Raw genomic sequence first — 267,914 nt, 5'->3', positions numbered from 1 at the left:
AGAGCATGCATTTGGTTTAAGAACTTCTTTCCTGGAATTCAGCAAAGTGAAAACTAAAAGGCAGGCACTAATGTGAATTGATTAACAGAGAATCAACTGTTGAGATGCAATTCCCCAGGGGTGTGTAAGCAGGGCAGATAAAATGCCCTAGGCATGACCCCTATTTTGGCTTAACCAGAAGGGGTTTTGTGGCCACCCCCACTTACTACACCTATTAGTCTTCCTTCAAAAGTCAAACAACATAGGCTGGCTCTATAAACATCTACAGAGTAAACCAGTGTAATTCAGTGTCATGAGCACTTGTAGCACTATACAGAATAATTACGTTTTTTGTTTGCTTCTTCTACAGTCACTTTTTATTTTGTTCTCCCAAGATCAAAATTAAGGACAAAGCTAAGTTGCCCAAAATAGCTGCAGGTGCTTAATAGTATCTACAAAGTTTGGAGGTGTTTTTTTAAGGGGTGTTTCTATAATGCATTTGGTAAGTTTCCAGCTAGCATTTTAAACACAGGAGCTTCTAGCATACAGCTTTAGATACAACCTACATATGAGCATAACTATCAAAAATTGTTCATATTCAATTTTCTGTAACCCCAAAATACAAAATATATTCTTTTTAGGTTGCACCTGAGTGCATTTTGTCAATGTTTAAAATCTTAAATGTTTTTTCCTGTGCAAACTTCTTGTGCCATTATGTTTCTCAAGGACTTAATGAATAACCTCAGTTTAAGACTGCATTATTACTAATATAGTAGTGAAAAATTGCAAACCTTTATCCTGATTTTGAGGTGATCTGGAGTCTGAAGAACAGCAGAACTTTTGTCTTGGTAGTCTTTATTAACATTTTCTTCTGTAACATCAAAACATTTTCCAAATCCAAATAGATGTTGATGTTCTTTAACTTTTTTTTTGTTTGTTGATTTTAATTAAAGTCTTTTACATGTGGGGACTTTTCAGGGTCTTTATATTATTTTAGTTTCTATTTTAGTTTTATAAAGAATGGGAGCCTAAGTGCTGTCTGGAGAATACAAACACTTTCACAGTGTAAGTCTAAGGTCATACATGCAAGTCTTTCATTTTTGGTTTTGAGTCAAGTTTGCATGGCTTTTATGTTTGAGGAAAGAAAAAAAATCATATACTTTATTTGATTTTGTCTGGACATCTGGGGGCACATCCTCAGCTGCTGTAAATCACAACATAACCTATGTTAGGTAGTGCCCCTGTAATAATTTATCTCTGTAGCTAAGCGGTCTGTCACTGCTGTGCAATTTAGGCATCCTGGAGCTAGCTTTAAACAAGCTATCTTGAGAAATGGTGGCAGTGGAGCTACAGTAAAACGGAGCTCAGTGTGGGTTAATTGTGAAAATATTTGCCCAACTTCTTGAGCAGGTTTTACAACCCCTGCTAATCTCCTGTGTGCAGCTGTATTTTGACAGTTTGGGTGCTGGCTGCAGACCAGTTTCAGGTGAGCTCTGCTGTGGGTGCAGCTCTGCCTGCTCAGCACAGGCTGGGGTTACTGTTTGGGTGCTGCCTGTCTGCTGCACCCCGAGTCCCCACCCCTCTTGTCATGCTGGGTCCAGGAACTGATTTTGTTGAAAAATTACCTATCAAAAAACTAATTGCTTTTTGGGCAGAGCAGGTCCTCATTCCAGCTCCACAATGAGCATAGTTTGTGCTGGGGTGCTGCACCAAGACAGGAGGCAGGGTATTTCATATTCCTCCTCTTGGTTAGCCTGTTATTTAAAAGAAAAATATTTGACCAGGTCTCTCTTAGAAAATCACACACAATTTAGAAGGTGCTGTGCTTTGGTCCTGGAGTAAAAAGCCATGATTTATATGTAGCATGCTGGTTCTTCCCTGAGGGTAAAGTGAGTTAATAGAACCCACACTTCTCCTAAAACCATGTGAGTAACAGCTCCTGCTAGCCAGCAGCAGCTCTAAAGCTCAGAGTTTCTGAACTATCTATTCAGTGCTAAATGTGTTGCTCTTTAACAACACACAGTTGTATCTATTCTTTAATCAAAAGCACATTTAAGAATTACCCTGATGTAAATTGGTATTGAAGAATGCTGCTTGATAAATCAATACTTGATTGAAAGGTAAGAGTATTTCCAGATAAGGTCAAAACAGGTAGAAGTAAATTTTGCTAGTGGTTATATGACTAAGAAAAAAATGCTAATGACTCATTGGAAATGATTAAAAATAACTTGCTCAGATTTATTTATTTTGTCCTTGTGAAACAAAGACATACTACTTGCATGTTGCTTTCAGTGGTTGAGCTGGGAAAGATTTTCTTTTGTTATGGTTCATAGAAGCATCTATTCAAGGGTCAATATAGTCTGAAGTCTTGTATGCTTAAGGTTTTGAATTACTTCTATTTTTATTTTATTTTATTTTATTTTATTTTATTTTATTTTATTTTATTTTATTTTATTTCCTTGCATGAGTCTTTTCTTGGACCTTGCAAGATGAGAGGCTGACAAAAATGTTTTCCTTCTTTCTACCCCATTTCAATCTATTGTAGGTTTCTTTATTTTATTCTGTTCAAAGATTTAGAATAACCTTTGGAGAGGTACCAAGAAAAATACTTAATAATATGTAAAATACTTAATCTTTGACTTTCAAGTTGTACTTTTCTAAGTGCTATAGGAAGGTTTAAAAAATGTTTCCACAAATATGCATCTAGCCATCTTTGAGAACAGAACACTGCTGTGTTATGTTAATTCTACACATCTGCAAAGGTTTGCAGATAAAATAATACGCCTGTTTTTTAAAAACTAATATGCATAAAATTATAACTCTGGATCTGACTTCTGTTTCTTTTTTTTTAATCGTTGGAATTGATTTTATGAAGTATAAATTAGGAAAATTTGCTATCTCACAGGGAGCTGCACTGCTTAGTCTCCCTGATAATCCAACATTACTTTTGACATAGTCTTAAACACAGATTAAATAGCCCATGTATAAGTAACCTATTGCTGAATTTCTTTACCTGAAAATTATTACATATTATCTTTCCTAGAACAGTCCAACAGGATTGTATGCAAGGCTACTGGATCTTTTACAAGCCTATGCAGGACATTTGCATAAACCAAACTTTAATATACTGGCTTTTGGCAAAGATTTAGAAATTTTAAAATGCAGACACAAATCTTGTGTTTGAGATATACTGCTGGTATGCTCCAAACTCAAATTAGTGAATTTATTTATGGCTTAAAAGATACTATGTTACATGTAGCTGTCCTCTATTATAACAAAAAAAGAGTGGGGTGGGTATGGATAGGATTTAATTGAGATAGTTTTGTTTGCCAGGTGGTTTGTATTGTAAATTCTCTGTCAAGTTATACATCCAGCATGCAATGCAAAACATATACAGATTAGCAGCAAAAATTCAAAAAGTTTATTAGTTGCAACCATTAGGGTGATAGATTAGGAGAAAGGAAATGTAACTGGCAGCAAGTTTAGAGAAGACTCATTACTAAACTGGCTTGCTTCACTTGTTTAATAATGTCTTACAAAAAATGTTATATGAGAAGTTCAATGAATAATGCAGCCTTCATTAAGTTATGTAAATGAATGTAGCTTCGTGGGTGGGTTAGAAATAAAATATTTAACAAATCTGTTTACATCCAAAGAGTAAAAGCAGCGGAAACAGCTTTTAAAGAATCTGAGATTTAAATATTTAAAAGGTGACAGACAGGAGAACTCTCGTAGTAGGACATAATAGTGCAGTTTTAATAGGTGTTTACAGCTTGCCTCTTATTGCAACATAGGCAGAGCAAGATATTAAGTATTCTCAGTTAATTTAAGTGTTATTTGTCCCTTTATCAGCAGTCCCAACATTGCAGTTTCACTTGTACTCTGTTAGTGCCCGGAGACATGCAGAACTTGTGTGATTTGCAAGGCTGGAAGATCATTTTAGCAAAAGTGACTTATGATGTACTTGTTTGCCAGGTCATTTTGTTCACAAATACACAATCATTCATATGTTGCTAGATTTCAATGCTTTTCTTTTCCCCAGTTTATGACCATTTAGGAAAGCCTTAAAATCCATGGGTTAAGACTACGCTGCTGTGCAGGATAACTGTTACAACATGAGAAAATTATAAACCCAGGACTAAACCAGTCATAGACAGCAAATTCTCCTACCACACCCACAAATGCCAACCTTCCTTATGCTTCTCCCAAAGCTAATCCTTGGATTTAGGCCTCACAGCTTACGCAGAAGGTCAAAGATTGTTGGAGGCTGTTTTTGAGCAAAGGGGGGAATAAATTCCAGAGCTGAGGGCCCCTCACAGGATCTCTCTAGAGATAAAAGTCACCAAAATGCAGTCAGTACCATTCTTGGGAGGCAGGCCCATAACTTTCTGAGAGGTGGGAAGCTGGACAGATTGGTGTCAATACGGGGATGTGGGTCCTGAGCAGTGCTCTAGGTACAGTTTAAGGAGGAGATGCACATAGGCATACATCCACCAAGACTTGTCATCTTTGTTAATACTGCTTTAAATGAAATAGCTTCCTCCAGGAATTGCTATTCTGAGGGGAAAGGCAACAACTTAGGTTTGGGATTTTTTTTCTGCTTGAGCTCTATGGAGTCAATATCAATTTGGTGTATCTGTATCTCAGAAATATACTGCTTTTGTAAAATATCAGGAGAACAATATGTTTTCAAGATTGAATCTGAATTTTCTGTGAAATTATAGTATTCACCGGTTTCCTTGGCTTGCTGACTTAATTGACTTAAAGAAGCAAGAGGCTGTGCTATGCTTTACCTAATAGCCTTTATTTTATATCTGAGCCCTTCTGAATGAACTAACTGCTTTTATCCTGTGGGAAAGCAAGGAGAGGACTGCACATTGCCCTGCTAGCAAGAGTAGTGCCTGCCTATGTGAGGAGAGTTGGGTTTTTTCTCCCCTCTTACTTAAAATCTACATCATGCACCTACTCATCAAACACTGCTGCTCTCCAAAGCTTCCCCTGGAACCAGGAGCCACAGAGTAACCAGAAACTGCTCCCTGACCTGGCAATAGCCTCCTCTTTTGTGAATTGTCCTCAACTTCCAAGAATGGAGGGAGATAGGGTGGGAACAAAGGGGAACCAGCAATGAGACTCAAGCCCCACTGCTCCACATCACACTCCTGCCCTGGCTGCCTGACATGCAGGTGATTTTCACCCTGGTGTCATCCTCCTTGTCCCACTGTCTCTGGCTCTTGGTGTCATTATATTAAAGATATATTATTGATGTTGATGATGCTGCCTACAGCACTGCAGCAAGCTAGCACATGCATTATAAATCTAGCAGTTAAAGAAAAATTAATTTTGCTTGAAGTGATGGCATGTGGTGATCTTTTTGCTCATTCTTTGATATGAAATGGCTTAGTTTTGTGACATTTCTGAGGAAGCTTTTCCTCTAACTGGGAAAAGAGCATGTTGGTCTCTTAAATTCACAGATTGTCAGCCAGTATTTCTAGGAAAAAAGGTCCCAAATTTCAACTACAAAGACATGCACAGCAGAGTACATTTTACAGAGACCAGTTACTTGCCGGTAAAGCAGAACCATCCAATTTCTATGGAATTGTCTTATTGTTCTCCTCTTTTGCATACTGCTAGTAATTTTTTTAATCAACAATTTGCAGATGTACTTATTATCAAAGTATTCAGGAGGAGAGAAAGGAGACAGGCTGAGCACGCTGATGTGGAAAACCAAGAATCCTTAAGGAGACAAAGGTACTTGTTTATTTTGGTGGCTGCTTGGTGATTGTCCTTTTCACCTTTTATTAACCTGCAAATGGATTAGCCCTCATAAACTAAAGAGAAGAGACCAGTGCACAGCCCAGTGCCCCAGAGATAAGGTCACAAAGAGGGGACGTGTCCCGAGTACAACCTCGGAGAAGAAATAGAAGTCTGAAGGCATTTACACGAGGCTGCCATCGCGCTTTACTGGCCCTGCTGTGATTTACCGTATCACTTCAACTGCTGACACCTTTATGTCCCTCCCTCCTATCCCAGCAGGCCACAGAGACACAGGCCATGATAGATGCTGGTGAACTTTTCCTCTGATCACCTTCTGAAGAACTTTCCCATAATCTATTGTTTTCTATCACAGTGGAAAACAAAACAAGGGGGTTTTTTTTGACTTTCAGTTACCAGCTATTTTGCCCTAACTTTAAAGCAATGTACTGAATTTATTACATCAGTGTGAAAGAAGTTTTAAACTCTTGTCTCTTTATCCTACTCCCTGAACTTAACATGGTCCAGAGTAAATCAACGTAATTGCTGCTAGACCTACATTGTTGCAGGAATGTTTTATATTCCATGTTGTCAGTTATTTAGAACAGTTAATTGAAATTGCAACCATAAAGAGAGGAAAGCTACAGTTAAGAAATTAACTTTTTTTTTTTTTTTGTGCCCGTGGCTAGTTGTATGAATTATATAAAGAGCCAACACTAACTTTAATGTAAGTGTCTGGAATATCTAAAAAGAAAAATACATTTGTGGATTCAAGGCAAGTATTTCCTTTAGTCAACTGATAAAAATATAAGAACCCATTCTGGATTGAGAGAAGCACTTAACCCATCATTCTTCTTTGTAACTCCAAAATATTTATCAAAATTTTGTATTTGCTTCTAAATAAATAAATGCCATGGGCTACACCTGGTTTTGTCTCATCAAAATTCAGCACCAGTTTTGCAGCATGAGGAGGAAAAGAAAGTCACAGCAATATAAACAAAGGGTATATTGAAGAGAGTGCACTTGGAAGAGGGGAAAACTGTGCCACAAACTCTCCTGAGTGTGCCCTCAGCTGACTTCCTTGCTCCTGCAGCCTGCAGAAAGGCTCAGAAGTGCACACAGAAGCATCAGTAACAGGGAGTGTGTAACAGGGAGTTAAGGAGTGGGAAGGAGGAATCCAAGGAAGGCTACATCAGTGCTGGTCAACAGTGTCCTGATTGCAGTGTCCTGATTGCAGTGCTGATCAGCTTCATCCTTGCAGCAGAGAATTGTGCTTGAGGAGGTCTAGCACAAAATGCTCCAAAATATGTTTCCCCAATCTTGTGCAAGGCTCTCTGTTCTCTCTGGCTTGTGAGTGTTGGAGACTCAGATTTGGGTTTTTAAAATTATTTTTATAATGGCTACTTATAATTAACATTGCTATAGAGGAAGATTTACCTAATGTCTTTTACCAAATTAAGTACTTGTCTTGTTATTTTTTTTCATATTCTGAACTTCATGCTCTCTGAGCCCAGCTTCTGGCCTCTGCTCTATTAGCATGGCTGGCTGTGGTTTTGGAACAGTTGTTCTCACCACAGGTGGCAAAAATACAATTGAGATATTATAAACCAATCTTGTATTCCTGAAATGAAACTGATTGCTTTATCTGGTAGTGTGAAGCCTGCAGTCAGGTTAGACATACAAATATTTACTCTCTGTATGTGGGCAAATGTATATAGTTATACATCTAGCTATATAGAGTCAGGTAGAAGTGTGAAAAATTATTTTAGGCAAAGAAACACAGATGCACTGTGGATTTGAAGCTTAACCTGTCACCTTTAAAGCACAGTATGTGTCCCACGTGGCTTCTGCTCCTTGTTTGCTTGCTTTTCCTGAAGGTTGGAGGAAGGACAAGAATTTTAGCAGCAGCCTCTTGATCAGACAGTGCAGAAAAGGGGCAGGAGTGCAGTCAGGCCAGCAGCTGGTGACAAGGGCAGCAGAGGTGCCTTTGTGCCTGCCCAGCCCGTTCAGATGGGGGGACACAGGTGTGCTAAGGAAACAGCGAGTGGGGAGCAGGGACCCCCAGCCCTTTGCTGCGGGTTCTGCCCAGCACTTGTGCCCTGGCTGCTCCTGCAGGCTGAGCTGGCACAGCCACCAGGGTCACCTCCCTGCCAGCCTCCTCCCTCCCATCTTCCTTTGACCTCCTGCGTCTCTGACCCCTTGTGTCTGCACTGTGGCTTCCCTTCCCTCCTGTGAGACACTGCTCAGGGGATAAATGCAGCCCAGTCCCCTCCTGCTCCCTGCACCTCTCTCCCCTGTGCCAGGTCTCCCTTTCTGCTCATGTCCCTTAGCTCACGGTGGCCCTGAATCCCTGTAGTCTCCCCCATTCCCCTCTGAATTGCCTTCCTCAGTCCCCTACCCTAGTGAAGGCAGACTCTTCAGTCTTTATTTGTCTGGGAAATGGCTCATTTAACTGGGACAGGGAGGCTGGGCAGGGATGAGAAAGGGCCATTGTTATGCTGAAAGCAGTTAATGGGTGCCACCAGACACTTGTTCGACCTACAGACCGTAGCAGAAGTCCCTAAAGCAGTACTGGGACTGCCCAGGCCACCAGGGTTTCCCACTTCTCCTTTCTCTGCTTTCACATTTTCATCTGGTTGATGTTGGTCTGGCACCATTCCTTGGCATTTTCTAATGAATTTGATGGGGTAGCCAAAATACACCACACTACAGAGGGATAAACACCCTGGAGTTGGGAAAAGGCTTTATGATATGCCTGCTATCAAAGACCTGAGGCTTTGGAGAGCTGGCAGCCCTGTCCTGGATGGAAAGGACCTGTATGGATTATATAAAGCAGTGCATGGAGCTGCAGGCAGGGCTCCCTCTGCCTCTGCTTGGAGCCATCTGGGCATGTGCTGGCTTTGTGGAGAGGGTGGGATTTTGTGTCCCAGGCCCTTATTTCTCCTGAGCATTTAAACACATCATTAGGAAAAAAAAAAAAATCCAGGAGAAAATATTTGTTTTTACAGGCAGATGCTCAGCCTGTAGCAAATGTGTAGGTCAGCTGCATGGTCTGAGTGTCCTTATTTGATTAAGGAAGTCTTCCTTTGTGTTTCTGCAGAAATTAGGCTTAACTCATGCTTGAACTGGAGCTTTTATGGTTATTAGGCAAAACCACTGGCAGTTTAAAAGCCTAAATAACTCAGGCTTTTACAACAAAAATCACTCATTCTCATACTACTACTTTTCATGGGGCTGCCTGTTAGAGTCAATGTGAATTTTGGCTCAGTTTTTCAGTTCTGCTGTGTGGAGACTTGACAGTTACTCACATTTTCACCTTTTCCCATTTTTTTCTCTTTCTGCCTCACCCTCTCTCTGGATCACAAGTGCTGACTTTAATGCTTACTTTAGAGTAGTAAGTCTCTCAGAGTTTTCCTGCGACCAAAAAAATGGAAAGACGAGTAAGATTTTTCTGGTCAGAAATTGACTGTTACTGATTCATTGAAACAAATCCAAGTGGCTGTTGGAATGTGGGTAAATATGCTGTAATGGATCACTAGTGACCTCTGAGGGGAAGATAATGTGTCAGAGATTGCCTACAGATACATCTTGTAGACTGGTATGGAAGATGGCTGTTTCCATATTCCCCAATAGGTACAGGGAAGGCACTTGAAATAAATCTTATAAGAAACAGGGTGGCTGGCATATGGTGTTATTCCCCTTCCAGTCACATCCAGCTCAACTCAGCAGTGGCTGGCGCAGTTATCGTTGTCCTTTAATGGTCCATGAAAATGAACTTTTGATCCCAGTCCTGTTTTAAGTAAACAGATGACCCCATCAAGCAACACCATCCCATTTGGGAGCTCAGCAGAGGCTAAAGCTAGCAGTAAAAGATCTGCCCATTTACAGACACTGCTAGTGAGCTGTGAACTTTTATCCAGGGGGTGATGGTGGTGAAAGGACACAGGAGGAAGTAGGAGGAGTGACATTTGGGCCTTACCAATTTATGGTCAGGTTTTTTTAACTCTAGCTCTTTCTGTCAGAAGAAATGTTGGCAATGAAGGATATTATCCATGAGAAAACTCGTGAGGAAGAAAAGGTTAGTAACCCCTCCTGCTTCTCCTAGAGGTTGCCTGTGCAGTGGCAGGAGAGAGTTCACATCTGGTTCAAGTGTCCCCTGGCTGCAGTGGCAGTCCAACACCCTGCTGCTTTTAGCAGGAGTGATGCTGAAGGATGGAGGCAGCACACGTGAAACCCCAGCTCTGCAGAGCTCAGCTGGGTGGGAAAGTGAGTAAGTGCCTGTAGCAGAAATTGTGTGCACACTGAACTCTTTTCTGTTTCAGTGCTAGGAACCAAACTCTATTGCAACATGGTCTGCCTGAAGGCTGACACAGGCCACTTCAGATTTGATCTTTAAAGTGTTTTTTCAGGAACAAGAAAATTCACTGTCTAGAAACTTTTTTTTTCCCTCCAGATTATTGCAGTCTTCTTTGTTAAGCCAATTTTATTAGTTTAAACTTAAGGACTGCCTTATACCATAAAGCTGGATAACTTTTTATTTTGTTTGTTTGGGGGAAGGGAAGGGAGCTGTGCGGCCTTTCACCTTCCAGCTTTACAAGCAAAGCCAAACTTCTGGGCAATCACTGCAAAATGCTTTTTCCCTCCCCCTCTTCCAGTGATGGCTGCAAACAAAGGTCTTTAGGGCTGGCTACTCCAGACTTCAGGACTTTTAAAGGTCTTTACTTGACTGGAGATCAAAGGTTTCTCCTTAAAGAGTTTATCACTCAGACAACTCTGCAGTTAGCATTTCAAACTAGGTTTACAAGTCAAATAATTTAGCAATTTCTTCTAACCATGTGGCCTTATGCAGAGGCTGCTGGATGCCAATTATAGCACCATTATGACATGGAGTGCAGCACTATCTATTGACAAATGTGTGTACCCTTTTCACCATTCTTTACTGCAGAAGAAAGAGGTTTCCACATATTCTGAGTAGGTCCCAGACTGCTCAGCTGGGGTTTGAGTTCCCTTCCTGGGATTGTGGATTCCTTCTTTGTCACCTTGAGTATGGCTCCTCACCTCTCTGTGCCCTGGCAGAAAATGCTTTACTCCTTAGAAAGTGTAAGACCAATGAAGATAAGTAACTGGATGGTGGGCATTATTATCATTGGTGTAAAATTCAGTCATATGACTAAAACGAGGTCCTAAACATTGTTCAAATGTCCCTGACCATTAACCCATTTCTTTTCAATGTTTCTATCAGACTGTCCTGACACTAGGAAGAAAAGATTGGTGTGTGCAGGCCAAGCCAAAGACCAAAACACTGTTGTTAGCAAACCTGCACCAACAGCACATTAGCTGCTTGAGTCCAGAGCTCTGTTAATTTTCTGTGCTAGGTTATCATCTGTTGTGTTGTTGTAGGTTTCCTTGCTGTGCTAATCACTTTAAGCACCTTCCAGAAGTGCATTGAACAATGACACTAGCACCCATCTTGGATTCATATAGCTTTTCCTCTCACCAGGCAAAAAATGGAGCCATTGAATTGTTTTGGGGATGGCAAAACTTACGGTCAAACTTATGTTTCTGTTAGTCCTTTACACATGTCATCACAAAAAAAAAATACCATGTTTACACGTTGTACTTTAATTTGGATGTAAAATTATGGTAGCAATATCAGCTCCCCTTAAATTGTCAGAAGAGTAAAACATGGGATTCATTGAAGGGAAGGTGCCTAGGCTTACACAAACAATCAGCCTGTTGTAAGCTGAGCTGTGCATGAAGTGTTACATATCCCATAGATTCCTTCTTTATGCACCTGGAGGGAGGTTTTGCTCTGCCTGCTAACTATGGAGGCACAGGGTCTGACTGTGGCTGGCAATTCCAGAACAGAAGCATTTTATGGTAGCAGAAAGAGAAAAAGTCAATGGGTTGGGTTTTTCAGACAAAAGGCAGAATGGTTTCTCAGAGCTCTTGTGCAACCAGTAGCACACTCAGTATTTAGGCAATATTATTACTAGTAATTTAGCTAATTGCTTTCAATTCAAAGTGCATGGAAAGATAAGGAAAAATGTCAGCATGCTAGGAGTAATTTGTGGCATATATTTTTCCAGAGGGACATTCTGTCTTGTACCTGCCAATCATGATGTAGGCTGATATGTTCAGAATTATGGGTGATTGAGCACTCAATAGAAAAATTGCATGTTTTTATTAAAGAAATAGTGTGTTCTACCTGAATTAGTATATGAAAGGCTGATTAAGGATAGCTTTTAATTTAGGATATATTAGAGGTACATTAAGTACAAATACTCCCTCTAGTTTTGCATAACAGTGGTATCCACTCAACATTCTGATAACTTAACAATGTTAAATTCTTAGGAAGCATTTTGATCATCAGACCCTTTCCCTCAAAGAGAGGTTAGTTATTTTCTACATTATAGGAATTGCATAGCTTCTATTCCCCAGACTGACAGTTTCTACAAGAAGCCAATGCCCTTCATACAAACACTGCAGAGGAACACAGAGGGTCTTGCATCCTTCTCCTGACCAGATTTTGCATGCTAGCCTGTCCTTTAGCAGTGTCTACACCATGCAGAAGGCCTTTGCAGACCAAATTTGAAATAATAATGATAGTGATATGATATCAAGATAGCACTGTCTAACACAGGCACTATGCAGTGTTATGTACAAAGCAAGGTATAACTCAGAAGACAACATCATTTGAGTTGATAAGCAAAATTCCACTTGAATTTGAAAAACCAGGCTGTTTCTAGCCAAAATACCTTCCAGACTTCTCTAGCAACCCATTTAGGCAGGAGTCCTATAAACAGACTCTCTTATTTATTTTATTACTATTTAAAATGTCATAACATCTAGGAATCTGTAGCATGAACTAGGAGTCTGAAAGAGCATTTTCTGACACATTTGTTCTCAATAAGCTACAAATCTTGAGGGCCCTAGGTGCATTAATTTTTTACTAGATATGCTCAGGATGTCACTCAGAAGAGGGGAAATAGCAGTTATGTTTCCCTTTCATCTAATTGCCTACTAATGCAAGTTGCCATCCAAGCCATAGGAACTATGAGTCATACCTTGGCTGGGTGACACATTTCACCCTCTTGCTGGGAAGGTATTCCTAACCACAGAGCCTCCAGCAGCATGTGGAGTGTTCAGCTCCAGGGCAGAAGTCTGACCTTGCCTGGAATTGTGCCGAGACCATGATTATAAATATTCACTGCTCTGGTCAGAAAGCAGGATGCTGTCGCAGGAGCTGTAGTGCTTCTCTGAAAGTGAGGGGCTTGGCTGTACCTTTAATGAGGTTGTACATCTTTTGAAGAAAGCTTGATTAGGCTGAGGATGAGTTTGGTGTCAGTTTGGTTACCATGTTGGTGAGATGGCTAATTGAGCATGGAGCTGGTGTGTTCAACTCTGCTTTTCAAAGTGCCACCTGCAACCTTAGCTCTGTATAACCCAAGATTTCTAATGACAAGTATGCTTGACTTTTGAGAGAAGAATACTTTGAAAGATGAAAGTTAAGCTCCCAGGAGCCCTAATTCCTCAGATTTTACCCTCCTGTGATGCAGTTCAATTGTTTCTTGGGATGACAATACAGGCCAGTACACTGGGGAGTCTATTTGCCTATTGCAGTCCTGGGAATAGAGGTTAGAACTGACATGAGTGAGGCAAGAAACAGCAACACTGACTTACTGCAGAAATGCTCAGATTTCCTAATGGACTATCAGCTTTTCTGTGCCTGAATGTGAACATTGTCCACTTTATTATCTCTGTCTGGAAGGAGGAATTGAATAAAAGATAGTCATAGACCTGAACCTTTCTGAGTGATTTATCAAGTAGTAGGAGAATTCTCAATATGAGGGTTAAATCTGGAAAACAGCTGTGTTATGAACTGAATCAATGCAAAATACAAATTCCTTGTTCTCTCATGTCCTATTTGGTTTGTTCATTTTATTTCAATGTAGTAAATGGGGATCCAGTTTTGCATTCCTTACTCAAATGCACAATTAATGTAAAAGAATGCCCTTGTCTGAAAACAAGTTGTGAAAAGTCTGAGTTAAAACAGCAGGACCAAGCAGTAAGTCATACACTGCAGAATAATAACTTCTTAACATAATATCATCATGTGCCACAAAAACTAGAAACTAAAATATTCACACTGACCATAAAAATATCTTTCTACACTTCACCACATCCTAAGGTATGTTTTCTTTTGGAAGTAATGTATAATATATTCCTACCATTACTATTGCTTGGTGAAGTGGTTCTTGCAAAGTTTACTATCTGCTGATGCAAGGTGGGGGGAAGAAGTGAAGGGAGAAAGAGCTTGTTATTAAATTTTAATTATGAGAGAAACTATATTAATATGTCAATATCTTGCAGGAATTATTTTACAGATAGCTTTGCTTTGGCAACAATGAGGTAATTTTTATATCAAAGCCAGTAATTTTTATAAAAAGCAATATATGTTATCATGGCACTGCTCTATAAAATATTTTCTTTGACACTGCTGTTGCAGGTAATTGCTATCTTGTCACAAAACCCATTCTCAAAATGTATCAAACTTGCCTGTCAAAACAGGTATGGTACTTGCTTCTACTATTCTTAAAAGAAAACTCTCCTTCAGTGTCCCTTTTCTAATAGTTAAAACCTTCTTAGAAATCCAGAAAAAATTACTCCGAGCTAGATTATAACTGTCTATTCTTGCACTAATTTGGTTTTAAAGTTAATAAAAGTTTTTCCATTTTGAGTATAGAGAACCATTCTTGCAGACTTCACTCTATTGCACCACACAAACCTTTTCATTCTCTTCTCCAGGGTACCGTCAGCACAGCAAGTTTTCTCTTTAGCCATTCAATTGTGAACAAAGATGAATTTAAAATATGGGCTAATGTGAACAGTATTCCAGATGAGGCTAGAACAACACCTTCTCCAGTGTTATGAATGTTTGCCTATTTCCACTGGAAGTGCCTCACCTCATATATTCCAGGATCACTTTTGGCTTTTCACAGCCATGTCATGTTGGCAACTCAGTCTTTCCATGATCAGGTAATACCTCCTGACCTTTTTATTTTTCCTTCAGTGGTTTCCAGCTGATGAAAATTATTGGTCTCATCTTAGTCTAATTTTAATTCTTGCTATTAGTTGCTGAACATTCCCTTTATACATTACTTTTCCTGCCACTAGCACACTCTTGAGTGCCATTCTCTTTTGGACACTACCACCCTCTTGACATTTTGCTGTCTTATGAAATGAGATGGTCACAAAAGTGATCAATGTGAAATTACAGTAGTAATTTCTCACCTAGCCACCTCTGACCAAATAGTACTCCTTTTAGAACTCTCCCCCCAGCAAAGTCCTCATCCATCTCACAGCTCTCTATTCCTACCTTCTCTACCTTAAATAGCAATACCTACAAAACAGCACCAAGTGCTCTATTGCAGGCTTTTTGTGTGCCCAGAAATTCTGTTATTTGTTCAAAACAAACCACCATGAAATGTCTCATCCAGTCTGATATATTTACCATGAATTCTTTCTCACTGGTAGAACTGAGCTTCGTATGTTTTTTCTGTACAACATCCTATGAAACAATCCTTAGCTTGTCAGACAAAATTTAAGATGTATGCATTTCAAATATTGAGATGGTATTGTTAACAGCTGCAGCTTTGTGATACATGACTGCAATATTCAATAGCTAATTCCTCCCATAACGGGATAGAATGCAGAAGAAGCAGGATGATGCTTTTTAAACACTTGTCTGACTTGCTTTTCTAGTCTGTTTGTTTCTCCACTGAGAATCAAAATGATCAAATTCTTTCAATGTGGGTGAAAAACATTTTTGTGACTACAGTTGTGCAAAAAATCAACTTTACTTATTGATTGATTAAATCTTTAGAATACAGACCTGTTCTAGTAGGAAAACAAGATTCAAGAAATATTAATATTCTCCTAATTACACAGAGATCATGTATATAGTAACATATACTAATCTATAAATGAATGCCTTCAATTCTGTACTGTTTTATGACTTTACATTCTTTTGAGATCTAGATCTTTGTGAAGCACAATGGAATGGACAAAGAAAAAGAGGGATTTTCTCTTTTTCTAGTATGGAAAACTTCAAGCAGATATAGTTTCATATATAAAGCTATATTTAAGAAATAGAAATTAAATGTAGAGAGGCTCCAAAAAGTTTTCATGCTTGGAATCTCTTGTAAAATACCTTCTGTAATTTGTATATTAGCCATTCGTTCAATAGTGGAAAAGATTTATAATTCTCAGTAAGTTCCTAATTCTTGTTAGTTTCTATATATATTTTTAATCAATTACTTACTCATTAATATTTATTTGGAAAAGGGAATAAATAGGTGGTTTGGACTCATATTTGGTCAGATGACAATTACACGTAACAAGGCAACAAAATCTTTTCTTTGCAGAATGGAAAGAACCCATGATAAATAGGCTTTTTCTCCTCCTCAAAAAACAGTCCAACCAACAAAATTAAAATCAATCCACAAAAAAGCCCAAATAAACAAAAATTCCCAACTACTGAAATCCAGCTAAAAATTATAAGAAGGGAAACATTTTTGCAGATGACTTCAGACTCAGACACCTGGTTTGTAGCACAGCACCACCTGTGCAGTGTCAAACAAGAGAGGAAGGAAGTACAGTGCAGAAGGTAAAAAGTACAGGGCGAGGCAATGTGATGTATCCCTTAGGTCAAACAAGAGGCTGCTTGTGAATGACCCTTCTGAGGCAGGGTATGACTGCCCAAGACTGGAGCTCTCTACAAAGGGATGCATAAATAGCAGTTGTTCACAGCAAGGGTTATACTATATGGCTATTAGAGTGAATAGAAGCAACTCACTTCTTGCCAATGACAGGAAATAAGGTCAAGCAAAGATAACAGGTCTTTGAATTAGAGGTTTTCAAAATATTAGTCTTGTGCCTTTAGTATGGAGTGAATGAGTGGTTCCCTTTAAAACCTCCTGCTCCTGAAACTCAGGGACATTTGAAACTGAGCCCATGAAACAGCAATTGTGAGGGTTTATATCTGCCTGCCCCAGCTTCACTTACTCCAGGAGGCAGTATATTTAATAACATAATCAATCTGAATGCTAATAATTTAAAAGGCAGCTGAGGCTTTTTGGGATGTTTTGTTCAATTTGCAAAAAGGAGAAAAAACTATGTAGTATGTCAATGCTGTAATAGCACTGTTAAACATCTGACTTGCTTGAGATAATAAATGTTTGTATAACAGCATCTTGTTTACAATCAATCTTTAATACTTGCATGTGCTGCAGGAATAGTTATCTTTTTCCTTAATTGGAAAAAGATAACTTAATTCCATAATTCCTTAATGGATTGACTCCATAATCAATTTCCAGAATGACCAAGCCTCAGCTTTCTTCTTGGGCATTTTTTTAAAGGAAATTCGATCTTTTCCTGTTACATGTTGCTGAATGTGACTCAAAAATCATCATCCAAAACCAGTCATTTGCACATTTTACAATGCAAGCATTTAATATCAAAATTTGTTAGGGAAATAATTTTCCACTGATTTTTAGAAGCTCAGTCTGAACTACTGTCCTGTTACCTCTTAAAATCTTACAAAGTATTTTTTCCTGTGTTTTAAAAGCATGAATCAACTGGATCTGTAAAAGATATATGAAATTAAATCACAGACAAAAACTTAAGGTAATTTAAACTCTTACATACACATATCATGTTCAGCAGTCACACAATTGGAGAACCTATATAAACTTGTTCCATAGTGGGGGGAGTTCAGTAGAGTGGACTCAAAATTAGTGGAACTGCCAGCAATTGTGAGGATATGGGCAAAACATGAAAAACAATGAATATACTTTTGTTTTGGTAGCACCTCTAGTAAAACAGTGCTTCATAATAATTTTGTATTTATATTTTGAAGTCAAAATCAGAAATTAAAAAATAATTGAACACCAAATTACTTCTTGCAGATGTACAGCTGTAACAGTGTTAGTCTCAGCTGTGTACGTTTCCTATGTTTAGCAGGTATGTAATTTGATTTTGCACATATGTTGTTCTTTCAATAAAATACAAATCACTGTTAAGTAATTTCTGAATAGATAGTAAATTCATGTAGCATAAACGGATAGACTCCATATTTTGTTCTAGGTTTGTGTACACATTTGTGTTTCAAGTCAAATGTATAAAGGACACTGGATGAGGTAATTATTTTTAAAATAATATAAAGTCTTGTCATTCTAACAAGAAAGGGTAAAAACTCTTGATGGTTACTAATGTATTAGTTGGGTTAAAAAAAAGGTTAAACATCCTTTCTTATTATCCCTTAATCATAGGCAAGTTCCCTGATGCAGGGGTTTCATACCTTTCATACCATAGGGATGCCAAAATGACCCATCTAAGTAGATCAGCTGCAAGGCAAGGGAAGAAAAGGATTTCACACATTTGTGTTCCTTTTGTAATGCTGCAACTCCTCTTTTAATATGTCATAAAGCATATTTCCCCTTGGGGTTTTGCATTTAAGTGAAAATTTTTTCTCCTTTTATATTGTATGCTTTGTTCACTAATAAAATGCCAGTGATGTTAATTAGATAGATGAAGATTATTAAATATGCAAAGAATTTGTTTCTGGTAAAAATGTGCTGTTTAGGCAGAAGAAATATGAAACATTAGAATATATTTATTAAAAATATGATTATAGATATATTCCATTCCTACATGACATTCTTCAGTTTTCAGAGTGATCTACAACCAATAATGAGATCTGTAGTAAGGAAAAAATGCTAGAATTTTTTCTATTTCAGCTACATTTTAAAGATTTCTGGCTTTAAACTATAATAAGACAAGGTTATGTAGTTAAAAATGTTTTCTTCATTACCATGTATCTCTTTAAATGGTGAGAAACAAGGGAAGGTTGTAGCCCTCATCAGTTATCACATCAAAAATCTAATAATGTTTACTCTCTCCTTTCCCCCCCCCCATTTTAATTTCACTTATTTTGAATAAAGGCTCTATTGTGTTTTCCTTTAAACAGGCTGCAGAATAGGATTAGCTTGACAATACATTCTAGTTCTTTGTGATTATTTATATTTATATTTATATTTATATTTATATTTATATTTATATTTATATTTATATATGCAACATTATCTTCCTCACATTGCTTTTTCCGCCAGTCTTCATTAATTTTAATGATTGTGTATTTCTACCATAAATTCTGAGCTCCCTGAGAGGTGCCAAGCTCTGAGTGGTATTTGGTTTTCTTTCTTCCTTGGGTCTTTAACTGTTATTTAAAAACATAAAAGACATGGTGCCACATGTCCTCTTGAGTTATTCCTTTACTTTCCTTTTTACCCACAGTTCAATGACTCTGCTCAGTCTTTTATGCATCTATTATTCCAGAAAGGGTGGCATTTTCCCAGGGTTAGACAAATTTTTTGGTACCTGTTTAAAGTTAAATATTTTATATGCTCTTGAGAGGTTTTCATCCCCTCCACACTTGCCATCTGTACCTGAAGATGTATTAGTTCAGTGAGCAGGGTGTGTTTCTGGGTGATGACTACACAGACCTCAATCATCCTTTTGCAATTTTTACTCAAAAACTAGGAACTTTCCTGAGCAGCCCCATAGAACCACTATGAATGTAATACCTGAGTACTGCAGTCCCAATGCATTTTCTTTATGTTTTTATTAATGAGGAAAGGAATTATCATTCTTTTTGTTTCATATATTGCTCAGCATGCTTCTGTTTATGACTGCCTGCATACTTCAACACAGATTTTTCACCTTCTCAACTCATGTCCCAGCTGCTGCAGTTTTAGCATGGTTACTCTGCTTCATGTGTGCTTTCTAACTCAACTTTTCAAAGGAAAACTCCTAAGAATATAGGATCCTACATGGTCTGAAATTCCTGGGTTTTTGGATGAAAAATATTTATCCATCACTTTACAAATTTGTTTACAAACTTGACTCCTTCTTTGCCATATTTTCAATCTATACAGGTGCATGCTTTTTTCTTCTCTGGTTTTATATGGATGGACTTTCTCTGTCTATTGTAGCAGCATCCAAAACATTAATATTGTATCTGAAGTGCCTGCTGAGCATTTCCGACACTTACCCTGGGAGGGGTGCACATGTTAGTAATGATATCTCCAGCTGCTGCTAAATAAATCATAATGCCATCTTAAAAACATTGACAAAATAGAACCAGATTCCATATTGAAAGCTGGCCAATCTTTCATATGAATGTCTTTCACAGAAATTCCTGGGCACCTGTTATAAGACTTACTCTTCACTTTTAATTAAAAGATATCCATAAGTATTTTTATTGAATACCTAAGCACACATGGTCATCTCTTTTTATCTTTTGCTTCTTTTCCATAGAGACAAAAATCATCTGCCAAGTATTTTACTCTGTGCAAAGTTTGTGGTTTGGGGGTCACGCTGAAATGGGTAACCAGCAATATGAAAAAATGGATGTAAAACTATGAAACTTTGTTTGTATATCCAATACATAAAATGCAGGCACTTCTCTTTTATTTGTCTTGTGCTGCTCTCTAGCAATGAAAACATAATAATAGAACCATTTCCTGCTGGAGTGTGTTAGAGAATAAGTATTACCCATGTTTTAATAATAAGGAATGAAAACATGATTGGGATAGGATTTTGAAATATCTTAATGGTACTTCCATATTTTTTACATATATGTACCCAAATGAAATAAAATTCATCAACACAGAAAGTTGCTTCATTATTTTCCTGGTTTTCTATTACATGGTGAATGGATAGGCTTCTGCCTTTCTGTGTAGGTCTTTCTTGTAATGTTCTCTGCATTTTTTATCTTTTATTCTGTTTTCCCTGAGGCAAAATGCTATTCCAAAATTTACCACTGGCCTGGAGCATTCAAATTTACTGAAAACTCTTAATAGAAAGTCACCATGTTCCTTTAGTGTTTTTCATTTGTGGGGGCTAAGAAATCCTTTTTAATGGTGTCTTTCAGAAATATGACTTTGAGATAATTTTCCTCTGTGTATCTGTAAGCTCTGCAGAACAGTCTGCTCTCAAGACAGGTTTTCAGGTAGTCTTTAATGTCTTTTAATCCTGCTATGCATCTTTTGAAACAGTTTATTCCTATTGTTTTAGCCTAATGCCATAACAGAAGAGTAATGGTAGCTGTCTTAAGAGGAAATAAATGAGACTCTCAGGTGCAGATTGTGGAGAGAATATGTAGGCCAAGGAATGTACTTAAACCACTGGCTGTTCTGCACAGTGGGGGAAGTACAGTGTATGTTCAGAGGAAACCCATGCTGTTCATATTAACCCACCATTTTTAGTGCACAAGGTTCCTGTCATGCTGAAATTCTGTGTCAGAAAAGAGCTATTAAGAGCAAACTTAACAATAGAAACCGGTGGAAATTTACTTGTGTATCTTCTGATAGAAGTCACCAGTGACTAGTACATGTGTTAGTTTGAAATAATTTCAAAACAATGTGTGTGCACAAGCAAGAACTACCAGCAAGAATCTTATACTGGGGTGGTGTACCACATATCTGTTAAATTAAGCTTTTTAACATTGCCAAATCAGGAGGCCTCACATGCCTTTTGTGTAACTTGATGTATATCTTGCCTAACACCTTTAAGAAACTGTTAAAGCACTGTTTATGCAAAGAGAATCCCTGACACTGTGTGCCAAGTTCAATGTCAGCATAGTTTACAGACTACTCCCATGCCCACAGGGCTAGAAATTCTGCCCAAGGCCATAGTAAGGCTGTAGTCTAGGCTGGAGCAATTTAATATGAGGCAGGATGTGGTATTGCTACTGAACACTAGAAAGTAATAAAGCATTTTAGATTAAAGGTAGAACTTGTATGTTTTTATTTTCTAGTTTAAATGCATGCAAAGGAATGACAAGAAGTCAGGGGGGTTTTGTTTGTGTCTCAAGTTTGTTCCCTTAATCTTGTTCTTGAATCTATTTTACTTTCTTAATATTGCATAGGCAACCATCTATATGTTAGAAATATATTCTGTTCATCATTCTCTTTTCTTGCAGTAAAACACTCGATAGCCAGCAATTTAATTAAAATTTAACTCATTTAAAATACATGGACAGTGTAAGATAAAATGAATCTAGAACTAAAATTTAATGGATAAACTACTGAGATTATTAAAACTGTTCCATATAATAAATATAAAAAGGTAAGTAAAAAGAGTCTGGGATATTGTCATACACAAAGTACGCAAAACATCTCATCTGCTTTCTGGCATTAACCCAGCTGAGACCTAGCTACCATGTAAAAAACAGATTAAACTAACATCCATCAAGGTGAAAGATAATTATTGCTTGTGTCAGACAACACCTGTTTTTGCAGCATTCCTCAACTGAGTTAAACTAGAGACATGCTGAAGTTTTCCACTGAATTTTACATTTGACAGTTGCCTGAAGCAATTGTGTCTGTGAAACACCTTCACCTCTTCCTTTGTTTACTTTTTATATAGACTAAAATGGTAAAATACTGAACAGAAAATTTCAAAAATTAGGTAGAAAATTCAGCAGCAAAATATGTAGAGTTTTTGATAGATGTTTACTGAAAAGTGTTGTAATAGTCAGTCTTTCGTGAGGTTTACATATAGATCTGTTGAAAACATTCATTTGGTCATGAATTCTGCTTACATTACTCAGGTGAGTAATCCCACTTACTTCAGGGGAAGTTTGCAAAAGTTCAAGTAGCAGTTCCTAGATAATGCTGTAATGTACTCCTGCAATCTTTAAGCAACACTGAGTAAGTTGTAAGGCAAGATGTTCATGCTATTGCATAAAATAACCTATATTTCAGGCACTGATTTCACAACAAAGTCCTGCTCCAGTTGTGCCAAGACAGCTCAGAATCCATGGATCAAAGTGAATTCTGCTACATGAAAAGCAAGGATACATATAAACAGTACAGCTTTCACAGGTCAGTTCACAGAAGGATTTGGATTTTCTTTCTGGGTTTTGTTGTAGGGTTTTTTGTTTTGTCTGGTTTTTTTTACCTTTTTGAGACATATAGGATAAAGTTTGATTTTGTGACTGTCTTTTGAAATAAACCTTTTAAAATAGAACTTATTCTTCCACTATATAGGAAAAAAACATTGAAAACTCTGTCATCAACTATTCTGCAAAGTACAATCTAACTTGATCAGGTTAATTACTAAATACTAGGAGGTTCAACCCAGGATTCACTTAGGTGAGATAGGGTGATATTTGATGGAAAGGCCAAGTGGATGATTATGCTCAACAGTAGCTCCTAAACTAACTTGATTGGCATATGACTATGAATTGATGCAAGTAATGGAGCACCAACCATCCCATTAAAACCAAATCTGCCAGCATAGGGCAAAATATGATAAACTGTGTTCAAAAGGTAAAGAAACCCCCTCTGCAAAAAAATGTGATTCCCAAGAGAAAAACACAGAGATCCACAGAAGAGAATGAGCTGAGGTCACAGATGTGAAGTTTATTGGGGCAATAGATCCAGAGGCAGCACAGCATGGCTCATTGCAAAAGGAGGCAGCAGTTAACAGTGCTTGCTACTAGCTGCTTTTAATGACAACTTCTAAAGATTGCACACAGACTTGAAAACAAACGTGATCAGATGGAGAAATGTGAAAGAGATAAAATGTATAAGCCAAAGGTCCTAAAAGAAAAGCTACTGCTACAAGTATGTTAAGGGAGGGAGTTGTATCAGTACAGATAAAAGATGCAAGATCATCTTGTGGGACATCTTTGCTGAATGATCAGGCAGACAAACTATTTGTGCTACCTCATCTATTCTTAAGAGTTTTATCTGAGAGCATATCAGAGCAGTATGGTCACAGCAAGGGCAGGACTGACACCACAAATAGAGGGTTTGAAGAGACTCCAGTGGTACCTTTTCCATTGAAAACCCATTTGCAGGGCAGACTCTGATCAGCAGAATATGTCCTTAAGAGAGTAACCATACTCCTGAGAGAATTAAGAAAGAGGAAAACAACAAAATCAGTAGAGGTGACCACAAATTGGCTAAAATTAATAGTCATTTTACCAGAAACTTTGTGACCCATAAAGATCCCTAGTTTTTGTTAAGATTGTTATGCAAGCGCAGTATTAGTACTGATAGAGGAAGGACAGTTAGTGACAAAAAAATCATGAACATTAAGTAAAAAGGATGATCTGCAAAAATTATAGTCTTACAGTAGATATCAGGATGACCAATAAAATATTTCATAATACTTTACCAACATCACCCCATTAATTTTCTAAAAACTTCAGAAGAACAATGGATGGACAGAGGTCCAAATGTAACTTGACAGTACAGTAACCAGAGGCAGGAGTTAAGAGTATGCAAACAGTAGGATTGTGTCTGTGGAAAGTGTTTTAGAGGTGATGCCTCAATAGAGGATGAGGTCAGTGGAGAAAGCTGTCAATTATTTGAGCTGGAAATCTAGATTGCTGCAAACTGCATTAACAATACAGCTGGTACTGATTACATAAAAGCACCACAGGAAATACCAGAAAGAGTAGATAAAAAAAATATCCTTTGGTTTAAACGTATGAAAAATGCATCTTTGTAGTAATGGTGGTAACTGTGGGTAGCTTTAGTGCATTTCTTTACATCTTTCTTAAAGTATTGATTTTGTGCTTTAGAATAATTGACTTAGAGCATGATTCAGGTACACAAACATAACTCAATAAAAGGTGTAGTTAGTGAATAAAGAAATGCAATGAGATCAGTGGGAGGAACCAAATTATTAGCTTCCACATAATATTTTTCAGAGTTTTATATTCCAGAAAAGTCTGAGCACACATTCTTTCAAATCCTAGCCATAAAAGCATCATTATGGTTATAAAACATAATATTATTTGGCCTGGAGTTTATAGCCTTTCAGTGCCTCTTTCAGGTCTATATTTCTATCTGTGTTAACATTTTAATTTCTACTACTGCCTGAAATAGTTCAAAACGGGTAGAGAAGAAACAAATGCCCAGGGCAACATACCATCTGAAGAAAAAGTCATTTGGATTAGCTGCCAAAGAGATGATCACAGCTGGAGGCTGTGGTCCAAGGATCTTCTCTACAGACCATGTACACAGCTGAGTTCCATGTAATCAACCCTCACCCATTTGTCTGCACAACACCACATGCTCAAATTAGTACCACTCTTAATCATGGTGCTAAATTTAATTTACAGATTCCCTGATCTGTGACCTCCAGATGCCTACACATCTAAAACCTTTGAAACTCTCACCCCCTCATATCAATTTCTAGTACATCTTTTTGTCTGGTGTTCATGAATTCAGTTCTTTCCCGCTAATTTCTGCTCAGAAAGATTGCTAAAATATTGGTTTTTATACTGTTATTTCATTCATCTGTCTCATCTCCACAATCTAAGCCAGCAGAAGTGACTTGTCCTTTGGATTTTCATAGTTTATGTAATCTTATCATTCAGCATCTAAAGGTTGACTCCTATTTTTAACCTGTTAATGATGCCAGTGTCTATTTTCCACTTGTTACATGTTCAAAAGAGCACTGGAGTGCTTTCATCCATATATTTGGCTGAAGCTCCATTGACAACTTCTAAAGAAATGCTACCTATTTATCTTCATTGCCCTTAGATACAATGCCTACAAAAAAATTGCCAACAACAGACTGCTGAGGTCCTAAGGTGCCTGTTCTTCAAGCTGATGAGTATTGTTCTGGTGTTCTTTTGTAAAGCTCAGTTATAATTTGTGCTCTTTTATTGAATGGTATAGCTCTTTGGGGCAGGGACTCAGGAACTTTTTCTGCTTTGCATTTATGCTGCATAACACTAGGGCTTGCAGTGATGCCAGCAGGACAACTAATAACACTTGTATAAAACCTGTACACACAACAGCCCAAAAATGGAATTACCAACTTCTGTCTTGAATTGCCTTGCACATCCAAGCTTTCTTCAGCATCAAGCAGGAAGATTCTGTTTGATTAATGTCATGTCTAAACACAGAATTTTAAAAAGCCTGTGGCATTTGCTGCATAGTTCCAAACACTGTATTCTGCACACATTGGCTACTTTGCTTCTGCTTACTCCAGACTTAATGAAACTGGTCCCAGCCTTTCAGTGGCACTGTTTGCTTCTAACTTTCTCCCTCCAAATCTCTTAAAAATGCATGAATCAACACAGCAGTCCAACAAACCATTTTAGGAGCTGATTTGATTGATGCTTCTGTAATAGGTTGCCAGTACAAGTCCTACAACAAATTAGAAAGAAATGGGAGAGCAGGGGCACACACAGGGTCCACAGAGCAAGGGTCAACTTCCTAAGTCTCATAGAGGTTTCAGTGTTTCGGTGGGGGAATGAGTTTGATATACTGTTCTGAACTTCCCAGAAGAAAGACGTGGGGATCTGAGGGATTAAACACATATTGGTCATCCACACCTGTCATTGTGAAGGCAACAGCAGCCTCAGGGGTGCTGGCAACAAAATCTTTCCTATCCCTTATCATTCCAGAGCTAACTTTCTCTCTGGGTCAAAAAATGCATGCTAACAGCTACTCCTCCAGTTCAGAGAGGGGTAGGGAGCAGCAAAATCACTCCCACGTATTTGAGATGAAAAGAAATTCTCCTTGCATGCCAAAAGCTTGACTGGAAAGCCATGCCCAGCAAGGCTCACTTAGTAGAACCAGCTTGAAAACCATGGAGTATATCTGTGTTGGCACAGTTCAGTGTGTGCAGACTGCACCTGGGGCCCAGGCTTGGTAGGGTTTGTGCTTCTTCACAGGGAATGCTCAGAGTGTTCAAGTCAGTCAGAGCAATGGAGAAAATCAACTTTATCCCTTGGAAAATTCAGAGGTTTAATCATAGAGAATTTGGGGTGCCAATTTAGATACTTCATGGACAATATATAGAATTAATCAAGTGATGATTCAGGTGATTATTCTTCTGATCTCTGTGTGTACAAAATGCTATTGCTTTAGATCACATCCCTGTACAGAATTTCAGCTCAGTGCTGCCCTTCAACAGTGCTTGACTGTCAGCTACTTCGCATATTTTAGGAGCACAGGTGGGTTCTGGAAAAGAAAATAAGTAAATAATAATGAAGAGGACCCTCAGCCATCACCCTGGTTATGAGGCAGCGTCAGTTTCAAGGCGCAGGTGGAACAATCCTTTCTTTGCAGGTGAGGCTGCCCAAGCCTGGGGGGCGCAGAGGCGGCCGGTGCCCGCAGCCCGGCCCGGTGCCGCTCTCAGCCGGTGCCCGCAGCCCGGCCCGGTGCCCGCAGCCAGACCCGGTGCCGCTCTCAGCCGGTGCCCGCAGCCCGGCCCGGTGCCCGCAGCCAGACCCGGTGCCGCTCTCAGCCGGTGCCCGCGGCCAGACTCGGCCCGGTGCCGCTGTCAGCCGGTGCCCGCAGCCCGGCCCGGTGCCGCTCTCAGCCGGTGCCCGCAGCCCGGCCCGGTGCCCGCAGCCCGGCCCGGTGCCGCTGTCAGCCGGTGCCCGCGGCCAGACCCGGCCCGGTGCCGCTCTCAGCCGGTGCCCGCAGCCCGGCCCGGTGCCCGCAGCCCGGCCCGGTGCCGCTCTCAGCCGGTGCCCGCGGCCAGACCCGGCCCGGTGCCGCTCTCAGCCGGTGCCGCTCTCAGCCTGTGCCCGCGGGCCGGCCCCGCTAAGCCTGGCGAGTTCGGTGCCTTTGCGTGCGCCCTGACTCGCAGGTACCTCAGGGCATCCCTGCGTTTGGCTGCTTGGGACGAAGCGGGTCCGCAGTCGGCTCTGGGAGTCGGCTGAGGCGCTTCCTCAGGGTTATCTGCATTACACGGTGTGCGCTGCTAATTGCCCGGCCAGGAGCGGGATTCGGGAGAGTGACGCTTGCGGGATTTGCGGGGGAAGGAAAGGCCCCGGCGGGGCCACAGGCTGGAGCCGGGGTCGGGAAAGGGAACGGGAGCGCCCGGCTGGGGCTGCGCTTTCCCCGCCGGGCCGGTGGGACCGCCCCGCCTGACACCAGCCTGGCTCCCCTTCTCTCACCCCATTTCTTTTTCTTTTTTCTTTTATTTATTTATTTTTTTTAATGCAGCGAGATATATATTTCCTCATTCCTGCTGAATGCTCAGCTCTTGCGTGAATAGGAAAAAAAAAAAAAAAAAAAAAAAAAGGAGCAGATATCTTGGACGCAAAACTTGCCAGCAAAGGAAGTGGAAGGGCTAGAAATAGAGCTGTATAAGTAGGCTTTGGAGTTAAATGGTAAATTTGGAAGACCTAGTTAGAAAAGAAAGTTAGTAATGCAAACTGTCATGAAAATGCTTTAGAATTTTCTAAATCTTGGCTCTGTCTTCCTGATATAGTTCAGCTGATTAAAAACATACAACTGCATTAGTGAGTTGCATCAGAGCACTGATATTAACTGTAAGGCTGTTAGTGATTGCTACAGCTGCTCTTTGTAAGTAATCTCTGGGTTGCTTTTCCTCATTCTTTTGGATGGAAGTAATGAGTAACTCCAGCCTTGCAGGCTGCTGAAATACAGGGCTTTGTGTGGTATGATTATTTTCACAGGGAATTTACACAGTTGTGGAAGTTTATCACTCTTCTTTGGATATTGTAAGGCTTGTTTGAACCCTAGCTAGTAAAGCATTTCTAATGTGTTCAGAAATATTTGTCATTCGTATGCACCAATGAGTTATGAAACAGCTTGTGAACTTGAAGTACAGAACATCTTGTAGTCTTAGTAATTTTAAAAGCCTCGAAATATTTTCCAGGTTTTGTTGGTTGATAGGTCTAAAACTGATAAAGCATGAACTGAGACTGCTGTAGAATTTCTAATAACATTAAGAAGGCATGGTAGTAGTCATGTGCATGCAGGCCAAGATTTAGGAGGAGCATCAGCATAGGAATCTTGAATGCACTGTGTTTTCTCAGTTTTTCAAAGGCTTTTGCTGCTATATATCAGGAATGAAGGTAACAAGCTTTTTCTTTTTGGAAAGAAGTATCTCTACTTCTCTATAATAAAAAGAATACAGCCTAAACATCAAAAATGAAATAGCAGTGCAAGGAGCCAAGTGAACTCATGTGTGCAGGGTTTGTTTTGGTTTTTTGTTTTTTTTTTTCTTTTACTAACTTTATCTGTGAAGTCCCAGCCCTGTGAAATAAGATAGGAAGCTTCATTCTTGTCACAAATGCAGCTACAACTTGTCCTGGGGAAGCCTTCCTAATGGGGTCAGGTAAAGTTCAATGAACTACCAAACCAGCACTATTTCAGAAATGCTAAGGTGCTCTTTCCACTGATCGCTCCACTCTCTCTGCCTGTTATTAAACTGGTAGTTTTTACAACATCAATAAAGAACTTTCCTACCCAATTGCCCCAGACAAAGGCCTGAAAGCTAGGTTTAAACTATGAAAACTTTGTGTTAGGTTCATTTAGATTGTTTTGCTGTGTCAAATACTCACTTGAGTTCAAAAGTTCAGATGAACCATGAACTTTGTCATTTCACAGCAGGCAGTTCTACAAATATAATCCAAAAGTGAAAAAACATTGTATATTTAAGGTGCGTTTGTTGTTCTGTGTGGAATATACTTGGAGTTCCGCATTTGCAAAGTTCTGCTCGACTTAAAAAAACCTTTTAACTATTTAAAAGACAAAAAACCCCTAAACACAATTAAGCCAAATAATTCCTTGATCCCTGACCTTTTAGGCTTTCAAACCAACACATATTCAGTGACTAATCATTACTGCACAAACTAAACCCAGCTAATCTTCTTAATAAGTTGTGAAGTCTTGTATGTCTCATGGTTTCAGTGATGGCTTTTCTCCCTGTCTGGAACATTGCAGAATATCAAAACAAATGGGTCATGGCTTTATGTATTTGTTTAAAGTTTGAATCTATGTCATCTCATGATATAGTCTTGAGTTGAGAAGGTTTTACAAGCCTGTGTGAAGTATAAGACTGGTAGGAATGAAAAATCAGTCAATGCAATTTTCACCTACTTGCTCGAATATAAAACTATGTAGACAAAACCAATTTGTGCAAAACTATTTTTTAAATGTGGAAACTTACCAGAAACTGAAGAGCCTGTAATAAATTCAGCTTCTTTTCCATGAAAAGGAATTCCTTATGCATACTCTCTTATTCCTCCTAGTAGGTCTGGAGTCTCTATCAGGAAGAAGCAGCTTTTTTTTTTTTTTTTTTCTCCAGACTTCATTTTGGAATTAAAAGCAACTTTAGGCTGTTGTCCCTGTCTGTTCATAAGTTGTAATTCAAGGCTCAGAACAGAAGACCTCCAAACCCAACAGGATGTTATCTGAGATATATTTTTCAGTATTACATGTTTTTTTCTTATTTTTGCTTTACAATAATTTTGAATTTTTGCACTTTTCTTGATGCTGTATAAGGCCTGAGACATATGGGGGTTTATCAATTGATTATAACACTCTAGGAACTTCTCATTTAAGGAAAGCAAAATAATTACAGATTCTTGGTAAAATTTGGTCTCTGGATGAAGCCCATTCTTTTGGCAGAAGAAGTAGTTTAATTGTTTGAAATAATTAAATGTGTCTTTGTGTTACTCAGCAAAGAACAGATATGGACATAGAGAAGAAAATAGCAATCATGTTCTTTGTGAACAGCAAAGAGAGAGTGAGGAAATGTCACATTTATGGACATCAGCAGCAGTTTACCAGCTGTGCTGCTTAGCCCTTGCTTGTAGTTGAGATTGTGACTGAGCTTGTGATGCAAGCTGTGATTACTACCTGGATCACTACCCTATCTCCTTCCACTTTCTGAAGGTGTATGTCTGCTGAATGAAAGAAATACACACTGAGAGTGCATTGCCTGTCTTGTCTGATAGTTGCAAATGTTGGTTATCTTGGGCACTTCTGCTGCAGCATCTAGACCAAGTGGACCAATTCCAGGGATTGACAGACATCTAATTCCTGGGCTACCTCTGCAGGCATGAGCTCTCTTCCTGCTGGCAGGCTGTCATGGAAAAAGCCAGGGAAACAAAAGTAGAATTTCCAGAATACATGCATTTCTGTGGCAATAGCTTCCTACCAGTGCTAGCAGGAAGCTTTATATAATGCATTGGTGATTTTCAGCATGAGCCACAAACCTACTTGGAAGTTTTGATTATAACCTAATTTTTATATACGCATGTAAATCTTTCCTCAGTCCCCTTATGCTGGGTAAAAACCACAGAGCAGTACAACAAGCTTCCAAGATTTTAGATCAAGGTGAGGAAGACTGCCTTCTGAGAGCTCTCCTGCCCAATCATCCAGCATTTCTGGAGGTGGGTTGGTAGTAGGGGAGGCACTTCATCATGTCTGGGCTGCCTTCCATAGCATGGTCAGCAAGTGACCTCAGAAAATATGATACAGACTGGCTGCAAAAACGGCTTTAAGCCAACTGAACATTCATTTCTGTGAGAGCTCTCTATAGAGGAAGTAGAGCATATGGACACCGTTCCTAAACTGCTTTGAAAATTGAAAGCTGAGGAGAATTTCAGGGATGGTGGTGGTTGTTGGTTGGTTTATTTTTGCAAGGTGCAGTTTAGACCAGAGTCCTGTGTAAGTTTCTGATTGAAGGGAGAGTCAAGTAAAGATGAGGTGGCCCTTCAATGATTGCAGTTGTTGGGGCTGGTATAGCAGTTGAATAGCTAGGAAGGATAGGCTACGTTTCTTCTATTTTGAACATGGCCAGTGACTGTATCCACAGTTTTCTTTTTCCATTTGGGAACATGAGCTTTACTGAAAAAATACTCTGCTGAAACCAGGCTGCAACATGGATAATGTTAATGCAACACCATACTTTTAGTTGTATTGTCTCTTCTATTCAAATTTCATGAGATAATAGGACAATATTTATTTACCTCTAGGTATCTCTTGCAAAAATAGATGTTCAGGATCTAATTCATTGTGGTGAGTTCTAATAGGTGAAAGCTCAATAGGACTCCTGTTTTTATCATCCCTTCTCCTAAATGTAGTAATTTCTATGCAGTGCATTTAATATATTTTAGAGTCAGACTGAGGAAGTCAAAATCCTAAAAAAAAACCAAACCGTGCAACTCACTTTTTCTGTTAGATGCTTCTTTTTCTAGGTCATCTCAGTCCTGGGTGGCTATGAATAGCAAAAAACTGATAGGCACTGAGATTAATTACTAAAGCTATGTGGAAAAGGTCAGGCTCCTCTAGTACCATTCATAAATTAGACTGCATTAATCTCATATTGTTTTGACTGAAGTAGAATAATAGTGGTGATAAATGCAATACATTTTTCTATTCAGACTGCTCTTAATGGGAGTGATCAAATTATTTAGTGGCTGGAAATAAGTCCAGGATGGGAGAAAGATGGGCATAAGAATTGTATTGTTCATTAAATCTTGAATTAGTGGGTTTTCTAATTAATTATAATTTGTTGTTTGTTTTAGCAACTATGATATTTACTAAGATTTGCTATTAATTATAATTGTCTCAGTAACTTTATTTAGGTTACTCATATTCAGCACAGAAAGCACATTGCCTGCTTTGAGAATGCTGAAATTCTGGGGTTTGTTGATTTAAGCACCTAAAATGGTGTCATTTTTTCTCAAGCTTCTTGAGACTTCAAATGTTGACTTGAAAACCTGAAACAAAAAGCTGATTTCAGATACTAACCTCTTACTGGTCCTTTTGCACATATTTGGGAAAGAGAATTTTCAGTGGTATTTTATCCTTTTGGCTCTGCTTGCAAGTTAAGTAATATTGAAAAACCATTAAGGTGATTTCAGAAACGTTCTGTTTAGACTTGACATTAAAACATTTAAAATATTTTTGGATGACAATGGTGGAAAATTTGCACACCTTTTCCCAGAGCGGTTGGACAATTACTAATTCAGTGGTTCCTGGTCTTATCTATACAATGCTGTAGAAGCTTTGAACTTCTTTTTCAAATAGTGTGCTTTAAGAGTAAATATTAGTGTTACCTTTTTACTTCATAAACGCATTGTTACTTTGGTTAATTGTTATATTTGCTGGTCTTCTGGGGGCTGACATGGAGTTTGAAGTGAAGTCACTTAAAGTGAGGGCTGAACAACAAATAGCTGAGACTGGCACTGACAACACAGAGACCAGGCTAGAGCACTAGTGTCTTTACTGTGTTAACAAAAAACACATCAAAGGTACAGGAATCTGATCCTCTGACTGCTCAGAGGTCTGAAAATAATTTGGTAGCAAGGTACCTTCCCAGAAGGGAAGTGGGAAGTGGTAAACTGCAGTCCCAACTCTAAGTCAGTGTGGTCAAGTCTTACACTAGTTTGGGCAAAGAGACAGTGGCTGCAGGAATTCCAGTTTCGCCATTGGTCTGCAGAAGCGGTGAGATTTTTCTTCTCTGGCTTGCCCAAGTGTTTGTGTCTCTAATTGCCTTAACAGAAAGGATGAAATACCCAGCAGCATACTTGTGAATGGCAAAGAAGTAGATTATGAGAAAAACAGGGAATAAATGAGAATGTTAGTTGTAAGAATTCCAACAAGAATTCTGTCTTGGTTTTTGTCTGCACTGGGATTCTTAAATACTTTTACACCCTGCTAAAGATACTGTCAAGAGAAATCTTTGTTTTGAACTTATTTTCCCTTTTCCTGTCAAAGCAGAGTCACTGACAGCAGGCTAGCCATACATTAACATATGTTTCATATCCTCCTCCTCATCAGATCAGGTACCTGGGCAAGTTGTGGTTAGCAGGTCGAATTCTTTGCATTGTTTGCTGACTGCAGGACTATAGGTTGTGTAAGCCTTCAGGACTGCCTCCTCTCAGACTGTTGCTCAGATGCTACCCTCTGTTCCCCTATTCTTCAAATTGCTTTTACTATAACTGCTAAAAGCATTTTTTTTAGCTTAGATATTCTCCTGGCTAGATAGAAGTGAGAAACTGTCAGTACCAGCTTCACAGACCATAAAAGACTGTGCTATTGATAGTTTTCACCACAGTATTTTGGAAAATGTACTATTGTAGGAAACTTTCAGGGTGCCCTTCTGTACCCTGTGGACCTGCCTGAGGCCACACAGTACAGTGACCTCCTTGCTGGTTTTGGGATGCCAGAACTGTCGCTGGCTTGTCCTGTGCCTAGGGATGTTATCCCACTCCAGTAAAAATTCAAGAGGATTCATTACTTCATTGCAGTGCTGAAATGCTGCTGAAACAGTCAGGGCATCCACTGCAGCAGTTTCTGATAAGGCCAGTTCTTTAAATTCAAGTTCTGCATGTGTTTGGTGTTGGCTTTGAGCAAGCTTTACCAATTTCCACAGGAGCTGTGGAAGAAGTGGACTTTCTTTTGGCATGTTTCCAGCTTGAGCTAGAAAGCGCTGTTCATGCACTTCCATCATTGGTTTTGGCTTTGTAAAGTCAGTCCAAAGAAATAAATTTCTTTCTTCAAGCAGTTCACTGTGAAATTTCCCTTGGTTCACAATTCTCTACTGTCACTGACTAAATTTTCAGCCTGCATCAGGGACATCTGAACATTCTGTAGGGTTTTTTTTCCTCTGAAAAGAGAAATCAAAAGAAAAATCTCATCTGAAAGTTTGTGGACATGCTGGAGATCAGGATCTATTCCAAGGTCAAATACTGCTGTACTTGTTTCTTTTACAGTTTGAATTCCACGTGCTTCTATAAGATATTAATCTATGAGGTGTAATTCCTTAAAATTATTCTTCTTTACTGGCATTTTCTTTTATTCCATCTCACATGAGCCCCATATAATTACCAATGGGGAATGACACAGCTATTCCAGCTGTTCTGTTAGCATAGGAAATAAGCTTTTTCGGTGACTCTGTATTTTAATGGAATGACTGTCACAAAAATGCACAGAAAGCACAGCTCAGGCAGAGTAGGAATGTCATCTACCTCCACTTTGGGAGCTCAGCACAGACTTGGAGTGCTTGGAGCAGGCTAGCTTGAATGCAAGTGGGAGGGAAACTCTAGGAAACAGGGATGGCTGCTTAGAGAAGTGCAGGAGAAAAGGAGGAAAAGGTAAAATCAAGACTAGAGAAATTTTCTGGCCTGAGAAGATGGATGCATCATATCTGTCAGTGGCACTTTAAAATAGTCCACCTTTTAGATGTTCTTGCATCTGTGATCTCTGCTCTGAAAAATCTCCACTTGCATTCTTTCATCTTACAGCTGGTATATTGAATAAGTGACCTTTCCTGACTCAGACACATTGTTGTCTTTGACCTCCTCAAATCATGGCTTCACCTTTGGTGCTGCCAGATGCCTGACTGCTTTCCATCTCCCCTCTCTCTGCACCTCAAGCAGTGTCCTTCATTCCTGGCAGAGTCTTTCCTGCTGGTCTGTTGCAGAGCTGCTTTTCTCACCACTTGCCCCTCAGATTATTATAATTGACAGGCATTTACGTTTTATTCCACTTTAGGAAAGCAGCTTCCATATGGAAAACACATTTTATTTGATGTTGGATTTATCCAGGAGCTGATCTTAGTCATAATAACTATTTAACATTCAGGGTTGCTGCTTTTCTTTCTGTATTATCCAGCTGGACTGTTTGAGGCATAAGAGGTCAAGTGACTTGTCCCAGACTATGAGTCAGTGCTGTGAATTTGGATAAGTACCCAGTATCCTAAAGGCTCCCAGTCTTCTCCTCTGACCATCACTAGACCATGCAGCATCTGTGAAAGGATTGGCTCTATGGAAAAGTACAAATTAAGAACAATGAGTTTGAATCTTTAGTTCCCAGAATGTAGTTATTGAGCCTTGTTCATATTACAATGAAAACATGTTTTTTTTAGTGAATAAACCATGTAACAGCTTTTTTGGGTTTTGGCTTTGTCTCTTTCTCTGCCCAGCTAAGTAGTGGCAAAATGTTTTTTATCAGCAGCTAATACAGGAAGCAAAATGTGAAAGGGAAGAAATCTAGAAATATTTGGCCTAGCAGTGGCCATGATGTAACAGATATTTTGGACAGACTGGCTCTTTTTGTAGCTGTTGAGTGCCTCCTCCATTTAATTAGAGTATACTGCTGTTTATAACTTGAGGTTAAGTCCTCCTCTATTTATGATATATATTGAGTTTTCTCAAGGAGACCTACTGGAATGCTTAGCTAATATCCTAATTAAGACATTTTGTTTTCATAGCAGCTCTGCAGTGTGAAGAGGATACGCCCTCATCTTATGAAGTATGACAAAAGTGCAGGGAAGTTGCTTCAAGAGTTTCTGCTAAGTTTGTGACTTCAGTCTGAGGTATTTAGGCCTGATTCATCGGGAAAAAGAAAAGTTATTGCTTCTGATTTAAAAGATTTTGGCTGCTATTGGCTGTTTATATTCAGTAAAAACTAAATACAAAAATTACTTGTTTGTGAACAAGATCTATGTGTTTCCACAAGTGCCATTTCACAGAAACTTTTGTCACGGGTTTTGGACCAGCAAGCCCCTATAGCTTGTTGTATAACTCAGTGAAGATGACATAAAATCTTCTACAGACAAGAAATCTTTGCTGAGGTCTGATCAAACCTGTTTGTTTTCTTTCCCTATCCACTGCTCCTCATGCTGGTCTCCAGGTTGACTTCATGCAAGTGTGACATACTGGTCTCCCAAGCCAAACCTTAAACCTTTGTTCTTAAGCATTCTAGTGTTGGGTGGGCATTAAGATCTGAATGTATTGGTGGGGCAAAGGTATTCTTGTTGCAGAGAGCAGTGGTACAGTTGCACTGCAGCTTTCCAGAGTCAACTCCCACATTTGAGGAACATAAATGCTCAGATTAAAGAGAGTAGTGAAATGATGGAAAGTTGAAAAGATACTTTTATAGTGTAAAATGATTCTATGATTCTGTGCCTCTAGTCAGCTAAACAAGTTCTGGAGATCATTGGTCGCTATGTCAAATTTTTTTGACAATCAGAATTTGTAACACAGTACTGATATTCATTTCTCTTTAGATTATCTCTCCTAGGTAAACATCACTGCAGCAGATCTGAGACCCTTCCTCCATACATGCAAATTAGCCAGTTAAGTTTTAATTTAACTTTGAATTTAAAATTTGAATAGTTTTGTAAGTCTTTATACAGGGGAGTAATATAAATGGCACTCTCATTGCTGCTTCCTAAAAATACTGAGTAAAGAAGTTTAGGCCCAGTGTAATTTAAGGTGACATTGAAAAAAATGGGCACAGATGAAAGGGCATCCACATTCCATAAGATTCCAAGGGAAATATTTCAAGGTTAGCAATTCTTATAAGTTGTCTGCTCTTTGAAATTTGATCCTTATGGAAATTCATATTCTCATGAAAATTTCAACCAACTCCTAACAGGCAAGAACTGAAGAAAATCTGTCTGGTTTTGATTTTAACTGGAGTCAAAGCTGTTCTTTCAGTACTGGACAACTTTGAGGAGACTGACTCTCATAGCTGAAGCTAATTTTTTTCAGAAATGTTAGATTAATCAGGACATTACAGTCAAGATTCTGATTATAATGCCTCTCCAACCTACTTCATGTAATCATGTGCACACAACTTTTAAACTCATTTTGTCTGTAAGTTTACACTGATATATGCAGAGTGAAAAAGTGTCACATACTGCAGAAGGGAGGGAGTGCTGGTTCCACTTGATTTTGTTTTGTTTAGGCTTGAATTTGAACTCTGGATGTAGAATTTTCCAAAGAATATCTGTCTTGGGTACTTTTGAGGCATAGACACTTGTGAAATGGAGAACATCTGGTTCAACACTGTTAATCTCAATTTGAAGAATGCCCTTTAATTATTACTCAGACTTTATGGTGAAAAGAAAATATTTTGTTTTTCAACATTGTCTGTTGTTTTTCTGCCTTTGAAACTTTTCTAGGATAGTGGAGTGTAAATATAAATATGATGAATGTGTTATGCAAATGAGGGTTTTTTTTGTCTCTGTGACTGAAAAATGTTTTGCTTTAGTGCAAGCTTGTCTAAAAGGATAGGTTGCTCTAAATAGCAAATTGCAGTTCTGCTTGCTTTATTGTGGGGCTATAGTATGCAAACTTGCAGTGTAAACTGTTGCATGCAAATGAGAGAAAATGAGGGCTAGGGAGGCTTGCCTGGTTTTTCACCTGCTGCAGTGAACTTCTGACTTCACAGAATTTGTGTAAAGCCTAGAAAAGCATTAAAGTTTTACAGCTACCGGTCTTTCATCAAATCATTGGTAGCCACTAAAATGTGACTGAAATACTGGTTGCTCCCTTGGGTTTCATATATGCAATACAAGAATATAATTTGACTTTCACTCTTTCTGATTTTGCTTTTGCTCCCATTTAATAAAAATTACCAAACACTTTGTAAGATCTACATTGCAATGTACTTTGCCAGTCTCCCATAAGTGTATCAAATAGGAAGAATTAAAATGTTTACCTTTTTCTTTTTTTTTCTTTTGATCAGCCCTTTATATTACCAATGACACTTAACAATGACATTTTTTCTTTCTTCCACAGTATTCTGCTAACTTGGCAAATGATAATTTTGTTCATGACACATATTACGATAAAGTACATTTTAGTAACTTTCCCTATTAAATGATGCTTTTACCTTTTGAATTTCCAATATCCAATCTTCTCGTTCCAAAAACTTTGCTCTTGAGGTTAGTTGCCAAACATAGGAAGAGGTAGTTTGCATCAAAGGGTCTGCCCTGTTATTGAAAAAGGTTAATAATGTGAAAACACTTACTTCTTTATTACCAAGTTTAATTTTTATTGCAGTTATCACTGAGCTTTATTTTTTTAATTGGTAACGAAAATACTGTGAATTAATTAAGTGAAAGTACAGCTTTCACAAATTTTACTACTTTAAATAATTGGAAAGTTAAATTCAGCAAGTTCTATTGGTGTTTTGTTTGGGGGAGGGGGAAGGTACCTATATGTGTAAGATCTCCTCTAAAGTGAGGGGGGAAATCTGTTTAATCTTTATTGATTTTTTTTTTTAAAAATCAGTTATGACATGGTGCACCGAGAATGGCTATTTCCCTCTCCCCCCACCCTCCATGAATTCTTCAACAAGTAGCAAATTATTTAAGATAAATGCCTACTGCTGTAGACAGCTGCCAGAATAGAAGTGAAAATAAACTGGTGAAAGGAAACTGCCCAGTTCATGGAAAGGGCAGCAACGATATAGTGCAGCAAGTCCATGACACTTCTGGATACACATGCTGAAAGACTTACCCTGGCTGGCCTGCTACAAATCTCCCAGTAATTCATTAAGGGGAAACGCTCCTTGCAACATTTCACTCCTATTTTAACACCCTTTGTCTTTACCTTACATACTCAGTGGGTTCATTCCTATGTCAAGTGAGCCTCAGTGAAACCAGTTTTTCATTCCTGATAGAGCATACTGTTTTGCTCGAGTAGAAAGATTAGATGGATGTTTTTACTGTAAGTATTTTAGCAGTCTGTGGTATTTTTTCAAGGTTTGGGGTCAGAAGAAGGATATGATCATTGTGATGCAGAAAACAATGTAAAATGTAGTAACCTGACTAGTGACTGGAACAGGCAATGTTGTCGTATTTTCCCACAACTTTGAAGAAACAGTTATCCTCTAAATATAATGCAGTCAGACATGTATTAAGATGGAAGTACAAAGCCATGTCCTGGTTGTTCTAATCTGCTTCAAATCTTTGAAATTACAGAATTAATTTATTTTCATTATCGCAGGAACAATTTGCTACAATTGTCTAGGGAGGAATCCCATTAACTTCACTCTGATTCTTTTTTCTGAATGCTGACCATGGGATTTGACCTGCTTAAACAAAGCAGCTTGACATTTATTTCAGCTAGTATTTAGTTACATCAAGTGTCTTTATTCATCCTTATGTAACTTTACAACTCTAAAGACAGTTGTAGCGGAATCCTGGTTTAGTAATTTTGTATTTATAAAACAGATCAGAGTGATGGGACAATGCTCAAAATTTACACAATACTGACTCAAATATGTTGGCAGAAAACTGAGTCTGGATGATCTGAGTGTATCTACAGAAGCTAAACTGTCATCTTTTGCTCATAGTTTATGGTTTCATGGTATTAGACAGATTGGGAGGGCAAAGGATGGCAATACGAGTGCCTCTGGTATAGTGTTGGCATTTTGTTGCTGTTAGTTTGGAGGCATGGGGGGGGATGAAGGTTGTTTATTTGTTTTTGAGGATTTTATTTGTTTGTTTTAAGTTTAATAGCTGCATAACAGCATACCAGCAGGTGCTGTGATACTTTGAGCACAGTTTGTGAATGGATCCATCAAGAGAAAGTTTCAGAGTGATTCTCTCAAGTGTACAATTCAAGAAGCAATCTGTTTTATATTAGTGTGTCTCTGGCTAGAGATTACAGGGTTTTTAAAGTCTTCTTGTTATTTCCCAGTTTATAAAATAGCTCATCATCTATGGTATTCTGTGTAGCCTTTGGATTTCATTCATAAACCTTTACAGTTTGATGGGATTTCCATGGCTGAGACACATTCCATTGAGCATATGCAAACATCCATACGTGTGCATGTTGCAGTCTTATCTGTATAAAGGAAACTCCTCTTTAGTGGAGGCATAGAAATAAAACATCATCTGACAGAAAAAATGTTTGTACTGGACCAAGAGTGGTCTGCATGTTCACGTTGGTCCAGTAAGAAAACTAAAAAATAACAAACTAAAACTGCTGTTATATTTGGAAATGTTGTTTTCTGATTGTTTGTTTGCTTGTTTTTAATGAGCTTTCTATAGATCTAGCCAATGTCACTGAAAGCTAGACTGTTGTAACTCCTGTTAACTCTTCTATGGATTTAAACTCAGAAACTCACTCAGCTGCTGTTACCTTGGTTTTACACAAACAGTAGTTGTAACTAGGATGGAAACTTCCAATGTTAGAAAGCAAACCCTGTGCGCAGTAGTTACTTTTTCACTGACTACAATAAATTTGAGACTTCAGCACCTCTTTTAAGTTTAATTGATTAAAACATTCTCATTCTTTCATGTGGGTGTATGTTTGCTATCCATTTCTTGCAAATCCAGAGGAATCCATGTTTGGCATGATGTGGAAGTTGACACTCTTATTATGCGCACAGCTTATTAAAGTTTCATTTTCACCCTTTTATCTTAGCACTGCTATCTTTCCTCTGGGATTGTATTCTGTGTCTAAATATTGTTTAAAGTGCTATGATTAGTTAAAAAGTCTCTCCCTGCTGTGACACATAAGTGCATCTCCTGCTTGAAACCCTGTCATGTGCTCTGTGCTTTGAGAGCAGGATACAGTGAAGCTTTCTGAATTCCAACATCAGAACTCACAGAATAGTGTCCCTTTGCACCATTTTTGAACCTGAAATTTCATGTGTGTTTTATCTGGTTACTTATAATAGCATTCTGTCAAGTTGCTTTGTATGACTAACTCACCAATAGCATTCCAAGTTTTGATCAGCTTTCTATTTCTTTGGGTTTACTTGCTTTGTCCCCTTGTGTGACTCCTTATCCTGAGGGTAAATTGCAGCCTCAAAATAACAGGTATCTACCTCAGTGCTACCTTAGGACAAGCAGACCTTCAGAGCAATGCTAAACCCAAGTACTATTATTATGAAAAGCAAATGGTAATGAAAGTAGAAGAACTAAAGACAGGAGTAAACTTAATAGCTAAAAGAGGAAAAGCAGAATGAGTGATGAGTCTTTATACTGTTTTAAATGTGAATGCAATGGTTTTAGTTAATGACTTGCCATTACAAACATCTCAGTGAAACAATGTACCGGGTAAAGCCATAGATTCCCTGACTTTTATAACAACTACAGTTAAGTAGTTGTTAACTATGGAACTACTTGCAAAGGTGGCTTGCCAGTTGAGCTGTAGTAGCAGTAATTATTACAAGTTCACGAGCATTTAACCCAGCACAAAAATGCACGATGATTCAAATGGAAATAAAAACAAGTCACTAAATTTTGGTTCACAAGGATATTTATTTGCCTGCTTATAGTATGCTGTTTATAACTGAGAAATAAACAGTTGTTTTAGTAATTAAAATGTTCGATGTAGTTAACAGATCTCATATAAAATGTGTTTTCTCTGTTTCTCCTTTTCAGAATATTAGAAATTGACATATATGAGAATGGAACATTTTAGAGAGCATGGTCTTGCTGCCTAAAAGCAATGATCAGGTAAGTACCTGAATACAAGTAAGCTTAAAAAGGAAGCAGCATCACATAAAATGCGATTTTTTTTTTTTTTTTTTTTTTTTTTCTAGAATTCAAGTTTGGGCCCTGATACACCCCCTAATTTATCTTGAATTTATTTCTTGATGGGAACACAGAGGTAAAATGGTCTGTATTACTCCTGGGAGATGTGGCAGGGTAGTTTGTTAACCAAGTTCTGAGAGAGACTTTGAAAGACTTAAGAAGAATATGTGCCTAAATCTTATCAAGTCTCTCAAAGAGTCTGGCACCTAATATGCCTTTATCAGAGCTGAATTTTTCCCTTATTTTGTTTGCCAACCTTACAAATGTGGGTTATTGTTTCACACTACAAAGTAGGTCCATCTCAATAATAAAATTAGCCACTGCTTTCTTCCCTCTTGTTTTGTCTATACTTGTTTATTAATTACTTCTTTACAGTTTGACCCTATGTTTAGCTTTCAAGGCTGACAAAGTAAAATATCTCTACTTTAACTACTAGAAGAGACTAATAATTAATAGGTTAAAAACTACATAAATCAATCCTAGTATGGCTTGTAGTTTAAGGAGGGGAAATCTGTGTAATATATATTGCTTTAAGTTCAAGCCAAGAATCCCAAGCTCACTTTTAAATAACAGGGCATATACAGTCCTGTGGGGTGGAGCATCTAACTTATCAAGAAATTTTAGTTTGGCATAATGAAAAAAAAATTGTAATGCATAGTTATGAACTGTTGAAAGAGAATAATGAGCAGCATTGCTTTGCTGGTCATGCTTCTGCTTCAGGAAGTCATCCCTACTTTAGGAAGTGTCAAAAATAGAAAAATGTGAGGCTAGGAAGAAGAATAATGGGAACAAATTTAATTGGGCATGAAAACGAGTGCTGTGAATTAAAAACATCAAGATGCTGTATGACTTTTTCCCTGTCAAAAATGAAGGAATAAGTAAGATTTCAAATATATAACTTGTATAAATCCAGTGTGCCAGTGGCCACACATGTGTACTCAAAGAATTGGCAAGAATTGTTGCTCAGAGAGGAGATGTGGAAAATTTGCTTTCATCATGCTACTTATTCCTTGTGGCATGTAGTGCCATTGAGTGTAAGGTAGGAAGTGTGTCCTGCTGTTCTGCTGTGACATTTTAAAAATGGCCAGCCCAACAAGGAATCTGAGGTTAGTGTACCCTGACCAATCAGTTACTATTTCATCGGTTAAAGAGGTGAATTACAGCAAATGTTAGGGAGGAAGGAGGACATGTGGAGAGCAGCAAGTTTCAGAAATGTAAGTTTCTGAATTCCAAAGCCTTGGAGATACATAGACATGAATAAAAATAGTTGCAGAACAGTGCATGCTGAAGTGAAATAGCTGAGTGTTTTCTGAATTAGGTCACATAAAATCCTGAATTAGCTCATCTCTACCTCAGCCACTTCAGAAAGAAGCCAAGAGCCTGTTTGAGTTAGCAGAGAAGTAACCATGAGAGAGGACTAAAGTGTGATAGTCATGTACCCTTCCGTATATTTGAAGTTCCCATTGCTTTGCTCCTGGGATTCTCTCTCCATCAGCTGGTTCTGCTGTAAGCAGCTGGGTATTTACCAAATGGTAAAGAAGCAATTTACCTCTAAATTCAGGTCACAGGACCATTTGGAATTGAGTATAGGTTTTACAATTCCTTGTGACACTCGTCCTTCAGGTGAGTTGAAAGTTGGCACAGCTTTGTCTCCCAGGTAAATAAAACTTTGAGTCTTTGATTTGGATTCCTCTTGCTATCATCATGCTAAAATGCATTACAAAGAAGCCAATCCCATCACTGCTAACTTCTAATAAAACTTCAGTAATTTGTGATATCATATGCTACTCTTAATGGCTACTTAGTAAACAGAGAAGAGACATAAATTGAAGTGCATTGCAAAGCAATTGGATGCATTTAAATGAATGCCCCTAAGTGGGCAAGCCTGGTGTGAGTGTGTGCTGGCACTGGCAAATTAAATCTTGTTTAATAGGTCAGGTGAAAATTAAGGCATTTGTTATATCATTAAAATAAACCTGGAAAAAAGGATTTGTATGACTGAGTGATGAAATGTGTCAGGTAAAGCAAAAGCACCAGATTTTCTTCACCTTTTTGTTGCTGCAGGTAGGGAACCAATCCCCTGAACAACATTGTACAGATGTGGAATAACTTGCAAAAGTCCAAGCTGAATGGAATCACAGTGGCTGGAGCACAGAGGGTCAAATTTTTGTAGAGGTTAGAAAGAAGAACAAGTGAAGTTCTCTTCAGGACTGCTGTGAGTTGGGACAATGGCTTACTCCTGTGTCTGCCTGCCAGTATGTTTTCTTGGAGAAGTGAGCAATAGACAACAAATGAAAAATTCATTGTTATTCTTCTGCTGTTTAGTTTTTTAATTTGTAGAAATTCTACAAATGAGTAGAAAATTCTACTCATCCAGAAGGACCTTTACAAATTAGATGAGGAAAAAACCACCAACCCCTTTATTTCTGATGAGATCTTGGTTAATTGTAAGAAATTTAATGTCCCACTGATTTTAATTATGTCTTAGTTTTGGGTTGCTTTCCCCTTTTGGTTTCTTGTAAATTCCAGATATTTTTGGTCTGGTTTCCAGAGAGCATATCTGATTTACTTTGTCCCTTTTAACCTGAGTTACAAAGTTTTAGAAGATCAATAATAGTTTTCCTTGCTATGAAAAATGAAGTTCTCAATGAAAAAGGCTTTTATATGGTGATTGATAGGTCTACTGTATTTCTGGTTTTAAAATTCACTTTGTTCATTTTTTTTTTGTAAAGCAGAATAGTGTGAATATTACATTCTATTCAGACAAGTCCACTATAGGCACTCAGATGTCAAAATGTTTCAAAAACATATAAAAAATAAAGAAATGAATAGAAGCTTCCTTGTTCCTTAAATTATTACTGTGTTACCCTGAACTGTAAGTGAACCCTTTTTGCTTATAAAAGAAGCAGCTGTTCATGCGATTGAAACCATGGTTCATTACAAGCTGACCTCAAATTCAGGAGTAAAGCTTCCTCTATTTTACTACAACTATTCAGACATGGACTAGAGATAAACAATAATCAAAATCAGGATGAAACTTGACTGGGAAACCCTCTATACTCTTTGGCAGAATTATAGCAGCTTTTGGATCACCAAGAGTGATATAATGTTAAATGACCCTAAAACATTCCCTTCTCAAATGCAGCAGGTCTGCGCTGCCAACTCTGTAGCAAACAAAGGCTGATTGTAATGACTCCTTAAGCATAAGAGTATAGAAACGTTAATTATCACATTTTTTCACATTAAGCATTTACAGAGAGTCAAGATGAAAATGGACCTGTTTATGCTGATTTCCCACTTCTTTTTGGGTAAGCCATGTGATTAAAACAGATTTTTATTGTGTGTGTCTTATTTGAGTTTCATATCTTTCCTAAATGGTTGTACTTTTTAGCTGATTTTGGAGTTAGGACTGGATATAAAAGTAACAAACATAGCCAATGTGCCACTATTCCATTTTGAAGATGTATGTCTAGAATAGTGTCATACCATTAAAAACTGTAAACTAAATTAATGCTCATTACTAGCCAACTCTTTTATAAATGAAGTAGGGCAGTGACATAGTGCCTTGGATGTATGTTTCTCTCTTTTGGTCTATTGTGTTTGTTATTCCTCTTCTGTAGCTCCCTTGTTTGTTGTTGTCCAATTTTGAGACACAGCCCTGCTTTCTAGTATTATTCATGACCCAGAAACAAGACTCAGTGATAAGATCCTTTACCATTTACTGAGGGGCTGTACAGAGTCCCTAAGATTTCATGATCAAATACAAATAGGAGATTATGAATGTGTGTGTGTTTGCTATGATACATTTAATTACAGAGATTTGGGGCAAAAAACTTTTGAGTCAGAGTGGAATATAATATGAACCAAGTAGTAGCAATATTAATGACACTTGTTCAGTAAACCAAAAGTCTTCCTTGTATTACAAGTATGTTCTGACAGTTCTTTTTTTCTTTCTGACCTAAATTTCATGTGGGGTTATTAAAAGCTTAGTAATGGCAATGTGTCTTTGGGCTCTTAAAATTCATTATGGGAGTGTCTAAAGTATTCCTGGGGGAAAATGAAAGAAAAAAACTGTTCTCCTATGGTTAGAAATCTGCTGGCTGAAGATGTGTCATATTGCTCTGGGATGAACTGATACTATCTTCTGCTGATAGTTTTCTTTATACCTTATTCATTCATTGAAGCCCTCATGAGGGTTGACATCAAATTTGCATAAAATCTGTTGATTTCCTTTACCCACAGAGGTAAAGGTTTGAGGTGTTTTTACTGAAGATGAGGTTTGTTTAAATTGTCTAGTCCTTGAATGTTAGGAAAGCAAAGAATACTTCTGTCACAGTGTATTTTGAGGGAAGATAATTCAAAAGCTAAAACTTCACATTTCTGAGAAATATCTTCTTAAATTTGTTGTATTTTTTTTGCTCATGACATGTGCATTGCATCCAGTGTCTTCTTCCTTACTCCACAGAATTTCATGTCATCTTTATTCAGGTCTTGTCACTGCCCTTCCCGTAAAGAAGCCCACAGGAGGCCACCCAACTTGTCATCTAATTCTTAATTCCACTGCTTGGGTTTGATCTCATCACTCTGTTAGATTACTCATTCCTGCTTGCCAGGAGAGCAGGGAGCCTTATGTGATAGAGGTCAGAATCCCACTAAACTAGACTACCTCTTTTTTTTTTTTTTTTTTTTTTTTAAACTCTTTTTTGCTGACCAGCATTGGGCAGCTGCTCAGCTGTGACTCTACTGTATGACATGGAGTCATGCTTTACACAGACCATGCCTGTCTTTTGTTCTTCTGTCTATCTGGACTCTTGGGGATGAATCTCTTTCAAATGTTTCATGTGTCATGTTTTCAGTTGGTCTTTACTCAGCCTGTTTTCATTTAGCTGCTGGCCTCTCACTCCTGACAGTTGTGCCCTCTTTTCTTGCTTGTGTTATAGGTCTTCACTCTTAACAGGCCTTTGTTCTTCTGTGCTTTTGAACTTCTGACAGAGTTTCTGGTTTTGTTTCCTGTCTGGCCAGAGTGTTACTAATTACTCATTTCATATTTTCCATGAGAGTGATAATATTTTAGATTTAATCTTTTTTTAACTGTTAGTAAATGGCACTGGGTCCCTAGCTACATAATACAGGATCCTGCATTATCATATCTGATACTTGGATCCAACTATGTTCTTTTCAAATTGATGGTCTGTAAGTACATTCACACTGCAAGTGTGCAGTGCTGTTGTTCCTGAGACTGACCAGTTTTTTGCCTTCAAAAAGTAGTGAAAGTAGTGTTTTTTTCATACTCTGCTATTCCTCCCATTCCTGTGCAGGAGGAGTATATGTATCACAATTCCACTTCCTCTCAGGCTACCTGCAGGATCAAACATTCTGCTGAATAAGTCTTATGTAGAGAAATCATGATGGTTTTGGTCCTACTATTATTTGCTGCTGTTTTATATCTTCAGTAAATGTAAATTCCTGCTGGGGAAAAAAGGCCCAAACACAAAACCTGGAGAAAATTCTTTTAATAGCTTTGGTTGTCAATCTTCTCTTGTGTCAGTCATCTGTTCAAGTCTTCTCAGTTCATTTTTGGTGAAGGTAAGTTCAAGTGCTCTGACTGTGGGGTAGTTCATTTCTGTCCCAGAACAGCACTTTCTGCTTCTTAGGTGCACCGACTTCTGTGGTTCTCAGCAGCATCACATCACAATCCTCTGCCCTGTTAGAGAGGACACCACTTGGTACTGAGCATATCCAGCAATCATCAACCTAAAAGCACCTATGGATACTCCAACTTCAGCCCTGTGGCTCCTTGATCATCTCCACAGAAGTGTGTCCATTGCATCCACTACAACTGCCTAATGCCCTCCATGTGTCTGTAATCTTCTCAGCTTCTGGGCAGGGAGCTCCTACTGAAGAAAAGTGCAAAGGCAGGTGAAGACTGATTTCTGTCTTCCACTTAAGGAGAAAGCTGAGCTCACCCGTAACCTTTTGGATATTTCTTCATAGTCCATTAACTGTTAGGGCAATGCTTCCACTTAACAAAGCTTTTATGGTTCAAGACAACATCTTGTGGTTTATTATATCCTCTTGTCACCTCACTATGAAATGAGTCAGCAGAATGTATCAGCTTTCCACTGGGAAGACTGGTTTCTTGTTCAGCTAGAAGTCTCTAAGAAATCTTAATTGTTAACATAAAGACCTGAATTTTTTAATTGCCTTTGATAAGTGATCATTTCTTTTGAACTGGTGTGATTAGAAGATTGTTGGACCTTTGGATGTTCCTTGAGCACCAGCTCATTGGTCATCAGTGCTTTCCAAATCTCTAGTACACTGAAACCAAGGATGCCATGGTGGTGTTTCAGAGAGTTCCAACTAATTTCTCTCTTGGAATGTTCTAAAAAGAGCAGGTCTTAGATCTGTCAATTGTCTTGTAATTTCCATTTATGTTTTTGCTTCTCTAAGAGCAGTTAAAATTTATCGAATTTTGGAGGTTCTATTTAACAACATCAAAATACACCAGACAGAAATTGCTGGATATTGAATAGGACAATGCATTTCAATTGGAAGAGATTTATAAATTCATTTGAAATCACTTCATCTGTTTTTAAAATGGAGCCATGCCATTTCCAACAAAGGGCATGAAGGGTATGCACTCAGTGGTGCTGTAAGAAGAGTAGAAGAATGAGTAGAGATGTGCAGTGGAATAGATACATTTACCCCACCAAATGCCCTGAAACATTTAATGGCCTTAGTGATCAGTAATATTGCTGTGCCTGTTGTAGCTGAGTGTGGGGTTCCATTGCTTCCAGCATCCTGGATTGCCCCATGTGTTCTCTTGCCTATCCATGCTGACAGTGAACTATTTAGGTGACTGTGATGGTACAACCTGCAGACAGTCTATTACCTTCTGTCTCACTCTTCAGTGTCTCAGATTAATTTCATAGATAAAAGAACCTTTGTCCTTTAAACCTTCTTTCAGTCCTTTGAGTTAAAGATGAAGTGTCAGATGTAGCTTTTAATTTCCTGCCTATTTTCTTTTAGGCTAGGTCTTTTGGCATTATTTAATCCAGGTCATTTGGTGTTATTTAATCAGTATGATATTTTTAATGCAGCTGTTTACATTTTACTCTTGTCTGGCATGTTTAGAAACACACTGCCTGCAATATAGAAAGAAAATTGCAAAAAACTGAAAAGTACAAGGAAAAAAATATTTTTTTAATTTAAAAAACCAAAACCCTAAACCTGGTTATCTTAACATAGCCTAGAATGGACTTTGTCAAAAGAGGACAAAGATAGTCTGTATTTGGAACATGCTATTTAGATATGGCTCATGCAGATGAGAAATAGCTTAAGATGTGAGGGACAGTATTAATTTAAGGAACTTCTTCATATTTTCAGATTTTAAAAAACATAAATGCAAGAAATTCCCCACAGCCATTTGTTAATAGCAAAAAAGAAAAAAATATCTGTACCAAACTAAACTTTATTTGGATAAAGCCTATAAAGAATTTAAATAGCTGCTTTCAAAGCTAGCAGTGAAGTATGCTGCTTGATGTCATTCATTGCCTCTTTTTAGGGAACTTAGATGTCCCTGTGGTCATATTGGATTGACTCAGGAAAACATAGAGGGGTCTAAACATCTCAGAGGGAGGTCTTCTGTTTCCTGATGAAGAGGCTGCTCATGCAGTAGTGCAGGTTATGTTTTTTTCAAGGAGAGTCAGAACAAAACCATCCTCCATGACCAAAACCAAACTCTAAAACACCTTAAGTGTATTGGCCTCTCAGTGCCTTCTTTGTTCTGGTACTGCACCATCTGCTACATGCTATTGGGATTCTCATGAAGTGTTTATTTCTGTAGTGTCTGAAAGTTTGGGCTACAGGATAGGTGTTAAAAGCACATAAGGAGGTAGAACTGTGCCTAAAGATCTTAAAGTCAAACAAGTGGGAGGGAGAATCTTTTGCCCTTTTTTAGAAAACTGTTTTGTTCTGCTCATTCTGCTGTTTTCTGTTGCTACTCTTATTTTCTAGTTACTTCTCATTATTACTTGGGATTTAACTGCTCACACATGCTTTGTTGTTTCTTGTGTAACTCCTTCTTAAGCTATCATGCAAGTTTTATGAGTTTTTCCATTTTTTTTGAGCATTCTTCTGTTTTTTTTTTTTTTTTGCATTTGTATACCTACATTTATTTCAGTTGCAAAACAAAATTAGTCTGTATTCTGCTTCAAACTGCTTGTCACAGAAGAAGAACCAATTCCCAGCACACAGGCTCCTGCTGAAAATGCTGATTAGACTGCTGGTGATCTTGCTATGCCAGGGCCACTGGGTATCTCCACTGTGACCACGAAAGAACAGCCTAAAGCAAGAATGAAAGCCATGCTGTCCTTTTCCATTTCTTCTGGTCTGCTCTGTACTTGCTTGTCCCAGGGTATTGCAGCCTGGAACTTCTTTCACTTGGCTGCAAGAACAGTAACAGTGTGACCTGCACAGACTGTGCAGTGGAAGGAGGGGAAATTACATGAAAAAGGGCTTAGAATTCCTAAGTCCTTAAAAAAAATCCATTTCCTAAAATTTTGAATCAAAGAAGAGATTTATCAGGCATTCTGCTTTACTAGCAGTAAGAGAAGTTTGGTATGAGTCAAGACTTCTGGCCCAAAACTCAGAACAGCAGGTTTTCAACTCCATAAAGGTGCAAGTTTTGCCTTGCTGTTGATCCTTGACAGAAATCAAGTGTAAGCACCCCTCACTTTGAGACATCAAGTGATGATGTTGGCAATATTCCAGGGAAAGATAGCATAGCTGAGCAAGTCAGCTGTCTAAAAATGGCTGGGTTAGAAAGAAAGAAAGAGTGAGAATAGGGAATGTCTTCTCAAATTAAAAAGAAGTGTTATTTAATAGTTCTTCTGACTTCCCCCTAAAAGTGGCCTCAAGAGTTTGTACATTGGTTCCCAAGGTTATTCTCCTTCCACCAGAGGTGGTTTGTTTTAAAAAAAGGTGACTTAAAAAAAAAAAAAAGACAGAAAGAAAAATAAAGTGCTTTAGTTAAAACTTAAAAAAAAAAAAAAAAAAAAAAAGCCAAAAGATTTATTCAGCATATCATCAAAGTTTTATTCAATCTGAAACCCACCCCTTCCAAAGGTGATATTGGAGAAAATAGCAACAATTAGTTCACAAATTGGTTATTTAGAGAGATTTGAAATTCAGCTTAATTTAGTGCTGATTTTGAAGTAATTGTGTTAACCTAGGTGAAAGAACACAAATTTATCTGTGTATGAACCAAAAATTCTTGCAGAAATTGTCACTTGCTGAAACTTTGCCCTCTATGACTTCAATGCAGTTTATGACTGTCTTTTCCCACTCCACATAGAAATGTTATTTATGTGGAAGGACAGTGTTTCCTAGGATTGCAATGGTGGTTTTAATTCTATTTTTTCTTCCCTAATACAACTACAGATTTCTGGTGACTTGGCACTACCTATTAGCTTGGGTGGTTTTGTTTTAAAATTTATTTTCACAGTATTTCAGTAACTCCAGGTTTCTTTAGTGCATTTCTGGAGTTAAGAATACAAATTAATTAAATCTTGCTCCAATGAAGGGCCTCTAAAGAAATTGTATTCAGCTGTAGTTCTCTCTGCTTTGTTAAGATTAATGAATTTCAGTGCTCAAAAGGCCAAATCTATGTTCCTCACAAACAGGAAGCCCACAGGTGGGTGCCTTTGTCAGACAGGATAACAGAGTCTGGTGAAAGAGCTTTGATGTGTGCAGTGACCAGGTCAGATGTAGTATGAGATAGTAAAGCTTGATTGGATAAGTGAGAACTGTAGTGTGTGTATATATATGTTGTTTTCCAGACACTCTGAAGCATCTCTGGTTCATACAAAGGCCCCCTATATAAACTGTTCTTCCCCCCTCTCCCCCAGTTGTGTTAGGTTTTGGGGAGGTGGGGGTGAAGTTGAACACATGAAAAAAGTTTGGGATGTTTTTTATTTCTCTGAGTTTTGGCATTTCTCTTTTTTAATTTTGAAGGGATTTTTAAAAAGGTCTAGCCTCTGAAGCATTTTGTTTCTCCTGGCAGATTCTAAAAACCATCAGCCATTGAAAAAATTAAAAATCTAACTAAAACTGAAGAGTTCTCCCATAAGATGATAAGAATCTGGAAATTGGTTTTTTTATAACTTATGGTAACAGAAGTGTTGAACAATTAATACTCTTGCAAATACAATCCAGGATTTGAAAATTAAACAAAATACTAAAAAACCCAAACAAAACATGAGAGTACCACTTTTACACACTTGGTTCAGTCTTTAATATCTGCTCAAACCTGTACCTTAGAAGGGATTTGAAAACACTATTACTTTCTGGATTTGTTTCTCTTGCTGTATTTGTCTCTTTTTTATGCTGCCTCATGTTGGCTAGTACAGAAGTACTTGAATTTGATGAGTTTAAAGGTACCTTGCAAGCCACTCCATTCAGCTTTTCAACCTCTGTGTGCAGAAAAATTAGAAAAGTCATGTCAAAGCATTAAAATCTTGAATGCTTATGTCAGGTGGCTCTGGATTCCATGACTACTTCCATCTCATTTAACCCTAATACCAAGCTCACTCAACAGGACAGAAAAAATAGTCCATGGGATGAGCCATCAGGTTATAAATAGTGAAAGTGTGTTACCTCTCCCTGCCTTTCCCATTGCTGTCTGAACACTCCTCATTGTACTCCCAGTTTATGTTTAGTAGAGATTCCCACTGCTGTTGCACTAAGGGCATCTGCCTTGTTTAACATTAGCCAGTGTTAATAGCATTGGAGTTGGTGGATCTGCATAGTTCAGCATCATTTAGTACAAAGACAAAGCTCTGGTCCCTAAAGCAAGATGAGTTGTGATGCTCATGAGGGACTGCTTACTTTCTCAGTGGTTTGTTTATTTGGGTCTGGCAAGATTTGACTAGAGCACGAGAGTCTTTCTTCTTAAAATGCACTTTTCAGGCAATGGCTGTGCAATTGTTACATTGAGATCACAGAGAAAGCTTATTTTAGCAGATTAAACCTTGGACCAGAATTTAATAAATTTGGCCACTCGGGATCATGACCAGTTTGATAATGGTGAGCAAAAAATTTTATCACTGCTTGATGCTTCCCTAATTTAACCTGTTCACATGCACTGAAGGTGGATTTTTTTACACATCAGAGCCAGGAGTAAGAGTGTTTCACTAGAATGCTGGATGGCTTAGTCTGATGTGACATTTATCTTCACTCATCAGAAGTGCAATCAGTGGGGAGTTGCCCAGATCTTTGTTCATGAAGATAAATGTCAAATATTATCTATCTAGATTGTCACATGGTGTCTATCACCATGGTATCTGAATGCCTTCCAAAGCAGTGATGTACAAAAATTAGACCTAAACCAGTCAGCAAATGATCATCATAAAGATGTCCCTGACAATTTTCTGGCAGTGCCTGTTTGCGTCGAATCTTTCCTGTTTCTTTTCATTCTGTAGCAGACAGTGAGACATAAGCTTGTTTAATTATGAAGGGGAGGGGGGAGAGGGAGGGGGAATCACAAAAGATAGATTGGACAGTGTGATGGAATACTGAATTGATGATAAATTCTTTCTTTTACCTTCCTTCGAGTTTTCCTTTCTGCCCAGGAGGCTAAAGACATGTTCTCTCTTCAAAAGTCTTGGAATAAGCAGTGCCAACAAGGCCAGGTGTAATTTAAAAATATTTATGCATTGTCAGTTCTGGAATTAATCTTTCTTAATTGAATTGACATGAACTCATGTCTGCAGGTAATGTAAACTGTCAAACACTCTGCCAGTGACAGCATGTTGTTCAGGGTGGTGAAGTTAATGAGAGATCTAAATTATGATGGAATATCTCAGTGTTGGCTTTGGAGCCTGATGTTTATAAATGCATTAGTAACATCACATTAGCTACAGGCTACAGACTCTAGAGTTCAGAAGGGCTAATTACTTGTTTGCAGTTTCTGAAAGAACTGGGGATGAGTTATTTGTACCTCAGAAACATTTTAGTACTATGTTTGCTGCAGTGAAATTTCTTTCCCTTGAAATACATGTAATGGAATTTTAAAGCATAATATATTTCATTTGACAAACAGTGCTCTTAGTGTCTGGAAATACTGTTTTAAAATACACATATCAAACTATTTACTGATGCTGTCTAGGAGGGTCTTACCCATTTCCACTGACAGTGAGATCAAGCCTGCAGTTATCTGTTAGCAAAGCACTTATCACAGTCTAATGATGATGCTTTCCTTTCAAAATGGAATGACTGTTAGCTTTCTAAAATCCAGAGAGGGCAGGGTGCATCCTGTGTAACAGAAATCATAGATAATGTTTTGTAGAAGGAACAAAATTAGCAGATGAGCCTTTGCTTGCCATAGGCAACTGTTGAGAATTTCCCAGGGTGCTTAGTGAGGCATCACGAGCTGTGCCTGACATGCTTGGGGTGAGGCTGCAGACTAATTTTACTGAAGAGAGGTAGGAGGTGATGAATCCAGTCTGAATGTTCCATCTTCAGAGATGAGTACTTGCTTCTGTGCCATAAGTACTTGAGAGCATAAAACTGCTTTTGGCACTAATTAGAGTTCAGACCCTTTTTAGTGCGTGCAGGCTGGGCTCAAACAAGGATGCTGATTACATTTTAAACAGCAAGCTTTTATCTTGGGGTAGCTGGGTGGTTAGAGAACACCTGACTGATAATAATGGGTCCAGTGGTCCATTCTTCCAGACCAAAGGAACTGGGCTTGCAGATCGAGCCCTGGGGAAAGAAAGCTAAAATACTTGAATATCAGTTTGGTATTGGGACAGTTTCTCTGTGAGTTTGAGCTCAGGATGAAACCAAAAGGATCCTGAGAGTACCTTCAAGCCTTTCACAGGTAGAATTCTGAATTGATAAAAGTCCCTTTCCAAACTCAACAGATGCATAACTAGGAGAGCTAATGAACATGGTTTAACTCTTCTGTTGCAATTTTTCAAGACATAAGATAATCCACTGTAAAAGAAAGTCTCCTAAAATTTCTCTGGCTTTGGGTTGTGTTGGACAAAATTATTTTCTGAAAAATCTGTAAAGTTGACAATTCAGGTGTTTATAATTTTTGAGAGATATTACACAGGAATGTGGATTTAGCATATTCTGTCCTTTATTATGAAGGTGACCATTCCAGTTTTCATGTCAGAGGATAGAGAAGCAAAGGAAGAGTTTCTGTAGGTTTGTGAACTGGAGCACACAGAGTTTGAAGTAACCTTGCTTGTTAAAAACATCAGGTAGCACAGTAAAGGTAATATCTACTAATAACTTTGAGATATGTTTAACAAATTCCTTACCTGATGTAGCACTGCTTTCTGTAGATGGTTTTCACAATGAATGCATAGGATTGTTTGACACATTTGGAGGAAATGCTGATTAAATTTAGCCACACAGCTCTTTGTTCCCACCAGGTATATACCATGCTATCACTGTTATTCTCTGCCTGGCAGCTGAGGCTGCTGAGACAAGCCTGGGCACGAGGGACCTGGTCAGGTCATTCTTCCACTGATGTTTTAACAGTGGTGTGTGGGACCTGGAAACTCCTCTTACCCAGACTGTGCCTGCCCTTATCTCCTTAGGAATAATGATGTCCTCCTTAGACCTTTTCTGGCCTAGCTTTATGTGTAGTTAGAAATTCCATTCTGTGAAATAAACGGGGGAAAAGATGATGAAATTAAGAACGCTTTTTACAAATACTGATTTAATTTTATTTTCTCTGGTAGCATAATGGCACTGTTGTTTATGAATGCTCTTCTTACAAATGTTTGTTAGCCAAATTCTTCGTTTCCCTCAAGTCCTCTCTAAACCACACATCCTTCCTTCAGCTGCTTAGTGATTCTGTCCTATGCCAAATAATTGATTTTAATGGGGTAATTCTGAGTTATGAGGTAAGACAAATGAGTTTAGAATTGAGTTTTGTTTGAAATGAACCATTTTGCTTTAAAATCAATTAAAAATTGTTGTCTTTGTCAGATATATCTTGCAGAGACATGTACTTACCTAAAGGAACTAAGAAACGCAAGAGAGGTAAAATTAAAAAACTTGTTATGCATAAAAAGAAAACAGAAGTTTATTGATCTTGACATTTCAGTTGAGGTGTTGTTCCTTATACAGATACAGGGTCTGTTACAGCCTGGCCTGTATCTCTGAGAGTTTGTCACAGCTCCAGCATTGCCCTGGGCTTGTTTAGATGCCACTGCTGTTACTCCAGGCAATTCTGGTAGCTTTCTCCAGCTTTTCACTGGGACTGCTGTTCATGGCAAAACCAAGAGGGTGTGTTTTCACAGATGGGCAATGGATTTTTTTTCTTTACCCCTATTTTGCTTTCACAGCAAATTTTCACAGGGTTAAAAAAAAAAATGTTGCATTCAGATTAAAAAAAAATATATAAAAATTTGGTATTTCCAGTTTGCAAACTGGAAACTCAGCTTTTGAGCCAGTAGTGGCATGCTGCAGTGGGTATTTATAATAGAGGGAAGTTTCACGGAGCAGGTGGCCACACGCTGAGCAATTGCTGTGGGAATGTGTTTCAGTGGTGCATCAGCATCTGTACTGCCTGACCTTTGCAAAGGTAAGACTGAATTGGAGGCTGGCTGAATGGAAGGCATTTCCCCATGCTCCAAAAGGGACGAGGAGCAGATCAGCCACTAACCTGGTGCTGGCCCGGCTTTTGCTGTGCAAGAGAGATTTGGGGGTTTGATCCATTTTCTCCCCTCCTTATTGCCCTGAGTGCAGTAGTTTGTTTTCAGGGTCTTTTGCTAGTTGGGAGCAACAGAACTAAGGTTCTCTTTCATTGCTTCAGGGGATTTCCATTCCCTTTTCCTTTAATTTTCTCCTCCCTGTTAATTGCATAAGAGAAGCTAAGAATGCTAACTGAACAGATAATTCTGGGTTCATGTAGATGAGCAAGAAGAATTCAGATTTGCATGAAAATAGCTATCCTAAGGTTAGACCTTTGCATTTGGAAATAAGCTCTTTTCAGGTCTATTTTCCCTCTATTGTTATGTGTTTTATTTAATGTGAATGGTGGATGTTTGGGGAGGGACAGACGTTTGTTTGACTATTCAGATGCATTGGCAGGGCTTAAGTTGGCACAGCATGGATCAGAGCAAGATGAGTGGAGACATCTTATTTCTATTTAAAAACACACCCACATGTACTTGTGCAATGAAGTAAAAGTAAATTCTTTCTCAGAACTGATTGCTTTTAGTGCTTTTACCTGTCTACTTTGTGTGTGTGTGTTTAAGCTCACAGCACAGTGGGATCATCCAGTTTTGTTTCAGGATATTTCAAGGCAAGAAATAACAAAAATTTAGAATAAATCCTCTGTAACAAAGTCCCTGTATGGCAACACCAAAAGATAATCTTGCCAGGTGTTCCAGTTCCTGTCTTTCTTGCATAAATAATTGTCTCAGGGGTTTGTTTTTTTTCTTTTTTAAACTTTCTTTTATATTCTAATAGTAGCAGTTATTCATATATAGTGCATGCAGGTTTTGGCATGAGGGCAAGTGGATTATGTGGAAGAATGTGTAGATTTGGGACTAGACTGCTAGACATGGGCAGGATTAGTTTTAAAAGTTGAATTGACTGCCTCCAACTCCAAAACAGGAACTCTTCAGCTTTGAAAGCAGCCACTGAAATGGATCTCCTCTGCTGGGCCAGGGAGCCTCAGGGCACCTGGGTAGGAGCTCATGGCTGGTCCCAGAGGTTGCCCTTGGAGGCTGCTGTGTGACTGCACAGGAGGTGTTCTGGCTGGAGTGAAGGTGCTAATTAACTGTGCTAGCAGTTCTCAGCCTGGGAGTTATCTCAGTTAAAACAAAGGCTCCGTGTTTCTGGGAGTAAAAGCAGAGCAGAATCATATAAAAAGCACTTCTGCAAGGTTTCTCCCCTTGAAAACATGGAAAAGAGTATTAAGAGATCTGTAGTTTGCTGTGGAAGCCTAGTGCTCTTCTCTAAGATATCTAATGTTTTGCTGCTAACTGGAGTCTTCATTGTTTTAGCACATATTAATGTGTCTTTTACATTTAGAGTAAGTCTTGGCCTTCTTATGCATTCTTTTTCTCAACTGATAAGTTGTTTTCTTTGCAATGTCCATTATAATTTTTGGTACATATGTGAGCTGGTGGCTAAGTCGTTTTTTGTTACCTTAATTTTATATTTTATTTAGTTTTATTTTCTTTATGATATTTGTCCTCCTGTGAGTGAATAAACTCTTCTGAGGGTCTCTCTTGTGCTGCTGATGTATTCTTGTCTCCCTGGGTTTGCCTGGAGTACTGAAATGGAATCTTGTGGCAAAGGAACTTGCTGACGACTCAGTTTGAGAATATTTTTGATGACTACCAGCTTAAGATATTCTTCTCAAGGCCATAACCCATGATTTCTTTCAATACACCATAGTACTATGGCTTCAAGCAAATAAGAGGATTGTCTCACACAAAACAAAAACTCAGAAAGGGTGTAGGAAGGTTGGTAATGTTTCTTTTTGTTTTGATTTTGTTAGTCAAAGCATGGTAGTGAATGGGAATAAATACCTGAAGTTAGTCATGGCACCAGTGCCAATGCATTGTGAAGCCATGGCCCAACTGGAATGGTGACTCTGAGGCTGGTGCATGATCAGTTCTTTGTGGTATTTGATCTGATAATCAGGATTGTAAGCAGTACACAGTTAAGACTAGAAAATTTAGGAATTCAACAGGGAAGGGCATCTTTCATAGCTGTGAGTGCATAATCCTCTTCTCAGAATCACAGTGCTATTTTAGAGTGGAATACTGTTCTGGGGATTCCAGAGAGGATGGGTTGCATCCTCTCTGAAGTATCAGAGCTAGTTTATTTGTAATGTCCTAATATGTAAATGCAGGGAGTCATTGCAGGCTTTCTCTGTCCTTATTAAACTAAATAATATGCTCTGGCAGTATGTCCCAACAGTCACCTAAAATCTGCACTAAAATGCCTCCTTTAATCTTTTGTAAATGTTTCAGTTTGAAGGTTTTGAGAGGGGAGGAGTCTTCATGTGTGCATGTGCATGTTTTTAATACAGTCCCTGAAGAAATGCATCTGATTTGTGTTCTCTACCTCTCTGTAGCCTACTTTAGATACTTATTATTTTCTTATTGCTCTGCCACTTTCCAGACTACTGCTGATGTCTCAAGCTTTTCTTGTACAGGAAGCCTTATCCTACTTGCCTGCTCTTGATTATTTTCATTATCCACATTTGAATCTTTATTAATTTATAATGTGCCTTTTTGTGAGACCTGTAGCAAAATACAGAGTTTGAATATAAGAGGATTATGATTGATGGAACACTGTTAACATATCCTGGGTTTATTAATTATTTCCTGTTTGATGACGCAACTAACTCCATTAGTTTTCCTAACTGCTGTTTTATAGAGAGCAGTGACACGACCCAACAGACACACAGCTGTGTGAAGAGGCACTACTGGGAGTTCAGGTGCTTAGGTGCAAATCTGTAACTGTTCCATTACTGCCTAACAGCACTTCAGGTTTATATAAACTCTCCAGTCTCTCCTGCTTCTGCATCTTTTCCTTTCTGGAAGTAGCTGTATGTTTTTACGACTAACCAGCTTGGCACTGGACTTCCATCACAACCAAAAACTTCAGTATCTCCAAAGGCCTGGGCTGACAAGTTCACTCACAACTCTCTGTGGTACTGACCACAGTTCCTCCTAGAAGGTGGTGCCAAGTGTGCCTTCTTTTGTTTTACCATATTTGTTTAACAGTAACTAAGAATTACACAGGAGACTGGAAGTGAAGGTTCAGTTCACTTCTCTACCTCTGAAAGGTTTAAACCTAAATCTGGTGCCTGGCTGAGTGTGCTGGGCTGTTCCTGATGTGCTGTGCTGTGGTAGCACCACTGCTGCAGAAAGGAGTGGAGAGGAGGTGGTTTGGTCTGCAGACCCCAAGTGGATGCTGGTATCCAGCATGTGTGAGACATGCTGGAGGCTCATTGTCACTCACTGACCACTTCTGCCAACTCTGCTAAATGCAATGAGCACCACTCCCTTCTGTACTGGCACTCAGAATCCCTGTGAAGTGGCTGGTAGTCCCACTGCTCGTTCCAGGTGTTTGTGTACCTCCTGCTGTGTTCTCAATGCCCCGGTGCTTTTTACTTCAAGTCCTGACCCCTTGTAGGTCTAGGAAAGGGACATAACTGTCTTGGAGTCTTTTATCAGCACCTACAATGCATTCAGAATTTTCAGGATCCAGGAAAGTGTTTTTTCTCCTACAGTGTTCTTCATCTTGCACTTGTCAGTGAGTGCAATCTCTTAGCCACAGGTAAGGTTACAAGGGAAATAAATTTTTCCAAGGGTAACTGTGGTTAGAGCATGGTCAGACTCAACGGATAAAATGCATATTTCTTTTTTTTTTTTCCTTTGGAATATGAGTTTTTAAAGAAGTTGATAGTTTTCCATTAAAGATTTGTCTTTCTAATTCAGGTCCCCATCTGTATACATGACATGGTAGCTCTGAGCAATGGCAAGTACTGTGTAAAAGGCTGTGTAGTATTTACTAGCTGAGCTAGCATTGACACAAGATGCAGCTCTGAATGCCATTTCACACTTTAGTACTACTTTCGAGCTGCTAAACAGATACTTAAGCGTGGAGGGGCAGGGAGGGGATACAATAGCATAGAGGTCAGTAAGGACTAGGCTTGGAGTCACTTTGTATGTAACAGGTAGGTCCCAAATGTGCTTACAGCTGTGTTTTTCAAATACCCTCAGAAGCCATGGACTTGATGGGACTGTTTTTCCTTGACTATTAAATGTATCTTGTTTATCTCCATATGGGAGATGTATTTAGGGTAGGTATAAAGCAGAAGTACTGGAAAGCCTTTGTGAACACACATGAGACTTGGGATGTCATCTTGTGGTTGTTCAAAGAAATGCAAGAACAGCTTGTAAGTGTGGCTGAGTTTACTGCCTTTTTACGCTAAACCTGGTGCAAGTTTCTCCAAATTTTTTATCTTGAATTACACAATGGCTCTTTCTTTGTAAAGTACATGACAATAACTGTTAAATTCCTTTCAGCCCAAGACAGTGGTCAGGATTTGGGGTGACTGCAGCAAGCACTGATAGGAAGTCATATGCTGCTTGGATACCTGAGTGCATCAAAGAGTGCAGCCACTGGTGTTTGAACCTATGTGATGGCAGAGGCAGGAGGCTCTGACATACTGCTGCTAGTCACCCATTTTTTGTTATAAGCACTTTCAGTTTAGCTTTTTTTCCTGGCTGTTCCAGCTGCAAAAACAAACTCACAGGAGAAGGAATTCCCAGGCTTACGTAATTTCATGTAATAAGGAGTAGTATCAGGCACATCTACGTTCTGCCTTCTTTTCTGTGGCCTCACAGGCCATTTACCTCAGCTGCTGGTAACTGGAATGGTTCAGAGGTGGACTGGCCAAAGTGAACATCCCAGTCATGGGTGCATAGAGAGAAGCACCAGGTTGCTCCTGACATAGGGCTAAATCTTTGGTAACTGTTCCAGCTAGACAAAAACCTGTTGCATGTTGGAGTTATGCACAGCAGCTGCACCAGGGATTACAGATTTGACTAGCACTGTATGTAAATATAAATGATCACCTTTTCTTTCCTGTGAAGATGTGCTGTCTTTTGTTTGTTACTGGGGCAGGCTGGCAGACAGAATGGCTTCTCAGACTTTTCAGTTATGTTTTTAACAGCACTGCCTAATGGAAGTGAAACGATCAAGCCTATGCATGCTTGAACAAAAAGGCATCTGGAAGAGGGTGAACTCCACTCAGAAGGGCAATACCTGCCACTCTTCAAATGCTCTGTGAACAGGCTTGCTTGGATCTCTGCTCCATGCTCTTTGAAGTTAAATGCTTTCTAATTACAACCCTTAGAAGCAACACACTTTCTTGTCTTGCATGAAAATAAGTTTGCTGTGATTTTTACTGTTTGTCAGATTTATGGCATTGATTGAGACAGATTTTAATAGTGGATGATCAAACAGTAGCTCATGCAAATTACTGGTTATTTCTGGAGTGCTATTTCATCATTAGTGGAGGGACCATCCATCTGGAGAGTGATTAGTTCCAGCTCTGAGCTCTCATTCAAGGATCAAGATGCTTGAGAGTTTCTTGACAACAAAAAACTAAGGGTGGTGTTATGTTTTTGACGGGGTGACTGCTGCTTGTTCCACTCTAGCCACTGGGACTTCACATGATGGAAGCTATTTAATGTTACACCTTTACCTTAACTCCTCCAACAAAATGAGGTTACTTTTGGCCAACAAGTACAAGCTTATTAATTTACAGTACTGTGTTATAAGAAAGTGTTAAGTATGTCATTAAATACAATGACAGACGTTTTTAAAGACTAATTTTTGTAGTTATTTTTGACATCTTTTTAAAGCTAACTGAAGTCATTATTCAGTTAAAAATGTGACAATCACACCAAATGCTGATTTCAGGTTCTGCTGCAGATTTCCTTTATTTCAAGGACCAGAGCATATTCAGAGGTGCTTCTGCATCAGCTTTCCATAAAGATGAGATAGAACCACAGACTATAACCTGATTTTTAGTGCAGATTATATTTTACTGTGCTTTGGGAGAGCAGATTGAGGCAAAATGAGATATTTCCCATGTGCAGATCAGATTTCAAACAAGGGTTGATTCTAGGTCATGTATCCTCCTGTGTTGTGATTCATGATCATCTCTAAATACGAGTACAGTGAAACTAGTCAACAGATCTTTTGATTAATTTCCTATTTAATGAATAAATTAATGAGAACTTTGTGCAGAAGTATTTCCTTATTCTTCACTGTGCAGATAACAGTAAAATACCTTAAATTCCAGGTTTGTGACATTACATCCTCTGATAGACATTACACAAGTCCTAATATATTGGAGTTTTGTAATAGTTGAAGAAAACTGGAAACTTACATTTTACTTGTGAATAAGTTTATTTAAAGTTTTATAATTATACTTAAAAAAACAATATATAATCCATTTCTATGTTTATGAACTTGTCAGGATACATGTATAGTGTTGTCAAGTCTGCAGCATCGCAAATAAGAATTTTAAGCAGCATGATAATGAATAAGAACTTTGGAACTAGAAACAATGTACAACCCTTTGGTTGCACTGTGATGTTTCATTGGTAGACATAATTATAAGTAGTGATTGCTTAATTTAATTTAAAATGCAAAGTTTCAAAGTGTGCCCAATGAAATAGATTCTCAAAAGGAACTATCCATTAAAAACCAGAGATAACAATAGCAGGCAGCTCCTCTGAGTGATTCTTATGAAAAATCCACTTTAAAAGCAAAGTCAGAACTTTGCCATATATAGATACCACTGAGGGAAAAAAAAAAAAAAAAGGTGGTTGTGGGTTATTCCTTGTTTTGAAAAAACATCTTCCATGACCTCTTGAACCTTGGCTAACCTTATTGAAAGTCTTAATTATCTATTTTACCATTCTAAATACAAGCAGATACAAAGGATGATTTTGGTCCACAGCCTGGGGCGAAATTTCAGCAGTATTTTAAAAAGGTGAGATAAAAAAAATCTTCCTTAAACTGGTTTCACGATCTTCATTGACAAATAATTCTGTTGGAGAGGAGGAAGGAAACAAAAGGTAAAATGATGTACACAAAATCCTTCAGTGTAGTTTTAAAAAAGACATTTAAATGGATCAGAATGTACTTAGGGTGCCGTAATTTCAGTTAAAATACAGTGAAAACTGGTATTTTTTTCAGACTAATCTAGAGTCTAGGCCAACTACTAGCTATTTTAATTGTATAGGTTATTAACTCTTCTAAAGCAATTCCTTGTTCTGTCTTTAATTAATAAGTTAGTTTTAACCTAAATTTTAATTGTTTCTCCATAAAAACCAGTTAAATTTTTTTACAGCTATAAGGATATATTCCTGCTAAAACAGAGGTGATGGACTCTGTGTGAGTCAGGAGTGTATCCTGTCCATGATGCCACTCTAAGCTCATCCCACAGACACATTCAGAAGTTCTTACCGGCAGGGAATAGAGGAGCACTGCTGCAAACAGGAGCAGAATCAGCAAGATGATAAGGCCTATGAAGAGCCATTTATACCTGCGCCACACAATAAATTTCATCGTCTTGCAGGGATTTGTAAACCAAAGGAAGGAAGTGTCTGGCCGGCTGCATTTTAGAAGAAGTAAGTGTTATTTATACTCTAAAACCAGGGAATACTTCAGCATGAGATTATAACACTTAAAACATACTGGTCTGGAGGTTGAAGAAGACAGACAGTTTTGAAATGCAAGGTAGCAGCTGCAGTAAACATGTGCTATTAGTACTGAAACCATTTTATCCTAATGCTTGCAGGAGCAAACACGATTGGTTTTTATAAATGGAGTTTTGCAAAGGATAACTGATGGCTAATATATTACTGCATGCATCAGAGTAGCTAGATATTGGGTATTTCTAAAGCTAGTGGGATAAAAATGTCTTACTTTGGTAGATCTAGTTTGGGATTCATGTTGGGTTCATCCCTTCCTTTACCAGCTGGCCTTTCCTCAGCTTCTTTTTCATTGACAACTTCCAATGTCATTTCAACTTTACCCTTCAGAAAAAAGTGGCATGAGACAAGCATTTTATTGAAATTGCACTAATAGGACTTGTTTGGTACTTATACAGAATAGCTGGGAACAGCTCATGGTGTACATCTGTGTTTCTGATTTCCTCCTCAAAATACACTGATTTCTGTACTATGACAGTGTCACACACAACAGAGTATGAGGAAAAGACATAGAAAAAACCAAATCACTGGACATAAAATTGTTCTGCTAATTCATCTGTAGTTCTAAGCTATAATTTTTTTTTCCAATTTAGCAAAACAAAAACAGTTCTTCTCTTCTTTCAAGAGCAACCTAAAGACTGCATATTTTCCAAAAGACTATGCATCTAATTTTTCATATGGCTGTGGCTTGTAAATGTTTCTGAATATTTTTTCCTCATTTATTGAATTCTAGTAATAAGGTTTTAAGGCAGAAACTTTAGAAAGAAGAAGACAACACCTTTGAAAGGCCTAATATTCTCTAAATGATAAATATACATTTATATTTCTGTAGAACAAGTTAGAATGCTTTGGGTCTTCTGACTGCATACATAATCACAAAGCTAGTCTGTATTCTCAGTACAGCGATTTTGTTTGCTGTGTACAAAAATCCTTTGGATTTAAACATTTTCCTTTGATCTTTAATACATTTGGGATGTCTCTGATGTTATTCTGAGCATTGAAGTTATGAACTAAGAATTACACAATCCTTTAAGTTGATCACCAAGTCCACCTTGTCATCTACACCATGGCACTAAGTGCCATGTCCAGTCCTTTCCTGAACATATCCAAGGATGGCGACTCCACCGCCTCCCTGTGCAGCCATTCCAATGATTAACACCCCTTTCTGTGAAGAAATTTTTCTTGATGTCCAAGCCAAATCTCCCCTGGCACAGCTTGAGGCTATGCATTCACTCACACGACTTCATCAGCTGCTTTGGCAAGATAGCATGACTCAACCTGGCACCACAGTCTTTCAAGTTAAACAAAATTAGCAGCAAACTACATAAATTAAGTATTAAACTCGCATTTTAAAACAAAAAATTGTTGCTGGACCAAATTCCTGAACTTGTGCATGGAATATCCTATTTCCCCTATGTCTGTTCACTGAAAGCTAACAGCTAAGTGGGAGACTCTTTAAAGTCTTCGTAAAGTAAGGTGAGCATTTCTTTTAAAAGAATTCATAAGCTTACCGCTAAAATACGGGAGCCGTCCTTTTCAACATAGCATGGCCACCATCCCTTCATGGATTTCTGTTCAAAGAGAGAGGCAGTCCTGGGAGCCTTCTGAGAACTGTCTGCCTTGTATTCTGGAATCATGTCTATATTGCACTTCTCAGGAACTTTTGCTGGAATGATTGTTTTATGTAAATCAAGTTCCACAAAGCCTAGGAGGCAGATACAAAAGTAAACACTGCATATCACAACCAACCATACAGCACAGCAACTCAACATCAATCCCTGCTATCTCTAAACATATACATACAGAAAATACAGGAAAGGCAATCAACACATACATTATATTTTTGTTTGTCTAACGATGTGAGGCAGGGAAGTGGGACATATTGTGTTTAAATCCCTTGTGCTGGTACTGATAAATTTGATTTCACAAGCTTGACTCCCCTTTCTTTAATGCAAGAGTGTTTGGTTTTATTAATAGAAGGGTTTTTTCCCCCACACATCTAAATGAAAGATACCCAAATACAGCAATGCAATAAGTAATTTCTGGCAGTTAAAAGCATAATTTAGCAAACTTTAATAATGGTTATAAATCAACTACTTGTTTTCAGATTTTGAGGCCTATATAGTTTGTATGTAAGCTAAAGACTTTGGAGCAGAGAATCCTGTACAGAGCAGTATCTCTAGAAAGGTAGATATTAATAACAGTGAAGTAGATTGCTTAAACCTAAATTACATTCTATTGTCAATACTCTTATTTAGAACCGAAGTGCCCTTGTTTAAGTAATTTTACTTAAAGAACGAAGCAAGATAAATTTTCATGCACACTATCATTTCATGTGCCTTCTGAGAAGGTTTACCTGAATGAAAAATATCTTGGTTTACCTGCCAATAGGCCTTTACTAAGTGACTACTTATTCATTCAGTAAGTCTGTACTGTGAAGGAAAGCTGGAGTATATTTCTATGCTCAGTGTCTCACTGTAAATGGAATCCTTTTGTGAAAATTTAAAATTTTTACCTTGATATCCTGCTTTGAGATGATAGTAACTATTTTCATTCAAAATCTTACCCAGATAGTCATCCAAAGAGAACTTGTCATTATCCCATATTTGAATGATCAGTTTAGGTGGGATTCTGAATTCTGTCTTGTCAAGACTCCAAAAGTGTTCCTAAAATTTTAAAAAATAAATACAAAGCACCTTTAAAAATTGCTTACTGAAATTCAAAGCTGGAGGGTCTGCTAGTACTTGTCAATTTTGGGGTTGGTGGAAGCATTAAAAGATCTAATCTTGCCCTGCTAAAAGCAGACTGCTGTTGTTGCCAGAGTGTTGTTCCTGGCCCAAAGGCAAAAATGAATTCACAACAACAGTGTGAGAAAGTATATGGAACTGAGCCAAATTGTCTCTTTCAATATGTAGGTACAAATTACCAGGCTAACAAGAATCTGTATTCTAAGCATTGAAATCTTCAGAAATACTTACCTTTTTGGAAACTAAACAGAGTTGCTCTGCTGGGAGATAGTCAAAAGGAAAAACAAATCTCCAGTTAAAGTTCCCTTCGCCGTCTAATGATCGGTAGTGAACATCAGTTTTCTGCTTATTTTCTTCATTACCAGGCATCCATCTGAAAATATGGAGAGATGTGTCTGGTGTTTGCAGTGGGACTACACTGGTGCCTGTTTGTACTGGAACTGTGTCATTAAGGGGTTGCAGACAAGCTGTAAAAATTGCTCACAGAGGGCTGGAGAATTTTTCATGCCCCTTTGCAGTTTGGTTCCAATTTGGCAGTGTAAATAGGAACATCTGAACTGAATTTCTGATCTAAGACCAGTGCTGTATCAGCAGTGAGTTCTTTTTTAGTGAGAAATTAGATCTGCCTGGTAGTGTATTTCTCTGGCTTCTATTGCTTTTTTAATATTAAGACTAGGGAATGTAAAAGTTAAGAATCCCTTAAGCTGTGCAGCATCAAAGCTAACTCTCTACCTTTTCAGTTGCTGTCCATCTCAAGAGATGAAATTCTGGGATCTTTCACCACACATTAACTGGTTGTGCTTTATCTCATAACTCTTCTGTACTTCTCTGAGGGTAGCATTTGATATGACTGAACCAAATAATATTTGAAACCCATGGTCAAGTTATTCCCAGGACATTCTGAATGTTATTCATTTTCAGTGTTACATGAAAGAATGCTCTTACCCTTTCACATAAATGTCACTCATTTCTTCTCCTGTGATGCTCTTTTCATCCAGAAGGACATCTTTGGTGTTCCAGATGATCACACGCAAGACATACCTAAGAGAGATGTTTGGGGCAATGCATTTGGATTGCTTTGTCAAGGCTGCCAGAGGGTGTGTGGTATCTGGGGATACTCACTTCTTGGCTTTTCGGGGAGTGATGTTGAATGGAGGGCCTGGTGGTCCTAAGCTTTTGGGGAAAACATCCACCCACATCTGCAGCTTTCCCTGTAGCAGTGAAGAAGATGGGTGAGGGATTGTTTGTTGCATATAGGTATCTTAATTTTTCAGATAAGTTTTCTGGTTTCTACAGAAACTTTCTTTAAAAAGCTGTGTTTTATTATGTTTCTAGATTAACCTGCTTTACATTTTAAGCCAAGCAATAATGATTCGTAGCCCTCTTCCCCTGAGAGATAACACACCATTAGCAACATGACATGAATTCTGGAATGCTCCATTTCTGCTTTTGAGAAACCATAACCAAGCCAGTTCACAGTACCTGGGAGATGTTGGGCTGGAAAGTGCTATATAAGGTTCTTGTTTCCACATGTTCAGGTACCAAACCCTGGGTTCTGAGGATATGAAGGGCTAACCGCTCTTCACCTGGACCAAGATGCTGATGCAAGATTTTGTTAGCCTCTGAAATAAAAGAAATGGGGGAAAAACAGGGGCTTGCGAACTGGAATTTGCATTTGAACTTTAAAAAAAAAAAATTAAACCCAGATATTTAAGATTGAGCATAAAAATGTGTTCAACTAGGAGAAAAATCAAAGGTATTTTTCCATTATTCTGTAAATAACTGGAAAATTTTATATTTTGTCAAGGTGAATTTAAGACATACATATAAAATAAGTGAACCAACTCACCAGCTTCCTCCAAAGTATAGGCTCGACCCCCGTAGTTAATCTTTCTGCCATTGTCAGAGAGGACAGGAGGAGCATAGCCTTTAAACCTGGCTACATTTTGCAATAACTGGGTGGGTTTTAGTTGATCACGCCAGGTATTCACACCTGAACTTTTATGAAAGCAAAAGAAACATATCCTTAAATTATTCACTATTCAGGGCATCTACACATCATGTAAAACGTGTTTATTAAACTAGCTCAGAAGGAGCTGCACTGCAACTGCCTAGATTGAGGGCTCTGGAGCTTGATACAGTGACATAATTTTTTATCAGCTCAATTACCTTCTAAGACAGAGTGTTTTTTTCTTTGTTTATCAATATAATTTACACTCATAGATGCTTTCATATTTACCAGCAACAGTAGGTCAGAAAAATTCTCTTAAGTATGAGTTCTCTGGACAAAAGTAACATTCTCTGGACAGAAATACATTAGTGTATTAAGAAAATATTAAAATATTTGATGCTGTGGTTCTCATGAAGGCTGTTCTGAAGATTTACAGCTTCACCTGCAATTTAGATGATAGAACAAGCACAACAAATGCCCTTGAAAAGAGACAGCATTTTTTTTTAACATAGAATTAAGGGTTTTTTAGAGGTTGGGTACTAGGTCTTACAGATTAAAATTTTCAATAGACAAGATTACTTACATCCAATACTGCTGGGGGATGCCACAGTGAGCTCCATAACGAGAAAGGAATCTGTTTTCCAGATCAATTATGGTTTCACCCACTTTTTCATCACGAGTCAGTGTGTCATAATCATAGACTGAAATTTTCAGATCCTTTTCTTGAGGCAAGAAGCAGCTGAGTTCATACATTCTAAATATAAAAATTTCCTGTTAGGACTATTGCTCTTTTGAGAAATGTTTCTTATTTTTAAACTTAAAAATACAAATTGAAGAAAGCACGTACTAGTTTATTTTTGAGGAATAGCTTTTAGAATGTATTAAAAGGATGCTTCCAGTACTGATAAATCTAGCAGCAGTTATCTTTCATGTTCCAATTTCTATTTAAATTTTTAAATAATTTAATTTTTGCTCCTTTGGATATTGCCTCCTTTATTTCTGCACAATGTATTACTTAGATGTTTTCTGTTTGAACTGGGACTGAGGAAGGAAGACATTTGGTGTCTGTAATCACGTATCTTTGCTGTCTATTTCTTTGCATAATCTGAACAACTGAAAACCTGTAGCACATAATTAAAAATTATGCCTTTCAAACCCTTTATAATCCTTCTATTCCTCCTCTCTGAACTTTCTAAGTTATCAAAATCCTCCTACAACTCCAAACCAGACCCAGAATTTCATAGTAATTGGGCAGATGATGTAACTTTTCACTCCTAACTAGTATTTTTTGTTCATCTATTTCAATGGTGTCATTAACCTTTGATGGAAAGACCAGTGTACTGGGAATGCGTGCTAATGCATGCTAAGCTGATTGCTTGTGAGATCCATCTAGTTTTCAGAGTTAAAACTTTTTCCATATTCTATAAGCATATCTAACACTGCTGGTTTTAAGATATAAACATGGTTTTACTTTGTGCAATTTACCCACATGACAAAGAAAATCTATGGATTAGACAAATACCTGTGTTCTTCAATGATTTCAGTCATTGGAATAATTGAATGCTTTATGCAATTTTACTCACAATTAACTGTCAGTATATAACTATGAATAGAGCACTGAATATTTCAAGTAATGGTTTACCTAAAAAAATTGGAAAACATTCTAAAATACCGTAAATTGAAAATACAAAAAAGTACGTTACCTGCCAAAGACTGGGTTGAGGGTATTAGGCACGTAATGATCTCTGTCTTCAATTACTTTTTTACTTAGAGATATTTTTATGTAAGGATCACACTATTTGAAATAAGAAAAAAAGAATATTGTTAAGAAACAGTTCTCCAGCCTAATTTACGGAGAGAGCAGTGAGCTGTCAGGCGGAAGCAAAGAGGCTCACCAGCCCGTTGTTGTCCTGGGGCTGGAGCTGCAGGGCGCGGACGATGTAGATCCTGACGATGCACTCCTGGGGGCCGCTGTCCGGCAGCTCCCGGAACTGCCGCGGCGGCGCGGGCAGCGCGGGATCCTCGGGCAGCGCGTACACCCGCAACGAGCCCTGCCGGGAGCAGACACGGACAGTGTGCACTCTGCCCCGCCTGGCCTGCCCTACTGATCCTGCACCTACACACTCTCTTTATGTGGGAATAGCAAAATTATAGCCTCATCCACAGGGACTTAGAAGTATTTTGTTTTAGTGGGTTTTGGATGATAAGATTAAAAAGACAAGGTTATATCCTTTGCTAGTTTAACTCAGTTCAGCTCTTTCGATGTCAACACAATTACTCAGTTTTGGTCCAGCTAAAAATATGTAACAAATACCTTGTATTTTATTCTCTCTTCAAAAACATCATTTAAGGTTTGACAGGTTTTTGATTGGTTGGTTGGTTTTATCTACATTAGCATTATTTTAATCTATAAAACTCATAGAAACATAGAAATAGTACAAAATTCCTTTACCAAAATCATTCTAAAAACGTGCTTTTTGGAATTTTAGTCCTGTTTGAGAATTATCTGGGAAGGTTCTGCCCCACGGTTACCAGGGAGGGTTACATTAGCAGGAATTATATTTATTTTCAATTAACACGTAACACATCTAGTGTGAGCAATGTGTAGCTGTACTTTCCTTGAAAAAGATGAGCCTGTAGCTACATAGTTACAAAAATCTGTTGCCTCCACTAATGCATACATCCATATTTAAGCTGAAATGCTCACGTGTAGATCTACTTAAATAACCACTTACATACTAAAGACTGCAACCAGCATTTGTTTGTTGCCCATCATTTGAAATTTACCTTGAATTCTCCAACCACTGATGGATCATCACTCTCCTCAGATTTCCCTCTGTATAGTTTAAATGTATCACAGAAATCTGTTAAGTTATTGAATTCAGGTACTTTTTCCAATTCACAGTCATACACCTTAAAAAAATAAAAGAAGAAAGTTTAGAAATTATCATATATATCAACTCCACCATAGTGGCACTGCAAAGTATTTTATGCTTGATGGAATATTTTAGGGAACTAAAGTTTTTGGAACTATTTTTATATTGAAGTGGGAGCAAATGCAATGTTTTGGAAAACAAGTGATAAAGCTTCATCTAGGCTTGGTTAAAACGAGAGTAAGTGGCATGTCAGAAGCTTATCTTTGCTTTCTTTATTAGATGTATTAGATAAGAAATGAAAGTAGTCTCACTTCAAATTTTAGTCAACAAATAGTAAAAGTACTGATTCTCTGTGCTCATACTTAATGTGTATGTTTACTTAGGGTCTCCCAAGGAAGTCAAGAGCAAAATTCCCTTTGACTGAAGGTGAGATTAAATTATTAATACATCTCTTAGTAAGTGTAGTTAAGTAGAAGAGAAGCCAAGATACCATCTTAAAATCTTGATTTAATAATATGAATTAGTAAAAAACCCTTATAGAAAATCATGTATAGGTAAATTTTGCAGAGCATTAAAAAAAAAGGGGGGACAGTTTTGATAAGGTCTTGGGCCTATAAACTTTGAAATATGCTAACTTATTTTATCCTGAGGAATACCTTTAAAGTGTCATATCCTTTTTTAATGTACTGTCCACATTTTTCATGTTCTCCTATTGAAGCATAAAATTTGCTCCACCAGTCAACAATTTCTTCCTCCTTAAAGAAAAGCAAATAAAAAGAGCTTTTATTGGGAGATAAAGCCTCTCTCCTGTCATACTGTACACAAAAAATAATGAACAATTAAGCATAGTAACAAATAATATACTCTGAAATTTATTATAAGTTAGGTAATATTAAAGCTTTATCTGAAAGAAATTTAGAATATAATAATTAAGGCAGCATGTCACCTAGTCTATATGTTCTACTAATACAGTATTTCTGTGGGGTTTTTTCTATTTTTAAGTCTGATAATCACTGTTTAAGAAAGTGCTATCTGTATTCAGGGTTTGAATAATATAATTATTTACCCCTGAAAAGAAACTTCCAAAGAGCATTCATTCTCTATGAATGAACAGAATGAGTAGTATTCATCCACTGTGCAAATCTGATTTTTTTTTTTTTTTTAAGATTCTTTGGATTTACAGAGAATATTAAAGTATTATGCAGATCATTAAAGGTGAGAATTTGTTTGGGCTGTTTTGGATTTGTTGGGTTTTTTTTATATATAGGGCTTCCTATTTCAGTCTTGCATATTTTTCCTAAATTTACCATGTTACAAGTTCACTGTAGGTTTTATATAAAAAACTTTCAGAGATTAGTGTTCTCACTCACATACTTAAATTGTAGGCACTATTGATATACTACCTTTCAACTGGAGAAAGCAATGTGGAGATTTTTTTGAAGTAGTATACATTACCTTTTCTGTGAGCTGTTCAGGAGAATCAAGGCATAAAAAAAGAGCAAAATAAAAGCAATGGTAAGGATATGATTTGTAGAATTATATACAGTTAAACAGGCTTTAAATATTTAGGAATCTGTATATAGTAAGTGTGAAAAGCAAGTTACTAATATTGATAACTTATAAATGCTTTTGAAAAATATCCAGACACCATGTGTTTAACTTGATTTTTTTTTTGTGCTGTCAGAAAAGCAGAATGTTCTAGATATTGAATTGGAGCATGCATATATATACACGCACATATATTTTAGAAAATGGGTTTTCAGGACTGTAAGACATTATTACCTTGTGCTTTGTTCTTCACAAAACAAAAGAAAAAAGCAAAAAAAATTGTGTCTATATATAGAGTCATCTATATAAGTGTAGAAACAATGTGCACGATCCAAAATGCTTCACCTGTTAAATCACAGGTACCATAATTATGGCTCCATTAAGAGCAAGCATCATGCATCCCATCTGGAAGCTATGATTAGCAAGTGTCATTTCTGCTTTTTATACCTTATACCTTTTGTTTTAATTTAAAAGCATTAGCAATGAATTTTTGTGCAAAGCAGAAGAAATATGCAAAACATTTTATGAATACAAGCCAAATGCATCAATAAGTCAGGACATCACTCAGGTATATCATTCTCATTTATTCCCATTGCTGTTCTCTTAAGTAATTATTTCACTGTGATGTTCAGGTCTATCATATTTTACTAATCTTGTCTACCTTCAAATCATAAATCCAGCATATTCTTATCAGATTAGCAAGGGACTATCATTTTCTAAAGACAGAGCGATTTTTTTTTTTTTTTTTTTGTGGAAACAACATCATTACTGATTTGCAAAACTTACTGGCAGAATTTATGAGGTAATTTTGAATAGTTTGCCATATTTAAATTTCAGTTTGTTATGTTGGCAATACAAATATTAGCTTGCATAATTATGCAATCATAATTTAACAACCAAATTTAAAACTTTTTCACAAATTATGCTGTGTAGAAATCTGAATCTCTCATCAAAGCATAATGTTGGAATAGTTTAGGACAGGGGTTATATTTTGGGTTTATATTTTTTTTCCCTTGATATACCTCCAAATGTCTCTTCAAGTGATGCATTTGGTAGTTATGGGAAGAAGGAGTTAATAAGAAAAATAAATCAAAACCTTAAGATTTTCATTTAAAATTCCCAGAGCAAATAAAAGTCTTCAATATTCAGGTATTATTATTACCAAAAGTTGTATACAGGATGTGCTCACAGAATGCCAAAACACAGAAGAAAATGCCATATGATAAGTTTGAGATTTTGGAGTGAATTATTCACATGGTAGAACCAATGTAACATTACTGTCCTTTTAAAAATGTACCCAGTGCCTTCACTGTAGATTGTTATGCATTAAGTTGTCAAGACATTAAAATTTCACTATTATCTTTTTGAAAAATCTAGAATTATAGAAAAAAAATCTAAGAGATGCAGTGGATTGCTAGAAAAGTCAGATTTAGAATTTTTTAACTGCAATTTCATTTTCCAGGAAGTTAACTTCTAAACAAAGTTTAAATATTAATAACATAGTGAAACAATTACTGTTTATTTTTTTTGCTTTTATCACACGGATTCTAAGTAGGTTGACACACAAAATAAGTGTTTAGTAGTTCATACATATCATATATGCATAGTAAGATTTCAGAACAAGGATAATTGAATATAACTAATCCTACTGGATTTGTGAGCATCATCTCCTCCAAAATCTCTCTCTGGCAGAACTGCCAAGAGAACCCCCTCAAGGCCCCAAAGGGTTCACATTCCTGGTCACCTGCATGCATCACTTTGGTACATACATGCACTGTGGTTGGAGAAGCCATTTTGCTGAGTGCTGTTGACACACTGCTTAAACACTGGAAATTGGAATGTAATTGATGAAATTTTGGCATTTTGTGTCCTCAGGGTGATGTCTGCATAGCACTTATATTTTCCACAGTTTTAATTATTTCAATTCAGATTGTTCTGAGTTTTCATTCCTCTAATATGGATGCTTTCACTGTATCTAATGTTATGACATTATATATATATAAAACATTTAATATATATTTATTATATATTATATTATTTATAATATATATTATATATATTAAAGCATATATATAATGTATCTAATTTGCCTTGGGTGATGTCAAACTAAAAGAAATTGTGTTTCTGCTTATGTAGCATTTTAAATTTTCCATTTTCAGTTACAGAAATAGAATCAATTTTACTGGTGGCTCTGAAGTGCTAAGTCTTTTTTATTTTCTAAATGTTTTTCTTTACAATTTTAAATAAAATAAGAGTTCTCTGTTCTAGCTTTTATTAGAATACATGCTACTTATATTAGAAGAGAAAACCTATTTCAGATAAAAGTTAGAGACTGGTCTAAATTAATTATTAATGACAATTTACATGTAGGATGACAGTAATCACAAGATCATGGCCTATGATATACTTAAATTAGTGTCTGAATATGATGATAAGAAGAGGAGATGAAGAACAAGGAAATCATTAAAATACTTAAATAGCAGTAAGAGTTCAAAAGTTTAAATTCAGTAGTATTTACTTTGGGACTGCTGTAACAACGTAAAATATTCTGCATTTTCAAAAGTCAAAATTGTGGATTAATAGCCTGCAAAATTGTACTGCTTGGAATCTGTCTTCAGTCATGCTTCAATTCAAGAGTAAAATCCTGTAGGCAGAATTATTTTTTACCTGGAAAGTAAAACTGTATTGTGGTGGTCCAAAAGAATTTGAGCAGTAAAGAGACAAGGCACAACAGAAAAGGAAAAGAAGTGTTAGTGCAGAAGGAAATTGTTTCAGTGGAATTGGGTTTGGATGGCTTCAAGGTAGGAGAGGCCTTTATTTGTGATAAAATGAAGGGCTGAAGGACCAGAGATACACCTACTTCTAACTCCTTTGTCTACAACTGGTCAGTCTGTGCAAAATCAGGCTGCCCTAACCACCATCAATGGGAACTGGGTGATGTTCTATCACATGCTTTCAGTAGCTATTGAACAGTGAAATATTCTTAAGCTACTGGTGAATTTTACCAAGGACAAAAAGCTATAGTTTGGTGTTTACTATATGAAAACAAAGATTAATTTTTTAACAAATTTCCTTTGCTTTTCTGTCACCAAGTAACTTTCTCCCATCTGGCTTTCCAGAGGGTTGCACATGTTTCTGAGTATTTTGCTGTCTAGATAGTTCCTCAGAAATCAGAGATCTTAAGAAAAAAGTCAAGCATCATATTTCAAAGATTACCTGAGCTGTTAGCAGTGGCTGTGTGTCTTCCATATCAATTACAGTATCCTGGCGAGGTGCAGCAGAGAGCAGACTAACTGTAAGCCAAAGGTTTTATTAAGGCAATATGGTATAGGAAAAATATTTCACTAAACAGTTTCATCAGATTTAAATCCAGACAGTTACAGGAGATGTAAAATAATTCATTGGCTATATATTTGATCCTCAAAAGAAAGCAATTAATTTCCAGTTTTTGAAAAAACAGACAAAATACTTTTTTGCCAGATATGCAAATATTTCTCAAATTTATAGAATTAAAATTAAAAGTGAAAGCAAAACTTGAAAAAATGTAGAGTAAATGTCACCATTGTATTAATTATATTTGCTGGAATACTGGATCATTTCTTTGGCACTAGTGCTGAGATGATCTGCAGGTAGTTGACTTCCAAGTTGACACTAAAGAGGAACTTCAGGGAATGAGCCCATCAAGTCCAGGAGTGGACTTGCCTTTCCATTATCCCCTCTTATGCTTCCCAGGATATTACACTAATACTCTCTGTCAGATGTTTTTCCTTTCAGCTAACAGTATCTCCTCCTAAGTACACAACACGAGCTGCCTATTCATCAGTACAGCATGCAGGGTAAACAGGCAGGTAATTCTAGCATCTCACAAGAAAGGAGAACTTTTCATTCTCCAGCTTTCTACCTTTCAGTTGTGGTGCAATGTCCTGTTTAGTCGTGTAGGGGTCACAGCGAAAGCTTTCCAGTAAATCAATAGTACACTGGCCCACGATGGGCTTCCGTCCAAATGGCCTGTGGTCTATTACTTTAATGACAAGAGATGGACTGTATAACTCCTCTTTTGGTAAAAGCTAAAAATAAAAAGAGAGTTTTTTACAATGAAAATGAAGAAAAAGAAAGAATAAATATTTCCCTGCTAAATTAGAGCTGTTACTTCATTTATTTAATATTGAACTACTGTGTTCTATGGCTGTATGGTGAACAAAAACTTCTAATCTTATCAGTCATTAAAAGTTAGTAAGAATAATTCTTGAATTTTCTTGACTCTTGCACAACAGCCATCTTAGCAATAAGAAAGTAGCCAAACATCTATAGGTAAATATATTTTCAAATAAAATAATATATATTGCATTGGACTGTGCATATAAAATTGTGCAATCTACCAGTGACTGTACAGACATGTTTACATGATCTTTATTACAGTTCTCAGGCTCACTAATTGTTTATGGTAAATCAAAAAAGGATGTATGAGTTTTTCTACTCAGAACAAATCCTTAACCTTTAAAACTGTGGAGGAACTTATTTGGCTATAGATAGCTACCATATAGATTTTTGTAACGTACAACTTTCATGAAGAGAACAGAAGATGGAAAATTCGGTGTCTTTTTGAGGTTTCTGATCACCACAGATTCCACCATTTCACCCCCACATTCCACAATCAGACTTGGAGACATAACAGGTGCCAGTTGGTAGTTTTTCATGTTTCGCAACCCCCAGGCCAGAATCTAAAATAAAATCCAATATAAGCAAAAGTGAGAAGGGATATCAATATGCTTAATATAATGCTCAGAAGTAGGAAAGAAGAAATTACATCTGTTCAATAATAATATGTCTATAACAATATGTTCAATATAATACAATAATAATATGTGGCAAAATAATGGAAACAGTGAAATTCACAAACACTTAGAGAAAAGAGTACTTCTCACTATGAATCTTTTTTGTCTTCTGTAAGTAAATATATATAATTTCTGTCTAGAGAATGAGAAGACTGCATTTGTAATCAGTTAGTTTTAAAGTAACCATACCTCAACAGCAGTGAGTTGAACTACTGGTCTGATTCCTTGAGGGACCATGTAAAGCTTTGGGGCCCTTTGTGATGGAAGAATTGGAAGGTTGGTACCACCCTGTTAAGACAAACATGATTATTAGTATTTCTCATCTTTCTTAGATGAAATACCTTGCAAGGACTAAGACAGTTCTTTCTATAATGTCTCACCATTAAAGAATATATGCTGTGTCTTATTATATTATACATACATACAAAAAAAGAAATATATACCTTGTCTCTCAAAATAAGTTCTGCAGCAAAAAGAATATCTCCACTAGATTTGCCATTATTTGTTACAGGATACCAGAGCAGTTTTGGTGTGATGTCATCTTCTGGGATTAATTTAACCATGGGGGAACAAACACTTCTTCCAAGAAATTCATCTTTACCCTGCAACCACAAATAGCAAAAATAACCATTAATGTACTGTCAACTGACATAAATAAGTAAAAAAGCAATTAGGGTAAAAAGATTTCACCTACCACTTGGTCACTGTCAAAAAGTTCAATAACAACATTAGGTGGGTTTTGGGCTATTGACTGTGGGTCCCCATAGATCTCAATTTCATTAAATATGAGAGTTTGGTCCCACGTAGGATTTAGAGTTGAATGAATTATCTCAGTTGTTTTGCTTTGATTGAGGAAAGAAACATGAGCATAGGGATCTGAAATATCATATAAAGATTGAAAGCAGAGAGTTACAGATAAACAAAACCATATCAAGCCGTAAGGCACACAAGCACATTTTTTATCAAATATAATGTTATTTTTCTACTGCTGTTACAAGTTCTATAGCCAGTCTATGAAAAACAAAAATGAACACGTATACATAATTGACATTTAATAGAGCAATTTCCATTTGATTACTAAATCACTTCCTTCATACAAGGCTTGATTAACAGAGTAATAACTGAAAATAATAAATTACCTTTCAAAGCAGAAAGAGAACCAGAAAACTAAAATGAAACACTGTTTCTTTTGTCTTAAATCTTATCCATAGAAACTTTTTTGTTGTCTCTATTGATATACAACTGCACAGCCTCATAAATAATACACAGAAATTATTCAAATTCTGACTAGTTGCCAAACAACAAATTCTCCCAAGCTGTATTGCTCACATCATGGTTATGTTTCAAACATGCTTATTTATAGCAACCTCTTTTTGTGAAATGGCTGAATGATTGAAGTGATTTAGGCCCATTATTTGAAAGGCCTTTAAATCATCAAAAGCTCTGTAGAAGGTATCTGATGATAGTCATTAATGTTTCCTGTACAAATTGCAATTACTAAAGACTAAAGGCAATTTTAAAGGTTATCTTTAGGTCAATTTCAATAGATTTGGACAAGGTACATGATCAGAGTTTTACAAAATTTGTCTAATTCTTCAAACTAATTTTAGAGGAAAATAAAATGTAGATGAGCTAGTTTATGTATGACTGCATCTGAAGGATCTGTCCTGAATGATCCATATGCAATTTAGAGGCATTTGTAATAATTTCTTTTCATTGCTTTTAAGTGCTGCATATTGAAATAAGATCAAATTCACACAAGCAGTTATACAAAGCCCTCCTCATTTTAGAAAATATCACTAAAACTTGTAAAGCACTGTATCTTCTGTACCAGAGGCATTACACTTACTTAATTATGGGAGAAAAAGAAGGATGCAAATGGAGGGTAATGCAGAAAAAAAATTGTTTCAACTTTGTCTTTGCTGAACTTCCTTAAAAGAAATGTAAACTGATATTCTTACAGAATCTAAATTCAATTTGCTCTGTGATGTTCCAGTGAAATTTTGATGAGAAATAATAAAACTTGAAAACTGGGTATTAGCCTGACTACAAAGATGCCAGATGGACACAGCACTGTTGGAATTCCTAAGAGCTGGAAATAAACATGCATAAACAAATAAAAGACATGCTTATCAGTAAGGCACAGTGTAGTTTTCTGCAAGTTCATTTCTGTAATGAATAAATATAAAACACTGAACACTGAGAGGCAGTTGGTGACATAACTAATGAAGAAACCATCCAACTTTCTTCATCCTTGCTTTTGTGCAAGCTTCCTGCAGGACAAAACTGCATGTAGGCTTTGGTTAGAAGGAGAATCCAAGGCAAAAGGAAGTGCCTGGTCGTGGGAAATTCAGACCTCATCTGAAATCCAATTCCCTCACTAAGAATTCACTGGCAGCAGCTGGTACAGGACACACAGAGCATTTTGTTGGCAGCAGCCTGTGGGACAGTAGTAACCAAATATGGATCATACTGAGTAATAAAGCTGAGACTTTCTTCAAGGCATAGTTTCAGTAGCTGGGACCTACACACTGACCTTAAGGAGTTAAGATATGCTACATCCAAATAAATCAAACTACAAGTTCAAGGCAAAAATGGATTTTCTGCACCTTTAGGAGGATTTTTCCATACCTGAAAAACTGTCTTTGTCTAAAGCCATGAGGTTTCTTGCCTGGTAGATGTAACAGCGAAGGTGGTAAGTATATACTCCTGTATGAAACAAATAAAAGCCAGTTCAACTGCATTATGCAGGCTTCTTTTCTGTGATGAAGATATTTTGAGTTTATACAAATGCTTTACACATTTTAACACAAGCACTGTACTAACATTTTGCTTTTCACCTGATGTGTGTACTAATACCAATGAGCTAGCACCTGGGAACATTTGTTCCAACACAAAGTAGAAATGAAAAAAAAAAATCACTGATGCTATTTGGGCTTTTTTCACCATATGATCATCTAAAAATCCTTCTATTCAAAAATTTTTTTTTGAAACTCTGATAATACAGCTCATCCAAAGAGATTCAAGAATTGGGCACTCCTTTGCTTTATTTAAGTATTCACTACAGCATTTTCAAGGTCCTGGGTCTTTCACAGTTTTAACTCTTAGCCTAGGAAGTTATTCCAATTGCAACTCTGGTTAAAAGATTTTAAAAAATAAACTTCTACATGTTAGGTGGAATAGCTTAAAAATAAGATGTGAGTGGCCCAAACCCAGGACTGTGTGGAGCTAAGTTACTACAGCTTTTCTTTAAAAGATGTCAGATGTAACCCTTCCAGCCCTTGAAAACAGCTGAGCCACTGCATAGCCTAACTGGGCTGAAACCTCTGACCTCTGGCAAGAAAAAGTGTCATTTTCCTCCAGCTATGGTCATTATTAAAAAGAAACTTCAACAATGTTCCCCATGTTCAGAAATATTTAAGATTTCGACATCCATTCTCAGTAGGTTGATCAAGTTTTCAGAGTTCAAATAAAGACAAGTGTTCCAGTCAGAGCTCCTCAAAAAGGATGTTAAGTCCCAGGATTGGCCTCTATTCCTGTTAACTAGCACTGGTGGCTCCCATCTCAACATCCCTGCTTTTGTGATTCACATTACAGTGATTATAAAGAATTAAAAACCCATCCAGCTCAGTAAAGTTTTGTTCACTTTGCCAGCTCAACCACATGGTACTGCTTCCTCTGGGCCAGGCATTGTCTGATCCTGCACTGAGCTGGTTAAGTGACCTGACCCAACAAAAAAGTTAAATTTAGCATTAAAATTCCTGTCCCAGTCAGGTTTTAAAAATATCTGTGTAACAGTGGACTGAAATACCAAAATTACTAACTGTAATTTTTCTTTAATAACTTAAATAGGGCCCAACCAAGGGTCTGATAGTAATTACTACAGAAGGCATATAAAGCTAGATGTAAGCCGATGTAAGCCACAAAGATTGATGGTTGTTTGAGACCAAAATGAAACAGACAACATTTTTGAGAAAGGAATTATTAAAGAACCTACTGTCAAAATAGCAGGAAACCATTGGTGTGTTGGCACCAAACACTGTTGTAGCTGACTCCTTGGTTTTGTCTGAACTCTTCCCTTCTCCATCATCAACACTATTGTCTGCTCCCTGAAATTACATATAGAGAAAAGGTATTGAATATTTACAAGCAAAGAAGGAAGTTGATAGAAATGGACTATATGGGGGGGATTTATGGGTTTCCATTTCTCTTCCAGCACAAGGAGAAATTCATTTCTGTGAGTATGTGTACTTTACAAGATGTTTACTCATGTTCAGAGGTCATTTCCTGTTGCCAATTGAAGCTCTACAGAAATCATATGTAGTCATTTAATCTTACTTCCACAATGTCTTATTTCTGGAGATGCACTAGCTACCTGGCAGCTCCTAGTGGAGGAAAGGTCACAGGTCTTCTGCACTGTGCTGTGGCAGAGAACTGCTCTAAGGTTTTATCCCAGCACTAGCCCAGGAACTATAGCTGTAAGCAAAACTGGAATAGGAATTATTAAACTCAGAGAAAGAAAATAAACTGGAGAAAGAAAATGCTATCCGTGAATACTTGGTCAACATTTGATGCAAAAAAAAGAGAAAGAAATCAAGAAAAAAGTGTGAAGTTTTGCTAATGCTATACACTCAGAATTATTATATATTTTATAAAAACAAAGGAGCCTTCTCTCATTATTTGCTTCAGTTTGTATTTTGGTAAATAGAGGTTATTTGTGGCTGTGTTAATCTCAAAACTTGAGGAATAACTGCATTCTGCTCATATATCTGTGTCATGAAATTCTGGCTTCTCCAACACTTTATTTTCTTTTCTTGTGGGGTTTTTTTTGCTATCTTTTCTTGTGTTTTGTTGTTTATACAAGCAAATATTCATCAGGGGCAGCTTTTTCCAAGCCTGTTGTCTTTTGTGCTGATGTTAAAATATCTAAATTACATGCACGAAAAGCTTGAGCTATCTTTTTACTTTACTTACAGGAGGCCCATCTAGTAATTTGTAAATCTCGTAAATCTCACGTAATGCAAAAATGAAAATAATTTGAAAAATAAAGTAATAAGTAAGATTTTAAAAATAAAATACATTAATATGATATATAATATTGCTTATGTAAGAAAAATATAAAAATCAATAGTAATTTTAATAGTAAGAATACAAGAATCTCTACCTCAACTTTAATGATCCCTTCCCAACTAAATAATTTAAACAATATACCCTGCATTAGCTTCTAAGTTATACACTAGTTTAACAATTCAGGGACTAAAATATCTGATATATTTGTTTATTTACTGCAGATTACCAGGCTGACCTTTGAAAGATATTTTTGACACTGTCCCTTACCAAAGCACCTTCAAGTTTAAAGATAGCTGCAGCACCATGTGTCTCAGCGGGCGCCATTTTTCGCCTCCATCGTCTTCGACGGAAGGTATCAGAACTGCGTTGTTCCCAGTGGAATTTCCAGCCAATCAAGGAAGCATATTCCCATCCTTCTTGATCTTCATATGATGATCTTCCCTTGAAGATAGAAATTCTTGTTATCCACAGTGTTGGGTAACTGTAGTGAAAAAAAGCAGCATTTCCTCTGGCAGGCCTCATAACCCCCTCATAAACCAAAGCTAGAAACATCAATGTACAAAAAGATAAAGAAAGGGATTATAGTGAAACTATAGAATATTGTTCTAGATTTTTTTTGATTGGTTGGTATTACATTTTTTCTTCACTCAGGTAATGCGTAATCTCATGCAGATTTTAAAAAAACCCAACAAACTGAAAGCCTCAGACTGTTAGAAAGTGCAAGTCCCTGACTGGATCTCTCTTTTCTCACCCTTCCTGCTGCCACTCCTTCAGACAGTTCCCTCCTACGTTTCCGCACCAGTCTTCGTCGTCGATGTGTGTGGTACATTTTCTCTGCAGCAACCCATGACTTGGGTTTAGTGTCTGGAGGAATGGTAATTCCATACTCCCACCCTAAAACAGAATTGATGAGTTGGCATTTTTTCAGAAATACAAGTGAGATACAAAGAAGAGAAGCATGGGCAATAGAGTGACTGCAACTACAGAGGATGAAGCCCTATCACACAAGACTGTTCACCATTCTAGACCCTTATAGCCCAATAGCCAGGGGACCACTGATGGCATTTTATAATGATGTTGTGTTGTGATACACATGACAATAAAAATCTCAACATTAACACACACACGATAAATTTCAAGTGCTTTTCTTTGCATTTTTGTTTTCTCACATGTGGATATTGCATTTTCACACTTCCCTGCAGGAAAATCTAACCCTTAATTTTAAATATGAGTCAAATGCTTTGTGCACTCTTGTGACTCCAGTAGCTTTTCATTAAAAGGAACACTAACCACATGAACTCTGATCATAAAACTTTAAGAACTGGTAAGTCTGTTGCTGTATTTTTGATCTATGTGTAATTCAGTTGCCAAGTATCTAAGACTCAGAATTTAATTGAAATTAATCTCATTAAAAACTTACTGCAAACTCCTAACAGAAGTTCCAGTTAAGACAATTAAACAGTACTTGAGATAAGTATAACATTATTTTCTACTCTAATAGCTAGCTATTTTTTATTTAGAAGCAGTAACTATTTGAGAGTTTTCATTTGCTTTAGAACAAAACAAAACAATCTTAAAGTTTTGCAAAATTCTGCATTTCCCATTACCTGCCATGATCTTCCCTTTTTGCAAAAAATATTTATTTTGTTTTCAAGCCATCAAACCAATGTCCTATAAATATTTTGCTATGAGACAGTAACTACTTTTTCCTATTGTTGTAGAATCCAAATTATGGTCTTGTGAGTGTGTTTATATCACAACTTTCTGTGATGACAACAGTCTTAATTTATTGAGAGTAGTAAGCATATTAAGATTTTCTAACCCAATCATGTTAGTAATATATATAATCTGAAAATCTCTGTCTAGCAACACCTGACTCTTCACAGAAAGATTTTGAAGGTTTTTTAAATTTCAGAATTACCTAATAACCAATGTTTTATCCTGATCAGTCCTGCATGGCTCCTTTCCCACAAACAGTGCTGCTATTCTTCTCTCAGCAATTCAGGAATCCTTCCTACACTTGTGTGGTGAGTGACCAACACAAACCAGTTCCCTACTTCCTTTAGTCCCCAGACCTCCTGATTCACTTTGTAGCATTATGTGTTGACTCATCCTATGGCTAAAGGCTCAGAGGAAAATTACAAACTGGTCCAAACCTGGCTTTGCCACATGTTCTTGGTGCAATTACAGAGGTTTCAGGTCTCAAGCTTCTGACTTCTCTAAAAACACCTTAATTGCTGCTACTAATCCATTAAAATGGAAATAGAAACAGCTACAGACTGAACACTCTCAATGTCATATTATCTGATTCCTTAAGCAACTTTGTCCAAGTATTTCCTTGGTATTTTTCCATAGAGCAACCAATATCATGCCCAGAATATTGCTGCAGTTTTGACATGTGTCCTCCTTCATTATGAACTACAGTAGATTGTGCTAATAGCAGATAAACAGCAAATCTTACCGTGTTCATCCACTGCTCGGTTTAAATCGGATTTCCAAGCATCATCTTCCCACACCCATCCAAAAGGACATGTGAATTCACGTGGGGGTGGGGCTTTTTCTCCATTCTTTTATGTAAGAGAAATGTAACAGTTTTCTGCATTAGTAGGGTAAATACACTGTGTAGCAAAACATAGAGGTCCTTCTGTTAAACCTTCACTTATCCAGTGAAAAATGTAACTCTCACCACATCTGTGAAACTCTGCTCAGATGCTTTCCATTCCCCTCCAGGATAGCGACTCTCATTTTCATACACTTCATCAGTAAACTCAGTGTGACCAGCATCAGCTTCAGTCAACAGACTGCATGCCCAAAGAAAATACAATAGTAAACAAAACCTATTTTAGTTCACTACAGAAAACATATAGAAACATAGTAAAGACTGTGCACACATAGGGGTACTCTGAATTGTCCAGCTATACGAAGGAAACTTAAAAACAACCACTGAAGAAACAGTAGTAGCAAGCAATAGGAGGAACATTACTCATAAATATGAGTGACTAGCAGGAATTTTTAACTGCTGTTTTGTTCAGGATCTGCTTTCAATACATCCTTTTGGACAAAGAAAAAAAATCATAAATTTAAGTGTGGGAGACATGGATTGTGTATACTCTAAAGCACATGCATCTATTCATACACTAAAATTTGGCAATGTACTTATTTTTGTTTCCATTTATGCTGTTGACAAGTCAATAAATGAGCTGGCTAATATTTTTCTAATTTGCAAGTAAAAGGAATGGGAGAACATTAAATCAGATAAAAGCCTTTTGCTATCCCTTGGTGATTCACTGTGTTTCAGAAGGCACCAAAGTGTGTTCCACACTGCCATTTGCTGGCCAAATCAAGCTACAGTGGAAGCAGCTGCATGGCAAAATTATGCATTACAACAGGACTTGATGCAATTTCTTCATGTCATCTTATTAATAAAAAACTATTGATTTAATAGAAACAAACCCCCATCCATTCATACCTGTAACTGATAAAATCTTTAAGTGGATCAAACAATAGCACATATTTTTCCTGCACAGTTTTTCTATAGCAACAGTTCTCTATCTTTTTCACTGCCAGAGCACAATAATTTTAAATGGGCCAAATATTTTCTTACAGGAAGAAAGAAAACAGTCTCTTTCTCCTGCTGGTTTTTGTTTATGAAACAAATAATGTTCCCAGTCTGGTTTAAAGTGTGGCAACACAGACGGACTGGCACAACTCCAGAGCTGAAAACCTCTGGCAGAGCAAGACTGAACCTGTTAGAGCTGAGGAAGGACTGAGATTTGCTCTGCCAGGGGTGGAGCTGCCACATGGCACCACAATCCTCTACTGAGAACAATGCCTGCTTTGAGTCACTTTGAGAAATAACCTGTCACTTGATTAATGATGGCAATGGAACTTTTCAAAATTTCATGAAATAAACCCAAGAAAGCATCAAGTATTTGTGAATGCCCATGTAAATGCTGTAATGGTGTAGTTACAGCATGAGCTGCAGATGTATACAGGATGCCAGGGTTAAGTTTTTATCCATGGAAGATTCACCAAACCAAGGATCTTCTCTGAAACCTTCACAGAACCTGTGAATCTCAAACTGACACATGTAAGCCTTGTAGTAGCTTCCTAGGCATGAAACACTATTATTATTTAGTTAAAAGATGAAGCACTGAGATCCAGAGAATATAAGCAATATAGCCATCATAACAAGGAGACTGCAAAACCATAAGCTAGTTCTTACAAATTAATGCTTTCTTTCTGTTGCCTGTTTTGTTTTACTTTTTAAAAAAGGTAATGTTTATTTTAGCATTATTAACTTGATTATTGGCTGTTTTTTGCTGTCCTGGAACCTTCAGCTTAAAATCCCTTTCTCAGCCAAGAAAACGGAGAGAAGCTTTTACTCAATGCCACAAATGCCTTTATTCCTACCTGCATAAAATTAAAAAAAATCTGACCTTCTTTCAGGATCAACCATCCATTCTCCTTCCCAGTCCCAACCCTTTGGGGGTAGAAAGTATTCTCTTTTCAGTTTGATTTTTCCTGTAACATCGGAAAACTTGTGGCGACCAACAAGTCCTGAGGTACCCCACTTTCCAAAAAGGAGAGCCTGATTTTCATACTGTGTGGGAAGAAAGCAAAAATCCAACTATTATTTAGGGATAATGAACACCTTTCAGGAGGTGTTTCACTTTCCAGGAGGAAAAAAAAAAATTTTTTTAAACTATTATAATTGAAACACTTTACAATAAGTTTACTTCCTCTGAAATTAAGTACTTCCTTTCCATATTACTCTGCAATATCATCTTCAATTTCTTTATTTTATTTTCTTCTGTGCTGCCTGGTAAACAGTTTTCTCAATGTAATGCCTCTCTACAGCAACAGTAAAATTTTCTCAAAATTAAAACTCTCTTAAATAAAATTCTGTTACATTATTCAAAGAAATTCCTTCTGTTCGTTAAATGCATTATTCTGTCATTTTTTTCCATCTCAAATCTCCTCCAATTTAAAATCTTTTCTAATATGTAGAACTGAATCAAAATCTAATCATAATAGCTACAAGGGGCATGATTCTGATTTCAGCCAGTCTATTTCTCCTCCTGGGATTATTTGTAGTTTATGATGGTCTTGAGTTTTCTGCCCTTGTTCCTGTAAAATTGTTGGATTGTTGAAGACCAACAAATGAGACATTCAGTAGCAATTAAATAATTGCTTTGAATACCCATTGTGACTTAGTGACTTAGCATAGCACTACTAAATATTTAAGCACAGGTGCAACAGTGTATTAGCTATTTTACTGATACTGGATTATATGCACCATTAGGTGATGTGGCATATAAAACACACCTGCTACTTACAATTACCATCCAAAACCTCCATTATATGCTGTGGGACTATTTCAAGCATTTGTATTCTGAATTTGTTAACGCTTCTCATTGAAATATTATTGTGTTATAGCATTTTTGTCAGCAACAGTAAATTTACCACTGCTACAAAAGAACCATTATTAAGCAAAACCACTCATATTCAAGTATAATTTGTAGAAGCGAAGAAGCAAATTTAAAAAAAGGATTATTCACATGCCAAAACATAATAGTTTAGATCTTAATCTTAATTACACTGATAAAAATCTAAAATAAACGTATTTGAAACCACTGGAGTTAACCAGATTTGTACTGACTATGCTGTTCAGAATCTGGTCTGCTGAAGTTCATCTGGTAGGCACAATGGACTTTATCATTAATTGCCTTGAATGGGTTCTACTTGTTTCCTTATAATCAACACTACTCTCATTTTCTGTCTGGCTCACAAAGAAATTCAAAAGAACTCCAACTGCTTGGAATTCCCAACACTCACATCCAAGTTTAAAGTAAGAAAGCAGTGATGGACATACCATTTCTGCAAAAACACTGAATGTTCCCTCTGCAAAGCTATTAAACTTCTTTTCAACTGCACTGAGCCCCAGCCAAATGTTAACTCGCAGCTCTGCAGGCATTTTGACATCTTTTGTCTTGTCCTGTGGGTACTGGCACACAAACAAAAATGTTATTCTTTGTTATGTTGTGCAGGTATCATAGCTTTCAGCAAAAGACATAAAACAACAAAGAGATATGAACACCAATAAATATTTATCTCTTCCTGTACTGCTTTTTCTGAAAAGTAATAAGTAGTAATAAGTAATTAGTAGTGATAAAAGTAATTAGTAGTAAGTAAATAGTAATTAGTAGTTCAGGAGGAAAATGTTCTTTAAATGATAGCTGCCTAGGGCATATAAAAACCAAACACACAAACAGTAGTATCATCCCTGCTCCTGTAATTCTCTCCCAAGTTTCATTCAGAAATGAGTTTTTAGTTTTGACAATAACTTAAAACTTCAATATTGATATTTGAGTTTCTTCTTGGGAGATGCTGGAAATGCAGATGTTAGCAGGGATGGTTCAGTAAAAGCAGAATCAATGAAAATTTGAATAAAACCATGAAGATACAGGCTTGTCTGCATTGAAGCATTAATTAATTTCTCTGACTTGCACTTATTATTCTCTCTCAAAATTTCCGTTCTTGTCCAATCCCCAAATACCAAGTCCAGTAACACTTTAAAAGTTCTATCACAATTTTGAGCTCTTTTAGAAAAGTCTCAGAGATAGGGGCCAATACTGGTTCTAACTGGCTTATGATAAACTTAAAAATTCTGTGATATTTTGAAGAAGCTATATGCAGTTGGCTTCTAATCTGTCCTGAGTTCGACACCTCATCATTCATAGTTTGTTTGCATGTTTCACACTCATGTCAAGTGGCATCTCAATTTAGGGAGTTAATTATTTCTTAAGAAGAAAAAAATAGTACCTTTAAGAAGATTGTTTGGGTCTTTCCACAATATTTCCCAGATGATTCAGGGCTTGTTGTGGAGTACAGCACTTGGTGTGCAGGAACACGAGCATAGGCCAGTCTTTTCTCCCCTCGGATCATCCATATGATTACATCAGGCATACTGTTTTGTGGCTGAGGATTATTTGTGGGGAAAGGAGAGTTAAAGAGAGTAATTAATAGAGAAGTAAACTAATCTAGAAAAGAGAAACACAAATGAGGGTTTATGACAAAGATTTATCATTTAGAATCATGAATCACAACAAACTTACGATAAATAGAGGGAATTGTTTTGTTTTGCAAATTAACCAATATATAGTTCTGAAAGAATCATAAAAATACCATTGAGATTTTTGGAAAGCAAAGTAACTTTTATTTAAAAAACTATCCTTACATCTTTTATAAATTTTTCTAGAGACATTTTGTATCTTGATTCCCTTATGGTGATGATAGTGACTGGATGCCGTAGGCTGATGCTTTGGACTGACCTGCTACACTTTAAAAGTGCTTGTCATGCTTCCACATTAAGGGTATATCATTGTAAGACTTTTAGCAGAATACAGAAACCATCTATTACCTTTTTGGAGTTCTGTGCCCACCTTTGTATGCTAGCTGCAAGTCTGGCCAATTAATTGCTCTTTTTTTTTTTTTTTTTTTTTTTTTTTTAACAGCAACTCTACAGAGCAGAAGCAACAAATCAAAAATAAAACCATTTCTAAAATGCTGTGAAAACTAGTTATGAATAGCCAAGATGGAAACAGAAAACATTGCTGAAAATTAAAAAAAAATTAAAATCCACAGAAACAGATTTAACTCCGTTAGAAGCTGATTATTATGACTAACAATCTGTGGAAATCCAACATATACCCTGCAGTCCCTGAACCAGAAAATTGACTTGCATCTCTGGAAGAATGGAAAGGACAGAACAGTCATTTAAACAGAATAGGGTCTATTCTACCAATCATGGAGTGATCATTACCCAACACACATTCTTAGTGAGAACAGCTAACATAAGAGTTGTTTAACTAAATTGCAACTACAGAGGGGAATATGTTTACTTTCACAGCATCTAAAATTACTGTTCTATAGAGAGAGGATATTGCTCGATCAGCAGTGAACTTTACACCCAATTGTCTTAGACAGATATTGCTAAACTAACCAGTACTGCTAAACCAATGACCAGCACTGTGAAGCACTAACCTCTTCACTCAGCTGCAGTAATCTCTCCAACCAATCCTCAATTTCTGTCAGAGTGGCTTTCACATCAGTAGCTTCCCTTCTCATCCTTGCTGCTGCTTCTCCAATCTGTTGGAGAGACTTGAGGCGCAGTTTTTCTATCTGGGTGTCAAGGACTGTTATATTAGATTTGCCTTCTATGAGGGGAAATGGTTTACTGAAAAGAGAGTATTTGTTATGGTTAATAATCTCAGTGGATTTCATGTAGCTACACTCTAAATGCAGACATGCAAACAGTGGCAATGGATGGAGTGTGCCATCATTTCCTGTGATTGAAAACTACTGGAACAGTGCTATTGCATCTATTTCTGCAGAGATATTCACCTCACAAAGAATTTATAGTAACGAAGGGAAAGGCTGTGCTTACATAACAAGCACCAAGGTAGAACACCTTGAGATGTTTGGTTTAATGTAGTTGTTGCCAATCAAACCAATGAAAATCCATTTGTCTATATATTGACAGAAAAAAAAAAATATCGTCTCAAAATGTGCATCTCAAAACTGAGAACAGTGCCTTCAGACCAAGATTAGGTTCCTTTCCTTCACTGGAAACTGCATATTGTAACAAAATCAATATAAAAATATGGCTTGTGATAGGACTAGATTTGTCTAACCATCTGGCAAGAAAACATAAAAGAACTCTAAATCTGTGACACAGAACTTATGAGTCAGCAGAGGGCAGAGTAACTATTCAATGGAACCAAGAAATCCTAGAATCTTGAGTTAGAAGGGACTCTCAAGGATCATTGAGCCCTGCCTCTGCACAGAACAACCCCAAAAAAATCACACTATGTGCCTGACAATGCTGTCCAATTCTGTTGGAAAAAAATGAGAGGAGGTTTAAGGCAAAGGCAGCTTTTCAAAGATCAATGACTGTATCCCTTTAGCAGAGTTCATTAAAACATCTTTAATATATTTAAAAAAAAAGTTTAAAAATTTCCAAAGACACTGCCTAATTTGAAAAGACCAACTCTTATCTGACCTACATTTAATGACCTGCTATGAACCTTAATTCTGTAAAGCCTTGATACTGACTGTTGTGCCTTCCACTACAGTTAGTTCTACTAATCTGAATGCAAGAGCTGTCTGCCCTGGGAGCTACATAGATGATCAAATGTATTAGATCAGAACCTTCAGGAAGTCACATCACTGCAGGTTCAAGTAGTGCACTGAAAACTCTCTCAAACTCTTGAACTCATTTAAACCTTAGCACAGCAAGGAAAAATCTATGAATTCAATACGGTGAGATATGTCTTTGACAGAGATTTTTTGAGTTTGCTGGAAAAAAAATCCAAAAAGAGCACTGTATCCCATGAGCAACATGAAGTTCATTTGGTGGCTGTATCTTAGTGTTATTGTTCCATAATTGGTGAGTGATGCTTTATAAAATAATTAATCAGAATTAATAACAGTGCAAATACATGTCAGGATGAGGAACTGACCTGAAGTTTCCACACTTACTAGACAGCTCCATAGGACAATAGTTTGTCCTTCACATTTTACTTTCCCAAAGTTTGCCAGCCCTTTCACTCTGCTTTCTTTCAAATCACAGCATTCTATGAAGTTATTAGTTTATATTTTTGTGCAAGCTTTCTATCATGTAATTCTTTGCTAGTATATACTGATCTCCACTGTTTGTTTATTCTCTGCTTTTATATTGGCTCTACAAGTGGTTGAGTTTGTACTCTCATTTCATGTTCTTTGTTATTTCCTCTTATGGACAGCAACTGCTCTGTCATTTTCCCTTTCCTTTTCCTGTGCTGTTTAATGACCTACTTGTTTACTCTCCCCATCTCAATACCTCCTTTTTAATGTCTCTTTCTCATACAATTCTTTGCTCTCTATTTAGAATTTACTCTCTTTCAGAACTCTAAATGCTGACTCCTGTTGCCTTCTCTGAACACCTCCCTACATACCAGACATATTGACTAGAGGCTTATTCAAAATTATTATCTTTATGGCCCATAATCCCTGCATACCTTTTGACTTTTTTATTTTGGGCTTACCAGTAAAGTACTAGACTTTTTTCCCTCTTCAGTTTCAGAAATAACATTGAAACACAGGTAAACCAAAGTTACATGAGGAATTCTAAAGTAAGGTGGATGGAAGAAAGGCAGCAGAGAGACCTAACATTCATTCTCAGAACTGTCCTCCCTCAGATTTTTTTTAAGAGATGCTGTTTGGTCTTATCACTGTCAGTAATAAAACTATCCAGAGATAATGGAGAATTGCACAACTAGATGGATTGTTTGACTAGCAATGTCCATGATATTTCTCCACTTTCAGAATTTCAGCTCTTAGGTCAATTCATGGGATTAGTCAGTTTTATAGTCCTCAGAATTTGTTTTCTGACTTAGCAGAGGCAATAATGAAGATTCTGAGCAGGACTGGAATGATAATGTAAGAGATAAAAAAAATTATTTTACCTTATATCTTCTGTAAGTTCATCAATCAGCTTCAACCACATCTCAGCTAATTGGTTTTCTGACATTTTAGCCTGCATTCCTGATTTTAAGTTGGCTAAGTTGGATTGCTGAGGAATTTAAAAGAAAAGAATTTGCACTTATAAACTTCCATTGTGGTTTAAGGTCAGTAGGAGTTTCAAGATTTTGATCTTATTTGTTCATCTGTGTAAAGGCCAAACCAAAAAAAAGACTATGTTTAAACTTTGTTTTTATTTAAGAGGACTATTCTGATGTTCTCCCCCACTATATTTAACAAAACATGCAAACAGTCCCACAGACTCAACATACTCCTAACCAACATTGAGGACTCTTCCTTCCCATGGGAAACTCCCTGTGGATTCAAGAAGGAGTGTATTGAGTCTTGCTAAAATGCAGGCCTATGACTGACAGTGCCATTTGTTACACCAAGCAATTTTTAATTCTGACTAAGAGAAAAAGGGAAAAAGTACCACAAAATATCCATAATTTGCTCAAAATGTCACTTTTTGATTGCACCTCTAAATGAAAAAGAGTAAAAATGAAAAGCCTATCAGAAAAAGAAAGATTTTAAATGTCTTACCAGTCTTTCAGCCATGTTTAGGATTATATTCACAGCGTCCAATCGATGACTTATGTCCTCCCAAAAAGAAGTCAACGTTACAACTGGCTTTGTGTTTGCCCATGGCAAGTAGTAATAGTAATTACCTGGTGTGAAACATTTGTATGTAAGATTTAGAATTCATGGCAGGAATACATACTGTACACTGCTGCTACATTCACATCATTTATGTATTACAAATCATTAAGAACATACTGCTACTCCAAATTCACAAAAGGATTTGGATTTTGAAGCCACCAGAGCACCTGTTGAGTGGTAAATGTTCACTTCAAATTGTTTCAAATTGTTTCAAAATCCAACAGACTTTTAAAAATAAATTAGCTGTTAACATATTCTTTCCATAACATGCTGATGTAGATGGCACATTAATATAACTTTATCTTTGAAATAAAATATTCAAATAATAATTTTCTAGAGTAAGTCTGAGTATTAAATTTAATATGCAGAGGAAAAAAACCCTACTTTTTGCAGTTAATTAAAAAAAATTATAACCAAAATGTATTTTCCTGTTCTCTAGGTAATTTGTTTTTTCTAGGATGCTGGATGCATGGTTTCAAAACAAGTTATTATTTTATTGTAAATCAGAATATTCAAAGCGTGTTTTCCCTACTTAATTCCAGATACCTCTAAAATAACGTGATTTCTTTCCCTTGCAAAGTTTGTGCATTTCTAGTACACAGTCAAAAGATTTCACTGAATTCTGTCAAAATTTCATTAATAACCTCAGGAGGCCTTGCAGCACCTGTTCCACAAATGCAGCTTCATCTCAAAAGCTGCAAAGAGCCTCACGCTCTTTTCTGCCACATTTTCAGGAGGTGTGCAGTGCAGTTTGGGCTGACATTCCAAAGCCATGAACAGCACTTCCAAGAGACAATCTGAGATCGTTTCATGCCCAGAGCAGAGCACCCTTACCATCAAACACAGCACGGCTGTACTGGGTGGTCGATGCCAGAGGTTTGCAGGTGGAGTCGAACTTGTTGCCGTAGTTGCCGATGCTGACCTCGAACTGGATGGGCTCCCCCGTGTCCTGCAGCATCGTGGCAGAGTGGAACACAGCAGCCAAGCAGAACTTCCGTCTGCGCTGGTACTTCTACCAAAACAACCTTTCCATTGTATTTCAAAAGCATCCACAATTATAGACAACAACAGCAATATCTAATTGGAAATAGTAACTTTTATGTTTTTACTGTTTTCTGAGAAGAAATAAAAAATGTAACATGTATAACAAATTTGATATTATAAAATGTTTCAGATTAACACTTCCTGCTACAAGGGCACAACACTTCTGCAGCCACTACTTTTCAACCATCTCTCTTAACTTGGAGATTGAACTCTATTGCAGTGATTTTAATGAGTTAGGTCACTCTAAGTCTCATTTCCACTTCCAACAGTGACAATAAAACAAGGATTTACCTCGACAACCAGTAAGTCATCATTAGGAATCATTTCTAATTTTTTACTAACAGGCTTGCTTTCAGATAATGTAGATAGTTCAACCAGAATTCTCCCTCTATAAGCAACTCCTTCTCCCTGTAACATAAACACATATGAAATCAAATTTTACATATTTTCCCTAAAGAAGCAAATAATTTTTTTAGCTGTACATGATTTTCATTTCGCTGAAGAGTTCTCAAAATTCCTGAAGAGGTATGGATGTATGTATTGGAACAAATTAAATAAAGCAATTGGCTTAAGGCTAGAAGTGAAAAACATATTTATGCAAACAAGGAAAGAAGAAATACAAATGCATGCAAAGGTGCAGTCAGTGAAAATCATCTAAATCATTGTAGCTTCTTCAAAAGTACCTTTAAAACATAAGCAGATAGGAATGGAAAATACTGTAATACTTCCTTATTAATCTTAAATACAAAATATTATTCAAAAATAAAGAGCAAGAGGTGTGTAATTTGAAAAGAATGCAAATTAATTAATTCATTGATTTAAAAGAATTGGGTTAATTTTTTAATGAAAAACAATTAATAAAGAAACTTACCTTTCCAAAGTTTAATTCATCATATGGGTCTGGGAATCCAGTGTATTCTCTTGGGCTTCCATAAAAGTTTAGGTAACAAGGCCCAAATGTTGGCAAAAAGCCAACTTCAGTTTCTCCAGAGTTTACTAACAGAAGACATTACCATGATATCTTTGTTAATTACCATATTAAGCCAGAATGAAACAAATAATATCACTATCAAATCCATTAGAAGAAATGTTAGATATTAGTTAGGTATTAGTAATGTAAGAGCACTTTATTCTCTGGATACCATATAAATTTAAAGCAATTATACTACTGACTGTACTTGTACCTAACTTCTTTCTTCACTGTGCAACTCTTACACTAAATACTACTTCATGCAGCAAAAATCCCACTAAATAAGAAGAATTTATGTCCCACTCCAAATATATGGTTTTAATTTACATGCAAGTGTCATATGCTCTCATGCTAACAGAAAACATGTTTTCTAGAAAAAAAATGGAACTGAGTTAAACAATATTTGCTGTCACTTAAACACACAGGCCAATGACAAAACTAAAGAGACACTAAAAAGATGCACTGTCTAGCAGAACAAAAGAAAAAAAGAGAAACAGGTCAACTTTGCAGCCAAAATTGCCTGGAGTGATGTGCAGCACAGAGAGGGATGCACTTATTCCTGACAGGAAAAGAAGGCTGAGGTTAGACAGTGCCAGTAAAGGATTATGCCTCGTGTGGATGTGCCACTACTGACACACACAAGTGGATTGTAAAAAGGAATGTGATGCCTTGATGTAATTTCCTGCCAGCACAAAGTCACATATAACCTGCACAATATAAAATAAAGATTTTCAGTTCTCTATTTTGCATTTGGCTGCCTTCACACCCTTACCTCTGAATCAGAAACAGTTCAAAATTTGAATGAAAAAGAATCATTGCAATAATGTCCAATTTTTGAAAAATTCTAAGACTGAACTGCTCACATCTGACTTCAGGATGACTAGGTTTAAGATCCAGATATGTGTTAAATTAATGCATTCACTACTTACTGTACAAATAAATTAAACAGAATACAAATTTTAGAACATATAGACAGACAACTAAAAACCCCTGCCAAAACTGGAATAAAAATAATTTCTATTGTTCTAAATTTAAATTCAATTGTTTACTTTTAGAAGGCTAATAAAGTGAATCTAAGAAATCATTTCAGCATTTAACTTAACGTTACTTTATTAAGAAAGGAGGATAGTAAATGAAGTACCATGAATGAATGTTGATTACCTTTCAACGGCACTCCACTTGTATCTATTTCTTGCTATTTAAATATTTACCAGATATTCTTTCATACCTGGATGTCAACCTGGATAGTTATGGAAAAAGTCACCTCTCCAGGCAGTAACAGAATCAGATTTTATTTTCCAGATTTTGTTTATATAGCTTGGTAAGCATAAGCAAAACAGCCACTAATCATTTTAAGCAGTTATTTATTTCCGCAGGGCTCTGCAGGTGCAAAAATACCTGTGATCTCACAGCTAAGTTAAAATGTCAAGCCACTATTAGACTGTTAGTCTAAGCAATTGAACTGAGTTGCTTCTGTAATTGTAGCAACTACATACTCATCTCTAACACACAGCTTGAAGCATCAGCCAAACAGAAATATTTTCAAATCAATTCCAGTGCCAAAACTGGTTTATAGAGTAAGTTATGTTTGATACTCTTTAATCACAATGGTGAAATCTTTTAGACAAACAATTATTTTAAATATTTTTAAGCTGATGGAGTATCTTAGGCAATACTCTTCAGTTTGGGCAATGGAACACAAAATCAGTAACAGGTGAAGATATAAACCTTCAAATGATGAAGCCCCTGTTCCCGAAGATGAAAAATCTATATTATGAAAAGAGAGGTAATTATATGATGAGTGACAATAGCATTTAAAAAATACAATCACAAAGCAATCTCCTTTTAAAATAAAGCTGAAAGCCTGAGAAAAAATAAAGTTCATATGGGCTACAATTTTGCTTCTGGTTAATATATGAAGGTATTACTCTTCCTGTACAAATTTCAAAGGGGAAAAAACCAGCATATATCTGACAAAATATCTTGCTTTGGTGCTTATTTTTCAGCTTTGTACAACTGTTCTCCACACAAAATACAGATTTATTTTTAAAGCTACTTTCAAAAGTAGTTTTAAAACCAAATTAAAGTTTTACTTTTAAGGGCATTTAAAAAACCCACTACATTTCAGGGTCCCTTAAGGTATCTACATTTATATTTACTGAGGTCTGTAGCCTAGTTCAGTTTCACAATCCTTTAGAAGCCAGCTCTAAAGATAATAGAAATAGCTATTCCAGTGTCAGTACCTCAGCAGAGAGAGAAACCAAAGGAATCTCCCAGTTCTTAAGTGCCTGGGTTTGAAGTGTAAATGTGCTGTGATTCAGCTGCAGCTCAAGATACTCATCTGGGGAGTACAAGTGATCTCTCCAGAGCTGAATTCTCCCCAACAGCCCAACCCTTCTATCTTGGCTTTCCCACTGCCTTTTTCTTTTGCTTCTGGTTGCACATGGGATATATAAAAGTTTGCATGAAGCCTTACTTCAATAGCAGTCCTTCTAAGGGGACTACTGTATAAGCTTTTGTGTGACTGAAAACACAATTCCATCCAATTCTTGCCTCAAGTCAGTATAGGATTGGAGCCACTAACTTTGTTTTTAAACACCTGATAAATCCATCCACTTAAGGGTAAATTGGTCTGTCTCAGACAAGTACATATCCTATAGATTTTATAAATACAACAGAAAAAATTAGTGATTTAGATTCTTATTGCAACAATGGTCAAAATGGCTTTGAGAGTGTTATTCAAACTAGTGTAGATAGTCAGATAAATATATGCTAAGCCTGCTTAACCTGGAGCTTTATAATTCTATATGGATAACTAATATGCCAAGCTATGTTCATTAAATAGATAAAACAATTTCTCTGACAAGTTAACGCATAATTCTAGTCTGGGAGCCAGCCCAATTGTATGAAAGATCTTGCTATAAATAGAGGTGATTATAGATATAGATCACAAAGAAATGATCGATAATCACATGATTATATTAGAATATAAATTTAACTGGATTTTTTCTTATATTTTCCAAAATATTGGCACAAATAATATTTCTTATAATATTTTAAAGAAGAGTTTTATTACAAAGCTAGTTTCCAATGGGAACAATATGTTAGGCATCTCATATCTTGCCTAACTTGTTTTCCTGTAGTTAATCAGTTCTGGTTTTAGCTGTATGAAATTACATATCCAGCCATCTCTACTGATTGAAGCACATAAATCAATTGTCTGCAATCACAGCAGTGCAATCAAAATCAGAGTTATAAAATAGGAATACTGAGCACTCATGCAATGAGATGCAGTTCCTGCTTTAGTCAGCTACAGAACAGAGACTGACCCAAGTTCCCTCAGCATCTAAAAGCAACCTAGTGGTTTCCAGGAAGTGAGTAAGTGGCTCTAGATAGCTCCTTTAGGCTTAACTACTCAGCAACATTCCACAGCTTTCAGCTTCTCTTCTCAGAGATACAACAGATACTCTTATAAGGTAGCAAAAGGAACCTTATTTACCAGTGTCCAAAAAACAAGTGGTTCTGAAGCAGTGACTCCAGATTGTCTTGAAATTAAATACCTTATTAAGCATATAAGTAAATGTGCATATCTTACACATGGTAGATTGTGATATCACATTGTTTTCTCAATTTGGGAAAGTACTCACAAATTAAATTAGTTCAGTAACTTACACACACACACACATATATATATATATGTAACAGAAAACCAAATCTTGAGTTACTGCTATTTCCAAGATGATGTGATTTAGTCATTAAAATTTTAACACTATACTTTCAAAAGTCCCATAGAATATTTTCTAGGAGCACTGTTTTGAAAATTTCAGGAACATACAATGCTGTTGCAAGGGAACTGAGAAACTACAGATAAATATATACTTTCTTTGAACACTGATCTTTGCCACTGTGTGCAACACAAGAGAAGATAGTGTGTTATACACTGCTCAAGCAATTACCTTCAATCTCTCCTCCAGAAGAAGCAATTTTTGAGAGACTTAAATACGTTGTTCCAACTACATCATTTTTTGTAAGTCGATCCCTACAAAAAAGAGGAAAAAAAAAAAAGAGAAATATTTTATTTAATTATAAAGCTGGTGATCATACACAGTGGCAAGCTACTAGTATACACATTTTCTATGACCTAAAATGCTTCAATATTACTAAGAAGACCAGTAATGATAAATTGCAAAAGTGGGCTGTAGACATGAATACCTGACTTTTACACTGCCATTAAACACTGACAGTGCTCAGTTCTCACTGCACACAAAAATAATTTCCTGTTACATTAACCAGATCTTTTGTAAAGAAATCATAAAAGTACTTTAACACTTGCTTAAATACTCTCATGTACTGTAAAACAGACCTGGCACCTATAGAACCAGACTTTTCTTCACTTATTATCATTTAGCTTAAGTAATTTGATTAAAAGTCATAACTCACCAGTCAACAATTGAAAGTTTTATTTTCTCACACATCGAGGGAAACTGAAAAAAAAGCAATTAAAGTAAAATAAGTCATTTTTTCACCCGTGTAATGCTAATGCCCTGAGTTCCAAAAAAATGGCTATTTACTACAGAAACAAGGGTAAAAAAACTCACCTTGATTTGAAGATAAATAATTTGATTCCATTCTGGATTAGCATTTTTCTCAATTATATTTGTGCAAACCTGTCAAAAATGAAATATACAAACACATCAAATATACAACACATCAAATATAAAATAGGGGGAAAAAGTATTTACTAGCTATGATTTAGGACACATCACCATCTGATTGGAAAAATTCAATGTAGCAGTCAATGAATCCTGGATTAATGCTTCAATGAGCCACTGATGCTCAATGAGTTTTTCACTGATAACTACTGATAGAGTAATCTGCATATGCAGCATTAATGACTTTTGGAGGAAAAGAGAATATTGAAACAGTGTTTAAACATGAGATTTGGGTTAGCCTACTTTTTATTTTCACGAGCTACAATTAAATGAAATTATTGTGGCTTATTATTTCCACAAGCCACAATTTAATGTGCTTTTATCACAGCAAATAAATGAGATGAAGGAATTACTTAATTCCAGCTTTCTTTATGCAGATTTGAGGGTGATGAAGAACATATGTAGGGGAGAGGCTGCATTATTTGCTAGTCATGTCTTCTAAAGATCTACACTACTGCATGGGGCAACCTGACTGTATAGCATATTAAACAACTGACAAAAAAACTGACTAGCAATGAATATAAGTTGTGCAATTGTGCTCCAGATCAAATTTGGCATTCTAAGGAATATATTATTATTTAAATGTACAAATGAGGTTAATCTGTCCAGAAATATCTGTATCACCAATTACTAAAAGGAATCAGGAACATAATGTAGGCAAGCAATCTGACATATGGCACTTCTAGCCTTTAGTCATACATTCCTCTCATTAGTCATCAGTTTTACACCCTTCCTATTGTACCATGAAGTTTGCAATTTTACAGAGTTAACTTTAATTTTTTTCTCTTTTTTTAAATTTCCATAATTTCAGGAAACTTTAAAATTCATGTTGGCATATGAAATCTCTTCTCAGGACTACAATTAGAATATAAAGGTTCAGATATTTACTAAATTACCTTTTTCCCAGCAAAAGAAACTTCTACAAATGGATCTACCAGGTTTTTCTTGTCTGCTTCTCCTCCAAATATTTCCTTGACTGTTTGTGCAAAAGCATCATCCACTGGAGAGGTGTCAAAGATTAAATTAAGGTAGTTATTGTTATTATTATTATCAGTATCATCATCATCATCATCACTATCACTATTAGTACTATTATTATTCCTAAATAATAAACTGCCCAGGTAATCTCACCAAAATCAACCAGCTCACAGATCTAGGACAGGTAAAGTCTAACTTGTTAAACAAAATTCTGAAGTGTTGCAGGTAAAACATGAGAATTTTGGCTTAGGAGCAATTTTAAGAATATAGATTTTTCAAACTTCATAAGAAGTACTGATGTGCTGCTGAATTTAAAGGCATCACTGTGTTTGAAAAGCATTATACATGTATTTGAAGATATTGCTCTTTGGCAAAGATATAGGTGAGAAAATATGCTAGTAAAGGATAAAAAGTCCCATATACTCTATTCTGAACAGCTAACAAAATAACTCTTTCTAGTGGTATTCAAACACCAAGGGACAAGTAGGGAGCAGCTACATACTTTGTGGAATGTCCTCAGCTCTGTAGATTTTGAGAAGAAAAGTGACCCATCGAAGTGCAATCCCAGCAGGTAATAAAAGATTGCTTTCCACATCATCACTTTCATTATCTCTCTCCCTTTTTTCAACCTGTCAGAGAATACAATCGTAGACAAAAAAGACAAGGCAATGTACAGAATTAGAATTAAGGTGATTAGCTAAACTTCTGTTGATTAGCTAAAGACTTGTTAGTTTCATGATGAAGAATGAGATTGTATCAAATTATCAAGCCACAAAAATTTAATTCTAGATAAACTATTTTACATTCAGTTTTATCTCTAAAGTACTCAATTGCAGGAGCCCATTATAATCACACTTTCAAAATCATCATCATCATGATCAGACAATGATGATTTTGGCACATGTACAAGGTGCCATGCAACTTTCAAACTCATGTCAAGAGAAGGCATTTACTACAATTAGAAAAGGCTTACAAGTCTGATATAACTTACCAGAACCTACTGCTTCCTAATTTAAAAATAAATACTACACAAATAACTAGACATATCCTTGTGATTTGAAGAATCCTGAGGGCAGCAGAGAGGAACATTTAATATGAAACTAAAAGGCAATCTGCCATGGTTCTGGGGACATTATACTTACCTAAGGAGTAATGGTATGCAAAAATACCAGACAGGAAGAAAAGCAGAACTTAAACTACAGGAAATGGTCAGGTAGGAAAAATCACCTGTTTTCACCTTGACAGAACAGCAGACAGTGAAGGATTGGATTGTTAAAACTACCTACTGCTTTTATCTGCATCAAATTACTTATGCCTGATTTGTAATTATTGAGGGGCCTAATCTTCACCAGGAAAGATTTGGAGCTTTCTGGTACTCTGATTTCTCTTATAGGCTTGTCTATGTTTTGTAGTAGTGGAGACATTCCTGACCTAGTCCTGGAACTGGTATCAGTGATACTCTGCCTGCTTAGCCATGTTAAGGACAATTGCATATTAGATTGCATGTAAAACCAGGCTAACACATCTCCATTTCCACTACATGAAGGAGTATCCACAAATGGTAGATGTTGCTTAACTGAGCAGAATAACAAAACAAGCTTTGACTTATCCACTTAGTACAAGATGCTCTTGAAACCACTGGTAAATTCTGCCTTACTTACAAATACTGCTCACAGAGCAAATTATACAGTATTAAAACAATGTGAGGGGAGATATAAATAAATATCCATGGGATGGAGAGGGGAAGAAAAACATTTAACTTGAACTTACTGGTGGCTCATCTCCAGTTCCCAGGACAAACATGCTGACTTTCATATAGCCTTTGGCTCCTGAATTTGTATCTTCAGGATCACTCAGCAAAAGCCATTTTCTCATGACTGCATGGCCTGAAATAAAGCAAACATCACCACCAGCCCCAGGAACAGACATTACAAAATGGCAGACATCATATCAGCTGTGAGCTATTTCAAAAGTATGCTTTATCCTAAATTACCCTAATTATTTAAAAAAATAATCCTGTCCTAAACAGGTCTAAATAGTGCCATCCAATACAAGAAATATGGTGTTAAACTATTTTGGCACACTAATTCAGGGACATAGTCATGACATATTTTTGCATTATTTTTCAAAGTTTAGGTATTTGATAAAAAAGGGGTTTGTACTTCATTGTGAATCCTCTGAAAAGAGTTATATATTGTTGGGTATTTTTAAGTTAATACTTAAAGCAGCAAACTTAAATAACTTCACACTAAGTTTCTTCTTTTACCTTAGAAATTCAATGAAATGTTTCAACTTGTAGTTTCAAGGAAAGAGGCTCTGAAGTAACCATTACTTACCAGGCTCATCATAAATATAGCCAATGTCAATCTGAAATAAAGATCAAAGGCATTACCTCTGAAGAAACACTAAAACAGAAGAAAGGTTGGGCAACTCCCCCCATGGTTTTAATGGGCAGTACTACATTGTTCTCTTGTCACAAACAGAAAACAGTTTACATAGAGTACTACTAGGAAGAGAATAAGAAAACACCTAACATGGAAAAATGTGGGATTTCAAATGGATAGAGCAGCCAAGAACAAAATGCAAGAAAAGATGTATTAGAACTAACACATGCAGTTATTTTCTTCTTTTCCTGGATCCCCACCTTTTCATTTACCAGAGACACAAGATGGGGCTGGCTTACTGCTTCTTGAACTCTCTATGCTCACTCATTATCTTATGTTCAGACAGGCTTTTCAGAACACTTCTGTTCCTTTGTTCCTGCTCAACATGTCATTCTTCAGTTCCAGAAGTGAAACTTGTTTGGTTTTTTTTTTTTTTTAATTAATAATATATTTTCTTCATTAAGAATATGACTGCTTCTTTCCCCAGTGTGTCAAACCTGGACAAGATTGCCTCATTCATTGTATCAGATTTTAAACAAGTTCAGGAATGCAAGTATGTTTGCTCATGGCAGTTGGGGCTAGTATTCCTTGCAGGTAAAGTCTGAAAGGGTGATTTTCTAGACAGAATTATCCTTGTGGTTTCCTGTTGGAATGCATGCCTGCAGGAACAAAAAGTAGCTGAGTGACATGCTGTCACCTGCTTAGTGACTAATCCAGCTTCCACAGAGCACTGACTGAATCACTAGAAATCACAAAGAAAATAAGCAGCGAAAAGCAAAAAGCAACCAGCTTTGTGGCAGAAAGTGTTTCATTTAGAAAAGAGCAGTCTTCCCTCTTTGCATATTTTTATAAAAAGCTGGTCTAGAGACCCAGTGAATTTATGCAGTACCAAATAAACAAGCAGAAAAGACAGCCAGAACTGATACTGGAAGTGTTGTAACAGTGGATCCCAGTGGCCATTACAATTGCCATGGGAATTTTTGGCAGGCAGATGTCTACTTCCCAGAGCTGATCACCACAAATCCAAATAAAGACCATCTCACTAATATCATCAGAACCACAGAAACTACTTTAAATATGTGAATTTTCCATCATCATTTTCATGTAACTTTTGACCAGAGAATGTGTATCTTTATGCCATCACACATATCACTATTCTGCCTGTTAGCTACCTAATATAATTATCTCTTCAAACCTTACCTCATTGCAGATAATCACCTGACCACAAAAGAAGAAAAAGTCATCTGGATGCAAATTAGAGAACATGGTATATAAACCACACAAATTTCTTTAACAATAGTCTTCTACTCAAATAAAAGAACCTGCTTACTAGTGCTTTGAGCAAATGGTAGCTTGAGAAGTAAGACATCATTTGGCCCCATGAAAAAGAAGTATAAATTATAACATATTAAACTAGTACTTAATAATGTTCTCCCATTTTATTTCATTTAGTCCAGATATGGAGCTTACTTCACACCCACCTTAAATTCACCCATTAGACAGTCTGCTCGTAGGGAGTGAGAGTCATACACCTAAAAAAGGCAAAGGAGCATGAAACAGGAATGTTCCTAAACACCTAAACAACCTGGTGAAATGGCCAGAAGCTGCTACAGGTATCCAGCAGCCTTGTGTGTGCACTGGTTTTTCTTACCCGAATGCTAACTGTTTCATCAAGCAGCTCCAGAGGAGTCATATGGACATTGTAGAAAAATATCTGTCAAGGTAAAAACAAACAAAAACCCCCTGTTTTAAAACTATTAATACATAATGACTTGAATATACAAAAGCATTGTTTTAAGAGGCATGCCTGGTAGAATACTTTTACCCTGCCTCCTTGCTGAACATATAATGGTTATTTAGTGCAGAATGAAAAACTGAATTTAGTAAATTGACTCAGTACAACACAGACAAGACAGCCACAACTTCAGTTTACAAACACTGTCAGGATAACTGTGCTGCAAACTTCCAGCAGACTCTTGCTCCTTGCTCTGCACTTTATATTTTTCTCAGGGGAACAACTTCAGAAACTATAAAGTTCACTTGCCAGAACACTAAATCCTGGTATAACTATCTCTGTTGTAGTTGTCAGAGGCCTTTTTTAGGGCTAGTGGTGATAGTGATAGCAATGATTTGAATTTTTGAAATTCAAGGTTATAGTGATAAATCTGATAGCTTGCTATCATGAAGATATATGTACTAGTTACTAGCTTGTTTTCGTAATGGATCATGCCTCACTAAGCCTGGTCTTTGATCCCAGCTATATTCCAGTCAGTATTTTATACAAAAAAATGGAAAGGTATGTAAACATGGTCCTTCCTGTTCCAGTTTTAGACTACTTTGGATAGTGAGACTGCCAAGGAATTGTTTAAATATAAGATGCAAACTACTTTCTGCCCACCCTAGATTTTCCCATGGCTTCATAAATCTTGGCTGCTACCTAGCTTAGTTTGAGTTTCAAAGTTTTATAAATTCCTTGGTCGTGCCTGTGTGTGTCAAACATGCTTGCCACACAGTTCCAAAATCTTCTGGATTTTCCACACATGCCCAGACAATGAGGGTTATCCTCAGAATTTTCTCTATTAACAATTCAGTTTTGCAACATTAGTTTTCCAGCTATGGGATCATTCTTGTGTCCCTTAGGTGGATTTGAATTCTCTCCTGTATTTCAGTGTGTTTGACATGCACACCCCCTATCTGTAAAATCTAGTTGTGGTTTTACAAATCATGGGCAGCAAGGCAGTGACATTTCCAGTTCTGTGGCAGTTCTATGGCATTGCACTGAGCACTCACCTGCACACACCATAGAGTTCTACAATGATTTCTAATTAATTTTTCCATGAGTTTTATAACCTGCACACAACTATTCAAAGTCACACAGCCAACTGCACCAAAGAAAATGTTCCATATGTCTCATATGAACTCTGGCTTCCTTCTAGATAGTTTTATCTGCTAGGACTGTCCATGACAGAGATGTGTTTAGTGATGTGAATACATAAAGGGACTGAGAATGGCATAACGCATGTTAGCCATAATTACTTATAAATTTTAGTAAATTATTATTAATCAGTCTTAAGGAAAATTGTATTTATTACTCTACATTTGATAGCCTCAACACTTCAGCTAGGGTGTTCTTACACTACTTACTTCATCAAAAAATGGGTTATTTCCTCTTTTGATTCTTGTCCGGTGTGTTTGACCACAAACATGAACTTTGACTACTGGTTTTATGTTATTTCCAGGCAACTGACGACCTTCAATGACTCTAACACGAATCTGAAAAATAAAATCAAATACTTGTAATTAATTCATTCTCTATATGATCTGTGATCCTGATCACAATTTCTTATTATACCACCAAAAACATTAGCCAACACCTGACAGATATGAACCAGACTTTGCAAGCTTAATTATGACGGTAACTAATTTTGCAAGACAAGTTAGGGTTAATTATTCCACTAGAGTTTTTTCTCTTGCCTTCACCATTTATTTTTAAGTTGCTGTAGCAGTTTGAAATCTGCACAACTATACCTTAAATAAGGTTCATCCCTATTTCATTGAGAGCAGTACAAAATCAGATATCTCAGTAACAGGAACATTTGAGGAATAATTTTGAAATACTGGCTTTCAAATAAAGGGGCTAATTATCTCTCTGGTGGATTAGATAAGCTGACATTAAATTAGGCTGTGTAAAAGGAGCAGTGTTATGCTCAGCAGAAAAAGGGAACATGCAATATTTAATAAATCTAATACCTGAAAATCTTGTGGTTTGTTAGAGAGGATTCTCCGTGTTTTCTTTCCTTTGGTGATGCGTTTAGCTAGCTGGGCTTCCTTTGTGCCACTTGGATTTGTTGGTGTGATGCCACCAACTGGACCATCCAATGCATCCTCATAACCTCCATCATCTTCTCCATCTCATATAGCAAAAAAAACAATGCAATTAATATACAAATAGCAAAGCTTGCTGTTAAAGTTACAGGGGTAAGAGTCTGATATCCAAGAGTTCCACTACATTTCTATTATTAGCTCACATCAACAATGTTTTTGCCAACTACATTCTTCCAACTCATTTTGAAAGTTAGTTGTTTCAGCCTATTTAAGAACAAGTTTATATCCTAACCAAACTAACTCCAGATCAGTCTCTCTTCTGGATGCAGTGTCTAATACAATTCCCATGCACTTTTAAAATCGATTGATTGAAGCAAAGTTGAGCTGTAATCATCCCCCAGCTACGTTCACAATTCACCATAAGGGATTCATTTTACTCCAACTGAATAAACATTGCTGTTGAATGAATCCTGCTATTTCCCATCAGTAAGACTAGGCTACAGGACAACATTGCTTTTTAGTTCAGAATCTTGAATGTATGAGTACATCTAGGGTCTGTCATCCAAAATAAAACTGAATTCTTCTCCACAACATTTCAGTGTGGAACAAGTTTGTCAGTAAGGCTCTTTGACTGTTCTGAAATCAGACAGTTCTACAACCACATGACACTACAATACTGAATCACACTCTGAGATTCCAGTATTGCAAAACAGGATCTATAAATATCTAGACCACAAAAGTGATCACTCCCTTGTGTTTCCAGGTTTCTTAACTGGACAGTGACTATGGGAAAATTTAGAAGAATGAGCAGTGTCTCTGGTTGTTGGCATTAACAGAATGTATACTAACTTCATAAATTACAGGCTGATGACCACTTTGTATAAAAATGTCCTTCATGGTCCTTGTAAGAGATGTATAAAACCAGAGAGACTGACATACTATGTATTTTACAAGCAGAAGACTTCCACTCACCTCTCTAACATCTCTCAAAATGCATTTTCCTGAATGGATCCATGCAGCTAATTGATCAAATATCCTAGCACTGAATTTTTAATTTCTGAAATTGACCTGTAGCTATTTCAGGAAAAGTGATTTCATTTAATGGGAAATTGGTATTTACAATAACTAACTAAGGTGTGTTTGATAATTCACACTGAAATAATTTTCATGCAGTTGCTGAATACTAAAAAACTGCCATTTTGAATTTTATCTGTGTATGACAATTCAAAAACATTTTAAAAGCTATCAAAATAATCTCACAAAAGTGATAGAAGACTCCTGATTTCAATTATTTCCTTCTTGCGTTATCTATCACCAAGTAATAGTTAAACTGATTTACTTCTCAAACACAAAACATTTATTAAACTTCCTTCTTTCTGCACAAACAGCCTTGATATTAGGCTTATTATTTTTCAATCAACTGCAAAGATTTGTTATTTCATAGTTCTTTTAAGAGTCTGGAAAACCAAGTCTCAAAAATACTCTCAGCAAAAGCCTGGTTGATATGATATATAGAGAGATCAAATAATATTCCCTGCTGATCACAGTATTTCATTGGTTAGTCAAATATCAACCCAATATAAAACAGTGTCTTCCAAACCTTAATTGTTCTAAAAGGGAAAAGAACTTTCATTAATTCAAGAAAATCTTTTCACAAATCTCCCTGACATTGAAAGTAATATATGGGACTTCTCTGCTTTTTGGTCAGCCCTAGAATTGCAGCAGATAACTGCTCTTTCCTTGAATATTCAGAAACCTTTCTTTTATACAAAAAAGCCATTTTGAAAAGTTTTTAGGCAAATAGAGAAAATGATACTAAAATCCACTTTATGTCAGGAAATGTGAATTTTTTTCTTACCTTCTGAATCATACTTAATTTCTATAAAATCACTACCTGGCAGTCTTGACATGCTTGCTTCTGGTGAACAGCACTGCTGAATCACTTTCTTGCTTTACCTTAAACACCTCCTAGAGCTTTTAATAATGTTCTGAGAAAAGGTTGAAATACCTTCCTGTGCACTGGTCCCTCCTGGATCAGTTGGATTTGCAGGTCCAGCTGGTGGCTCATACCCTACTACCAAATCAATGGTTGCCTGTAGAGAAATACAGTTTTTTATGTAGCTCACAGTATTTACAGCAGCTGATTTAAAGCATTAAGTTGTTCCAACACTGTGCATTAACAGTTAACTATTTATGGGCACAATAGTTTTATGAAGGTTCAGCTAGTAGTAAATTCATAAACTATTATTAAGCTATATATATATGCATAGGAACAATAAAGATTACATAATTTGCAGCTAATGGACTAGGTTCTAAAATAATATCTAACAAATGGAATTGCTGTGTTTGTATGTAGAAAAATCTGTGACAATACAAGCATGTAAAATGTTGTACAAATGTTCACTTGAGTTCCATGATATTCATGGCAGACAAGGTGACATCCTAAATTTGCAGACAGAAAAACAAAGGCAGTAGAGAAATAACACTATCTCATCAACAACCTAACAAGTCTGGACCAAAAGTAAAATTTCCTATCTGGCTTCTCTAATTGCTTGTTCATATCTCCATCCTGGAAGAAAAACACTACGTCATTTTCCATTCCAATTATAGAATTGTCTTTTTTGTGCTTGACTGTGGTTTTGGATTATTGAACAAACCATTATTATTCCTAATTGCCAGAGTAACATGAGGAGTCAGCAAAAAAAGCCCAACCCTGTGACCAACTAATCATGATATTAAACTGCAGCTGATGAGAGACTGGAATTTCTCTCTTATTGAAGTGTACTAGAATGCAGAATGAAGTGCCTCAACAGCTACACTGCACAAACACAGTAAGGTTCCAGGTTCCAAAAACTACTTAATTAATAACTAGGCACATTTAAATCTAAACATGTGCTAAATCAAGTTAAGCAGGTTCTTGTGTAACTTTGTGAAGGGAGCTGGCAGTGAACATGTGTACAACCATGTGCTTTCCAGAACCAGTGCTATGACACAGGTAGCTGCTTCAAAGCATAAAGATGCATAGAGAACTTGGAAAATGCACTTTTTCAACATCAGGCTGATTTCCATATATACTCTGTGGCCCATAATATTTATAGCACATATATACAAATACCTAATATATACAGAGAAAATAAAATTGTATAGACATATACATATATATGTTTGGTTATAAATTCCCTCTTTCTGAAGCTTTGCTAGAAATTTACAAGAATTAAATTGATATTAGCCCTACTGCTGGAGCATTTTGACCAAGAATACAGAAGAACAAGAAAATGTAAGTCACTCACTCCAGTTTCTTGTCCCCTTTCATTCAGCAGAGGTATGAGTTTGAAGGGAAAAGATCTACTTTGGTTACCTACAAGATCTTTAAGTGCTACGGATGCACGGCCAATTAATCTGAAATTAAATAAAAATCATTATTAGAATGCAAGTATACACCAAACAGAGGTTGCCATTTTTCTTCTGCTAGCATCTGTTAGTTAACCAAGTAACTCCAGCCATGACTTGAAAACTCAAAGCACAACAAAAGACCATTGCAAATGTCATGTAATTATTGTGTACTGCTAATTTTTAATTTCTGTTTCATTACACTCAAATGTGTTATATATGTGATTCGTGCTAATTAAACTGTAACTATATTAACAAAATTGTTGCTTTATAATCAATAGAAAAATTGTATTTAGTTGTTGCAAAGCAAAAAATATAATGGAAATGGTTAAACAAAGCAGATGGAATTTGAATTATTTAAAAACTGGATTTGTCACGCTTCAAATCTATATGTGAAATTAAAAGAACCTCTTAACCAGGAAGAAAAGTTACAGGGTATTTTAGGAATCTTATTTACAAAAGAAGAGGGAGAAATAATTAGACAGTCAAGAATACAAGCTCAAACTAAAGATCATCAGAGGCCAAAACAGAGGCAGAATATAAGGGATTTTGGGTGGATAATTATCCAAGAAATTCAGGGAGCAGTGCCCAAGGGACCAAACACTGTAGGGAAAGCCATAAGTGAAAAACACAGAAAAGATGAATCCCCAATAAAATAGCTAAAAAGACTAAGAAAGAATTTGCAATTATGCTCAGACATAGACTCTGATTCAGCAGCAAGGCAGGTCCTTCAAAAAATACAATTTGTAACTAAGTCTTGGAAAGACATCAGGAAAAAGCTGAAAAAATTAGAAAATTGGAAGGATAGGGGACTTCAGGACTTGTTAAGGGAAGCACAAAAAGTATATTTTAGAAGAGATAAGAAAATACAGAAAAAGAAAAGCCAAAATTCTAATTGCAGCAGTTCAGAAAACACAAGCAATCACAAACACAGAGATATTGAAGTAAGAAGAAACAGTTTGGCTAAGAATGAAGCAGAAAGGGTTGTCCTAAGAGAAAACAACAGTGTAATGACAACTTTTCAGGAGGCAGAAACACAAAATGAAACACCATACTTGACTTTAGCAGAGGTAGAAGCTATTAAAGAGCTAGGAGCAACTCTGACAGAAGGAGAATGGATTCTGCCCTACAGTAAAAAAGTAGTACCAAAACCTTTTGCCCATAAGATCCTAAGCAACATTGGAAAACAAGCATATTTTGTGAGCACTTTTTAAAATTTTGTAAGTGTATAGGAATATTTGAAATTGGAAGACCAATTACTCAAGGATGCCTCACATATCAAAAAGTGAACAAAAAATGTGCTAAGAAGTGCTTCCTTTAGAGGCAGTTGAACAGTATTTAGGCCAAACAGCCTATAGGAAAAAAGAAAAAAAATCCAAGTTAATTTTATCAAATTATCCAAAATAAACAGATGGAAATATCTGCTAGCTATAGTAGATTAATTAACTTAGTAAGTAAAAGCATTTCCTGTGGTTTGGGCTACAGCTCAAAGAGTAGGCAAAATTTTGTTAAAGATTTAAGTTAATGTAGGTTATTAATTTAGATTATAAGGACCAAGTCCCACTCTGAAACTGGGATCTCACCATATGAAATGTTTTATGGACTGCCTTACCCTCAAGGCAAGACAATAGATCCCTCACTAGCCGGGGACAAAACCATTTAAAGGTATGTTACAACCGCTGTAAATAATTTGAAAGAATTAAAAGAAAAAGGCATTTTAGCTCAAACAACTTCTCTTGATTCTCCAATACATTCTATTCGACCAGGTGTTAATAATATTCTGGAAAAGAAAAAGTTTAGAACCCTGACTGAGGGGGGAGGGACCATTTCTGGATCTTTTAACCACAGAAGCAGCAGTTTGAACAGAAAAAAAAAAAAAAAAAAAAAAAAAAAAAGAAAAAGCTGAACACATGCTTCATGGGTAAGAGGACCAATATAAAACAAAGATTGGAAAATTAGGTCTCCTGGTGTCAAAATAAAAGTAAAATTGAAAAAAACTTTAAAATAAATTAAGACATTTTCATTTAAGTTTAAAAACATATAAAATTGTAATAAATTCACGATAAGGCTAAAAAGAGTATTTAGTGCCCAAAGATTACAGTCTATATAAAATTGGCATAAAACCACTGTACCTTGAGATCAAAAGGGGGATGTAGTTTTATATATATATGTGTGCTGAAAAATGTTATTTTGTAGCATTACTGTTTGAAACATCAATTTAAAATGTGTTGGTGTTCTTTATGGCAGCCACATCTCTAACCTAAAAGATGTTAAAAATAGAAATTATTTTTTGCCAATTTTTGAAAATAATCTTCTGTATAACTTTCAACAACCATGTCACTTATTTCCACCATTGAATTCTTACTGGTAAACTAAAGAATATAAAATTTTCTTTCCCTACACAGATTTGCAAACTCTCTGGTGAGAAGTAGTGAATATAAACTAGGTACAAGAGCTGATGTACTACACAGAAAGAGACACAAATCCTGACTCATCCATGTCTTTGGTAATGAAAACAGTGAAACAGAACAAATGCAATCAATGTGCTTACTAAAGAATCACAAAATTTCATCTTCTTGTCCATACTCTGCATTTTGAAATAGGTCCATCTTTTCACTTCTAAATCCTCAGAATGTTTCTAATGGTTCAAGAGTGGTCTACCAAAGGAAGGTTTCAAAGGGACCTGACATGTGGCAGACTCTTCTGAGCTACTTCTGCCGACTTTGTCACTCCCACTCTCTCTCAGAAAGATGGAAACTGCATGTACTTTTAACCCAAGAGACTACTTTTAGTTTAGGCAACATTTCTTAGTGTGATACGGTCTCATGGCACTGTATTTAATTCCCATGGTATGTACTAACAGTTTACTCCCATACTGAAGTGGATTACTGGAATAACTGAGATTTTTTTTCAAGAAAAGAAACCAAGAACATTTTACCCTGTAAATATTTCAAAGAACATGCACTACAAATAAAATACCAGCTTTGCAGTCAAATTAGAAAAAAGATTTGTGCACAGAGAATTTAACTGAGGTCCCCTGAAGTTACAGAGCTTTTTCATGGAGTAGCTGAGGATGCAAGGGTATTTTTTGACATGAAGCAAGGGCACTATTATAGCTACTCCTGAATACCGTGTCAAGAGAACTTAATTATTTTTTTGCAAAGTACATTAGGATACCTAGGTACAAAACATCAATTTCCTGCAAATATACCTTCCAGATATTACATATAACAACTTCTGTTTAGCTGCAGAAACTTATGTATTTTGAGGTGCCTTAGAAGGGGAAAAACCCAGCAAGACTACCCATAAGAAGCTAGGCCAAATCTGATTCTAGAAAAAGAAAATATTTTCCTATGCACATCTGTAAAAAATTTATGTAGACTTGACCTTTTGATTTGATATGAGCTGGAGTGACTTAACTTCAAAAGCATCATCAACTTAGAAGACACCCAAAGTAATCTCAAATCATCAGGATGAATATTTTAGCAACCACACCCTCCTATCTGGTGACATTAACTCAAGAACTGCTGTTTACCTGTAGTGCTTTTGAAATTTTCCACTGTACATTTCCATTTCTGCATCCTCATCTGCCCTGTACAAATGATAACTGCATACATTTGAATGCATAGTGACCATTTTAAAAATAGTGATCACCTTCAGCAGACTGAAGAAGGAATCAGTTACAAAGACTTCTTGCCTGCAACCAGCTGCCTCTGTATACTGCCCCTATATCTATATCCTTTATTTTCCCCTCCTTTAGCAGGCTGGGCAAAAACAGTCTCCAGTCTTTTTCCACTCTAACAAGACTGAGAAATTCAATATTCAGTCTATAAACTATCTTAGTCCACTTTTAGACTTTAGCCAAATTCTAAGCTTTAGTCACTATTCTGCCTTTCCCAAGGTCATCCTGTTCACTGGATTTGGTGTTTCACCCCTCCCTTATCAGACCCACAGAAGTGATGAGGCAGGAAGGAATCACTCATGTTCATCCAGTCCAGTGCCTCTGGTCAAGCTTAGTCAGCTAGAACAGGTTCCCCATGACTATGCCCAGTCTGGTTTTGATCATACAGCTACTCAACAACTGAAGTAATACATTCCAAAGTAACATGGAATGCCTCAAAGTCATCCTTTGGTATCATCTTTGCCACTTTTGTACAAGTCTGAGAGAAAGCCTTTTTTCTGATATGCTTCTCTTGGTCTCTAACCTTTGGGCTGTCAGCTAAGTCAGATCTCAGGAGCTGTTGAGAGATCATACCATTACCAGTTCATTGATGTTTGGCGCTTTGCTTGCAAGGTTTGCTCTTGTTCTTTCCTCTGATAGGTAACTAGACTCCTGGCTCTCTGCATGGCTACTGTGAAGTTGCTGGGTTCCTCTGAACTCTGAAGACTTTTTACCTTCAGGCAGGATTGTGTGATCTCCACCTGAAGCCATGACTTAGAAGATGACAAGGAATCCTTTCCATCTAGCACAGCTGAAATTACTTCCTACCACCTCTTTCATTGTCAAAGGACACTGTTCTTTGCTGCACCTATTTCAGCTTTCTTCCTCCTGCCTGAGAAGATCAACATTTGCCCCTTTAATTCCAGATCACACTAGTCACACTTGTCTCTTGTCCCACCATCAAGTGGGACAGTTTCTGCTACTGCAATAGCTTAATGCATTCCTTTGACCTTTTGTTCATCAGCTGTTTTAGTAGAAGAGTAAAGCAAATGAGTATCGTTTCTTAAATGTTTAAGTACCTTTTTGGCCATCCCTAAGACTTCCACAGGTATAGTGCCCAATCAGTCTGGTCTCTTAAACGTTTCCAGCTTTGCAGGAGTAAAGCAAAAACCCTGCCTTGCCAGAAGCAGTTTAAACTTTCTGGTCTACCACTGGAGACGACACCAAAAATAAATGCAAAGTCCCTACTCAAAAGCTGCTTTTGAACCTTACCAGGCCTATGACAGTTTCCCCACAGTGATCAAAGCAAAATACCTAGTTTTATAAGCATGAAATCAATGAACTACTGATGACCAACTGCTAAAAAGTGAGTTGCATTTGTGCCAAAGCTAATTAATCCGTTAGTGCTGTGGTTAGCACTTCCTGTTAGCTGCCTAAATAACCAAGTGAAGTGAAACTTCACACCCATGTCTGGATCAGGAAGTGCTAACTCGCAGTACCATTATTCCTCTTGGTCTGAAAGTAGCAATCCATACTAAATTCTTTAGCCTATCATGTCCTCCCTCTAGCTGCTTACATGCTACTTCCACAGGAAGTTTTAAACTTTAAAAAAGGTTTAAATTACTCAAGGGTTAAGCATTTAAATTCTTTTCATTTACTTTTAAGAGTTTATTTTGGCAGAAGTTTATATTTATGATTCACATCAGCAAACTTGATGCTATGCTGTAGTTATAATTACTATACTTAACTTTTCTTTTTCAGTGGGTACATTTCATTATAGAGTATGCTACAAAACCCAACACCCACCTTCTGTTATTCCTTCTATGTTTAATTATTTTTACTAAGAAAAACCTCTATTTTATCTTTAGTTATTTGATAATACTCTTTGAAAGAACAAACTTTAGAAAAGAAATAAAACACAAATACTGTTTTGAACAGAGAAGAAAAGTCCAAAACTGAATCTTAAACTGTCTAGATCTTGGATACAATGGATGCAAGGAAATCCTGCAACTACGTACAGTCACACTGATGTGGAAAAGAATCCACACGAAAGAACACAGCTGTAGGAGGATTTAAACAATCTGGAAATTATTTAACTATGAGAAATCCTTAGTAATGAATAAATCATTTGCTGCACTGTTCATTTGTAGCCACGTTTTTCTTTTAGAGCAAAGGGTGTGCCCAATCTGTTTTTCCTGTCTCACTAGGTTACTAACTACACAAAGGGCATGGGGAAACAGATAATCCCAGCTCATTCTCCTAACTTCACAGGGACAACTGACATTTCTCTGGAGTTTTTGGGATTTTTTTAACTGCATAAAGATTTGTGTTCTGAGAATTTGAAATCTTTCTACAAACAGTATTAGATATAATAGAAAACAGATGTGTCCTCTTTTCAAACAACTTTATGCCGGAAAATCTAACTAAGCATGAATCATACAAGTTCTCTGGTTTATTCCTAAGATGTTCTATCTGTATACAGTGGTTTGCTTTATTTATCTTTTTCAATTATTGTGACTTTTCACCATGAAGAGCACTCATTAACCGATCTGCAAAAGTTTAGCAATCCTGCAAAAGAAGCAGTAAATTTTCTCTCCAGGAAAACAAAGAAATGGAAAAATATCCAAATGTTCTTTCAGGCTTAATTTACAGAAACATACCAAAGCAATGAGTTCAGTGCCTTGGCACAGTGTAAAAGCAGAAAAACATCCACTGTACTCCTCCTCCTGCATGTTTAAAAACAGACTGGATAAACAGTAATACCAGCTTTTAGGAGCTGGAACAAATCATGTCTTACATTGCAATCTTCTGCTCTGTTGTTCCAGAGGGTAGTACAGGTTCTGTAGTCACCTCTTGGGCATAGGAACAGACAGGTCTCTGGAACTAGTCAGGACTGAGAGTGTGTGGAACAGCAGAGTGTGTATGGGCCAGGAGCTTTGTGAGTGAGCAGCCAGAGAGGGAGGCTGGGCTGCGAAACACTGCTCTGCTTCTGGCCTATAGACACACAGTAGCAGAACATTTGAGCATAAGTTGTCACTACCTTGAATGCAACAACAGCTTATTTTCCTCCAGAAGAAAGAAAATAAAGCCAAAGACATGGTGTAGGTTCTTTTCATTGCTTGCTCTCAGGCAACAGAGGCCCCTAGACATATTCTTTACACTCAAAAACTAAACCCAAATTCAATCTAGATTTTAATATAAAATATATAAAAACATTAACCTCTAAAGGGAAAACTGTTGATTTCATCTTAAATTCCTCTTCACTTAGACACCCAATACACCTCCCAAGTTAATGGGTCTACTTGTGAATGTCAAAGCAAACTCTGGGTTTCTTAAACTGTGATTAAAATAGTTCTCAGTAGTAAGAACCTTAGATAGGCATTGTACTCCACTTTTCCAATCCTGAACTAGCTTGCAGACAAACTATGGGAGTGTTATTTGCACACTCTTCCACTTAGCACTGTTTTGAAATGCAGCAGCACTTCAGACATGTATCTAACTATAGACTTTTTCTTAAGTATTAAAAGAGGATACTGTGAAAAGTAGCAAATCTATGACAGGGTAGTCCTAAATCTCTCTCCAACTCAATAAATAGAATCAGTAACTCCACAGAAATACAGGTTATGCATACATGCCCTTGGTAGGTGAGAAACATATTCCATATTCCTTCCTTTCATGCATTCTTTCATCTAAATGTGAATGTTCATAAATATCAAATCTCTTCTATTGTTACAGTGCTTTGTGTCTTTAAAAGAACTACAAGATGCTATTTCCTATTACCATGTTACAATAAGGATGCCTGCTCATGTGTTTCTCACTTCTCATCCCCTTATCCTGTTTCCCTGCCAATATCCCTTCCAAACACATCAGACACTGCCCATATGAGGATATTATTAAGGACCTGTTTTCAAAAAGAACAACATTTCCAAGAGAACAGTGTTTCAAAAACACTGAAGATGTTAGTCTGGCTTTGGTATGAACAATTCTGTGCATAAATCCGAGCAAAACAAACAGGCATTTGCACAAGCTGGGGGTTAAGAGTTACAAATATGAGTCTAGATTTTATTTACAAATACAATTTGAAGAAAACCAACCACATGACTGCCTAACTTTGAACCCATGTACAGAATGAAACATTTTAGGTGCTTCAGATAATCAGTTTCCTTTCTTTTCTGATGCATTACGAAATTCTGATTACCAATAAGCTTTCCTATCTCAAGTTTTGAGATTTCCCTAAAGTCAGAGGCATGCAATATATCCCTGCCTAACTGACCTGCAGGAATCTCAAGAATGAGAGACCTGAGGGCACTGGCTTGATTCACAGTGATTTTACGACAGAGCTGTTAGAGTATTGCAAAAACCAGAATCCACATGTTGGGAGGAGGCAGAGGGTAGTAAAGAAAAGCTAACAATGGAATTGGGCTACTATGAGTAAACATGAATGTTTGCCTAACACACATGAGGTCTGCCATGAAAAAAAGAAGACGACATGATGATACTTCCTTTCAGAATAGCAACTGGGAACACTACTTGGCATTGACAGAAAAGAGAGAGCACAGCAAACAGCAGTGATCAGTTCCATTTCCCCTTGTACTTCTGTATTGAAAATTGTGTTTAATACTGGGCTGGGACTGGGTAGGGAGAAGAAGGAACATACTTGTTTTGTCCAATTGTTTCAAAATCCTTCACAATAATTGTTAGAGAAGATGAATTATCCAGAGCAATTCCTTTCAAGTCAAATTCAACAATCTGAATAACAACAAAAAAAATTAATCAAACCCAAATTATAATGACAAGTTAAGTAAAATTAACAGCAGACTAGCATATAGAACAAAATCATTCAGAAATAAATTTTGCATTTACTGAGAGACCAAATCCAGCTTACATTTGCAAAAGTAATGTAAAAAAGGTTCATAGCATGTATATGATTTGCTAATTACAGCAATAATGGCACAATTAAATTGTTTAATAGCAAGCCATTGTTGCTTCTGCAGTTCCACTTCCTCATACAAACACATTGTCTTGTCATTCATAATATCTGATATTAATCCCCTTCAATACTGTCTGAACACGTTGCTATTGAATTTAAACATATAGTTGTGACTTCCCTTTCTTTATAATTCTAATTACAAAATGTAAGAAAAATCTTTAATTTATTGTTGTAAAAAAACACTGCCAAGAAAACATTTTCCCCAAGAAAAGTATTACTGAAGATGCAATATAAGACTAGGCCTACAAATAAACCATGAGGACATTCAATACATAATTCCTTTTAATTCTGCATGGTTTTTCCTGGTACATAATAAATTATCCCATTATGCTCCCATACATGTGGCTAAACCATGGCTGAGTATCATTTTGATCAAAAGAAAGTGGAAAAAAAAAACAGGCCACAAGCACATCAGTTATCCATTTAATTTTACATTAACACAATTCTGATGAATTCCAGTATATGGTGCAAGATGAATCCATTCACCTGCACTTACTAACACTTTGAAAGAACACACAGCACTAGATCCTCTTTCCAACAACATGCTCAGCTGTTGAAACTGACTTAATGACCTTACAAGCATTGTTTTAAAATGTGCAAGGATTTATTTTTTTAACAAATTACCTCATTCCAAACCGGATTGAGTTCATTTTCAATTTTCTTTGTTTTCTTTTTTTCATCTGCAAATACAAACAAAGGGCGATTATTTGTTTTTGCTGAAGCACTACAAAGATATAATAGTTTTTCCTTTCACTTTTCTAAAGAAAGCTTGAACTTTCAACCAAATGTTCCAATTTTTTTATCTCTTCCAGAAGTTGCATATCTTACAATCAAGAAGACCCCTGGGAAATTTTAGTAGTTGAGGCTTTTTACTGTTTCATTTAAGCATAGCTAGATGCATTTCCAAAAGCAAAACAAATATTTAGGTTTTGCAACCTTTTACGACCCCTAGCTTCACCTTCAATAATCATTAAAAAAAACCAGACTAAAAGACTTGAAGATATCAAACCAAACAGTAACTTCTAAGTGACAGCAGTAAAGTACTACTTTTGAAAGTAGTAAAGAAAATGTGTTACATATTTTCCATATTTCAGTTAAAAAATATGTTTGAATGTTTAGCTCTGGGATAAAATCACATGAAAAAAACATATTAAGAAGATATGCTTACAATGTCAACACTTTCTGGTTTAAATGAGCAAATATTAGAAGAAATACACATGCATGTAAGAGGAAATGCAATCCTTCCTGAAAAAATGGTTTCCAGAGATGCAGATGACTTCACTGAAATTACTGTTGCCTAAAAATGACAAAAATTGCAAATTTTCTTTACTTCATGGTAAAATTTGCATTCGGGCAAGATACAAATGATGAGAACGTGGGGTGTGGTGCAAATTAAACATAGCTTGGCATTATTTTTCCTGTTCAGTTACAATACATGGATACAGCTCCTCAATGGAGGATGTCTTTTGACACTCAGAAGCACAAAAGAGCACAGACAAACACATAGCTCTTTAAAGAGAGATTGCATATATTAGTGATAAAAAACCAAGCATATTTGAGTACAGGGTATAAAGCTGCTGCTGATCTCCAAAATGCACAGTCACCACAAGAAGTCCAAACTTCAGACACACTCCACATCTTTAAAGAATCCAGTAAAAAAAAAAAAAGTGTTTTTGTTATTTGAAGTTATGGCTGTACTTAACCTGGAAAATGTTGCAAAGGTCTAGGAAGCAAGAGTAAAGATATGCCAAATGGGCAAGTTCATATACTCACTAGTCAGGCTGCTGACTGTGGTGGCTCTTTTTATTGGATGAGAGTGGGATGTACTGAAAAAGTCAGCCCATGCTGCAAATTACAAGAACTGACTCCCATTTATGTAACAGGAATTGTCTACAATTCACACAGGATATTGACTCATGTTGCAGGACAAAGGAAAGAGCTTTCATAACATGCCATACTGTGGCCTGACATTTTGCAGAACAAAGCACTAATTAACAAGCTAGTGAGAGAAATTCAATTTTATGCTATCTAATAGGAGGCAAAGCATTTTCAAAACTGGGTATCCCAGAATATCTGGGGTTGGGCACTGATACTCCAAGTTCCTCTAGAAGTTGGGAGATGAAAATGTTTTCACAGCCAGTGGGAAAAAAGGGAACAGCTACAGCTGTTTGTAAGGAGGATAGTAAATTACAGACCTGATTCTGATAGAACTAGTGGATAAAAGTCCTATGATCCCTACCTAAACTAAAATGTAACTCCCTAAGGTGAGTCCTGGCTTGAACAACAGTCAGAACAATTCTTGAGAAGGTGATAAATTTTCCACTCTGAATTATCCATGTTCACAAACGCAAGATTTATATTTCGACTAATATGCATATTCCAGATCACACTGAGAAAAAGAAAAACCTTTTTCTGTTATGCATCTGTGTGAAAGATTGATGAAAAAACACTGGGAAGAACAGCTTACATTGGGTTTTAGTTGTAATTTTAGTCAGAGTGTGACATTCACACTCCTCAAGGAAATAGTTTGAATATATTCTCGTCTCTTTACTGACTTCCTTTTCATTTCACTTTTATCAGTATTTTAATGGGCGGTGGTGGTATTTGTTTTTAAGCTCTTGCCAAAGCTCTTTCTTCTTCCAATCAAAAATCCCTGCTGCCAAGCAGGGTGAGGTGGATTGCTCAGTTATTCCAGGAGCTCACAAAAGTTTCAGGTCCTCAGGCTGTTTTTTCCTCTGCTGGTAATGATTGCAGCTATAGCAACCAAGACTAAACCACATCAGGACAAATTGTGCAACAGGGCCAGTCTCCATTTTTAGTGTGGCCCTACCACAAAACAAGAAATCATTGTGGATACAGGTAGAACACTCCGTATTCGTTTCTTTTAAAACTAACTACAGTGACTGTGGCACTGTAGAAAGAGTCACTATTTGCTTTATCTTGATGAAGGCATTATACTACCTTATATTATAACATGCTACTTAATATTCTCAGGTGGAAGTAACTATAATCGGAATTTAGTGGCTCAGTGTCCAAAAAAAATTAAGATGACCTATCTAAATAATAACTGTTCCATCATTAAAAAGATTACACTATAGCATAACATTTAATTTTTCCATCTTATTTTTTTTCTATTATAATTAGCATTTTAATCAACATGAGCAGGTGGGGAATACCAGAAGCAAACATTATTTTTTACAACAGTCCTAAGTCTAAGATTCAAGAGAGAATCACATTTCAGTTAACTAAGTATCCCATAAAACTTTTCTCATGGTGGCAGCAACTGCAGGATCAAATGGGTAGACCTCCAAAACCCTGGAAATTAAATTTAGATTATTCAATTATCTGCAAAACAGAAAATTTATATCTAGTGAATAATTACACTCTAAAATTATTTACACACTGAAATATAAACTAAAATAGATTCGAACTACTGCAGGCCTGCTGAAAAGCTCTTAGATTAAGCACAAGTGGAATCAAGTTGGATCAATCAAATTAAATGCCATTTCACCTCAGCTTTTACTGCTTAAAGTGGAATGAGACAGCCAAAACAAATTATCAAAGCTCTAAATATCCTAGCATTGACTGCACATACAAGCAATTGAATCAATTTTTACATGCTGAGATGAGAATCTAACAAACCAAAGCAATTATACTGATTTAATCATTATCACTTAGTGTCAGTTTAGCAAGTGGCTAAAAAAACCAGTTTTCTATATCAATTTGACCAATGAATTGTCTCATGCTGAGTGACAAACTCAGAATTCTGCAAGAACAGCACCCAGTTCCAGATAGCGATATTCATTTGCTCTCAGGGTGTAGTTCTCTTTGAACTATGAGCTGTTCCTAAAGTAAATAAAAGTTCCATCCCATTGGACTTGACAAAAATGTGTATAAAACAAGGGGGGAAATGCTTGCACAAAACTCCTCTATTATATCAGAACAGAAACAGCTGCCTATTTCCTCCTAATATGCAGCTAACTACATCACTGTAACAATTATATTAATTGCCTAGTTAATATAATGAAATGATGAAATAGATTAAATCTACTCTATTCATAGATTAAACCATATTAACTTAGATGTCTTAACATATAAAACATTTGCAGTTACTTTCATACTAACAACTGCAGGATCATGAGCTTTTTCTTCTCAGCATGGCTGTAAAGGTTTGAGACTGAAATACTGTGTTTCCATGGGAGGCTTAAATTTACTGAACCTGACATTAGCAACAGTCATATAAATTAAAATTTAAACAAATTAATGTTCTAATGAAATGCCACCTTCCACAGCAATCTTCTGACAAATGACTGCTGCTCACTAAGCCTACCAAGAATACTCCAGTGTCAAACAAGAACATGCAAATGTGCTGCAGGGCCATGGCCATAGCCCTGCAAATGCTTGAGTTTTTCTCAGTCTAGCACTCTCAAATGTTGTTTTTTTTTATGTCCCCCAGGATGTACACTGGGTAGGGACTAAAGTTAAAGATTAATGCCCTTTGACATAATATTCCCCAAATAAGACTGTTTTCCTATCTCTATACATTACCAGGGTGAGGGGGGAACCAGCAGTGTATATAAAAAACATCTATAAACATAAACAGTGAGAAATCAAACATATTTCAGATATGACTCAACACCCTTGCACTTGGTAACCAGGCACTCCACTTACAAATTAAATCAGAGCTGCTAAATAGCTGCGAAAAGCCTGGTATTTTCTGTTCCACCTGAATCACTCTGGACAGGAAGCAAAATTCAGACTCTTGGTATGTACTAAAATCACATAAATAGAATGGCAGGCTAATGAGAAATTAAATATCCTACTAAAACCTGTCACAATTATGAAGCTGACACTGGTTAGGCATGCTTAGGAATATTAAAAATCCCAATTATATTACATAAAGACTAAATAGAAATTAATTCCTTTAATGCCTGTTGTCCAGTTCCTGTGTCTGGATAACTGAAGGACTGAATAACAAACTCAGCAATGAAGAAAATCTATAATTTATATTTAGTAGATAAAAACTAACTGCATTAGAGCACATAGAAAGAAAAAAAGGAAAAACTGGCAGCAACTGGAAAGCAAAGAAAGACAAGGAACTGGAAAGAGAAAATTCCCTTTTTGCAGAGTAAGTAAAATAATACTTTAAGAATTATGAAGTTCCAAAGCTACTGAGACAGGCTCTGCCACTTGTTCTAACAGACAGGGTGGTTAAAAAAAACCAACAAACCAAACCTTGAAAAAAAGGAGGAAACTAAAGGAAATGGAACGATTTTACATCATTCTGATGCTGAAATAAATGTATCTGAAAATCTGTTATTTTCAAAGTTAAGGTTCTTCACATGAAGTGTCTTCTCCTTTTCCAGCCTACACTTGTCATGATTTCAGATTTGGTTTCAAAAGATGACAAAGTCCTGCAAAGATTTTTCACACTTTAAAATACATTTGGATTTCAGTGCACAGTTAGGAAACCAGGTCAGCAGGAGGTAAGACACCTGTGTTTGTCACAGTTTGCATTGATGTATTACATGACCCAAAATTGCTTAAAGGTTTTGGCACCTTAAAGATAAATCAATACTAGAAATTCCTGTAGTTTAGCCAAGTGAGGTAATGATGGCAACACGTAAAGTATACTGTAAAACACAAATAGCTTTACATATAAATGCTAATTTTATCACACTCTTCTTCTCCTCCCATATATAACTGATGAGCAACGAAAGTGAAAAATACAGTTTCCTTCCAAAAGCTTGTAATTATATAAATTCAACAGGCAAAATTTTGATGTGGAATTCTATTTGGGAAAAAAACCCCACCACCACCAAAAAATCCCAAACCAAACTAAAAATCAAACACCTTAAGAAATAGTACTCCTGTTTTTCAATATACTATTTGTAACAACAATAAATCATAATTTTATTGTATGTGTGTGACAGTGAGCAATGCCTGTTTAAAGTAATCAAGACAGGAATGATTTTTCAGATGGAAAACAAGGTAATCTTCAATATCAGAAGTAAAACTAGGTTCATTTACATAATTAGATTTCTTTTTAAAGCAACAGGCTAATCCTTTGGAAAAGCTTGTAAAATGTGGATCCTGAAACAGAAGTACAGCTGGTCAGAACAGACCAATGCACTCCACCCAGTTCAAACTTCATTCAGGTAACTCCTGTCTTAATTAAAAAGTCTTCCCCAAAATGACATCAGATGTCATTTCAGGAAAATAAGTTTTCCCAGATTTTCAAATACTTAAAAAGGGCATTATCTTTTAAGATCTTTTTCCCTAACTACATTTCTTACAGTTTTGCTTACCTTTAAAAATAACAGAAACGATAGGATCTGGTTTCCCAAATTTGGTTTTAGGGATATTGGTAGCAGATTCCACAATCACCCGAAGCATTGTTTGCCGTCTTTGCCTAAATGCTGACTACTACCGAAGGAATTAAATCTTCAGTTTCACAGTCCTTAACTTCTGGACTGAAATGCTAGCAGGAAGAGGAGGAAGGGAATGACTGGTTTACAGCAAAGGAGGTCTATGGGTGGATCTATGACGGACTAGCTACTCAAAGCTCTGGGAAAAAAGAGTCCTGTAAATTGACACCAGCTTCTGTCTTGCTGTACGGAAAGAGCTCTCGCTAGTGAAATCTTGTAACAGAAAGGGCACGCTGCAAAAACTTGCGTTTATTGTTGCTGCTTTTATTCTTAAACTGATAAATCTCTCGTCAAAAACTAAGGCAAGAATAAGGATTAAGCGACATGAACATTAAGCACGACTCTAGAACTCAAGCTAAATAAACCACGTCTGCCTCTCAGTATATCAAGGTAGGAAATTTCACGATAGCTTATATTTCCCTCTAATTTTTAGAACTTCATTGTTCGCAAATGCTTTTGGTTTGTCTCCGTGCCAGCCTAGTCACAAACTGGCGATGATCCCAAAAACAGTGTAAGCTCTCCCCCTCCTGTTGTGTTCTGGAACGACACTGCAGCTTCCTCGTGGAACATCCTGGATATAATAGATTTCTTGAGGAATTATTGAAATATGTATCCATAACTTTTATCCATAATTTTAAATGTATTACGAAAATGCGTGCAAAAAATAAATTAAAAGTGACTAGACCCTCTCTATTGTTTTGAGGCATATGAATGTTTTGTCTTAGCACAAACACGTGCACATTCCCTTCGATAACATGAATCATGTAGCACTAACATCACAAGCACAGGAGCTCTAAGCTCCCCGTGCTCAGCCTTAGTTTTTCTCAGCTGTGAACAGGTGTAAAAACCCGAGAGGTTCCCGCTGCCGCTGCCACACGTGTCCCCGTGTCCCCAAGGAGAGAAGGGAAGCCAGCAAGATGGAGCAAAACGAGTCACAAGTGAGCGCAGTTCAGCCTAGTTTTTACATGGCCACGCGAGACCTATGCTAGCTTAATTTGTAAAAATATTAATTTGGGGTAGATTAAGACATTTCCTGGAGAAGAAAAACCACACGTGTTCAGGGAGGAACGAGGACACAGACACGGAAGAGACAGCACCCTGCGGGTCCCGCAGACCCGTCCCGAGCCGGGGCGCACCGCTCCGCCCTCCCGCACCCGCTGCCGGCCCGGCGCCGCCGCTCGCACACGGCCGGGATCCCCGGGCACGGACCGCACCGGGCGGGCGGCGACACGAGGGGCGGCGACACGAGGGGACACCGCCCCTGCCGCCACCGCCCCGCGGGGACCTTCCGGAAACCCCGGAAGTGACGGTGCGGAGCCGCGGCATTCAAACTCCCGGAAGCGGCGCGGGCCGGGGCCGGACGGAGCCGCCGCCGGGCCGTGTCCCGCTCCGGGCCGTGTCCCGCTCCGGGCCGTGTTCCGCTCCGGGCCGTGTTCCGCACCGGGCCGTGTCCCGCACCGGGCCGTGTCCCCGCTCTGGGCCGTGTTCCGCTCCGGGCCGTGTTCCGCACCGGGCCGTGTCCCGCTCCGGGCCGTGTCTCCGCTCCGGGCTGTGTCCCGCACCGTGACTCGCGGTCCTCCGGCCCCTCTGAGCCCCGCGGGATCCGGGAAGGCCCGCGCAGCCTGCGCTCGACTCCAGCTGTCGGAAGCCCCGTCCTGCCCGCTAGAAGGGATCGCTGTTCCTTATCGCCTCGTTTGGTTTGTACAGGCGCTTAAAGATGAACGCCAAGACCGCCATAGGTCGAATTATTGGCAAGGGGGGCCTAAAGCCGGGCAACTGCAGAGCTGACAGTGGGCTCGAGAAGGGGAAGCAGGAGAGCGCTGCCCCGCGGAAATCCATGGAGGAAGTGGCCGCAGGCAAAGGCAAAGTGACGGACCCGGAGAGGAGCGGGCTCCTCCAGGTGAGCCGGGCTCCCCCCGAGCCAGCGCGGGCCGCGTCCCACGGATACGGCACTCGGCCTCGGCAGCAGGAGCCCCACCTTTCCTCTAAAAGTTTTGATGTCACGACTTGTTTAGTAGTGTTAGACAGTTTAGACAAACTTTTAGTTTCACACTTTCATTCTCGGATATTTTTATAACAGCTGAGCTAATAAAATCACGCTCATCTGACAAGGCCGGTAAATACGAAGACTTGAGGCCAGAGGTGCCAGTTAGTCCATTCAGACCTGTCCTCGCGTGTCCAATACAGCATGCCTCAGAGAAGTATTTTAAGCACTTCCTGCAAAGAACTTTGTGTTTGCAAACATAATCAATCTTAACATTGATAGGACCATGCCAAAAAGTGCAGAGTTTGTTTGAATTGAATGGTCAAGCTCCCCCTCAGCTATAGGTAAATGAAACTGTAATCATGTTGCTTCGTTATTCCTCCACTGCAGCTAAAGAGCAGAAACTAAGACACTGCAAGGTATTGAAGAATATGAATGTCTGTATGGCTGTTCCACTCGAGGTAAACCTGTAGTTGCAGAGAGGGAAGTTCAAAACTTAGTGGGTGACCTTGTCACAGGCTGTCAGGCTTCCCAGAAGGATGGGGAAACTTTAAATAGACTCCAGAAAAGGGTACAACTGATGTAGACTAGGCATATTAATATTTCTAGGCCACCTTTTTTTAACAAAAGGGCTTGTCATGTGTCTGTGCCACATCAGTTGAGAAGTCCTAAGCCAAGGATGAGCTATGGTTAGGCAGCTCATGCACAGTTTTGGCTAAATTCCTTAGTGTATTTGCTGAGTCTGTTGGTGTTTGCTGGTATTGGTTACTTAATACTGGTTTCCTATGAGCTAGGAAGAACAGGTGGAAAATCACCGTCATGTTTGATATACCAGATACTCGTTGGTGTCACTATTTTAATTTTAGTGAGCAGTGGTGTTCATCCACTTCCTAAATGAGGCTTATTCCAATTCACTTTCTTTCAGTTTCTAATGACCTGATATCAACATGCAGGATTTCAACATCAGCCTTTCTCAGCAGAATTAAATGCTATCACATCTGAAGTTCATACAGAGCCCCATTGGCATCTTAAATGCAGCACTAATTCTGTGTAATGATTACCTGTGCTGGAGGCCTACTGGAAAAAGAGTGCATGTTGAAAACAGCTACTAAAGCAATTTTGAAACTACAGGGCCAGATAATATGGAAAACAGGATCCTTCTCCTGAATGCTTTATTATAACTCTTTTGTAACTCGCTGTCCTGTAGTTTGCAAGAAGGCTCTGCCACTTCCCAGAAGCTACCAAATATGCTAAGAAATATACTAATAAATGTAGCACCAACCTCTATGCTGGAAGTGTTTTGGAGTTCTTGTACTGCTTTTGTTTTAAGGCTCATATACTGTAGTGATCTTTATTCATATGCAAAACTGAGTACCTACCAATCCTGTGAAACTTGGTTCTTTGCATTCTCTCCTTGTCTCATCTATTTCAGACAGGTTTTACTATCACTTGAAATATTTCAGATGATCACTCCACTATTGTCTGCTTTGAGTTAAAAGTCATTTTCTCAGTTAATTAAAGGCTAAGAGAGAACTTTGAAAGTTAGCATCATAGAATCATAAGGTCATAGAATGAGTTGGGTAGGAAGAGACCTTAAAGATCACCTAGTTCTAACCCCTCTGCCATGGGCAGGGATACCTTCCACTAGACCCTGCTGCTCAGATCATCTCAAACTACTGTAAACTTGCTAATGCATTTGATGCATAGACTAACACTATTTTTTATTCTGTTTCATTCAGAAAATACTTTCCCTTGAGAAAGAAAAAGAAAAATACAACCATCTTCTTGGAGAGAAGGACAGAGAAATCCAAAACCTGAAAGACAAACTTAGGTCCAAAACCAAGAATAGTGAAGTCTCCTTACTACAAAATCAACTAGAGGAAAAAGTAAAGGAAGCAGAAAGGAGAGAGCGGTTACTTTGTTCTCTGTCAGAAGAAATTAACCGGTTAAAATGTAATTTATCTGCAGTCACGGAAAAATGCTCTGATCTTGAGAACAAAGCCAGTAGTTCTTCTCAGGCATCCCAGGTAAGCACTGAAGAAATACTGCAATTGCAAATTGGAATTTGTGCCCACTAAGCACCAATACCTGTTATAAAACAGGATGTTTTTTAAATTTTCTGACAAGCTGTGTTGCATGCTGAAATATTGTATGAAGTGAGATGGTATCCAGATTGAACTCTAAATGAGGAACAGTCAGAGAGCACACTTCAGGCAACACATCTAGGGAGGGAATTCTCTCCTGCTGTTTTGCAAGGTGCCTTGTTCAAGTTCATACACAGGTAGTGTGACTTGTGATACTACATGGGATGATCCATTGTTGCTCAGGCAGGCACTGTGCCCTTCTCAGACTTGTGTGCTCAGTGATTAGACCAAGTGAGAAGGCAGCAGTGATAAAAGATGTGAGGCACTAATAAAGACAAACTAAGCTTCTCATCTTATTTAGCTTCAGTCATGAGAATATCTTTCTTCTCTCTGCTCTTATGAATCCTCATTTGTATCTCAGTTGTTAAAAATAACTGTCTTTGCTTTCTATGTAATCACACATGGTAAAATCTTCAATGTGGCACAGGATAGAACTGGATAATGATTTTCTCCTCTCATATGAGAGGTCATATAAATGGTCATTAGGTGTGGTGCCTATCCTTGGCAGTGTTTTCTAGTCCATTAAGGGTTCTATAGTTGTTTTTCTCCCCATGCTCCGTTCTAATGTTCCCTGGAAAATCAGTAGTATCTCTACGGGGGGGAGCACAAGGAAGTTGTTTAGGCACAGGTGCCCAAAAAATAGGTGGCTGTAAGTCTTTCTTTTCCAGCTTTTCACCTGCAGATGGTGCTGGTTCCCTGCATGCCACATGGGAATTCAGCAATTTCTAGAAATTCTGCTATAGTCAAATACATAGCAGAATATCTTCATCTGCTACTTTTAAATGATAATACATGTATACACAGTACTTCTAATAATGCAGTTTCTTGAAAAAATGCCACTTTAAATGCAAGGTATTTATTTTAAATTTTAAGACACCTTGAATTTCATTAGAGGTGTTTAAATTATTATATTAAGTCAACAGATTTTCATGATATTTTTGTCAATAAACCACCAGAATATGTATTACTTTAAAACCATAGTTTTCTTTTAAATTTTAACTGATTTATCAACTGAGAACAATGATGTTTTGACTGGATGTCTTGGAGAACTTGAAAACAAACCTAGCAATGCTGCTTGAAACTGCTAGATGGCATAGGAGCTCTGAAATGGAAACAACAGTTTCATGACACAATTTTGGGAAAGTTTTTACTGAGGCAGTTCAGTGTCTCTGAATCCTATTTTTATCAGGAAGTGTTTAAGTTTAATAATTGCATTCCAAGTTCTGTATTTTTCAGCCATAAATTCTGTTGTAAATAATATTCCAAGAGCCATAGAAAAATGTTGGAAAAAATGTAGTTTGGATCTGGGTAGCAATCTGCACTTTTTTTTTCTCATTGAAGCTCCCTCTGGCTTACACCTACACAATTCCATAACCACTTTGTATCGTGCAGAGAACATACATGTCAGAATTGAAGAAATATGATTCTGTAACTACTCTGCAGTTTAAAATGAGTCTCAAGAACTCCTATTCATATGTGTACATAAGTCATACTCACTGTACTGGGAATCAGGTCTCAGAAAATCAGGCAGTTTGTCTTTATGCTTCCAGACAGGCCTGCACAACTTCCCATATGTTTACAGTCTTTCTGTTATCCCAGGGAGGCATCAAGGTCTCTGGCTTTCCCAGCAACTCGTGTATGTCTAGGCCATTGTCAAGTGTATGAGGATACAAAAATAGAAGAAACATTTACCTCTCCTTAAATAATGCCCTTAAATATCTTCATTTTTGAATAGCTCTTTGTGGAACACCCTTCAGGACTTCCAAGACAGCAGTTCAGCAAATACATTATGGTTTCCTTAGGAAATGTTTTAATATGAGTTGCAGACTTATGGAATAAATTCCAAGTCCCATATTTAGCAGAAGAGTCTATTTTAAATATATGAAATGGCTTTCTACATAACTGAGATCCTTCAAAAAAATCCACTATAAAACCCACTATAAACCAACTATAAAGATCTTTAAACACAAAAGACATGTAGGTTGTAATTTTTAAATGCATCTATTTTAGTTTTTAAAATATTCTTATGCTATTTATGTGAGATAAATAGTTGTACAGCTTTGCTGTTTCAGCCATCTATTTTCAACAACACTAACAAGTTGCTCTTTGTCCATAGGAAGCTGCAACAGACAGCACTGAAATTGAGAGACAATTGAAAGATGTAAGTTTCCTGTAACTTTCAAGCACATACCATCTGTATTGAGACTCAGAAGAATGTAAATTATCATTATGTACATTTTTGGGTAGTATGGGACGTCAGAGGGTATGTTTCTCTCTAAAATAGAATCCCTACAATTATTTTTGTGAAAAGGCAATAGTTTAAATTGAAAAACCCAAGAACTCGCAAGAGAAAAAAAATAGTATTTCTATCACCTTTGAGAAAGCTTGTTTGGAACATCAAAACAAAGTGATTGCTGACAAATCAGGAGCCTCTAGAAACCTCTCACTGCCTGGGATAGCATGAGCTTGGATGAGAAACCTCCTGAGCTCCCTTCCAAGCTGAATAAGCCAATGAGCCAAGCAGCTAAAAACATCCATGCCCCTGTTCTTACAAACTAAATTGCAGTTATGCAGTTTTATTTTATTCCATTTTCAAAGTCTATTATTTTGTATTTTATTTTACTTTTGAGATTGAAAAGTTAATTCTTCATAATCTAGGCATGACTCATGAAAGCCTTTGTTCTTTAAGTAATTTTCCCATTGCTGCAGTTTTAACTAATGCTCAGCATCCTGAACTAAATGAAGATGGATTTATTTTTTTATTGTACAGATTATAACAATTTGCAGCAGATTTAAGTAGCTTATCTTTAAACTGCCTAATAAATAACTTCTAATATTTTGAAGACACAAGACAAATAATTTTAAAAGCTGATTAATTACCAGAGACTTTTTTGTTGTTCTTCTGTTTCTTTTTGTGAAGGCTCTTGAGAAGAACCAGCAGTGGCTACTGTATGACCAGCAACGGGAAGCATATGTCAGGGGATTGCTTGGAAGGATCTTTGAACTTGAACAGAAGGCAGAAATAGTTAGCCAGCAAGAATCTAAATCAAATTCAGAAGGTATCAATTTTATTTTTACCCCCACAAGTGACCCAAACCATAATTATCTGTAGCATAAATGTTCTGAAAATGAATTATAGCACACTTAAAATCAAGGCTTTGTTCTAACACTGTCTGCTTAATGGTAAAACTTAGTTAAATAATATTTCTCTGCTTCCTGTTATCTAGCTATGTTACTTGACCAACAGAACTTCCTGTTGTTATCCACTTCAAAGATGTTTTTTAACAGCCTTGACACTCTATTAGCAACCTCTCTGTTTGTGGAAAGTGTTGAGGCAAATAGATGTACATCTCCCATCCTTCAAAGTACACTTTCAGTCAACATAATGGAAGCATTAAGGATTTATTAGCTAGGTGTGGATCAGATTTTTTTTAATTTACTTTTTTCAAAATAAATATTATAAAAATGACTCAAGATTGCCATGTTCTTTACTCACCTGAACAGTTGTTACAGGGCAAGAAAGCCTGTGATAGGTTTTGGCATCTCTCCAAAGCAGTGTTTCACAATAAGGATCTGGCCACCTCCAGCTCACTTCCTTGCTATGCAGTTCCTCAATAAGGCACTCCCTCTCAAGTATTAATAAAATTAAAATCATATTGAGCAGAAGAACTAGAAGGCATTGACTTGCTTTTCTTATTACCAAATTATTATTTTCATTCATGCTGCAACAGACCTGTAAGGTAAATTAACTAAACAGAACTGGCATTGTGTGGAGTAAGAGCATACACACAGACTTGCCATTAGTAATTCATGGGCAGTGGCTTGGTTTCTGTATTGCTGTTTGAATCTTTCTGGAAAACAGTGAAATCTCATAATAATCTTATTTTGGTGCTGTTCAGAAATCTATGAACAGTATTTTTAGAGGGAGGCAGACACGGCTCACCAGGAAATGTACCCCAGAGTTACTGCAGTCAAAGCTTTGCCACAAGAGCAGCCAGGAGATTTGAAATCAAGGTGTAAGAAATTACACCTCTCTTCAAGCAGCTAGGCAGTAGCAGAAATTCAAGTTTCTAAGAACCTATGAAACAAGTTGAAAGTATATATGAAAACTTTTTCCAAGGAAAAACTTAGCCTATCTCTGAGGACATCACTGCCCTATAAAGGAGTATTGCTAATGAAAAGGTAGGGCTTAGTTCACAGCTGAGAGAAGGGACAGCAGCAAGCAGGAAATTCTCCCTAGTAAATTGCACCTTAAAAAATTAGGGTAAGTCTTCAATAGGAAAAGTATCAGTCACAAAACTTACAGTGCCAAAAGTCAGCAAAGCCCATGATATTCTGCATCCCTCCTTCTGCTTCTAGATGTATTTTGTATTGCTCCTGAATTTTCGCAGTCTGGCATTTAATTTTTTTCCTCCTTATTAAGCTCTCCTTGGTTCAACAAGCAGAAATTTTCTAGCCCTGGTTTAAGTAATAATTGCTACCCAAGAAGCAAGCATTTTTAATCAAAGCAACTATTCTAGTCCTTTCTATTTGCTATTTAGAAGTAAATTATGGCATACTATTTGGAAAAGATGGTCTGCAAAAAACAGAAGGTCTGGCTTTGGTCAACGAGGTTGAAGTAGAATCTGAAGAGCCTAAAAGTGGAAGTAGGAATCCAGTGTATTTGGGTCAGATTCCCATAAGTATAATGCATGAGGCCTTAGAAGAACTGTGTTTTCCAGTAAGCATATTCATAATGAGACTTCATGTATTATAAATACTGAAAGCTGTTTCAACCAAAGTTTAGTTCTTATCTGAGCTGTGCAATAGGCTACTATGTCAATTTCTATTAATAAGCCTTAAAATGCTGTTAAAGATGTAGTGCTCTGATTTTTAAGCAGGTCTTTTTATCACATTACTAACTTGATTATTTTTCACTCATTCAGGTCATCTACAAGAGGAAAAGCAGGAATACTATGACCAGCTGTTACTCACTGCTAAGAGTGATCCTAAGGCTGAAAGACGCACTATAACCCAGCTGAGATCTGAACTGGATGAACTTAAAAAGACATACGAAGAAACACAAGGGGAAATGATGACTTTAAGTGCCTTATTGCAGTCACAACGGGTTGCTGAAATGAAGACTCAAGAAAATGAAAATAAAATGAAAGAGAAAGCACAAAGACTCAAACAAGAAAATGAAGCTATCAAAGAACAGCTCAGAGAAGAAAAAGAAAAATCTGAAGATCTTTTATGTCAGGTAAGTGGATGGATTTGGAGGTTTGAGATCATTAGCAAAGAATCAAGAAAGATGAAAATTCATAGTTAACCAGAATGGACCATCCCTCTCTCTGCTAATTGTTCTTCACATAGATGTAGACTCATGTCCTTCTGGTTAAAACTGAATTGTTTGAACAAGAAACTTCTTTGCTTATTTATTTCACCGGTCCTAAGGGACACAAAAGAGAAGGGAGAAAATATTGAATTGATTCTAATATAGTTCATCCTTGAGACTAATAGTAAATGAGAAGAAGAAGCTAAAAATTAATTTTATCATATTTTCCTAACTATGGAATACCACTAATATTTGCTGTCACAAAATACAGCTAAAATACAACTGATATTTGAAATAAGAGAATAAAATTTACTAGACACCAAAGTAGGCCTAAACCAGAACAGTTAAGCTCTCTAAATACAGGCAGGTTCTCACTGGTTAAAAATGATTAAAAGATGTTTTATTTTATATATATATATTTTTTTTTAAAAATTTGATTTTATTTTTTGCAGCTGAACAGCATTATCATAAAAGTTGACACATGCTGAAAGCAGAGAATATTTTAATGTATGCATTTACTTTATGATTGTAATACAGCACTTTCTGACCCTTAAACTTGTTCTCTTATATTAAAAAAAACCCACATTGTTTGTTTTTATTAACATCGTCATGTTAGTGCAAAGATAGGTTTTGTGAGTATATTTTTGTCAGCATCCTGGCAATCACCTAGGAGGCTTCAGGTTTTGTTTTTTTAACAATAACATCATCCTGCATTCCCTCTTCTTGGTGCAATAATAATTTTTCACTAGGGTTTTCCTTGGGGAAGTACTGATTTGAATTGAGTTTGGTTCTTCCACAACAGGCATACATTTTCTGTTGGCACTGGAATGTAAGAGTTTGCTTTCAATCCTGTTATAAATGAATTATTTTTAACTTATGAACTATTGTATATGTAAGTTGTTCATTACAAGTGTTTATCTGCCTTGCAGGTGCAACTTCTCCGTAAATCATTGCTCAGACAGGAGGCAGAACACACAAGAATAACTTTGTTGGAACAACAGGTACACAATTATGTGCTAAAGTGCTGATATTTAATCTGTGTTAGGCACAAAGTCTTTCTAGACTAACTTCACATTTAAGAATGATTTGTATATTAAATAAAGTAATGCTAGGCATGAATATTTAACTGTGCATAATCTCTTGATGCTTTCAAAAATTTTGACACGTATCAGGATGCATCAGGAGAAAATCTGTAACCTTGTACTGATAAGAGGGTATGATCAAAGCTGATGCTATTTTTTCCAGAATCACCTGTTAAACAGGTAAAGCCTCAGATAAGGGTGTTACAGGAAACGTCCTAAAGCTAATAATCTAATTAATGTTTTGTATTATATTTTTGATATAATTATAGAAATAATTGCATTGCCGTATTTTCTGTTTTCGTTATTTGAAATTTAAACACCCTCCAACCAAAATAACTTTAAACTGCACCTCTGCTAAGGGAAATATAATAACTGGGCATGTGTGAATTTCACTGTAATGAAAGCAATAGCAATTTTGAATTTTTCATTTAAATTTTCCTTTTAATCTCATTTTAAGATATTATTGCAGAGCAAATCTGACTTCAAATGTGTAAGCAGGAAACATTCCTCCCAATTTGTACTAACTTTGACTTGAATTTTTCACTTTGTCGGGCTGCCAGATCCAGATATGCACCACAGACTTGGAGAATGGGAAGCTTGATCGCCAGAACTTGAAGCATGAGTTAGACCATGTTCTCAAGGAGCTGCGCAAGGCCAAAGAGAAGATAACTCGCCTGGAACCTCTGGTATGTACTGAATGACTTGCAGGTGAATTTAGTCAAGCATTTTGCATAAACACGCATCTTCTTGCTTTGGGATCTTATTTCAAGCACTGAGTAAGTGTCCCTACATCCTTTATGTCTGTTTCCCCAAGGTGCAGAGCCCTGTGCCAGGCAGGCAGGCAGTGCTTTTCTCTGCAGCAAGCACGGAGCAGAGGCACTGCAGCAGGAGCTCCAGAGCAGTCAGGGTGCTGAGCAGGGAGCACTCTGTATTTTGTATCACAGTGTGTGACTCAGGTTTGTCTGTTGTACCATGACAAAGCTGCAATGTGCTTCCACTCAGAGTTGTTGCTGGTGAACAGGGCACAGTCCTTCGTGCTGTAACACACCCAAGGCTTGTGTGCCATCAAGCCTTTATATATTTTCCTACAGTATTTAATCAGTGCATGCATGCCCCAGTCTTACAGTCAAGCTCCTCCTTTTCCAGAAACTCCGAGAACCTGGACATATGGAATCACAAGAAGATTTGCAAGCTGTATTTGACAAGAAGCTGACCACATATGACAGAAGTTCTCCCCTGAAACACTCCAGCTGCCTTGATGAAAGTTTTCTCGAGTGTCCCAAGTGTAAAGTGTCATATCCAACGAGCCGGCATAGAGAATTACTAGCACACATTGACTTCTGTACAGCTTGAGCTCCAAATGGACTTACTATCTTTGCTTCATATATGCAGCCAATATGCTTGGCAAAAGGCCTTTCTTTTAAAACTTTTTTCTTTCAGTTGTATAAACTACTGCTGGTTTTATAATTCAGTTCCACAAAAAGAGTGTTAACATTATCAGTTGGCCTCAGTATTTTACCTCATGTTTTTGCAAAACAGCTATTGCATTTTCTAGCTGCAAACACAAATATTTTTAGAATTAGGAATATTTTAAATAGTAAACTACTGACTTTTTTTTTTTTTTCTTTTTGCACTATTAAATGTAAGGATAGTAAAAGCACAATTACTGTGTCAGACTATATTTTAGTTTTGGCATACCCAGTTCTTGGTTGTTGAATACTGATGATTGTGCTTTACTTTAACTGACAAGAATAGCTGCAAAATATTTTTGGCCCTCATAGGTGCACTATATATAAATATCTATTTATACATGGTGTGTGTATATACGTGTAGTGTGTATAGTATATACATACATGTCTTATATATCATATGTATGTGGAATACATCAACATCTTGATAGATAAAAACTCAGGAGGGCCATGTTAGATCTTTGCTGCTTAAGACTGATGTTCAAAACATCAATCTTAAGTAGTTGATATCCTGAACCACCATCAGGGGTAACTAAAATGCTGACCAAGGTTTAATCTCAGAAAAACCAAGCAAACATAAACTTCCTTGGTGCCAAAGAAAGTTTATATTTCAGACAATGTCAGAGGCCATTTTTGAAATTTGGATATAGAATTATGCTGAATTAAACTTGTTTTGCTTCTTTATTTTAGAGGTTTAAGTTGGGAAATGTCAGTTACTCAACCCTAGATTTGACAAATATCTCAAAGTGCAGTTTTAACAAATCACTCTAGTGGATTTGAAGTGTCACTGTATTTTGGTATTAATACAAAAGAATGTATTAATACCAAAGTTAATGACAAAGTCTGGCAACAAATTAGAAACTGGCAAAAAAAATCCCTAATGGATTTGTAATTGTAGTGTTACTTTTCTCTAGCACCCACTGTAAACTTGAATATGTTCTGAGTATTTTGTTCCTTGCATATGTGGTGAAGTCCCAACAAGAAGTTACTTCCATGGACATTGTTAAAATGAGGAAATTTTACAAAGATACACTAGTTAGGAATAAATTTGCTCATTTTACAAGTTTGTGGTTTGCTAAGGACACTCAAGGTGTATCTTTCTCTGGCCTGCTGATTCTGATTGCTAGCTGGTGCCAACTTTCTCCATCGTGCTTTGCTGCCACATGCTTTGTGCATTTACCCCATAATGTTCACCTTAATCCCTGATGGTTGAATCTTATTTTTATAGTTAAATCTTATTCTTAAATATGAAGATGTTTTCCAAGTTACTGAAAATAACTGATAGTATTAAGAGATGTTATTTTCAATTAAATCCAGTGTTCATAGGACAGAAAATATTAAAAGGTATTATCTTTGTATCTGAAATATCTCTGCTAGATTTATTGTATTTGCCACTCTATCCACTTTTCAATTTCACTGAATATATCTCAGGGTAACCTTTGTATTTGACGATTTGCTCAATTGCTACAATAGGTTTTCTGACTAAAAATATGATAAACTAATGAGTAAAACAGAAATTGTGCTTCAGAATTTCAAGGTTTTGCCATGAGGGAAATTGTCTTGATTTCATATATTTTTTAAAATCTTACAGCTCAGGATAATAACTATGCTTTTCATTGCAGCCTAATAATTTTAATCTCTAATTAAACTACTTTTGAAAGTTTAAGTCTGTCTTTTAACACCACCTTAATCAGCTAGTATTCTATTCCCAGCTGCATACTCAGTATAGTTTCTGTAAAAGGAAATCCTGATCTTTTATGTATTATAAATGAAATAGGTTTGCCTACTACAGGTCAGCACTCTTGAGTAGTTCTGAGGCTTTCTTATATTAGCATAAAACACCTCCACATTAGAAACTGGTACTGTAGAACGAGACTTGGAAAGTTCATAATGTGATAATATTAAAAAAGTTTTGCTCATTCCATTTTTTCTGAACCTAAACAATAGATTTTGTCCTACCTGATAAATATTACATCTAAGCAGAAAAAAAAACCTTGCTGATAAATTTTTACAGGTCATTAGTGTGGTATATGTTGCAGAATTCCAAAATATAGCACTTACTTTGAAAGCAGACCCATAAATACTATCATCACTTACATGTAATTAAAACCAACTATAAAATTCCATACAGTATGGAGATCATATCACTGCTTTTTTCCCAGTCCTTAGAAGCTAACAAATCTCAGAATTATTTTTTTTTTCTGAAAGTTAATGAAGGAGATCTGCTGCTCTTCTCTTTAGCTATATGTGGAAAAGTTTGTGCCTCATGTTCTTGCCTTACTGATAAGAATTAATTAGCTGAAGGCATAGTTCTTTGTAAGGCAAGAAGCAACAGCAAAGTTTTCATTATTTCAAGCACTTTGGGTTTGCAATTTCAGGAGCCTTTTTCTTTTATATCCCTTTCAAGTAATTGCATTTAAACCTACCAGAAAGACTGCATTACTTGAAGTTGTTGATCAGGGGGGCTTCAGAGCTAATCCAATGGTTTACCAATAGTAGTATATTTATAAATCCTAACTTTCACACTGTTCTTTTTAAACAGCAAATTAAATGGTTTTGATGCAATGTTGGGTGGCTGGAGAGATAGCTAAAACTCCACTTTTTTTTTCCATAAGGAAAGCTGCTTGTGAAATAAAAACTGAAAGATAGCTCTGTTATTTTTCTTAGACTCATGAATCGATTTCTGATACTCCACTTGCTTGTATAGCTTTTAGTCTCAATTTTAAAAAACATCTTTCACATGGCTATGTTCATTTTGAGTATTGTACTTCAAAAATTATTCAGACTAATATGAATAAAGTCTTTCAGATTTTTCATCAAATTCATAGAAGAACCAGGCTTATCCAGTCAAGAAAAAAACATGAAAAATGCCAGTTTCATACAGAGGAAAGAAAAATAGTCTTCCAATGCTAAATGAGAGGAGTAACGTTCAAAATTGCAACAGATAAGGAAAAGCTTTCTGGTGGTTGGAGTAGATGAGCAGTGAAGCACATTGCTTACAGAGGCTGTAAAATGACCACCACTGGAGATTTATGAGGACACTTATGTAACTACCTAAACCATTCCTGACAGGTGAGGCTGCCTTGGCTCAGGGACATCAGCCACTCATTTCTCACAGTGACTTGAAGCCCTGTTTTTAATGGCCCATAAAGACTTGCAAGAAAAAGAAGACACAATAAGATTTAAATAAAAAAGCCACAAGGGTTCTGCGCTGACTCTTCATCTTCTTTAGCATGTAGTGTTACTTGACTACATGCTGAATTAGTAGCTACTGCATCAGAAATCATTAAAACAGTTTAATCTCATGTTTCTCAACTGGAAAATTACTGCTATTCCTATGTCTGTATGAACATCTAGTCTGAGCAGACACAGAACACCATAGAATATTGCTTCAAATCACTATTTGCACTCATGCATTGCTATCCTGCTGAAAAACAAGATAAATTACATAAGCACAACTTGGTGTCACTTAATTCCTGATTACTGGGGAGTGCATCATTCCCACATTGTTTTAAGAAACAGTTCTTTGGAATTTGGGGTATTTTATGCTCCTCTCCATAAGGTGTTCCAGGAAGAAGATTCAGAAAGCTGGTGCCCTTAGTGGGAGCTGGCCAAGTTGGCCAGTGAGAAACATGACTGCTCTAGAGGAGTCACAGATATGAATTCTCTTCTAACACTGCCAATGTCAAATGCATCTCTCAAAAAAAAAGCAGACTCCAAACAGGACATACATCCATGAAGTGAGACCCCCCCCTCACATCCAGTCCCCCTTCTGACCTGGAACAGAGCTCCCCACCAGTAGTCAGAGACAGATACTCATTTGGTGGTCTCTATGACCAACCAAAACTTTCAGTATTTTATACTGAATTAATCGTTCCAAAAAGATAGACCAAGATAAGGTGCTTCAAAATATCTCATAAGAAAGAAGCCTGGGACCTTATTTGGTGATATCCAGCCAGCTTCTCGATGGAAGTGCAACCAAGTTTAATTTTTTTCATCTATTCAAAACTGGTGAATGTGCACACTGTGCCAGTGATAGTTTTATCCATGTAACAAGCTTGATAGGGTCAGTATTATCTCATGCAACTACACAGAAAATTCTACAGCCTAATTAAGACATACATGCTTTCCAGACTCATTTTATGGGAAGCTCCAAGTCACATCAGTCATCCCAAATGGCCACTGATAATGAAAACCATGAACAGTGTGGGAAATAACATGATTAGCATTACATTAGGGAAGCCAGAAGGGTTTACAGCCAAATTTCAAGTTTTATTTGAACTTTCATTGCTTTTGCAAGATTGATTTTTCTGTTTCTCCAGCACTAGCTTAAAGCTAGCTAAGGAGAAGCCTGACAATATAGACAATTTTTGCAGCAGACAGGGATGGTAGACCTTACTTCAGAAATATGTGGGTTTTAAAAGTAAAGCTGCTATCCCAATGTGGAGCTGAAGAACCCTTGTTGCTCCCAGGAAGTTACTCTTCTAAGATGAGACATCAGGGAAAGGGCCAAATCTCCTTAAAATTCACAAATAAGAGCATTCTCTAATCACTGGATTCTTGATGATGAGAGGAAACAATGGCATCTGCACAGTGTACAGCCCAGCATACACCCCAGTACAGACCAGTGTGTTCAGAGAATGTCTGAATACATCTCCTGAGCATGAGAGGCTGGTGACAAATTTAGTTTGCAAACCTTTCAGACGTTCATCACAGCTTTTTTTTTTTATGCCTCTGCATCAAAGCCCATTAGCAGGAGTGTAAGCAATTTTATGCACAACTGAAAGTTAAGTAAAGATCCAGTGGCAGTTTAACATCTGACTCTCTTAAAACCTCACTCAGGGTCGCAGTTCCTTGGAATAGTGTCAACCAGAACTTGCAATGCCCAAACAAATCACTCTGGTACCCTGTATTCACTGATAAACTGCCTAAATCCGTGGGCTAGATGTGCAAGTGTACTACAGTTTCTAAAACTGTAAAGAAATAGCCTCATTTATTAAGTGGAGCCAAGTCACTCTGGTGAAGCTTGGTTAACATTCAGCAAATCAGAAAACGTGACCATCCAGGAGAAGTCTATGTTACATAGATTATGTTCTTAATTTGCACTTAGTGAGAAATCTCTTCCTTACTGCAAGCCACAATGTTGATGCTGGCAAAAATTCTGGTGGTCTTGAGGACTAAAAGCTGACCCAGCTTTTCTTAGAAAGCACATCTGACAGTATTATTGGCAGCTCTAATTTTGGCTGACGCCTTGGTCAGTAATGCTGCTGCTACAGCTTGAAGCTACAGCACCACTGGCACTTAGCCCAGGAAGCATGCCAGCTTCTGATGGGTACTGCCCACAGCAAAATGAGACTTCCCAGAAGAAACAATGACTTGCTCTTGTCCCAGAAGAAACAGGGATTAGTTTTTGACATGATAAGTGAAGCATCTAGCTATTTTCAATTGGGCACAGGAATGTGTGAGCTTGCTACAATATGTAAACAAATAGATGCATTTATATTTGTGCTAAAAGTTTAAAATTGTCCCTCACACATTGGTGTAAGTGCTTCAGCACACTGATACGGAAGTATAAAATGGGTGAGCAGTTAGAAAATGTCCTAAAAACAAAAATAAATCAAAATAGACTTATATTTTAAACATACCTTACAATGGTATCTTCTAAGCACAGGATTCATAGTATCTAGAAGCAGAACAGCTGCAACGTGGTATGTAAGAGCAAAATGAAAATAGAAAGCTAATGTTCATTGAAACTTTCCATAAAAATCTTCTCGTGCAGACACATGAGTCATCTACAAACTTGCAACCTCTCTTGTGAAGACAGAGACAACATTCCTAATGAAATGAATTTACATCACTTAGCAAACATTAAATGTGCAATACATCTGTTACAGAAGTCAGTGCTATTTACCCAGTGTGATACAGGTGCACAAAAATACACCCAAAGACAATCTATATGCAAGAAGATGTGTAAATAAGACAAAAACCTTTACTAGATGATGTCCAAATGGAACAAGAAGTCCCATCTCAGAGTCACCTACCCAAGTGGTCCTTCTCTCTGGGAATATTTCTTATTGCTCAAGATATAAATAAGCTGATCAATCCCCATCTGTCACGACAGATCATGGTTGCCAGGGGAACAATCTGAAAAGCAGAGCTTGACTAATGGTATCAGGTAACACAGCCCTTATCTGAAACAGAGAAGGTCAAACCTTGGGCTTTCATTAGGGATGAGGAAAACACACATGAAAGAAGGAACACGATTTTTCCCTGCTAGGTTAGGCAAACGAGCTCCACAGAGGTCTCTGCAGCTTTCATTTAACTTAGAGCAGTGAAATATGAGCTGACTCCATGTTTGACTCTGAGCATAGAAGCAAACATAGGTTAAAAAAATTATATAGGCTAAACAATCATACCAGGTTTCCAGGCATTCTGTTAATCACTTCCTTGTCATAAGCATGTGGTGCACATACCACACACAGCATCCACCTATTACAGTAAAGCCAGAGTAGCATTATGGAGGTTACAACTCCTCTCTTCCTCACACTTCATGTTGTGATGGTTGCTATCATTAGACCTACCCAACAGCAAATACAACTTTTGTACTTTATGGGAGGAAAAAGAAAGTTACTCTTTTAGATAATGGGTCCATTAGACCCATGAGTAATCAGACTAATTTTGCTCCTGCAAGGAGCTCCCACTTCTTACATCAAACTTGACGGAAACAGAACATGTTTCTTCACACCTCTGCTGTTCCCAGGCACAGGATTTTGTACACAGGTCAATGTGAAATTCATTCACAAACAGCATACTAAAAGCAACATTTTACTTTGGTTCACCTGAGCAAACAACAGACTTATTCCAAGTAAGGTTCCCACTCATACCTAAGGACCAAAGCTAAAGTTGATCCTTTCTAAAGAATATCAAAGATCTACCCAGACACTTCCACACATCATCTCATTTTCAAACCTTCTTCTCCTCTGGCGTTCCTTTCCTCCCTGACTAAAAGTATCTTAATTTCTTCAATAATGCAGCTTTGGATGTTTCACTCCATGTTTCCTTTCCCCTATTCTGTTTCAAATAAGTTTACTTTTACCCTGAATTGACAGGACCGGTTTCTAATTTAATTTTCCACTAATGTCAAAGGGGCTAAAGATCTTATTAATAATAACATTTTCATTTATCTGTGCTACCATTTCCAGCTGCCTCACCTCTGCTTCCCCTATCCTTTTAATGCCTCACAAGTTTTCACACAGGTACAATCAGATTATTAACAATAGCTCTTTCCCAAATCCTGTCATTATTTAGAGCTGACCACACCACTGCTACTGCCAGCTGGCCAGAACTTTGGGGCTAGTCTGTCAGCTTGAGAAATGTCCCAGACCTTTGAGGTTGTGGCAACTGGAAGGTGTTGCTATATTTCAAGATTCACTAATAATTTTAAAGAATCAGTTAATAGCAGAGCCAACATAAATTGTGACTAGATATGCCAAGTGTTGATCATAAATACTAATAAAAAATCAGTATGTCTATTAAATTTAAGGAAATATTTGTAATATAGGTGCAGATTTTTTTCTCCCATTAAATGATTTAGAAAAAAGTATCTATATCCAGACACTTGCCAGTCACTTGTGTTGCTTGCTTTAAAAAGTCACAATCTTGCAAGTTTTCTTATCATCATCATTTGAGTTCATAGCCCATCCCACTTAACAGCAATTGTACCCACATTTCATACAGTCATCAGTCAGCAGGAGTCAGCAATTCCTCCACCTGCTTAGGCTGCCCTGCAAACTCCTTGTTCAATGAGACAGCACAGATAGTTAGAATCACTTGTAGTTCAGGACAAAACATGCTAACTGAAATAAATGCAAATTCTGCACAGGCAAACACGTGGGAAGCAGTCCAGGAAAGATGACTCTTGTCATCTCCCATTAGGAGATTGCCCCTTCAGAGGACTGAGGTTCTGGAATCCCCACTAATCTGGAATCCCCGCTAATGCCGTTGCGTAAGTGGTTGATGGCTGGGTCACACCCCGGGTACCGCAGAAGCGCTGCCTGTCACCTGCTCCCTGTGGCATGCTGGTTTTGTATTCCACACACGGGAATAACGCTCTCACCTAATCAAAAGGTGTATGTCCACACACTGAGCCTGTAAGTGCACCCTTGAGCACCTGTACTGGCACTCAGCCAAATGAATTCACTCAGGGCTGTCTAAAGTTATACAACTGTTTACATACTTCATGAAAACGTTTTATCTTCTTTTATGAGACATTATCTGCCTCTCTGTGACAATTTACGCGCTTCACTCCCAGTCCATTTCTAAATCATCTGGAGTGAAGAGCCTAAGTGGAAAGCCCTACTTTGGTTTACAGTCTGAGCAACTGCTTCTAGAAATTGAAGTTCAGAGAAAATAAGGCATTTGCTGGGTTTGTCTTACTTTAACAGGCTTCTCCAGCAAGAACGCATAACACAGGTGAGATTCTGTATCAATTTCATAAACAGATCCCCAAAATCTTGTCAGTGACACTTCTCCACAGTTAGGACTACAACACACAGGTCTGCTGTTTCCACCTGTCGATATAAGAGGAGATGGGTAAATTCCTCTTTTATTTTTTTGTTTGTTTTTTGGGTGGGTTTTTTGTTTTTTGTTGTTGTTGTTGTTGTTTGTTTTTTACCCTAGATTAGTATGGTCATCCCAGGCTCTTGAGGGAAGCTCTCAGAGTGGTGTGGCAGCCATCCATGTTCCTAAGCCATGCCCACCCACTGGATGGGATGAGACTGGGTGGCCTCCCAGGGTCACTGGCAGCCCAGGGGCCAGCCTGGAGAGCCGGGCAGCCCAGGGCTGGCACTCGCTGAGGTGGCAGGACCTGGGCACGGAGATGGCAGCGTGCTGGCCCACACCCTGCCCAGGGAGGTGCCGGGCAGCCCCTCACTGCCGCCCCACGCACTGCAGCCTCGCCTTTGTGTGAGCTCCACCGTGTTTACTCTCCCACTTCCTTGTTCCATTCCAGTGCGAGGGCCATAAACCGCCCGGCAGGCACGGCTGAGCCCTTGGTAGCAGGGGCAGCAGGAGAGGAGGGAGGGGGATGGCGGTCTGGCTCTGTGCTGGAAGGGCACCCCAGGTGCCGCCGTGGTGGTTGGGAGCGCAGCCCTTCCCCTAGGGCTGGTGCCACCATCCAGGTGGGTCTCTCATGCCCACTGGCCACCCTCATGCCGGTGTCCAGGGGCACACCAGGAGAGAACAGGACCTATTTCCCCTTCTTCTCGGACTTCAGGGGCCACAATGTGACGGCCCTGCGCATCGGCGAGTCGTCTGCCCTGGCCTTCATCTTCCTGCTGTCGTTGGCGGGAAACGTGTGGGGCATCTGCCTGCTGGTGAGGCGGCACGGCCGGCTCTGCTCCGCCAACTGCCTCGTCCTCAACCTCTTCTGCGCCGACCTGCTCTTCATCACCGCCATGCCCTTCATCGGCGTCGTGCGCTGGACCGAATCCTGGGTGCTGGGTGACGTCGTCTGCCACCTGCTCTTCTATGTGGTGAGCCTGAGCGGCGCCGTCATCATCCTCTCCCTGTCGGCCGTCAGCCTGGAGCGCGTTGTCAGCATCGCCCGGCTGCGCCACGCCGCCTTCCGCCGCCGCAAGGTGCTGGCCGCCGCCTTGCTCCTCATCTGGGGCTTCGCCGCCCTCTTCACTCTCCCGCTCTGCTGCTTCTTCACCGTGGTGCGGCTGCCCGCCCCCGCCGGCCAGGTGAGGGCGAGCGCCGGGCGCGCCCGCGGCAGCCGGGCCGGGCCGGGGGGCGCCGGGACTGACGGCGGTGGAGGCTCGTCCGCCTCTGCCTCGGCGGGACAGCGGCCAGCGAGGAGATCGCCTGCAGAGCGGGCAGCGCTCTGCGTGCCGGGCAGGTGCGAGGCTGTGCTCGGAGCTCCCCCCGCCCCCTCCGGCCCGCTCTCCCGCGGACCGTCCCGTTAGATGGGAAACGCGCATCGGCTCCCACGGGATTCTCTTTGCCTTCCTCTGTGCGGCTCAGAGATCCCCTTTTCAGCTCACATCCCCTTACCGAGGGATCAGCATCCCGGGAGACTTGCCCTGCGCCCGTAGTCCCCTCTGGCCATGAACAGGTTTTTCTGCCTAATATTTTGAAATACATACAAAAGTGCACACAACATTTGAATAAATTATTAAGTTCAGGACATGTAAGTTTCAATTTTAAAGTTGCCATTACAATTTGATATGAAATTAATGGGAGTATTCCAGTTGTGGACATATCCATTTGTAATTGTATGGGCTTTTAAAACCATCAAATAATATATTAATTGACAGCTTTGTCTAAGTATAAAGTTTTCACAGTCTTGGTTTAGTCTCGGTTTAGCCATTTTCCCCCATAAGCTTAGAGGGAAATAAGGACAATTCAGTACTGAAAATAATGGTACAATATTATTTTCCTTCTTCATGTTTTGTAAATAGGATATGCAGATTTGCACCCTGGATTGGCCCAGTCCTGCAGGAGAAACAGTCTGGGATACGAGCTTTGCTGTTGTTTTCTTTCTGATACCAGGATTCATCATTGTCATCAGTTACTCCAAAATCTTACAGGTATGTTTTTCCTCTAAATTTTGTTGTAAAATAGAGGGATGTAAACAGTAATGAATACAAATATATATAAAGGAAACAAACATTTGTTGAATAAAATATAAGTGTATGATATAAAATAAAGCATTTCAACCTGCACATAACAGCCTGTACATTTCCATTAAGGACATGATTCAACAGCACATTACCAGAGACCCAACACATGGTTTGTGTTCTTATATGCAGTATTGAATACACTTCTTCATTTATGTGCTGTTCATATTTAAAGACTGTCAATCTCCTAAATGCTGAAAGACTTGAGCATCTGAAATAACTGAAAATTAGATTTTGCTTTCCTTGAGCCTAAACTCCAGTCATAAGGGATTTGTAAGAAAGCAGAGAAAGGCTGGACTGAAAAACCATTCACTTTTTGATCTACTGGCTTTTTGCATGTGTTTTTAGTACACAAATCTCATTAGATTATCCATTTAATCCATATTAATCCTGCACAATTTCAAACATTGCAAACAAAATCTGTAAATTAAACTCTCCACTTCCACTTTCTTTTGAAGTGGATGATATTTAACATATATGTTGAAATATAAGCCAAATACCCAGTACCACAGAATTTTAATCTATAGTCTAGCAAGCATTATATTAGCAACCAAATTCCTTTTATACTATCAAAAACCAGAGTGAGAAAGATCTAGAAATCTTCAAACTGAGCACTTCAAGCTAGTCACTGCAATTCTTAGCTTTAAGCAGCCTCCCACAAGATCCTTGATTCCTTTATTGGGCATTTAAACTTCTTATAACATGTATAAGAAAATTGCAGGTTTTGGAAAGGAACCTCAACATACATGGAATATTGAACAAGGGGTAACTGATGAAAAGCTGAGCACCAAGGGGCTGTGGATGCACAGAGCTGGGTGTAGGTGTAAAATGAACCTAGGACCTAGAATCTAGTCTCCACACATCCTTGCCAACTGATCAAATTTAAACTTGTAGTAAAAGTCATCAGCCTGTAGTTTCTGTACTGTCTATTAGCTCACTATAAGCTTGAGTTGAGTGCATTAGGTGAACCTCTCTTAGTGAAGTAAAGCACATGCAACCACACAGTGCTGTAGGCAAAGAGCACAGAGTAACTAGTGGAGAGTGTGAGTGCTTTGAAAGAACTGCAAAATACTGCAGGCCAGGGAATGCCACAGTTCATGGTCAGAGGCCAGGACAGGAATGGTGCTTGTGGTGTCCTTGCAGACTCCCACATTGCAAATAAATTTACAAAACATAATGACACACAGAGAGCTAGAAACCATAATCAGTATTTGAAATACTGGATTACAAGGCATCCCTGACTGCTCCACACCTGTTTCTTTTCCAACCTACTAACAGAGTTGCTTCATTTCCCCTGAAATGAAGAAGGCTTGAGACCCATAGCAGGATATAATTGAATCTTCTCTCTCTCCAGGAAGCAAAACTGGAGAATGTCTCAATCCCTGACTCATTTCTAAGAGCAGATTCACTCTTACTTTGTGAGAATGCTCTATTATGCCAGAGCACACATAGCATGATTCTCAGTATTGCTGGAAGCAGTGCCAAGCATTCATGTATTCATGTTACAACACTGATGATGATGAGGATGGTCATGACTGACTACAGATATAAGACCTGAAATTTTTAAACATATATATATTACTACAAATGTGTACTACAAAATTTATTCTGAAACTGAGTATTATTTTTACATAACACTTCCCAGAACCTTGGCAAAAGTGATAGATCAGAAGCCCTGACTTGTAATTTATTTGGTTTTCCACTGTTCTGCCACTCAGGCAAGACTTTTGCAGAGGCTAGAGGTTGGGAAAATGTCTGTGTTTTGGAAGTTACATGCTTATATATATATGTCTTCTAAGCTCCTATTTGTCCAAGTGTGGTCCAGATGCCCAGGATAGCTGTCTATACTGGGCAGACCAGAAAGGGTTCCACAACATACCACTGCCATCCCATTTCTCTTGAACACTTTCTCAAGATGAAACTGTGTCTTGTTTACCACAGTCCTGGTGATTCCTGCATTCTTAGTTCTAGACCGTGCAGTTCCTGCAGGAAAGACAGAAGATATTTATATGGGACAGATAAAAATGTATCTGATGAAGACATTCTGTAGTAGTTTTCAACAGTGGAGACTGAGAAGTGCACACACTTTCCATTTTTCCTACTTCTATACTAGAAGTGGATATTAGTCCTTTGCATTTTGTGAAACCTTCCTTCTTACAAAGACAGGTTAGGTGCTGTCTGAGAACAACTCTCAGGTTGGACTTTTTGAAGGAGTTAACCTAGTATCTGGATTCCAGATGGTACAGCAGAAGATCATCAAGCTGGAATAGTTTTACATGCTCAGGACATCAGAATTCTCTGCTCTTTAAAAATCAGGGAAGCAGCTAATGATACTGTCCCCTTTGCAGCCTCTGAAGCTGCTAAGAAACCCATTTTTGTTTCACTGGCTTCGATTTATACACCTATATTCTATTGAAATATTTAGAAGATGTCTAGATTCATAATGAGTATTAATCTCTTTGACAAATTCAAAAAACTGCAAACAGAATAACAAAATTACTCTTCCTCTCTAAACATTTTCACCCTTACCTGTACCAGGAAGTTAAAAAGTCTTGCTGGTATTAGCATTATCCTTCCTGCTGTTTCTGCTAAAGGGAAAAGTGGCAGGAGGATTTTTACTTTCCTACGTAGACAACTAATTGATTAAGGCTTTTGAAAACATCCCTTCTATATGCATGCAGGGCATAAAGTGGCATCTCAGTTATGTAGCACAAATCTTTGTTTGCTAGATATTTCAGTTTTGTTTTGTTTGCAACAGATGTATGAATGTAATGAACTTAATTGTACCATGCCAGCTTCAGGGAAAATGGGGATGTAGAGCAGGAGATTTAGAGTTTTCTGCAAGCCATTGGATTCAATATTCTACCTAATGTCAGAGGACGTGTACCCATGAATACTAGGTTTCCAAGCTACCCATAGACTAGTTTATCACATCAGAGACTACCTTTGCATGACACAGATTTTTGTAATGACTGGAAGGATCTGTAAGATTTCATATTAGTTCATAAAAAGCAGTTGTGATTACTGTCTGAAAAGCTAAGTGTGATACGAACCAATACACAATCCCATCGGTATTTAAAATAATTTATTGTAATAAATTCATGCTCCTTCTAATACCTACCTTATAGTATCAGCCTGGCCATAAGAGAATTGGATCACATTCCTTCTTGTGCATTAACAGGATTGTTAATTATGTTCCACTTTGCATTTGTGAAAAAAGTCAATGGATTTCTTTAGCTAGAACAAATGAGGTCATAATTTGAATTTAATGGGATTTCATGAGTAATTAAGGCTGTTTTATGCTGAAAAGTGTTTGTGACTGGTAGAGAGCTGTGAAAAGAACAACTACTTTTGCCTAATATTGAGATGAGTTCACAGCTGAGAGGAAAAAGAATTGATAGTGAAGTGAGAACATTTGAAATTGAACCATTGACGAAAAGTACAAATTAATTCTGCAATGCATTTTTTGTAGTCACTTTTCAAATGAAAACATACTGTGCTAAGGTTTACTTTTTCACTTGTAGATATGTGTTTCAGTGAAAGTTGCTTTCTTCTCTTTTACTTCAGATTACAAAAGCATCAAGAAGAAGTTTAAATGCTGGTTTAGCCTACTCAGAACATCATCAGATTCGTGTTTCCCAGCAAGACTACAAACTATTCCGATCCCTTTTTCTGCTGATGATCTCTTTCTTCATTATGTGGAGCCCAATAATAGTAATAATTTTTTTAATTTTAGTTCAGAACTTCAAAAAAGATTTACTTATTTTGCCATCGGTTTTCTTCTGGATAGCATTATTCACTTTTGCCAATTCTGCTGTCAATCCAATTCTGTATAATGTAGCCCATTTCAGACGTAAATGTCAGGAAATTCTTCTCTGTTGTACAGGGAACACTGAAAGGCATGGAGCAGGTACAGAAACCACTGCCAGAAGAAGTAACCGTGAACAGCCACATTTGTCTTTCATTACCAGATAATTATTTAAAGTCTGAGCTGTGCCACACTTTGGATTTTGTCTATGCTATCCCAGGCCACATAGGTCATTATGTTATAGTGTTACATACCAGAGGAGGTGGAAAAAAAGCTAAATATGTAATTTTAATTCCTGTGGGTAAAATTCTCTTGAGTTCATTGCTTTGCCTCAGTAAAATTTGGACAATTTTATCCAATGGATTGAATTCTCCTCTTGCGCTGAAATAAATAGAAATCTGGCAGTAAACTTGGTGAATGTAAAATAGTTGAATTAAGTACTTTAAACTTTGTAGTGAAAATGTTCATCCTCAGAAAGTAGCTGCTTTTGTTAAATCCAGTTTTTAAAGGGAACTTGATTAAACACTTCAATTACTGACTGTCTGAATGTAGGTTTGAGCAGAGTGACTGAAACAAAGTAATGAACATGTGTTATCACCAAGTAAATGACCAGTTTGGTTCCTTCTCAATTTAAAAATGTGGATTTAATACGTGAATTTACAAGTAAAGATTAAATAAATAGAATATAATTTGTCACGTGTAAAATATTTCTTTTAAAAAGATGCATATTTTTTATGTCTTTTTATGTCTTCATATAATAAAGATTAGTGATATATAGGGTCACTGAAATTTCTTTCTCTTTTCTAAATGATTTCCAGTATTTTATAGAGGAAATATAATGTTCTGTTTGAAAAGAAAATACATATACTTGGAGGTTTATGATAAATACTCTTTTGGTCAGAAATCGAAACTGCTGAAGAAAGCAAGATTAAATTCTTAATTATCACTATGTGTCACCAGTTCAAAATAGTACACTAAGATAATAGACTACTAATGAAACCAATGTCTATGTACAGATTTGCATACAATTTATGTCCCCTGTAATCCAAGTTTATTAAAATGTTTAATTGGTTTATTAACAAGGGGAGCTACACAGCTCAGATAAATATATTGAAAATCTAAATGAAGCCATTTAAAGCATTTTCCAGAGAACACATGATCAGTGTATTAACTTTACGTCTGTGGTGCTGTTACATGGTTTCTTTCCATAGGGTTGGATCTCCTTAAGAGCAAAATCCTGAAACACACAAAAAACACAGTTGTGTTTGTCAAACACTTTAGAGAAAATTTAATTACATGAACTTTCACCAAATTTAAAATGCATACATATCTAATGTCTTTAAAATGCTCTTGAGTCCAGCAGTCTGCTACTTGTAATGATAATACCATTATCTTACTCTGCAGTTTACAATTCCAAGGACTTTTCAACTTGGAACAAAATTCATCCAATCTTTTACACCTCTCCAGAGCATTGTAATACTTTTGCAGACAAGGTACTGGGCAGATCACTGAAAAAAGAGTATCTTTCAGTGATAAAAGAGTCTATACTTTAACAAGCTTCTAGTTATTTGCCTAAAAAAAATTAATTTAACAATGTCTTTCAACAAATTTTCTGACCCTCAAGAATTTCAAGAATTTTCTGACCCTCAGAACTTCTAGTTGCAATGGTAAATTAGCAGAAGAATATGCCAGTCTTTATTTCACAATTTTTGCTTCTAGCAAATGCTAACAGCAGATGCAGATTTCAGCTCTACTGACATTACAATGTATTTACAAGTATTCTAACTTAATATTGACTTTGACATTACACAGCTTAAAGCTATTTGAGCTATTACTCTGAGAGACTAAGTGTATCCTAGCTTGAGCTACTTCAGGAGCTGCCATCAAAATGCAGCGTGAGTTAAAACAAAAAACTTTCATTTCCTAGGCTTCTTTTTTTCCATTGAACAGCCAGTACAGATATTTTATTTTTTTTTTTAATCAAGGTAAGTTTTGTGCATCTGTTAGTTGAGAGGGTGCGCGCACACACACACACACACACACACACACACACACACACTCTCTGTCTCAAATAGCTTCAAGACATAGGCAGAGTGTGCACAATTAGCAACAGATACCAGCCTATTCTTGCAGGATTTGCCACCATCGGTCAGAATTTCAGCACAGTAACAATTGGATGCAGGTCAGTGCAGACAGCTGAGGTTGGTTTGTTTTGGTAATAATTCTGGAGCTCTTAATAGCAGTGTTTAAACTAAAGTAGTAAGGCCTCCAATCCACACAGAAGGAATTAAGCAAATTTTGTAAGACTTTGTAGTATGAAGCTTCCAAGAATTTTTACTTTTTTTTCAGTTTAGCTCACAATCATTCCCTCAGGCCCAAACGTGCTTGCTTTGCAGGAACTTTGGCTAATGATACTGGGGAATTCAGAATCAACTAATAATAGGGTCCTGATCAATAAAGGGAAAAATGCAAATTGCTGGCTTTAAGTTAAATTTATGCTTTGGTGCTGGGTTTATAAAATGTGGCATAATCCTTAATAAAAAAGTATCCAGGCTCCTATTTTTCATTTGCAAACTACAGGGCACACAGTTGTATCAGACACTGCACTCAACACCTAACATCTGACTAGGATATCAAAGAACAGTGTGACTTGGTAGATTAGATATTTGATATCTATAACAAACTAGAGGAAGTATGATCAACTTTTAAATTATATTAGATTTAACAGAATATCCCAAAACATCTGATTATTTGGTTTTCTTATTTTCAAAAATTTTCATTCTTGCTAGACTTGATTTGAAAAGCATGGAATTTGGGATTCAAAACAGAAAAGTATCATCAATTTGTAAAATATCACTGTTTCTCTTCTATCTTTTATGCAATCATACAATTCATTCGCAGAAGTTGATTCCACTTGCATTTATGATATCTCTTTTTCTTGACTGTTCTAAGTGTCAGCTGATTTATGTTGACTCCAAATTCTCATTCAAGACAATTTGTTTTTTTCATTGTTGTCAGGCACTTTTCCCAGGTCAGTGATTAGTACTGTAAACACCACCTACTTCAGCAGAGTAGGTGACACCCTTTCTTCAAGGCACCCTGTTATCAGCATACTACTTTACAGCAAGGCAATATATTACTCTGTGTTTATGGATCAGATAAACAGATAATAGAGCCACAACAGCTGACTTCGCTCATCTGTTCTGACTTTCTTTATAAAACACATAAGTTCCTTCAGTCAATCCCAGTTTGTTCTAGCATACAATTGAGAAAAGCCTTTAATCTTGATTTGGAGATTTCAGTGATGAAGAACACACAACAGCTCTTGGTAAACTGTTCCAAAGGTTAATGACCTTTGGATTCAAACAAATGGTTGTTTATTTCTGCACTGAATGTGTCCAGTTTAAAGTTCCATCCATTTAAATGTATTATTTCTGTGTTTGCAAGTCTTTTCTATCCAATTCCTATTGCTTGCGTGGACAAGTGTAGACTTTGCCCAGGTCAGCCTTTAACCTCTTTCTAATGAGAAAAGATAAAGTTCTTTGAAGCACTCACTGGAGGACACATTTTACAAACTTTCAATAATTTTCTCTGCTCTTGTTTGAAACTTCTGATTCATCCTCAGTACTTTTTCCAGTTATGCTGGTCACAAAATGTGACATAGCAATTAGACCTATGCCAAGCACAATAAGCTCATGTGAGTCTTGGTTTATGTATCCAAGAATTGTATTAACTCTTTTGCTCACATAATTACATTGGGAGTTCCCATTCAGCTGATTCACCAGTCAAGTCTTTCATAGACAGCATGTCTCCCAGGATGTGAGGGGTGAGGAGGGAGTACGGAGAGGTACTACTATTTTATTTGTTCTAAATATTTTGATTTTTCTTCTTCACTTTTTACAGTTCCCCACTCTGGGTGTAATTCTTATAAGTACATACATTATGGTTTCTTCTAGATGATTACCATTTGGCCTTTTGTAATATACTTGAGCATAAGTGAGCTATTTCCCTATGATGTAAGCTCAGCCTGACTACATGACTCAAGATAGTGTCATGCTTCCAGTATGAGGGCCATGTCCCACTTCCACACCTCTTTGTGAAGCAGCTGGCATGAGGACTTGTGAGAAAGGGTCTTCTATAAGGTATCCTTTCCAAGACTTGTATTTTCCTTAAAAGACTTTCTGAAGAATTTCTCAAAAAAGTATTTGAACAAAGGCAAAGAGATCTGATAAAAGATGCCAAATTACTTTTTACCGTACCTAGAAGTTTATCCCTACCATGTTTACTCACACTACATTGATTTGATTGTTTTACAACTTCCTCTAATTACTGTTTCAGCTGATCTGATACACTGCATGAAAAACTATGCACCTCATCTCTTTCAGATAAGGGAAGAAAAAGTTGGAAATAGCTTACTACGTCCTCCAGTTTTCAAAAGACAACATTACAGCCACTAAGTATCAAAGGCTTTATGCCTTTGATATCTAAGGAGCAAGAGAATCCCAGTGCTTTAGTCATTAAACCCTGAAATTAATTCTTCAGAAAAAAAAAGTTCTCACCATTATGAGTGATAACTCTGTATTTTCTGTCCAAACAGAGATCCATCTGCCTTTGTCTGACAATTTTCAGTGCATCTGGAGGCAATCCCTTGGGGTCCCGGGAGAACACAAAGGAGTAGCTATCAGCACAAGTGCCATCTGCATTTAGTTGGCGGCAGGAGTAGTGAAGAGCGTATGTATCGTAATCTGTGTCCACTACCCAGTGGTCATCATCTGGAAGAAACCATAGCAAAGAGGGAAAAGTGTTAGAGACACCCGTGAAATCTAGTAAATCAGAAATTGGACTAATGCCACAACTCTGTAAAGAAAATACTGATATGAAGAGCAGAGCAAATTATAACAGATTAGTTTTTCATTTATTTGTGTCCAGTACTTAATTCCATGTTTATTCTTTAAAAGAAAATAAAGACAGACATGCTAGGCCTGCTCAAGATAGCTCAAACACACAAATATTTTCCTGCCAGGAATGTTACTTAGCAATCTATTGTTAGTCTAATCTTTTTAAAGAAAAAAGATTGTTATGGAGTTTGCAGGTGTGTTAGAAATGTTATTTGCTGCAAGTTCCGCCATAAACCCTCTTCTTAAAACACAGTTACAACTTCAAAGAATTCTTAACTATTTAACTACGTAACCTGGCAAAAATCTGGTCACACTGTTAGGACACTCTGTCCTAACAGAAGTGAGGCTGTTTCAGTGTTTGCAGTAAAGCCTAACATATCTACACCTTCTTCTCCTGGAGCAAAAGATTCTCCCTTGCAGTACATCTGCATTGGTGAAGGCAACACTCTGTTGTCTTCCCCTTCTCTCCTGTGGGGGTAACACCAGACCTTTTAGAAGGGTAGAGTTTGGGGTCAGCCAGCAATCTGAAGAACTCAGCAGCATATTCTGAGGAGACCTGGGAACTATTTAAGACAAATTGGCATCCAAAATATGCTTTGCAACCATGTCTTTGGAAGGAATGAAGCTCCTGTCAGTTCCAAATTCTACCTGCTTCTCTTGGAACCAATCCAAAAAAATGTCTTGAGCTACAAAGTCTCCAAATCTCTACTTGGCTCAAGGAACTGATTTTGCGTAGGGTGTGACAGATGACATAAAACTATGAATATATCAATATATACATATGATCATATTTGTCTCTTAAAACAGATAAATCTCTACATTTGCAGACCCAAGACCAAACAAAATAACATTTTCTAAATCCTCTTTCCTGCTTGGCCAGCTCTGACATCATACTTCAGAGGGAACAGAAGCATCTGGTAACTGAGTTCTGAACTAAAACAAGTCTTAAAATATTTCATATGCCTTTCATTTCTTTCCAAACAGTGGCCTTCTATTATATTATTGGGTAACAAACAAAAGAAATAAAAAGATATACAAAGGCCAGGTCTTCAATTGTTTAAAGAAAGCCAACCAGCTGTCCCATATAAAAAGTAGTGATTACCTTGTTCACATTAAGCCTTGCAATATGATGGTTATTATGTCTTTTAAGTGTGTTTAAGAAATTCAACAGTACATTTTCCTTCTCCAGTATGGGCATACAACATAAATAGTTTTACAAGCAGTTCTGTATCTTCTATAGTTAAGTACTCACTTCCTTTCTGCAGAAAAGAGGCGACACCCCAGTACTTCATCTTGAACTTGGCAGGATCCTCTGTGTCAGTGAAAGAGCCGATCATGTCAGCACAGACATCCCAGTTACTGTAGTCAGAAACAAAGAAAATATCACATTCCAATCTAAGAGCATAGGTTCAGTTTGACTAGCACAGGGATAGCAGGTAGGATTGAAGCAGCAGTTTAGCAAAATGGAACAAGAGGAGAATGGCAAACAACTTACTTGAAGAGTCTGACTCTGCCCTTTGCAGTGGCAGTCATTTGTCCATTCTCATCTACGGTGAACTGGGCTACCACATTGTCCTGAAGAAACAGGCCCTCAGGATCTTTTTTTGCCATAGCATACCAGGTGCCACTGTACTACAAGGAAATAAAAAAGGCTGCAGTTAGACCTAGAACAATGGAAATGTTATAACCACACAGTACAGAATAGGGGAGGTAACAGAGGGAAGAGCATGCAGTTCTTTGACACCATGCCTCAAAGGTGTACCTAAGAAACATCTAGCTGTTTCAACAGCATAAACCCATCAATACATCCCAGTGCAGTCATAATTTGTCAAAAATACTGACCTTTTTTTGGTAATTGTATCTGTATTTGCATCTATCCAGTATAAGGAATACAAAATTTGGTAGAAAAAGGAATAACAATTGACAGATCTTGACAGATCTATGTATAATTTTTTTTTCTTGCAATGATGTCTGAAAACACTAGAATATTAATATTTCACAGGAACATTCCCTCTGCTTATACCCTACAGTTTTGAGACCAGTCTGCTAAAACTCATTTTCTGCAGTATTCCTGATGGTGCATCAGGATCCAGTATCTGTGGAGGTGTGGATACCACAAACTTTAGCTGTTTCTCAGTATTACAGTACGTGATTTTGGAATGTGACCACAATACCAAATTTTGTAGCCTGAAAAGAGCTATGCAAAACATCACACATCCAGGAGAGTAAAGAAGATTTACCCTGATCTTGTCGAAGTTCTCCTTGACTTTGAAGCTGCTTACTCGGCAGTCCCTCTCTGCAGTGCTGCTGCCCAGCAAGGCCAGTGACAGCAGCAGCAGCCAGGGCAGAGCTCTCTCTGTGTGGGCCATCCTGTCCCTACAGCAAACAGAGAATAGATCAGAAGCAGGTTCTGTCGCACAAGTGAAGGGAGGAAAGCTGCCCTGACAGCTCGCCAGAAATCATGCAGCTTTCCCAGCCAAGCAGCCTGGTTGTCCCCAGCGCACAAACAGCAGGGTCCCTTACAGACAGTGCCGGTCCCTGGAGCCTCTTGAGAGCCCAAGTGTTGATGATGCCCAGACAGGGAGTGCTTTATGTAGCCCCGGGGCTTTCGCAACCTGCTGAGCGGCAGAGCCAGCGCTGGAGGGGCCGGGGAGGCGGCTGATGGATGCTGCAGCTGGGCCCCTTCGTAACAGCCTCTTGTGTAACACCCATGGGCTCAGGTGGTCTTTGACCCTCATCTGCAGCCAAGCAGGCGCTAGGAGCAAATGCCTCTCTTTGCTTTTCCCAGCTCAAAAGCAGAGCTTGCACCTGGGGGAAGAGGTGTGCACATGTGTGAGGAGAACAAACGGAATGAGAGGCATCCCACCTTTGCGTGGGGCAGAGTGAACTGCCTCCGTGATCTTACACACTGCAGTCCAAAATCCATCTTACCCAACATGCTCAGCCCAGTTACAAGGTGCAGACTTGTTTCCTCCACCTCCTTCCCGAAGTCCTTTCCTCTTTTTTCCTGATAAACAGTGGCAAACATAATACTTGTAAGTTTCTGCTCATGTTTCTGAAAGCCTGGTCATGCCAGAATCCCTTCCAGTCCTCATGACTGGTTCCCTCTTGCATCAAAAAGGCTCTCTTGGGTGCAAAGTCATCTGAGCAGCTTCCAGCAAGAGGAACGGGGATCCTGCAGATCCTCAGGATGGTGAAAGAGCCTTTTTATGAGGTAGCAGGACTTCAGTGTGGCCTGCAAATACCTAAGTGCATGAACTCACCACATCTGGCCATTTTGACATCTGATTCATTTAAAATCAAATATTCCATAATTTCTATTCTGTTTTTTTGGCAAACTGTTTTCAGTTATATAAACCATTATTTTCTCCTGTCCAGGCAAGTTTTGCTGCCTCTCAGTCAATATTTGTTCTCTAGTTTCAACATCTTTAGGAAGCATTAGAGAAAATCTGTTAATTATTTTCTAGGCATGTAACTGGAGCAGGACAGGAATGATTGTTACCAAGAGAACTAATTCACCTCCTTTTTTCACCTCTCAATTTTTTTAAGGAATAAAGGCAGAAGCTTTTTGTTTAAAAGGCGGGTATTAATTACTTTAAAAATCAAGTAAAAATATAATTTAAATATAGAGATATCAATGTAGTATTAAAAAAACCTCAATAGTAGCCAATGTACAGCTTTAACCAATTTATTCAGCATGGCCTTTCCCAGAAGTCTACTAAATATTCTTTCATGCATTCATAAAAATACTAGACTGCTTTCTGTGGCTGTCCTTTATAATCTCATATATAATGCAAAGAATCTGATTGATTTATCTTCATTTTCTGCTTTATGTTGGAGGCTTTTTGCACAGTGAGTATGTCTTATTCACTTTCTCAAACATCTATTGCTTAACGCTGAGCAATCTATTGTTCCATGTCTGCCTTTGATTTCCTGGATAACATCAGACAGTAAAAATTCCACTATATTAAATATTAAGCTTCTGTTCATAGTAAAGAACATATTTAATACAGGGAACTAGAAGGGTGTATGTATATTAATTGTTCTGACACTTTCAGTGGTAGCTTTGCAGTAAGTCAACATTTCCATTTTTAAGCTGAGATTTTCAAATTTGCTAATTCCAATAAAGACTGAAGAGAAAAAGTAAGCTCTGTTCTTCTGGTGACTTTTAGAATCTTGCTGTAGTCTGGCAATGGTGATACTAGTGCTACATTTTTATAAAACCTTTACAAAACACTCATCGGTCTTAATATATGAATTTATCATATGAAATATGAACAAGACCAAAATCAACATGGATTTTCTTTTTTCAGTGTCTCACATGACTGACAGCAATAAGATGGATTATAGGTTAATTAATAAGCTTTGAATCTATTACTTAGTGCCAAGGAAGACTATTATTTTTTTATTCTCTCCCAATTTGTGAAATATTATCCTTTCTCCTAAGTTTACCTTGTTCAAAAATCTGTATACTGCTTTATATTACTAGAGAGGGCCTTGCAGAATCAAATCTATTTCACTAAAGTTTTTTCAATAGCATAATTGTCAATGAAGTTTTCAAAGGAGTCTACAGTCACTCATCCACATAAATCAAAACCTGCTGAGTTTTGACCATCTCTGATATTCTAGGTCAGTGTTCCTGTTATACATACTGCTGTTGACAGAAGATTTACAGACAGGAAATTAAACCAGGTATCAATGGAACAAAAAGTTACTTCTGTTAATAAGTTTTAATAAGATCAGTTCTGAAGTGTGCAAGAGATATTACAGTCTCCTAAATTAATCTGATGTTATAACTAAATCAGAGACATGTAATTTTGTATAAGTCATGGCACAGCATTTCTTTAATTGTGTACCTCTACTGATCTGTGCAACATTTGGTAACTCATATCTGGTGGAGCGGCCTGACAGACTTAGTAATTATAACTTCTACTCATTCAGGTCCTCAAATCTGGGATCTCTACAAACCCTAGACAATGCCCAAGGAAACTCTTCTTTTGATGTGTTATCATTGGGAATTTGGAGCAGTGCACCTTCAGTGAAATCACACCAGTATTTCGCAGTCAGATTTTGACAAGTTCAGAAGAGAAGCTGGGCAAGTGAGAATGACATGAAGGTTACAGGGAGCTGGGCTCTGTGCCTCCTCTGCTTTAGCTGTGCCTCCAATACTACCTACCAAAGACACAGCTTATATTGATGAAGTCCTTTCAGAGTTACAGATGAAGCACTTCCTTGGTTCAGAAGGACAAGGTTTTTAGGTATAAAGGCTTTTCTGTTGTTGGTTACATCTAGATCAGGGTTGAGGGAGGAATGGAAGGTTTCTGGCAGACAAGCATCTCTATGGCCATTCAAGGGTGAATTCTTTCTCAGTCCTAAGTGATGCAGCAGTGCTAGCAGAACTGTGTAAACTCATAAACAGTGTAAACTTCGCCTCAGTTAAATATCTTTTGGATTGATTGGGCTCTGGGTTTGCTTGAGAAATGATGTCAGGTAATGATCATCATCCAGACCTAGATATTCACCTCACAGATTTATACTTCTCATGCAAATAGAAAGGAACTTGGGCCATGATTTCAATTGAATCTGAGAGGAATATGCATAAATCAAGTCAATGATATCCAATGATTTCTAGGTTCTGGGAAAGCTCAGCCAATTATATAAAAGATAATTATTTAAATATTTATGAATTATTTAAATATTGGTAAGTTTCATACAAGACTTCTGATACTTGAGGATGGCAGCATAATATGAATATTGCAGACATTTTTTTTAAAGTCACTATGCATTTTTTGGAACTCTATTTAATGAAAGGGAAAGAAGGTCTTCTACCTTTGAATTTTGCCAAGAGGACAGAAAAGGGGCTAACTTCTGTTAGTGATTCTGTGACTGGATTATTTTCTACCTTAATAGCATGTAAAACTCTGCAATATTTTCAATTAGGTATAGCAAGGAAAAAAATATGGAAGGAAATGCCTAGAAAAAAGCTTTGATTGTAGGAGTTATTTTATCTTTGTAACTTTTGAAAAAAGGAAGAAATGAGCCAAATTACTATTTAAAGCATTTTTAACACTGCAACTTTCAAGCTTTATATATTAAAATAACTAAAATTTTCTTCTCGTTCACAAGAATAAGTTGAGCTCTTAGGAGAAAGTTGACTCAAAAAGTGCTAGTAGAAAATGGATCATCCATTTACAGCCAGACTACACATAGATTGAAAGACTTTTTGCTGTCTTCTCTTGATTGTTTATTTATAGAATGCCGTTCGCAAACATGGGTATCCATTGAACTCTCAGGGCAGATTTGCAGGCAAATGAATGACCATTGTGTGCACAGAGCAGGGGATGCAAGTGTAGCCACTGCCCTGTGAAAGCAGACTCACATCAACCACAAATGGCTGAGCCAAGGAGCTCCGTGTACTTTGTAAAGGACACAGTGTAAGCTGTCACCGTCACAGCTGTTCCTCTTGGTGGCAGTCTGAGTACAGAGGTCAAGGACAGAACGGAATAGAAAAGATTGCCCTTTGCTCCGTGCCAGCCTGTGTATTATCTGTTTTTGTAATTTAATGACACCACTTTTTGTTTAGGGAGTAAATTTACACTGAACTCTTTACAAACAGTATTTATTAACAGAACTAATTTTAAATGTTGCCTCTAATTTCTTTTGCAAGTCTTTCTGAGGACTGTGATACTGAATTGAATTTTTTTTCTGGACATATTACTAAAATGGAAACAATTGGAAACAAAGATCTAAACAGGCTGGCCAGTCATGTGAGTAAAGCTCTAAATTATAAATGATGGGAGACAGGGACATGATGAAGTCTAGCAATGAACCACAAAAATCACAAAGCAATAGGAGAATCTGACAGAAATAGAGACTGAGAGAGCTGGGACTCTTCAGCCCAAAAAAGTTTGACGGGATCTTAACAACATACATACCTGACAGAAGAGAATAAAGCAGACAGCCAGAGCTTTCTCAGCAGTGCTGAAAAACATTCTCCATAGTAAAAACTTGTCAAGTAACCTAAGATCACCAGGGACTATATGTGAGAATGGCTGAGATAAAAGGGTGCTGCCTTTTCCTTAGTTTGTATACTAAAATTCATGCCGAGCTATGAAGAAATCCATGCTTTTGGTCAAAGCTGCAGTGCATCTAGTAACTCAGGTTAACCCCTTCAGGCTGGACCTGGATTTACTTCAGCAAATCTCCCCCTGAGTCTATAATCTCTGTTGATTATAATTTCATGATCCCCTAGAGCTAATAATTGGTTGTTTTAAGAGAACATAAACAATTCCAGCTCTATGGAAAAAGCAGCTAACTTACTACCTTCAGTGTTTACATTTTTAAGATTATTTTTGTAAGAAAAGGGATAGAGAATTATTGTAAAAGAGACATGAAATTAAGGATGTTTATAAGAGTTCCTAGAAGATACCAAGTCAGTAACACCAAAACATTTCAGTGCCAAAACCTGGCTATGTTAGGGTCACACACCACCTGTTATAAAAACCTACAGAATTCATTCTCACAACCTATCCATTTAGAAAAAAACCCCAAACAACTGTGACTATTAAGTTCTTGGATTATAAATATGGATCTCCAATATCCAGAAAGTGACCTCGATATTAACCACATCAAAAGTAATGCAATTGAAATAAGCACATTTGATTTGTGTTCTTTCAGAAAATCTTAACTGAATAAACCACATCAACTGCTATCAGGATGGGCAGAGAGATTCAGATACCAACACTGAGCTGAACTGGGAAACCTTATAAATGCCTTTGACATTTAAGTGCTGCTTGAATCTATTTAAATAACCATGTCTGTCAGTTATCCTTCTTAGGAGTTTCCATGTATCACAAGGGCTCAGGAACGGTCTACTACTAAGAACTACTCCATAAATAGTTTGGTTTCTGTAGGTACTATGAACGTCAAAGGCAAATGACATCATATGTATTAAAATCACAAAGCACACATACTTGTGAGAGCCTCTGAAATTAAATTAAGTTTAAATACAATGAATTAGCTTTAACGAAGATAAAATGTTCAATACTGTGGAAAAAAGGTGAGTAAAGAAGGTAGAACAGAAAATAAAAGTCATAATCCAGCAGAGACACTTCAATTACAATTTTTCAAAAATAATTTCTATTGGTTTCTGTTATTTCTTTCCATGTCATTTCAGACTTGACAGAACAAGAATGAAATTTTAAGAATGAATCTAAATTAAGGAAAATACAGTAAGAATTGTTTTATGATATGAGACTGATTGTGGGACAGCCCAATATAAAGAATTGATGTTCAAACTGATTTATCATGTGTGATAAAGATTAATGTGTAAGTCTTGCATAGAAGTTAATATTTTTAGAATGTTTTAGCTGGGCATGAGACAGATCCTCTATAGGCACCTTCTACTTCAAAGAAGCTACTATGTGGAATGTTCCAAAGTCAGTAAAAAAAATGACTGAACACATAATGCAAAAAAAATGTTACTATTCCTTCTCATTATTTCATTGAGGCTCTTCAACATCTTCTTTTAAAGCACAGCATGAAAAGTAATGAGCTGGAAATTAGGAAGATGACAAGAAACAGTTTAACTTTATATAGTTTCATATAAAATTCCTTTCAAGTCTCTACTCTTTTATATTGATCAAATATTGAAACTGCTGATATTGAAATTGAGTAAGAATAAATGTGCCTTTCCTCTGCTGTTTTTTGCAAACTGTGTGTGTGTGTACAATGGTGACAACACTTTGCTGTGCTGCCACAAGTTCCTATCGCTGGGTCACCTGTCAAGAAGATGCTGCAAACTCACACACCCACCAGGGAGGGGCCTGTCCCCCAGGTTGCTGGGGGCAACAACCCAGTCAGAGAGAGAAGCCAAACCAAAATATGTTTGTAATGTGTTGATACACATTTTAGAATCAGTAGAGCATCTGCAATCTGGAAAAAATTAGTGCCATCATAGTGTTTAATATCATGGTCAAAGGGAAAAGTAATGTTAGGGTGTCATTGAGCATCTATCAGTGACCTGTTCTTCGTGCTCGAGCGTATCTGTGTCAGTTGCCCATGTTGATTCTTTGAGATCTGTTGATAAAAACAAATGTCAACACACTGTGGCTTCTGGCAGACAGATGATGTTGTGCTTTGGCAATACTCTTTTCTAATTAAAGGGTGTATGTGTTATTTCCTTACACCAAGACTTTCTCATCACTTCTGATCTATATGAATGCCATAAACAGAAGTAAGTTCAATTGTACTGCAGTCCTCCTACTGTGGTGGAATTCAGATCTGTTTCAATGAGCATATATAACTTACTGTCATAAATTCAGCCTTCTCATTCATGTAGCTTTGGAATATTCACTCCTCAAATTCAACACATTTTCCACTATTCCTTTCTATTAATGTGTGTAAAGTTGAACTTCTAATGGCAGGAAACTTTTAAACATGTATAACCATATATCTGTATCTATATAGATACATGGTTATCTATGGCATATCTATGAACAGATTCAAGATTCCCTCAATGCCTAATATTTGTCAAATACCCTTTTTATGCTATTTAATAGAACACACATCTCCAACTTTTCTGAAGAAAGTGTAGACCCTGACTGAATATTTATGCTTATAAAATAAAAATTTTGCACCTTCCACAACTCAGTTTGAATTTAATCAGTTTTCCGATTTTATTCTTTCATTTGGCTTTCTCTTTTTGAGGAAAAAAAAAAAAGGATAAGCCATATCTGGTTGTGCTAAGCCAAATTCTTATTTTTGTTCCATCTTCAACTAGGTAAATCATTTGTGCACTTGAGCAAGCTCTGTAAGGTCTTAAGGATTTCACCCATTTTATTCAAGTATAGCTTCATAATTATTTACTTTTAGAAATCCAATTTCTATCATCTCCTGACTATTTCAAGGAAAACTAAGTTCTACCATTTAAAAGATTTCTCTGTAACATTCTGTTCTCCTGCCCTTAAGTGCCTCTCACAAATACACGTGTGTACATCTGTGCACGTGTATAGTGTGGGGTAAGTATCTGGGTGGAATTTTTCATATGAAGTTTTAATAGGAACTTCTGTGTGCACAGTACAGTATTTGTAGTGTGAATGAAGGAGATAGCATACAGGTACAGTTATCTCAGTATCAGACAATTTTATAAGAACTGATTTGTTAGTTTAAAATGTTAAAATGATTCCCTGAGGATTTATGAGCTAAGAATGTTCAGGGGTTTAGTGTCCTGACATCTCTTTAATTAGCGGTCTCCAAGATCTCACACTAAGAGGATGCTAAGCCAGTGCCTTCTGTCATATCTCAGGAGTATCAGAAGGTTGGGAAGCCACAGAGGAAGATGAATGTATTATGTCTGTGAGCTACACAATATGTACAAAGTACATTTTTCTTACTACTAACAGGTTAGAACTTCTTGCAACCATTCCTGCTTAGATGGTGATGCAGTTCTAAAAGAAATTCTAAGAAAAATCCAGCAAAAATGGGTGAGGTAAATAAAGATGCCGTCGAAAAATACTTGGAGAACAATCCCCAGTTTGCCAAGGAGTATTTTGACCGAAAAATGAGACCAGAAGTGGTGGGAAGTATCTTTAACGTGAACCCTGGAAGTGTGAAGGAAGGAGTCAGCTTCAAAGACATGTCCCGTCTGGAGGAGTGTAACATACTTTTTGAGTTGATAACAGAAATTCAGGAGGAGGCATGTGTTATGGAAAAGATAGTGCACAAGACCTTGCAGAGGCTGGCACAGCTGCTGGAAGCTGATCGCTGTAGTCTGTTCGTTTGTCGTTCCCGGAATGGTACTCCAGAGGTAGCCTCCAGGATTCTTGATATCACTCCAACTTCCCAATATGAGCAGAATTTGGTGAAACCAGAAAATGAGACTGTTTTTCCTCTGGACATCGGGATAGTGGGATGGGTTGCTCATACCAAGAAGTTTTTTAATATACCTGATGTGACAAAGGTAAGTGACTTCTCTTGAGGAATGGTGTTCTGTGCATTTGCTTACTCAGCCTCCTGCCCAGGGCTTGAGATAAAAAGTTGTTCTTCATAAAAATCTCAGAGACAGAAATCCAGACCAATAACATGAGAAAAACATCAGCAGAGATGGCTTAAAATCCAATATAAGCATAATATGTAGCCTAGTTAGGTGTTTTCAGTGTCCTTGTAGTAGTTGTAATGTCAATGACTATAATAATGGAGGAATACATTAGATTAATAGAGACCATTAAATACCTGAGTTTCTGCTGAATAAGGCAGGCTTGTATTCTGTTTTCCAGGATGGGCTTGCAAGGGTTCTCTGTCATTATTCCATGCTGCCATGCATGCATCTCTGAATCCTTTAATTTGCAGCTTTTGTAATGAAGATATATCCTTATTAGTAAGTGAATGAGGACAGAGGATGATGTCCATGTACATGTTCAGCTTCATGTCAGTGTTTGATTTAAAATGGGTTTGATTTTGAGTATATCTGGATCCAGGTCTTTGTTCAAAACCATCTATAGAAGAAACTTATTGAGTCAGCTGTTCTAATATTTTTGAAGTTCTTGTTGAATCTATGCTAAATCACCTTCTTTTGTTAAGGTGCCAATAAGAGTTTATTTATTATATTTATTCATTTAATTTAAATATTTATTATTATTTATTACAAATGGTAATTAAAATGAGGACTGACCTAACAGAAGTGAAACACGGTATATGAGGTCTTTCTTTAGAAACTGCTCTGAAATACATGGGGAAATGCAAACATGCTTTGAATTTTAAGATTTCTTTAAAAATAACTAACCATGCACCATCAAATGCTGGCATCTTAATTTCTTTTTAGTCCTATGTTGAAAATCTGCACATAATCATATGGTCCTAAGGACCCTAGGAACATGATAAATGGTCCTAAGATATTTATCAAAATGTCAGTATGGATTCTCAGTATTTCCTATGCAGTCAATTTAAAATTCCAGAATATTTTAGAGATAGAAACCACTATAGTGTCCTAAGCTCCAGCTAAATAATCAAAATATTTATACACTGCAGTTAACTATGTTTTGAATGAGGTAAACAAACAATAATATATTTTATAATGCTAAAAGTTATAAAGGACTACTTTTAAAGCTCAGAAACAAATGAATATTTATACATAAGTGAAAAGAACATTCCAGTATACAGTAAACTGCCCCAGATGTAAGTAGGAATCATAGTGGCAAACAGAAGACTGACTGATTTGAGAAAATAATCAGTTCATTTTCAACTGACCACTAATATGCTTTCTTCAATGGCTGCTGTTCTGACAAGTGTCTGATTTACTGCCTCTTACCAGCACATGGGAAGATTGGAGGATAATCCCTCCAAGTTCATAAGACTGATTACATGCGAAAAGATCAGGAGGATCAAGAAAGATGTGCCTCCTATCAGACACTGCTCTGCTTCTTAATATCATTATATGAGAGGCACCTGGAACAGAGCAGTGTGTTTGCAGTGGGATTTGTTCAAAATTTTGTGACAAGTGTTGTTTATATATGCTTAAGGGAGAGAACTTTTCTGTCCATCTGATCCTGCTAGGTGTTTTGCACTCACAAATTAATTTATGTCAGCTGAGTATCTGTTACTATTCAATCATTCTAAGGTAATCTTTACTTAGGCACCCATTTACTCTCTTAGGATTACTGAGGTGTATGCCATTTAGGCACACATTTGAAAATGCAATTCAACTATGGTCACATTAATCTAAATTTGGTAACTAAATATCATCAGAATATTGACCGTTTATTAGATAATTGTGCAACTCCCAGAGACTTCACTGGTACCAAGGTTTGATATTCATAAACAACCCTAAAAATTTCAAAAATGTCAGCATTTTCATTCTTTGTGTTCAAAAAGTCAATGTGCAAGTGCACACTCCTCACACAAGAAGAGCTCCCAATTATGTCACCAGCAAACCCAGAGCTGCAGCTTGAGTCGGTAATGTTTAAAGAGCATAATTACTCCATGGCAGCAGAAATATGCAGCCACTGAAATCTTTATCACATTTTAGAAAGGATAATTATTTTTCAGTTCACTACATACACACTTCAGTCAAATGCGATTGTCTGCTACCCAAATTCTGATCAAAAAACAACAGGAAGAGTTAAGCCAGAGAAGAATTTTGCCCCTCCTGCATTGTCAGAACACAAAATGCACAATGATTACTTCTAGTTGGCTATAGTACTTTAAAAATGTTATGTCCAGCCACTTTTTACTGTTGACACAGTCCATATGCAAACAGCATAGTGTTTTTTAAGTCTTAAGTACATGACAACATTGACAAATGCATGGTGTGACATTTTCATGCTCCAATCATTACCCCTTCATAACAAAAGTAAATGCAATAAAAGATCACAACAGTAATAAATCACTGAAAAAATGAAAGACTCCACTTTTAGTGCCTGGTAACCAGTTCTTTAGGGATTATCTCCTTCTTCTAACTGGAAAGGTACCAATAAACGTGAGGAAGCTCCTCATCCTGACTAATGCTCTAGAAAAGAAAAGCAGAGGAAAAGATACAGACCTTCAATAATTAACTTAGTAGTCAGTCTCCTCCCCACAAGATTATGGACCTGTTGACTGTGAGAGCTAATAGAGTTTAATCCAGGATTTAATTGTTGTGAGAAACAGGAGGCCAGGCAGGACCATTACCCTACTAATTTGTCTCACATTATTCACAGGGTCTAGCAGAGTGCCTCAAATATTACACAGTACAGGCTACAAAAAATCAGGTATTTCCATTAATATTCTTTTAACAGTAACTGATAACACAGACAACAATAAAGGAGAGTACAATTACCTTATGTTTTTCTCCCAGCATTATTTCCAAATAAAACTAAGAACTAAAAAGCAGTGTGCATTTTTTGGGGAATCAAAATCCCACATTCTTGGCTTGTAAGAAACAATAATAAAGATTTTATATATTTACTTTAATCCATAACCTATTTAAATTATTGCACTGTTCCTTTCAATTCAAAAGTATTTGAAGACAAGGATTTAATTAAGGTCTGGAAAGTCAATAAATAAAATTCTTTATTTGAGTATAAAATTATAAAAATAGTGAAAAATGCTTCAAAAGAAGTGATGACTTTTTGATTAGGTCTATAAAGGGACTGAAATATTTTGATGCTGAAATTACCAGCCCTCATTTTTTGAAGTCTTGCACTGGAGTTCACAACCCCCAGCGAAGCGAAGAAACAAGAGACCATGGGAGATTCCAACTCAGATTAAACATCCAGAAGAGTGATCCTTGTGGCACCTAATTTAACCACTGGAAACCTATGATACAAATCAACTTAAACACATCTTCAACTTGCAAGCATTGGTATCATCCCTTTGTAAGCTGATCTAGCTTCAGAGCAGCAGCTCCACACTTCAACCCAAGAGTGGGAGAGACTTTAATTCCAGGCCTGTCTAAACTGTCAGGAGTTTCAGATTACTGTGGATGTTCTGGTCCCTAGATTCCAGGCTGTGGGAGGTAGCTTTTTGCATGGGAAAAATATGCACTGTAAATGTTAATGTCTACTCCTCCATTTTATCTCATCTTGCTAATAAACACTAGATTATCAGAAACTCATACTCAACAAATATTAACTGGAAAAACGGAAACACGTTCAAATCTTCTGTAATGCAGAATTTAATCAATTTACCAGAAAACATTTTAACACAGGAACAAATTTCTATTAATTACGACTACCAGAAGAAAACCCCAACCGATTTTTTCCTTTATTTACTATTCCAAGAGGAAAGTTTCCAAAATTGAAAAAAAAAAAGTACATTAAAAATTAAAATTATAAGCTCTCTTTTATCTAATTTTCTTATTTCACCTGAAAAAAACTATATAATACAAATCCATTTTCAAGAAACTGCAAAATTGTCAATAGCAATAGTCATATGGCAAATAACAAGCAGGTATTTCATTGACATAATTGAAAAGTTCAACACTCTACTGCTATTAAATATGTATTAATTTCTCTTTGATTCAGTTTCAGAACTCTAGTCACATTGACAATAACAAAGTCAATTTGTTCTGTAATGCTAGTAAGTTACATCTTAAAACTAATTTTATATCTGTGAAAATATGCAATTTTTGGAGTGTGGCCCAAGAAGGGGCCAGGTAGATGATAGTACGTGCTTTTTATTTTCTATTCATACACAATTATATCATTATGAAACAAAAACATTTGTGAGTTGAAATTAGGCTAAGTAGAAGTAAGAGATGAAGCATTGTAGCACATTGATACCACCTATCAAGTGGTTAAAATTTTGAGAAATTTGAGCCAAAGCAAGACAATCAGTGGAAGAACAATTATCAGGAAGAGAAGAAAATGCTGTAGAACTACCAGAAAGAAAACCAGAAACATGTGGAGATAATGCAAAGAAATATGCACAGTTTGAGCTCATCCATCCAACACAGAACCTTCCATCCAATAGGAGCAATATAGTCATAACTGCAAGGGGTAACAGTAACCCCTTCTTCCTCTGTTCCCTTTACAAGGGGAAAAACATGGAGGAAAACAGGCATCTGCTGTCTTGGCCCTATCACCTTACCTGCAGGATTAGTCTTATCCCTTGTGTTGGGTGACTTCACCCGCAGGCAGCATTGCAGGGACGAGTGGCTGGAAAGCTGCCTGAAGAAAAAGACCTGGATGTGCTGATCAACAGGAGCTGAACATGAGCCAGCAGTGCCCAGGTGGGCAAGAAGGCCAGGAGCATCCTGTCTTGGATCAGAAACTGTGTGGCCAGCAGGAACAGGGCAGAGATTGCTGCCCTGTACCAAGCACTGGTGAGACTACACATCAAATCCTGGGTCCAGCTGTGGGTCTCTCACTACAAGAAACATACTGAGGTGCTGGAGCATTTCCAGAGCAGGGTGACAAAGCTGAAGGAGGATCTGGAACACAAGTCCTATGAGGAGTGGCTGAAATAGCTGAGAGTATTAAGCCTGGAGAAAAGAAGGCTCAGAGGGGCCTTATCAGTGTCTACAAATCCCTTAAAGGTGGGGGTCAGCCACTTCTCCCAACTAACAAATAATAGGATAACTGGAAGTGGCCTCAGGTTGTGACAAGAGAGGTTCAGACTGGATATCAGGAAACATTCCTCCATCAAAAGGGTTGTGCTAGCTGCTTGTGCTAGCTAGGTGCTGGTGCTGGCTTTCTGCAAATCCAGCATGGTGCATATCTTTGGGCTATTTAAAGAACTGATCGTTATAGAGTAAATGGTTTGGTATCTCAGCATTAAATGGAGCTAGTAGGAAATGTCTGCAAATGTACTACAGTTAGGGAGTTAGTAGCAGATTTCTTTTCCATAATTTCTCTTTTAAAGTCTATTTTGTGATTTAACTGAGAGCTGAAAGTTCAAAACAGTGCTCTAAAAGATAGTTTGATTCATAAGATCAGGCTCAAGTAGACTAAGTGTCCATATTCATGTAGTCATGGAAGCACCAAGATGTTCTTCTGGCTCTGGTACTGCAGACCACATTTCTTGCTGATTTGTCTATGAACATGATTTCTTAGTTGTTGTGAAAAGTGATTTTCTTGGGTAAAAAGAAAGAGCTTATATTCCCAAGAGAAAATATTTTTAAAACTGTCAGAAATATAGGCTTCAAAATTCCTAGAAATTATGTATAAAAGATTCAATAATGAAAAGCCTCAATCAAAGCACAATGTTTTGCTTGTATATGCAAATCATGTGAGACAGGAGTTTTTGTATGTGCTGAGAGAATACTGCCAATGCATTAACATTTTTATCTTTCTACTTCACACTGTCTAGGCACAGGAAGGCTAGTGATTACTGAACTTTCTGTTTATTAACAGAGAGTTGTATTAAAATGTTTCTATCCTTTGCAAAAATTGTATGACTAAAGTGCTTCTTCCAAATACTTCTGATCACCACTGCTTGTACCTTCATTCCGAAGTTATTAAACTAAGTCAGACACAGCAGCTGAATCCTGTTGATTCAGCTCATTTGGTGTCTACATATCCTTTCAAGTGTTCAGAAATGCAGAAGTGTCTGAAATGCTTATTTATTCCTTCACAGCAGAATACAGTACCCTAAACCCAGGAACCTGGGCCTCTCCAGAAATGCTAGATGTTCTTAGTGGCAGAGGGACTACAAAACAGGGTTAAGTTACCTGTCTAATTTACTGGGTTTTCAATGGTTAAAACAGTCATAAGCACAAAACCTGAAGCTCAAAACCATACCCAAGTCCAGAATGGTTGTGTCAGTAGATAATACATCCCACAGAAAACTGAATATTTCCATGTAATAATGTATTTGTTTAGCAGGTTGCAGAACAGTATTTGATTCTTACACAGAAGAGATAGATCGCCTGGAATTTTCTCTGGTTATCTGTTAAATGAGATACTCCTATACCTTTCTCTGAGCAAAATAGAAAATAACAAATAAGCGAGTTTGTTGGAAAAAGAGAAAGTGTCCCCTTTTCTCCTGAACAATATATTCAAAAGTGGCTATACTTTCCAAGGACCTAATAGAGCTTGATACAATGAATGAGATTTATGGGGCTGACACAGACTGTCCTTAAGGGAAAAAATTCTCTATAAAAGAGCATAAATACGATATTTAAGAGTTACTTCCAGACATTTAATTTGTTTAACTGAAATGCAGCCCTAGAAGGAAATATAAAATGGAAACATTAAAGAAGGAAAAAGCCCAAACTTTAATGCTTTGATGACTTAATAAAATTATGTCTTTCTTTTCAGAGTTGTAGATGCTATAAATTCAACATATACTAGAAACAATAGCTAGAGAGGAGAGGGTCAAAAGGAAATGAAGAGGAAAAATCTAAATAATAGACAAATCATTTTAGTTCTGGCATTTAGTTTGGGGTTTTGTTTAAGTAGCTTTATGTATAACCTATGAAAGCTGAAATTCCATTATGTGTCATCCTGCAACATTCTCCAGCCTATAACCAAGGAAGCCACCTTGGGATGCACCACGCAGATCTCAGCTGCCTAAGCTAATGCAGTAATGAATAGCAGCAATGTTTGCAGCTCTGGGGATAGACATGCAGTGTAAGTGGGTTGAGTGCTCATCTTTGAAGAAGTTTGAGCACTGACATGTTATCAGTGAAATGTGAGGGGGAGGAAAAGGCTCCAAGAAGACAGTCTGGCTATTTTAGCTGCTTAGTAGAATCATGGCATTTCTCAGTATACACACATCAACAGATTTTAAACCTCCAACTCATGACTCACCTCACTCAGATGTATTTTCCTAATAACATAACAAAACATAACAGCCCTTGACAAACAGACTTCCCTGAAAATGTTTAAATACCATTTTTATTAAATTAAAGAGAACATTAAAGCCTTTTAAGAAAACACTGAGGATTTCTTGGATATGAGGAAATAAAACAGGTCTCCATGAAGCATGAACTAGCTTATCTATATTTTTACACAAAAAATTTAAAATAATAGCTTTTGCTAAACCCTCCTCAGCATTTGGTTTTAAGGATGAAAATGTAAATCTGGAGTAGTGAGTTGTGGCTCATTCATTAGTCACATGGCCTTATTCCCACAGGATCACACACTCAACAAAAGCAGCTCTGATCCTATATCCTATATCCTCTACTTATATCCTTTCACCAAAAGAGACTGTAGAGCTGGGAGCAATAGGGATGAGAGTGTGTCAGTCAGGAAAGAATAAGAAACAGGTCAGCCAGATGAATGCTTCCTGGGGATGCTTCTCCGCCATAAGTATTTTTATGCAGGACAAGAGGTACTTTTAAATATTGTACGAGGGAAATGTATAATGAATTTTATTCATTGAAATAATTAATTAATGATAAATACTAACATAGCTATGAAGTAATTCTCTAAAATGCAAGCCATATATATTAGTTTCAAAGGTAGTCACAAGGTCATATTATTATTTCACTTATGCTAAATTTCCCGTATTTTTAATTCCTCAGCAGTATGATAAAGCTTTATGCACAGAACTTGGTTTCAGAAGCTATCTTCATAACCAATACCTTAGTTAAGCTTGTACACATAATTTTAAAAGATTGAGTTGAGTAATGATAGTGGGGGTTTTTTCAAGTATAAACCTACTGCACTGTGAAACACTGCTCACAGCATTGCAAATATCAGTTATTAAATGAAATGATCATTTACTCTTGGTGTGGTAATTGTGCGTTCAGCTTGTGATTTTTTTCCCCTTTTCTTTCAGAACAACCATTTTTCTGACTTTATGGACAAAAGAACTGGCTATAAAACAGTCAATATGATGGCAACTGCAATTACACAGGGTAAAGAGGTGCTTGCTGTTGTGATGGCACTCAACAAATTAAATGCCCCTGAGTTCTCAAAAGAGGATGAAGAGGTAAAATGTCATACAATAACAGAGCTTTTAGTTCAACAAGTAGTTTGAGTGAGTCTATATCCTAATTTAATACTTTTGTCTTATTTTTGATCTTTTTCATTTTAGGTATTTAAAAAATACCTCAACTTTATATCTTTGGTGGTAAGAAATCAGCATACATCGTATCTCCACAATATTGAATCACGAAGAAGCCAGGTATAAAAACATTTTTTAATAAAAATTCTTCATTTTTCTCTGAAACAATTCTCATTCCTGCTATTTTATATTCTTGCAATCTTATTGAATTAAAGATACAATCTATTTATTCCTTTTTAATTTGTTAACAGTGATGCACCTCATAATTTAATTCTGAAATGCCTAGGATTCATATGCTTACGTTTTCCTGCCGTTCTGAACATTATCCTTTTTCTCTTTTGTTGTAAATAGATGCTTCTGTGGTCTGCCAACAAAGTGTTTGAAGAGCTAACAGACATAGAACGACAGTTTCATAAAGCACTCTATACTATTCGAATGTATTTGAATTGTGAAAGATACTCTGTTGGTCTGCTGGACATGACTAAAGAGAAGGTAACAATTATTTTTCCTATTTGCTAGAAACTCCTATGGTGAAGTCCAATCAAATCATAATACACAGATGTGCTATCACCTATGAGCACAGAGTGATTTGTTTTTTTCCTTTTTCCCTTTGTATCACTTTCTCAGGAGTTCTATGACGAGTGGCCAATCCGGCTGGGGGAGGCAGAGCCTTACAAAGGCCCCAAGACACCTGATGGACGAGTGAGGATATTATTTTTTCTTTTTATGAATCTTAAGTTTGACATTGAAGTTGTGTACAAGTCACCTAGATGGTTTTATATTTTTATTTAGGAAGTCAACTTTTATAAGATTATTGACTATTTGTTACATGGACAAGAAGAAATCAAAGTCATTCCGTGAGTATTCATTGGCAGCTTGTGAATATGTGGTAATTAGTTATTGCTGGGATAGAATAGCATGTCTACATTGTAGAAATAAATTAATTTCATTGTGTCTCAAAAGGTCACCTCCAGCAGATCACTGGTGTCTTGTCAGTGGATTGCCAACATACGTTGCTGAAAATGGTCTTGTAAGTTCATAGCAAAACTAAAAACTAGCATTTTAAATCATGCAGTTGATCTGATTGAATTAAAAAAAAAACCCAAAGCTCCCCATGGCCAAAATCCTTTACAAAAATGATGTTTCCAGTGCCTTCGGTCCCAGTGAAATCATTTGAATGAATATTTTGGGTAGAGACAAGGCCTCAGCACAAACAGTGAAAACAGCAGGATAATTTCCCTCAGATTGTGGAGATATCAGAGGAATAATGTGTGTGTCTGATGTCACTTTCCAGGTGTGCTAAATGTCACCAAAAATGTCAAAGTAAAAAAATCATCACATGCAAGGCTTTAAATTTTTCTTAATTTCCTCTATCTTCTTGCATAGACATATGTAATTCAAAGTCAGGATGCATGACAGCTGCGAGTAACCCTGAGGCATTTTTAATAGAGCCCTTAGTACTCAATTATTTATTTCTAGAAACCTCCATGCCATTTTAAACTGGAAGTGATTTTCTTAATCATTATGCTTTTGCACTGATACACTGAAGGACTTTGCTACAAACATTCCAAAATTATGTCTGTTAGAATAGCCACATCTACTTTAAGAGGAACAGTTTTAGTTTCTGTAGCTAGCTAGGATAGTCACTACTGTTAGCTTAGAAAATAAATATTTCTTTAAAAAATATTAGACCAAGTTTTGATGTCCATTATATCCCATTTAAACAATGTGTCATTTTTTTTATGCTGCAGATTTGTAACATGATGAATGCACCAGCAGACGAATACTTCTCATTTCAGGTAAATTCAGTAATGTTAATAATTATAAATATTGTAAAAAATATTCTAGTGCTTGCCACTAATTTGTTATACAGTTGATCACATAAATAATTTTTCATTTGATTGTGATGTACAAACAAAATATTTTTGTTACATTGTTTATGTCCATAGCTGTATTATTACTTTCAAAGAAATACACATTTCCTGGTTTTTGGTTTTCCTATAGAAAGGACCAGTGGATGAATCTGGATGGGTTATCAAAAATGTCTTGTCATTGCCTATTGTCAACAAAAAAGAAGAAATTGTGGGAGTTGCAACGTTTTACAACAGGAAAGATGGAAAACCTTTTGACGAGTATGATGAACAGATCATTGAAGTAAGCTTAATGCGATTAGAGGGTTTGAGGAACTATGTGATGTTAAAAAGATGTTACAGTAAAAAGTTATTTTTATATGTCCAAAATTTTTCAAATAGGCCATTATTAGCATTTAGTCAAATGTCTATCTTCTTCACAATGAAGTTTCTTAAGAATCTGAGATTTAATCTCCCTTTATAAGACTGAAAATTTTTGAGTTATCATTTACATTCCAGTGATGAACAAAAGTTGCTTATAATTTTACTTTTAATCCTTTGACTTTTTAATGATGGTCAGCATCACCTAAATAGCAGTGGGTAAGCAGGTACAGTGTGCTGCTTGCCAATGGATGCCAAGCCTGTGATCGTGGGAGTTCACAGAGTATTCATAATCACATGCACTCAGGCAAGATAAGATGCTACACAGTGTACCCAAGTCCACCTGCCTGACTTAAGCTTCATAAGCCTCAAAGTCCTGTATATAAAGTGGGAATATTAATTACTTAGTTACTAAGCTGAGCCAAACGTCATCAGAAGCTGTGAGTGCTAACAGAAATGCCTGAAGGAAGATAAAGGCCTCTAACAAGTAGATAGCACCTTGCTTTTCAAAGGATATTAACAGAAATGAGACTTTAAGAAAACTAAGTGCAAATTGTCAGGTTCATTCTGTTGTTATGGCATCATCTCTGCTTTACTTGACTTTGTTGCAGACTCTCACACAGTTCCTGGGGTGGTCTGTTTTAAATACTGACACTTACGACAAAATGAACAAACTTGAAAACAGGAAAGACATTGCTCAGGAAATGCTTATGTACCAGACAAAGGCCACCCCTGCTGAAGTTGAATCTATCCTGGTAAGTTTCTGTCCACAGCCACAAAATTATAAAATGGGAAATTTACTACACAAAACCTGAATTTTCTTACTCTTTTTTTGTTTTAGAAATACAAAGAGAAATTAAATGTGAACAGTTTAGATGAATGTGAGCAAAAGGATCTCATCAGGATTTTGGTAAGTCATTAAACTGAAAAGTCTGGTGGCATATTTACATCAGACAGCAATGTGTCCTCACCGTAGAAAACACTGTGTATGGTGAAATTGTGATTAATACAATCAATGTTAGCAGTTCCACAGGCTAGACAGAGTTGATTTATTTGAACACATCCTCAGCCCCTTCTCTCCTTCTTTGTGCAGACGTCACTGCTACCGACAGGGAACTATTCTGTCCCAAATGTACATCAAGACACTTGGACAGTCAGAGTTACATAGAGATTTTTATATTAATGAACATTTTAAGTATTAAATTTCTTTAAATATTCATAGGGAAAATTCTATATCTATAACTGAATTTAATTTATTTAATCCAAAAATAAAAGAAGGGATATTGTGGTGAGGCCACTTTCATTTTTGGTAAGAGAACACAGGTAGAAGTGTCCAGTAGAACAAACTTACTTTCAGATTATTTTTCCTGCATTTCTGTAGGAAGAGAAGTCTATAGAAAGTGACTCGAGACTCCACAGTGACAAAACAGATTTGATTTTTCAGAGTAATACTACTCTGTATTACTAAAATAAAAATGAGTTTGCAGTGGAGTCCTCTGACTGCCTTAGTATTTCAGTCTAGAAAGGCAGTGTGTTTAGAAGAAAGCTCCTATTTTTGCCTATTTAGTGCACTTCTGTCCTGGAGCACATGAATTGGCCTACTTTATCTGAAAAAAACTTCAAATTCAGAGTAAAGATGTGCTCTGAATGAAAACACTGAATGGACTTTCACTGTTAATGGATCAAAACAGAGCTAGGTTGAAAAAAAAAGGTCAAAATATACACATATCTATTGACTTCCAGTACCAACCACTTCATGTATTTCCTCTTATTACACCACATTTGGTGTACACATAACCATAGGGAAAAGATCTCATGAAACTGATTTTAGTTATGTATATGTGCATGCTGGAATGCATTGGTGTTAATGTTTTGCTGGCTTCCACACAACAGATGATAACACAGCTTGCAAGTGGTGAAATAAAAAACATCAACATACAGTGTGTAGCTTCACATGCCTTTTAAAAGAAATTTGATTTAGCAGCATGAAAATCTTCAAAAAATAACAGACATTATAAAATTTCTCCACAGGTAGAACAAAATCTGATTATTCTGATACAGGCTCCAAATTTAAAAACATAATACTGGTATGAATTTTTAAATCTACATAAAGCAATTTGTTCTTTGAACACTTTGGAGTCACAATTTCAAAAGTCTAATATCTTCTGCACTCCCAAGTTCCAATGCAAGTGCTTTATCCTATTATAAGACCTGGAATCCCAGATAACTAATAGGATAAAGCAGGTGTTTCTAGATCTGATGATTCACTAAGTAATGGGTCTTAAAACAGCACTGGTCTAGGTTTCTCTGTCCTTGATCTCAAACTTGCGTAGATATAAAGGAAAAACCCAGGGAGAAGGAAAGGGAGGGTCAGCCTTATTTGTTGAAATATGTGTCTACATTCAGTTGTCTTTTTCTTTCTCCATAAAGTGAAGATCATTTATAGACGACTGAGGAGGAAGGGATATTATATTGGGATAATATATTTTTTGTGTTGCATCAGACTTCCTTGAAGAATTCCTGTTTGAATTGGAACGCATTCTTTAAAATATCATGCTGCTCTCCCTAGGCTTTGAGAGAGATGAAAAATGTTAGAGAACAGTTCACTAATAGCACAACTACCAGTTAGACCATTAAATGTGAATCTACATTATATATACAAAATAAGCAATTTAATTTTGTTAAGAAAAAGATGAATGTAGTCTTGAGATCGGGTTAAAAGTAGGAGAATCATGGGATTTTATACCAGGGAAGAGAATTTCCAAGCACCAAGATTTCTAAACTAAGGAAATGTTGAGATGGTGTTGCCCAACATATTGTGTTGGAATTGAGAATAGGAATTGCCAAGGCTTTTATCAATTAATTTTGAGAAGAAAGCCAGCAGTACCATGATGGTATTTCATAATTTAATACACATTAGTTCATATTGACACCTGAGACCTTTGAAGACATAGTAAGCATACTGTCCTTGAGTAGTATTTCTATTGAAGAAAATGAAAAACAAATTTCCAACTTTGTTCTTGACAGAAAACCCCTTGTTTTTGATATTTCCTAACAGAAAGAAGAATTACCTGATCCCAAAGATTTAGAGCTGTACGAATTCCGCTTCAGTGACTTCCCTGTTACAGAGCATGGCCTGATAACTTGTGGAATACGACTGTTCTTTGAGATAAATGTTGTTGAAAAATTCAAAGTCCCAGCAGAGGTCTGGTTAATTTTTCTTGTTTATTTTTATTTTTAAATAGAAGAAAAAGGGCAGGTTTTACATACTTTAATCTAGAAGGCAATACTAAAATATTAGTGATATGGTTAACAATCTTTCATTCTCAATGAAACACTTACATATTGTCATAAAAACATAAAATTAATCCTGAATTGTATAAGCTAGGTAAGGAATTAAATGCATATTACATCTTACATTAATCCATGTAAGAAAAAATTGTTGTTTTCATGTTTAATTCAATGAAAAACATTTATTTTCACAGAATTTGCATAATTAAGTAATTTCATAGTATATTCTAGTTATTTAATGGGAATTCCTTTGTTCTGTTTCAATGAACAGCTGTCTGACTCACTTTTGTCCCCAATAGGTCCTTACAAGATGGATGTACACAGTCAGGAAGGGTTATCGGGATATCACTTACCATAACTGGAGACATGGATTCAATGTGGGACAAACAATGTTTACTCTGCTGATGGTAATGTTGCTAATAGTAACCCCAAATTCATTAATTAGTATTCTTTCAACTCCAGATGGAAAATTCAGGAAAACACATGCTCAGAGTTATCTGTTTTATTTTTACAGACAGGCAAAATAAAGAAATACTATACTGATTTAGAAGCCTTTGCCATGGTTGCTGCTGCTTTCTGCCATGACATTGATCACAGAGGGACCAATAACTTGTATCAAATGAAGTAAGTAAAAGTGATCAAATCTATGGAATGTACTATTTTTAGGGGAAAACAAACAAAAAAATGGTCAAAACTTGCAAAAATATAAGGTGTATGTATTCCATACTCATCTGGCATGAATAAATAATTATGTTGCAGAAGATTCCTGCCCCAGAGCACTTCAGGCATCTGAAATACAAAGACAAAAGGCAAAGGCAGAATCTTAGAAGGATCTTCTGAAGCTGCAATCCATTTTTAAGACTTTGGCTTTATAAAACTCTAGCAATGCTTGGATTGTAGCAGACAGAGCCTCATGTGCATGAGGACACAAAGAAATTAGGAAAGTAAATTAAAATCCACAATTGGATTACTTTTCAAGACGGCACTTTTCTGGAGAGGGATGCAAGATATGACATAGACAAGGGCCAGTTTAGAGGGAGAAAGAATTTTTTTCTTTGTTTTCCACTGTCTAATTTTACTAGTTCAGTTGTTCCCCTCCACACTCAGTTTCCTGATACAGGTCCTTTCCTGAGGTGTAATCTCCTCACATTATATGAAAGTCTGAGTCAACAAGCTTCTATTGCTTCAACAAGTTCTATTGCTGGGTCCACAGGCCCAGAAGTTACACATCATGAGGTTAAAGCTTTGCAATTCATGCTGTAATATGTTCTGAGAAAATATTCTAAAGGATTTGTGATTTTTGTCTTATTATGAAACAATATTAATTCATTTAGATTTTCCTTTGTATTAAAACATCATGTATCATGGTGAGATCCATTCTTCTCCTGAGGAGGGAACACCCTACCATCTAGTCTTTTATGTGATCTGTGAGGGCTCATTTCCATGTGCTGGAGAACACATTTCTCAGAATGCCATGTGTACTAGGAGATTATAATTTTCTGGCTAGTTTCCACCAGCTGTATCTCCAGAATGATTGAACCTACCCCTTTGACCCTGAATCCACTCCTCACATTTCAGCCTTTTCAGACAGCGTGCTAGAGCAGTGACGCAAAGGGATTTTCTGATTATTCCCAGGGATTCTCCAGGTGACGTAGGAAAGAGAATGACAGATGCTGGTCCTTATTCAATGGACTGCCTCTCATCCAAACAAGTTTAAGGGGGGGTTGTAGCGGGTGGGGTTTAAATCTTCCCACTGTGGTCTTCCCTAGATGAAAGCCCTCTGCATGAGGTCATGTGCAGAAAAGCTATTTATAGAACTCATCAGGCTTTACCACGACAGTCCTAATCACAACAGAAAATGCGGGTGCCATGTAGCAATCCACCTTGGGTTATCTGGGAAACAGAGCTATAATCCAAGGGGAAAAGGAGGAAAATACACTTTCAAAAATGTAGAACTACCTGGACCCCTGTAGGTAGGATGCTTCTCCCTTCATCTCATAACCATAATCTGATGCAGAATTTCCTCTTCTTGAAGCTTAGTCCAATGTCAGCGGATTGCTTTAAGACCTGTGGTAAAACTGAACAAACTTGAGCTATCAGGATTTTGCTGTCCAAAAAATGGCAATTCTGGGGGACTAAAATAGCCCAAGGGCAGTGGAGGAATTAAACTCCATTATACTGTTACTTTAGATTTAAGTTACTGTTGACTAGAATCCCAAGGCACACAGCCCAGTCATTACAGACGTACAAGAGTTCAAAAGCCATGCCACAGAATAAACACTAAAAGATGGATAAAGGCTACTTTTAAGGTACATAAAAGGAGCATAAATTAAACAATCAGCAAAACTGAACATGCAAGACAAAATGAAGGCATATTTTAAATATCAAAGTTTTTGAGTTTTGAGGCATCTAACCATGACTTTGACTTTAATGGGCATTGAACAGCCAGCGACCTCCAAGTTCCATCATGACTCAGTCACAAAAATGAACGGAAGCAAATTGGGTTTTTCTCTCTGCATCATACCAATACCTAATGTATACAGATTACACTATCATACCAGTAATATGAAACCTGAATAAAAACTGTTGCCTTCAAATTATATATATATATTATACGCTAAAGAATTGCTTATTTTTCCACAGGTCAGCTGCTCCCCTGGCAAAACTTCATGGTTCTTCCATTTTAGAAAGGCATCACCTAGAGTACAGTAAAACCCTGCTGCAAGACGAGGTGTGTCATGGATCTGCTGCTCACACCAACCAACACTGATGATCCAATTAAGTTACAATCTTCCAAATTTCACTGGGTCTCATGTGTTTCCCTTGGTCCACATAAGAAATGCTAAAATACAGAAATTTTAGACAAACTCTTATACATTTTCCACTTTTAGAGAAACACCAGTGATTCTATCTGGAACAGATTGGCCTCAGATAGGAAAGCTTCTCCTTTGGGCCTCGCTCACGTTCCTCAGGTTTTGTTTATACAAAACAGCTGATGTTGAAACCAAAGCAGAAAATACTATACACACACACACATATATATACACACACAAAATCTTGTCATGCAATGGCCGTGCCTGGTTTATGAGGTCTGAGTTCAGCTGCAGGTCCTGGCAGCTGAGGGACAAAAGGAGATGTTCATGAGGGGCCCCCTTGCCCTCAGGCCAGACCGTCCCACACCCTACCTTGTTAGCAGGGCCGGGAATGGCGGGCTCTGCTGCAGCTCCGGTACCGATGCTCCTGCGTTGGGCAGCCGTGCCCAGCTGCCCTTCCCTTGCCCTTCCAGCTGCCCTTCCCAGCAGCTCTGGTTGCACCCCGGGCTCAGCCGCCCCTCAGGGCCCCGCTCCTCCATTGCCCCTCAGGGCCCCGCTGCTCCATTGCCCCTCAGGGCCCCGCTGCTCCATTGGGCACCTCCCTGCCCTCAGCTGCGCCAGGCCTAGCTACAGCAAAGGACACTACTTAAACTCTCTGCCATGTATTTTGCAGGGTGATTTAACAGCAGGGCATGCACATATGCACCCCTTCCATCCCTTGTTTGCAGCAGCAGGACAGGCACCCACTTCACACTCATTTTCCGCTTCTAATCCCTGTGGTGATGCTGTTGCCCAACCTCATGAGGCCACAGGATAAATCCTTACACTAAGCAGTAGTACTGTGTTAATAAAAAAACCCAGATGATTTATGACATGAAAACAAACAAACACTTTCCCTTTATTGACGGCAATGTACTTTTTCAAATGTGAGATGCCAGGGAGTGACTGCTGCTCTTGGGCAGAGCAGGCGGCAGGGCCTCTGCAGGCTCTCACCAGCAGCATCGCCGTGCCCTGGCTCCCACCGGCCTTGTGTCTCTGTTAAAGAAGGAAATAAAACCTAGACATTTAGAAAAATACTGTATGATGGTCACATTCCCTTCACCTGAGGAAAAGGACATTGCATGTACCATGGTAGGTCCCATACACTGCTACAGGCAATTGGGCCAACACAGTTTAACAGGAGGAAAAGGGGAACTGGGAAGCTTTAAAAAGTCAGGAAAATTAGGTTAATCGAATGTGAACTCTTAATTTTTATCATTATTTTAATTTAAGGACTGTAATCGACCAATTTTTTTACCCTGTTCTGTGAGACAATCTGTATAGTACAAACCAAAGACAGTGTTATAAAAGGAATTGAAATCCTAAACTTTCCACCTTGCAGAGTTTAAACATCTTCCAGAACCTAAATAAGCGCCAGTATGAAACCGTTCTGCACTTATTTGAAGTTGCAATAATAGCAACTGACTTGGCTTTGTATTTCAAGTAAGTACTAAATTCTGTATAACTTCCTACTGAAAAAAAATCAATCCTATCGAATGTATAACTGTAATTTTTAGTTGTTTATACGCAGAATACAAAGATGTTTATATGCAGGGAACAGAGCTCTATTTAACAGTGTCGTTGAGTCTAATTCTTGCAAAAACCAAGACATTCTTAATTTGATTATAAGCTTTCAAATTAGAGAATTCATGAATGTATATAATACTTAGTAGGTAATACATTTAGTAGGCCATTCCAATATACTTTTAGTTACAGCAAGCACTATATTCCAGAAGTGTGGATTCAATAGCCTAATCATAAGGTTGTGTGCCTTGTGATACTTAACATACCATACAACAGATACTCAGAGTAAACAGGAGCATGCTGAAAATTAAAAAAACCCAGCAGACATCCACTGATCCCAGTGCTAAATATGGCAAACACTCCAAAAATCAAACTATCAATTTTGTTCCTAAGTTAGTGAATGAATGTGCTCTAATAATGGCTATCTTCCTTAAAGATATGTGGAGCCTTTTGTTTTATGACTGGGACAATTTAAAATCAGAAGCCGAGTAAAAATTCAGGAAATTGTTTAATAACAGTTATAAAGATTTAGAGAACAGTAATTTCATTATTTCATTCATTCTAAGCACAAACTAGAAGATTTATGAAGCAGTTGGAAGATAGGCTTATGTTTTTGAAAGTTATTTTCAGTAAGATCTTAGCAATTCTTGTGATTTTGGATGGGAGGGAATGGTAAATCACCTATTAGTATTTGTTTCACTTTTCCCAATTCAGTATGTTAAAGGAAGTAATGAACATTTAATGCTAAAAAATGAGAATGTCACTCAAAGAGTTTAATCTGAAGAGGTAGGAAATTGGCTATTTGTTCCTTTGTCAGGAACTCTGACATATTACTTCACATGTCAGTGGTATGTAGGGAAAAGAAGTGTATAAGCCACCTAAAAAGTTTGCATTCAACAGTGGGAAAGTATTACTTTGATACTACTATGACTAGGATGGTACTTGAGAAAAGCACAAATATTATAAATATTATTTAATATTTCATTTTTAATCCAGAAACTTTCATTCAGTAATATATGCTTTATTGGTTTGTTTTACCAGGAAAAGAACTATGTTTCAAAAGATTGTGGATGCAATTGAAAAAATGGAAACAGAAGAGCAGGCAATTAAGTATATATCTATTGACCCGACGAAAAAAGAAGTCATCATGTAGGTGGTCAATATTTTACTCTTTATTCGATCAATTATCGAGGACTAGATGTTAAAACAATTTGGGCACCTAAAAATGCAGTGATGAGCATAACCATGATTTTGATTTAGAAGAAGAGGCCTATAATCTTTTTAAAAAGGGCAAAATATTAATTAATTTGTCATCTTAAATTCCTTAAAATCTAGACCTTTTATTTTTTATAATCACCCTAGCACTGGATAGTTAGGGTTGGTAGGGACCTTCTGTCCAACCCTTCTCCCAAGGCAGGGTGACCTAGAGCAGGTTACACAGGACCTGATCCAGGCAGGTTTTGAATGTCTCCAGATAGACTCCACAACAACCCTGGTAGCCTGTTCCAGTGCTCTCCTACCCTTAATAGATACTTGTTCTTCCCCATGTGGAGGTGGAAATTCTTGTGGTTTAGTTTATTGCCATTGCTCCTCACCCTGTTGTTGGGCAGCACTGAAAAGAGTCTGGTACCATCCTCCTGACACCCAAAACCATACTTGTTTGGGGTTTTGTTTTCAAAGGGCTATGATGATGACTGGATGTGACCTGTCTGCAATAACCAAGCCCTGGGAAGTGCAGAGTAAGGTAGGTACTTTTGAAGTAGACAATACTGCATTTACTCTCCGTTCTATTGCCCATTTGGTGCATGATCAATTAAACAAATAACTTATTATTACTTGATACATATTTAAGTACCTGTTGCTTCCAGAAAAGAACTTTTACCTCTCTGTCACTGTAAGTAAAGGTGGTCAGTGATGTCTCAATCACTCTATAGTTGTTAACCCTTCTCTACTTTCCTTCCACTATAATAGCTGATTCTGGCAGCTGTTCTAGCTACCCTTAAGTATCACTGAATTATTTCTTTGCTAGACAACTTTTGCTACTTTCCAGCTATTTTTAAGGCACAGATTTAACAACAGTATGGTTAGAATTGTGTATATTCTGTAGATCCTGGTGCCATTGCAAAGCAGATTAAACACACTAAAATTCTGTGCATAAGTACTTCAAGTACTCCAGTATTTATTGACTATCGTGCTGAAGAACATCACTTAGCCTAACAGGAATATGTTTTAAAAAAGTATTATCAAAATACAACTGAAAATACTTGTTCTTTGAAGTTATACACATTACAGGTATTACAAAACTCTCATGTTGCTAAAATAGCCTTGGTTTTGTTGGCAATAATATGTTATTTACTCAGCATGCATCAAAATATTGCTAGTGATAATTTGCTGGGAAAAGCCTTAAGTCCTGCAGACAGTGTCTTTAAGTTTTTTCATGTTTTCTGGAAAGCCTTGTTTTATTTTTTATTTATGTAAATGTACTACTTTCTGCTGACAATCCAACTGAATTCTACCTATTTAGGTTGCTCTCATGGTTGCAAACGAATTTTGGGAGCAAGGCGACTTGGAACGAACTGTGCTACAGCAACAACCTATTGTAAGTACTAAATAATTCAACTGAGTTAAGCAATATTAACTGTTATTAAAACTTTTAATAAATAATGAACCATGATGCTTATGAGATCACTCTACCAAAGAGCTACATATTCTAAATTACTGCTCTTCTGTTCTAGCCTATGATGGACAGAAACAAAGGAGATGAACTACCTAAGCTCCAAGTTGGTTTCATAGACTTTGTGTGTACATTTGTGTACAAGGTAATAACTGGTTTTGGTTTCCTGTTACAGAATTCTGACACCACAATTAGTGACAAGATGTTGTAGTAAAAAATTCTGAACAGCAGTAGTACTCTTGCTCACAGGATGAACAGCTATCACAACCAACATAATTTTTCAGTATTTTGATACATCAAAGAATTGTTCCCATAGAATAAATTCAAGAGATGTGAAGTAAATTTATAAAAGAGGAAGATCCCAGAGAAACTTCAGGATGCTGAAGTTTTGTTATTGATTTGAAAGATTGAATTACAAAATCCAGCTTGATTCTTCCCAGACCCATTTAATATAAGCAAGCAATGGGGATGATTACAGAAGACCCTTAATAGCACAACCAAGGGAATAGGAATATGCAATATTTGGGGCATGTAGATATGCTGTTTCTTCTATATGGAACTGAAATGTCCACATTCTTAATCCCTGTCTAGTTTTTAATATTATCCAAAAATGTCATGCAAAAATGTGACTTTTTAACATCTTCAGAAATATCCTCATCTGCTTGGAATGTATTACAGGATAACAGACGTTTTAATTGTATCCTGATACTGATAATCATATGATAAAGTATCATATATCATAGCCGTATTATATGAGGCAGACTATCATATGTAGGATTAAGGAAGATATTAAAATATGTGTCATACAAATTCCAGTATTTTCCTAACAGATTATGTCCACAATAGAGCATTAGCACCCCAACACATTGTTGTATTTCCAACAATATGTCTTGGAATTAGATGTAATAGAAAAATGAAATGTTTTCTCAGCAATATTTTCACAATTTCAGACTTAAAAATTCATCAGTGCTTACAAATTTCTAATTTACTAATTTCAATTGCTTGTACAGGAATTCTCAAGGTTTCACAAGGAAATTACACCTATGTTTGATGGTCTTCAAAACAACAGGGTTGAATGGAAAACACGAGCTGATGAATATGAAGAGAAGATGAAAGCTATTGAGGAACAAAAGAAAAAGGAAGAAGAAGCTGCCCAAAAAGGTTAAGTAACTTCTTAGGTTTTCATTTACATATGTATTTATAGCAGTCAACATATTCTCTCTCTCTTTCAAATTCACACATGCAGTGCAATTGTGCAGTATTAAACTTTAAACTAATGGTATGCAAGTTCTGAATTAGCCAAATTAGTTTTATCTTTACTTGAAAGAGAAGTAACCTTTAAAGATTATACAAATACAATACACTGGTCTCGTTTTCTGAACTGCAGAATTATATAATATGATCACCAGAAAAGTGAAGGGAATGTAACATTTCTTCTTTCTAAAGACTTAAAATTGAATGTAATTAAACAGTTGCTTATCTGAAATACAAGAGATGTATCAAAATTCTGTGTGGCATCAGCCCCAAATGTATTCAGGTGCTTTGTTTTCAGTTGAAAATGAAAAACATCAGAGAGCAGAGAGTATGCATTCAGAACATAAAAGAACAGTGCCAATCTCCACTTCTCTTCCAATTTTAAGATAAAGCTTTTGGCTCTAGTTCCTTACCACCAGTTTCTTGGCTGAAATACACTCTCTCATATAACAAATTCAACATTAATCTTCCAAAGACAGACCAAGTCCTAAAACTGGAAGCATGGTTCTGCATAGCATAACCTAGAAGAGAATATGATTTTATAGAAACTTGAAACCTGTCACTCAAGTGTAAGAGTGAAATTATAAATTTTTATTCATTGTATTGCTTGTGGAGCAGCAGGTCTACAGCTCTACCAATCGATTGAGATGACTGAAAAGGTTCAAAGATTAAAAAAAACAATGTGTGATTGAAACAGTGATATATGGTCAGCTAGTTTGAAGAAGAAAAGTTAGTTTATTCTGAGTTTCACACATCTTTAAAATATAAAACAGTACCAAATAATTTATTTGTTAATCAATATCTGTGGGAAATAGGTGAGTATTCTTCATATTTCACACAAAAGAGGCTATTCAAAGCCACCCATCAAGTTACTGTCAGTGTGTGAGCTAGTTATTGGCTCCTACAAAATTGATACTAAGTTACAATAAAAATAAATGTAAAAATAAAAATTGCTATCAAGTGGTTTAAGAAGCACTGTAAGTTACATGATTTAATCAAAGCAGATTTTTGAAAGAATTTAATAGAATGAGACAAATATTTTAGCCTGCTCACACTGTGATACTACTTACACACATTTTCACAGAAATTCCACCCTCCTACTTGCTCCCAAATTTATTTTCAATGACACTTTCATTTTTTGGAAATCATAATTTTATTTAAGATTCATTTATTGCTGAGAACTAGCTGATTGTCTGCATGAAAAGAATACTATTTCCTTACACTGGAACATAACCATCTGAACTTTACAGAAATACCAGCAAAACAAAACAAAAAAGCAAACCTGGGACCTCCTTACACAACTTCGCTTTCTCAGCAAACCTCCTTGTACATTTGCTTTCTCAGCAAAGAATATTATCATAAAAGGTTACTGAACTCAGAACCAATGCTCCCTAAGCATAAGCTTCTTAAATAGAAATTAAATAATCAATCAGGTATTTCTACTCTCACTTGGAAGTCAGAACCATCCTACATCACTGGTATTTTTGAATCACTTAAGTCATTGAATTAAGAAATACTTTCCTTATAGGAAGTCTTACACAGGCAAGCATAGACAGACTGATTTGCAGAAACTAAGGATCCGGCCTTTGCATATTATCATAATTGGCAACACAAAACAAAAGGAAATTATTCTGCATCCTTTAAAAACATACACTGGAATGAAGCCAAGGAAATTTATGAAGAACAGATTTGACTCTGTCAAATCAAGGCCATGCAAATATATGAGTTTGTTAAGTCAGTTCATACATACAAAGATTTGATACATGCTGAACCATGGTGGTTTCTTTAGAACACACTGACCTGGCTATTCTTAGCCATTCAGTAGACAAAAAATAAACATGTTTGCTGAACCACTACAGTGGAAAGTTCAGAACTGAAATAAAGCAAAATACAGTATTGAACTGAAAAAAAATCAAATACATATTCAGTAACATAGTGTTGATTATATCCACAAATTACAGAGGGTAGGACACTGATTATGTGACATGTTTCAATGCAGGTGGGAAGGGTCGAAAATGACCTAGTAACATGGTGATCCACAGCTTTCAAATGTAAGTTTTAATTCTAATATTGGTATCTTACCTTAAGTGAATCTGGAAATGGAATTTATTACATTTAAAGAATCTTAATGACCATGAAAACATCTGTGGCATCATTTGAGAGAGAGTAAAAGAATCAGTAGCTATAATTAAAAACATGAAAAGTTTCTCTCTCTCTTAATTAGTAATTACAAAGGGATTCATGCAGGGTTGGAAAAAGGTGTATGCAATTAGGTCAAATTAAAAGTTTTTGTATAATCTGCTTCAAAAAAAGATTCACAGATTATATTGATTCAAGAATTTCCTTCTTTTGCATGGCTTGCATACCTCAGTTTTGTATGTGTGGGACAGAGTCATATATTTAAATACTGAAACTTTCCAGTAAGAGTGGTTCAGTGTGTGTTTGGTCCCTTTAGAAATGTTGGTGTCAACTCCTACGCTATATACACATATGTATATATAACATGTCATTGTTTCTTATTCCAATATCCCAGACAAGCAGTGAAATTTCAGACAGCCTAACACACGTAATATGCATAAAATAAAAGCAGAACTCTGTTATAAAGAGTTAGAACATCTAAAATTAACAGATAATACTCATATTACTTTCCTTCCTTGTTTTTTAACAGAAGGTGGTGCTGGAGGTGGTGGAGGTGGTGAAGAAGGAAAATCCAAAACATGTGTAGTTTTGTAATTCTTTGTCTCAGACACCGTTCCTGCTACAAGAAAAGACATCTAGAAAAACTTCAATGAGCCCCAGTGGACTTCTGCTTTGCATAGAATAGTATAGAGCCATCTCTTAATCTTCTTAAACACTTGCCATTTGTTGGAAATAATTTTTAATGGATTAAAAAACTGTTACAATTAAAAACTGGAAAAACTAATGGTGCAAAATGAGTTAACTGTGTACTCTAGGTATTTTTTCATGTCGCTCAATTTACATACAGTACTTTTATTAAAATATGTAACTTCTACATACTGTCCAGAAAAAATATAATTTTGACAGATGTTATATGAAATTACTGAATGAAATCTAAGATGTAAAATTCAAACCAAAAATTGCAATATTTGTAACTTGGATATTTAGATTTTTATACTATGTGTATTTCCTTAATCTGTAATTCTGTCATTTTCCTTTATTCTCAATACTATATAAAGTCCTAGAGTAAAAAATTTCTTTCACTTTAGGAATGCTCAACACAGTTCCCTAGCTCTTATCTGTAAAAAGCAGGCCCATGGCACACTGTATTTTTTCCAAAATTAGCAATGATAAATGGGTAAATTATAGCTATTGTAGCCTTTTGATTGCATGCAAATGGCTCTCCCACAGTTCCTAAACTGACCAGCTTTTATTGTAAAAATCAAAGATAGCAGACCACAAACATCATACTTTACACATAAGTAAAAGTTTACTGAGATACACCAGCATATCTACAGCAGGATCAGCATTCAAGGGCATTTTAAAAAGGCTCAGGTACTCCCAGTGCATCTCTTTCAAAATGCAATAAATTAAAGTATTTGAAAACCAATTAATTGATAGTGATTAAATCTTCTGAGGGAGAGCAAAGTAGAAGGGCATCAAAACTCCCATTACCTGTCTTTCTACAACCAAGTAGACAGACTGCACACAAATTAGCTCTTCATGATCTTCCTCCCCAAACCTTTGGAACAAGTGCACTGCATACTTTCCACTCAGGAAGGCAGCTCCTGCAGATGTTGGAAGGCAAAGGGCCACTATGTTAGGCACAGACCTGAGTATTCACTGGAACCAGTTTCAAATCTAAGGAGATGGATGTCAAATGCAACTCCTGTAATAAAGAAATTCAACATTCAGACTCAATCCTGCTACTTTTCCTGCTCCTTTAAACAAAGCAGACTTACACTTCTTTTTCCTCTGAAGGATGTTCCATATCCACATGGAAGGGAGAATGAACAATTTGCTCTTTCTAAACCTTTCTAAGAATGCTCTATGAACAGAGATACCGTGTACATTTATCACTCAAAATTACAGGAATCCACAAAAAAGCTCCAAACACAACATTCTGACTTATAAATGGGCCAAATATTTTATGCAAACAGTTATGACATAAAACTGGATATCATGTTATTTTCTGTATTAAATGCTAAATGTACTAAAGAAAACCATTTCAAGGTTGCTAGATAATGTAATTTTAATCAAACTGTATTAAATTATGTATTTAATATGTATAGTGTAACTTTTTATAACTGTATTTTAAAGATCCAAAGAGAAGCTAGTTATTCAGACCACTTACTTAATATACAATACTTGAAGCAACAAATATAGCAACATAGTTGACAAAAGCCCCTTTGGGCAAGTTGCACATGTTTAAGCAGATTGCTGCAGATTGGATTTGACTCTCAGCCAAGCTGGCAAGATGCAAGATGACAGAGAATTAACCTTTAAATCCACCTTCTTACCTAAAGAAGCCTTCATGCAAGGATACATTTATTTCTTACTCAAGGACGCCCTAAATATGTCCTTGTACTGTCATCTATTATGTAAGTACAAAATATTTAAAATGTAATTATGTTAAGTAATACTTGTAAATAGAGTTCTCAACTTATTAATATTGGTGCATGTCAAATGTTCATAAATACACTACAACCATCTCTGCTCTGTTAGATTGTCCACATCAAATACTTACTAGAAATATTTTCTATACCTACAGTGAGAAGTATTTATCAAAAATATATTTTATACATTAACTTCCTCAGATTAACATGAAAACTGAATTTTAAAAAGCTTTACTTTTGTATCCAAAGTAATTCTCACCAGAGAGAAAAAATATAGGCATGGTACCTATTCATGTGCAGACTGTTTCTTTGGAAATGTGACTGAATGACTGTGTAAAGATGTGTTGCAACTCAAAGAAGAAGATGAATCCAGTAAGTTTCTCAAGCAATATACGTGCTTTATTTGTATATTTGGGATTACACGTGAAATAAGGATTAACATTCAATCAACAGAAAGGAGATCAGAAGGCACAGGTAACATAAAAGTCACGTACATCTCCAGTAGAAAGCCACACGTTATTTTTTACACCAAAAATTTCATCAACCCACCAAATTTTTATAGGTGGAATTGTAAGACACATCACTTTACAACTAAAGTCACAATAAACTTTTTAAAGGAGTAGGAGAGATTTCAGATATGGTTTACTTAATTCAAGTAGAACACATATTTGACAAAATTTGAACTTCTTCAATAGCATTTGAAGATATTTACAAGAGACTAGTACCCAAATGTTGAAGCCTCAGCAGCCAATAAATTTAAGGATTTAAGGCTATTAATTCCTGTTTAATAAATTAAAAATATAAATATATTAAAGTGTATGGCTTTAAACTACTCACCGAATCTTACAAAATGCTCCTTTACAAAAATCCATCAATAAACAAAGTTTGGGATAAAATAAAAGCAGTGAACTTCCTTGTTGTAATGTTAATAAATATATTCTTGTTTGTTTAAGTTTGGGTGCCACATATGTTTTGCACTGAAGGGAAAAAAATTATGTCTCTTGTTTCAAGAGTATGCAGACTACTACAAGAAACAGAAAGTTTTGAGATTTGAAGCCTTCTACAAGGACAGTCCACCCAAATGGTCCATATAGTGACTGTAGAAAAGGTATGCTGGCAGATAGAGGTCTCTGGAAAATTATGACTGGATTTCCAGACTTACATCTTGACAACTCATGAAGAAAATCAGCCTACATCAATTGCAAGTTTTAGAGAAATAAGTCTTGAAAATACTCCTCAAACTCCTCTTCCCTGTAACAACAACAAAAAATAAAAGTCAGAAATTTTGCTTTGGATAAGCAAAGATAATCTTCGTATGAAAAAGTTTTAGCAAACTTTTGATTAGAATTGTAGAATATATAGATAATTTTGACTTACTCTGTGACTTGACTCTTAGCACCTACTGCTAAGATACTAATGGTACAGTAGGGGGTAAGGCAGCAGCAGTTATGGTGTGGCTTAACAAAGATTTTTTTCAAGAGTTGCATATGTCTCCTCTTTAAAAACACATTTTTAGGTTCACTGCGTGGAAAGAGATTTGACACAACCTTTTATGTGTGAACACTCATTGAAACACTCAGGACTACTCTGTCTTTGCAATTCTGAATGGACCCTGTTTCAGTAGCTGCAAGTACATTATGTCAAACTAACCGTGATTTTTCATCTGCTTCTTGGAGAGGACCTTTCCAAAAGTCAGCTTTTGAAGGACCATCTTCTGCACTGCTGTTATCTGAATCTGGTGAAAAATGTAAAATGTTCATTAAATAAATTTTAAAATAATTTTTTTTTAAAATTAGATGGTATAGTGCTAGAAGCAATTTTTAATTGCAACTATGAGAATAAACAGAACAATTTGCTTTGCATAAAGTGAAAATGAAAATGTTTTGCCATGTTAATTAGTATAGAATCAAGAAGATTCTTAGGTATCACAAACTAATGTTTTGGTCAAACATAACAATCATGTCAAAACAATGATCTTGACACAACAGCAACACAGCAATTTTTTCCCCAAAACTAAATTTTTACAAATCCAGAATTACAATACAGTTTCAATTTATGAAATTAGATTAATCAATTGCCTTACTTAAATACAGTTCTTATCAATTGTGACTTATCAGTGAAATTGTAAGAAAACATGGATTACTGCATAACTATTTCATATTAGCACACAGGAATTTCATATCAGAAGCTCCCCCCGACCTTTCAAATCTTCCAGTAAGTTTCTTGACAAAACAAATACTTTGGGCACGGTCCAAATCATAAGAAAATTGCTTCAGGTCTTCCTGTATCTAACTGGGAAAGCTTAGGGAGTGATGATACTCAAAAATGCACAGCAGAGCAGAGAAATCAGTGAAAGCAATCAATGAATTCTAGACAGTCTGCAACAAAAATTGGCATGACCAGGAGATGGGGCCTGTTTCACAAAAAAAGAAACTGGAGACTGGAATCACTGAGATACAAGCACTTGACTAAGGAGACACTGAATGCATCCACCTGCAACAAGTAGAACTATGAGATACTACAGGTGGTAGTTGGAAAAGACATTAATTAAAACCTAATATTTATTTTAAAACTTTTTTTTTTTTAGCAGAATACATATCAGTATAACTCCCTGAAGGAAATAGTAGAAGTTATCATATCAGAAAAGTACTATATTTACACAGTACAGTCTATACAGCATGAAATTATTAACAATGTACCTGTTTTTGCACCCTCTACTCTTTTTTAGAACAACCTGACCTCTCATTTTTCTGGTTTAAACAATTCCCTCCTTAAAATTCCCTACACTTTTTCTCCAAGATATGCAAGTCATTCATTCAAACCTTTTGTTTGTTTAAGACAGTATATATATAAAGTATTAATATATATATATTAATATATATATAAAGTATATATATAAAGTATTATGTATATAAAGTATTAAAACAGACAGCTAATAAAACTAAGATAAATTACAACTATGATATTGTACAACTTATTGCAAAAACATAAAGGATATTAAAATACCTTTACCTTTGTCAGAATTATCTGAATCATCTGAAGAAACTTGATCTGTAAAGAAACACCAAAATAGAAAAAAAACCAGTAAGCTTCTTCTGGTGTTATCTGTTATCTTAAATTGTTTACAAAGACATTTCTATCACAATTTATTACACTAATCATGTGTGCAGGCATGCACACACTACATTCAAAGAAAGTGAGTAAACACTGAAACAAAAGGATTTTTTTCATGAGTGCAAAGGTCATCAGTTTCAGCCTAATTATGTCAGCCCAATATCTCTGGTGTAAAAAGGTTATCTAACATTTCCAAAAGGCTTTCAACCCCAAAGCCTCATGGAATGAAATACTTCACAACCCTTTCTAGTATGCAACATCCAATCCTTGCACAAATTTCCTTGTAGTGCATATTTCTCAAAAGGCTGTGTCTCTCTGTTAAATATAAGAAAAATTTAAATATAAGAAATTTATTTTTTCTACATCTAGGAAATTTTACCTAAGAAACTAACCTTTTTGACTACCTGTGTTGCAGTCAAGAAAGTTACATATCTGTATGTATAACTAAATGTATTTATACATAATTATACATCCCTATCTATGCAGCTGAAGCAAAACTAAGGTTCAACTAATCTGAGTATTTTAACAACTAAAGCATCAGAGTTTAAATTTACCTTTATGAGTCTTTTTTTTGGACTTCTTTTTTGCTGAACGAGATAATTTTTTCTTCTTTTTTTTTGGCTCTTTAGAGTTCTGTGCAGCAGCACCTCTTTTCTTGTATGTTTTGACTTCTTTCCTCCTTTAAAAAAGATGAATGTACACTTCCTCTATTTTATGTACTTCTAATGCAACAGTAAATCTGAAGTATTTAATTCAATCAAACAGGTGTCGTTTTTTTCAGACACCTATCAGTAGTTCAACTGAAAAAAACTGATTCAGTCAAAAAGAAAAGTACTATTAGAAACAAAAGAAAAATAATCACTAAGCTGAAATTAAGCAAATGAAACTTCTGTGGTGGTAGGGATGGAATTTTTCCAGTCTGAGGGGTTCTGTGGTTCATTAACACAGTATTATAACCCTCAACAGTGACAAGACAGTGGCTTTATAAGAACTCCAGACAATTTATGCTATTTCAGGACAAATGGAGTTCCTTATCACCTCACTGAAGTTTTGTCCCTGTGTGCTGTTCATCATAATTGTAACTTATCAATAATTCAGTCCCCATTATTTTTAAAATATTTCATACCGGTGATGGAAGTTTAGTTTGTGGGAACATTCTGGACATAGTCCTGAAAAAGAGAAAATGAAAACATTACAGCCAATAATCTGATAAGCATAATCAACAAAACTACAAAAGTAGCTAGAACTAGATCTTTCAGTATCAGTAGCTTTTCCTTCAAAATACTAATTACAATGTAATTGCAATCAGGACTGAAAAATACATGATGAAAGTCTCCAGTACAAACTCAGATTTTACTATATGAGAAGGACAATCAGAAGTTTAGCACTGGCAGTCCTTCATTAAAGAAGTGCAAGCAGTTCTCATATACAGACATCCCATTTATGGATCCTTGTGGACAGATCAAATTCTTCTGCAAATATGCTGAAGATGTGTAAGTCTGTGCTTTGTCAGAGACCAAGTACTCCCACATAGATTGTCTTGTGCACAAAAGGGAAAAAAAACCCCACTACTCACTCATTTTACACAAAGTAACTGTATAACCTGTACTGAGTTTCATTACCTGATTAACATATCATCATAAACACAATATTGAATTAGAAAATCTCAGTCAAGATGTAAGAATGAAGAATTGTTTAAAGATAGAACTTTTGTAAGAAAACACAAATATTTGAAATAAAATCAGTAGAGCTGAAGATGTGCTAGAAGTTGTCTAGTCCTAAGGACTTTTAAGACAAGTAATGAGCAATGATAATGCTGAAATTCTCCTTACAATGCAGTATTGCCCATTAAAACTAGAAATGCTTCTACAAGAAACAGCTTATAGCCAATTACTCTAATTTTATGACATGCTAACTACACAGACTAAAGTTCTTAAACTGTAGCAACTTTGCCATATATGCCAACAGCTGTTCTCTCTAAATCAAGAGCACCATACCACCACCTGTGATTAATTCAACAAAATGATCCCCTACTCCACATTTGTCATGAACTCATTAAATCTCAATACCATTCAAAGTGCAAGATACTTGTCTTCTTTTAAGTGTACATATCCTAGAGGGATGACTTACTCAATTTCACAAGTGCATTCCTCTTTTCGCCATGTTCAACATAAGCAAAATTCACCTCCCAGCTCTTCAGGCCTTCATTCTCATCACAGTGTTTATTTCCACAGGAAAACTGACCTGTAAAGAGTCAAAACCAGCAAATCATGGTTCGATGACTAACATTAAAAGGGGGTTATTTCCAGTTCTGCTCAGTTTTTGCTTTTCATTTTCCATTTCTTTTAAATAAAAAAAACCCACAAATCTAAAAATAACATCTAGTTTAAGGAAATGGTAACAGGAAACAACAATCAACAGGAAGCAATCAACCACACTTGTACAATACTGCCTATTTGCAAAGAAAAACACATAGCTGTGTTTTGAAACATATGGATGAAGGTGTACATTGTGAAATAATAAGCCTAATATGAACTCTGAAAAACTGAATGGCACTAGGATACATCCTATACGCTAAATGATTACTTACTTAGCAGAAGATGATGGATCAGAAGCTGTGATTCAGGCACGCATCTTTAATGACATCAAACTATTCAAAGTATCTCAAATATGTGATACTTTGATGAAGTACAATATGAAGAAGCCCACATGCTTTTTACCTAACTAGTGTACCTAGATACACAATTTGTATTCTAGTGACTATCCATAAATACCTTTATTTTAAGAAAAAGAAATTCAACTTTGAGAGAAATGGTACATCAGCTTTAAAAGCTTCCTTTGGTTCATTATGTGAAAGCAAGACTGATTTGAAAACAGATCTGCATATAATTAATTTTGTTTACACCACTGAAGTCCCAATATTGGAGTAATAAACATACATGCATTCCCTTTGAGAAGACTGGTTTGTATGCAGAGCAGCAGAAAGGATGTGTATTAATAGGCTCACAAGCAGGACTGTTGGTGAACGATTAACCTCAGAAAATTCTGCTTAAGCGGCTAACTAATGGATTGGCAGTGTCCTCACATACTTCAGCTCTGTAATGAAACACCACTTGCAATACAAACAAAGTAAAAAAAACCCCAGAACTCTCATAAAAAAGTAGGTTCCAAATTAATATTCATTAAGTATGTTTAACCCTATGTAAGGTATCAGTACTCCAGCAATCTCCAATATGACATCCTTTCAAAACACAGCAGAGTGGAAAGAACTCAAAGAAATAATCTGGCATTTGCAATTAGTAATAGAAGTGCCACCTCTTCTTTCATTTATCCTAGCCCTTCTTCTTTGTGGCCATGCAGAGACAGCCACCAAACGCAGAGCAATAAAGGTGAGCACTCCATTCCTGCATTCCCTCGTCACCACCCCCAATGCTCAGCACAGCGCCCGGCGGGGCTCTCACCACCACTGCACTGACACAGCCTGCTCAGCGCGCACAACAAGCACAGCTCATGCTAATTATCACACAGGCAGGTATCGATGTGTTATTACAATTAATTAAAGCCGTTTTTATGGGTCATTTGTATTTTAAAAGAGCACAAAAGACCCACGGCTTTTTAAAAAGGATTGTTTGGCACGGCACTCGGAGCGAGCGGCCGATCCCCGCCGGAGGGATGGCTTCTGGCGCCTCCCGGTGGTGAAAGGGAGGATTTATCCACTCCTATTCCAATTGCTCGCTTCTCATTAGGATTCCATTAAAAACTTGAAACTTTCTCCCACATTTTAAAATATGGAGTACCATATATTAAACATACAAAGCTATAATTTCCCCTCCCACGAAGACATAAAAATAATTTCCTCCTCATTTAATTTTAATTACCTTGTTAAAGTTTTCGATAAAGCATGTAATTTTATCCAATGTACCTATCCATTAATATAATGTGTGGCGCTGAATGCAAAATATAACGACAATTACCTTTAGAGGCTTTAATATTTACAGTTTTAAAATCCCCACCATTCGTATTCATGCTTTCTACTCTGAAATACTCGCTTTTCAAAAAAATCATAAATGCATTTCTAACTTTTTGAAATATACTACAATACAGGTGTTTACATAATACAGCTGTTTAAAAAACTGTAGCTGAGTGAAACTGATCAGCAGCACAACTCCATGCAGTTTTCTGGCATGTGCATCCATGACTTCTAAAAACCACATGTATGAGAATCCACCCCAGGAACAGCAATATCTCATTGACTTCATTTTCCTTCTTGTTCTCAAGTTGAAAAAGCCCAAGCACCTCAGCTATCAAATGAGGACCACTGTGCAAAGTCCTAGTAACACACTGGTAAGACTTCACACCCAGAATTAAGGTACTGATTTAGAGACAGGATTGGGAGACATGATAATCATCCCCACTAAAGATTTCAAAACCAATTTGGGCTAAAACAGCTATCACACAAGAAACTTCCATTAAAAAGTTAACATTTTGCAGATTAGCCCTGGAGAAATTGTTAATCAATAAATTATTTCCTGAGAAAAACTACTGAGCGACTTCAATTACAGGTATCAGAGGCAGCAGAACTACTGGAGAAAAAGCAGCTAAAAGTCCATCCACAAAATTCTACATTATCAATCTCATTACAAAACTGACTTTGTGAAAATAAACTGTATGCTCTTTTAATTGTAACATGTGCAAATCAGTGTGCAAGCTAAACCTACGTGGCATAAAACAGCAAAGCTGGAAGACAAGTAAATTTATTGTACACTATTATCTGATAAACTTACCAGTATCATCAAATATTAGCTAAAAAAATTACGTCAAAAAGCAGCAAGAAGAGCATCAAGAAGAAATGTAACATAAAATGAAAGACAACATTACCTTTTCCTGAAATTACTTCTTTCTCATGTCGCCATCTAAATCCAAACTGTTAAGGTAAGAACCAAAACTGTGAACAGTCAACATATTAAGCACTGTAAACAGTAATTTCACTTGATTGATGTCCTGCATGTGGCTCATTCACTTAGTTCTGGTCATGACATTTTTTTTTTCTCTTTTAATTAAAAATATGTCTCTGCCTCTGCTAATCAGAACAGTATTTTTTAAAAAAATACATTAAATATTCTTATTTTTATTTTTACAGAAAGTCCTCCATGCTGAAAAAAAATTACAAAAGTAAACATATTAACATTTCCAAGTAGAAGACAAGCTGACCTAGAAATCTAGAAATAAAAACAAAATAATTAAATGTATTTTATTTAATGACCAGGTGTCAAACACATTTCATTTCTTAGCAAACAGGAGACACTTCCAATCTGTTAAGTTACAAAACAAAGTACAGAGACAGCATGTAAGAAATTCTCTAGGAAAATAAGACAACAAAGGGAACATTTCCAGTCCAGTGCATATCAAAGTAAAACCTAAATGCAGAACACCCTCCTGTGCTGCACTGCAAAGCTGACAATAGAACTGAACTATCTGACAATACAGACGGTCATTTATCAGCCTCAAAGTTTGCAGACAAGATGCACTGAAGGTTCAAAGACAACCTTGACCTAGAAAATTCTTATCTAGGGAAAATGTCAGGAGTAACAGACCCAGCACAAGCAAGAGCTGTCAGAACACTCTTCTGCTGTCTCTACATACCCTCACAGCAGAGGTTCACACTGGCATTTCTGATTAAAAGGAAACACCAGTGAAGAGCAGAGGAGTCCCAGCCATGTGTGTGTATGTCTGTGTGTGTGTGTGTGTGTGTGTGTGTAAAACAGTCTGGACCAGCAACTGGAACGTGCCTGTGGCCTCAGGGGTTTGTATGTCTTGGGCCTTCTTGCTGTTTTCTGCTGAGCTTCAGTATTTGAGAAGGTGGTTCTGCTTATTTTTCAGATTCTCAAAGGAGATGCTTCCATTAAACTGGTCCTTAACATTACCCAGTCCTTTGTAACAAAGTGGTTAACTTCAGAACAAAAGTTCCTAAAGAGATGTGAGCTACAATCTCTATGCAAAAATCTCTAGAAAAATTATCTGACTAGAAGATTTTGGCCAAGACCAGAACAATTACAGCTGTGAAAAGACCAATGAGCACGTGTGCAAGTCTCATTCTGTGCAATATATGTATTTAAAACATCACAGAAAATTGACCTCCAACTTTTGTTTTGACACAAGTAGCACAATATAGAAGCATAGAACAGCTCAGGTTGGAAGGCACCTCAGCAAACACGTTCAACCTCCCATGGGGAAGGGAGTCCAGATGAGATTATCTATCATCCTAGACAACTGCATTTGAAAAACCTCCAGCAATGGGGACTCCACTGTACCACTGGGGAGGTTGTTCCAGCAACTGAGTGTTCTCACTATAAAATAATTTCTTTCTTATATCAAGATGAAGCATCAACATGCAAAACATCAACAACTATCATGCAAAAGGCTGACTAGCTGAGAAACTTTTATCTACCCTGCACCTCTCATGGCACCAGCACTGCAAAACAGAAGGCACAGGGGGTAAAGATATCCAGCTACCAGTTTCTGGAAATGCAGAAAAAAAATTAAGGCAGGATAAATCTGAAAGAACAGACTGTATTCCATTGGTGCAAATGGGATGAGTAGCTTATTTAAGACTTTCAAAAAAAAGCCTGCTTTGAATATCCTTCTGTACCAAACATGAGCATGGATAAATCAGTCACTGAGAAAAATCTCATATTTTTTTCTATTTTGAAGGATTTCTAAGAAAGGACTTTCATATGATCAAAACGTATTTGAGAAAACAAAGCATATATATTTTAAAAATTGCATGACACAGCAGTTATGCTGCCACAGCAATTCCAAAAATACAGGTAATAGCTTAGGAGCATAAATGGAACAGAAAGTGACCTCATAGTTAGGACAGACACACTGTATTCTGACAGGGAAATACTGTTCACACAGCACAACAAAACACACACACAAATCTGGGGCAGAACAGTTTCCCACAAAAGACAGCAAACATATGGAAACTTGGCACAGCAGTGAGAGAAACAAAATCTGTAAGCAGGCTCAAAGGAAATCAGCTGGGGGCATGGTGGGATGGAGGGGGCATTGAGGGATATGAAATAGCTACAGGAAAATCAAATTTACTTAAAAAAAGGAGGGAGGGCATCTTCAGCATTTTAGTTTTTGTTGATTATAATTAAATGTTTGCATTTTACTGTCCCAATTGTCTTTAGATGACTGTCATCTTTTCTTCCTAATACAGCTAAGCCCAGTCCTTGCAAATATGTACCAGTAAATGTAATTTTCTATACCGTAAATAGTCAAGAAGAATTATATAGGCTGGGTTACTGTGTGCTAGAAACACCAAGACACATCTGAGTTCAGCCTTGGTCTTTGGAAAATCACAATAGAAAATTCATGTGTACTCTTTGACTAAGAAGTTAGTCAGCCAAAAACTTGGAAAAAAACAAAGACTGTTCCAGTTAAGAAGAAAACCTGGGGCTGAAATTGGGCTGTTTCTCTTAAGAAATTCTATTTATTTACAAGGCACATACAAATCCTGTTTCCACAAACAGAAAAGAACAACCAGCAAAAGATGCTGCTTTAGAATGGACTTTTCCAAAATTGTTTTTGCCAGCATTCAAGTACAAAACTCTTTTTAGAATTTTTTTTTTTAACAGTAACATTCCATGGGTTTTTAGGCTTCATCTACCGCTCCTCTCCAAGCAACCTTTCCAGCCCTCTTTCTTTAACCCCTTTGCATTTTCTGCCTTCTACACACAATGTACCTCTTCATAAAACATCATCTGACAGAAATGTTCCTATTCCCACAGAAGCACATTTTTGAGGCAGTGACAATGCTTGGATTCAAACTGCTGCTTACTAAGTAACTTGACAAATTCTCACAACTTCCTTTCTATGGAAGGGGTACTAACATTCTGGTTTTATAATGTATCCACAACCATAAGGCAATTTTAAGAAAGACTATACTGCAAAATCCAAGATGATTTACACTAAGGAAAGATACCTTATTCTCTTTGTATCTGCTGAGATCTGCTATGCAATATTCTTTGTACAACTTGTCATAATACTTCTTTGCAAGCCTCTTCTCCCTAAAACAAAAAGTATTATTTTTTATTAAATATAGAAGACAACATAATTTACTTTACATTGTAATGACATTAGGAAGACAAAAGCATGTTGTTTCATTGAAAGAACGTAAGTTGTAGACTTAGAAATGCAACAGATACACAGTCATTAAAATAAGGAGGAATTTCCATAAAACTGGAAAAATAAATATAAAATAAATCCACAGCACATGCATTTTTTAAAACTCTGCTTTCTTCAGATTTTTTGAACAGTCATTTGGATCTCAGAGAATCCATTATTATTATTTATTAGTTCTATAAACTATTATTTATTAGTTTTTTCTGTCATCAATTCATGGCATTTGAGCAATATTGCAATATGAAAGATCTCCTAATGGTATTTTATTTTCAAATGTACAAAGAATGATCACCAAGTATGCACAGTAATTCCTAATTACGAGGGGAAACAACAAATTTAGTACAAGTGGTCTAAAAATAACATATCCTGTAATAGTTTCAGGTACCAAGTCATGTCTTCTTCATCTTCTTCATTCCACAGGAATCTATGGTTTTCTCTAATAACATCAAGATCCGTCTTGTCATTTGCTCTATAAAAGGACACACCTGTTTTTAGTATAATGTAACATTAAAATGAAAATCCATCAAATAAAAATTTGGTAACCATCAATATTTTACAGTTCTCATCTCAACCTCACAGCACAAAGGAATATATTTTTATGAAATAGAACTATCAAAAATGTATTCCCTGGCCTCAAATAAATATACAAATAAAAATACAAATATACCTGCTCTCAAAAAAACCCATAGCAGAAAATGGCCCCCGAAATTGTGGATGACTTGATCCTGTCTGAAAACACTTTTTATTGAAAGCAGTGATGTTAAAAGGCAGTTATAGATGGCTCTAAATAAGTTATTATTCTGGACAATGGATAGCAATTCTGCACATTCAGAAGTATTTCAGACTGTTATTTTGAAGATACTGACAGATATTTCTCAATGTACCCTCCATTAATGATCACCTGTCATCCTTTCTTTTACATAACAAAACAAGAATAATTCAGCTCATGGCAAGCTCTTACCTAAAAATATGAAAACAAAATGAAACAAGGAAGTTTTGTGTTTGGGTATTTCTGACTATTGTAGTTACCATTTGTGACCAAATTAATTAAGTGATTTGATACACAACTACATCCATCTCTGCCCCCAAAACTATAATATATATTTAACAGCTTTACATAACAGGGGAGGTTTGAGGCCAGGAGGAGAAAGAGTGTTAACAGTTCTCACCCAGATCTTCGGAAATCCTCTATTTTGCCACCATAGTACAAAATGTAGTCATGCACAAACTTTTTATGTCTTTCATACTGAATAAAGCAATTAAGGATTGTTTCAGAACATATTCTCATTTACCACAGTTTAAAACCAAAAAACAATCCCAACCAAAATATTTTTATATATTTAAGAGAAAGACCTGTTTTCTCACAAACAGTTCAGTGATTTCCAAACAAACAAAAATAAAAAAGAATGGAATTAATTAGGAACTTTTACTTAATAACCTCTCATAGAAGCTAATTTCCAAATACAGGAATTCAAGGCAATTTCATCTTTAAAACCTCATTCATCATTTATAAAAATGCCTTCCTTTATCAAAGATGCTCTGTATGCATATACACAGAAACTTGGTTCATTTTTTCAGCTGTGATTTAGACAACAGCTTCTTTGTACTTCAATTTTGGTTTAAAACAGATTTGTACTTTTCTATTATAAAAACAGTCTGGCTACTAAAATGGAGTAATTTGTTACATTTTTGCCACCAACATACAAATAAAAGTCACATGTTTTAGTTTGGAAATGAAAATCATGGAAAAATGTGTAATGCTTCTTAGAACACTTTGGCCTCAGTGTGAAGCCAAAACAGAAACATAATTTGAAACACATTTTGTACCATAATTTGAGCAAAGTATGTAATTACTTATTCAGAAAATAAGTGTCTTCATGAATAAAAACTTTATGTATGGTTTCATAAAAAGATTTTCAATTAACTTTTATCTCAACAGCAAAAAGATGCTCCTCTGAAGAATGACTCAGTATCTGGTGCTGCACTGTCACTTAATGTGATAACTGAGAAATTCCAGCATTCTACCATAATGGATAACCTGTGTCCCATCCTCAAATTTGAAAAATTAAACAGAAGGATACAGCATTCATCGATATCAAGTGAAATCTTCTTTTTCTTGCTTCTTCCCTGTTAATAACAAACATGTTCCAGTGAGAACTATCTTTCCATTAAGAGGAAAATGTCTCACAAAAGCAATATATAAAATATACCTATCACATTCTTCAGCTGCAAATTGTCTGTGAACCACACTGCCTTGTTTTGCTTTTTGGAATGGCTTTACTAGAAGGGCATCATCCTGTATTCTAAACATGGGAAAAAGGAAGACAAGTTAGTCAAGAACTTTTCATATGCAATAAAATTTTCATATGCTAAACCTTGCACTAACTTGAGTAACAAAAACTCTTATATTGCTATTTTCTACAAGAATTAAATGAAACTTCAGACCCAACATCACCTTGGACTTTACCTCATTTGCAGAGCAAAATCAGAAAGGCATTTGCTTCCAGCTGGCATTTAAAGACAATTGCTTAAACCAACAATTTGTAATATTTGTTTTCGTTAATATTATCCATTATATGATAAAACCTGGAAGATTCCTCAGTTTCACTCTGACATTTAAAGACCTTTGCAAATCTCAGCTACACAGCAAAGCAGGAACAGGAAGGACAGTGCATTCACTGAAACAGAGTGACTGGCAGTAACCCTATTCTACCCTTTCATGCCAATGTCTCAACACCTCATTAAACAGCTCTGCCTCTTGTAGAGCAACCACAAGAATCACAAATTTAAAAGTCAATTACAATGTAATGAACCGTACTTGTCAGCAGGCAGCTAAAATTACTTTTAGAGTTGAACAAAGTAATAAAAAGTTAAAGATAGACATTTTAGCTAGTAAAAGGTATATTTAGTTAATTTCATTCATAAACTGAAGTGAGAAAAATATCTTTTTCCATAATTATCAGTGGGCAGAAAACATGGAAATCAGAAACCTGAAGAAAGCAAGCCAGGGAATTTGTTTCTAGCAATGGAATATAGGACTCTAGAAACTTCAGGTATCATTTACTCAAAAGGACCTGTAAGCACAAAATTCCCGTAAGAAAGGTCTATAAAACAGCAATTTGGAGAGAATTTAAAACTACTATTTTCTTTAAAGTGAAAATAAATACTGTGATAGAGCAAGAGAAGGAACCCACATAACAGTCCTACTGGGAATCAGCAGTGGTGTGCCAGAACAAGGATAATGATGGTCTTTTTGAAAGGCTCCTGATGCTTAGTTAATATTCCACCTAGAAAGTGGAATGGTAGAATGTGCAATGGCATTGAAAGAAAATGAAATCTGAACAAAACCACTATTTTAATGGAGAACAGCTATATTTATAAAATAAATTAAATTGTACAATGCTTCCTATTATTCCAAAGTTTAAAACATGATTTTTTTTTTTTTCCCAGAATTCAATCAGACACTACAAAATCCATTCTTTTAACACTTCTATAAAGCAAAAATATGCAAGAGTCCCTGGAAAGTTTCCAGAAAGTTTTCTTAAATAAAGTCCAATAAAAGAGCAAGGGAGAGACAGGAAAAAGTAAGAAAAGTATATCCAAAATGTAGGCCAAATGTTCAGTATGGTGCTGAAAGTATCAAGAAACTACAGTACAAAAGCAAAATAAATACATAAATAAATAAATAAAAATCTTTACAATACAGTCAGATCGGACTACAAAATTCCAGGTCACTAACTGCAAACCACTGAAATTATTGGCCAAGGTCATCTCAAATAAGAGATGTGCAAGTACATTTCACAGTTTGTGCAAGTACATTTCACAGTTTATGAATTCCCAGGTCTCTTCACAAATTTAATAATAAAGAAGTAGCATCAGTTCCTCATTTTATATATCTATGTTTTTTATATCTACAAAGCCTGCTACCACTTGCCCTTTTTTGCCTTGCACTCCTAGCAGTTCCATTTGTCCTGATGGATTGTAATGATGTGAACAGCAGTGCCAAAACCCAGCAGTGGATACTAATGCTTGGAAAAACAAAACACTCTGCTCCAAGAACTGAGGGGCAAATATAGACCAGATGGAGATGGCAGAACAGATCTTAATCAGCTGCCCCTAGGAGATGACAAGCTTTGGCAAGCTTGAGATGAGGAGATGCAGAAATCAAAGAGATTGATTTTTTCAAAAATCATTTCAACACCAGACTTTACATGCAACAGTATCATCTTCTATGCACACTAAGAGGCCATTTGTACAAAATACATAATGCAAAGTGTTAATTCATTACCTTTTAGTCTTTTGCAGAGACTTCTCTCCACTCTCCTCATCACTAAAATCAGAATCATAGCCTCCATGGCCACGTGCCTGAAAATAATAGACCAGTCTTTATATTTGCTAATGTAATATGGATATGGCATAATTACAAATCTGTACTGTCCATCATGCATAAATAAAAGGCAGAAAGACAGAGAGCAAGTGAGCAAGTACAAATTCTCACATCTAAGCTTTTTCACAGACAACGCAGAGTATATTCCAGATAATAAAAGGCAAAGAAAAATCACTTTGTAAAATACATCACTTTATAAATAATTTATATGCAGATGTCCTCATATTTAATTTTCACATAGATGCAGCAAACTAAAAGTATGATAAATACCTTGGGTTTTTATTTTCTAAACAATGTTCCTTATGCAAAACTAAGGTGACTATCTTCCCCAGGAGCTAGTCTTTCAGGGGGCTGGAGGACAGGTAGTGATATGCCCACATTACAAATGAAAGAAAATGGGAATAAAAGTTTCTTGGGCTGTGATGCAGCATTTTAGATCATTAGATCTTACACTAATAGCTGGAAATCCAATCGAAACAATAACTAAAATACAAAACAACAATACGCCTGCAAAAACGTATCACCTCGTCAGCACAACATTCCCACCAGAAAATGAAACCTCTTCCACCCACTTTGGAACTACAATATCAAATGAATGCATATAAGGAAACCGAAATATCCATACTGCAATGCCTTCAAATGACCAAGCACTGACTGATGCCTAGATCTAGCACCTCCATTTTGCAAGGCACAGTTCCATATTCAATTCCTTCAGGAGACACAAAGGCTTAAGTAGATCCCATCTCCTCTCCCTCACTCTGGTACTTTCCTTCCAGGTGCTCAGTTACAGTTGTGAAATTACACATGAGCCAGATCAAACAACTCACCCAAGTTACAAAGGAACCTATGCAAAAAAAGATTATTTTAACCCAGGTAAGTTTCCTTTCCTGAGCCCCCACAAGCCATACCAGCCAGCTGAAGGAGCAGCACAGGCAGAGAGCAGCCAGAGCTGGCCACCACATAAACCAGCACAGACTCCAAACAAGCCTTTACACAACTGAGGTAAAAACAAGAGGGATGGTCATTAATATGGCTGCATGTGGAAAAGGTTCCATACACTCTACCAAAGCATCTTGGTAAGTGAGACTGTTGGTAAGGAAAGACAATGGGCTAGAAAACAAGCACATTTGACTCAGCTGGTTCTTACATTACCTTATATTCCTGAGGAATTATATTCCTCCTCAGCCAAAAAGCTGAGAAAAACAAAATCCAAAAAAAAAGACTCAACTCCTCAGGATTATTTTAATGAGGTGCCTTCTCTTGATGCAAATGCCTCACAGAAATGCCATGCTGAAGAGTTGGCTGTTTCCTCTACTGACTGGTTTATATCGTGCACAGTATGCAAAACACTATCTTCTCAAACTGATAGTGAAGGACAGTCTGTAAAGATTTTTTAAATCCTTTACTACTACTATTATTATTATTATATTATTATTATTATTAACAATAATAATAATCAAATACTGTAATGTTCCTCCCACTCTTCTAGATGCTTCTGAAGAACATGTAACTCTCCTACACATATAAATTTCAACAAAAGCAAATCAGAACTTTTTCTGGATTTCTATTTCCCACAAGACATAAAAATGGTCCGTTACCAAACAAAACAGAAACAAACCAAAAAGCAAACAACCCTCTCAAACAAAACAAACAAAACCCCAAAGCAAATAAACATGTGCAGCAGATGTCTGCTGTAAACTATCCTCATGCACTGGCAAAAAAGCAGCAACAATGTAGGCTCATAGCTGGTTCTAGGAGTCAGCATATCACTACTTTTGTTAATGAAGCTTATATGGTCTTTAGAAAAGTCTAAACACTCTATGAGTATGCAGCAAATATATTCATACTAGGTCTCTAAATAAAAAAAATATCATGCTAATCTGGGAATGTATTAAATGGCATTAGTAATGCCTTCCAAATGAACATCGAGAGCTTCCTTCACACTCAAAAGGCAAGTCCCAGCCAACACCATAAGCATGAAAACCCTAGACAGATGAAGTACTGAAACAGACAAGAACAGGAAAGCTCAAATGAAAGATTTTCACAAAGCAGTTGCCCTTGGATGATGTACCCCCAGAAAGAAATACACATCCTCACTAATCAGCTCTCAAGTGATTCCAGGAATGATTCAAATAAAAGAAAAAAAATGTAAGAAAAGCTGCTCCAGCAGAGTCATACTGTAGGGCTCTCAGAAGTTGATGACTGCCTTTTGTAAAGCTGACTGTGAATGTAAGGGCAGGTGGGCTAAGGATAGGCTGCTCTTCCAACTGGAAAGCTCTTCACAGATTCAGACATTGCTCTGAATCACTACAATACCTCACAGATAAATTCAGAGTGAGAAAGAGCACAACCCATGACTGATGTCCTGACACTTCTGGACCACTCCTCTGTTGCAGGCAGCAGCAGGATGGCAGGTACTGCATTGGTGCTCCGTAGGGTGATTGCAAGATGCCCTGACTTATGGCAAAACTTACCTAGCTCATTTCATGAACTCCATCAAAGAACCTCATCCATAAATTAATCTTGATATTTTGGAAGGACAATGTAAACAGACACCTACTTAATACTATAAAATTTCATGACAGATCGTGACAGATTTCTCCCCTTCTGCACCTCAGAAAAAAAGGGGGGAAAAAAAAAGCCACACAACAAGCCCAGATAAGGTAAATATGTTTAATATTTTACTGTAGATACAGAGGAGCAGATATCAAAGCTTTGTGCCTAGCCCAGCAGATATAGACATGGGCATGCCTAATCATCAACAAAATTTAAAATAACTACCTTTACTTTTTAATAAACCCTTAAATATAAACTTTGCTTTGATGGAAGTTGTCAGACTCAGAATGCTTCTAGTAAATTACTAATACAAATACCAAATGTTTTATCAAAACACGAACCTGAAAGCTATGTAACTTAAACGGTACAATGTATCTTGCTGTTGCACCAACTTTGAATTTTTTATTCCCAAACAACAAAACAAACTGAAACCACAAAATTAAAACAAGCACAAATATGCTTTGGGGTACATTTTAGCTCACATTTAAGTAATCCAAACATCTTGGATTATTTAATAATGAAACCACTGGGGACAGAACAGAGTCCACTAAACTCTCAGCTTCTAAAACCCACACAAAACACAGTAAATGCATGAATGCTGTATACACAACTGATGTCAGACTGAGATACCAACTCTTGATGTCAATACAGAACACTACAAACTGCCCAGCACTGCATTTACAGCAGGTATTTGCATCCATAGAAGGCACCTCCTTTAAGCCTCTCCAATGGAGTGAACACACACTGGTGAAATGGTCACATCACATTTGGTGTTGACTCCTGACCACAAAATTAGAGTGAAAAAGAAGAAAAAATAGCAAAATAATCCTATAAAATATTCCCCACCCATGGCTCCTGACTGGGGCCCAATCTTGCCAGTGCAAGAGCACGGCATAAGCATCGCTCCCAACCTTCCCTTCCCCTGCCCGGTCTGTGGCTGCTCACAGCCCAGATGGGGCCCACAACAGGCCCGAGTGCTCCTTTCAGTACACACTATTTGGGGAGGGTCTGAAGGAAGCACAGGATCTATAAGACGATTAGGAGCCATCCTTGGATAAAGGATGCTGTGTGGAAGGTCAGAATGCTTCACTGCAACATGCTCTTCCCACCTTGATGTTGCCTATGCAGCTTTGCCACCCCCACTTGGGGAAAAAACCCTGAGAACAAGTACAACTCACTTCAAACTTATTCCTTCTTGTAAAACCTATTACAAGGAGTGCCTGCATATACTGTACAGTGAACAGCCCTAACAAAGAGAAAAAGCACTCGCAAGATACCGTCCCTTTATTACACTTATGAAAGAAAATCCAGGAGTAAAAGGCAGGTAACTGCAGACCACGACATCGAGGATGCGAGTTTTTAGGAGCCAGTGCGGGTCAGACGCAGCTCTCGAAGCCGTTCTTTCTCGCTTGCTTTCTCGCAAGTGGCCCAGCGCTGTCCCGGCCCGGAGTGGGCACGGCACGGCCCCGGGGGCCCGGGGAGGGCGGCTCGGCCCTTCCCCCCTGCGCCCGCCCCGGCCCCGCCGCCATGGAGGCCGCGGCCTCCGCCGGGCCTGTCCCCGCCCGCCTCAGCCGGGCCGCTCCATCCCTCCCTGCCGGCCCCACTCACGGCCGCGGAAAGGCGCAGCTGGTTGGGCTCCATGGCCGCGGCGCGGCGAGGGCCGCCTCCGCCACCCGGCCCTGCTCCCGGCCCCGGCGCTGCTGTGCGGGCCGCTCCCGGAAAGCGGGGCAGAGGCGGAGCAGGGCCGCACCGAGGGCTCCCTTCCTCCCTCCGTCCCTCCCTCCGCCGCGGGCGGGCGGCGCGGGGCAGCGGGGCGCGGGGGAGGGCGAGCCGGCACGGGAGGGGAGGGGAGGGGAAAGCCGCTCATCATGTTTAGGGGCGAGGGGAGTCTCCCTGCCCGGGAACCCGGTCAGCGGCCCCGGCTGCCGCGGTCTCCGCCGCTGGGAAGGTAGGACTCCGCCGCAGGGGCTCAGAGAGGCCTCAGTGCGCCCCTCTCTCTCCCCGGCCCGGGTCGCCCCCGCACCATCCCCGGCGCTTTCGGGCAGGGCAGTCCCTGTCGCGGTGGCAAGGGCGTAGATCCCCGCTGCGGGTATCGGGGCTCGGCGGAAAGGGTCCCTGGGGAGGGATCGGGCGGCGGGGGTCGTTGTTCGGGAGAAGGGCACCCTCCGGGAGGGAGGCCCCGAGGGCGCTCTGCGGCGGGCAGCAGCTGCCGGGCGCGCCGGGGAGGTGCGCGCTGCCCTCGGCGCGGCACAGACCGCGATCGCGGCCTCGGCACGGCGATCTGTAACACCGATTTCTGCCTGTGCCAGCGGCTTCTCTCCTCTACAGTCGCATCTCGCAGTTAGAAGAACGAAAGGCAGTATGTGACTCAGTTTCCCTGTGAGGACCGACGGCAACTGGGCGATAAGAGTTTGGGAGCCTGTGGGTTGCATCATAAAAAGGAACTTTATAAGCCAAAAATATTTGCTGGTAAAATAGCTGGGAAGCACCAATCTTCAACATTAAGTCATCAGATCAGCAATTAGCTGTCAATGAATTTATAGTTTCCCATCCAACACAGCCTGAACTGCTGAGGTCTGAAATGCTGTAGTGCATTGCAGATACTTTCTCTTGGACTGTATTAGAGTTTCCAGTTGTGTTATTGATTCTTGTATAGTTAAACCACAGACACAATTCAGGGAAATACTAAAAATTGAAATACTGCTGCTGCCCTTGTAATATGCAAGTTGTAAAATGTAAGTTGTAGGTAGTTGCTTTTCTGCAGTAAAGCAATCACACACCATAGTTGACAGTGTATCTCCTTACCTCGGCTACTAAATTTCTATTTTCAGATTCTTTTTTCTCCTGACCTAGTGTTTGTGTTACTTGTTGTGTCATTACTGCTGTGACGGGATGCAAAGATGATGCTGAAGTGTCCCATGGAAAGGAGCTGAGTGGCACTGTATTTGAGTGCATGCAGTATTTTGCTGAAGTCCTACTGAATGCAGCCTGTTCCCTCTAAAGGGCAGAGACTCTGTTGCAAAAATGGAATTATCCTAATTAATAATTTAAATATAACAAAATAAATAATGTATATCCTCAAAGCTGTAATAGCAGGCATCTTTTTGTTGTTCCTGTCTTATGGAAATGGCAGACTGCTTTAGTGTGAATGAATCCTGACATGATTCTGGAAAGTGGGCCAACATATCATTGATTATGCACTTTGAAGAAGAGTGGGAAAGGTAGAGGGAAGATTTACAATTCTTGAATCTCTTTGCATTGTGTTGTGGCCACAAAAGCCTGCATATAGAAAAAATACTGTGACAGGAAAATTCTGCAGTAAGTCCAACTATAGCAGCTTCTGTAGATGCTGAAGTTATGTTATAAACAGCTTTTCTGGAAATAGCAGCTAGATAATTTCATCTTGCTATGCTATGCTTTTCTGATGTCTACCTGTGTTGCTTTAGAACATCACTTCACTGCATTTTATATGTGAGCTACAGCTGGGGAATGGGTTCAGAAATAGCCTCTTAAATAAACTGGAAGTTGAAATTGAACATGTCCTTAGCCCTTGGTATATGCATTATACTTTGCTCCAATGGGAGTATCTCCATAGTTTAATTCTAGTAACAGTATGTTTTGACACCAAAAAGGCACTTCTGTCATATGAGTCCCACAGGACTGGAAGATACAGGAAAAAGAACAGATGAGATGGGCATAACTCTTTACAAGGCAGGAGGTGCTACATTTTAAGTTGAATTTTAATGACTGTACAGCCAAACTTCAGCACAGCTTTCCTTTACAAGTAAATCAGTCTATGCCAATCTTTACAAGCAAGTCAGGCTGCCACTGAAGAAAGCATTTTTGAACTGGCCCTAGTGCTCATCTGAGCACTTCTGCTGAACTGCAGAATTTAATTTTCTGCCACCCTAGCTCCTGTGACTGTCCTGATGTGGTGCCTGGATAAGTAACCCTGGTGGGGCAAAAAAAGATTTGGGATGGAAGGATGGGACAGGAGGGAAGCGGGAGGTGACAAACAAAGGCTGCCCTTTCAGCAGCAGCTCTCTTAGATTAGCAGTAATGTGAAACAATAGTCTTAAGTTACAGTAGAGAACTTTGTGGTACATAAAGGAGAAAACATCACTGTAGCATAAACTTCAGTTCTAACCTAAATCTAGAATGGGCTAAAGTATGAGGTCTGGTGTATCTGAAAAGCTTTAAGTAAGACATGGTACATATATCATAGAGGTGCAGAATTCAAAAAATACCTGACATACTTACTGAATTGTTCCTAAAAGTTTCTAGTATAGAAGACTTCACAGCTTATACCTTAATCTGTTAACCTCTTAGGTATAAAGGGGTTTTTCCTACTATCTAAGAAAAATCTTCTTTGTTGCTACTTGAGTTAATTTCTTAATATCCTGCACTAGTTTGTACAGCAAGCAAGAAGTGAACATCATTTGAATAACATATTTAAATACTGGAAGACATATATCCCCACAGTTTTCCCTTTTTGCAGCCTGAGAAAGTATTTGAACCTTTCTATATAGGTTACATATTGGAGAACTCTTACATTTTATTGCTCTTTTTCAGACTCTCTTTTTCAGATTTCTTTCTCTATGTACTTCTAAGAAATACAAAGCATGGGTGTTTACTCCTTAACAATATTTAGCCAGGAAGAAGCACATCAACCTTCCTGCAGAAGATGATTGCATCCTAAGATCTTCTGGTATAGTTGTTTAAACTCAACAGCTTCTGCTCTGTTGAATCAAAATCAGTTTGGTTAGCCAATTAAAAATTTGTTCCAATTTTTAATGAAGCAAATCAGAAGGCTTTGCCAGCAGGCCTGAAGAGGCAGCTACCACTGATATGGAGAGCAAGGGCAGGGCAGTCACTGACAGCTACATCCATTGTGAGCTGTTGCTGGAGACTACATTTGAGTTTGATTGTGAGACAGTAATGTGGAACCATCAAAAATGCTAGTAAAACTGAGTTCTTCCTGTCTAATCTTTCCTCTTTCTTCATTAAGTCAGTTATTTTGTTGACAAATGAGGAAATTACTTTCTAATGCTGTTTGATATTGGCACCTTCCTATCTCCTACGTGTCTATAAAATAAGTTGCCAAATCATTTATTTTTTTGTCTCTTCATTGTACAAACAGTACTTTGGCATCTGTCATGTTCCTGATTTTTATCTCCTCCTATTTGAAGCCCCCTAGTAATTTGTAGAAAAGCAAGTAAATCTAAAAATGGACATTCACATATGGCAGTAACATCACATTCAGTAACTGTAGCTCTTTTTCGTTTAGCTGTACCCATGTACAATTTCAGGGCTGCACTGTGCCTCCCAACAAGCCCTGAGAAAGGTATACACTACAATCAGGCAGCTGATTCCCAAGCTTAAGTCTTCCTGACAGTCAGGGAAAACCAGTGGGACTGTACATGAGGGGCAATGGCTCATGCTCACCAGTTCCTATCAAAGGTACTGGCCACTCCAAACCAGTTTCAAGACTAGTGATATTCTGTAATCATTTAGAGGCTGTGTGGAGGTAGCAGGCAGTGTATATCTGGTTTGTCAAATTCAATAAATGGTATGTTCCATATTTTTGTGTCATACAGGGAATATTAAACATGAATCTTCGCTAGCCACTAGATGTCAATGTTGCTGTGCTAAAAGGCAAATGCAGTTTTATTTGTTTGGCTGATAAAGTAATTTCCTCAAGAGAAGAACTTCTGTATTTATTCTGTATTATTCCAGTATAGAGTCAGTTACACAAAATAATCGTAGACAAGCCCATGCTATGTCCATTATTTCAAGAGCAGCTGTGCAGTTTTATGATATTTTGGAGTTGCAGTTACCATTTCAGTGCATAATCATTGTTTTAAAAAGTGCCTTTGAAAAAATAGTATCTGATTGATTGTTTCCTTCCTGGTTCTAAAATCCCAGATCTTTATATAAGTAGTCACAATCATTGTACTGCATTTCACTTGTTAATAAGATAAAAATGGAGCTAATAATGTGATATACTGTTATAAGAGTATTGAATTTCCTTAATTCCAGTTATCTGTGGACATTTTCCTCTTAATTATTCCTGTTTAACACCATTGGATATCAATGGCAGATACATTGTGTGGAGACAGAATTTCTAGAACATGCAGACTTGCAATATGATAAGCAATTTGGAAAACAGCTCTTTTGAAAATTAGTATATCTAAAGACAGATCCAACAGATTATGGCATTTTAGGACTTATGAGGTAGAATTGACCCATTTGGTTTTTTTTCTGGCTCCTGTACCTCTAGGGTGAACAAATCACTAGCAGTCTCCACAACTACTTCTGCCTAGTGCACTGAAGGTTCTGTTGTCAGTCTACAGAGCATTTATTTTGAGATCAAAGTTTGGAAATTGGTTTACTAAACAGTCATGGAAAGCATGAAGAAGACAACAGTGAACACCTTTAATTCAGATTAAGCTTGTTCTGCTCTTAGGATAAAACAAATATCAAAGGCTCTTATTAAAAATAAAGTTGATGATCTGAAAATCTCCCAAAAAGTCAAAGATGTGGAAATTACACCCTTATTCTCAGCTGATCAATTTGGTAAACAGAATCCTAGTTTAGGCCACAATGTTAGAAAATACAGCCTAAATAACCTGATTTATTCCCTTATCTCTACTTCATGTGATGCATGTAAGGCCTCTCAACTTCATACACAATTCACAAGTTTTTTTTATTACTATTGACAGAAAAGCAGCCTTAGTCTTTATTATCATGGTCTGAAGTAGTTGAAGTCCTGCTCCAGAATTTATTTGATGGTAGCATTACTTCCACTCTTAACATGCTAAAGAATTACAGAGACATTGTAGAAGAACTATAACTGTTTTAATTCCTAAAATCTCTTTTAGTTTTCTTGCCTATGACTACAGAGTTATGTAAGAATCTTATAGTATCTTGAAAACCTTATTGCTTCATTCATTCATTTTGTTGCAATTAAGGGAACACTCAAAGCATCAACCTTGATCCTAAAACTTCTGTATACTTCAAAAAAATTCATTAAAATAAAGTTTTCTGCAAATCCTTGTTAAGATGTATAGTGTAAATAATAGCAGTATCATCTTGTAAAGACCAACTGATTCAGTTATGGAAATAATAAATCAGACTTTGATTAAAAAAGAATTCTTAGATTTAACTCCCTGTATTATCTCTAAAGTTATAGGTTATTTTTGCAAAATATACAGAATTTTACTAAATAAATCCCCTAGAGATATATTATGTAGACTCCTGTCTAGTGTCCTTTAATTGACATTTGTTTTGTGGCAGGTGATTTTGGTCTCCAGATCTTAGTCTGGCAACTCTGCTCAGAACAATGCTCACTACAAGTTACACGTGAATGCAGGCTTGCATAAACTTGAGTAGTGATTTCAGCCTATCAGGAATTTAATTTAAAAGTAATTACCAGCATATACAAAATACTTCTTAGTTTTATCAACCTGAATCTAAGCAAGTGGAATATGGAAACTAACTCCTCTGCCATGTTCCAGTTTTCATTTGAGGAGATTTTAGAAGTTCATTATGCTTAAATTCCCTGAAGTATGAACTATTTCCTAAGAGAGCAAAGAATGTTAATCTTACTTTTTATGGTGGAAAGTGACTGATGGCATCCAATTATATAAATACAAGAGTAAGGCAAAATTGTTTTTCTGTTTTGATATCAGATTGATTATATAAGATGAAAAAAATCTTAAAAATAATAAGCAAGAGAAGGAAAATCTAGTAATGTGGAAATAAATAAAACAACTGACAAGCAATGTACTTATTTTCTTTAAATTACATTGTTTCTCACTGGATTTTTTGGAAGGAGAAGAAAGAATATATGAGCAAAGTCCATTGCATTTTTAAACCACAGTGGAAAAACATGCATTCCCTCTTTTCCTGACAAGCATGTTTGTGCATAATGTCTCCCATGTATATGTATTAATAATATTCACTTATGAGAATTGAGGAAAGGTACAAATCATTGACAGGGAATGTTTGGAATCTGCAGTCTTCCCTATAAAAAGGTGACAGACAAGTCACTGTCATCTGAATCATGCAAGCAGTTAAGCCCTTCTTTGTGTACCCAACATTCTACATAACCTAGAAAAGAAAGGTGTCTCAAAGTTGGAGTCAAAGGTGTAATGTTAATAGAGAAGTATGGTCTCATTCCTGCAAAGATGTTCCACAAAGCACCTGTTTTTTAGAGATGTGTTTCATCTTAACTTCAAAGTTGAGCTCTTAACTCAGGAATCCAGAAGGCCAGTCATCAAAACTCTGCTGTGGACCTGGTAAGATGAGTTCATCACAGAGTTTTCCACTGGATGTCCTTAAGCAACGAAAATAACTCAGAGATTGCTTGCAATATAGAGTGCTGCAGTCAGTTGTTTGGAATTTCACAGTCAGATTGTAAAAAACTAAGGTATAAGACCATAATATAATGTAATGATAACAAAATCGACCCTCACTTTATTTTACTATTTCAGTGGGATTACATAGTAAAGTAGTACAGTAGCTGCATGTAGAGGCTGTTAGTATCCAGGTTGAGGTGATCAATAACTGATCCTTCAGTGAAACCTGAAGGATACAGGGATATAAAGAAGTTGTTCTGAGCACTGAGGTAGGGTGAATCAGTTAAAAATTCCTATTTCACAGTTTTTAATGAACACATTTATAGAGTACTGCTGTGAGATCTCATTTAATTAATAATGCCATGAGCCATTCTGCTAGAACTGACCTTTTATTAGCAAAAGTTTACTGCTGATTGCCAGGGTTTGGAAATAATAGGGATTATATTTCAAATTAAATACAATTTTATGTTATTTAATCACCAGTATCATTAAGACACGAAGTACTGAAATACTATCAACCTTTCTATTGAAAGTATTTCCAGGACACTATTCATTCCATGGCATATAAGTGGAATGGGAAAGATAACTATCCTAAATGGCAACCATTAGTCTAACTTAGTTACAAATATCAAATTATGTTATTTATAGCCAGCAACACTGAGCTGTGCAATATCCACAACTCTAGAAGTAAAAATGGCAGACTCAAAAAAACACCAAGGAAAGTTATCTACTGCAAGTAAAAAGAAATATTGCAGTTTGTATCCTGGGGGAGATCCTGTTATTTGCTGAAATCACATTCAATTTGCAAGTGGTAAGTCAAAATGTTTACAGTTACATTTCTAGATGACTGCCTTTCTTGAATGGAAACAAAACATAACCACATGGAAGATAAAGGTCAGGATGTGAAGTGAGATTTGAGTGAAAAACATTTCCTTTAGCGTTTGATAAAATATTCTGTCAAGTTTGCATTACACTGGCCTTAAATATACTGCTCATAAAAGATGGATTGTGTTATTTAGATTTATATTAGGATCTGGTTTAATATTTTTTATCAATCTTGGTTTAGTAAATCCATGCCACTCTTTCCCTGTAAAACTTTTATTTGAACCTCAGCCTTAATAGAGACAGTATTTGGCAGGTTTCTTTAATATGAGTCTGTTAATGAAAGGAAAATACTATTCTGACTACCTCATTTATCTCAGATATGGTCATAATCCAGCCACTAATGTTAAGAACTAGAAAAAATAAGACTAGTGAAGCATTTTGTTATTTTCTTACTTGAAGTCATCAATACCCGCAGAAAAATAAGCCCATGCAATAGAATACTAAATTGTTCTCCCAGTTAAAAAGAAGCTAATATCTGAATATTATCATCATTAGTATGTGTTCTAACACTACAGTATGAAAAACAAAGCCTTAAACTTATGATGAGATCCATGATTTGTATTGATTTGCAATTCAGCTCAGCCTTAAGAACACAAATACCCCATCCTTGGAGCCTAAGAGTCCTTATGGAAGGGCCTCACAGCCCTGGGCACCGATGCCCATCACATCCATCCACACAGATCCTCAGCAAGGAGGGATTTAGCTGTCTTTGGAATATCACCCATTCTGAATCTATAGCAACCCTCCTCTAATATGCAGAACTATTTTTAGCATCAGGGCAGCCTTGAAAACAGCAGGTAAAGCATGAAGAGAATGAATAAGTGGTTGTGGTGCTTGGCTGTGAATAGAACCTATTATATAGCTCTTGAGAGAGATCTTAATATATATGTATAGATAAAATGTGCATATGAAGGGATATCTGCCTCCCTGAGGGGGAAGCAGGGGTGTCAGAAACAGTAGAGCATTATTACTATTTGTGACCTGAGCAGTTATCTAAAAAGTCATTATTTCCAATTGTTCTGTTTAAGAAAATAAATTGTTTATGGAATTGAGTATCTTTGATCCAGTCTTTATTTGCAATAAATGTATAGCGTTCATTTCCCTGAGTGAAGAGAAAATTCAACAGCAGGAGACTATTTGCAGTTCCAAGCTCTTTTCAGCCATTACTTTCTCCAAGAAATTCTCTAGTGAATTTCTCAGGTCCCCCTTTCCATGCCTAGGAGCCAACATTTCAGTTTCTGTGATGTTAACTGTTCTCTTGAGTTCCCAAACCTGTTTTGTTTTGGTTTTTTTTGTCATTGTCTTTTTCTCTTATATATTCATCCATTTGCATCTAAAAAAAAATCTTGGGAAAAAGGGCCACATGTGCCTTTGTTTAATCAGTACTGTGTGTCATTTATTTAGCTGGGGAGCTATATTGCTTCATGAAGGAGCTTATTACTGCTTACTATGTGTTATATTGAGGCTGGGAATTAGGCCCTCTAGTTTTAATGAGTCTTTGCCTATATCACAAGGGCAGCAACAGTGGAAACTTACAGATGCCTACAAGTGATTGGTATTAAAAAGAAAGTCAGCTGTACAGTATTTGGATTATTATCTTACAAAAGTGATAATTTGGAATAATTTTGAACTTAAAATGTGAATGTTACCATGTTCAAGGTAGGGAAAATCCTTTCATTTCTGAGCAGTCATAACTAAAATGTGTGTTTCTCTGTTGCTATGAAAATTATATTTAAAACTACAGTCAGTTCTTAGATAAAGATGCTGTGTTGGTTTTGTTCTCCCACTGCAGAGGGAAAGGGCCAGCAGCCAAAAGAGCAAATCTTTTCTTAAAGCTGTACTAAATATGTAGCATATTGGCATATGAACAAACAGATGTAATGAAATTTTTAGCCCTCTGAAATCTCATTTGCAGAGTGAATGTGGTTTGTAAGAAAAAGGTACCTTGAAGTTCAGCTTGGTGCAGTACTTTCCTTGATGAAGAATCTGTGCTAGGCTTGTGCAGTGGCAGCATGCTTGCCATAACATAGGGTGGGATGTCAGGAAGATTTGGTATTTGCTTAAGGTAAAAAGGATTAACTCTTACTGAAATAAGGTATTTTTCAAAATTTCTTGAGTTGCTGAGAACAGTAAAAACATCATTAAAATACACTTGTGGAGCTATCAACAATAACTCCTTAAAATATTTCAGTGCTGATCCAAATCTCTGCTTTGTAAAGCATGTTGATTAGCAATGATGAAACAGTAATATGTGTTTGATGAGGCACATCCTTCATATTGTGCAGTTCATTATGTCCATGGCACTCCAGCAAGGCTTCGACTTGAAGTATTTCAGTGACTTCAGTGGCACTAAGATTTCTTTCATTGTAAATTATTCAGGACATAGAAACCTGTTTTTAACAAGTGAAGACTTTCTCCTCAAAAGCTTGTTGTCTCTGCCATGTAACTAATAAATTTCCTATGTAAGTTTAAATAAATAATATTTTGTTACTTCTTGTCTGCAAAATGACAAGGAAAATAAAAGACAAGTTTATAAAGATTAGAATAATTCTTCAGGGAGCCAATGCCATGAAAAAGTACAGAAGGGCATGTAAGATAGCACAGGTCAAGGAAAGGATTTTGTAACATGCCGTCTGTTTTTAATTAGCGTCTTGGCACACTGGAAGAGCTCAGACATTTTTCCATGAAGAAATGTATTATAGACTTTTCTAGCTGCCAATTAAATGGCATTTAGCTACACTGACAGTGGTATGTTGTTTTGGGTCTGTAGAAAGCACTTGCTCATGCTAGAAAATCTGGGACATTTTGTTTTGCATACAGGGTTCTTACTGGACTGGATTTTCTATCCCTCCAATTTTGAATATAGGCTTAAAGGAATAAATTCTTTGAATAAATACCAAATTAAGAGTGCAAGGAGTTGGCAGAGTGGAGATGATAATTATGAAGTGTCAGTTTGTGTACACTGGTTGAAAGTCTGTCCTCCAGTTAGATGATAATTTTTAAACAATGGTAGCTAAATACTGGGGTGTTTTATGAGGTCCATACTTTGTCCTGTCTGGTAGAGACTGAGGCACTTTGTCACCAGTTCTGTCCTATGGTTCATTTAAATATGATCATTTGTAACATGAAACTGCCCCTCTGTTGTGCAGCTCCCTATGCATTTTCTCTAACAGTGAAACCAATGCTCTCTGTCCACTCCTGTCCTCAGCTGCTTCTTCTGGCTCTGGCAATTTTCGGGGCGGAGGGGGTGGGTTTGAAAGATTTGGACTTGCTTAGGGTTATATTTGTTTTCTGGTTCTTTTACCAGCTAATTTATTTAATCCAGTTTAGAGAATAGCATTAGAACAGAAACACCAGCGGCGATCTGTGGAAGAGAGCAGAATCAATACTACCTGCAAGAGCTGGGAAGAGAGAAACCATCCTACTGAGACATTGCACAGAAATACATTCTTAAAATCATCATGCCAGTTCTGAAGATGCTGGCAATTACAAATTAATTCTCTCATTAGTATAATGGTTTTAATATCTGATAGAGCTATGTAGGGGAAAAAAAGGCAAAAAGTAACTTGCATGTTTGAACAAGACTTCTCCTTGCTGAGAGGTTCATATAGAGGGCACTTAATCTTACAATAGGATGTATGCTAGGTGGTGAGTGTGATGTCAGTTCCACTGAAATGGATGGGCATGTTGACTGTCTTGAAATTGTCTCCATTTCCAACATGGGAGAACTTGATCTTCCCTCAGTAAACTACAGGCAAATTTTCTTGAGAGTTGTCTTGAAAGACTGAAAAAAATCTAGATTTCTGCAGCAGATGGAAACCTCGTATTCTTTTATATTGTTTCCTTTCTTATACTTCCTCTTGTATTAGGTGTGGTGTCAGTTCCTGCTGTGAACCATGAAGTATCACAGCTTCATACATCTTTGAATTGGGCACTGGTTTGCTCTTGAGCTTGTATGTTTGCTCTTTCATTTCCCCCCAACTTTGAATATCCGTTGTTAGCATTTTCAAGGCAAAACACAGGCAACAGAAGCAAAGCAAGAACTGTTTGTGTAGGTCTGGAGAAAAGTGGCTGGTTATCAGGAGAGCAGTTAACATGATGCTACTGGATTGGGTGCTGCAAAGCACTCTGGTTTGTAACAGAGATTAGAACCAAACAAAGCATCAAGAATCATAAGGGTGCTGAAAGTTCTTAGTTACAACAAAGTAAAACCTAGGAATAGACTAATTTTACCTGCCTTCCCTTTGAAAGCAATACACTGTACATGTGCTTTTTCTTAAAGAGAGATAATTCAGATATCAATACATCTCTCCTGACATATTTTTTGTCATTGGTCAAATTCTGGCGTACTTTAAGCAGCAAGCAGTTCCAGACACCTGCACATTCACCAGGATATGCTCAGTGGAACAGGTGTTCTACATCACTATGAAATTTTGGCCATGAGAGCTCACTTCAGAGATGATCACTTCTAAGTCCACAGTGAACTGTGAACTGGCTGCTTTGCATAAGGGAAAGGAGACCACCCTCCAAGTCTTTCTTTCCTCTGAAGCTGGCAGCAGTTAAGCAGCTATTTCCTTGGCTTTTTGACACAGGGACTGGCCTGGTTGTTCTGCTTTTAATGCAACTGGTATAATAAAGAAGGATACCCATAATACAAAACCTGTATGGACAGGATGGGACAAAGCAGAACTTCCCAAATAAAATGTTTTGGGCAGTCTAGTGATCATTCCCAAGCTTGTCTGTGCTATGAGCTGTTGTAAAGGCATCTCATGTTTTATTATGTCTAACCTGCAGAAGGCCTCTTCCTGGCAATGGCTCTTGGTGCCAGATCCACCAGGAAGCATAGTCTTTTCAGAACTGTTTAGAATTCACAAGACTTAGTTTTGTTTACTGAAAGTACAGCCTCATTCTCAGCTGCTTTAAATTTGCCATTTACAGCAGAATTTCTTAAAAGGGTGGAGCCAAGAGAGCAAAACCTTGGACTCATGAGATATTGTAGGAGTCTTTGATCTCAAAATCCTTTTGTTCCAAACACAGTGGTACCATAGCAATGACAGTTTTGTTCTTTATGAGACGGTGAAAACTGGGTGTGATTCGGGCTATTGCCCATCTGTGTGGTGTAATATTATGGGCTTAACACCAAGCACTGGAAAGTCTCATCATCACCATCAGTGGATTTTAGATTAAGATAGGTAAGCTCATCCTGAGCAGAGAAAAGGCAGTTTTCTAAAAACGCAATGAAATTAAGGGTAACTGTAACAGGATATGGATCTGCAAAGGGAAGTGTATTGACCATGAAATCACAGGAAGCTTATTTAAATTTTGTCATATGTTGGCAACGAAAACATTCTAGCCTAATGCAAATATATAAATACAGTCATTGGCATGGAGTCAATACCTTAAAAATATTACATTTTTTAAAATAACTTTTGTTCTATGTTCTGACCATTTGTGTTTGGTGTCCTCAAGTATTTTAGCAAACAGGTTTACTTGTAGAAGTATTAATATTTTAATCAGATATTGGAGAATATGTGCTAAAAATGTATGCTTAGATAATAATAAATAATAATTATAATAATAATAATGCATGAGTATGTTTGCTCTAGAAACGAAGCCATAGAAGTTGTGCTAAGTCTGACCAAAGAACACAAGCAGTGGTGGGTGGTGAATACCTCTAGTGGCAGCAGGCAAAAGTATTTTAATTTTGACTGCCATATACTTGCACCAAGATTTTCACTAGATGGTTGATAATGATCAAAAATTGTTGTTACCAAACAATTCGGATACATTGGAAGAGGCAGCAGTTTGTTTCTTACCACGCAGAGCGACTGCGTGGGAAGCCATCGGTCCCTAAGGCGCAGTTGGCTCTGGGCAGCACCGGAGAGGTGAAACATGCCGGCACACTGCTGCAGGGAGCACTGCAGCCGCTCGGCGTGGCCCGGGAGGGCTCTTCCACAGCGGGGGCTGGCACGGCAGGGCCGGGCCCGCGGCCCCATGGATGGCGAGCAGCGGCCCCATGGATGGCGAGCAGCGGCCCCATGGATGGCGAGCAGCGGCCCCGGCGCTCCCTCGGGCCCGGCCTCGCCCCGCCGGCCCAGGCCGCTGAGGGCGGGCGCCGCCCGCGGCCGCGCGTTGCCGGGATACGGGGCCGCGGCGAGGCGGCGGGCCCCGAACGGTGTCTGCACCCAGTGTCCCCCCGCAATGTCCCCCCGCAATGACCCCCCGCAATGTCCCCCCGCAATGACCCCCCGCAATTTCTCCCCGCAATGTTCCCCTGCAATGTCCCTCTGCAATGTCCCCCCGCCCAGCCCGGAACGCGCCTGACCGCCGGCCCCCTCCGCGGCACGGCAAGGTGCGTGGTTTTCGGCTAGAACGTCAAGTGATGGGAAGCAGACCAAGGAACGCATCCACAACTCCCTCATCCCCCCTGCTGGAACCTTGCAGAAAGAAAAATAAATGAATTTTGAATCCCATTGTGCCGACTCAGTCCCTGAAACAGCCGGGAAAACAAGCAGGGAGCGAGGAGCAGGCGCTGGGCCGTGGGCGCAGCAGGGCACTGCCCGCTCCGCTGGCCCGCGGACAAACAGCGCTGCCATCGGCGAAGGGTGAGCCAAGTGTCGCCGGCCTGGAGAGAGGCTGTGCCACTGAAAAGCCACCAACCGCTTTGTTTTTAAACTGCTACATGGCAGGAAACGAGATGCTGAGCTTGGCAGAAAAGGACCCTGGAAAATGTGATTATGCCTCTCTTTTGATGGGGCTGTTATAAATATTCATAATATTGCAATTTGGAAAAAGCAGTTGTTTTGGCATGTGGTTTGGAATCGAAAACTAACTTCCAAGCGGTTCTCTGCATGGACGAAACTGCTGCAGAATGTTTTGTTACGGAAGAAAACACTACACTGCAAAGTTTTCAGGAGGTTCACAATGTGGTTGGAGTGTTAATTAAAGAGAAGTGCCTAGGTAATTGATGGTGGATTTCAGTGAATGAGCCAAAGGAAATGAAACACGGGGTTTCACCATCAATGGCAAAATATTGCCATGGCAATGGGTAGCTTTGCCAGGAATAAACAAACAAATAACAACAGGCCTCTTTCAGAAAAAAAAGAGAATTTTTTGTTCTTACCTCACCATGTCTGTGCCATTGGTCATCTTGGAGGGGAGAAGATGGTGTAGCCTACTTATGCAAGTCCTACAAATCCAGCGTCCTTCTCAGTAGGTACAATTAGATCTTTTCCAGAGCAAGAAGTCACCTTTATACTGGGGGATAAAAAGGCATTGACATTTGCTTAAAAATGATTTCAGTGCCTTGGCTACTGCAATTCAGTTCCATTTTCTTACAGAAGGTGGATGGGCTCAGAAATAACCCGGGTTTCTGTCACTCTTAGCTGGTGCTGCTTCAGGGAGAGACTGCTGACGGAAGGTTTTGTTAAGAGCAAAAACATGGGCCACACTTAAATTAATAAAGACCTTTACAAAAACACAATGGAGAGAGCAAGGAAGCTAAGAAAGCATGAGCTGCCCTTTCTTCCACAGGCTCAGATGCCTGGCGAGAAGTGTGCCCATGCACAGGGCACCTTTGAAGGTGGCCATCTGCCTCTGGAAGCTTTCTGGACATGGCTGCACCCAGCCCCTCAGAGGATGCTGCAGTGAGCTCTGGGTGTCTCCCCTCATCCCAGGGAGATGGACCTCAGCCACCACCCAGGGAAGGATCCTTCAGTGCTGGAGTCCTGCCTTATATCCATGGAATGAATTTCTTGCAGTTTTGCAGGCTGCTGTTCTGCCCATAGCCTACCAAATCCCTGGTGGGCACCTGGAAATGCACTAAGGCCTTGCTGGGATTGATCCTGAGGAAGACAGACATGGCCTGATGCTGATCTTGTGATTTTGTGGCTTGTAGAGCAGGAGCAATGGGCCAGAGCCAGGTGGCCATGTGAAATCAAAGGAGGGGTAAGCAGAAGTCAAAGGACAGCTCATCAGGAGACCAGGTGTCTCCTGGTGAGGAGACAGCATCCACATGAAGGAGCTAATGGTGAGCCTGACTGTATTAAATGTCTGCACCACTGGGTTGACCCCAGTCATGTTTGTGAGCTGTCTAATGTAAACAGTTCAACAGGGAAGTCTTAACACCCGTTAACACCCGTTAAAGTTTGCAAAACTCATCTAATGCATACTATATTGAACAAAAAAATCATCCTGTATGGCTTCCCAGCCAGTTGGCATTTATTAGTTTGTCTTACCATTCTTAATAAAGTAATGCTTAAAGTGCTGCTTAAGTTTCCTATAAAATATTTAATGTAGTTTACTGTAAAGTCTTCAAGCTGAGGACTGTATCTGACAGAGCACTCATACCACACCTAGCACTCATTTTGACTGCAGCCTCTAGGCAATATTGTAAAGGTTCATTATTGCCACCAAGATCTGGCCTTATCCTGTCACTCTTCAAAAAAAGTCCATTCTTACTATGGGTTTAACACAGCTGGTGCTTAAATGACAGTTTTCTTTTTTTTTCCATCTAAAATGATCAAAGCAGTTCCAAGAAAATACATTTTTTAACTTGAACTTTAAATTAATACTGTCCATATAGAGCTGTGCTTGAGCCACCTATGCCTTTATTTAACCAGCTCAGAAAACATGCAGCAAATAAGAAGCATTCTTTTTCTGAGGAAAAAAAAAAAAAAAAAAAGAGAGAGAGAAAAAATAGCTGTATTTGGGGTCTATTTTGCATGAGAAAATATTTTGTTTAGGAATGACAGTCAAAGGCATTCTCTCATACATTGTAATATTTTCCATGTGTGGCAGCTTGTTTTTCAGTGGTACAAATATGTGCAATAAAGGCTGAGGATAAAAATTAATCTAACAGTTTTTGCAGCAATGCTTTTGATGGTTTCACTCGATTTCATTTTCCTGTGGATACTGCCATTAGTTCTGCTGCTTGCAGTATGTGAAGCATAATTCTGAAAGGTTCATGAGGTTGTAGTGATCCAGTAGGAGATGACTGATTTCTCCCCCCACGCACATACACTCCACCCCACACCCACTCACCCACCCACCAGCAAAACATAATGCTGTACTATTTTTGGAAACAGGGAAAGGGCCTCCCTGTGAAAACAGAAAGCAGTGTATTTCTCAGTTACATCACTTTGCAATCTAATGCTGTGTTGTGCTCAGTGTTTTTGTGGTGATGCAAGTCTTTTTTTTTTTCTTTCCTTTTTTTTTTTTTTTTTTTTTTCCCTTCAGCCGGTTGGATTTTCCCCATCTTACAGCACCTCGCAGGTCTCTTCTCTGAGCAGTACGTTGCCTGAGTGAGTGGAAACATACAGATCAGCTGCAGGTTTCTATCTACAAAAACAGAGTGAAAGAGAAAGAAAAGGGTTGGGAAAGCAGAGACAAATATTGACCTGGACTTAGAGAAAGACATCCAATGGCTGAATAAAGAACCCTGTTCATGTTTTGGGATATTCTTTCAACTGGCTGGAACGAGAGCGGATCAAAAGAATGGGAAATGCCAGCAGACCCTTTAGAAGAATTGCTTATTTCTTATGCCTTTTATCTGTGCTTTTGCTGACTGAAGGGAAGAAACCAGTGAAGCCAAAATGTCCTGCCTGGTGTACTTGTACCAAAGATAATGCTTTATGTGAAAATGCCAGATCTATTCCTCGCAGCGTTCCGCCTGATGTTATCTCACTGTAAGGGCTGTAAGCATTTGGTTATTTAATTTATGATTTGAAATGAACTAGGATGTGTGGTGTTTTCAGTGCATACAGAAGGATGCTTGCTGCAGGGAGTACCTCCAGCATTCAAAATCATCAGCTAATGTGTTAAAATTGTGCTGCATCCTTGAATCCTGATTTTTATATCTCTTTCATCTGTCTGTCTGTCTGTCTGTGTATGTGCACACATCTCATTTTATACCTTCTTGTATAGTACATGAAACCTGTCACATTATATTCGGGAGGGGAAGGTAATTTTTTTTTTAACTTACATAAATAAATTTCTCTGTGATGACCAGATCAGTATTATAACCATGGATATATGAGGCTACATTAATGTATGGTTGTTTTGTTTTTTTTTTCTTTACAGATCCTTTGTGAGATCTGCTTTTACTAAAATCCCAGAAGGGAGTTTTTTGCTCACACCATCTCTGCAGCTTCTGTGAGAAATATTTATATGATACAATTTCTGTTATGATATGTATATGTATTCATAAATATTTCAGAAAAGATCTTAGTATTAATTGTATAAGAAACAGCAGCAGCAGATTTATTAGATCATAAAATACAAGACTTTTTAGTAATTAGAAAAATAGTGCATGTTTAATTTTTACTTAGTATCTTGCAAGGCTGTCTGTTGTCAGTACTCCTCTGAATGCTGACATGCTGAAGCTTTTGGTGACAGAATGCATGTTATCTTCATTACTCTTTAATTAACATTACAGTAAGGACTTAAGTATGGCAACAACTATCCTTGTTTATTTTCTGCATTCCTGGGACCTGATCCCAGTATAAAGCGGTCCATTTGCAACTCCCATCGGCTGTGAGCTCAGAACCCCTCAGATCAGGCCCATCATTGCAGTGGGACAGGTCCTGAAGTCCTTTTCCATGTAAAATTGCCATTGACTTCTGTGGAAGTTTAGTCACTTCAGTGGGAGTTTTGCCTTCATAGTACCTGGATTAGACCCCATTTGTTATTTCATGTTCTTAAAAGTAATAATGATTTGATGATTTTCTTCCAATTAAAGACTGAAGTAGTTATTTCAAAATCAAATACTGTGATAAGGTATACACGGAAAGAGAATATTTTGAGATATTTAACTCTTAGCAGCATTTCAACATAGGATTTTTACAGGCTCACAGGCTTTCCTAGAAGTGTGGGCATACGATTATATAATTGTGAGCTATACAGAGGTAGAGGGGGTGTAACCTGAACTGTTTATAGTGGATGTGCTGCCAGCCTGACACACACCCAGATTTGTCTCAGGAATCCGGCAAGGCAGACTCCCCAGTGTGATCAAAACCAAAATCGGATGTCTGTCCCAAACCGACTTCCCGTGCGCTCTGGATGTGGTCAGAGGTGTAATGCTGATGTACTGGAGCTCTCTGGCTGTTAAATTAAACTGGTGGCATACTGATAGCTGAAGCCCTGACCCTGGCTGTACTCTGCTACCTCAAGTGGAGCTGATAAGGAGGTGCAGACATACTGTACAATTTTGGATACAGGGTAAATAGGTAAATGCAGTTACTATGGAAACCCAAATGCTTTCCCCTGGTGCTTTATTCCAGAGAAGCCTTTTCCAGGTAGTCGTAGATCACAAAAGGGACACGTTTCATGTAATTTCTGCAAAGGGCCTTTCAAATAAGAGGGGAAAAAAAAAAAGGCAGCAGCACTGGTGGGGCTTGTATCTGAAGGGAGTGAGTAGGACATCATCTCTCTTGGCTACGATACACCTCCTACACTTAGCAATCCCACTGCAAAGCAGGCAGAACTGGGCATGGTAGAGTAGGACAGACACAGTCATCTTATTTTGAGTTATTATAGTGCCTGGCACAGTGGGCTCGGGCAACGTCTTATGGCATTTTGGTAATGATAATAATTTCCATTTCTACTGTGCGATGAAATGCACGTTCTACACTGCTGTTTATAAATGCTGCAACAAAAACTATGAGCCCAGAAAAGCAGGGTTTGTTCCACTGTGGGCTTTGATGAGTGATCTGTTTTCCAGATATATTTTTAACATGGTAGTTGAGCTGCTTGCCATTCTTGGAATGTCATGCTGCTGATCTAAGGCAAATAACTCCTTAAACACAGACCATAGAAGCAAGATTGTGTCTGTGGGGACAACACTCCAGTTTGTACGTGGGAAAGAAAATTTTCATCTTTGGCAGAAGATAGTAAGGGAAATAAGAATATGGAAAACTTACGTTAATTAAACATTACAGGAAATTTTAGCTTTGCATGATTATAGCTGTATTGGTAGGTTTAATTTAGCCAACAGCAAGATTTAGCAGCTTATATATATTTCTATAATAATAGAAATACATATAGACATACCCTCCAGCATTAAGTCCAAATGTAATTGGATATCTCCAATACACAAGTTGCAGATTTCTGAATTTGTTGTAATTCTGCCACTATTATTATTTACTATTACTTTTAATATAGTAGCACCAGTGGTCTCTGGAAAAATCATGGTCTTGAGCTAAACATTATTCATAACTCCCAGTCCAGGAGAGCTTTTCTTCTTGGGTAGTATGGATGGTATGCTCTGTGCCCTTCATGCGACAACAAAAATACAAAGAACCTCCACAGCTATGGTGAAGTGCCAGCAGGAGTGTTCCCTAAATGTAGACAAAACCTCCCAGCTCTCATCTTCAGCACTTTTATCTCTGTGTATCAGCAGCGTGCTGAGGGTGCCCTTATAAACTGATAACATGAAAGCCCACAGAAAGAAGGGAGGTAATCATGACATCAGGACTGTTCCTGCCAAGTGATGCAGTCCCTAGCTACAGCACCATACCTTCAGCCTCTGTCCCCAGAAGCAGCAACTATGGTTTTTGAGGACAAATTGGGGAGGAAAGCAGTTTGTGCATCAAATACATCTGATATAGCCACTGGGGAGAGGTACAAGTTGGAAGGCAAATGAGCTCACCAAGTGCAAGACCTATGCTGCAAGCCTGGCAACCTCTAAAATAGCAATACTATTTAAAGAGAGACCACTCTGTTCTCTAAATTATAGAGTAGAGTGCAGAAAAGGAAAAATTATCCAGTAAAATCACATCAGAAAAGTAAAATTAGTTGCAGGATTTGATAAATTGGTCTTCTGATTCAAGAATTCTATAGAAATACTTGTTTTCTCTAAAATTGAAGTGTTTCTTGATTTTGACAAAAAGGAAGTATTTCCTGCTTGTATTTTTTCATACACTTCATATAAGAACATACTGAAAGTGTAAAAAGCACAATCTGCAACAGCCAACTGATAAAATAAATTACCTGCAATTTATTCTGAATGTAAATGTCAAAATAAGAGATTAACTCATTAAGTGGATTAATTAGTACTTGGAAATCTTGCATTCCTGAATGTCTAAGGATGCCACAGTATCTAAGGATGCCACAGAATCTGTTTATCCATCAGGTCAATTGATTAAAATATAGATGTGCATGTAGTATTCCACTGGGGTAAAGTTCATTGTACTTTATGATGTCTCACCACATTAAAAGTGTGGCAGTCCAGGGCTAGATTATAATGGACAAATGCAAACATGGCTGATAAGCATAAATAAAGCTGGAAAAATCAATGCTAGTCCACTTTTAATGCTTGCAAAATTGCATAAAACTAAATGTGTTGCTGGTATTTTTACTGCTGGATGCATAAGCTAAGAGTATCTCCAAGAAGTATAATGAGGTCTTAAAAATAATTCTGACTTGAACACTGTATGAATTTAAGAGATTTTTCTTTTATTTTCCCAGTAATTTTCAGTACCCTTGGATTAAATACAGTCAGAAATTGAACTTACAAGTTAAGAGATTTTCCTTCCTGTCAGTGTTGCAAATTCAACCCGATGTCTGGCTAGCCAGAAATTTAAACCAACACATTTTAAACCTCTGTAGTACTTGAAGATTTCATTGTTGTCCTAGTATATCTCCAGAGGTATTTGTACAATCTCATTGTTTTACTGGCATGATAAACCCACATTTATATCCCACAGAAGTCAAAGGAATTTTATCAGATGGCCCCAGTAGACAATTCTTGGATCCTTCCCTTTGGTCCACACTGTGGTGCAATATATCAGCCTTACACAGAAAAAACATGAAACCAGGCAGTGGAAATTTGGCCTACTGTGGCTTGCTGGACCATTTTCTAAAGCTGCTGATAACCTAATGCTCTTTTGTTTTGCATTTCTTTGTGCAGGTTGTTTACGTCCAACACTTTTGATGTTATTAGTGATGATGCTTTCATGGGCCTTCCTCATCTAGAATATTTGTGAGTGGACAAAAGTATATTTCCTGGCATTATTGAATAGAGTGGGTGGGCTTGCAAGTTCCAGGCATTGCTTTGACCAGAATCACTTTACAACCCATTACAGGTTCATAGAGAACAACAACATTAAGTCAATTTCAAGAAATACTTTCAGAGGACTGAAATCTTTAATTCACCTGTAAGTAAAGTGATTGAATATATTACTTGGTATATTTAAAATAGTAATTGAATCACTATTGTTAAATTTTTCGTTTTCATATATAACTGTTCATAGTTACTTAAGTGGCACTAATAGTAATTTAATTAAAATGTTAATCTTTGTGTTTCCACCAAAGACTTCCAAACGGTGGTATGTGTAGAAGACAAAGACACAAACAGCTTCCAAGCAGTGTATGTTTGGCAGTAGTTCCTTGACTTTCTCTGCTTGGAGCACAGGGGATTTCCAGCTGGGCATGTAGGAGCAGGGAGGAGTATGAATTGGGAATCTTGGCACTGATGAGGTGAGTCCCAGTTTGGGACTTGGAAGGGAAGAAGGTGGGAGCTGTGGTTCGGAATGGGCGAGGCTGAGGGATGGACTCACACCTCTTCCCAGGTACCCCAGTCTGACATGGATCCAGGAGAGCATTACTACCATTCTTGGGACAGGCCATCACTGTTAGTGCCCATGTCCACTTAAGACAGTAATAGTATACAGAAGAATTTGACCAAATAAAACTTAAAACTTCCCACCCAGAGCAATTTTAAATAGAAAACTTGCAACAAGATGTATTTGTTATGGCTTCCTGATCTACTTCTTCCATTCTGCACCTACCCTACTCTGCACCTTCTCCTGCATGCAAGCAGGAGCTTCCCACAGCCAGGATCTGTCACACACTGACACTGAGATCTGCTTCCCATTCCTTTTGTGCTGCTCAGCCCTTTGGCTATCTTGGAAACATGGCCAGCTCTTGTCCTCTGATCTGCTGCAGCCCCTTGCTGCATTAGCTAGGAGGGGAAATTAGTCCAAGGCACTTGGGATGCCAATGTGCTGTAGGAGCAAAACTCCCCATGGCCTCACCAGCAGGAGCATTTCTCACCCTGTGCTCAGCAGGTGACACACATTGGCAACAAACACCTGCAACATTTCACTGCAAACAAGAGAAGCTTCCTTGTCTCTGAGCTAGGGAGACAGTTTTTATGTAGACTTTTGTCTCTTATCTTACAGCAAGTTTATCTTTTAGCAATAATTTAATTTAATGAGGAATCATTTTTTAAAAACAAAATACACAGTATAAGAAAACAGCAAAAAAATATAAAAGAAGAAAATGAAAAAAATGAGGCTAAAACATCTGTAGGGTGGCTGACAGGGGTTCATACCCAGTTCTGAGCATCTGCATACTGAAGCATGTCACGTGGTGTGTGTCATAGGCAGGGGAGAGGATCCTGACCCTTTGGCCTTAACATGATAACCTCCAAGAGGGTTTTGCAACAGGGTCATTTAACTTTTTCTTTCATGTATTTGGACAGAAGAGAGAAAGCAAAGGTTCCATTTTGAACCCTTAATGCATAAATATAATAGTCGAACTGCAATTCACCACATCTTCCCTGCCCAGTAAATGCACCATAAAACACTTTATGCTTTCCCTTTTGGTCAGGACAAGATTTACAGCTGGCTGAAACCAAGCCTACTGTGACTACTTGTGTAGATAAAGTTACTTATGGAATGGCTCTAGGTCTCAGGAAGAGGCAAGAGAGAGGAGAGGGTAAGAGGTACATAAAAAGCTGTGCACATCCCATAACAATCCATATTCAAGGTACAGACAGAATTATATGGTTGTTAGAAAAAAAAAGGATAGCTGGATAATAACTGGGACCCTATCTGCAAAATATTTACACACATGAATAGCTTTATATTCACAAATGGGTCCAGTACATTATTTATCATATTCATTTACTTATTTAGTAGCTGCTGCTGCCAGTGAACAAATTGCTTTTCTAAAACAGAGGAAGGCACAGTTTCTTCTGCACAGAGCATGTAGTCCAAGGCTAACATGTTGTCTTGCCTGTTACATTGGTTTCTGGGGATGCTTCAGGAGTTTCACAAAACATATGCAAAAGACAGAACCACATTTGAGGAGCAGCTGCCACTTGCATGCACATTTTTGGGACACAGATTTGTGCATCATGCTGCTATTGTCCACAGAGCACTATTCACAAAGACAATGAGAAATTTGTGGAAAATAACTGCAAAGGCACCAGTTTAATCTGCTTGAAGAACCACATAGGCAATGAGAATTTTGTGGAAAATAACTGCAAAGGCACCAGTTTAATCTGCTTGAAGAACCACTCCCCATCTTTTGGGGAAAACTGCACAGACGCATTAAGAATGATCATTTGGCACCCTGAGGCACTTTTCATTTAAGAAACAAGAGAGTACTTGTGTACGTAAAATATATTAAAAATAATCATAGTAAATGAGCATGCAAATAGGTTCCATGAAGTTAGATAAGATGAACTTTGTTCTATTTATTCTATTTACTTCCTTTTCACAACATAAATTTTGGAATGCAGTAAGCTATCCAAATATTTTTAATTTTTATTATATTTATTATTTATTTATATTTTATTTATAATGCAATTAACTGAAATAATTACAATGTATTCTTATTGTAAAAGATAGCCATCTAGAATTTATTAGATTTATTAGATTTATTAGATTTATTAGATTTATTTTCTGGTCGGAGTACATTTAAGAACAGAAAAAAATTTTAACGATTGCCCTTTTTTTAGTAATGTACTAATTTAACATGAAAATCTTACAGTTAGCATTGGATGGTAATTCTTATGCACAGTACATAATTTTGATTGCATTTCTCTCAGAACTGTCACCATTAGTTTAACTGAATGTTTGAGTCAACCTTTATTCTCTGATTATAATTCAAATACCATGTCCAGCACCATCTAAGCAAGACAGTGTTGTCTAATATATAAGTATGCTTTTTAACAGTGGACTATAAAATGCTTAATTTTAATTCAAAAATTGGCAAATGCATAAACCTTGCTTAAATTTTTCTGTCATTCATGTACCCATGGCAGCGGTGAACCACTTCTACTTCCAAGTACATCCCCACTTTTAGTTTGCTATATAATAACATATAAAAACAATGTAGGTCATTAAACTTGTCTCAGATTGCAAGTCCACACAGCTTTCTCCATGTGAGTTACTTGACTTTTAAAGAATTGCTCTGGAGCATAAAATTGCACAAAAGTGAAGCACATGATACATTCACATACAGTATTACAATCAGATGTACTTTGAAAGTGATGAAGTCAAATGGACTAATGGAAGCATCTCATAATTTTCTATTACTGATCTGACAAACATTTTTAAATGAGGCAGCAGACCTAGTACATCTGGGCTTGTTCTTTGTATTTAAGTATGTGCCTAAGTGTCTTTGCTTGGCTAGAGAAATTATGGTTAATAAATAACATTTATGTTTACAAGTTAAAACAGAAGAGGTTCTAAGTCTTACTAGCTACAGATTCTATCTAGGATCTTAATCTAGAATGATTTATTTCCATTTTTGTTTCTTCTCATAAGTAATAAATAATTCTGTTAATTGGAAGGGGCATAGACTATGCCCCTACAACATTATTCTTTTTCTGTCATGCCCTCCATGACATCTGAGACTTTTGGCAGACTCACAGAGACAGTCTGACTGAAATGTAATATACTGTTTGTTCAAAGCCTGCTCACATTTCCTTGTCACTTTTACTAGCTGGAATACTCACTGAATTTAAACAAGTTCTTGCAACATTGAAAACTGGGAAATAATAACATTTTTTTGCAGGTCTAATACAGATTTACACACACACATGCACATGCCAGGAAAGCAATTCACGTCAATCAGCAATTTATTGCCTATTACTGCATATTTTCAACAACTGTGAGGTAAACCTAAGCCCATCAGCCCATATTATTAAGATTTTCCTCCCAGAAGAGGTACAAGAAAGTGGGGAAATTGCAGTGATATGAGCACCATTGGGATTGGAATCTCATAGGGAAAACATCAGTAGATCCAATCATGACTAATTGTTTTCAAATGTTAAATGGTGTTGGCAAAACACCAAAGGTGATAGCACTTTTACTCTGCTTGCTAAGTGAAGTATTATAAATGCTAAAGGGTGCTGAAGAGTGAGAAAGCAGAAGGAGGCATGGCATTTTAGTGGAAGGAAAAGTCACAAAGTAAATGAGCTATTCTTAAAAGCAATCTTTTAGAACTAAGTGCTGGAGAATACTAGTGTTCCTTGCTGTAAGTAAAAAACCCCACACAGTATATCACAACTTGCAAAAATGTGTAGTTTCATGAACAGCTGGCACTAATACTGAAGTGTTTTCTTTTACAGGAGTCTCGCAAATAATAATCTCCAGTCACTTCCAAAAGACATATTTAAAGGCTTGGATTCTTTAACAAATGTGTAAGAAAGCACTTAATTAATCTTTTAATTATACTTAGAAGTATAAAGAGATTATTTTAGAGGACATTCTGAGTAGCCATTCAAACCAGTAGCCAGTAATGGGTCTTATTACTGGGTAGAGACTACACGGTACGGGTAGGCTTGCTTTTTTTGTCTTCTGTTGTTGAAAACTTGTGATAGTTTTAAATATTCCACCAGTTTGAAGATAAGTAATATTGTTAGTAGTTATGTAATAAAGCTGCATGTTCATGTTCATTAATATTCGTGAATAAGAAGGGAGGATCCTTAGGGATGCATGAGAGAGCAAGGCATGCAGGGAAGGTGGAAGATTTAATGAAATGACATTTTAATGTGCAAGCAATTCCTGGGAAAGCTATCTTTTATCAATAAAGCATGTGTCTAAGTATGAATCCCATGTTAAATCTAATTGCAAGCAGATCAAAACATCAGCTTGTTTATATATATATATATATAAATGTATACATATAATACCAGTAAAAAATACAAAATAGTGATTTACAGATAATCTTATAATTGCTTTAGTGAGATAGATCCTGTTTACAGTATACCAAGTCCTGTTCCAACTGATCTGGGATAAGAAGCTCAGACAATGCTTTTCCTGCTCCCAGTATGAACAAGGTAGGCTGAGCTAGAGCAGAGCTGCAGTAGTGAGATGTGGCCATGGCCAGTGTATCTGGAGCATTACTTGGCATGACTGATGGTGGCCAGGTGGTTGCACAGTCTGGTCCTGGCGCTTGCCTGTTCCTGGGCATACGATGGGAATCTGACTGAAGACAGCTGTAAAAGACTTGAACAGAACTCCTTTGCTTATGTCTCCTGAAGCCCTAAATGAGTGTATCTGAAGGAGATAGTGAATACTGACTGGATGACCATCATGTTACATTAATCCCTATTTTGTTATCTAGAATGATCTTACTGAGAAAGGCTAATCCAAAGGAAACAGGGGTCATTAGTTTGGGAGGCTTTTGCCTACCTGTAAACTTGGGGAAATCGATAACAATTTCTGACTTATCACTAAGTTAAAGTCTCCTTGCTTACCTTAATATAATGAAATCTCTGTGGGTTCTGGTATGTAGATTTAATTATGGGTCAGGACAAATCAAGCCAGGAAGGCCTCAAATGTGAATAAGCAAGAAGGCACATATTTAACAAAAGCCTGTTTTGTTGTTCTCAAGGAGAAGTACATTCACTGATTACTTATTTTCAATGCATGATTTATTTGTTGTAGAGATCTTAGAGGCAATGCATTTAATTGTGACTGCAAACTGAAGTGGTTAGTAGAGTGGCTGGGCACCACCAATGCAACTGTTGAAGACATTTACTGTGAAAGCCCACCAGAATATAAGAAGCGCAAAATCAATAGCCTCTCTTCAAAAGAGTTTGATTGCATTATTACAGGTAATGTGCCTCAAATTATTTAATCTTGTTAAATTCAAAGCTAGAGCTTTTCATTCTAGAGCCCATTTTTGCAGGAATGCTTATTTCTGGATGGAATTTCTACCAAAATCAGTATGAACTCTGCTGGTCTAAGTCTGACATGGGAATCATTGGGATCAGGGTCCTATATTTCAGTAGCTACTCAAACTTGAATATGTTACATAATGATTTGTAAAACTGTGACATAAAAGAGTACCTCTTTTTATTGAGAAATATTGAAAACCAAATTGCAGTGCTCCTTTATCAACAGAAAATTTTGACTAGTGATGAAATACTGTAATTTGTAATAAACTGGTATCTGGTAAGCAGATTTTTTTTTCCAGTATGGTATGTAAAGTGTCTCTGTAATTATCATCTGTTACGTGCACTTTTGCAGAATTTGAGGTTTATCAGTCCCTGCCATACCAATCTCTGTCAGTAGATACTTTCTCATATATGAATGATGAACACGTGGTTATTGCTCAGCCTTTTACTGGAAAATGCATCTTTCTTGAATGGGACCATGTGGAAGTGATGTTCAGGAATTATGACAACATTACAGGTATGAACACTGCTTGACAAATAACATTGCAACAAATTATCCAAAAAGTGGTACTAATCCTGTCTTTTACTTTTCTTTTTATAGGTACTTCAACTGTTGTGTGTAAACCTATAGTTATTGAGAGTCAGCTGTATGTCATTGTCGCACAGCTGTTTGGAGGCTCCCACATATATAAAAGAGATATTTTTGCTAATAAGTTTATAAAAATTCAAGATATTGAAATCCTTAAAATCCGAAAACCCAATGACATTGAAACTTTCAGGATTGCTGAAGACTGGTATTTTGTTGTTGCAGACAGTTCAAAAGCTGGTTTCACCACGGTTTACAAGTGGAATGGGAATGGATTTTATTCCCATCAGTCTCTGCACGCCTGGTACAGAGATACTGATGTGGAGTATCTCGAAATATCTGGCAAACCACATTTAATTCTGTCAAGTAGTTCGCAAAGACCTGTAATATATCAATGGAACAAAGGAACAAATGAATTTGTTAAGCGGTTTGATATTCAAGATATGGAAGATGCATATGCAGTGAAGCATTTCAAAGTGAAAGAGGATGTATACATTTGCTTAACAAGATTTATTGGGGACTCTAAAGTAATGAAGTGGGGTGGTTCAGCATTTCTGGATTTACAAAGGATGCCATCCCGAGGGTCAATGGTATTCCAACCACTTCAGATAAATAATTATCAATATGCCATTCTTGGAAGTGATTATTCTTTCACTCAAGTCTATTATTGGGATGCAGAAAAGGCAAAATTTGTGAAGTTTCAAGAATTAAACGTACAGGCACCAAGATCTTTCATACATGTCTCCATCGATAAACAAAGAGATTTTCTCTTTGCTTCAAGTTTTAAGGGAACCACATTGATTTATAAACATGAGATAGTTGACTTAAGCGCATGACACTCATAATTCTGAGATTACATCAGACTTTCTACCGTAAGTGGACAAAATGAACTAAATGCATGATGACTCTCTTATCTTACTTCCAAATGAATGCCTTTAAAAGTTGAGATTGCTAGAACAAAGTATTACTAGTATCTTCATCTTTAATTGTCAAGTCTAGTGGTGTTGGAAGTTGCATTTTTTAACAAAAAGAAATTAAATTAACTGTTCTTTGCATCCACAGTATGTAAATACATGTGCAACTGCATCTGTTGCTATAAAGAATATTAAGATGTACTTTTCTGTTTATTTATTCACCTGTTTGAAACAACTGCCAAATAAAATGTTTACATTTTGTGTCTTTCACATTCCAAATATTATTTGCAGGTGACACTTTTTATTTGTGTATATATTATACACATATAAAATAAAGCCAAGAAAGCATATTGCCCAATGCAGTGTTGTACTGCATCGAAGATGCACAATATTGAAGATCAGGTGGGTTTTACTAACAACAAGAAGTTCTTGATAAAAATACTGCATTGAAGCACAAGCCTATAAATTATCACCTGGGCAATCCTTGCACTTATGTAAAGCTTCACTGACTTAAACAGAACTCTAACTAGAAAAAGAGTTCAGTTAGCTAGATGTGCTTGTAGGATGAAGGGTTCAGTCATACACATCTAATTGTAGGATAGGCCTTTGTATTCTTCCCAGCTGGATGTGATGTTTTAAAAATTTACAAAGAACTTGGCAGAATAAAAGACAAGTAAAGGTCTGCCTTTCTTCACCTGATGCTGAAGCAGCATGAAACAAATCTCTTGTACAGCACTGGGGCTGTTGCTGTGCTGAAAGATAGAAGCAAAGCTTATTTTTCAACTAGCATTATTTCTGTAGCTGAACTGTCACACATCACGTCCATGAATTCTGTATCCTTGTCAAGTCTTTCCACTATAATTACAATTGTTTAGTCTTCAATGAATTTATTCCTTATTCTGAATGAAGATAGCAAATGGGAAGTAATGTTTTTCCACTACCCTGCAATGAATATTAGTATCAGGTACTTCTGAAATTCAGGGAACTTTGAATGTGGCAGGATAAAGTCAGTTTGTATAGTGTATGCAACTCCAGGGAAGCTAACTATATCTGTTAAATTGTGCCAAATCTGAATGTGGCATCAAAATCTATTACAAGCTCAAAGTTAAAATAGTCTTTTGTTTACATACATCTAGTGCACCACTTGAGAGAAACCTACACTGATGCTGAAGATGACTTAGTGCAGCTCAGGAAGAAAGCTCAAGTTTATTTTAGACACCTTTTCATTCACTTAAGTTATCAAGCACTGTGCTTCAGTGCCATCTTTAAAATATAGACATGAATACTGTGTTCATGTCTAGACATTTCTACTATTCACAGATGTTGATTGGTGAATAAAGCTAATTGTACTGTGCATGTCATCTAATCACGAGCAGATTAATACATATATAGGAAGCCAAAAAGAGTATCCTTCTATAACAAATGAAGGGTTTTTTATATTTAATATTATTTGAAAAGAAAAAATCTCACCTTAACAATACTATTCTAGTAAGTTAATTTTTCTGATGCCTTTTTATTCATAGCTGCATATGCTCTGCAAAGAATTTGGCTTAATAACTACCTATTCCATAAGTATTTACAATGTGAGTAAAAGATTTTAAACTATGTTACACAGCTGAAACATCCCAACCTTTTCTTAATAAATACATTTCCAAAAATCATGTTAATAAATAATCTTGTTTGGTAGTTTCCTTTATATGTCATACCATATTTCCTTTATATAGTTTTAGCTGTTACATGAGGATGATTTCAAACCCCAGATGAACCCAAATAATATTTTTTATTATTTCTCAACATTGGCTGCACATCTATGATTGCCAACTCAGTTTGTCCATTTCTTCTTCTGTGCCCTTTGAATGGGAAAGGAATTAAATACAAAGCCATGAACCCATCTCCAATCTAACAGCAAACCATTAAGTGTTTTCTATATCTTCTTGTCTTCTGTTTCAGTCTTTTACTTAAGGTCCTATTGAATTATGTGCACTGGTTTTGATCTGATTTTTCCTATTATACTTGCCTACATGCACTCTCTATCAAATTATAAATATAATGGCTATGCATCCCTCTCATTATGAACATATTATAAACATTTGGCTAAATTTAACTGCAGTTTGAGAAACTTGCTAATCTGCTACCAGCATTTATTTACAAACAACATATTGTCTCATAGTGTACCTTTAAAAAGTTATGTTTCATGGAAATGTATTTCAGAGCCAGCCAGCTATGCTGGCTAAAGCCTATGCTATCATAGTGCTATGATTATTCTCTTGAGTTACCTCATTCTGAAATAATGAATTTACAGGAATTCCCTGTTACTCCTGGGTTTAAAGGAGGAATTTAAATGCCTACAAGGGTGTGAGTCACTAGAATTTTACATTCACAATACATATAAAACTAGCCATGGCACAGTGGAGGGTAGCAAGGGATCAATGTGTTGGAGAACACAACTGCAGTATCAGTTTGGTTATTCCTTCAGAAAAATTTTTCCTGTCGTCAAGCACTACTAATTGGGAAAGTTCTTTATGCCTATGTCATTTTTGGAAGGTCAGCTAATTACTATAAAATGCTGAATCGAAACCTGTTCTCTTTTGAAAATCCCTTTCTCTGGTTGGTTTATGTCAGGTGGAGACTCACAGGGACAACAGCCAGGTACTTATTGTGTGAGCATAGCATTTCTTTGTGCCACATAAGGAACTGGTGTATTTTTAGAACAGAACTCATAATCCTTAACGTAGAAGAGCGTAAGGGCTCATTAGGTGGCTCCCTGTGCTGTTTCTTCCTGATTTCAGAGACTGAGCATTTTAACAGCTCATCTGAGCATAAGGCTAAGGCCATATTCCGTCCCAGTTCTCTGTCAGCACTCCTTCTGATATCGGTGGAAGAGTCAGAAAAAACTAGAATAGAACCTTTTATCATATATATTAATACTTTTTTTAAAATGCTGCTTTAAAAAACCTGTTTTTTCAGCAAAGTATATATTATTTGTGGCTAACTGGTTGTCTTCTGTAGTTGTAATGGATTTTCTAAGCTCCCTAATTGTTTTGTTTATGACTGACAGAGTATGTAAGGTACTAAATGTATTATGGAAGACAGTATTGAAGGTTATCAATGCTGATCCTTGACACTGCTTAGTCATGTTAATGTCTAAGACAGAAAAAAAAAAAAATCAATGGACTAATATTGTATTCCTACAACTACTTCATTATATTTTTTAATAGAGCACAAATACAAAAGAATATGCACCTCTCTACTTGGGAAGAGATATATAAGATACATTCAGAATACCATACTATGTGTAACGTTTTTAAATTTTGTCTATTGCAGTGCCTAGGACTTGCAGGTTTTTTGTTTCTACTTATTTTCCATTGAAAAAATATTCCAAAACACACTCTTCCTACTGAAAATGAAATTCAGTAAGGCAATATCGTGATGTGTAAGGTGACAAAACAAACAGAAATGTATTATTGGTTTGTACTTCATTTTAATTATAACTTCTCCTAATTATTTTAATTTTTAAACTTTATTTGAAGGGGTTGTAACAGCCACTCAAAGTATGCTTGAGGATGGGAAACAATTATTAGCATAATTAATAATGTGTGATATGCTTTGATACGTTCTAGTGGGAAGCTCACTAACAGTTGTATTTATGTATATAAGCATTAAAATATATTGTATTAGCATTCAATGGAAAATAAAGAATATTTAAACTATAGAAGTAACAAAAAGTCCTCAGACTGACAATAGCACCAAGAGAAAGCAGAGAAGTCAGTATGCCCAAAATGTTACAACTAGGAACAAAATATAAGCACACAGCAAGTCTCAACAGAGTGGAAGTTTTCCCTTTCAAGGAAGTATTTTCCTTTCCATGAAACATATAATGTGTTCCTCCTCAGTGAGGACACCTGAAAATCCAGATAATCACTCAATTCTTGCAAAATACCATAAGAAGCTTACAAACTTAATGCACTACATCCACGATCCTAATATATGGATTTTTTCCCTTTTGACACCTCTCTGCTCCATCAGTGTCAGTGTGGTGGCACAAAGGGAGTGGTGAGCATGCTACTGCCCACTGAAAGGCAGGGCCCTGCCAGGGCCAGACAGGAGTTAAGCCAGGTTCAGCAGATGGAAAACGCAAACCCAAGCACTCAATTCACTCAGCTGTTAATGCCTCCCCCACTGCCTAGCAGGTTTTCTCTCTTATTTGTTGTACATATTGCCAACAGTTCCCACTACCTTTCATATGCCTGCAAGCCTTCCTTTCTCATTTTGCTGATCTGGAGACCTAAGTGTGGCAGCACAGCTGTGATTTAGACTCTATTGATTAGAATGGCTGAATGTGTTTTTGTGGCTGGGAACTCACCGATAAATGTCGAGGTCTTGGGGAGTTCAATTCCTCCAGACCGATCTGCGGTACACTGCCTGACTTACTGCTAATGGCAACTTTTCTTCCTTACTGATGACTCTGAATTCTAATGGCTGGTGTTACAGGCATGTCTCTGTTTATAGTTCACTTAAACAAAGTGCTCAGAGGCAAACCTAACCCTATTTCTATTCAGGAATTTTCCTGAAATGAACTGTAACTACAAAGACCTCCAGTGTGCTATACAGAAGTGGTGTTGTACTTGTGCTTTGAGACTCTGAATCGCTCCAATTAGTTATGGTAGTGTAATACTTCTGTCTTCAAATTTGTTACAGTAGAAAGCAATTTGCCCCTAAATATGCATATTTATATTCATAGATAGAATTGTTTATTTATGCTCCAAATAAACTAAAGTGGATGATGGCAATAATTATGTTACTGTTCCAAATCTCCCATTCATCAAATCAATTTCTGAATTCTCAAAAGTTGTTTTCAACTCAGCCTTACTTTATTCTTCCTACTGAATTATTTCAATTGAAAAAGGACTTTCTGACCCATTCTCACTTCCTGTTCGAAGGCCTGGATAGCGACAGCAGTATGTTAGCAAGTTGTCAACCTGCCCAGATGGTGAGCATCCAAAAATGCTGAAAGAGCTTCAGAATAAAAAGGCTGATCTGCTAAGAATACATAGTCCTTCATTAAAAAACGTTTATGGGCAAAAGAACTAGAAAAAAAATATTATATCAATTTTTCTAAAAAGTTAATGGGATAACCAGTGGAATTTCAGACCAGCAAGATCTGCATTTATCTGAAATTATAAATGAAAATGGAAGTGTAAAATTTCAGGAGAAATTAGATAACTAAGCAAGTGGGACAGGCTGACTAGTGAAGCTGAGGGTCCAGAAATGCAAAATACTATACATAGGAAAGAAATGCTCGAAAAGTTTAAAATTAGCAGTAAAGAAAGTCAGCTTGACATTGTTTTGAACAACTCAGAAAGATACTGATCTCAATACACAGCAACAGGAAAGAACAAATAATGCTACCACATGTGCAGGATAATAGGGAGAATACAACACTACGTGTCATGGCAAATCACTGCTGCTGCCTTATTTGAGATACTGCATGCAGTACTAATGTAGCCATCTCAAAAACTCTGCAGGGTAATTAAGGACTCAAAGAGATGTGAATAAATTCATTGAAGTGTGGAACAAGATGGCACTTGACACTAGCAAACCCCGAGCCATAAACCAAAATATCTTCCCCCACAAATTATGTGGCATTCACTATCATAGGCTGTGACATAGGGGACAATAATACAGCATTCAGAAAGCCAAACATGGATAAATTACATAAAAATTTAGTTCTATTTCTTCAGTACTGAACAAAATTGCTCTTTACTAGGGAAGAGGAAAGTCTTTGCACTTGTGTCAGCAACATCTGGCTGTAACCATTTTGGATGAAAAGCCAAGCAGCTGGATAATGAATGTGCTCCAGTGTTGCACTTCCTATTTTCAGTTCTTGAGACACAGTGCTCAGAAATTAGCTCAACTTTGTTGCTGAGGTCCACAAAACAAGATGTACATATATATAAGATGTACATGTGACACAGCCATTCAGAAGCATTTACAATACTGAGAATGTGAACGTTGAAAAAATCTGTAAAATACCAGCAACATAATTCCTTGAAATTATGTCAACAATTAAAAAATTTTGGCAAACAATGTGCAAGCACTTGAGAATGTAATTGCACAACTTAGGCTGGCTTCAGCTGTGTAAGTCATGACAGAAGTAGATTCCCATGGGAAGAACAGAGCTCAGCTTTTTATAAGCTTATTATTATGATTTGAATATTAGAGCTGTAGGAATATTAGTAGCAAAGTACCTTATGGTTAAGCAGGTAATAGTATTGTCCTGTGAGGAAGTGATTTCTAAACCACAGGAACAGATCAACCATTTTGGAGAAACAAACATACAAACAAACAATTCCCATTGTCACAATTTCCAAAAAACGGTGTCATTTGAAACCTTTATCCTGCTCCTTTTTGTCTCCCATATGCAATAACATAAAGATACTGCCCATTCAGGAAAAGCACCTTACATATGTTACTCCAAAATGTGAAATAAAGGAAGAAAAAGGATAAATCTGGAACAGAAAGTTTAATTGCACATGTGAATATCTACATTTTCTGATATACAGATTACTACAAAAAAGAGGACATCCTTTTAATGTTTACACTTGAAGGCATTAGCTACCTGGATTATACATTGTAAACATAAATAAAGATCCACTGTTTCTAAATAATTCATATGCACTGACATAAGTCCAGTCTTAAATTCTGTCTTTAACTTTTCCTTGGTATTTAAGATACTAAGAAACTAAACTCATTTCCAGGCTGAGACCAACAAAAAAATATCTGGTACAGCAGCTGTTAGAAAAGCTTTGCCTTCTTATACAGGGTTCTGGAGTATATCAAACTGCAACAGCACTATGATAATCATATTTTATTAGCTTGGACCGAATTGGAGATGATGCTTGTTCCAAAATCACAACTCATTTCAGAATTTCTGTAAAATCACTTTGAGAGCAGTGACGCTATCAGAGGATCTAAGAGTAAGAACAAAGGAAGCTAATTTCAACTGCTTATCAGAAAACCCTGTGGGTGTGGTTGTGACTTCATCCGAAAGTTGTATAAATGCAAATAAGTACAATTGCAAAATAATCACTTGAAGAAATGATATGAACTGCAAAGCGTACCTGGCAAGACTATTACAGATAAATTATGCCACAGCAATATCAGTCAATCCAGGCAGAGCTCCCTTGAATGAGTAAATTGCAAAGGTCCTTTCTTCTCTGAGAATGCCTGATAGCCCTCCCTGTTCCTGCACCCGGAGCTGCCCTTGGAAGAAGGGAACTAGCACCAGTCATGCCTCAAGAGAAACAATTTCCTTGAAGCAGAGCCACAGACCAGAGGCATTCCTCCCAGTGACAAGGGCAACTCAGCAAGGTCCTGAGGGCACCAGTTCGTGCATGTCAGAGCATCCCCAGCTCTGCTGGTATTTCAGAGGCAGCATTCAGCTTGTGTGTGTCATCAAACCCGAGCTCGCTCAGCGTCCACTTGCTGGGGAGCCAGGAACAGATTGCAGAGGTCAGCACACGCCACAAAGCTTGGTCAGCCCATTCCTAGGGGGCTGCCACTCTGGCACTGTTCACAGGATCTGAGCTAGCTGAGGTTACAGGGACATAAAAATAACCATCTGGAGTTAGAGCTGGGTTCGTGTGCTCCAATGTCCTGCCTACTTGGCCAGGAGTGATGCTTATTAGAAAACCCAACAGTATGGGAATTGCAGCAGTATGATTTCCCAGTATACCCTCTCAGCCTCCAGCAAAAAAGGAAAAGAAACCCTGCTTCTTGCCTTAAGGAGGTGTTCCTGTGGACAGCAAAATGCCTAGAATAGGTACATCCCTCATGCAAGGCAGCAGCAGGGTTTTTGCTCTAATGAGGAATGCTCTTCTGCACTGCGGCTCCTGGAGGTAATGAAGGAGCACTGACTCAATTAAAAAATAATGAAAAAAAAAAAAGACCCCACTTATGTCTGTGACTAACAAAAGGAAAAGGCTGTAAAATCTGTGTTGCAAGGTTTTCTTTCCTTAACAAAAGCTGGAATTGCATTTCAGATCACTCCCCTGTCAACATACTAGTACAAGCAAACTGAGAGGAGTGAGCATTGCACCAGCTTGTTGGAATAAGGTGAGAGGTGCACAGGCTGCATCATGTTAGTGTTTCATATGTTAATTGTGTGTCTGTATATAAATATCAAAACAAATATGCTTTATATAATAATTTAACAACATAATAAATCATTCACATATATAAAAATATATAAATGTATTATAGAGTCCCAATACACTAATACTGATTCATCACCTGTGATGAGGTTATTTACATTTTATACAGTTTTTGGTTTGGGGAAAAGTGGAAGATAATGAAGAATAATCTTCTTCAAGTAAAGCATATAAACAATTGCTTAATAATTCATAGGAGTTGCAAGTAAGAAAGCTTCCCCCCTCTTGCCCTGCAGAGCAGCCCCAGGCAGATAGCTTACAGAATAGGAAACATACTGTCTAAGTGCCAAGAAATGCAGCTGATTGAAATATTTCCTTCCCTTTCCACGAAGAGAAACTATACATTCAGCCATTTCTACTGCTGTAAAATGTCAGTTAAAGTGACAGTGATAAAATATAATTGAACAAATTATCTTCTTTTCAAAGTCACAAAGGGCATTATAGGACAGAACAAAATAAGACAACCAAAAATGGCAACTATGAGCAATTTCCACTTTCCTCCACTCCTCCTTGGGAGCTCTGACCCTCAGTGGCACTCAAGCTGTACTTTTGTGCTGTACTGCCTGCCTGAAAAGAAATCTCTGGAAAGTCATCACCACAAATTTTAATGTTACATAATATTTTATTTCTCTTTTTTTCTCTCTATGGTGCTTTGTGCTATGAAGAAGAAATACTCCCTCTTGTCTGCTACTAATTCTCTAACTGAGTAACTTAAAAGGAGTATGTATTTAATGATTATATCATTTCTATACAAGCAGGTTGCAGAATGGTAACTGATAACCTGCTACCTACTTCTGCTTTTTCTGTCTGTTCCAAAGAATATCTGCCCTTCCCTCTCTCAAGCCCTTTGGCTTCAGTAGCTGTGTTGAACAATCTTTTATAGCAATTTCAGTTATAAACAGTAGCAATTAAATAACAGGAAAAATGATTTGCAAGATTTCCAAGAAGCTCTCCAAGGGAAAGGTGGAAAAAACCCAAGAAAAGTTATCAAAATTCCCAAACATAGTTTTTTGAAAGATACAGAAATTGGAATAGATTTGGGAAAGAATTTTAAATGAAAAATATATTTGGGACTTATATTGTTGAAACATCAAATTCAGATATTTCAAAATAAAGCATTGTATTTTGGAAAGATCTAAATTTAAGCAAGTAACAAGAGGAGATACTTACCATGAAAAGCACCTGCCCCGGGCAGTGCATACATAAATTCTAGCATGCTCATTTCTTCTTTTTCATAATCACATGCCATCAATTTTTGATTTTTTTTCTGGATTTCTTTTAAAGTTTTATGTATTTTTCTTCTTTTTTTTTTCCACTGTTAATCTCTGTATATGCTGGCTGATCCTAATCTTTATGAGTAACAACTTATTCAAAGGGAACAGAGCTTTACTCAGTTTTATGGCTAATCTCATAACTCATAACTAAAAATAGTACTGACATGTCAGGAAATGCAGTGAGGGAAAGGGAACATGCTAAGGTTGCATTAACTGCATAAATTGCTCCAATAAACAACTGGAATTTTAAGTTTCTGTGCTACAATGAATCCATATTTGTCTAGCATAAAAAAATAAAAAAATAAAAAGGCACTTTCCTGGAAATTTTTTATCTATAGTGAGTACTCAGATACATTCAACCCACCAAATGAGACAATATGCCTGAATAAAATCCCACCCACAATTCTTTTGCCAGAAAGGAGACTTTTCCAAATTCAGACTTTAAGACAGGTTGCCTTGTTAAGTTTATATTAAAAATACAGATTCTCCTAAAGAAGTAGAAGTACCAGCCTTGCATTTTTTATCAAGCAATGCTAGTTTAAAACATTAGGAATTCTGTCCATTACCTGCTCTGTATCACAGCATCCATTAAAAACATACACATGTGTGTGCACACCAGACATGGAGTTACACCTGAGAGAGAGGCACATAGGATGTGCAAATATATATTCACTAAAATATATTTAAAAACTCCTTTCACTGAGATTAGCATGATATACTTGTTACAAAAAGTTTATAAAACTTCACTGCAGTGTGACAGCAACTGCTGCTGCTTCCTCAAAGTACCAGGCCAAGACCTGAATGCCACCCACCACCACTGTGCTTTACAAAACTTAAAATGTTTTGGCCTTGGCAAATACCAATGATCCACAAAACCAGTACTACTGGTTTGGTACTATGTTAATTTTCTTTTCTAACAGTGAGTTACTAAAGTTCACTCTATTGGTTTGCTTAGATGTTTATCTTCTTTCGTGGAAATAAATGACAGAGAAAGGAGGAATCAGACAGATTTTTTCGTTAGGAGATCAAAAGAAAATAGTTTTTGTCCAAGATGTATTGGAATAACAGCCTTTTCCACATTCTTAAAGAGAATAAAAAAATAAACAACTTTTTAAATTTAAGGATCACCATCTAAATTTACATAAGCTCTCCAGTTATTTATGTGAAATACAAGAATGAAAACACTATGGTCTTCAGAGTACATAAAAAATTATTTTTAATTTATCCTTCCAGGAATACTAGCTACAGAGACTAATGCAGTTAAGCCATCTGATGACAGAAGCATGACCTTTATGTGGCCAAAATCAGCTAAGCAGTACACCTTTAGTACTGGATTGAAAGCACCCAACAAGTATAAAAGCAGAATTTGAATGTTGTCCTGCTTATCCATTATTTTTCAATTCTTCAGAAGTAGAGAAAATGAAATTATTCATTCTGGAGACCAAATAAATTTTTTTAATTCTACTGAATCTATCTACTGAATCTACCTATCTCAATACTTTCAGTCTCCTGAAGAGCAACAGCTAATAACAACTGCATCTGGAAAATGCAGTTAAAAAAGAGCCTCAGGATATCTCCATTATATTGACCAAATTGCAGGATTTCCAATTATTTCAATGTTCCAACCCATCTCCTGTTTTATAGTACTACTCATTACACAGACTCAGGAAGAAGAAAACTGGGATACTTGGAACATACTGTGACACAAGATTAAAATGTTTGTGTAACAGTCCTATATAAACATGCAGGAGCAATTTGTGGTGATGGCAAAACTGAGAATCATTCACTATCCACCTTAACAGAGAAGCTGAAAAATACAGGTCTCTTCTAATACCTAAGATGGACACAAAACCCACTAAGACAGACTGGAATTTTAGATGAGGAGGGCAGGAGCTCATATTGACCACATTTTCACTGGGCTGCAAGCCTCCAAGTGTTACTCATTTTAAATACAACTTTTGCTTTTAATTTTTTTTATGTGCGATTGAACACAGGAGCATGTTGCCCAGGGAGGAGGTGCAGTCTCCATCCTTGGAGATGATTTAAAATCTCAAGAGAGTCTTGAACTCTAGCTGACCCCACTTTGAGCAGGGTGGGGCGTGGAGTAGATGACCCCCCAAGGCACCAGATGTGCCCATCAGCCTCAGCTATTCTGATTCCCAAACAACTCTGGGTTGGACAGAAGTTTGAATGAATGACCAGGACAATGAAACTCCTTGGTGCTGCAATAATCATCTGTTTTATGGCACTCGGGTGCAGAGGTAAATGGTTATTACAGTGCACTTAAGAGTTGGATCTATTTCAGAAGCTGAGGAAATAGTTCTTATCTGTTTTTTTTGTTAAACCTTTTCAGAAGGAAAGGAAACCATGCAAGTTTGTTATTTGTTACTTGTTTCACATTAGTCTATATTTCTTTGGATGAACTTTTTGCTAGAAAACTTAAACTTACAAAAATTGGTTTTACAGAATTGGCCTTTTCACAGAATAAAAGCCATTGATATGGACTACTGTTTTGATTTAAATCTACTACTTTATAGCTTAAGCAGAACGTAACAGTGCTGACACAGCTATATTCAGATTAAACTGAGATAGATGTCACCAGGGTGTTCCACGTGCAGGACCAGGAATCCAGACATTTCTCCTGCTGGAGCTCTTAGTGCTGCCCTTAGGAGAGGTGAGTAAGGGCCAGGTCAGTTCCAGGGCTCCCTCAGTCTATATTATTTAGTTCTCACTAAGCCTCCAAAAGCAGCAGTGTTCCAAAAAGTTTATTAGAATATATCAGCGGTGGATAAAAGAAATGATGGATAAAGTGGATAAAGTTCTTATAATCTCTCAGAAAAGTCCCACGGTTCTCCACAGAACTTACTCAATTGTTTTGTCATTTGTTAGTCACTTGTTAGTGTTTCTGGAAAGCCACTCAGAGGAGTCAGAAACAGCATTTGCAGGGGGGAGATGGAAACCAAAGGGTCCCTAACCAGGCACACAGACCAAGACCAGTGACTCATTACAGGACTTTAAAGTACCTGTCAGGCCTGCAGCTCGACCTGCAGGGAAGTACTGGCTTGTCCCTGGCATTTATAATGAAAAATTAATTAAAATTTAATAAAATAATTTAATTTAATTTAATTAATTAAAACCTGTGCCTAAATTCTGCATGAGGATGATAATATTCTTCTTTTGTGAAGAGCAACCTACGAAAACTCTGTGTGTGGAGAGTGGTGACTATGCAGGAGGTGGATCACCTTCTGTACTTATGATATAATGGAAACCAAATAAATGCTATTCTAGCTGGTGCTGCAGTTTAATTTCAACGATCAAACTACCCAAGTTTACTAAAGCCTTTTATTATGGAGTTTGCACTCAGCAAAGATATTACAGGTGATGTGCTGGAGAAAGGAACAGCCAGTTCTGGGCACAGTATTACACAGATGAGACTTATTCTGTACTTGAGAATGCTGCATAAAACATTGACCTGCCACATTTATGCAGGTACTTAATTTTCCAATCTAGGGCATCATGACTACAAATTCCATTTGCCTTCTGGTTAGTCTGGGCAGCTGCAAGTGCTCTGTTTCCTTGTTCAGAGAAGAGGGTTGTACTTTACAAGGAGAACTTGGAAACTCTCAGGCTGAGACAAACCTGGCAGATTGACCAGGAGCAAACAGAACACTTCATGTATCTTGGCATAAACAAACACTGCCCTCAGATGTTCCCTTTCAAAACCAGACATGCAGGGGTACGGAGGGGGTTGCTGCAGTCTCTTTGAAACTCTCTACAGCTCAGTACTTGGCACTGTGGCACTTTAAAAATTAACTATTATAAAATAAATACATAATCTGCATATTTTAACAAATAGCCAGAAATTGCAAGAACTCACTAAAATTTGTTCTGTATCTGTAATGTAGACCATGTTTGGGCTCTGGTTTTCTTCACAGAAGACTTGAGTTAGCCAGCTGCTTCTGCTGTTGCTGACTCCAGAGGCAACTCACCAAGTGACTGAGCAGCCAGCCACAAAAATTGGGGTGGGTGTGCTCTGCTGCACCCCCACTGCCCAGGGGATGTGCCAGGTCTTCCTCTGAGACACCTGTGGGATCACCAGCTCAGGATGGCTGCTGAGAGAGAATCCCCACGGCCCTTCCACCAAAACTTGCTGGGGAAGAACAGCTCTGACTTTGTCTTGGCGATTCATAGTGACCTGTGAAAGCTGCCTTGGAGCACAGAGAAGTGTAAGTTTCTTGAGAAAGCAGCAGGCTGCCAGGTTTATTTGCACCTCCCTCTATAAATCAAACCAAACTCTGAGTAATAGAGAAGTGCATTAAGAAAAAATAACTTCTTAATTAAGAGTGTGTGTTTGGGAAATTTTGCATCTCCAGAGGAAAGATTTTTTAAGGTTTTCAGTATAGACTTTATAGAGAGCTATGTTGATAGGAACTGTAATATATATTTATAAGTTCTTTATACATACTGCAGCATATATTTAATTATTTTCTTGGTTTACGGCAACAGCAGTTCAGATAATGTAAATATTTGGAAAGAATTCTGATTTCAACACAACCTTATTAATTGATTTCTCTTACTTTAATAATTGATATAGCACATCTAATTTTTAGTTAAGAACAATTTGTGAAACAATTCTGGTCATATTAATCAAATGCTGGCTCACAGATAATGAAATACTTAGAGCCTCTGGTGGGTTTGCATGGACTATAAAATGTGCTAAATTAAGAGACACCAAAAGCTTGAAATAGCTTTTATGAGGTAGCTTGAGGGAAAACTTAAAATCGTTTGTATGAAATAGCTTTTATCTACCATTTGGCATTCATTTTGCTAAAGCTGTAGATCACATTTCCCTTTGTTAAGAAAAAAGAAATAAACACATTAATTTAAGCAGCTAAGAGATTAATGTGAACATAAATCTTTCCTTTTAATAGAAATTCCTCCCATTTTAATTATTGATAACAGTTCAACTTGCTCAAAAGGGAAAAAATGTAGCACTTTAAATTTATTCTGCTTCTTTTGCTCTGCACTTTTCCATGGCTTAGGAAAAAGGGCTACTCTCAATTCCCCTGCCCAGAGGCATAGACAGCATTGTTTTCTTAGGGAAAACATACGAGAAGGTGGCTAAATGATTTCTGCACCCCACCAACAATCCTGACTGAGTTGCCCAGCAGGCTGCCAGTCCCTCTGGCCGCAGAGGGCAGCGGGCAGGCAGCAGCTCTCGCAGGGAGCGATGCTCTGGCCCTGCTGCACACAGGGCGGCAGGCGGGGCCCAGCGGGGCCATCGCGGCGCCGCCAGTGCGAGGGGAGAGCCCGGCCCGGCGGAGCGGAGCGGGCTCAGCGCCGCGGGCACACGGATACACCCAGCGCCGCTTCCATCGCTTGCATTTCGGGCGCGCGGATGACGCAACAACGCCCCTAAAATAACTTCCAGCCACCTTTTCTCAGTGTTTTACCGCCTCTGCTGCAAACAGCCGCGGCCTGCCAGCCCCTCGCTCTCCGGCGGGGTCAGAGCTCCCCCTCCCGAGGCACCGCGGCCTCGCTGCTCCCCGCGCCGCTCCCGCTGCCCTCGGCGGGTCCCGCTCCGGGGGACGCCAGGAAGGAAGCGGCGGGCGCTGCTCCTGTCCCGGCAGGGCCGCCGGGCTCCGCCGGGCTCGCGGACAGGTACCGGCGGCGGGAGGGACGGGCCGCCCGGCCGGCTCCAGGCGGGGCCTGGCGGGGGGTGGCGGGGCCGGGACCCGGGGCAGCCGCCCCCGCGGGTGCTCGGCGCTGCGGGCGGGCGGAGGGGAGGCGGCGGGCGGCGCTGGGCGGCCGCACCGCATGCGCAGGAGGGCAGGTGTCGCCGGCAGCCGAGGAGCCGCCGGCAGCATCGTGGCAACCCCGCGTCCCCATGGTGCCGGGTCAGGGCGGAGAGGGCGACGCTGCTCCGGCAGCGGGCGAGCAGGAGCCGGAGGTGCCGCCGGGCCGGGAGGACGGGCCGGATGAGGTGCAGCCCCGCGTGTGCCCGGCGCCCGGCGTCGAGGCGGCGGGCGCTGAGGAGAGCCGCGCTTGCGGCTGCTGCTCGGGCATGTCCTGGCCGTTCTGCTGCGAGGCACCCGGTGAGGAGGGGGAGTCCGGCAGGCGGGGCAGGGGGCAAGCGCCGTCCTGGCTGGGCTGCCCGCTCCCGGGGTGACATTGCCGGCCTGCGGGGGCACAAGAAGCGGCCCGAGGGCACCGGGCCGTCCGCACGTGGCGGCGGGGCGGGGAGCGGCTCGGGCGGCTGCAGAGGGCGCCCGGCATCGGTGCTCGCCCCGCCGCCGGCAGGAGCCGCTTCCGAGCCGTCCCCGGCGGCGGCGGCTCGCACCTGGTGCCCTCGGGTCACCTGCGAGCCGGTTCGGCCTTCCCCTTCCCCTTTCTTCCCCTTTCTCTTGACAAGCCCACCCCGGTGGGGGAGTCGGCAGGCTGGCAGGCACGGCGTGCTCCGTGCCCTTGTACCCCGCGGGTGTGGCGGGCGCGGCTCGGGCCCGGTGCCCGGTGCCCCGCACGCCCCGGGAGCGGGCAGAGCGCCGGGACCGCTCATCCCCGGGGCAGGGCGGCTCTGAGAGAGCCTCGGGAGCGACTGTTCCTCGGGAAAACAGTACTTCCTGTTTTTAAAGTTTTAAAGCAAGACTTGACAGGTTTCGTTGATTAGAGGTGCCTTCTGTCTGTATGAACTTCTGGCACTATAAATGCATTTGAGAGTGCACTTCAGTTAGTCCACGTACTTGGGACTGTGACTTCTTGAGCAATTCTTACATTGCTTTAGTCTGAGTGTAATAATTTTGTCCTAACTCGAGTCCATGCATCACTTCTTGATAATTTTCAATTGATAAAGCCACAAACGTATTGTGAAATATGGAACGTGGAGTTCTCTTTAAACATAAATGTCATGTTAAAATAATTTCTGAAGCTATCTGGAGTACTTTTCTTTAAAACGACTTCACTGAAAATGTGATTGTCATAAAATGGACTGAAATTGACTTTCTAGCAGCAAATAGATTTGCCGGTGACCTATGGAGAGGCCAGAGTCCTTCACCAGTGAAATTCACATTAGTGTCACTTCTAAGCAAAGCTTGAGGGGAAAAAAAAACAGTTTTTGAAATCCTGAGAAACTTTCATTAATTAACCAAAAAGAGTACTTTGGTTTGGGTCGCCTCTCTGGAAAAATCGTTGACTGAGTCTATGACTGCCTATGAATCACACTTAGATCTTGTCTGCATGACCATGATTAGTTTCAATGCAGGCTGTTCTGCTCCTGGCACTTTACAGACGTCAGAGAGACATCTTCTGCTTTTTATAATGTGGTGACTCTTCTGCCTTTCCTAAAGGTCTGGGAGAATCATCTTCTTACTGACCATCTTTCCATCTTACTTTCCATCTTTTCTAAGAGCCAGTACTCTTCTCTCTCTGCTACTATTCTTGAGATGCTTGTATGTGAGAAGTGTGGTTTTCTTCATTGCTTGCATTTTGCAAGTATAAAAACTGTTTGAAATAATGTACAGCATTAAAACCACAATTAGAATTTACACATAAAACAGGACGCACAGGGAGGCATTTACTTGTGACTTAAAACGAGAGTGGAAAATTTTTTGAAAGCATTATGTGTGGATATGACCAGGGAATAAAACTGGAAAACCAAATCTGTAGCCACTCAAAAAAGAGGAGTTAGGTGCTGCTTGAAACCCTTTGAATTTCAGGCTGCTACATTCTTTGAAAAAAACCATGAGTGCTTGACTGGTTTGATGGTGTTAGGCTAGTATTTTGAGGCTTAATATTTCATGGGGTGGGAATGTTATCTTAACCTAACTTCTCCCTAAAACTTTGTAATAAGTACTCTTCAGAACTGCAGTTCTTGTTTTTGGTAGAAGAACTTGGACCATCTTGTTTTTAAAAGGAAATAAAACACTTTCTCATTGCACTGAGTACATGCTTTGGCAATTCAAGATGTTGATGTTTTAAATTCTAGTGTTACAAGGTTCTGAAAATTCTGTTTCTGATAGGCTTGGTATATTGGGCAGCTTACAGAAATCAGCTCCTTCTGATTTTTGTTTGTTCCCTACAATCCAAAGCTTAGTTCTGGGTATAAGATTCTTTTAGTGTATTTTGCTTTAATTTGATTGGTTTTCCATTTCAACACTTCCTTTATTTAGGTTGGCTTCATTCTGTAATAATCAGGAGAAGCTATCATGCCTGAAATAAAAGTTAAAAGTTCTGTTTGTGCTTGTTCATCCATAAGCCAGCCTGGGTTTGGATTTCCCATTTCAGTTATAGGCCAGTCTGATTCCTCTTGTTTCAATATTAGAGACTGTTGATTTTGTAGTTCTGTTATGTGACTATGTGGATTAAGGCATTACATAGTTCATGAACATTTTTAAAATTCACTTTGTTTCATAGTTGGTAGATGCCCTAGTCCAGTGTTGGTTGGTGGTAGTTTTTATAGTCAGTTTTATGTAAGAGGCTATTGCTAAACAGAAGTATTTCAAGTAGAAGCTGTAACTCACTTTCAGCTGCAATGTGGCAGGATTCCTTGAAAAGCAAACCTTTTGCCTACTTCAGGTTGTGGTTGCTGTTGTGAAGACTGGGTCTCTAGGACTGTCAGCCTGCAGTCTCCCCTCTGAGGTAATAAGATGCAGTTTCTCAGCCTTGAGTGCTGATCTCAAGGAGGATCAAAATGGTTTGTGACAAGTTTTGTTAAAAAAAAAAACAAACCAACGCTCCCAAAACCTCACTTAGTTGCTAAGCAACTCGCAGCAGTACCCGGCTGATTATGTTTTAGAAGATCCATAAGGCTCACAGGCTGCCACTCTAATGTGAGATGAGGCACCCTTTTATCAAAACACTGCTTCTGGGATGTGGAGTTCTTGCTCCTATATTTGGAGGGAGTCACAGAAAAGGCATCTCCCAGTCTTTTATAAAGGTAGAGAAAAAGAAAGAGATAGTGAGGTGATGTCTCACTCAGATCTTTAGATGGGCTCTGTTTTTCCTGATGTTCGCCTCTAGGTTCAGTGGAAATGCTGTTCCTTTTATGCAATAAAGCAATAATGAAAAAGGCTGATTTCCTTGGAGTTCTCTGTCTCACAATTCTCCCTCTCCTTGCTGTTTTTTCTTTTCTTTTTCTTTTTTTTAAATTTTTTTAAAATAATTCAGAGTGGAGAAAATGAGTGGAATGAGGAAGAGTTGTTGAAGAGAGCCTGAGGCAATGAGGAAACTTGAATAGAAGCATTAGGCTAGGGAAACTTTCAGGAAGGGGAAGTCTTCATGGAATTATAATAGATATCAGGCCTTTGATGTTTTAACATTAGTTACTTAAATTTATTCTGCTTAAAAATGTGTATTTGATGCTTATTTGAAGAAAATATTTGGATTCTTACAGCAAGATTAAAATCTTATTGGTCTAGGTCAAATTTAGGGTGATTTAGTTGCAAAATAAATATGAGGTGTAACAAAAATGATGTTGTGTACACAGATTTTGCATTGTGTATTTGTGAGAAAGGAAATTATATTTTTGCTTGGGAACCTTAGTTAACTAAGCAGCTGATTCCCAAGCTAATAGTTTGAGAATCTGACCATGGACTGTTTTGTAGCCTGTTATATTTATTGTTTTCTGGGTCGAATTGTGAGTAGTCCCTATATTAAATCACCCATACTAGTCTGATATCTACAAGAAGTTGTCTACTAACTCGTGTAGAACTGTGATGTTTTGTATCCCAGATGTTAGAGTTCATCTCTTACACTCTGTTTTAAGAAAAAAAGAGGGTCCATTATGGTCAGTGAAAAGTCTTTTCAAGGTAAGTCTGGTAAATAAACATAATATTTGCATTTGTTTTCTTTGGTTCCCCTGTTCTCCATCACGAAAATCACTACAGATACGTGAAGCACTGCGGTGTGTGGGGCTGCCTGATCAGAGAAGTCTTCTAATAGATCCTTATTAACTGCAGTTTATCTCTTGCAGGGACAAAGAAGAAAGCTAAGTGCCCAGGACTTGGTCTGTTTTATACCATCCTGTCTGCCTTCCTTTTCTCAGTGGGCTCTTTACTTCTTAAAAAAGTAGAAGATATACATTCAGTGGAAGTGAGTGCAATTCGATGTGTTTTCCAAATGGCATTTGTTCTTCCTGGTTTAATATACTACAAGTAAGTGTAAAAAATGTTTAAATTTAAAGTTGTTTCTTAAAACTAGATCTAGAATTTCACTCCTTAAATATGGTTGCAATGTTATTTTAGTTTGTGCTTCAGTTGCATTATTTTAGTTTAGTTGATAGTTTCTTAATATGATTCAAAAAACTGAAAATCTTTGACTCCCTGAATGGTAGAGGCTTCTACTAAGATTATTGTATCAAATGCTTTGATTTCCATGAAGGGATGATCTTAAAAAGACAGAAGGTAATTTGTAGATGCTCTTGGATTATTTTGCAAGCAAAAATTAATCACTAGAAGAACAGGTTCTGACTCTGAAAGTGATTGGAGGTCATGATGGAAATAAATTGGTCTGTGTCAGACAGTTAAGAGTATTTGGGTATTAAACTCCCTTGTCTAGAAATGTGTGCCATACTTAAATATGTTTGGATGTTAGTCGTGAAATAAGCAAGACAGTGACATTAATGTGACATTTCTGTTTTTCAGAACAGGGTTTTTGGGACCAAAAGATAAAAGAATTTTTCTTTTCTTCCGAGGATTCCTTGGGTCTACTGCAATGGTTCTTCTCTACTACGCTTTCCAAGTCATGCCACTAGCTGATGCCACTGTTATAACTTTCACCAGTCCTGTTTTTACATCATTGCTGGCATGGATTTTTCTCAAAGAGAAATACAGCCCTTGGGATCTCCTGTTTACTCTCTTTGCAGTCATTGGAGTGATTCTGATTGCCAGACCACCATTTCTGTTTGGCTCACGTGTTACAGGCATTGAAGGAAGTTACTCAGATCACCTTAAAGGAACTATAGCAGCCATTGCAAGCACGTTATCTGGAGCTTCCACTATTATTATACTGAGGAAGGTGGGGAAATCTGTGCACTACTTTTTGTCAATTTGGTATTATGCTGTCATTGGATTAGTTGGATGTGTTATAGCATTGTTTGTTTTGAATGAATGGCATTTACCACACTGTGGTAGAGATAGGGTTTTTCTAATATTAATAGGCATGTTAGGGTTGGGGGGTCAGATATTTCTCACAAAAGCGTTACAGATAGAGAAAGCTGGACCTGTATCAATAATGAGAACAATGGATGTGGTGTTTGCTTTTATTTTACAAGTTCTTTTTCTCAATCATGTACCAACTTGGTGGACTGTGGGTGGTGCCCTTTGTGTGGTAGCCAGTAGTTGTGGAACTGCCATTCGTAAGTGGAGACATAGTGTGAAAAAAGCTAAGCAGAGGAAAATCTAACAATATTGACACTAATTCATTACAGAAACAAGCAATCTTGAGAGATATATAAATACAATATTTATTTTTTATTTATTTTAAGTATCCCATTTACCAAATTGTAGTACCAAATTATATCCAGTAAAATAAGTTGACTTTTTACCAAAATTGAAGATGTTTTAGCAACTGATGAGGTATATACTTTCCTTTCTTAGGCATGCTAATATGGGCAGTAGAAAGATACTTAAAAGTTGTTGCTTCCTTTCAAAAGTGGACAGTATTTATTTTCATAGGGTTCCTGACTCTCCACTTAGACTCTTTCTTTATTTTTCAGAGCAGTGGATATAAGTCTATTTAATGCTATTCTGTGCTTGATTACCACAGGGATTGCAGTACAAAAGTTAGAAGGGCATTAAGAGTTGGTATTCCTTAAACAACCAGCTTTTATAGAACAGATAAAGCTTGTATTTCTATAAGCTTTCTGATTATTATTTTGCACAAAACAGATGCCAAATATGGGTTTAATTTAAATTTGGATTCTAAAGAACAAAAGCAATTTCATTTTTCCAAGTGATATCAAGAGAAAATTAACTTGTGAAAATTACCTATCAACTTTGCTTTTTCGGAAAAAGAATTTTAAGTGTTTGCACTTATTTCACAGGCATGGTGAAACGATCTAATAATCTTTTTTTTTTAAAGTGATTTTCCCTATAAACATGTCTTTAGTTGCTGCAGTCTCAGTGATGAGAGGCAACAGTTAATTCTATGCCATCCATAAATTAGCCCTTTCTTCTGGTATGGAATGCTGCGCTGTAGCTGCACTTTTCTTTATTCTATGCAAAAGATAATATTTTTTAGGTATTTAATATAGGTTATTTAATGCTGCTTGTGACCCTTTCTAGATTCCTCTATACTAAAGTTCTTTATGAGACCAAGTTCGAGTCTCCTTTGCCTTCATGGACTTAGGATGATTTACATTAAAGCTTTTGTTTATTTCATGAGAATAATAAGAAGGTACAAGAGTGCAGTGTAATTGCAGTTTCACGGAAGATGCAGGTTGGCCAAGGTCATACAAGGTCATAGAGAAGAAGTTTGAGGAAAGCTTGGTGGAAGGATGATGCTATGCATACACATCACATTCAGGCATCCACATGGCATCAGGCAGTGCTAGTGGGCAGCTTCAATCCCACCCTGTCCCTCTTAAGTCTGTATCACTTCTCTTGCACATCTCACTTTTGTAGGGTTTTTTTTGAATGCAACAAATACTAAAGAAAATACTTTTATTACTGACCTTGGTGTCCTTCACATTTCAGGAAGGCTAAATGTTTAATATCAGGAAGTAGGATTTTCCCAAGTTGAACATTACATACTTGTCTCAGTCAAGTTTAAAGAAAATTTTAACTTGAATCTTTATTTGGTCCTTTGTATCTTGAGGAGACTTTCAGTTACTTTAGTGTTTTTCTAAAAGACAGTGCTGTGTTCTGTACACTTGATAGATGCTTTTTCTAAATCACTGAAGGTGGTGTTCGTTTTCTTATTTTGATTTATAGATGTTTGGTCACGTCTTTTCTTTTGCCAATAAGCATTGCATACTGTCAGGGCAGATCTCAGGGCTTCAATCCCAAAGGCACAAAATGCAAATATTACTTCAGGGTCAGAGTATCATATGATACATTGAGTCTGAAAGGGCCTGTCAGGATCATTGAGTGCAGCTCCTGGCCCTGCACAGGACACCCCAAGAGTCACACCATGTGCCTGAGAACATTCTCCAAACATTCCTTGAATCAGACAGGCTTGGTGCTCTGACTACTTCCCTGGGAACCTTGTTCCAGTCCCCAAATATCCTCTTGGTGAACCTGTTCCTGTATGCAGCCTAAATCTCTCTGCTTTCAGCTTTACTCAGCTGAGTAAACTCAGCCGTTTACTTGAGTTCTGTCACTGAGCACAGAGAAGAGATCAGCACCTGCCTCTCCACTTTCTCTTATGAGAATATTGAAGACCTCAGTGAGGTCTCCCCTCAATTTCTTCTTCTCCAGGGTGAAACAAGCCAAGTGACCTTAGCAACTCCTCTGTAGCCTTCCCCTTCAGACCCTCAACATCCTCATGGTCCTCTACTAATCTCTCTGCAACACCCAGTTGTGGG

The 267,914-nt window shown here is 37.5% G+C and overlaps 8 protein-coding genes across 19 annotated transcripts; 5 read left to right on the top strand and 3 right to left on the bottom strand.

The window, feature by feature from the left end:
• Positions 1-63,081: 63,081 nt before the first annotated feature.
• MYOF (myoferlin) lies at positions 63,082-126,909 on the bottom strand. Of its 6 annotated transcripts, none has more exons than XM_079312383.1 (54): positions 126,679-126,907; positions 120,995-121,050; positions 120,038-120,129; positions 111,620-111,728; positions 110,338-110,422; positions 108,255-108,415; positions 107,649-107,777; positions 106,156-106,218; positions 105,986-106,036; positions 104,457-104,487; positions 103,891-104,006; positions 102,623-102,749; positions 102,039-102,142; positions 101,029-101,097; positions 100,871-100,914; positions 100,387-100,469; positions 98,159-98,197; positions 96,332-96,456; positions 95,752-95,868; positions 95,251-95,428; positions 94,300-94,424; positions 93,702-93,808; positions 91,240-91,432; positions 90,019-90,174; positions 89,069-89,200; positions 87,633-87,796; positions 85,880-85,994; positions 85,655-85,760; positions 83,945-84,087; positions 83,461-83,634; positions 82,121-82,232; positions 80,755-80,832; positions 78,818-78,999; positions 78,567-78,725; positions 78,313-78,411; positions 77,848-78,009; positions 77,190-77,355; positions 76,505-76,581; positions 75,046-75,114; positions 72,397-72,495; positions 71,652-71,777; positions 70,760-70,915; positions 70,568-70,659; positions 69,448-69,618; positions 68,763-68,911; positions 68,396-68,535; positions 68,036-68,124; positions 67,859-67,954; positions 67,145-67,286; positions 66,733-66,832; positions 65,678-65,871; positions 64,381-64,490; positions 63,919-64,066; positions 63,082-63,499 (listed from the first exon to the last, which is right to left on the bottom strand). In XM_079312383.1, exons 1-54 carry the CDS (start codon positions 126,764-126,766, stop codon positions 63,464-63,466), a joined length of 6,234 nt encoding a protein of 2,077 aa, XP_079168509.1. In that variant the 5' UTR covers positions 126,767-126,907; the 3' UTR covers positions 63,082-63,463. The 6 variants fall into 6 exon arrangements, 5 of the variants coding, with proteins under 5 accessions (XP_079168509.1, XP_079168511.1, XP_079168510.1 ...); XM_079312385.1 differs by lacking the exon at positions 75,046-75,114 and adding an exon at positions 73,196-73,207; XM_079312384.1 differs by lacking the exon at positions 98,159-98,197.
• A 1,213-nt stretch (positions 126,910-128,122) lies between these two features.
• CEP55 (centrosomal protein 55) lies at positions 128,123-140,156 on the top strand. 2 transcript variants are annotated; one of them, XM_079313075.1, is made up of 9 exons: positions 128,154-128,698; positions 130,522-130,809; positions 133,043-133,087; positions 133,847-133,985; positions 135,852-136,165; positions 137,170-137,241; positions 137,883-138,008; positions 138,137-138,278; positions 138,469-138,668. In XM_079313075.1, the coding sequence occupies exons 1-9, from the start codon at positions 128,516-128,518 to the stop codon at positions 138,522-138,524; spliced, it is 1,365 nt and encodes a 454-aa protein (XP_079169201.1). In that variant the 5' UTR covers positions 128,154-128,515; the 3' UTR covers positions 138,525-138,668. The 2 variants fall into 2 exon arrangements, with proteins under 2 accessions (XP_079169200.1, XP_079169201.1); XM_079313074.1 differs by lacking the exon at positions 138,137-138,278 and having other exon boundaries at positions 128,123-128,698; positions 138,469-140,156.
• Positions 140,157-146,786: 6,630 nt separating this feature from the next.
• FFAR4 (free fatty acid receptor 4) lies at positions 146,787-149,399 on the top strand (the record flags this gene model as incomplete). Its single annotated transcript, XM_079312481.1, has 4 exons — positions 146,787-146,941; positions 147,471-147,704; positions 147,802-148,689; positions 149,252-149,399. 4 exons carry the CDS (start codon positions 146,787-146,789, stop codon positions 149,334-149,336), a joined length of 1,362 nt encoding a protein of 453 aa, XP_079168607.1. The 3' UTR covers positions 149,337-149,399.
• Positions 149,400-154,306: 4,907 nt separating this feature from the next.
• Positions 154,307-160,929, bottom strand: RBP4 (retinol binding protein 4). The gene is made up of 6 exons (XM_079312313.1): positions 160,700-160,929; positions 160,417-160,552; positions 159,672-159,808; positions 159,429-159,535; positions 157,838-158,050; positions 154,307-154,515 (listed from the first exon to the last, which is right to left on the bottom strand). Exons 1-6 carry the CDS (start codon positions 160,912-160,914, stop codon positions 154,502-154,504), a joined length of 822 nt encoding a protein of 273 aa, XP_079168439.1. The 5' UTR covers positions 160,915-160,929; the 3' UTR covers positions 154,307-154,501.
• A 7,036-nt stretch (positions 160,930-167,965) lies between these two features.
• PDE6C (phosphodiesterase 6C) lies at positions 167,966-194,163 on the top strand (the record flags this gene model as incomplete). Its single annotated transcript, XM_079313080.1, is given in 23 exon segments — positions 167,966-169,136; positions 177,377-177,529; positions 177,635-177,724; positions 177,956-178,096; positions 178,232-178,306; positions 178,397-178,461; positions 178,568-178,634; positions 179,356-179,403; positions 179,609-179,758; positions 180,447-180,590; positions 180,677-180,745; positions 182,894-183,040; positions 183,426-183,533; positions 183,641-183,750; positions 185,770-185,857; positions 187,321-187,421; positions 188,544-188,651; positions 189,183-189,246; positions 190,027-190,101; positions 190,238-190,321; positions 191,187-191,328; positions 191,331-191,342; positions 194,099-194,163. Coding segments are annotated over 23 exon segments (2,586 nt in total). The 5' UTR covers positions 167,966-168,656.
• On the bottom strand, positions 194,053-216,036 carry LOC306805363 (protein FRA10AC1 homolog). 3 transcript variants are annotated; one of them, XM_079313077.1, is made up of 15 exons: positions 215,860-216,036; positions 211,597-211,673; positions 209,519-209,611; positions 209,390-209,435; positions 208,478-208,554; positions 207,694-207,777; positions 207,109-207,193; positions 203,997-204,042; positions 201,249-201,362; positions 200,245-200,287; positions 199,673-199,797; positions 199,017-199,055; positions 197,655-197,739; positions 197,167-197,255; positions 194,053-195,277 (listed from the first exon to the last, which is right to left on the bottom strand). In XM_079313077.1, the coding sequence occupies exons 1-14, from the start codon at positions 215,890-215,892 to the stop codon at positions 197,213-197,215; spliced, it is 990 nt and encodes a 329-aa protein (XP_079169203.1). In that variant the 5' UTR covers positions 215,893-216,036; the 3' UTR covers positions 194,053-195,277; positions 197,167-197,212. The 3 variants fall into 3 exon arrangements, with proteins under 3 accessions (XP_079169203.1, XP_079169204.1, XP_079169205.1); XM_079313078.1 differs by lacking the exon at positions 194,053-195,277 and adding an exon at positions 212,370-212,539 and having other exon boundaries at positions 196,382-197,255; positions 215,860-215,995; XM_079313079.1 differs by lacking the exons at positions 194,053-195,277; positions 207,694-207,777 and having other exon boundaries at positions 196,382-197,255; positions 215,860-215,986.
• A 27-nt stretch (positions 216,037-216,063) lies between these two features.
• On the top strand, positions 216,064-245,190 carry LGI1 (leucine rich glioma inactivated 1). Of its 3 annotated transcripts, none has more exons than XM_079313071.1 (9): positions 216,064-216,199; positions 232,734-233,182; positions 233,577-233,648; positions 237,403-237,474; positions 237,578-237,649; positions 241,858-241,929; positions 243,179-243,348; positions 243,764-243,928; positions 244,013-245,190. In XM_079313071.1, the coding sequence occupies exons 2-9, from the start codon at positions 232,992-232,994 to the stop codon at positions 244,831-244,833; spliced, it is 1,635 nt and encodes a 544-aa protein (XP_079169197.1). In that variant the 5' UTR covers positions 216,064-216,199; positions 232,734-232,991; the 3' UTR covers positions 244,834-245,190. The 3 variants fall into 3 exon arrangements, with proteins under 3 accessions (XP_079169197.1, XP_079169199.1, XP_079169198.1); XM_079313073.1 differs by having other exon boundaries at positions 232,734-233,191; XM_079313072.1 differs by lacking the exon at positions 216,064-216,199 and adding an exon at positions 229,766-230,456.
• A 14,957-nt stretch (positions 245,191-260,147) lies between these two features.
• SLC35G1 (solute carrier family 35 member G1) lies at positions 260,148-267,647 on the top strand. 2 transcript variants are annotated; one of them, XM_079312205.1, is made up of 3 exons: positions 260,148-260,490; positions 264,363-264,543; positions 265,033-267,647. In XM_079312205.1, the coding sequence occupies exons 1-3, from the start codon at positions 260,283-260,285 to the stop codon at positions 265,790-265,792; spliced, it is 1,149 nt and encodes a 382-aa protein (XP_079168331.1). In that variant the 5' UTR covers positions 260,148-260,282; the 3' UTR covers positions 265,793-267,647. The 2 variants fall into 2 exon arrangements, with proteins under 2 accessions (XP_079168331.1, XP_079168332.1); XM_079312206.1 differs by lacking the exon at positions 260,148-260,490 and adding an exon at positions 261,819-264,198.
• Positions 267,648-267,914: the final 267 nt, after the last annotated feature.

Source organism: Erithacus rubecula (genome assembly GCF_903797595.1).
Source record: "Erithacus rubecula genome assembly, chromosome: 9".
Classification (NCBI taxonomy): Eukaryota; Metazoa; Chordata; class Aves; order Passeriformes; family Muscicapidae; genus Erithacus; species Erithacus rubecula.
Note: the sequence above shows the minus strand (reverse complement) of the source record. Positions and strands in the feature narration are given on the sequence as shown.

What these genes read in the sequence shown, in the direction of transcription:
- MYOF (XM_079312383.1), bottom strand. Translation starts at nt 126,766, where the DNA reads ATGCTTCGGGTGATTGTGGAATCTGCTACCAATATCCCTAAAACCAAA. An exon ending in TCAGTGTTTTTGCAGAAATG is followed by an intron (nt 87,797 to 89,068) that starts GTATGTCCATCA and finishes CTTCCCACACAG; the next exon opens with TATGAAAATCAGGCTCTCCT. An exon ending in CCGAGCAGTGGATGAACACG is followed by an intron (nt 84,088 to 85,654) that starts GTAAGATTTGCT and finishes ATTCTGTTTTAG; the next exon opens with GGTGGGAGTATGGAATTACC.
- LGI1 (XM_079313071.1), top strand. Translation starts at nt 232,992, where the DNA reads ATGGGAAATGCCAGCAGACCCTTTAGAAGAATTGCTTATTTCTTATGC. An exon ending in CTTCCTCATCTAGAATATTT is followed by an intron (nt 237,475 to 237,577) that starts GTGAGTGGACAA and finishes AACCCATTACAG; the next exon opens with GTTCATAGAGAACAACAACA. An exon ending in CTGAAATCTTTAATTCACCT is followed by an intron (nt 237,650 to 241,857) that starts GTAAGTAAAGTG and finishes TTTCTTTTACAG; the next exon opens with GAGTCTCGCAAATAATAATC.
- SLC35G1 (XM_079312205.1), top strand. Translation starts at nt 260,283, where the DNA reads ATGGTGCCGGGTCAGGGCGGAGAGGGCGACGCTGCTCCGGCAGCGGGC. An exon ending in GTTCTGCTGCGAGGCACCCG is followed by an intron (nt 260,491 to 264,362) that starts GTGAGGAGGGGG and finishes TATCTCTTGCAG; the next exon opens with GGACAAAGAAGAAAGCTAAG. An exon ending in CCTGGTTTAATATACTACAA is followed by an intron (nt 264,544 to 265,032) that starts GTAAGTGTAAAA and finishes TCTGTTTTTCAG; the next exon opens with AACAGGGTTTTTGGGACCAA.
- CEP55 (XM_079313074.1), top strand. Translation starts at nt 128,516, where the DNA reads ATGAACGCCAAGACCGCCATAGGTCGAATTATTGGCAAGGGGGGCCTA. An exon ending in AGAGGAGCGGGCTCCTCCAG is followed by an intron (nt 128,699 to 130,521) that starts GTGAGCCGGGCT and finishes TGTTTCATTCAG; the next exon opens with AAAATACTTTCCCTTGAGAA. An exon ending in CTGAAGATCTTTTATGTCAG is followed by an intron (nt 136,166 to 137,169) that starts GTAAGTGGATGG and finishes TCTGCCTTGCAG; the next exon opens with GTGCAACTTCTCCGTAAATC.
- RBP4 (XM_079312313.1), bottom strand. Translation starts at nt 160,914, where the DNA reads ATGAGGGTCAAAGACCACCTGAGCCCATGGGTGTTACACAAGAGGCTG. An exon ending in GGCAGAGTCAGACTCTTCAA is followed by an intron (nt 159,536 to 159,671) that starts GTAAGTTGTTTG and finishes TTCTGACTACAG; the next exon opens with TAACTGGGATGTCTGTGCTG. An exon ending in CTCTTTTCTGCAGAAAGGAA is followed by an intron (nt 158,051 to 159,428) that starts GTGAGTACTTAA and finishes GGTTTCTTCCAG; the next exon opens with ATGATGACCACTGGGTAGTG.
- LOC306805363 (XM_079313077.1), bottom strand. Translation starts at nt 215,892, where the DNA reads ATGGAGCCCAACCAGCTGCGCCTTTCCGCGGCC. An exon ending in GCAGATACAAAGAGAATAAG is followed by an intron (nt 204,043 to 207,108) that starts GTATCTTTCCTT and finishes TTACCTTAACAG; the next exon opens with TTTGGATTTAGATGGCGACA. An exon ending in TTCAGATAATTCTGACAAAG is followed by an intron (nt 197,740 to 199,016) that starts GTAAAGGTATTT and finishes ATTTTTCACCAG; the next exon opens with ATTCAGATAACAGCAGTGCA.